Source organism: Ranitomeya imitator, chromosome 1, assembly GCF_032444005.1.
Source record: "Ranitomeya imitator isolate aRanImi1 chromosome 1, aRanImi1.pri, whole genome shotgun sequence".
In the NCBI taxonomy this organism is placed as follows: domain Eukaryota; kingdom Metazoa; phylum Chordata; class Amphibia; order Anura; family Dendrobatidae; genus Ranitomeya; species Ranitomeya imitator.
In genome coordinates this window covers 810,413,144-810,701,501 of record NC_091282.1, presented here as the reverse complement: position 1 = coordinate 810,701,501, position 288,358 = coordinate 810,413,144, and the positions used below count along the sequence as shown (strand labels likewise).

The window sequence follows — 288,358 nt, the reverse complement described above, 5'->3', positions numbered from 1 at the left end:
GACGCTGTGTTTCCTCCTTTTTGATGCTCTGCCAGGCCTTGACTGCGGTGGTTTTCAGTTGCTGTTTGTTTGTGGGCCTTTCTGTCTGAAGTTTAGTCTTTAACAGGTGAAATGCCGCTCAATTGGGTTGCGATCAGGTGACTGACTTGGCCATTCAGGAATATTCCACTTCTTTGCTTTAATAAACTCCTGGGTTGCTTTGGCTTTAGGTTTTGGGTCATTGTCCATCTGTAGTATGAAATGACGACCAAACAGTTTGGCTGCATTTGGCTGGATCTGAGCACACAGTATGGCTCTGAATACCTCAGAATTCATTCGGCTGCTTCTGTCCTGTCCTGTGTCACATCATCAATAAACACTAGTGACCCACTGCCACTGGCAGCCATGCATGCCAAAGCCATCACACTGCCTCTGCCGTGTTTTACAGATGATGTGGTATGCTTTGGATCATGAGCTGTACCACGCCTTCACCATACTTTTCTCTTTCCATCATTCTGGTAGAGGTTGGTCTTGGTTTCATCTGTCCAAAGAATGTTCTCTCAGAACTATGCTGGCTTTTTTAGATGTTTTTTTAGCAAAGTCCAGTCTAGCCTTTTTATTCTTGATGCTTATGAGTGGCTTGCACCATGCAGAGAACCCCCAGTATTTACAGGTCCTTCTCAAAAAATTAGCATATAGTGTTAAATTTCATTATTTACCATAATATAATGATTACAATTAAACTTTCATATATTATAGATTCATTATCCACCAACTGAAATTTGTCAGGTCTTTTATTGTTTTAATACTGATGATTTTGGCATACAACTCCTGATAACCCAAAAAACCTGTCTCAATAAATTAGCATATTTCACCCATCCAATCAAATAAAAGTGTTTTTTAATAACAAACAAAAAAACCAACAAATAATAATGTTCAGTTATGCACTCAATACTTGGTTGGGAATCCTTTGGCAGAAATGACTGCTTCAATGCGGCGTGGCATGGAGGCAATCAGCCTGTGACACTGCTGAGATGTTATGGAGGCACAGGATGCTTCTATAGCGGCCTTAAGCTCATCCAGAGTGTTGGGTCTTGCGTCTCTCAACTTTCTCTTCACATTATCCCACAGATTCTCTATGGGGTTCAGGTCAGGAGAGTTGGCAGGCCAATTGCGCACAGTAATACCATGGTTAGTAAACCATTTACCAGTGGTTTTGGCACTGTGAGCAGGTGCCAGGTCGTGCTGAAAAATGAAATCTTCATCTCCATAAAGCATTTCAGCCGATGGAAGCATGAAGTGCTCCAAAATCTCCTGATAGCTAGCTGCATTGACCCTGCCCTTGATGAAACACAGTGGACCAACACCAGCAGCTGACATGGCACCCCACACCATCACTGACTGTGGGTGCTTGACACTGGACTTCAGGCATTTTGGCATTTCCTTCTCCCCAGTCTTCCTCCAGACTCTGGCACCTTGATTTCCGAATGACATGCAAAATTTGCTTTCATCAGAAAAAAGTACTTGGAACCACTTAGCAACAGTCCAGTGCTGCTTCTCTGTAGCTCAAAAGTGGCTTTACCTGGGGAATGCGGCACCTGTAGCCCATTTCCTGCACACGCCTGTGCACGGTGGCTCTGGATGTTTCCACACCAGACTCAGTCCACTGCTTCCTCAGGTTCCCCAAGGTCTGGAATCGGTCCTTCTCCACAATCTTCCTCAGGGTCCGGTCTCCTCTTCTCGTTGTACAGCGTTTTCTGCCACATTGTTTCCTTCCAACAGACTTACCATTGAGGTGCCTTGATACTGCACTCTGGGAACAGCCTATTTGTTGAGAAATTTCTTTCTGGGTCTTACCCTCTTGCTTGAGGGTGTCAATGATGGCCTTCTTGACATCTGTCAGGTCGCTAGTCTTACCCATGATGGGGGTTTTGAGTAATGAACCAGGCAGGGAGTTTATAAAAGCCTCAGGTATCTTTTGCATGTGTTTAGAGTTAATTAGTTGATTCAGAAGATTAGGGTAATAGGTCGTTTAGAGAACCTTTTCTTGATATGCTAATTTATTGAGACAGGTTTTTTGGGTTATCAGGAGTTGTATGCCAAAATCATCAGTATTAAAACAATAAAAGACCTGACAAATTTCAGTTGGTGGATAATGAATCTATAATATATGAAAGTTTAATTGTAATCATTACATTATGGTAAATAATGAAATTTAACACTATATGCTAATTTTTTGAGAAGGACCTGTACTTTCATGCAGTCTTCTCTTTATGGTAGATTTGGATGTTGATACGCCGACCTTCTGGAGAGTGTTGGTCACTTGGTTGGCTGTTGTGAAGGGGTTTCTCTTCACCATGGAGATTATTCTGCAATCAACCACCACTGTTGTCTTCCTTGGGCGCCCAGGTCTTTTTGCATTGATGAGTTCACCAGTGCTTTCTTTCTTTTTCAGGATGTACCAAACTGTAGATTTTGCCACTCCTAATATTGCAGCAATTTCTAGGATGGGTTTTTTCTGTTTTCCCAGCTTAAGGATGGCTTGTTTCACCTGCATGCTCCTTTGACCACATGTTTACTTCACAGAAAAACCTTCCAAATGCAAGCACCACACCTCAAATCAACTCCAGGCCTTTTATCTGCTTAATTGAGAATGACATAACGAAGGGATTGCCCACACCTGTCCATGAAACAGCCTTGGAGTCAATTGTCCAATTACTTTTGGTCCCTTTAAAAACAGGGTGGCACATATTAAGGAGCTGAAACTCCTAAACCCTTCATCCAATTTTAATGTGGATACCCTCAAATGAAAGCTGAAAGTCTGAACTTCAACTGCATCTGAATTGTTTTGTTTAGAATTCATTGTGGTAATGTCTATAACCAAAATTAGAAAAATCTTCTCTCTGTCCAAATATATATAGACCTAATTGTATATATATTTACTAGATGGTGGCCCGATTCTAACGCATCGGGTATTCTAGAATATGCATGTCCACGTAGTATATTGCCCAGCCACGTAGTATATTGCCCAGCCACGTAGTATATTGCCCAGCCACGTAGTATATTGCCCAGCGACATAGTATATTGCCCAGGCACGTAGAATATTGCTCAGCCACGTAGTATATTGCCCAGCGACGTAGTATATTGCCCAGCCACGTAGCATATTGCCCAGCCACGTAGTATATTGTCCAGCCACGTAGTATATTGCCCAGCCACGTATATTGCCCAGCCACGTAGTGTATTGCCCAGCCACGTAGTATACAGCACAGAGCCACATAGTATATTGCCCAGCCACGTAGTATATTGCCCAGCCACGTAGTATATTGCCCAGTCAAGTATTGCCCAGCCACATAGTATATAGCACAGCCCACGTAGTACGGTATATTGCCCAGTTACGTAGTATATTGGCCAGCACAGAGCCACATAGTATAGAGACTTAAAAAAAAAATAAACATATACTCACCTATAGCCCGTTGAAGTCCTGCTATACTTACCATCCATCGCCTTTGCTGCTCCTCGCCACGTTCCTGGGATCGCTCCATTGCAAGCGGCAGCTTGCCGTCCCAGGGCTGGTGTGAGCAGGACCTATGATGACATCGCGGTCACATGACCGTGACGTCACGGCAGGTCCTTGCTGCAATGGAGCGGTCCCGGGAGCGTGGCGAGGAGCGAGAAAGGCGGCGGAAGGTGAGTATAGCAGGTTTTTTGTTTTTTTTTTAATTATTTTTAACATGACCTATTTTTACTATTGATGCTGCATAAGCAGCATCAATAGTAAATAGTTGGGGACACACAGGGTTAATAGCAGCGGTAACGGAGCGCGTTACACCGCGGGCCGTTACCGCTGCCATTAACCCTGTGTGAGTGGAGGGGATTACGAAGCGGGCGCCGGGAAGTGAGTGCAGGGGAGTAGGGGAGGGACTTATTGGACTGTGGCCGTCACTGATTGGTCGCGGCAGCCATGACAGGCAGCTGCCAAGACCAATCAGCGAACGAATAACTGTGACAGAAGGACAGACAGACAGATGGAAGTGACCCTCCTTAGACAATTATGTGTGTATATATATATATATATATATATATATATATATATATATATATATATATATATATATACTGTATGTCAGTGAGATATATATATAATATATACTAGCTATTCAACCCGTTCTACGCCCGGGTGGCGAGCATTTATATTGGTATATGGTCTCCATCCTGTCATGTGCTGCTCCATCCTGCGTCCCCATCCTGTCATGTGCTGCTCCATCCTGCGTCCCCATCCTGTCATGTGCTGCTCCATCCTGCGTCCCCATCCTGTCATGAGCTGCTCCATCCTGCGTCCCCATCCTGTGCCCCCATTCTGACATGTGCTGCTCCCATCCTGCGCCTCCATTCTGACATGTGCTGAACCCATCCTGCGCCTCCATTCTGACATGTGCTGCACCCATCCTGCACCCCCGTTCTGTCATGTGCTGCCCTATTCTGTCATGTGCTGCTCCCATCCTGCGCCCCCGTTCTGTCATGTGCTGCTCCCATCTTGCGCCCCCGTTCTGTAATTTGCTGCTCCCATCCATATGCCCCATACGCTGCTCCATAAAGGTTTATGGCCCCCATAAGATGCTCCATAGTATATGCCCCATACACTGCTCCATAAAGGTTTATGGCCCCCATAAGATGCTCCATAGTATATGCCCCGTACACTGCTCCGTAAAGGTTTATGGCCCCCATAAGATGCTCCATAGTATATGTGCCGTACACTGCTCCATAAAGGTTTATGGCCCCCTGTTATGACACGGTGCTTTAGGAGCAACATGGAACGAGCTCTGAAGGAAGTGGTAGCTGTACTGACTGCAGTCCCTAAGCTCAACACAACACTAGAAGTAGCTGTGGGATGCTCCTAACTCTCCCTAGGCACCTCGTCACCGCCTAAGAGCTAACTAGCCCTAAAGATAGAAGCAGGAAAACTATGTTGCCTCAGAGAAAATCCCCAAAGGATAGATTAGCCCCCCACAAATAATGACTGTGAGTGGAGAGGAAAAAGACATACACAGAATGAAACCAGGATGAGCACAGGAGGCCAGTCTAGCTTGATAGATAGGACAGGATGGAATACTGTGCGGTCAGTATAAAACACTACAAAAATCCACGCAGAGTTTACTAAAAATCTCCACACCTGACTAAAGGTGTGGAGGGTAAATCTGCTTCCCAGAGCTTCCAGCAAGACAGAATTAATTCATACTGATAACGCTGGATAAAAATAGAAAGCACAGAACGGATAAGTCCACAATCTGTGAACAGAAAAGAGCAAGCAAAAACTTAGCTTTGCTGAACTGGTCAGGATAACAGGGAAATCCAAAAGAGATGTGAATCCAACCAGGAACAATTTACAAGTGGCACTAGCTGAAGGACAGAGCCAGGCATAAATAGCCGAGCAGAAAAGACGATCAGTGAAAGCAGCTGCTGACAGCTAACTCCAAGGAGCAGCCATACCACTTGAAACCACAAGAGGGAGCCCAAGAGCAGAACTCACAAAAGTGCCACTTACAACCACCGGAGGGAGCCCAAGAGCGGAATTCACAACAGTACCCCCCCTTGAGGAGGGGTCACCGAACCCTCACCAGAGCCCCCAGGCCGATCAGGACGAGCCAAGTGAAAAGCACGAACCAAATTGGTGGCATGGACATCGGAGGCAACAACCCAAGAATTATCCTCCTGACCATAACGCTTCCACTTGACAAGATACTGAAGCCTCCGCCTCGAAAAACGAGAATCCAAAATCTTCTCAACCTCATATTCCAACTCTCCCTCAACCAACACTGGGGCAGGAGGGTCAACCGAGGGAGCAACGGACACCACATATCTCCGCAACAAAGATCTATGGAAAACATTATTAATGGCAAAAGAGGCTGGAAGGGCCAAACGAAAAGACACCGGATTAATAATTTCAGAAATTTTATAAGGACCAATAAACCGAGGCTTAAACTTAGGGGACGAAATCTTCATAGGAACATGACGAGAAGATAACAAAACCAAATCCCCCACACGAAGCCGGGGACCAACACACCGACGGCGGTTAGCAAAACGTTGACCCCTTTCCTGAGACAACGTCAAATTGTCCACCACATGAGTCCAAATCTGCTGCAGCCTGTCCACGACAGAATCAACACCAGGACAATCAGAAGGCTCAACCTGCCCAGAAGAAAAGCGAGGATGAAAACCAAAATTACAAAAGAAAGGTGAAACCAAAGTAGCCGAACTAGCCCGATTATTAAGGGCAAACTCCGCCAACGGCAAGAAAGACACCCAATCATCCTGATCAGCAGACACAAAGCATCTCAAATAGGTCTCCAAGGTCTGATTAGTTCGCTCAGTTTGGCCATTAGTCTGAGGATGAAACGCCGAAGAAAAAGACAAATCAATGCCCATCCTAGCACAAAAGGCCCGCCAAAATCTAGAGACAAACTGAGAACCTCTGTCAGACACAATATTCTCCGGAATGCCATGCAAACGAACCACATGCTGAAAAAACAATGGAACCAGATCTGAGGAGGAAGGCAACTTCGGCAAAGATACCAGATGGACCATTTTAGAGAACCGGTCACAAACAACCCAGAAATCAGACATCTTCTGGGAAACAGGAAGATCCGAAATAAAATCCATGGAAATATGCGTCCAGGGCCTCTCAGGGACCGGCAAAGGCAAAAGCAACCCACTAGCGCGGGAACAGCAAGGCTTGGCTCGGACGCAAGTCCCACAGGACTGCACAAAAGCACGGACATCGCGCGACAAGGAAGGCCACCAAAAGAACCTAGCAACCAAATCTCTGGTACCAAAAATCCCAGGATGACCAGCCAACACTGAACAATGAACCTCAGAAATCACCTTACTCGTCCATCTATCAGGAACAAACAGCTTCCCCACAGGACAGAGGTCAGGCCTATCAGCCTGAAATTCCTGAAGCACCCGCCGCAAATCAGGGGAGATGGCAGAAAGAATCACCCCTTCCTGAAGAATGCCATCCGGCTCAAGGACTCCAGGAGAATCAGGCGAAAAACTCCTAGAGAGGGCATCAGCCTTAACATTCTTAGATCCCGGAAGATACGAGACCACAAAATCAAAACGGGAGAAAAACAGGGACTATCGAGCCTGTCTAGGATTCAGCAGCTTGGCCGACTCGAGGTAAACCAGATTCTTATGATCAGTCAAGACCACAACGCGGTGCTTAGCTCCCCCAAGCCAATGTCGCCACTCCTCAAACGCCCACTTCATAGCCAACAACTCCCGATTGCCGACATCATAATTGCGTTCCGCAGGCGAAAATTTTCTGGGAAAAAAAGGCACACGGTTTCATCAAAGAACCATCAGACTCCCTCTGAGACAAAACGGCCCCTGCCCCAATCTCAGAAGCGTCGACCTCAACCTGAAAAGGAAGAGAAACATCCGGCTGACGCAACACAGGGGCAGAAGTAAATCGGCGTTTAAGCTCCTGAAAGGCCTCAACAGCCGCAGAGGACCAATTCGTCACATCAGCACCTTTCTTCGTCAAATCAGTAAGGGGCTTAACCACACTGGAAAAGTTGGCAATGAAACGGCGAAAGAAATTAGCAAAGCCCAAAAATTTTTGAAGGCCCTTCACAGATGTGGATTGAATCCAGTCATGAATAGCTTGGACCTTAACAGGATCCATTTCTATAGACGAGGGAGAAAAAATAAAACCCAAAAAAGAGACCTTCTGAACTCCGAATAGGCACTTAGACCCCTTCACAAACAAAGCATTATCACAAAGGATCTGGAACACCATCCTGACCTGCCTCACATGAGACTCCCAATCATCGGAAAAAATCAAAATATCATCCAAATATACGACCATGAATTTATCAAGATAATTGCGGAAAATATCATGCATGAAAGACTGGAACACAGATGGAGCATTAGAGAACCCAAATGGCATCACAAGGTATTCAAAATGGCCTTCGGGCGTATTAAATGCAGTTTTCCATTCGTCACCGTGTTTAATACGAACAAGATTATATGCCCCTCGGAGGTCAATCTTAGTAAACCAACTAGCCCCCTTAATCTGAGCAAACAAATCAGTAAGCAGGGGCAAGGGGTATTGGAATTTAACCGTGATCTTATTAAGAAGACGATAATCAATACAGGGTCTCAAGGAGCCATCCTTCTTAGCAACAAAAAAGAAACCCGCTCCCAATGGTGATGAATAGGGTTGAGCGAAACGGGTCGTTCATTTTCAAAAGTCGCCAACTTTTGGCAAAGTCGGGTTTCATGAAACCCGATCCGACCCCTGTGCGGGGTCGGCCATGCGGTACGCGACTTTCGCGCCAAAGTCGCGTTTCAATGACGCGAAAAGCGCCATTTCTCAGCCTATGAAGGTAAACGCAGAGTGTGGGCAGCGTGATGACATAGGTCCTGGTCCCCACCATCTTAGAGAAGGGCATTGCAGTGATTGGCTTGCTGCCTGCGGCGTCACAGGGGCTATAAAGGGGCGTTCCCGCCGACCGCCATGTTACTGCTGCTGATCTGAGCTTAGGGAGAGGTTGCTGCCGCTTCGTCAGAAGCAGGGATAGCGTTAGGCAGGGTCCATTAACCACAAAACCGCTTGTGCTGTAGCGATTTCCACTGCCCAACACCACCTTCGGTGTGCAGGGACAGTGGAAGCTACATTTTTTTTTTTCCCCCTCAGCGCTGTAGCTCATTGGGCTGCCCTAGAAGGCTCCCTGATAGCTGCATTGCTGTGTGTACGCCGCTGTGCAAACCAACTGCTTTTTTCAAAGCACAAATCCTCTTGTTCCTTCCTTTCTGCACAGCTATCTTTTTGGTTTGTACACACTTTTTATTTAATTTGTGCATCAGTCCACTCCTTATTGCTGCCTGCCATACCTGGCTGAGATTACTGCAGGGAGATAGTAATTGAAGGACACTCCCTGTTTTTTTTTTTTTTTTTTTGTGGGAGATTAAGATTGACATTTCTGCTAGAGTGCCATCCCTGTCTGTGTCATCTCTCACTCAGTGGGCCATAGAAAGCCTATTTATTTTTTTGCTTGATTTTGGTTCTAAAATCTACCTGAAAAAATCACTACATCAATCAGTGGGAGAAAAATATTGGCCTCAGGGCTTGTGTGCCACTCCTGACTCCTGTGTGCATCATCACTCACTCAGTGGGCCATAGAAAGCCCTTTTTTTTTTTTTTTTTTTTTTTTTGCTTTATTTGGGTTCTAAATTCTACCTGAAAAAATCAATAAATCAATCAGTGGGAGATTAATATTGGCCTTTGGGCTTGTGTGCCAGTCCTAAGCGTGCCATCTCTCTCTCTCAGATAGTGGGCCATAGAAAGCCTATTTATTTATTTTTTTTTTATTGGGTTTATAAATTTTCCCTGGAAAAAAAAAAAAAAGTGGGAGATTAATATTGGCCTCTGGGCTTGTGTGCCAGTCCTGAGCGTGCCATCTCTCTCACAAATAGTGGGCCTAGAAAGCCTATTTATTTTTTTTTTTTTGGTTTTATAAATTCTCCCTTAAAAAAAAAAAGGGAGATTAATATTGGCCTTTGGGCTTGTGTGCCAGTCCTAAGCGTGCCATCTCTCTCTCTCTCTCTCAGATAGTGGGCCATAGAAAGCCTATTTATTATTTTTTTTTATTGGGTTTATAAATTTTCCCTGGAACAAAAAAAAAAAAGTGGGAGATAAATATTGGCCTCTGGACTTGTGTGCCACTCCTGACTCCTGTGTGCGTCATCTCTCACTCAGTGGGCCATAGAAAGCCTTTTTTTGTTTTGTTTTCTAAATTCTCCCTGAAAAAATCATTTTATTTTATTTGGTTTCTAAATTCTTCCTGAAAAAATCATTTTATTCTATTATTTTTTTTTCCTAAAGTCTCCCTTAAAAAAAAAAAAAAATCAAATCAGTGGGAGATTAATATTTACATTTGTGCTTCAGTGACAGTCCTGCGTGTGTGGCATCTCTCTCATTTGTTGCCACCAACAACAGAGTGTGTAACATTGTGCCTGATTTTCGTTGTGGTCTCACTCACCTGTAAAGGGGTAGCTAAATCATACTGAAGTTATAGCTCACCGTGTAATTTGTGTGACAGCAACAAATACCGTTAGTTTGTTTACGTTTTTAAAACAATGAGGAAGTCTGGTGGAAGAGGTCGTGGCCGGGGGCGTTCATTGTCAGCTGGTAATGAGGGTAGTGGTAGTGGTGGAGCATCAGCTGGTCGTGGGAAAAAAAATATTGCACCTAAGTCTGGAGCTGTGGAGCCAGGTTCGTCGTCTGGCTACACAAGGCCTCGAACGCTCCCTTTTCTGGGAGTAGGAAAACCGCTTTTAAAGCCGGAGCAGCAAGAGCAAGTTTTGGCTTATCTTGCTGACTCAGCCTCTAGCTCTTTTGCCTCCTCTCGTGAAACTGGTAAATGTCAAAGCAGCGCGTCGTTAGTGGATGTTCACGGTCAGGGACAAGTCGCTTCCTTGTCCTCTTCAGCAAAAACAACAACAGAGAAGAATGCAGCAGGCGACACAACGGGTTACTCCATGGAGCTCTTTACACATACCGTCCCTGGCTTAGAAAGTGAAGCAGTTAACAGTCCATGCCCATTACAAGTTGAATCTGACATGGAGTGCACTGATGCACAGCCAGACTACTATGCTGGTCCTTTGACTCAGACCACAACATTGCCCTCGCAGGGTGCTGATCAAGAATCAGACCCTGATGAGACTATGTTGCCCCATCACGAACGCTATACCACCGACCGACACGGTGACACAGATGAAGTTGCACACGAGCTACAAGAAGAGGTAATAGATGACCCAGTTCTTGACCCCGATTGGCAGCCATTATGGGAACAGGGTGCAGGCGGCAGCAGTTCTGAAGCGGAGGAGGAGGGGCCGCAGCAGGCATCAACATCGCAACAGGTTCCATCGGCCGGGCCCGTATCTTGCCCAAAACGCGTGGCAAAGCCAAAACCTGTTGGAGGACAGCGTGGCCATCCGGTTAAAGCTCAGTCTGCAATGCCTGAAAAGGTATCCGATGCTAGAAAGAGTGCAGTCTGGCATTTTTTTAAACAACATCCAATTGATCAGCGCAAAGTCATCTGTCAAAAATGTTCAACTACCTTAAGCAGAGGACAGAATCTGAAAAGTCTCAATACAAGTTGCATGCATAGACATTTAACCACCATGCATTTGCAAGCCTGGACTAACTACCAAACGTCCCTTAAGGTTGTAGCACCCTCGGCCAATGAAGCTAGTCAGCAACGCAACATCCCTTCCGGCAGTGTAGGGCCACCATTTTCCGCACCACCTGCAGTATCTGTGCAGGTTTCTTTGCCAGGCCAAAGCAGTCAGGGTCAGGGAATCACCAGTTTCGTAGTAGGAAACACTGCATCTAGGGCACCGGTGGCAACAATACCATCTCCCACCGTCTCTCAGTCTGCCATGTCCACCGGCACCCCCGCTAGTTCCACGATCTCCAGCTCTCCAGTCCAGCTCACCCTACATGAGACTATGGTTAGAAAAAGGAAGTACTTAGCCTCGCATCCACGTACACAGGGTTTGAACGCCCACATAGCTAGACTAATCTCGTTAGAGATGATGCCCTACCGGTTAGTTGAAAGCGAAGCTTTCAAAGCCCTGATGGACTACGCTGTACCACGCTACGAGCTACCCAGTCGACACTTTTTTTCCAGAAAAGCCATCCCAGCCCTCCACCAGCATGTTAAAGAGCGCATCGTCCATGCACTCAGGCAATCTGTGAGCACAAAGGTGCACCTGACAACAGATGCATGGACCAGTAGGCATGGCCAGGGACGTTACGTGTCCATCACGGCACACTGGGTAAATGTGGTGGATGCAGGGTCCACAGGGGACAGCAAGTTTGGGACAGTTCTGCCTAGCCCACGGTCTAGGAAACAATTGGCTGTAGCCGTTCGCACCCCCTCCTCCTCCTCTTCGTCCTCCTGCAGAAGCGAGAGCTCGTCCACAGACCGCAGTCGCACAACCACTCCATCCGCAGCTGCCACTGTTGCACACCAGGTCTCCCATTATGTGGCAGCTACTGGCAAACGTCAGCAGGCTGTATTGGCTATGAAGTGTTTGGGCGACAACAGACACACCGCGGAAGTTCTGTCCGAGTTCTTGCGGAATGAAACGCAGTCGTGGCTGGGCACTGTAGATCTTGAGGCAGGCAAGGTAGTGAGTGATAACGGAAGGAATTTCATGGCTGCCATCTCCCTTTCCCAACTGAAACACATTCCTTGCCTGGCTCACACCTTAAACCTGGTGGTGCAGTGCTTCCTGAAAAGTTATCCGGGGTTATCCGACCTGCTCCTCAAAGTGCGTGGACTTTGCTCACATATCCGCCGTTCGCCCGTACACTCCAGCCGTATGCAGACCTATCAGCGTTCTTTGAACCTTCCCCAGCATCGCCTAATCATAGACGTTGCAACAAGGTGGAACTCAACACTGCACATGCTTCAGAGACTGTGTGAACAGAGGCGGGCTGTTATGTTTTTGTGGGAGGATACACATACACGGGCAGGCAGTAGGATGGCAGACATGGAGTTGTCAGGTGTGCAGTGGTTGAAGATTCAAGACATGTGTCAAGTCCTTCAGTGTTTTGAGGAATGCACACGGCTGGTTAGTGCAGACAACGCCATAATAAGCATGAGCATCCCCCTAATGCGTCTGCTGATGCAAAGTTTGACGCACATAAAGGATCAGGCGTCTGCAGCTGAGGAAGAGGAAAGCCTTGATGACAGTCAGCCATTGTCTGGCCAGGGCAGTGTACAGGACGAGGTAGCGGGCGAAGAGGAGGAGGAGGACGAGGAGGATGATGGGGATGATTATATTTTTAATGAGGAAGCTTTTCCGGGGCCACTGGAAATTGGTGGCGCGGCAAGGCCGGGTTCTGGTTTTTTGAGGGACACAAGTGACGTGGATTTGCCTGAAACTGCCCCTCAACCAAGCACAACCGCAGATTTGAGAACTGGAACTTTGGCCCACATGGCGGATTATGCCTTACGTATCCTCAAAAGGGACACACGCATAACTAAAATGATGAATGATGACGATTACTGGTTGGCCTGCCTCCTTGATCCTCGCTATAAAGGCAAATTGCAAAATATAATGCCACATGAGAACTTGGAACTAATATTAGCAACCAAACAATCAACTCTTGTTGACCGTTTGCTTCTGGCATTCCCTGCACACAGCGCCCGTGATCGTTCTCACACGAGCTGCAGGGGCCAGCAGACCAGAGGAGTTAGAGGGGCAGAAATCAGAAGTGGCGTTGGCCAGAGGGGTTTTCTGACCAGGTTGTGGAGTGATTTTGCTATGACCGCAGACAGGACAGGTACTGCAGCATCAATTCAAAGTGACAGGAGACAACATTTGTCCAGTATGGTTACAAACTATTTTTCATCCCTTATCGATGTTCTCCCTCAACCGTCATTCCCATTTGATTACTGGGCATCAAAATTAGACACCTGGCCAGAATTGGCAGAATATGCATTGCAGGAGCTTGCTTGCCCGGCAGCTAGTGTCCTATCAGAAAGAGTATTCAGTGCTGCAGGTTCAATACTAACAGAAAAAAGGACTCGTCTGGCTACCCAAAATGTAGATGATCTAACCTTCATTAAAATGAACCACAACTGGATTTCGAAATCTTTTGCCCCACCTTGCCCGGCTGACACCTAGCTTTCCTATGAAAAGGTCTTGCCTGTGGACTATTCTGAATGCCTTTTCCAATCTCGTAATTTTCTGCACCTGATTGTCCAGCATACGACATGTTTACACCTCACTAAATGGCCAAACTCCCCACACGGGGCCGTGGTATCGACACTTGGCGACAGCACCCGTGAGAGTTCAGTTTGTCTGAAGAGGTGGGTGAGCCCGCTTTTGGTCGACGGCACTGCCACTGGGTCCCTCCTAGTACAATAAAGTGTCTCTGGCGGTGGTGGTGCGCACCCAACGTCAGACACACCGTTGTAATATGAGGGGCCCTGGGCCTGTACCGCCGGCCACAAGACAGTTTCCCCCCACCCCAGCTCAAACAGTGCTCTACCACTTGCAAAATTATCTCACAGCTCCACCAATGTTTAGTCTATGCGCTGACATCCTTCAATGCCTGCCACTGACAATACCATTGTATTGACATTTTTGTTATGTTAGGCCTTCGATGCCTGTCTGTGGTCACTCCTTCCACTAGGCCTCCACTGACCACACCACTGCTGCCCGTGTACCCCTGTAACCAATTTAAAATTGCCTACAGCCATGTGTTATTATTTTAGGCCTTCGATGCCTGTCTGCGGTCACTCCTTCCACTAGGCCTCCACTGACCACACCACTGCTGCCCGTGTACCCCTGGAACCAATTTAAAATTGCCTACAGCCATGTGTTATTATTTTAGGCCTTCGATGCCTGTCTGCGGTCACTCCTTCCACTAGGCCTCCACTGACCACACCACTGCTGCCCGTGTACCCCTGGAACCAATTTAAAATTGCCTACAGCCATGTGTTATTATTTTAGGCCTTCGATGCCTGTCTGCGGTCACTCCTTCCACTAGGCCTTCACTGACCACACCACTGCTGCCCGTGTACCCCTGGAACCAATTTAAAATTGCCTACAGCCATGTGTTATTATTTTAGGCCTTCGATGCCTGTCTGCGGTCACTCCTTCCACTAGGCCTCCACTGACCACACCGCTGCTGCCCGTGTACCCCTGGAACCAACATCAGAAAATATAAAAATAAGTATTTTGCTTATAAAAAAGAAAATACTGGAGAGATATCAAATGCAGACATTTTAACATTAAAAACAAACACATACAACAAAAATCTGGTACAGTACTAAAAATGGCCACCAGCTACAATAACTTTCTCCTGCAAGTAGTTAACTGAAAGGTTTTTTCAATTTTAAACACAGATATGGCATCCACCGAGTGTTGTCCTGTCGCGTCTTCTTTATATTATTGCCAAGAAGATGCAAAACAATGAAAATAATAAAATCATTATTTACCAAAAAAATAGAGTAAGTCAAAACCACATTGCAAATAAACATTCATTACAAATAAAGAAGCAGGGCGCGTCCGAGGGTGAGTATATACCTAATAAGAATATAATCACCCTCGGACGCGCCCTGCTTCTTTCCGACAGCCTTCCTTCCTAAGAATCAGCCCTTCCGTGGTGTAGAGAGAGGGTTTGTTACACTCCAAGGTGTTCCCCAGGTTGCCTTTCCTGAGCTTCGATCTTCCGGCTCTCGTTTAGTAGTTGTTGGAAACTACGCTGCATTGGGCCTACAAATTGGGTATGAGGTGTAGAGAGATGGTGTGTTACACTCCAAGGTGTTCCCCAGGTTTCCTCTCCATTGCTTCGATCTTCCGGCTCTCGTTTAGTAGTTGTTGAAAACTACGCTGCATTAGGCCTACAAATTGGGTATGGGGTGTAGAGAGATGGTGTGTTACACTCCAAGGTGTTCTCCAGGTTGCCTTTCCTGAGCTTCGATCTTCCGGCTCTTGTTTAGTAGTTGTTGGAAACTACGCTGCATTAGGCCTACAAATTGGGTATGGGGTGTAGAGAGATGGTGTGTTCCACTGTAGAGAGATGGTGTGTTCCACTCCAAGGTGTTCCCCAGGTTTCCTCGCCAATGCTTCGATCATCATGCTCTCGTTTAGTAGTTGTTGGAAACTACGCTGCATTAGGCCTACAAATTGGGTATGGGGTGTAGAGAGATGGTGTGTTCCACTCCAAGGTGTTCCCCAGGTTTCCTCGCCAATGCTTCGATCATCATGCTCTCGTTTAGTAGTTGTTGGAAACTACGCTGCATTAGACCTACAAATTGGGTATGGGGTGTAGAGAGATGGTGTGTTCCACTCCAAGGTGTTCTCCAGGTTGCCTTTCCTGAACTTCTATCTTCAGGCTCTCATTAAATTGTGGTTAAACGGAACAACTGCATTTGGCGTACTAGTTGGTTTGGGGCCTACTATCAGTGTCTGCCGCTCCTTGCTGTTCTCCTGGTTTCCTGTCCTGAAATTCCGTTTTCAGGCTCTCGTTAAGTAGTTGTTAATGTTAGACTGCATTTGGCCTACTAGTTGGGTTGGGGCCTACTATCGGTGTCTGCCACTCCTTGCTGTTCTCCTCCACTGAACAAAGCTGTGCCGCCTGTTTACTACTGTTGCCAATTTTGAACTGCATTTCGACTACTTACTGATTTGGGCCTACTCTCTGTGTCAGCCTCTCATTCCAGTTGTCCTCCACTGCAATGCCCCCTGATTAGTCCTGTGTTACCAATTTTGAACTGCATTTAGCCCACTTTATTCTTTGGGCCTATATCTGTGTTTCCTCCTCATCCTGCCCATTGCCCAGCCAGTGATAGATGAGTCTGCTGGTACATTGACCCATAACGCAACATTTCCCGTGCACGCTACACTGCAAGATTGTGACCCTGCTGAAAGTCAGGTCCCCCTTCCCGCATACCATACCACCTTACACGGGGACAAACAGGAAGGTGCAGATGAAAGTGCAGGTTCCTTCATCAGGTGGGGGGAGGAATACTAGTTGGCGACGTCACTGGCACAGGGCCTCTCATGGTACGCAAAAGTGTTGCTGCCGGTGGGAGGCGCCCCCGCCGTGCAAACACACCGCTGTACTTTGAGGGGCCCTGTGCCAGTGCCAATGCCAACGAGTGGCCCCCCCTGCTTGCTCAGGTTCACAGCACTTGCAAAGTTGAAATACTTACCTCTCCCTGCTCCACTGCCGTGACGTGGTCCAGATTTCCTGGGCCCACTAATTACTTGAACCAGCCCTACCCACCACAACTTTAGCCAAATGACCCCCAATTTCAAATGCCTTCCAATTATTATAAGGTAAATTACGCTTGACAAGCTTCATTAAGAAGAATGGATGGTTTTGACATTAAAATGGGCACTCTAGGTGTTTTCCTGGCCCCCACTCACTGCCGACTATGCTGCCCCATTGACTTGCATTGGGTTTCGTGTTTCGGTCGATCCCGACTTTACGTCATAATCGGCCGATTTCACTCGACCCGACTTTTGAGATAGTCGGGTTTCGCGAAACCCGGCTCGACTCTAAAAAGGTCAAGGTCACTCAACTCTAGTGATGAAGAGGGCCGAATATGCCCCTTCTCCAAAGACTCCTTAACATAACTCCGCATGGCGGCATGCTCTTGCACAGACAGATTGAAAAGTCGGCCCTTAGGGAACTTGCAACCAGGAATCAAGTTAATAGCACAATCACAGTCCCTGTGCGGTGGAAGGGAACTGGACTAGGGCTCATCAAATACATCCTGGAAATCCGACAAAAACTCAGGAACCTCAGAAGAGGGGGAAGAGGAAATTGACATCAAAGGAACGTCACTATGTACCCCTTGACAACCCCAAACTAGTCACAGTCATAGTTTTCCAATCCAGCACCGGATTTTGTTCCTGTAACCATGGAAAACCCAGTACAACAACATCATGCAGGTTATGCAACACCAGAAAACTGCAATCTTCCTGATGTGCTGGGGCCATGTACATAGTCATCTGCGTCCAGTACTGAGGCTTATCCTTGGCCAACGGTGTAGCATCAATACCCCTCAAAGGCAGGGGCGGATTATCAGAGGGTCAATATGGGCGGTAGCCCAGGGCCCAGTGGTCTGGGGGGGCCCTGGGCTACCGCACAGATTGACCCTCTGATAATCATCTGTGAATGCCGGCGGCCACCGCCGCCGGCATTTATGTGCCCCCGCCGTACCCGGTGGGCAGAGAGAGGGGGCCCGCATCGGGCCCCTTCTCATCTGCTCACCGGGCCCCCGCCGCCAGCCAATTAGAGGCTGGCGGCTGATGTCGGCCACAGGCGCACACGTCGCCGGCGTCTGACGTCCTTGTCAGTCGCCGGCGAGTGTGCTCTGTTGGAGGGAGCTCACCGCTGGAGCGCGGACAGGTGAGGAGACTTTGTTTTTTGTTTTGTTTTTTTGTTTTTATAACGGTGGACACACTGAGGGCAATGCTGGAGGACACTGGGGCAGATTGCTGGAGGACACTGGGGCAGATTGCTGGAGGACGCTGGGGCAGATTGCTGGAGGACGCTGCGGCAATGCTAGAGGACACTGTGGCGGATTCCTGGAGGACACTGGGGCAGATTGCTGGAGGACACTGGGGCAGATTGCTAGAGGACACTGGGGCAGAGTGCTGGAGGACACTGGGGCAGATTGCTGGAGGACACTGGGGCAGATTGCTGGAGGACGCTGGGGCAATGCTAGAGGACACTGGGGCAGATTGCTGGAGGACACTGGGGCAGATTGCTGGAGGACACTGGGGCAGATTGCTGGAGGACACTGGGGCAGATTGCTGGAGGACACTGGGGCAGATTGCTGGAGGACACTGGGGCAGATTGCTGGAGGACACTGGGGCAATGCTGGAGGACACTGGGGCAGATTGCTGGAGGACACTGGGGCAATACTGGAGGACACTGGGGCAGATTGCTGGAGGACACTGGGGCAGATTGCTGGAGGACACTGGGGCAGATTGCTGGAGGACACTGGGGCAATGCTGGAGGGCACTGGGGCAGATTGCTGGAGGACACTGGGGCAGATTGCTGGAGGACACTGGGGCAGATTGCTGGAGGACACTGGGGCAGATTGCTGGAGGACACTGGGGCAGATTGCTGGAGGACACTGAGGCAGATTGCTGGAGGACACTGGGGCAATGCTGGAGGACACTGGGGCAGATTGCTGGAGACACTGGGGCAGATTGCTGGAGACACTGGGGCAGATTGCTGGACACACTGGTGGTAATATTCTGGACACACTGTCTGGGGGCAATGCTGGACGCACTGGGGCAGATTGCTGGACGCACTGGGGCAGATTGCTGGACACACTGTCTGGGGGCAATATGCTGGACACACTGGGGCAATATGCTGGACATACTGGGGCAGATTGCTGGACACACTGGGGGTAATATGCTGGACACACTGGGGCAGATTGCTGGACACACTATCTGGGGGCAATGCTGGACACACTGGGGGCAATATGCTGGAGACACTGGGGCAGATTGCTGGAGACACTGGGGCAGATTGCTGGAGACACTGGGGCAGATTGCTGGACACACTGGGGCAGATTGCTGGACACACTGGTGGTAATATTCTGGACACACTGTCCAGGGGCAATGCTGGACGCACTGGGGCAGATTGCTGGACGCACTGGGGCAGATTGCTGGACACACTGTCTGGGGGCAATATGCTGGACACACTGGGGCAATATGCTGGACATACTGGGGCAGATTGCTGGACACACTGGGGGTAATATGCTGGACACACTGGGGCAGATTGCTGGACACACTGGGGCAGATTGCTGGACACACTGTCTGGGGGCAATGCTGGACACACTGGGGGCAATATGCTGGAGACACTGGGGCAGATTGCTGGGCACTGGGGCAATATGCTGGACATACTGAGGCAGATTGCTGGACACACTGGGGGCAGGACTGGAGGCATGGGCAGAATGTAGACACGGGGCATGATTGGAGACACGGGGAAGAATGAAAGATATATGGGGTAGGATTGGATCATGGGGCAGGATGGATACGATGGAGACATATGGGGCAGGATGTGGAGATCATATGGGGTAGAATAGATACTCATGAGGGCAGGATGCGAGAACATATGGCTGGAGCCAGGAATGAGACACACGGGGCCAGGATGTGGAATATTATTACCATAGGGGCTAATTAAGGGATATTATTACTGCAGTGATGTATTTATTTTATTTTTTGAGTATACTGTTTTAAATGGGGGTCGGTCCTGTTACTGTGCAGAGTGACACTATATCGCCTTTTTTTCTTCATGTGGTGTAATGTAGAAGTTGTGAAAAATTAAGTAATGTGTTCTGCAAGCGGAGCTCGAGATAACTGTGTTATTTCCTGCAGAAACGAGTCCTGGCTGGAAGAAATGATGGCGGTCTGTGCTGGATGAAAGATGAAGGACTTCACCTAGAGACGTCACTGGTGAGTCAGTGTTACCTATACACTGACACTATACACTGTATACTATATAGAGGTCCTGTGTATAATACCACCAGTGATCTCTGTATTACCTCTACACAGACACTGCATACTAAGTACAGATCTCCTGTGAATACTGGCACTTATGGTGATAGTATTGTGTTGTTGTTTTTTACTGATCAGTATTGTAGTATTCAGTCACTATGTGGTGGTAATATGTGGTCTGGAAATGGTGTTGTGGTATTTGTCCCTTGTATGTGATATTTGGTCACCAAGTGGTGGTAATATGTGGTCTTGACATGGTGCGGTGGTATTTGTTCCTTGTATGTGATATTATTCGATCACTGTGGTTGTAATTTGTGGTCTGGTCATGGTGCGGTGGTATTAGGTTACAGTAGAGTAGGGCCCGGCCATTTTTCTGGAATAATCTGGTTCGGGTATATCATGACCCCCGTCACATGACCCCCGTCACATGACCCCCGTCACATGACCCCCGTCACATGACCGGGGGGGGCCCACAGTGTCTGAACAGCCCGGGGCCCTGGCTACCCTTAATCCACCCCTGCTCAAAGGAATAGGGCTCTGCAAAGGCTGCAAGAAAAAACCACAGCGCCTGGCGAATTCTAAGTCCATTAAGTTCAGGGCAGCGCCTGAATCCACAAATGCCATGACAGAAAAGGACGACTATGAGCAAATCAGGGTCACAGATAAGAGAAATTTAGGCTGTATAGTACTAATGGTAACAGACCTAGCGACTCTCTTAGTACGCTTAGGGCAATCAGAGATAACATGAGTAGAATCACCACAGTAAAAACAGCCTATTCTGACGTCTGAATTCCTGCCGTTCTGTTCTAGTCAAAATCCTATCACATTGCATAGATTCAGGACTCTGCTCCGAGGACACTGCCATATGGTGCACAGCTTTGCGCTCGCGCAGACGCCGATCAATCTGAATGGCTAGAGACATAGATTCGCTCAAACCGGCAGGCGTAGGCAAGCTCACCATAACATCTTTAAAGGCTTCAGAAAGTCCTTTTCTGAAAACAGCAGCCAGAGCCTCCTCATTCCATTTAGTGAGCACAGACCATTTTCTAAATTTATGGCAGTATAATTCTGCCGCTTCCTGACCTTGACACAAGGCCAACAGGGTTTTTTCTGCATGATCCACAGAATTAGGTTCGTCATACAATAATCCGAGCGCTTGAAAAAATGCGTCTACATTCAATAATGCCGGATCCCCTGTTTCAAGAGAAAAGGCCCAGTCTTGAGGGTCACCACGCAGCAAGGATATGATGATTTTTACTTGCTGAATGGGATCACCTGAAGAACGGGGTTTCAAAGAAAAAAACAATTTGCAGTTATTTTTAAAGTTCAAAAACTTGGATCTGTCCCCAAAAAAACAAATCAGGAGTAGGAATTCTAGGCTCTAAAGCCGGAGTATGGACAACATAGTCCTGGATACTCTGTACTCTTGCAGCAAGTTGATCCACACGAGAAAACCCTGAACATCCATGCCAGAGCATATATCCTGAACCACCCAGATATCAAGAGGAAAAAAAAGACAAACCAGAGCACAGAATAAAAAATGGTTCAGAACTTTCTTTTCCTTCTTTTGAGATGCATTTAATTCATTTTTGGGCCACTTGTACTGTTATGACACGGTGGTTTAGGAGCAACATGGAACGAGCTCTGAAGGAAGTGGTAACTGTACTGACCGCAGTCCCTAAGCTCAACACAACACTAGAAGTAGTCGTGGGATGCTCCTAACTCTCCCTAGGCACCTCGTCACCGCCTAAGAGCTAACTACCCCTAAAGATAGAAGCAGGAAAACTATCTTGCCTCAGAGAAAATCCCCAAAGGATAGATTAGCCCCCCACAAATAATGACTGTGAGTGGAGAGGGAAAAGACATACACAGAATGAAACCAGGATGAGCACAGGAGGCCAGTCTAGCTTGATAGATAGGACAGGATGGAATGCTGTGCGGTCAGTATAAAACACTACAAAAATCCACGCAGAGTTTACCAAAAATCTCCACACCTGACTAAAGGTGTGGAGGGTAAATCTGCTTCCCAGAGCTTCCAGCAAGACAGAATTAATTCATACTGATAACGCTGGATAAACAGAGAAAGCACAGAACGGATAAGTCCACAATCTGTGAACAGAAAAGAGCAAGCAAAAACTTAGCTTTGCTGAACTGGTCAGGATAACAGGGAAATCCAAAAGAGATGTGAATCCAACCAGGAACCATTTACAAGTGGCACTAGCTGAAGGACAGAGCCAGGCATAAATAGCCGAGCAGAAAAGACGATCAGTGAAAGCAGCTGCTGACAGCTAACTCCAAGGAGCAGCCATACCACTTGAAACCACAAGAGGGAGCCCAAGAGCAGAACTCACAAAAGTGCCACTTACAACCACCGGAGGGAGCCCAAGAGCGGAATTCACAACAGCCCCCATAAGATGCTCCATAGTATATGCCCCGTACACTGCTCCATAAAGGTTTATGGCCCCCATAAGATGCTCCATAGTATATGCCCTGTACACTGCTATATAAAGGTTTATGGCCCCATAAGATGCTCCATAGTATATGCCCCGTACACTGCTCCATAAAGGTTTATGGCCCCCATAAGATGCTCCATAGTATTATATGCCCCCGTACACTGCTCCATTATGGTTGATGGCCCCATAAGATGCTCCATGGTATTATATGCCCCCTTACACTGCTCCATTATGGTTGATGGCCCCATAAGATGCTCCATGGTATTATATGCCCCCGTACACTGCTCCATTATGGTTGATGGCCCCATAAGATGCTCCATGGTATTATATGCCCCCGTACACTGCTCCATTATGGTTGATGGCTCCCATAAGATGCTCCATGGTATTATATGCCCCTGTACACTGCTCCATTATGGTTGATGGCCCCATAAGATGCTCCATGGTATTATATGCTCCCGTACACTGCTCCATTATGGTTGATGGCCCCATAAGATGCTCCATGGTATTATATGCCCCCGTACACAGCTCCATTATGGTTGATGGCTCCCATAAGATGCTCCATGGTATTATATGCCCCTGTACACTGCTCCATTATGGTTGATGGCCCCATAAGATGCTCCATGGTATTATATGCCCCCGTACACTGCTCCATTATGGTTGATGGCCCCCATAAGATGCTCCATGGTACTATATGCCCCTGTACACTGCTCCATTATGGTTGATGGTCCCCATAAGATGCTCCATGGTATTATATGCCCCTGTACACTGCTCCATTATGGTTTATGGCCCCCATAAGATGCTCCATAGTATATGCCCCGTACACTGCTCCATAAAGGTTTATGGCCCCATAAGATGCTCCATAGTATATGCCCCGTACACTGCTCCATAAAGGTTTATGGCCCCCATAAGATACTCCATAGTATATGGAGCGCCCCCAGACACAGGGCCACAAGTCACTCGGTACCGGTCCTTTCTGCTCGGTTCTGGGGTTGTCACGGTGGCTGGACCCGGCCGTGACCCTGCTAAGGGGCGTCCAATGGAAGTGGTAGTACAGTCTGTCAGAAGTTCGTGACGCCACCTGTGGTGTTCGGTCAGGGTGACCGACGCTGCTGTGGGGTCTGCTAGGGTGATGGAATAGCAGCCGGATGGTATACCTTCCCACAGGTGAAGTAAATCCCCAGGGCTTCCCAGTAAGGTGGATGGTGATGGTGTGAGGTGCAGGCAATAACGAGGACACAGGGTTGCAGTCTCTTTACCTTTTTACTGAAGGCTTCAGTACACTCAGTCCAGAGCACGTTCAACCAGTCCGATGGGCACATCCAGAGTTTCCCTCGCAGATGGAAATCGTTGCCTACCAATAGCGCCTGTGTGTTGTAGTCCTACCCTGCTGAGCATTCGGAATAGTCCTCACAACTGCTGTTCTCGTTTGTTCGTTCTCTACAGCTTTCTCTCTCTCTCTCTCTCGTTCTTTGGTTCCAGATGTTGCTAGTTTCTAACGTCCCCCAGGTATAGTATGGCTAGGACGCCACCCGTTTGACGGGAAGGCTTGGAGGTCTTCCTTGACCCTAGAGACGCCCCTCTCCCAATGTTGCCCCCTATGTCTTCGTAGGTGTAGAAGGTAGACAGCCAACCTATAATCAACTGTCCAGCGGAATTTGAAGTAAGGCCTGAAGTCAGTTACTCCTACGGTGATCCGGCCACCGACTACGCGCCTCAGTAAGATGTTGCCTTCCTCTCTCGGCACGACTCTTACTGGCTCTCCTTTGTGCTGATCTTGTTTACACTGTTCCACAATATTCTTCCCCTCTTGTCTCTTTCTTAGGACACCGCCGCAAGGTGTGCAGGCGCGGTTCCGTTCCGTTCTGTTCTGTCGCTAGGCACCTGCCAGGTTCCCACGCCTGACAAGGACCCCTGTTATGACCTGGTGGTCAGGACAATAATGGACCTGGTGGTTAAGAGCACACGGAATGACCTGATAGTTACTGATAATAAAGGACGAGCTCTGGGACGTGGGAACTCTGCTGACCGCAATCCCTAATCCTATCAAACACACTAGAAATAGCCGTGGATTGCGCCTAACGCTCCCTATGCAACTCGGCACAGCCTAAGGAACTAGCTAGCCCTGAAGATAGAAAAATAAAGCCTACCTTGCCTCAGAGAAATTCCCCAAAGGAAAAGGCAGCCCCCCACATATAATGACTGTGAGTAAAGATGAAAATACAAACACAGAGATGAAATAGATTTAGCAAAGTGAGGCCCGACTTACTGAACAGACTGAGGATAGGAAAGGTAGCTTTGCGGTCAGCACAAAAACCTACAAAAAGACCACGCAGAGGGCGCAAAAAGACCCTCCGCAGCGACTCACGGTGCGGAGGCGCTCCCTCTGCGTCCCAGAGCTTCCAGCAAGCAAGACAACAATAAAAATAGCAAGCTGGACAGAAAAATAGCAAACCAAAGAAAATACAAGCAGGAACTTAGCTTCTGCTGGGAAGACAGGTCACAAGAACGATCCAGGAGTGAACAAGACCAATACTGGAACATTGACAGGTGGCATGGAGCAAAGATCTAAGTGGAGTTAAATAGAGCAGCCAGCTAACGAATTAACCTCATCACCTGTGGAAGGAAACTCAGAAACACCCACCAGAGGAAGTCCATGGATAGAACCAGCCGAAGTACCATTCACAGGAGGGAGCCCGACAAAAGAATTCACAACAGTACCCCCCCCCCTTGAGGAGGGGTCACCGAACCCTCACCAGAGCCCCCAGGCCGACCAGGATGAGCCAAATGAAAGGCACAAACCAGATCGGCAGCATGAACATCAGAGGCAAAAACCCAGGAATTATCTTCCTGACCATAACCTTTCACTTGACCAGGTGCTGGAGTTTCCGTCTTGAAATACGAGAATCCAAAATCTTCTCCACCACATACTACAACTCCCCCTCAACCAACACCGGGGCAGGAGGATCAACGGATGGAACCACAGGCGCCAAGTATCTCCGCAATAACGACCTATGGAACACATTATGGATGGCAAAAGAAGCAGGAAGGGCCAAACGAAATGACACAGGATTGATAACCTCAGAAATCTTATACGGACCAATGAAACGAGGCTTAAACTTAGGAGAGGAAACCTTCATAGGAACATAACGAGACGACAACCAAACCAAATCCCCAACACGAAGTCGGGGACCCACACAGCGCCGGCGGTTAGTGAAACGTTTAGCCTTCTCCTGGGACAATGTCAAATTGTCCACCACATGAGTCCAAATCTGCTGCAACCTATCCACCACAGTATCTACACCAGGACAGTCCAAAGACTCAACCTGCCCTGAAGAGAAACGAGGATGGAAACCAGAATTGCAGAAAAACGGCGAAACCAAAGTAGCCGAGCTGGCCCGATTTATTAAGGGCGAACTCAGCCAACGGCAAAAAGGACACCCAATCATCCTGATCAGCAGAAACAAAGCATCTCAGATATGTTTCCAAAGTTTGATTAGTTCATTCCGTTTGGCCATTTGTCTGAGGATGGAAAGCCGAGGAAAAAGACAAATCAATGCCCATCCTAGCACAAAAGGATCGCCAAAACCTCGAAACAAACTGGGAACCTCTGTCAGAAACGATGTTCTCCGGGATACCATGTAAACGAACAACATGCTGGAAAAATAATGGCACCAAATCAGAGGAGGAAGGCAATTTAGACAAAGGTACCAAATGGACCATCTTAGAAAAGCGATCACAAACCACCCAAATGACCGACATCTTTTGAGAGACGGGGAGATCCGAAATAAAATCCATAGAAATATGCGTCCAGGGCCTCTTCGGGACCGGCAAGGGCAAAAGCAACCCACTGGCACGAGAACAGCAGGGCTTAGCCTGAGCACAAGTCCCACAGGACTGCACAAAAGAACGCACATCCCGTGACAAAGACGGCCACCAAAAGGATCTAGCCACCAAATCTCTGGTACCAAAGATTCCAGGATGCCCAGCCAACACTGAACAATGAATCTCAGAGATAACTCTACTAGTCCATCTATCAGGGACAAACAGTTTCTCCGCTGGGCAACGGTCAGGTCTATCAGCCTGAAATTTTTGCAGCACCCGTCGCAAATCAGGGGAGATGGCAGACAAAATTACCCCCTCTTTGAGAATACCCGCCGGCTCAGGAACACCCGGAGAGTCAGGCACAAAACTCCTTGACAAGGCATCAGCCTTCACATTCTTAGAGCCCGGAAGGTACGAAACCACAAAATCAAAACGGGAGAAAAATAACAACCATCAAGCCTGTCTCTGATTCAACCGTTTGGCAGACTCAAGATAAGTCAAATTCTTGTGATCTGTCAAGACCACCACGCGATGCTTGGCTCCTTCAAGCCAATGATGCCACTCCTCGAATGCCCACTTCATGGCCAACAACTCTCGATTACTAACATCATAATTACGCTCAGCAGGCGAAAACTTTCCAGAAAAGAAAGCACATGGCTTCATCACCGAGCCATCAGAACTTCTTTGCGACAAAACAGCCCCTGCTCCAATCTCAGAAGCATCAACCTCAACCTGAAACGGGAGCGAAACATCTGGCTGGCACAAAACCAGGGATTCAAGCTTCAGGAGGCTAATTTGCATATTCCAGGTGCCTTCTGGGAGAAGCGAAGTCTCCCTAAGCTAGAAGATCGTTGGGTACAGCCGGGACCAGCTGCTTCGAAAGCATCACCAAACCAGGGATTCAAGCTTCAGGAGGCTAATTTGCATATTCCAGGTGCCTTCTGGGAGAAGCGAAGTCTCCCTAAGCTAGAAGATCGTTGGGTACAGCCGGGACCAGCTGCTTCGAAAGCATCACCAAACCAGGGATTCAAGCTTCAGGAGGCTAATTTGCATATTCCAGGTGCCTTCTGGGAGAAGCGAAGTCTCCCTAAGCTAGAAGATCGTTGGGTACAGCCGGGACCAGCTGCTTCGAAAGCATCACCAAACCAGGGATTCAAGCTTCAGGAGGCTAATTTGCATATTCCAGGTGCCTTCTGGGAGAAGCGAAGTCTCCCTAAGCTAGAAGATCGTTGGGTACAGCCGGGACCAGCTGCTTCGAAAGCATCACCAAACCAGGGATTCAAGCTTCAGGAGGCTAATTTGCATATTCCAGGTGCCTTCTGGGAGAAGCGAAGTCTCCCTAAGCTAGAAGATCGTTGGGTACAGCCGGGACCAGCTGCTTCGAAAGCATCACCAAACCAGGGATTCAAGCTTCAGGAGGCTAATTTGCATATTCCAGGTGCCTTCTGGGAGAAGCGAAGTCTCCCTAAGCTAGAAGATCGTTGGGTACAGCCGGGACCAGCTGCTTCGAAAGCATCACCAAACCAGGGATTCAAGCTTCAGGAGGCTGATTTGCATATTCCAGGTGCCTTCTGGGAGAAGCGAAGTCTCCCTAAGCTAGAAGATCGTTGGGTACAGCCGGGACCAGCTGCTTCGAAAGCATCACGAAACCAGGGATTCAAGCTTCAGGAGGCTAATTTGCATATTCCAGGTGCCTTCTGGGAGAAGCGAAGTCTCCCTAAGCTAGAAGATCGTTGGGTACAGCCGGGACCAGCTGCTTCGAAAGCATCACCAAACCAGGGATTCAAGCTTCAGGAGGCTAATTTGCATATTCCAGGTGCCTTCTGGGAGAAGCGAAGTCTCCCTAAGCTAGAAGATCGTTGGGTACAGCCGGGACCAGCTGCTTCGAAAGCATCACCAAACCAGGGATTCAAGCTTCAATTTTTGCCTGTAGGACATTATTGCAAGAGAGCTTGGCTGAGTAGATTACACAAGAAGGAAAACACACAGCAAGTCAGCAGGATCTAGGAGCAACATGGCAGATGTGACAACCTACATGGTGAGCTGCAGCATGTGCTACATGTTCACAGATCGACCAGAAGAAGAATCCAATTTCACCTGTCAGAAGTGTAGACTAGTGGCCCTTTTAGAAGAAAAGGTGCGGGGTCTGGAAGAAAGAATAGCAACTTTGAAACTCATCAAAGAGAATGAAGACTTTCTAGACAGAACAGAAGCATCTCTACTGGTCACAGAAGGTGAAAAAAGTGTCAGAGAACCTCCAAAAGCAGATGAGTGGAAGCATGTGACCAAAAGAAGCAAGAAGACCATGGAGAAATCACCAACCACACAACTGAAGAACCGATATCAAATCTTTGTAGAGGATGAAGATGGCACACCTAAGAATGAAGCAATACCAGCAAGCAAAAAAGAAAAGGGCACACAGCAACAAGTGACAGCAAAAAGTACAGCTAAGAAGCAACGAAGAGTGGTGGTGGTGGGAGACTCACTACTGAGAGGCACAGAAGCAACCATCTGCAGACCGGACATAACTGCAAGAGAAGTATGCTGCCTTCCAGGTGCGATGATCAAGGATGTGACCGATAGGATACCAAAGCTCTTCAGCTCCAAGGACGTCCACCCATTTCTTCTGATACATGTTGGCACCAATGACACGGCAAGGAAGGACCTACCGACAATCTGCAAGGACTTTGAAGAGTTGGGGAAGAAAGTAAAGGAACTGGATGCACAGGTAGTTTTTTCTTCCATCCTTCCAGTAGACGGGCATGGCACCAGGAGATGGAACAGGATCCTTGATGCAAACAACTGGCTAAGACGATGGTGCAGACAACAAGGATTTGGATTCCTGGACCACGGTGTGAATTACTGGTATGATGGACTCCTCGCCAGAGACGGACTACACCTCAACAAACCTGGGAAACACACATTCGCCAGAAGACTCGCTACACTCATCAGGAGGGCGTTAAACTAGAAGAAGAGGGGACGGGAAGAAAAACATTAGACTCGAACAAAGACGACCCAGGAAAACATATTCAGAAGGGAGGTAAGAACATTTCTAAAACAATCCACAGTGAGGAGATTGGAACAAAACAAAATCCTCTAAACTGCATGCTCGCAAACGCCAGAAGCCTGACAAACAAGATGGAAGAACTAGAAGCAGAAATATCTACAGGTAACTTTGACATAGTGGGAATAACCGAGACATGGTTAGATGAAAGCTATGACTGGGCAGTTAACGTACAGGGTTACAGTCTGTTTAGAAAGGATCGTAAAAATCGTAGAGGAGGAGGGGTTTGTCTCTATGTAAAGTCTTGTCTAAAGTCCACTTTAAGGGAGGATATTAGCGAAGGGAATGAGGATGTCGAGTCCATATGGGTTGAAATTCATGGAGGGAAAAATGGTAACAAAATTCTCATTGGGGTCTGTTACAAACCCCCAAATATAACAGAAAGCATGGAAAGTCTACTTCTAAAGCAGATAGATGAAGCTGCAACCCATAATGAGGTCCTGGTTATGGGGGACTTTAACTACCCGGATATTAACTGGGAAACAGAAACCTGTGAAACCCATAAAGGCAACAGGTTTCTGCTAATAACCAAGAAAAATTATCTTTCACAATTGGTGCAGAATCCAACCAGAGGAGCAGCACTTTTAGACCTAATACTATCTAATAGACCTGACAGAATAACAAATCTGCAGGTGGTTGGGCATTTAGGAAATAGCGACCACAATATTGTGCAGTTTCACCTGTCTTTCACTAGGGGGACTTGTCAGGGAGTCACAAAAACATTGAACTTTAGGAAGGCAAAGTTTGACCAGCTTAGAGATGCCCTTAATCTGGTAGACTGGGACAATATCCTCAGAAATGAGAATACAGATAATAAATGGGAAATGTTTAAGAACATCCTAAATAGGCAGTGTAAGCGGTTTATACCTTGTGGGAATAAAAGGACTAGAAATAGGAAAAACCCAATGTGGCTAAACAAAGAAGTAAGACAGGCAATTAACAGTAAAAAGAAAGCATTTGCACTACTAAAGCAGGATGGCACAATTGAAGCTCTAAAAAACTATAGGGAGAAAAATACTTTATCTAAAAAACTAATTAAAGCTGCCAAAAAGGAAACAGAGAAGCACATTGCTAAGGAGAGTAAAACTAATCCCAAACTGTTCTTCAACTATATCAATAGTAAAAGAATAAAAACTGAAAATGTAGGCCCCTTAAAAAATAGTGAGGAAAGAATGGTTGTAGATGACGAGGAAAAAGCTAACATATTAAACACCTTCTTCTCCACGGTATTCACGGTGGAAAATGAAATGCTAGGTGAAATCCCAAGAAACAATGAAAACCCTATATTAAGGGTCACCAATCTAACCCAAGAAGAGGTGCGAAACCGGCTAAATAAGATTAAAATAGATAAATCTCCGGGTCCGGATGGCATACACCCACGAGTACTAAGAGAACTAAGTAATGTAATAGATAAACCATTATTTCTTATTTTTAGTGACTCTATAGCGACAGGGTCTGTTCCGCAGGACTGGCGCATAGCAAATGTGGTGCCAATATTCAAAAAGGGCTCTAAAAGTGAACCTGGAAATTATAGGCCAGTAAGTCTAACCTCTATTGTTGGTAAAATATTTGAAGGGTTTCTGAGGGATGTTATTCTGGATTATCTCAATGAGAATAACTGTTTAACTCCATATCAGCATGGGTTTATGAGAAATCGCTCCTGTCAAACCAATCTAATCAGTTTTTATGAAGAGGTAAGCTATAGGCTGGACCACGGTGAGTCATTGGACGTGGTATATCTCGATTTTTCCAAAGCGTTTGATACCGTGCCGCACAAGAGGTTGGTACACAAAATGAGAATGCTTGGTCTGGGGGAAAATGTGTGTAAATGGGTTAGTAACTGGCTTAGTGATAGAAAGCAGAGGGTGGTTATAAATGGTATAGTCTCTAACTGGGTCGCTGTGACCAGTGGGGTACCGCAGGGGTCAGTATTGGGACCTGTTCTCTTCAACATATTCATTAATGATCTGGTAGAAGGTTTACACAGTAAAATATCGATATTTGCAGATGATACAAAACTATGTAAAGCAGTTAATACAAGAGAAGATAGTATTCTGCTACAGATGGATCTGGATAAGTTGGAAACTTGGGCTGAAAGGTGGCAGATGAGGTTTAACAATGATAAATGTAAGGTTATACACATGGGAAGAGGGAATCAATATCACCATTACACACTGAACGGGAAACCACTGGGTAAATCTGACAGGGAGAAGGACTTGGGGATCCTAGTTAATGATAAACTTACCTGGAGCAGCCAGTGCCAGGCAGCAGCTGCCAAGGCAAACAGGATCATGGGGTGCATTAAAAGAGGTCTGGATACACATGATGAGAGCATTATACTGCCTCTGTACAAATCCCTAGTTAGACCGCACATGGAGTACTGTGTCCAGTTTTGGGCACCGGTGCTCAGGAAGGATATAATGGAACTAGAGAGAGTACAAAGGAGGGCAACAAAATTAATAAAGGGGATGGGAGAACTACAATACCCAGATAGATTAGCGAAATTAGGATTATTTAGTCTAGAAAAAAGACGACTGAGGGGCGATCTAATAACCATGTATAAGTATATAAGGGGACAATACAAATATCTCGCTGAGGATCTGTTTATACCAAGGAAGGTGACGGGCACAAGGGGGCATTCTTTGCGTCTGGAGGAGAGAAGGTTTTTCCACCAACACAGAAGAGGATTCTTTACTGTTAGGGCAGTGAGAATCTAGAATTGCTTGCCTGAGGAGGTGGTGATGGCGAACTCAGTCGAGGGGTTCAAGAGAGGCCTGGATGTCTTCCTGGAGCAGAACAATATTGTATCATACAATTATTAGGTTCTGTAGAAGGACGTAGATCTGGGTATTTATTATGATGGAATATAGGCTGAACTGGATGGACAAATGTCTTTTTTCGGCCTTACTAACTATGTTACTATGTTACTATGTTACAACACAGGGGCAGAAGAAAAACGACGCTTCAACTCCTGAAAAGCCTCTACAGCTGCAGAAGACCAATTGACCACATCAGCACCCTTCTTGGTCAAATCAGTCAACGGTTTAGCAACACTAGAAAAATTAGCGATGAAGCGCCGATAAAAATTAGCAAAGCCCAGAAACTTTTGCAGGCTCTTCACAGATGTCGGCTGAGTCCAATCGTAAATGGCCTGGACTTTAACAGGGTCCATCTCGATAGTATAAGGGGAAAAAATGAACCCCAAAAATGAAACCTTCTGAACTCCAAAGAGACACTTTGACCCCTTCACAAACAAGGAATTCGCACGAAGGACCTGGAACACCATTCTGACCTGCTTCACATGAGACTCCCAATCATCCGATAAGACCAAAATATCATCCAAATACACAATCAGGAATTTATCCAGGTACTCTCGGAAGATGTCATGTATAAAGGACTGAAATACTGATGGAGCATTGGAAAGCCCGAATGGCATAACCAGGTACTCAAAATGGCCCTCAGGCGTATTAAATGCTGTTTTCCATTCATCGCCCCGTTTAATACGCACAAGATTATACGCCCCTCGAAGATCTATCTTGGTGAACCAACTAGCCCCCTTAATATGAGCAAACAAATCAGACAGCAACAGCAAAGGATACTGAAATTTGACTGTAATTTTATTAAGAAGGCGGTAATCAATACAAGGTCTCAAAGAACCATCCTGCTTGGCCACAAAAAAGAACCCTGCTCCTAACGGTGATGACGACGGGCGAAAATGGCCTTTCTCCAAGGATTCCTTTATATAACTCCGCATAGCGGCGTGTTCTGGCACAGATAAATTGAACAATCAGCCCTTAGGAAACTTACTACCAGGAAACAAATTAATTGCACAATCGCAATCCCTATGAGGAGGTAGGGCACTGGTTTTGGGCTCATCAAATACATCCCGATAATCCGACAAAAACTGTGGAACTTCAGAAGGAGTGGAAGACGAAATAGACAAAAATGGAACATCACCATGTACCCCCTGGCAACCCCAGCTGGACACAGACATAGATTTCCAGTCCAATACTGGATTATGAACCTGTAGTCATGGCAACCCCAAACGACCACATCATGCAGATTTTGCAACACCAGAAAGCGGATATCCTCCTGATGTGCAGGAGCCATGCACATGGTCAATTGGGTCCAGTACTGAGGCTTATTCTTGGCCAAAGGCGTAGCATCAATTCCTCTCAATGGAATAGGATACTGCAAGGGCTCCAAGAAAAAACCACAGCGCATAGCATACTCCAAGTCCATCAAATTCAGGGCAGCGCCAGAATCCACAAATGCCATAACAGAATAGGATGACAAAGAGCAAATCAGAGTAACGGACAATAGAAATTTAGACTGTACCGTACCAATGGTGGCAGACCTAGCGAACCGCTTAGTGCGCTTAGGACAATCGGAGATAACATGAGTGGAATCACCACAGTAAAAACATAGCCCATTCCGACGTCTGTGTTCTTGTCGTTCAGCTCTGGTCAAAGTCCTATCACATTGCATAGGCTCAGGCCCATGCTCAGATAGTACCGCCAAATGGTGCACAGCTTTACGCTCACGCAAGCGTCGATCGATCTGAATGGCCAAAGACATAGACTCATTCAGACCAGCAGGCATGGGAAATCCCACCATGACATCCTTAAGGGCTTCAGAGAGACCCTTTCTGAAGATTGCTGCCAGGGCACATTCATTCCACTGAAGAAGCACAGACCACTTTCTAAACTTCTGACAATATATCTCCGCTTCATCCTGACCCTGACACAGAGCCAGCAAGATTTTCTCTGCCTGATCCACTGAATTAGGTTCGTCATAAAACAATCCAAGCGCCAGGAAAAACGCATCAACATCACGCAATGCCGGATCTCCTGGCGCAAGGGAAAATGCCCAGTCTTGAGGGTCACCACGTAACAAAGAAATAATGATCTTTACTTGTTGGACAGGGTCACCTGAGGAGCGAGGTTTCAAGGCAAGAAACAATTTACAATTATTTTTGAAATTCAAGAACTTGGATCTATCACCAAAAAACAAATCAGGAATTGGAATCCTAGGCTCTGACATCGGATTCTGAACCACAAAATCTTGAATGTTTTGTACCCTTGTAGTGAGATTATCCATCCAAGAGGACAGACCTTGAATGTCCATGTTTACACCTGTGTCCTGAACCACCCAGAGGTAAAGGGGAAAAGAGAGACAAAACACACTGCAAAGAAAAAAAAATGGTCTCAGAACTTCTCTTATCCCTCTATTGAGATGCATTAGTACTTTGGGCCACCTGTACTGTTATGACCTGGTGGTCAGGACAATAATGGACCTGGTGGTTAAGAGCACACGGAATGACCTGATAGTTACTGATAATAAAGGACGAGCTCTGGGACGTGGGAACTCTGCTGACCGCAATCCCTAATCCTATCAAACACACTAGAAATAGCCGTGGATTGGGCCTAACGCTCCCTATGCAACTCGGCACAGCCTAAGGAACTAGCTAGCCCTGAAGATAGAAAAATAAAGCCTACCTTGCCTCAGAGAAATTCCCCAAAGGAAAAGGCAGCCCCCCACATATAATGACTGTGAGTAAAGATGAAAATACAAACACAGAGATGAAATAGATTTAGCAAAGTGAGGCCCGACTTACTGAACAGACTGAGGATAGGAAAGGTAGCTTTGCGGTCAGCACAAAAACCTACAAAAAGACCACGCAGAGGGCGCAAAAAGACCCTCCGCACCGACTCACGGTGCGGAGGCGCTCCCTCTGCGTCCCAGAGCTTCCAGCAAGCAAGACAACAATAAAAATAGCAAGCTGGACAGAAAAATAGCAAACCAAAGAAAATACAAGCAGGAACTTAGCTTCTGCTGGGAAGACAGGTCACAAGAACGATCCAGGAGTGAACAAGACCAATACTGGAACATTGACAGGTGGCATGGAGCAAAGATCTAAGTGGAGTTAAATAGAGCAGCCAGCTAACGAATTAACCTTGTCACCTGTGGAAGGAAACTCAGAAACACCCACCAGAGGAAGTCCATGGACAGAACCAGCCGAAGTACCATTCATGACCACAGGAGGGAGCCCGACAACAGAATTCACAACAGACCCCCCTGTGTCTTCTCCCTGCAACACCCCCTGACACGGGATGTTGCCTGGTTCCAACCCAGTCAGCTTCTGACTAACTTCCTCCCCAGCCCCTAGTTTTACCAGTGTGAGGAGTGGCCCAATAAATAAAGCCTTTTTCTCCCCCTAGTGGCCAGAGTGTGAAGTGTAATGTGTTCTGGTGATACCTGGTCAGGAGAACTCCTTAGTGCCATCGGACGTACCGCTACTCGCCTTGGGGCCATACTGCAACGACCAGGTCTCTGGGACGCTGCACTACCCCCCGGTTAAATCCAGTACTCCTGGACTGGTAAGAAGAACAACAATATAATGCAGTGAAAGACATACAAAATTTTTGAATGCTAAGAACAAGTAAATAGAAAAAGGTGCTTCCCTTTATGGGAGGTAAGGACACTTGAACGTTACAAACAAAAAATAACAGTTAAATATTTTTAATAACATTATGACTATAAATAACTCTCAATACCCAGCCGGGTATACTACTAAGTGCAAATTTTTGGAACAAATAGTTATTCCTTTAAGGGCGTATAAGCTGAACCCACTAAAGGCCTACTATCAAGTACTACAACAACTCAACTTTCCTTTCCGTTCTCACTTCACCAATGCAGGACCGACCTAGCTCCTTGGCTGAGCCTACTGCCATTGTGCCGATCATCTTCTCTCAGGAGGACTCTATCTATAACCCCTACGGGTTCACTTCAAACTTTCCTGTCCTCGATCTTTATTAACATTATTAAACTATCTAAATTCTTCAACATTATTAACGTTTCAACCTTTATCAAAGTTATCATTAAACATTCCCTTCAAGAGGGACCCAAGTCTCTAGTGCAGATTCTCTTTCAGCAAGCAAGTTCACAGCAAACAAGTCCTTCTGCACCATGTCTTCGCAAAGTCTTCTTTGGCTTATAAAACCAGTAGGGAGCACCTTTAAGAAGGTGCAAACTATTTACAAAGCAGTTCTGAATCATTCACCGTCCATGATCCGGCAGTCTTTAAAACAATGATGAACTTGTGCAAAAGTAGAAAAAGAAATAGAAAACATTAGGGATCCCGGGTAAACAAAGGGACCCCTTTAAGAAATAACCCTGGTCGGGTTTAAAATAGCAGCAACAGCAGGAAACAGTTAACTATTTACATCTTTGGGTTTTCGAGGTTTGTTACTGTAAGTCAGGGGGTAGCACCGGTCGGAGTAGCCCAGGTGGATACTGGCGGCTACCAGGTGCCACATAAGGGGCTCCCTCACTCCAGATGGGGGCCTTTTGGCTTTGCATATCTCTTTTCTCATCCGTTACGGTATCAATGTCACTAATCGGTTTTTCAGGTATAATCTGGGTTCGAATGTCACTTTTGGTAGTAGGTTCACTAGTGGCAATAATGCCCACTGTGGTAGTAGTATCAGGATTTGTCAGTTCAGAGTTAGTCTTAGTCATGGCAGCAGGTGGCGATGCTACGGAGCTTATCAATAGGTCTTCTGTCACTGGGGCAGGGGCAGCGTTCTTACCTGCCACCACGGTGTCCTCGGGGTCGGCCTGCTCCGTCTCCGCTGGGATCTGGAACGCTGACTGCGGGGCCTTGCGCTGTGGCGTTGCCATCTCTGTTTGCAGTAGCTCGCTTTCCGGCAGGACCTTGCTTTCTGGCTTCGGAGCGCTGGAACTTCTTTCTCGCTCCGGACCACACGAGGCTGCCGACAGACGTCTGGTGAAGCCCCCGGTGACGATCTCCTTCCATCCGGCCTCAGTGCTCAGCTGCGTCCGCCGGAGTCGATCGCTGAGCTCGTCCACTCCAGCCTGCAGGAAGTCGGGGCTCACAGGCGACGCTTGGCTGCAGTATCTCTCTGGGTAGCTGGGGGAGTCCTCTGCTCCGACGCCACGCTCCGATCCCGATCCTGGTCGGCTAGCCATAGCGTCTCCCACATGGTTCAGTTCTTCTCCCTCCTTGTCCTTTTCCTGCTCTCTCCTTCGTGGGCGGTTTCGTTTTCTTTGTCTCCGCCCTCCACTGAGGATCAGGAGGCGGATCTCGGCTGCTGACGGACACGTCCTCAAAGTACAGAAATATTTAGACTGGGCGGCCATTACTGTTCGCGCTCTCTAGCTCACTTACGCCCACTTCCACGCCCTTCTTATTCTCTTGCGCTCCTCGTGGCGCTGCAATGGCGGCGGTTTTGGCGGGAATCTTGCGGCAATAGCAGTACACAGTCCTTGCAATAAATCACAGTCCAACACGTTTCAATCACAGTTCCAAGGCACACATGACCCAACTCTTCAGGCTTAAGTACGATCCTGTTCGTGACGCCAAGTTGGATCGCCCCCAGACACAGGGCCACAAGTCACTCGGTAGCGGTCCTTTCTGCTCGGTTCTGGGGTTGTCACGGTGGCTGGACCCGGCCGTGACCCTGCTAAGGGGCGTCCAATGGAAGTGGTAGTACAGTCTGTCAGAAGTTCGTGACGCCACCTGTGGTGTTCGGTCAGGGTGACCGACGCTGCTGTGGGGTCCGCTAGGGTGATGGAATAGCAGCCGGATGGTATACCTTCCCACAGGTGAAGTAAATCCCCAGGGCTTCCCAGTAAGGTGGATGGTGATGGTGTGAGGTGCAGGCAATAACGAGGACACAGGGTTGCAGTCTCTTTACCTTTTTACTGAAGGCTTTAGTACACTCAGTCCAGAGCACGTTCAACCGGGCTATCAGAGACCGGCCGGTCCGATGGGTACATCCAGAGTTTCCCTCGCAGATGGAAATCGTTGCCTACCAATAGCGCCTGTGTGTTGTAGTCCTACCCTGCTGAGCATTCGGAATAGTCCTCACAACTGCTGTTCTCGTTCGTTCGTTCTCTACAGCTTTCTCTCTCGCTCTCGTTCTTTGGTTCCAGATGTTGCTAGTTTCTAACGTCCCCCAGGTATAGTATGGCTAGGACGCCACCCGTTTGACGGGAAGGCTTGGAGGTCTTCCGGGACCCTAGAGACGTCCCTCTCCCAATGTTGCCCCCTATGTCTTTGTAGGTGTAGAAGGTAGACAGCCAACCTATAATCAACTGTCCAGCGAAATTTGAAGTAAGGCCTGAAGTCAGTTACTCCTACGGTGATCCGGCCACCGACTACGCGCCCCAGTAAGATGTTGCCTTCCTCTCTCGGCACGACTCTTACTGGCTCTCCTTTGTGCTGATCTCGTTTACACTGTTCCACAATATTCTTCCCCTCTTGTCTCTTTCTTAGGACACCGCCGCAAGGTGTGCAGGCGCGGTTCCGTTACGTTCTGTCGCTAGGCACCTGCCAGGTTCCCACGCCTGACAGGGACCCCCCTGTCTTCTCCCTGCAACACCCCCTGACACGGGATGTTGCCTGGTTCCAACCCAGTCAGCTTCTGACTAACTTCCTCCCCAGCCCCTAGTTTTACCAGTGTGAGGAGTGGCCCAATAAATAAAGCCTTTTTCTCCCCCTAGTGGCCAGAGTGTGAAGTGTAATGTGTTCTGGGGATACCTGGTCAGGAGAACTCCTTAGTGCCATCGGACGTACCGCTACTCGCCTTGGGGCCATACTGCAACGACCAGGTCTCTGGGGCGCTGCACTTATGCCCCATACACTGCTCCATAAAGGTTTATGGCCCCAATAAGATGCTCCATAGTATATGCCCCCGTACACTGCTCCATAAAGGTTTATGGCCCCCATAAGATGCTCCATAGTATATGCCCCCGTACACTGCTCCATAAAGGTTTATGGCCCCCATAAGATGCTCCATAGGATTATATGCCCCGTATGCTGCTGCAATATATATAAAAAAAAATACCATACTCACCTATCGTCGCTGGGCGCCGAGTGCTGGGGGGCCTGAGCAGGCTAAGACACCGGATCGCTGTGGGGGTCATGTGCCGGAATCGCCGCTGGCTCAGGCCCCCGACACTTGCTATATTCACCTGGCCCTGATCCAGCACTGCGTCCGCTCCATGTTCCGGCTCCTCTGGCTGTGACTGTTCAGTCAGAGGGCGGCGCGCTTTAAGCGCGTCATCGCGCCCTCTGAACTGTGAACGTCACAGGCAGAGGACCCGGGAGATGGAGCCGCACGCAGCGCTGGAACTGGGGACAGGTAACTATAGCTTATACTCACCCTCCTTGCGCATCCCTGCCTCTCTGGTGGAGATCGCGGTGTGCGTTCAGTGTTTACGCATACCGCGATCTCCTGGGAGCGTCACTCTGTGGGGTCCAGACTGCGCCGGCGCTTGCTCTTGCGCAGTCTATAAAGGCTTCGGACAGAGTGACTCTGCCAGCGTTATATTATAGATATATTAATATTTCATCCAGCACGAGATAGCTTAAAAGCCGGTAATTCAATTGCCGGCTTTTGCTATCTCCTTCCTAAACCCGACATGATATGAGACATGCTTTACATACAGTAAACCATGTCATATCCCCATTTATTTTGCATAATCCATTTTGTATGGGCAAAATTTGGGCTGTCTAGCTATTAAATTAAAGGGTTAAATGGTGGGAAAAATTGGCGTGGGCTCCCACGCAATTTTCTCCGCCAGAGTAGTAAAGCCAGTGACTGAGGGCAGATATTAATAGCCTGGAGAGGGTCCATGGTTATTGCCCCCCCCCCCCCAGCTAAAAACATCTGCCCCCAGCCACTCCAGAAAAGGCACATCTGGAAGATGCGCCTGTACTGGCACTTGGTCACTCTCTTCCCATTCCCGTTTAGCGGTGGGATATTGGGTAATGAAGGGTTAATATCACCTTGCTATTGTAAGGTCACATTAAGCCAGATTAATAATGGAGAGGCATCAATTATGACACCTATCCATTATTAATCCAATTGCATGAAATGGTTATAAAAACACGCACACAATACTGCAAAGTATTTTAATGAAATAAACACACAGGTTGTAATATTTTATTCCACTCTCAATCCACCTGAAGACCCTCGACCTGTAACAAATTAAAAATAATAAACCAACAATATCTCATACCTTCCGTCGATATGTCCCACGATGTAAATCCATCTGAAGGGGTTAAATTATTTTACAGGCAGGAGCTCTGCTATAATGCAGCTGTGCTCCTGCCTGTAAAACCCTGGGGAATTAATGGAATGTAGGTCTATGACCTGTAGTTACCTTCATTCGCGGTGATGCGCCCTCTGCTGGATGTCCTCATATGACCTCGAGGCTGAGAAAATATTCAGAAAAGGGAACAAATACTTCCATACCATGACCAGAACACATATTACCACCACAATGACCGAATAATAGCACATACAAGGGATAAATACCGCCACACCATGGCCAGACAACATATTACCACCATATAGTGACTGAATACTGCACTGCCATTATACACAGGAGATCTGTCATAACAGGAAAGAGAAATCCAGCTCTGGAAGTAAAATCAAAAATTCTTTAATTCAAAATTTTAAAAAGAAAAAAGGAAAAACGGCTGCTGGACATGAGCCCGGTGATTACCGGAGGAGAAATGCCGTAAGTAACTGAACACGATTGACTAAGGCTTCTTTCACACTAGCGTCGGAATCTCCCCGTCGCAATGCGTCGAGGAGAGATTCCGACGCTAGCGTTTAACGCTTTGCACAATGGGTGCAGCGGATGCATTTTTCCGGCGCATCCGCTGCCCCATTGTAAGGTGCGGGGAGGTGGGGGCGGAGTTCCGGCCGCGCATGCGCGGTCGGAAAAAGCGGTCCGTCGGGAGAAAAAAACGTTACATGTAGGGGTTTTTTTTCCCGACGGTCCGCCAAAGCACGACGCATCCGTCGCAAGACGGATGCGAAGTGTGCAAATCCGTCGCAAATGCGTCGCCAATAGAAGTCTATGGGGAAAAAACGCATCCTGCAAGCACTTTTGCAGGATGCGTTTTTTCTGCAAAACGACGCATTGTGATGGATTTACAAAAAACGCTAGTGTGAAAGTACCCTTAGGACTAAGAACACTACCTGTGTTCGAAACGTGTTCAGTTACTTACAGCATTTTTCCTCCGGTTTCCGGTAGCGCTATTATTGTCGGGTGCTCATTGATCAGGTTGAGCAAATTGGAATGTTCGGGTGCTCGATCCAAGCAACGAGCCCAATGTAAGTCTATGGGAAACTCGAGCATTATTCCTGCGGCCCCCTGGCAGTTGGCAGAGGGACTAGAAATTGCAGAAATCGATGGGAACAATGCTCAAATGACATGGAAACAGCATGAGGAAAACCCCTGGAAGCATTTCTGACTCCCAGGTCACTGCTATGAACAATGTTGTCAGAGTCTTACGCCACTTTTACAGACTCACAATAAAAGATACAAAAACGAAGCCAAAATGGATTTTCCTGGGCAATATGTAAAGGAACATCCTTTCCAGGGTAATGACTTGTATATAAGGCAAAATAAATAACTAAAAGCAAAAATGCTCCTCCACACCTTAGGCTATGTTCACACGTAGCATTTTTGATGCACTTTTTAGGCTATGTGCACACGTTCAGGATTTCTTGCAGAAAATTCCTGAGAAAAGCCTGACATTTTCTGTAAGAAATCTGCATGTGTTTTTTGCCGCGTTTTTGGTGCGTTTTTGATGTGTCTTTTTCTGGACATTTCCCAATGCATTTTATAGTGGGAAATCTGCAAAAAAGCCGCAAAATTAATGAACATGCTGCGTTTTTTACTGCGATGCATTTTTTTCGTGAAAAAAAACGCATCATGTGCACAAAACATGCAGAATTCATTCAAAATGATGGGATGCATATTGGATGCTGTTTTTTTGAGGTTTTATAGCGTTTTTATCGTGAAAAAAACGCGAAAAATCAGCAGCGTGTGCACACAGCCTAATTTAGCATTGCTTTCAACCAAGACAAATGCATTCACTGGGAAATGTCATTTTAACATTTTACAACCTTATCTGGCTATGTGGTGTGTGACACATCATCAGACACATCCTGTTTCATTTATAAAGGAGGGACTCTGAAAGGCACAAAGCTTATTTTTATAGGGCCATCAGGTGGCCTTTACTATTCTTAAAGGGCCAGTAGTCGGCCCTCACTATTCTTAGAGAGCCATCAGCTGGCTATGCTTTGTTGTTCCCATTATTAACCCCTTTCTGACATCAGACGTACTATCCCGTCGAGGTGGGGTGGGCCACTATGACCACCGACGGGATAGTATGTCATATGCAATCGGCCGCGCTCCCGGGGGGAGCGCGGCCGATCGCGGCCGGGTGTCAGCTGCCTATCGCAGCTGACATCTGGCACTATGTGCCAGGAGCGGTCACGGACCGCTCCTGGCACATTAACCCCTGGCACACCGCGATCAAACATGATCGCGATGTGCCGCCGGTACAGCGAAGCATCGCGCAGGGAGGGGGCTCCCTGCGGGCTTCACCGAGCCCCCCGCAGCAACGCGATGTGATCGCGTTGCTGCGAGGGTCTCCGTACCTCCCTCCCTGCTCCAGGCCCGGATCCAAGATGGCTGCGGCATCCGGGTCCTGCAGGGAGGGAGGTGGCTTCACAGAGCCTGCTCAGAGCAGGCACTGTGAAGCCTGCAGTGCTGTAAGTCAGATCGGTGATCTGACAGAGTGCTGTGCAAACTGTCAGATCACCGATCTGTGATGTCCCCCCTGGGGCAAAGTAAAAAAAGTTAAAAAAAAATGTTTCCAAATGTGTAAAAAAAAAAAAATATTCCTAAATAATGAAAAAAAAAAATTATTCCCATAAATACATTTCTTTATCTAAATAAAAAAAACAAAAGAATAAAAGTACACATATTTAGTATCGACACGTCCGTAATGGCCCGACCTATAAAACTGGCCCACTATTTAACCCCTTCAGTAAACACCGTAAGAAAAAAAAAACAAACGAGGCAAAAAACAACGCTTTGTTATCATGCCGCCGAACAAAAAGTGGAATAACACGCAATCAAAAAGACAGATATAAATAACCATGGTACCGCTGAAAGCGTCATCTTGTCCCGCAAAAAACGAGCTGTGATACAGCATCATCAGCAAAAAAATACAAAAGTTATAGTCCTCAGAATAAAGCGATGCAAAAATAATTATTTTTTCTATAAAATAGTTTTTATCGTATAAAAGCGCCAAAACATAAAAAAATGATATAAATGAGGTATCGCTGTAATCGTACTGACCTGAAGAATAAAACTGCTTTATCAATTTTACCAAACGCGGAACGGTATAAACGCCTCCCTCAAAAGAAATTCATGAATAGCTGGTTTTTGGTCATTCTGCCTCACAAAAATCGGAATAAAAAGCGATCAAAAAATGTCACATGCCCGAAAATGTTACCAATAAAAACGTCAACTCGTCCCCCAAAAAACAAGACCTCACATAACTCTGTGGACCAAAATGTGGAAAAATTATAGCTCTCAAAATGTGGTAATGCAAAAAATATTTTTTGCAATAAAAAGCGTCTTTCAGTGTGTGACGGCTGCCAATCATAGAAATCCGCTAAAAACCCCGCTATAAAAGTAAATCAAACCCCCCTTCATCACCCCCTTAGTTAGGGAAAAATAAAAAAAAATGTATTTATTTCCATTTTCTTATTAGGGCTAGGGCTAGGGTTAGGGTTAGGGCTAGGGTTAGAGCTAGGGTTAGGGTTAGGGCTAGGGTTAGGGCTAGGGTTAGGGTTAGGGCTAAGGTTAGGGTTAGGTCTAGGGTTAGGGCTACAGTTAGGGTTGGAGCTAAAGTTAGGGTTAGGGTTGGGGCTAAAGTTACGGTTAGGGTTTAGATTACATTTACAGTTGGTAATAGGGTTGGGATTAGGGTTAGGGGTGTGGTTAGGGTTACTGTTGGGATTAGGGTTAGGGGTGTGTTTGGATTAGGGTTTCAGTTATAATTGGGGGGTTTCCACTGTTTAGGCACATCAGGGGCTCTCCAAACGCGACATGGCGTCCGATCTCAATTCCAGCCAATTCTGCGTTGAAAAAGTAAAACAGTTCTTCTTCCCTTCCGAGCTCTCCCGTGCGCCCAAACAGGGGTTTACCCCAACATATGCAGTATCGGCGTACTCAGGACAAATAGGACAACAACTTTTGGGGTCGAATTTCTCCTCTTACCCCCGGGAAAATACAAAACTGGGGGCTAAAAAATAATTTTTGGGGAAAGTTTTTTTTTTCTTTTTTTTTCACGGCTCTGCGTTACAAACTGTAGTGAAACACTTGAGGGTTCAAAGCTCTCACAACATCATGTATCATCGCACTCAGGACAAATTGGGCAACAAATTTTGGGGTCCAATTTCTCCTGTTACCCTTGGGAAAATGCATAACTGGGGGCTAAAAAATAATTTTTGTGGGAAAAAAATTTTGTTTTATTTTTACGGCTCTGCATTATAAACTTCTGTGAAGCCCTTGGTGGGTCAAAGCGCCCACCACACATCTAGATAAGTTCCTTAGGGGATCTACTTTCCAAAATGGTGTCACTTGTGGGGGGTTTCTACTGTTTAGGAACATTAGGGGCTCTGCAAACGCAATGTGACACCTGCAGACCATTCCATCTAAGTCTGCATTCCAAATGGCGCTCCTTCCCTTCCGAGCCCTCCCATGAGCCCAAACAGTGGTTCCCCCCACATATGGTGTATCATCGCACTCAGGACAAATTGGGCAACAAATTTTGGGGTCCAATTTCTCCTGTTACCCTCGGGAAAATGCAAAACTGGGGCCCAAAAAAACTTTTTGTGGGAAAACATTTTTGTTTTATTTTTACGGCTCTGCATTATAAACTTCTGTGAAGCCCTTGGTGGGTCAAAGTGCTCAAAACACATCTAGATAAGTTCCTTAGGGGGTCTACTTTCCAAAATGCTGTCACTTGTGGGGGGTTTCAATTTTTAGGCACATCAGTGGCTCTCCAAACGCAACATGGCGTCCCATCTCAATTCCAGTCAATTTTGCATTGAAAAGTCAAACGGCGCTCCTTCCCTTCCGAGCTCTCCCACGCGCCCAAACAGTAGTTTACCCCCACATATGGGGTATCAACGTACTCAGGACAAATTGTACAACAAATTTTGGGGTCCAATTTCTACTCTTACCCTTGGGAAAATAAAAAATTGGGGGCGAAAAGATAATTTTTGTGAAAAAATATGATTTTTTATTTTTACGGTTCTGCATTATAAACTTCTGTGAAGCACTTGGTGGGTCAAAGTGCTCACCACACCTCTAGATAAGTTCCTTAGGGGGTCTACTTTCCAAAATGGTGTCACTTGTGGGGGGTTTCAATGTTTAGGCACATCAGGGGCTCTCCAAACGCAACATGGTGTCCCATCTCGATTCCAGTCAATTTTGCATTGAAAAGTCAAATGGCGCTCCTTCGCTTCCGAGCTCTGTCATGTGCCCAAACAGTGGTTTACCCCCACATATGGGGTATCGGTGTACTTAGGACAAATTGTACAACAAATTTTGGGGTCCATTTTCTCCTGTTACCCTTGGTAAAATAAAACAAATTGGAGCTGAAGTAATTTTTTTGTGAAAAAAAAGTTAAATGTTAATTTTTATTTAAACATTCCAAAAATTCCTGTGAAGCACCAGAAGGGTTAATAAACTTCTTGAATATGGTTTTGAGCACCTTGAGGGGTGCAGTTTCTAGAATGGTGTCACACTTGGGTATTTTCTATCATATAGACCCCTCAAAATGACTTCAAATGAGATGTCCCTAAAAAAAAATGGTGTTATAAAAACGAGAAATTGCTGGTCAACTTTTAACCCTTATAACTCCCTAACATGTAAAGTAGACATGTGGGAAATGTTACTTATTAAGTATTTTGTGTGACACATCTCTGTGATTTAATTGCATAAAAATTCAAAGTTGGAAAATTGCGAAATTTTCATAATTTTCGCCAAATTTCGTTTTGTTTTCACAAATAAACGCAGGTACTATCAAAGAATTTTTACCAGTATCGTGAAGAACAATATGTCACGAGAAAACAATGTCAGAATCACTGGGATCCGTTGAAGCGTTCCAGAGTTATAACCTCATAAAGGGATAGTGGTCAGAATTGTAAAGGAGAGGAGAGCCTCATGAAAAAAATGTTCCAATTATTACGAAGTGGGTCTCCCATAGTGTTTGCCTATGCAGTGAAGCAATGGCTGCCAAAAATGTGGAGGAATTCCAATGCCTCTTGGAAGAGACAGAGGTCAGAGGGCCTCCTGAAAACAATGTTCCCATTATTAGGAAGTGGGTCTCCCATAGTGTTTGCCTATGCAGTGAATGCAAGGGCTGCCCAAAATTTGGAGGCCCTCCAATGCCCCTTTGAAGAGACGTAGAGGAGGGCCTCATGAAAACAATGTTCCAATTATTACGAAGTGGGTCTCCCATAGTGTTTGCCTATATAGTGAATGCAAGGGCTGCCAAAAATTTGGAGGCACTCCAATGCCCTTTGGAAGAGATGTGGAGGAGGGCCTCATGAAAAAATGTTCCCATTAGAAAGCAGCAGATCTCCTATACTTGTAATGCCCATGCACTAAGTGTATGGGCTGACAAATACTTACTCCTGGGGGGTCAACATGAACATACTGTATAACATATTTTTTTTTACGGGCATCATAAACACACTTTAAAAAATTATATGGGTGTTGCATCATGGGCCACGGTCACCCTGGTGATATGGTGGTGGAAGATGAGGATGAGGAGAAGGAGGAGGACAATAGCAAATAGCCAAAATCAGGAAGTGTATGCCAATGTGTGGGTGTGAAGAGGTGCAAGGGAATAGACCTTCCAAAAAAAGACATTCGATTTGAGTTTATGCTACGCTGCTATCATTCGGTGGTGTTGAGAAGTCTGGCTCAATCCAGCCCTTGTTCATTTTTATAAGAGTCAGCCTGTCAGCATTTTCAGTTGACAGGCAGATGCACTTATCAGTTATAATTCCACCAGTGGCACTAAAAACCCGCTCTAACAAAACGCTAGCGACAGGGCAGGCCAGGACCTCGAAGGCGTAGACAGCCAGTTCATGCCAGGAGTCCAGCTTGGATACCCAATAATTGTAAGGCACAGAGGAATCACAGATGACGTTAGTACGGTCAGCAAGGTGCTCCCGCAGCATCTTCCCAAACATTGCACTCCTTGTGAAAGTACCCCGCCCCTCAGGGCTTGTACGATGGGATGGTTTGAGAAAAGTCTCCCAGAACATTGCCAGTGTTCCCCTGCCTCTACTGGATTGGAGTTGTGTCTCTCTTGCCTGTACTCCTTGGATGTCCAACAAACTGTGACCTCTGCCGCCAGTGTTTTCAGATGGGAATTTTTTTAATAATTCCACAACAAGGGCCTTCTGGTACTGCCCTATTTTAGTAGACCTGTCTGCCTCGAGAATAAGAGATAGAAAGTTCTCCTTGCAGCGTGGGTCTAGAAGAGTCACCAACCAGTAATGACTGTCACCCAAATTGTGAGGAAGCGAGGGTCACGGGAAAGGCAGCATAACATAAACTCAGCCATGCATGCCAGACTGTTAACAGGCAAGACTTCCGTGTCCTCTCCAAGAGGATGGCTGACCATGCTCTCCTCCTTCTCCTCCCTGTCCTCAGGCCATCCACGCTGAACAGACGGTATGACAGTTATGCATGTAGTACCATCTATAGCACATGAAACTAGCTTCTGTTCTTCCACCTCCTCCACCTCCTCTTCCTCATTGTCACCCAATCCACGTTGGATTGAGATGAGGCTGGGCTGCGTGTAATCACCCTGTATGTTTCCTTGCTCTATCTCATCGTGCTCCGCTTGCAATGCATCCTCTTTGATTGTGAGTTTTAGAAGACAGAAAAGTGGGATGTGACGCTAATTACGGCGTCATCGCCGCTCACCATCTTGGTGGAGTCCTCAAAGTTTTAGAGGATGGTACATATGTCTGACATCCATGTCCACTCCTGAGGTCTTATGTGTGGAGTCTGAACTGAATACCGACGGCCTTGTTGATGCTGGTAGTCAACAACTGCCCTCTTCTGCTTACAAATACATATAAACACACCAAAAACAGGCAGAGATGCTTACCTGTCTAAATGGGCTTCAATACAAATGCACAAGCAGGGTGCAGCGGACCCAAATAAAGTAGCAAATACACAGGTGCAATACCTAATGAAACAGCCAGCCTTCAATAAGGGTTTGGCCGTGTGGTACACCAATGCACTAAGACAAAATACTCTGTATGTGGCGTGTTCACACAAGGAATGCAAAGCATCTGACTCCAGCCTATTAATAACGCCCTATGGCGGGCTGCCAAGTGCTAAAATGCATCCTGTGTGAACAGAGGCCACAGTGTACAGAACAATTTGGGCCCAACTGCACCCTGCAAAAAATATACGTGCAAAACAAAACATATAAATATATGTAAGGTATTAGTTGATATTCTGGCCATAATATGCAAGCCGGCAACCCGCACCAAGGGTCCTTACGTATTGCCAGTCCTACTCTAACATAAAAAACACCAAAAAAGGAAAAATTTGAGAAACCACACCAAAAACAGGCAGAGATGCTTACCTGTCTAAATGGGCCTCAATACAAATGCACAAGCAGGGTGCAGCGGACCCAAATAAAATAGCAAATGCACAGGTGCAATACCTAATGAAACAGCCAGTCTTCAATAAGGGTTTGGCCGTGTGGTACACCAATGCACTAAGATAAAATACTCTGTATGTGGTGTGTTCACACAAGGAATGCAAAGCATCTGGCTCCAGCCTATTAATAACGCCCTATGGCGGGCTGCCCAGTGCTAAAATGCATCCTGTGTGAACAGAGGCCACAGTGTACAGAAAAATTTGGGCCCAACTGCACCCTGCAAATAATACACATGCAAAACAAAACATATAAATATATGTAAGGTATACATATGTAGTGTAGAGTTCCAATGTGTGGGGACATCACACACCAGTCAGTGAGCCGAAAGCTGCAAACCCTGCTGAAGCACTTTCTAAAATGGACACACAGGTGGCGTGCTTTGATAAGCAGATCCGGCAGCTCTGGGTAGGTTTTGAGAAACTGCTCTACCACGAGGTTAAGCACATGTGCCAAGGAACGTGTGTGAGCTCACCTCGCCTCAGAGCTGCCACCAGGTTCTGGCCATTGTTACACACTACCATGTCTGGCTGTAGGTTCAGCGGTGTCAGCCACAGATCTGCCTGCTCTTACAGAGCTGTCCTCAACTCTTCAGCATTGTGCAGTTTGTCTCCTAAGCATATTCGCTTCAGCACAGCTTGTTGCCACTAGGCTGAGGCAGTGCTGCAGTGCTTCCAGCTTGTGACTGATGTGGTCATTTCGGAGATGGAGGCTGAAGAGGAGGAGGAGGTGCAGCAGCTGTAGACTGTGGGGGCCACCCTTATTGATGTAGGGCCCGCAATCCTCGGCATCGGGAGGAAGTGCTCCATCCCAAGGTCTGATTGGGTCCCGGCTTCCACTATGTTAACCCAGTGTGCCATCAGCGAGATGTACTGTCCCTGTCCACAAGCACTTGTCCACGTGTCCGTGGTTAGATGGACTTTCCCAGTAATTGCATTGTTGAGGGCACGGCTAATATTGTGTGACACGTGCTTGTATAATGCAGGAATGGCACATCGGGAGAAATAGTGGCGGCTGGGGACCAAGTACTGAGGGATGGCCACCACCATCAGGTTGCGGAAAGCTTCTGTCTCCACAAGCCTAAAAGGCAACATTTTGAGCGCAAGCAGTCGAGAATTGTGTGAATTTAGTAGTGTGGCCTGTGGGGCGTGGGCAGGGTTTTGCGCTTGCGTTCCAAGGACTGGGGTATGGACAACTGAACGCTGCGTTGTGACAAGGACGTGGACGTGCTTCCTGATGGTGTTAGTTGAGTGGGTGCAATGACAGGTGCAGGGTCGGAGGCATCCTCACATGCACCATGGACAGGGGATTGGCATGCACGCAAAACAGCGGAAGAAGCAGTGGTGTCACCCGCAGACACTGTTCCTGCCATGTGCCTGGTCATGCTGGTGGGTGGTCAGGCTGGTAGCTTTGCTACCCCTGCTGATGCTGGCCTGGCAGGTGGTGTAAATGGCCTTTTTGGGGTTATTGGCAGAGTCTTTAAAAAACAACCAGACTCGGGAAGACCTAATAGTTGTACTGGCAACTTCTGGGAACAGTTGCCCGCCTTCTGTCTGTGGCCACCACACTGCTTCTTCTTGCCTGTTGGGATGCTACACCTCCCTCCCCGTGTGCTGCTGTCCTCGTTCTGCATGTCCTCCTGCCAGCTACTATATCATCCACTACCTCGTCCTCCACTTCCGCACCCTGGTCCTCCTCCTGACTTTCTGGCAATTGTCTCATCATCGTCCACCTCTTGTGACACTTTCCCACCGTCGCCTTCGTGTGACCGTGGCTGCTCAAATATTTGGGCATCGCTACATGCGATCTCCTCTTGCCCCACTTCCAGTGGACTGGGCAAGAGGCTTGAATCTGTAAATGGAAAAGTGAACAGCTCTTTACAGTGTCTAAGGCTAGGTTCACATTGCGTTCAGTGTCTCCGTTTAACGGACTACGTTACACCGTGGCATAACACGGTGTAACGTAGTCCGTCAACGGCGCCATTGAATGCAATGTCGGACGCATCGCTAGCGCACGCCCACAATGGGCGTGCGCTAGCGATGCGTCCGACATTGAGTGTCGGACCCGAGACGTGGGCTGCAGCGTTTCCGGGTCCGTCACTGCTAGCGCAGATGGAGCTAGCAGATGCTCCATCTTCGCTAGCGCTGTGCAAAGTCAGCACTTGCGTCAGCGCAGTCCGTTTAACATATGCGTTGAATGGACTGCACTAACGCAATGTTAACCTAGCCTTAGTGTGGGATCAGTTGTCTCCAGGCACTCGTCATGGTGGGAGGAAGGAGGATCAGGGAGAGGAATATGCGGTCTAGACTCACGGCTACTCACACTTGACCGAGTGGAAGGCAAGGTAACATAGTACATAGTTAGTAAGGCCGAAAAAGGACATTTGTCCATCCAGTTCAGCCTATATTCCATCATAATAAATCCCCAGATCTACATCCTTCTACAGAACCTAATAATTGTATGATGCAATATTGTTCTGCTCCAGGAAGACATCCAGGCCTCTCTTGAACCCCTCGACTGAGTTCGCCATCACCACCTCCTCAGGCAAGCAATTCCAGATTCTCACTGCCCTAACAGTAAAGAATCCTCTTCTATGTTGGTGGAAAAACCTTCTCTCCTCCAGACGCAAAGAATGCCCCCTTGTGCCCGTCACCTTCCTTGGTATAAACAGATCCTCAGCGAGATATTTGTATTGTCCCCTTATATACTTATACATGGTTATTAGATCACCCCTCAGTCGTCTTTTTTCTAGACTAAATAATCCTAATTTCGCTAATCTATCTGGGTATTGTAGTTCCCCATCCCCTTTATTAATTTTGTTGCCCTCCTTTGTACTCTCTCTAGTTCCATTATATCCTTCCTGAGCACCGGTGCCCAAAACTGGACACAGTACTCCATGTGCGGTCTAACTAGGGTGGTGGTGGTAGTGGCAGCAAAGTGACTAGAAGCATTATCCGGTATCCAACCAACAACCTTTAGACTCTGCTCTGGGTTCAATAGTGGTGTGCTGCTTTTGTCCCCAATAATTGGGACAGGAAGGTCAGGTGAGAAGATGTGGGTGTTTGCTGTGGCACAATTTCAGCTCGGCCTCTGCATGCACCATCACCATCACGTCCACTTCCCCGTCCCTTGCCACGTGCCTTGCCCATTTTCAATGGAGTAAAATATTTTCAACGTTTACTGCAAATGGCTGAATTTGGAGCAAACTTGTATGTGATCCGTGTGAGGGAAAACTCCAGTGTAAAATATCTGGCCTGTAGGTAACTATTATTTTTTTCAGCAAACTGGTGTCAATAACTTGCCTAAGACACTGCATTGAGGACTGAAATGGCACAATTTTGACCGTACTGATAGGCCATCCATGTGACGACCAAACCCCTGTTTAAAATAGCTGTCCTGTAGGTAACTATTTTTTTTTAAGCAAGCTGGTGCCTTATCTAAGACACTACAACAAAATTTAACAGTAGGCCACAAATAGGCCAACAGAATTTTCAACGCATTGAGCTGTGATCAGTGTGATGGCCAAACCCCTGTTTAAAATAGCTGGCCTGTAGGTAACTATTTTTTCTTCAGGTGTCTTATCTAAGACACTACAACAAAATTTAAATTGAGGCCTGAAATGGCACAATTTTGACCGCACTGATAGGCGATCCATGTGGCGGACAAACCCCAGTGTAAAATATCTGGCCTGTAGGTAAATATTTTAATTTCCAGAAAACTGGTGTCAATAACTTGAATAAGGCTATGTGCACACGTTGCGGATTAGGCTTAGGAATTTCTGGTGCGGATTCTGCCTCTCCTGGCAGAAAACGCACCTGCGGATTTGTTGCGTTTTTTGTACGGTTCTGCAGCGTTTTTTGTGCGTTTTTGCTGCGGTTTTCTTGCAGATTTGCTGCATTTTTTACCCCTGCGGTTTTCTATAATGGAATTGGTACAAAAACGCTGCAGATACACAAACAAGAAGTGACACCTGAGCTCCCGCTGAGCAAAGCCGGAAATACTCGACGAGCTCCGAGCATCACTAGCACTGCGATGCTCAGGAGAGTACCGAGTAGTGGCGAGCAGGCTCACTCATCACTAATGTTTTTCTCAATATCTGACATGAAATCAGAATAAACCTTTCCCGTTTTAGGTCAATTAGGATTACCATAATTATTATTTGCCAAATGCCAGAATAATGACAGAGAGAATGTTTTTAGGCATTTTTATTAGTTACTGCAAAGTCAAGTATTTTGGTACCATTACCCTTAAACTGAATAAGTCATTCAGTTTAAGGGTAATGGTACCAAAATACGTTTGGGATATCCAAACGTTTGGGATATTCTTCCACAAGTGTGAGAGAGGGCCAGGGCCGTAGACATGGCCGATGATACCGGGGCGTCTGTGCCTTGGCCTCTCATCACATGAAAATAATGTCCACTATTTTGAATATCTCTGGCTCCACTTTCTGCGCCGTCAGGATCCCCTCTGCTCTGCTGTAGGCTCCCTCTAGACGGTGTTGCACAGATTGAGACACAGTCCTTTTCAACTTTCATATAAACAACTTTAAGTAATAATAATGCCTTAAAACATTTTCTCTTATTATTCTGGCATTTGGCAAATATTAATAATTATGGTAATCCTAATAGACCTAAAACGGGAAAGGTTTATTTTTATTTCATGATAGATACTGAGAAAAACATGTATATGTGTCTTTTTATATAGTGTATGTAAAATTCTGGTTTCAACTGTACATCCAGGCACTTACCTCTGATGTCTCATCTGATTAGAGCCGCTTTCTCCTGTTTCTTCTCCATCAGGTCAGACCTTCATGTCGACATCTCCCAGCCACAACTCCTCTTGTCACGATGATCTTCGCAGCTCTGAAAAAAAAGAATACAGATATGTACCCAACCATTAAGATTCTATTAGCAACACACCATTAAAAATATAAAATGATAAGCAGCACTGTGTTCCCCATTAACTATAATCTCTGACTCCCAATAAATAAAAATTATTCAGTCTGTGACAAAGAATATATGCAAGGTCTACAGTACAGGAAAAGTGAATGAGATCCCTGAAGTCTCATGCACACGCTGGATATTTTTCCTTGCAGATTTGCAGCAGATTAAAATCTGCATAATGTCAATATTTGCAGTGTATTTGACCCATACTAATGAGTGGAGGAAAATACGTAACAAAAGCATGTAAAAAATGTTGCAAAAAATAAATGTATTTTACGCAGCATTCTTCCTGCTAACACATTAAGATATGCAGCAGAATTTTCTCCTGCAAATCCTGAACTTGTCCTGTGTCCTCATCATTAACTATAAGTAGTTGATAGCATCATAATGAATTTGGAGGTGGGAGAAGACGCTATCAGGTACTGAGCATCCTCCACCACGTCCCAATTCATTACAAGACCTTGACAGCGTCTTATGCCACCTTTCAGTTCATAATAAAGAGTCCTATGCACCTTACCCCCTCCTCTCACACTCTCCAATAAATTTTAAGTCTCCAATAAGCATCACAATGAATTGTGAGATGGGGTGGATGCCATCAGGGGCTTAGCATCCTCCTCCACCACCCAATTCATTTTACATCCATATCTAATGTCTTCCTCCCCCTGTTCATAAGTCCATTATAAGTCCTCTTCCTCCCATCCCAATCCTCCACATCACTCATTGTCCTCCTTCTCCCCGCATCCCACCACCCCCATTATCGCAATCTCCACCACCTCCATCATTGCCTTCTCCCCCACCTCAATTATTTCCCTCTCCACCACTCCTATCATTGCCTTCTCCCCACCTCAATCATTGCCTTCTCCCCCATCCACTCCTATCACTGCCCTCTACATCACCTCAATCATTGCTCTCTCCACCACCCCAATCATTGCCCTCCCCATCACCTCCAACATTGCCCTCTCCTCCACCCCCATAATAACCTTCTCCACCACCCCCATCATTGCCCTCTCCATCACCCCAATCAATGCCCTCTCCACCACCCCAATCATTGTTCTTCTCCTCCACCCTATCATTGTCCTCTCCACCACCTCCATCATTGCCCTCTCCCCCACCACCCCCATCATTGCCCTTTCCACCACCACCCCATCATTTCACTCCTCCATCACCTCCATCATTGCCCTCTCCACCACCCCATCATTACCCTCCCCAACCCCCCCATCATTGCCCTCTCCACCCCCCCAATCACTGCCCTCACCACCACCTGAATCTTTGCCCCTCCATCATTATTCTCACCCTCCACCCCATCATTGTCCTCTCCACCACCTCTATCATTGCCTTCTCCCCCACCCCAATCATTGCCCTCCCCATCACCTTCATCATTGCTTTCTCTACCACCTCAATCATTGTTCTCCCCCACCATCTCCATCATTGTTCTCTGCCAACACCCTCATCATTGCCCTTTCCACACCTCTATCATTGCTTTCTCCCTCACCACCCCCATCATTGCCCTCTCCATCACCTCCATCATTGCTTTCTCCACAATCACCCACATCATTGCTCTTTCCACCACCTCCTTCATTGCCTTCTCCCACACCACCCCATTATTGCCCTTTCCACCACTTCCATCATTGCCTTCTCCCCCAGCCCAATCATTGCCCTCCTCATCACCTCAGGTTGGAGGAGTGTTTAAACTAGGAATAGGGGGGAGGGTATTCATTTTAAAGGCGGGGAAAATAGTGCAGATAGAGACCTGGGCACAAATAAGGAAGTTGGGGGTGGCGGTGGCATGGGGGGTGGGGTTAGAACAGTTAATAATTTAAGAAAGAATAGAGGTACAGAGAGGAACATCAAGTGCATGTATACTAATGCTAGAAGCCTCGCCAACAAAATGGACGAATTAGAATTAATGTTGTTGGAGCATAATTATGACATGGTGGGGATATCTGAAACATGGCTGGATGAGAGCCATGACTGGGCTGTTAACTTGCAGGGCTATAGCCTTTTCAGAAATGACCGTACAGATAAGCGAGGGGGAGGGGTGTGTCTGTATGTAAAATCGTCCTTAAAACCCATCCGGCGTGATAATATAGGTGAATTTATTGAAAATGTAGAGTCCCTGTGGGTAGAGATAAGGGGAGGGGGAAAAAATAATAAAGTACTGATAGGGGTTTGTTATAAATCTCCAAAAATAATGGAAGCAATGGAGAATATCCTCGTAAAGCAAATAGATGAAGCTGCGACTCAAGGAGAAGTCATTATTATGGGGGACTTAAACTACCCTGAAATAGATTGGGGAACAGAAACCTGCAGTTCCAGCAGAGGTAATTGGTTTTTGACAACTATGAGAGACAATTACCTTTTACAACTGGTTCAGGACCCAACAAGAAGGGGGGCACTGCTAGACCTAATATTAACCATCAGGCCAGACCGCATATCAAATATAAGGGTTGGGGGTCACTTGGGGAATAGTGATCACAAAATAATAAGTTTTCATGTATCCTTTAATAAGATGTGTAGTAGAGGGGTTACACGGACACTAAACTTCAGGAGGGCAAATTTCCAACGGATGAGAGATGATCGTGGTGCAATTAACTGGGACGATATCCTGAGACATAAAAATACACAGAGAAAATGGGAGACATTTATTAGCATCCTGGATAGGACCTGTGCACAGTATATACCCTATGGGAATAAACATACTAGAAATAGGAGGAAACCAATATGACTAAATAGAGCTGTAAGGGGCGCAATAAGTGACAAAAAGAAAGCATTTAGAGAATTAAAGGAAGTAGGTAGTGATGAGGCATTAAATAAATACAGAAAATTAAATAAAGTCTGTAAAAAGAAAATCAAGGCAGCAAAGATTGAGACAGAGAGACTCATTGCCAAAGAGAGTAAAAATAATCCCAAAATATTCTTTAACTACGTAAATAGTAAGAAACTAAAAAATGATAGTGTTGGCCCCCTTAAAAATAGTCTGGGCGAAATGGTGGATGAGGATAAGGAAAAAGCCAATATGCTAAATGACTTTTTTTCATCAGCATTTACAAAAGAAAATCTCATGGCAGACAATATGATCAGTGATAACAAAAAATCCACATTAAGTGTCACCTGCTTATATATGGAGCATCTATGGGGCAATAATGAACGGTATGGAGCATCTATTTTTATTTTTGAAATTCACGGGTAGCTGTTGCATTTCCTACCCTAGGCTTATACTCGAGTCAATAAGTTTTCCCAGTTTTTTGTGGCAAAATTAGGGGGGACGGCTTATACTCGGGTCGGCTTATACTCGAGCATATACGGTAGTCTGATTGCCGTATGTGGAGTCGGGAAGGAATTTTTTTCCCCAATGTGGAGCTTACTCTTTGCCACATGGTTTTTTTTTGCCTTCCTCTGGATCAACATGTTAGGGCATGTTAGGTTAGGCTATGGGTTGAACTAGATAGACTTAAAGTCTTCCTTCAACCTTAATAACTATGTAACTATTTAACCTCCTTTATTGCCCTCTCCACCACCTTCTTCATTATCCTCCCCACCACCTCCATCACTGTTTTTCTTCACCACCCCATCATTGATCTTTCAACCACCTCCATTATTGCCTTCTCCCCACCATCTCATCATTGCCCTGTCCACCACCCCAATCATTGCCCCCTCCATCATTGTTCTCCCCCTCCAGCCCATCATTGTCCTCTCCACTGCCTCCCAAGGATCCCAAGGGTTAGGGTTAGGGGTAGGGTTTGGGTTAGGGGTAGGATCCCTTTATCAATTTTATGGTGTAGGGTGGCTTATCAGTGTTTTTTCTTGTTTTTTTTTATAAAAACGCATGAGTTTTTAACGCAACCAAACGCATGTGCTTAAAAACGCATGCGTTTACATAGACAGCAACACTTTTTTTGCCGCAAAAAAATGCATGCTTTTTTTGCGGCAAAAAACGCTGCTAAAATTTACTACATGTTGCATTTCTGCAACACAACGCATGCATACAAAAGACACATGCGGCGGCAAAACGCATGCAAAAAAACGCATGCGTTTTTAATGTTAAGTATAGGGAAAAAATGCATGCATTTTTTTGCGCTAAAACGCAGCGGCAAAAAACGCAAATGTGAAACCAGCCTTACTGCGACAGAGACAGAAGACCGCAGCGTATTATTTCTCCTACTCCTGCCCTGATTAGATGCACTTCATCTTCATATTAAACAGTATAAATTTCTTTTAGCAGTGCAGGGGTTAATCTGCTCAGTTGAGAGCTCCTGAAAGCTTTGCTGCCTTAAGGCTCTGCTGTGCACTATTAGCCACTCCCATCTCCTATATAATCTGGGCCCTAGCTAGCACTCATTGTCAGAGTTAACTTATGCAGCATGGCTGGTGGTTGTTGCTGGTAATTGTTGGACAAGGTATTTGGTGGATTTATCTGTGACTGTTGCTGGCTTTTGAGTGCGTGATAATTCCCTTTCTTCACCTGCTTTGGTTTAACCCCATCCTCCACTCCCCGGTGTTTATCTCTGTTGTTGTATGATTAGTATTTTCCTTTATCCCTGTTCGTATTACCTTGTTAGTCTGGTTGGTGTATTATGGTACACTACAACTCCTCTCTTCCCTAGGTGGGGAAGAGTACAGACTGAGGGTGGATTCAGGAGCATATCAAGGTACGTTGCCCCTGCATCTTCACCATCAGAAGTAATCTGGGGAGCAGGGCAAGCTAGGGCAAACCTAGCATTAGGGACAGAGAATCAGCCCCTGGTCCCGGGACACCTGACAGATTTGTGACAGACAGTACTCGTACTTATGTCAGTGTACGGGGCTGTTCACATGTCTGCGATTTTTTGCAGACCAAAGGGACATAGAATCATAGAATGGTAGCGTTGGCAGGGAATTCCAGGGTCATTGTTTCAAATCCCCTGCTCAATTCAGGATTCATGAAACAATCTCAGAGAGATGTCTGCCCAGTCTCTGTTTGAAGACTTCAGTTAAAACAGAAATCACCACCTCTCGTGGCAGTCTATTCCACTCATTGACCACCCTCACTGTCAAAAATGTTTTTCTAATATCTAACCTGTATCTTCTCCCTTTCATTTTCATTCCAATACTTCTCATGTTTCCATGTGCAAATGAGAAAAAGGATGATTCCTCTACATTGTGACATCTGTTATGAAAGGTAATTCAGTACCACAATGGACATAGAGGTCAGCGCACATACAGTGACCTGGCAATAACCCAAAAAACAAGAACGAGCTCTGAGACGTGGGAACTCTGTTGACCGCAATCCCTAATCCTCTCCAACACACTAAAGGCAGCCGTGGATTGCGCCTAACGCTCCCTATGCAACTCGGCACGGCCTGAGAAACTAGCTGGCCTGAAGATAGAAAATAAGCCTACCTTGCCTCAGAGAAATACCCCAAAGGAAAAGGCAGCCCCCACATATAATGACTGTGAGTTAAGATGAAAAGACAAACGTAGAGATGAAATAGATTTAGCAAAGTGAGGCCAAACTTTCTGAACAGAGCGAGGATAGGAAAGGTAACTTTGCGGTCAACACAAAATCCTACAAAAACCACGCAAAGGGGGCAAAAAGACCCTCCGTACCGAACTAACGGCACGGAGGTACACCCTCTGCGTCCCAGAGCTTCCAGCAAGCAGTAAAAAACAAATTGACAAGCTGGACAGAAAAAAACAGCAAACAAATAGCAAAGAGGAACTTAGCTATGCAGAGCAGCAGGCCACAGGAACGATCCAGGAGGAAACAGGTCCAATACTAGAACATTGACTGGAAGCCAGGATCAAAGCACTAGGTGGAGTTAAATAGAGCAGCACCTAACGACTTCACCACATCACCTGAGGAAGGAAACTCAGAAGCCGCAGTACCACTTTCCTCCACCAACGGAAGCTCACAGAGAGAACCAGCCGAAGTACCACTTGTGACCACAGGAGGGAGCTCTGCCACAGAATTCACAACAGTACCCCCCCCCTTGAGGAGGGGTCACCGAACCCTCACCAGAGCTCCCAGGACGACCAGGATGAGCCATATGAAAGGCACGAACGAGATCGGGAGCATGGACATCAGAGGCAAAGACCCAGGAATTATCTTCCTGAGCATAACCCTTCCACTTAACCAGATACTGGAGTTTCCGCCTTGAAACACGAGAATCCAAAATCTTCTCCACAATATACTCCAACTCCCCCTCCACCAAAACCGGGGCAGGAGGATCAACAGATGGAACCATAGGTGCCACGTATCTCCGCAACAATGACCTATGGAATACGTTATGTATGGAAAAAGAATCTGGAAGGGTCAGATGAAAAGACACAGGATTAAGAACCTCAGAAATCCTATACGGACGAATAAAACGAGGTTTAAACTTAGGAGAGGAAACCTTCATAGGAATATGACGAGAAGATAACCAAACCAAGTCCCCAACCCGAAGTCGGGGACCCACACAGCGTCTGCGATTAGCGAAACGTTGAGCCTTCTCCTGGGACAAAGTCAAATTGTCCACCACATGAGTCCAAATCTGCTGCAACCTGTCCACCACAGTATCCACACCAGGACAGTCCGAAGACTCAACCTGCCCTGAAGAGAAACTAGGATGGAACCCAGAGTTGCAGAAAAACGGTGAAACCAAGGTAGCCAAGCTGGCCCGATTATTAAGGGCGAACTCAGCCAAAGGCAAAAAGGACACCCAGTCATCCTGATCAGCAGAAACAAAGCATCTCAGATATGTTTCCAAGGTCTGATTGGTTCGTTCGGTCTGGCCACTAGTCTGAGGATGGAAAGCCGAGGAAAAAGACAAGTCAATGCCCATCCTACCACAAAAGGCTCGCCAAAACCTCGAAACAAACTGGGAACCTCTGTCAGAAACGATATTCTCTGGAATGCCATGTAAACGAACCACATGCTGGAAAAACAATGGCACCAAATCAGAGGAGGAAGGCAATTTAGACAAGGGTACCAAATGGACCATGTTAGAGAAGCGATCACAGACCACCCAAATGACTGACATCTTTTGAGAGACTGGAAGATCTGAAATAAAATCCATAGAGATATGTGTCCAAGGCCTCTTCGGGACCGGCAAGGGCAAAAGCAACCCACTGGCACGAGAACAGCAGGGCTTAGCCCGAGCACAAATCCCACAGGACTGCACAAAAGTACGCACATCCCGCGACAGAGATGGCCACCAAAAGGATCTAGCCACTAACTCTCTGGTACCAAAGATTCCAGGATGACCAGCCAACACCGAACAATGAACCTCAGAGATAACTTTATTCGTCCACCTATCAGGGACAAACAGTTTCTCCGCTGGGCAACGATCAGGTTTATTAGCCTGAAATTTTTGCAGCACCCGCCGCAAATCAGGGGAGATGGCAGACACAATTACTCCCTCTTTGAGGATACCCGCCGGCTCAGATACACCCGGAGAGTCGGGCACAAAACTCCTAGACAGAGCATCCGCCTTCACATTTTTAGAGCCCGGAAGGTATGAAATCACAAAGTCAAAACGGGCAAAAAACAACGACCAACGAGCTTGTCTAGGATTCAACCGCTTGGCGGACTCGAGATAAGTCAAGTTCTTATGATCAGTCAAGACCACCACGCGATGCTTAGCTCCTTCAAGCCAATGACGCCACTCCTCGAATGCCCACTTCATGGCCAGCAACTCTCGATTGCCCACATCATAATTTCGCTCAGCAGGCGAAAACTTCCTGGAAAAGAAGGCGCATGGTTTCATCACCGAGCAATCAAAACTTCTCTGCGACAAAACAGCCCCTGCTCCAATCTCAGAAGCATCAACCTCGACCTGGAACGGAAGCGAAACATCTGGTTGACACAACACAGGGGCAGAAGAAAAACGACGCTTCAACTCTTGAAAAGCTTCCACCGCAGCAGAAGACCAATTGACCAAATCAGCACCTTTCTTGGTCAAATCGGTCAATGGTTTAGCAATACTAGAAAAATTGCAGATGAAGCGACGATAAAAATTAGCAAAGCCCAGGAACTTTTGCAGACTTTTCAGAGATGTCGGCTGAGTCCAATTATGGATGGCTTGGACCTTAACAGGGTCCATCTCGATAGTAGAAGGGGAAAAGATGAACCCCAAAAATGAAACCTTCTGAACACCAAAGAGACACTTTGATCCCTTCACAAACAAAGAATTAGCACGCAGGACCTGAAACACCGTTCTGACCTGCTTCACATGAGACTCCCAATCATCCGAGAAGATCAAAATGTCATCTAAGTACACAATCAGGAATTTATCCAGGTATTCTCGGAAGATGTCAGGCATAAAGGACTGAAACACTGATGGAGCATTGGCAAGTCCGAATGGCATTACTAGATACTCAAAATGGCCCTCGGGCGTATTAAATGCAGTTTTCCACTCATCGCCTCGCTTAATACGCACAAGATTATACGCACCACGAAGATCTATCTTGGTGAACCAACTAGCCCCCTTAATCCGAGCAAACAAATCAGATAACAATGGCAAGGGGTACTGAAATTTAACCGTGATCTTATTTAGAAGGCGGTAATCTATACAAGGTCTCAGTGAACCATCCTTCTTGGCTACAAAAAAGAACCCTGCTCCTAATGGCGACGATGACGGGCGAATATGCCCCTTCTCCAAAGACTCCTTCAGATAACTCCGCATAGCGGCGTGCTCAGGCACAGATAAATTAAACAGTCGACCTTTAGGGAATTTACTACCAGGAATCAAATCGATAGCACAATCACAATCCCTATGCGGAGGTAGGGTATCGGACTTGGGCTCATCAAATAAATCCCGGTAATCAGACAAGAACTCAGGAACCTCAGAAGGGGTGGATGACGAAATAGTCAGAAATGGGACATCACCATGTACCCCCTGACAACCCCAGCTGGACACAGACATGGATTTCCAATATAATACTGGATTATGGACTTGTAGCCATGGCAACCCCAACACGACCACATCATGCAGATTATGCAACACCAGAAAGCGAATAACCTCCTGATGTGCAGGAGCCATGCACATGGTCAGCTGGGTCCAGTACTGAGGCTTATTCTTGGCCAAAGGCGTAGCATCAATTCCTCTCAATGGAATAGGACACTGCAAGGGCTCCAAGAAAAACCCACAACGCCTAGCATACTCCAAGTCCATCAAATTCAGAGCAGCGCCTGAGTCCACAAATGCCATGACAGAATACGATGACAAAGAGCAGATCAAGGTAACAGACAGAAGAAATTTTGACTGTACCGTACCAATGGTGGCAGACCTAGCGAACCGCTTAAGGTACCTTCACACATAACGATATTGTTAACGATATCGTTGCTATTTGTGACGTAGCAACGATATCGTTAATGAAATCGTTCTGTGTGACAGCGACCAACGATCAGGCCCCTGCTGGGAGATCGTTGGTCGCTGAACAAAGTCCAGAACTTTATTTCGTCGCTGGACTCCCTGGAGACATCGCTGGATCGGCGTGTGTGACACCGATCCAGCGATGTCTTCACTGGTAACCAGGGTAAACATCGGGTAACTAAGCGCAGGGCCGCGCTTAGTAACCCGATGTTTACCCTGGTTACCATGCTAAAAGTAAAAAAAAACAAACAGTACATACTTACCTACCGCTGTCTGTCCTCCAGCGCTGTGCTCTGCACTCCTCCTGTACTGTCTGTGAGCCGGAAAGCAGAGCGGTGACGTCACCGCTCTGCTTTCCGGCTCACAGACAGTACAGGAGGAGAGCAGAGAAGCAGAGCGCAGCGCTGGAGGACAGACAGCGGTAGGTAAGTATCTAGTGTTTGTTTTTTTAACTTTTAGCATGGTATCCAGGGTAAACATCGGGTTACTAAGCGCGGCCCTGCGCTTAGTTACCCGATGTTTACCCTGGTTACCAGCATCGTTGGTCGCTGGAGAGCTGTCTGTGTGACAGCTCTCCAGCGACCAAACAGCGACGCTGCAGCGATCCGGATCGTTGTCGGTATCGCTGCAGCGTCGCTTAATGTGAAGGGGCCTTTAGTGCGCTTAGGACAATCAGAGATAGCATGAGTGGAATCACCACAGTAGAAACACAGCCCATTCAGACGTCTGTGTTCTTGGCGTTCAACTCTGGTCAAAGTCCTATCGCACTGCATAGGCTCAGGTTTAAGCTCAGGTAATACCGCCAAATGGTGCACAGATTTACGCTCGCGCAAGCGTCGACCGATCTGAATGGCCAAAGACATAGACTCATTCAGACCAGCAGGCATAGGAAATCCCACCATGACATCCTTAAGGGCTTCAGAGAGACCTTTTCTGAAAATAGCTGCGAGCGCACCTTCATTCCACTGAGTGAGTACGGACCACTTTATAAATTTCTGACAATATACCTCTATTTCATCCTGACCCAGGGCCAGCAAATTCTTCTCTGCCTGATCCACAGAATTAGGCTCATCGTACAGCAATCCGAGCGCCAGGAAAAATGCATTGATATTACTTAATGCAGGATCTCCTGACGCAAGAGAAAATGCCCAGTCCTGAGGGTCGCCACGCAAAAAAGAAATAACGATCCTAACTTGTTGAACTGAGTCACCAGAGGAGCGAGGCTTCAAAGCCAGAAATAGTTTACAATTATTTTTGAAACTCAGAAATTTAGTTCTATCTCCAAAAAACAAATCAGGAATAGGAATTCTCGGTTCTAACATAGAATTCTGAACCACAAAGTCTTGAATACTTTGTACTCTTGCCGTGAGCTGATCCACACATGAAGACAGACCTTTAATGTCCATCACTACACCTGTGTCCTGAACCACCCAAATGTCTAGGGGGAAAAAAAGGCAAAACACAGTGCAAAGAAAAAAAAATGGTCTCAGAACTTCTTTTTTCCCTCTATTGGGAATCCTTAGTACCTTTAGGCTTCCAGTACTGTTATGAAGGGTAATTCAGTACCACAATGGACATAGAGGTCAGCGCACATACAGTGACCTGGCAATAACCGAAAAAACAAGAACGAGCTCTGAGACGTGGGAACTCTGTTGACCGCAATCCCTAATCCTCTCCAACACACTAAAGGCAGCCGTGGATTGCGCCTAACGCTCCCTATGCAACTCGGCACGGCCTGAGAAACTAGCTGGCCTGAAGATAGAAAATAAGCCTACCTTGCCTCAGAGAAATACCCCAAAGGAAAAGGCAGCCCCCACATATAATGACTGTGAGTTAAGATGAAAAGACAAACGTAGAGATGAAATAGATTTAGCAAAGTGAGGCCCAACTTTCTGAACAGAGCGAGGATAGGAAAGGTAACTTTGCGGTCAACACAAAATCCTACAAAAACCACGCAAAGGGGGCAAAAAGACCCTCCGTACCGAACTAACGGCACGGAGGTACACCCTCTGCGTCCCAGAGCTTCCAGCAAGCGGTAAAAAACAAATTGACAAGCTGGACAGAAAAAAACAGCAAACAAATAGCAAAGAGGAACTTAGCTATGCAGAGCAGCAGGCCACAGGAACGATCCAGGAGGAAACGGGTCCAATACTAGAACATTGACTGGAAGCCAGGATCAAAGCACTAGGTGGAGTTAAATAGAGCAGCACCTAACGACTTCACCACATCACCTGAGGAAGGAAACTCAGGAGCCGCAGTACCACTTTCCTCCACCAACGGAAGCTCACAGAGAGAACCAGCCGAAGTACCACTTGTGACCACAGGAGGGAGCTCTGCCACAGAATTCACAACAGACATCCCTTCAGATATTTGTAGACAGCTATTAAGTTTCCTCGTAGCCTTCTTTTTTGCAAGCTAAACATTCCCAGATCCTTTAATCGTTCTTCCTAGGACATACTTTGCAGTCCGCTCACCATACTGGTAGCTCTTCTCTGAACTTGCTCCAGTTTTTCAATATCTTATTTAAAATGTGGTTCCCAGAACTGAACACAGTATTCCAGATGAGGCCTGACAAAAAAGGAGTAGAGGGGGATAATTACTTCACGTGATCTAGACTCTATGCTTCTCTAAATACATCTCATAACTATATTTGCCTTTTTGGCTGCTGCATCACACTGTTGACTGTGCAGTCTGTCTTTCATTAGTATACCCAAGTCTTTTTCACACGTGCTGTTGCTTATTTCTATTTCTCTCATTCTGTAGATGTAATTTTAGTTTTTCTTGCCCAGATGTAGAATCTTGCACTTCTCCCTGTTAAATACCATTCTATTAATTGCTGCCAATTGTTCAAGCTTATCCAGATCCTTCTGAATCCTTTCTCTGTGTTCTCAAGTGTTAGCTATCACTCATAGCTTTGCATCGTCTTCAAATGTGACCAGTTTACCTTCTGTTCCCATATCTAGATCATTTATAAAAATGTGGAACACCACCGGGGCCAGGACAGAGCCTTGTGGTACCCCACTGGAAACATTCTTCCAATTGGATGTGCAACCATTTATTACCACTCTTTGAGTACGATCACTGAGCCAGTTATGAATTCACCTAACCGTAGCTTTGTCAATCCTATACTTGGACATTGTTTCAATAAGGGCAGTATAAGTTATTTTATCAAATGCTGAAGTTGAGATATACTACTATATATATATCTATTGCATTTCCCATCATAGAAGGAAATTAGATTAGTCTAGCATGACTTGTTTGCTACAAACCCAGGCTGGCACTGGTTAATTACTGTATTCTTATCCAAGTACTTACTTTCTGTAATTTGTTCAAAGATCTTTCCTGGTATAGAAGTAAGGCTCATTGGCCTGTAATTTCATGGCTCCATCTTATTTCCTTTTTTGAAGATAGGGACAACAGTTGCTTTTTTCCAATCTTCTGGGACTTCTCCTGTTCTCGAGGAATTTTCAAAGATTCTGGCTAGTGGTTCTGCAATTTCCCCTGCTAACTCTTTCAGTATCCTAGGTTGTAATACATCTGGAGCAGGAGATTTAAATTAATTTAAATTAGCTAAGTGTTCCCTCACCATCTCTCTGTTTATAGATAGTATGGATTATTTTATTCCTTACATGGCACTGTGAAGATCAGTTGATGTTACAATTACAAATAGGAATTTAAAAGTTCAGCCAATGTCATGTCTGACATTGATCTGAGTTTCGGATCAAACTCGGCTATGAAAATCTATAGGTTTCTGAAAAAATCAGAGTGCATTCAGATGCCATCCGTGTGATGGTGTTCTCCGTTTTTTATTGACCGAGGGCTCATTCAGACATCCTATTTATGTGTACAAGTGCTATGTTGTTATCACGGATAGCACTCGCACCTGTGATAGTCTATGGCAGGGCTGCCACTAGGAATTTTGGGGCCCCATACTGGCAAAATTTTCGGGGCCCACTTGAGACTCCACCCAGGCTCTACCCCAGCCTTGCCTCCATCCAGAGGCGTAGCTAGGGTTTTGGTTCAGGGGGAGCGAAGCTTCTGAGTGGGCCCCTAACCAGGTAACCTTGATTACAACTCGATGACGCACCCTAATAGCGGAGAGAACCTCAGCAGATGACAGAGATGTTACTGAAAATAATCTATATATAAAGACCAAAATTGATATTACTGCCATATGGTCAGTGGTAATACCTGTCCTTCAGAACATATGAGATCACAGCACAGTTACAGATAATGACTTACCGCTGACATTCTTTATGATAGAATCGTTCACTTTTCCCTTCTTTTCCATCTGGCCCAGACCGACATGACAACTTCTTCCAGCCACGACTCGGCTGCAGAGAATACAACAAAGACATACTGTATTTCACTTCTCATATTCCAGCCCCATCACCATCTATTCCCAACCTGCACAAACTCCTCATCTTGCTGATATCCCAATACTGAGATGCTGCCTTATGTGTCCCTATTACTGCACCTGATACCCCAATTCTGAGCCGCTGCTGCCGTATGTGTCCCTATTACTGCACCTGCTGTGCGGTTCTCTGTGCCTTCTAAATTCTAAAATAACCTTCTGTAATATAGTAATGCCAGGTGAAAGTGCCCTAGAAAACAGTGCCCATATTTTGCCCCCTAGAAAGTAATATTGCCCTGTGTGCCCCATTGATAGTCACAGTAATCTGAGTTCCCCCATAACAATAAGTGCCCACTTTACATTTAATAACGTCCCGAGTCTCCCCCTGTACAGCTCCCCTATACACAATATGATACTCTCTTATACACAGTATAATACCCCCTCACTGTATAGTACCACCCACACAGTATACTGACTCCTTAGTAGCCTGCAAAATGTTTGATGGCTCCAACACTGTATGAAGGCCCCTTCACTGTAATCCCCACACTGTACGATGACCCCCTCACTGTAATCTCCACACTGTATGATGCCCCCTAGATAGCCTCCATATAGTATAATGCACCAGATCGTCCTCAATATAATATAATGCACCAGATAGTCCTCAATATAGTATATTGCACTCCCCATAGACCTACTCTATAGTGTATAATGCACAACCACAGGCAGACTCTATAGCACAAGGCAGCACCCATAGGCAGACCCTGTAGTATAAGGCAGCACTACATAGGCAGACCCTGTACTATAAGGCAGCACTCCATAGGCAGACCCTGTACTATAAGGCAGCACCCCTATAGGCAGACCCTGTACTATAAGGCAGCACCCCTATAGGCAGACCCTGTACTTTAAGGCAGCATTCCTACAGGCATACCCTGTACTATAAGGCAGTACCCCTATAGGCAGATCCTGTAGTATAACACAGTATCCCCATAAGCAGACCCTGTAGTATAAGACAGCACCCCCATAGGCAGATCCTGTAGTATAAGGCAGCACTCCATAGGCAAACCTTGTAGTATAAGGCAGCACCCCATAGGCAGACCCTGTACTATAAGGCACCACTCCATAGGCAGACCCTGTACTATAAGGCAGCACCCCTATAGGCAGACCCTGTACTATAAGGCAGCACCTTATAGGCAGACCCTGTACTATAATGTAGCACCCCTATAGGCAGATCCTGTAGTATAAGACAGTACCCCCATAGGCAGATCCTGTAGTATAAGGCAGAACCCCTATAGGCAGACCCTGTAGTATTAGGCAGCACCCCATAAAAAAATAAATAAATACTCACCTCTCTTCTTCCTGGTTCCTGCGCTGCTTTGAGCGCCCTCTCGTCTCCTGACAGTGACATCATCACGCCTGCTGTCAGCGTCGGCGACGTCAGATGCTGACAGGGGAATGATGGGGAAGGAGCACAGCGCTCCTTCCCTCATCATTGCGGTCAGCTGTATCAGCTAAATGCCGGTACAGCTGACCTTGCAATGACAGGCGGGGGACCCACTGCTGGCATCGGGCCCCCCTGCCTGCCCAGGGGCCCCATAGCGGTCGACGGCAGAGCAGGGAGATCGATTCTCCCTGCTCTGCTGCAGAAGGTAACTGCGCACGCCGATACAGTTACAGTGGCGTAGCTCCGGGTGGGCCCCCTCTGAGAAGCAGGCCCAGGGCACCTGCATCTTCTGCCCCCCTGGTAGCTATGCTACTGCCTCCACCCCTCGAATTGTCCACAGTCCCAACCCTCTCTCTTGGAAAAACTCAACTTCTCACCAATCACACATTAACAGTTCCCATCACCAGATCACACATATAGCCAACAGCTTTTGTTTTGGCCAAAAATAAATTTTAAGCCGCCACCACGACAAGGTAGACTCTTCTGGCCAAGCCCTACTCTACTCTATCCTATTAATTATTTGTTAAAATATCCAATACAATTTAGGTATATTTTTATTTATTTTTCAATTTTTAAAATGAACAATAATATCATATACAAGGGACAAATACCATCACACCATGACCAGACACCATATTACCACCACACCGTGACCTATATTACCACATACAAGGAACAAATACCGCCAAACCATGGCCGGACAACATATTACCACCACGTAGTGACTGATTACTACAATACTGATCATTAATTAAAAAAAACACAATACAAACCACAATAAGTGCCATTATACACAGGAGATCTGTACTTAGTATGCAGAGTCTGTGTACAGGTAATACAGTGATTACCGGTGACATTAAATGCAGGAGCTCTGTATATAGTGTCAGTGTACAGGTAATACAGTAATCACCAGTGACATTATACACAGGAGCTCTGCATATAGTGTGTTGCACTCTGTTTACTGTACCTCCAGGGGATCTCCGTCAGGACTCTCGCTCTGTACTGGCTTCACGCTGTCTGGATGCAGCCCCCACCCCTCCTTCCTCTCCTGCTTCCTGGCGTGCGGCCAGCAGGTTCCTGGGCAGGGTTCTTAGGTCGCACGCGCACTCGCTCCCGGCCTCTTAAAGAGACAGTGTGCATTTTCCAAATGTTGCCTCTAACCAATGGCGTGTCTTTGTCTATTATTTCTAGCCCTTCCACCATAGGGAGGGCGCCGGAGCAACAAGTATCTACTGTTGCTAACTTCCGGTTCCTGTTATCCTGCGCTTCTATTTCTGAAGTATCTGCAAGGAACTCCGCTTATTCTGTCTCCATAGATCTTCTGCCACCAGTAATCCGGCTATTCTGTACTGCATTCGCAGTATCTGCACTGGACCCATCTAGTCCTGCCAGTCTGCCAGCCTCACTTCCGGACCACGCCGGGACCCCCGGCGCCAGCTTGTACACCCGGTACCCTCCAGTCAACTCTGAAATACCCGCTAACCTTGCTGGTCCGTCTGTTCCGCTGGGACAGCCGCCACGAGTACGGGGTCTAACTGAAGGAAGCACCCGTGTCCTTCAGGCATTCCATTCTGTTCGAGGGGACTTACTACGGGTGTCTGGGGCTCACACAGTAACGCCCCCTTCGGAGCCCCCCTGGACTGTGGTCTAGTGGTTCCACATCAAACCTTAATAAATACGAATGTGAACTTCTACATCTGTGCCTCTGTTTCCATTCGTTACAGATTGCTCCGGCCATGGAACCCACTGGATCCTAGAAATCACCAGTCATGGAGTTACATCATCTCCCAGCTGAAGGAGCAACAGGATAAGATCATGCCTTTCCTGGACAATGTATCTGCTCGCCTTGATAGTCTGGCTTCTTCGATTGCACCTGCTCCTGCCACCTGTGTCCAGGTATCGAACGGCACAGCAAGTAAGGATTTTCGCTTAGCGGCTCCCACACGCTTCCGAGGCTACCCCGTTTTGTGTCGAGGGTTCATAAATCAGTGCACACTGCACTTCGAACTATTGGGGCATAGGTTTGCTTCCGATTTGGCCAAAGTTGGCTTCATCATGTCCCATCTTGATGGAGAGGCGCTCGCCTGGATGAATCCGCTGTGGGAGATGGTGGATCCTTTGGTTACTAATCTCCAGTCTTTTCTAGAGGCATTTCGTAAGACCTTTGACGAACCTGGTCATACTACGTCGACAGCTTCTGCTCTGCTTCGACTACAACAGGAGGCTCTTACGGTGGCTCAATATGCGGTGCAGTTCCGTACTCTTTCATCTGAACTTTCCTGGAACAATGAGGCTTTGGTGGCTACCTTCTGGCAGGGACTCTCTGGACGAGTTAAGGATGAGTTGGCGGGACGAGACTTGCCTACGGTTCTGGATGATTTGATTTCCCTGGCAGTTCGGGTTGATCTTCGGTTTCAGGAACACTCCAACGAGATCAGACGTGAAAAAGAATCCAATCACCAGGTTGCTTGTGCTCCTAAATCTGCGAACTCTCCAACTTTGTCTTCCGCTCCTGTGGCTATGGAAGTGGATCGTGTAAATCTGGTCAACCGTCGCCAGGAGGCGCGTCGCCTGGAGTGGAGCTGTTCCTACTGTGGCAGTGCCAAGGATTATATCCGCTCCTGTCCTAAGAGACCGGGAAACTCCAGTGCCTAGGGTCTGTAGGAGAGGCTACCCTAGGTAAGGATCATCTCTCTCCAGCTTTGCAAATAACAGTCTCCGTGGCCATCAGCAAAACAAGATTTTCGGAGCTCTGTCACCTGGATTCTGGTGCCACGGGGAACCTTATTCGGCAGGCGGTTGTGGATCATTATCAGATTCCAGTCCAGCGTTTATCGGAACCGTTGCAAGTGACATCTGTGGATTGCAGACTCCTGTCGGAGTCCATATGGTTCCAGACGGTGCCTTTGGAACTCCGGGTGGGTCTAACCCATTCTGAAAGAATCTGTTTTTATGTGTTGCCAGATTTGTCTCACCCCTTGCTTCTAGGTCTACTCTGGTTCCAGATGCATGAACCTGTTCTAAATTGGAGGACGGGAGAGATCCTGCGCTGGGGAGATTCTTGCTTTGATCGATGTATCATTCCGGTTCGTCCTGTTCTTCCTCCAGTACAATCTAAAACCCTGCCGGGTTTGCCGTCTCCTTACTGATCCTTCGCTGATGTCTTTGGAAAAAAAGAGGCAGAGAGATTACCTCCACACAGGTCGTATGATTGCCCCATTGATCTGCTTCCCGGAGCGTCTCCTCCACGTGGACAGATTTATCCTCTTTCTCAAGCAGAGACTCAGTCCATGTCTGAATACATTCAGGAGAACCTGGACAGAGGATTCATCCGGAAGTCTTCCTTGCCTGCTGGAGCTGGATTCTTCTACGTGAAGAAAAAGGATGGATCTCTATGACCCTGTATCGATTACAGGGGTCTGAACCTGATTACGGTAAAGAACAGGTATCCGTTGCCATTAATTTCAGAATTGTTTGATCGTCTTAGGGGGTCTAAAATTTTCACCAAACTGGATCTCAGGGGAGCTTACAATCTGGTACACATTCGTAAGGGAGACGCATGGAAGACCGCCTTTAACACCCGGGATGGACACTACGAATACCTGGTAATGCCTTTTGGGCCAAGTAATGCACCAGCAGTGTTTCAGGAGTTTGTAAATGACATTTTCAGAGATCTGCTTTATTCTTGTGTTGTTGTTTACCTGGACGACATTCTGATCTTCTCTGCTGATTTAGCTTCCCACCGGAGACATGTACATATGGTCTTACAGAGATTCAGGGAGAACAGAATTTATGCTAAAATTGAAAAATGTCTCTTTGAACAATCCTCTTTGCCTTTCCTGGGTTATATCGTCTCGTCTACGGGTTTAAAGATGGATCCTGAGAAGGTATCTGCCATTCTAAAGTGGCCTCGTCCATGCGGTTTGAAGGCAATACAATGGTTCCTGGGGTTCGCCAACTACTACCGCTTGCTCATTCCAAATTTTTCCACTCGAGTAGCACCCATTTCGGCTTTGACCCGGAAAGGCGCGAATGCCAAGGGATGGACACCTGAGGCTGAGGAGGCTTTTACTTCCTTAAAGCAGGCCTTCTCCTCCGCACCCATACTACATCAACTGGACTCCAAGAAACAATTTTTGCTTGAGGTAGACGCTTCCTCCATAGGTGCTGGCGCAGTTCTCACCCAGAAGTCGTCGTCCGGCCGGATGGTCACTTGTGGCTTTTTCTCGAAAGTCTTTTCTGTTTCGGAGAGGAATTACTCTGTAGGAGATCGTGAATTTTTAGCTATCAAGTTAGCTCTGCAGGAGTGGCGTCATCTTTTGAGGAGGGTGCTGCTCATCAGGTTATCATTTTCACAGATCATAAGAATCTTGCTTATCTTCAATCTGCTCAGAGACTGAATCCTCGTCAGGCCCGGTGGGCCTTGTTTTTTGCTCGATTTAATTTTGTTCTTCATTTCCGACCAGCTGATAAGAACATTAAAGCCGATGCGCTTTCCAGAGCGTTTTTGCCTCCCGATTTTGTGGAAGAACCGCATCACATCATTGAACCGTCCAGATTAGTGTCGGTGGCCGCAGTTAATCTTGCTCGACTTCCTCCAGGTAAAACCTTAGTATCTACCTCAGATTGTAAACAAGTTTTTCGGTGGGGTCATTCTTCTAAATTGGCTGGTCATGCCGGACAAAGGAAGACTCTGCAACTCATCTCCCGTTACTACTGGTGGCCTACCATGGGCAAAGATGTTCAGGAGTATGTTGCTGCCTGTCCTTTGTGTGCTCGCAACAAGTCTGATAAGCATTTGCCCTCCGGGCAGTTATTACCTCTGTTTGTTCCTTCAGTACCCTGGCAGCACATCGCAATGGACTCTATTACTGATCTTCCTGTCTCCTCTGGATGTTCAGTCATCGCGGTTGTGGTGGATCGTTTTTCGAAGATGGAGCATTTTGTTCCGTTACCTGGTCTCCCGTCTGCTTCAGAGCTCGCTGATCATTTCATTCAACATATCTTCCGTCTTCACGGGTTTCCTCTCCATATCGTATCTGACAGGGGTGTCCAGTTCACCTCCAAATTCTGGAGAGCACTTGTTAAGTTTGTACAAGTGGAGCTGGACTTCTCTTCCGCATATCACCCTCAATCCAATGGGCAAGTAGAGAGGGCCAATCAAATTCTGACAGGATTCTTGCGTCACTTCGTCAACGTACATCATGATGACTGGATCACGTTGCTGCCTTGGGCAGAATTCTCGTACAACAATCAAGTAAGTGAGTCTTCTGATAAATCTCCCTTTCAGATTGTGTTTGGGCTCCAACCTAGGATTCCGCTTCCCATCTCTGGGTCTTCTGGCATTCCTGCAGCTGATACCTTTACGGAGGAATTCTCAAAAGTATGGAGCGACACCAAGGTTGCTTTAGAGAGAGCTTCTCTACGTATGAAGAAGCATGCGGACAAAAGACGTCTGGAGGCTCCTTCCTTCCGGCCAGGGGATAAGGTATGGCTCTTCTCCAAATATATTCGTCTGAAGATGCCCTCTTACAAACTGGGTCCCCGCTTTATCGGTCCTTTTGAAGTCCTGAAACGGATTAAAGCAGTCTCGTACAAATTGAAACTACCGGCTTCCTTATGTGTGCTTAATTCTTTTCATGTTTCCCTCCTCAAACCCGTACTTTTGAGTTCATTTTTTAAAGATCATGGTTCCACTCCGGATCCCGTCAGTAAGGAGGATGTTTTTGAGGTAGAGAATATCTTGGCCACTAAAAGGATAAGGGGTAAGAGCTATTTTTTGGTGGATTGGAGGGGCTTTGGTCCTGAGGAGAGGTCATGGGAGCCTAGAGAGAATATCCGTGCACCTCCTCTTCTGAAAAAATTCTACGTAGGCTTGAAAAAGAGGGGGCGTAAAGAGGTGGATACTGTTACACCCGGTCTGTTTACTGTACCTCCAGCTGGTCTCCGTCAGGACTCTCGCTCTGTACTGGCTTCATGCTGTCTGGATGCAGCCACCACCCCTCCTTCCTCTCCTGCTTCCTGGCGTGCGGCCAGCAGGTTCCCGGGCAGGGTTCTTAGGTCGCACGCGCGCTCGCTCCCGGCCTCTTAACGAAACAGTGTGCATTTTCCAAATGTTGCCTCTAACCAATGGCGTGTGTTTGTCTATTATTTGTAGCCCTTCCACCATAGGGAGGGCGCCGGAGCAACAAGTATCTACTGTTGCTAACTTCCGTTTCCTGTTATCCTGCGCTTCTGTTTCTGAAGTATCTGCAAGGAACTCCGCTTATTCTGTCTGTCTCCATAGATCTTCTGCTACCAGTAACCCGGCTATTCTGCATCCGCAGTATCTACGCTGGACCCGTCTAGTCCTGCCAGTCCGCCAGCCTCACTTCCGGACCACACCAGGACACCCGGCGCCGGCTTCTACACCCGGTACCCTCCAGTCAACTCTGCAATACCCGCTAACCTTGCTGGTCCGTCTGTTCCGCTGGGACAGCCACCACGAGTACGGGGTCTAACTGAAGGTAGCACCCATGTCCTCCAGGCATTCCTTTCTGTCCCTGTTCAAGGGGACTTACTACGGGTGTCTGGGGCTCACGCAGTAACGCCCCCTTCGGAGCCCCCTGGACTGTGGTCTAGTGGTTCCACATCAAACCTTAATAAATACGAATGTGAACTTCTACATCTGTGCCTCCGTTTCCATTCGTTACATAGTGTCTGTGTACAGGTAAAACAGTGATCACCAGTGACATTATACACAGGAGCTCTGTATACCGTATCAGTGTACAGGTAATACAGTAATCACCAGTGACATTATACACACAAGCGCTGCATACATTGTACAGGTTATACAGTGATCAATGATATTATACACAGGAGCTCTGTATATAATGTCAGTGTACATGTAATAAAGTGGTCGCTGGTGATATACACAGGAGCTCTGTATATAGTGTCAGTGTTAAGGTAATACAGTGATCACTGGTGACATTGTACAAAGGACCGCTGTATTTAGTATACAATGTATAGTGTTAAGGCCCCTTCACATTAAGCGACGCTGCAGCGATACCGACAACGATCCGGATCGCTGCAGCGTCGCTGTTTGGTCGCTGGAGAGCTGTCACACAGACAGCTCTCCAGCGACCAACGATCCCGAAGTCCCCGGGTAACCAGGGTAAACATCGAGTTACTAAGCGCAGGGCCGTGCTTAGTAACCCGATGTTTACCCTGGTTACCAGCGTAAAAGTAAAAAAAAAAAAACACTACATACTTACCTACCGCTGTCTGCCCCCGGCGCTCTGCTTCTCTGGTCTGGCTGTGAGCACAGCGGCCGGAAAGCAGAGCGGTGACGTCACCGCTCTGCTTTCCGGCTGACCGACGCTCACAGCCAGTACAGGAGGAGTGCAGAGCACAGCGCCGAGGACACAGCGGTAGGTAAGTATGTAGTGTTTTTTTTTTTTTTACTTTTACGCTGGTAACCAGGGTAAACATCGGGTTACTAAGCGCGGCCCTGCGCTTAGTTACCCGATGTTTACCCTGGTTACCAGTGAAGACATCGCTGGATCGGTGTCACACGCCGATCCAGCGATGTCCATGGGAGATCCAGCGACGAAATAAAGTTCTGGACTTTGTTCAGCGACCAACGATCTCCCAGCAGGGGCCTGATCGTTGGTCGCTGTCACAAATAACGATTTCCTTAACGATATCGTTGCTACGTCACAAAAAGCAACGATATCGTTAACGATATCGTTATGTGTGAAGGTACCTTTAGTGTATAGGTAACACACTGACTCACTAGTGATGTCTCTAGGTGAAGTCCTTCATCTTCGCTTTTCATCTTCATCCAGCACAGACCGCCATAAATTCTTCCAGCCAGGGCTCGTCTCTGCAGGAAATAACACAGTTATCTAGAGAACCGCTTGCAGAACACATTAATTTTTTTCACAACTTCTAAACTACACCAGATGAAGGGAAAAAAACGTGACATAGTGTCGTTCTGCACAGTAACAGGACCGCCTCCCCCATTTAAAACAGTATCCTAAAAAAATAAAATAAATACATCACTGCAGTAATAATATCCCTTAATCAGCCCCTATGGTAATAATATCCCCCATCCTGGCCCCCATGTGTCTCATTCCTGGCTCCAGCCATGAGTTCCCCCATCCTGCACTCACTCATTTGATCTCCCCATTCTGCCCCATCTGTCCCATGATCATGCCCCATCTATCCCATGATCCTGCCCCATCTGTCCCATGATCCTACCCATCGGTCCCATGATCCTGCCCCATCTGTCTCCATCATAGCTGTTACGGAACCACTCAGCACCCAGAATATGTTGTGCAGTTATATGTATGTATAATAGGTTCCATGTGAGATGCATGTCCCTAATGCATCAGCCCACAGGCTGCGCCCCTGGGTAGAGGGGACACGATCTTCCCCTTTTGTCCTCCCTCCACCTTTGTAATTCCCACAGTAAATATCGGCAGGCTCCGGCCACCTGTGGCTATTGTAATGTATGTCTGGCCTGCCGCTTTTCTATTGGCCTGCCCTCTGTATCTGTGTGATATATTCTGTGTCCTGTGAGTAAAGTGTTGTTAGACTGGAAATACGTGGAGAAGCAGTGATCTTTTATATGCGCCCATGTAACCAAGCGATTCCAGCCAGCGTCCTTCATTCAGACTCCAGCCAAAGCAGAGTGGACCTCCTGAAACACGGGGTGATACTGAAAGAGGTACCCCAGCTTGGTAGACCCCGTTACACTGATGGCAGCAGTGGGATATGATACCCCTTCTACAGGAGGAAAGAAATGAATGGAAAACAACTACCAGAAGTTAAAGAGGACTACATTAAAAGATCTGGTGGAAGCCCGAGGGTTGATCGCCAGCAGCAAAACAACAGCGGATTTGATAGCAGCCATTATGGAACACGACAGTGCAGCGCCCCCCAATGTGAACGTGGAGGAGACTGAATTCCATTCCAGAGGGAGGTAAAGGACAGACTGGCGTTCTATGGCCCAAACCCTGCAGTAGAGATCATACGAGAGGTGATGGCTGATGTGCGTACTGATCTGAAGGAAAAGATGGCTGAGCGGACCAGGATAGAGCTAGCCAAGATGGAGATGGCAGAGCGGACCAAAGTGGAGCTGGCCAAGATGGAGATGGCAGAGTGGAGAGAGGAGAGTCAGCGAGCAGGGGGAGCTCTGGCCTTCGACCAGGTACCTTCAACAGCAAGCCACAAAAAGATCCAGTATAATGCCTTCTGACAGTTGGGGGAGGCAGAGGAAGACATTGATGGCTTTTTGCAGGACTTTGAGCGGCAGTGTGCCCTTCATCAAGTGAAACCGGAGGAACGGGTTCAGATTCTGGCCAGCAAGCTGACAGGCCGGGCAGCGGTCGCCTATCGCACGGTACCTGATGAGGACTGTATGGACTATGAGCGGATCAAAGAAGTGATCTTGGCCCTGTATGCGCTGATACCAGAGGCATACCGCCAAAAGTTCAGCGGACTTATAAAATGCGTAACCGATACCCACGCTGAATGGACCTGTAAATTACGGCGGTCACTGCTACAGTGTGTACAAGGGAGCCAAGCAACCACTAAGGAGGACATCCTCCAGCTCTTCTTGTTAGAACGATTCTTTAATGGACTAACCCCCGAGACACAGGAATGGCTTTGGGACAGGCGGCCAACGACTCTTGAGGAAGCCGCTCGTCTGGCCGATGAACATCATGATGCCAGGAGGCCTCAGTTGTCCGGATCAAAGATGGTCACTAGGGGTCCGCCCATGGACCTGGAGGGCCCCAAACCACCAAAGATTGTAGGGGGACCAGCTAGAAACCCGGCCTACCACAGCCCCCCTGGGGCGCGATGCCACACCTGCGGTCAGCTGGGCCACCTGCAAAGACAATGTCCCAACTGGACTCAGCATACCCAGTGGCCAAAGGCGGGAACAGCTACCTTCAGCCGGGCTGCTGTACACTGCTACCAAGGCGAAGCTGACCCGGCATTGGGGGCTACGACTAACCAAGGGGTGGAAGAGATGGAGGATTTGCCTGCAGACTTCTTGCTGGGAAATGACTTGGGGCCCATGTTGTCTGCCTTCTCGGTTGCCCCTCTGGCTGAGACATATCCTGTGACCACCCGGAGACAAGCTCGAGCTGCGGAGGCGGAATCACAATCAGAGGAAGCCCAGGTAAGACATCCCAGCCCTACACGTATTCCCATAGTCAGACACATTTCTTGGGCCACCCCAGATGAATTTAAGAGGGAGTTACTTGAGGATCCTTCATTGGAGCGATATCGCAGGAAGGCACAGGAGGGGAGAGGGGTACTGGAAGGGGAACAGTTTGTATGGAAGCAGGGACTACTCTACCAGATCACAGAGCAGCACCACACAGGGACGAGCCCCACTATAAAACGACAACTGGTAGTTCCCAAGAAGTATAGGCAGGAGTTACTGTGACTCTCTCATGACATACCCTTGGCCGGGCACTTCGGCGTCAGTCGCATCAGGCATCCTCTGACACAAAACTTCTTTTGGCCAGGGGTAACCTATGATGTTCGTCAGTACTGCCAGACCTGTGACAGTTGTCAACACATTGGCAAGAGGGGAGATCGATGCAAGGCCAATTTACGCCCCCTCCCCATTGTGGAGGAACCATTTAGCCGAGTAGCGGTCGATCTGATAGGGCCGTTAGCCAAACCCAGTCCGTCAGGGAAAAGGTATATATTGACAGTGGTAGATTATGCCACACGGTATCCAGAGGCGGTTGCGTTACCTAACATACTGGCAGAGACGGTGGCGCCCACCCTGCTCCAGGTTTTCTCACAGGTTGGATTTCCCCAGGAGATTATCTCGGACCAGGGTACCCAGTTTACAGCAGAGGTGACCAACGAATTGTGGAAGCTGTGCGGCGTAAAGTCCATTAGAAGCGCCCCGTACCACCCGCAAACCAATGGGTTGTGTGAACGCTTTAATGGGACGTTAAAACAACTCATTGGGACTTTTACCATGACCTACAGGGACTGGGAGAAATTCTTGCCACACCTCCTGTTTGCCTATCGGGAGGTGCCCCAAGAATCCACGGGGTTCTCCCTGTTCGAGCTGGTATACGGGAGACGGGTAAGGGGACCCCTAGACTTAGTGCTAGAACACTGGGAAGGGGAGGGCCTTATAGAAGGTGTACCTATTGTACCCTATGTGCTGGAATTCCGGGAACGCCTACAGGAGCTGACCCAGGCTGTATGTGAGAACATGCAGGTGACCCAGCGGCGCCAGTGTGTATGGTACGATCGGAGGGCCAGAGAGCGCACCTTGGAAATAGGACAGAAGGTCCTGGTGTTAGAGCCCACTAGGCAGAACAAGTTCCAAGCTGCATGGCAGGGGCCCTACCAGGTAGTGGTGATGACCCCAGGGCTATCCGCATGTTCCACGTGAATATGCTGAAGCCCTACCGGGAGCGCCCTGAAGAGGTAGTGGCCATCTGTGCACCTGAAGCAGAGGATTTAGCCAGACTTCCCTTGCCGGATGTCTTAGGGGAAAGAACTCAGTCTAAAACATGGGACCAGGTACACTTGGGTGAAGACCTAGGCCCCCGGGAGAGACAGCAGGCGGAGGAGTTGTTGAGGCAGCGACAGAGGATGTTTTCGGGGAGACCAGGGTACACTCGCCTGGCACAACACAAGGTTGAGACCCAGGATCAGACTCCCTGCGACAAAACTCCTTCCGCGTCCCTGAGTCTGTACGAGAGGGGATGCAACAAGAGATACAAGAGATGTTGCGTTTAGGGGTCATTGAAGAGTCAGATAGTCCCTGGGCATCCCCCGTAGTGTTACTGCCTAAGAAGGATGGGACTACACGGTTATGTGTAGACTATCGTAAGCTCAATGAGAAAACAGTGACGGATGCATATCCCATGCCGCGTGTGGATGAGTTGTTAGACCGACTGGCGGGGGCAAAGTATTTGTCCACCATCGATCTATGCAGAGGCTACTGGCAGATTCCCCTTAGTCCTGACGCTATTGCCAAGTCGGCATTTGTCACCCCGTTTGGCTTATTCCAGTTTCGAGTTATGCCATTTGGGATGAAGAATGCCCCGGCGACCTTCCAGAGGCTGGCTGACCGGCTTCTGGATGGTCTCCAGGACTATGCTTGTGCCTACCTGGATGACACCGCCATCTACAGTGTGACATGGGAAGAGCATCTAAATCACCTAGAGACAGTATTGGACAGGATCCACAAGGCCGGAATCACCCTGAACCCAAACAAGTGTCACGTGGGCAAAGCAGAGGTTCAGTATTTAGGGCATTGGGTGGGAAGTGGGAAACAGCGACCAGAACCAGCCAAGATAGAGGCCATAACTAAATGGCCCACCCCACACACTAAAACCCAGGTCATGGCGTTTTTAGGGACAGGGGGGAATTACAGGAAATTCGTTCCCAATTACAGCAGCGTAGCCAAGCCCCTCACTGATCTGACCCGTAAGAACCAACCCCGCCAGGTAACCTGGACCCCAGAGTTATGAGGAAGCCTTCCGCCAACTAAAGGACGCCCTCACCAATACCCCTGTATTGGCCACACCCGATCCAACTAAACGTTTCCTTGTTCACACAGATGCTTCTATGTTTGGATTGGGGGCAGTACTGAGCCAAGTTGGGCCGGACGGCCAAGAACACCCAGTAGTTTACCTGAGTCGGAAACTACTGCCCCATGAAGTAAGCTATACGGCCATCGAGAAGGAGTGCCTGGCGTTAGTATGGGCACTCAAAAAGTTGCAACCATATTTCTATGGATGACAGTTTTCCCTCCTAACGGACCATAATCCCCTAGTCTGGCTTAATCGGGTCTCCGGAGACAACGCCAGATTGCTGCGGTGGAGTTTAGCCCTACAACCTCTGGACTTCACCATCCACTACATACCCGGCAAACAAAACTGTAACGCCGATGGACTAAGTCGACAAATGGAACTTGTACCAACCCCATAAACTTCGGTCATCCCCAAACCGATCCGTTAAGGATCAGACTGTCTATGCCGATCGCGTCGCTGAAAAGGGGAGCCGTGTTACGGAACCATTCAGCACCCAGAATATGTTGTGCAGTTATATGTATATATAATAGGTTTCATGTGAGATGCATGTCCCTAATGCATCAGCCCACAGGCTGCGCCCCTGGGCAAGGGGACACGATATTCCCCTTTTGTCCTCCCCCCACCTTTGTAATTCCCACAGTAAATATCGGCAGGCTCCGGCCACCTGCGGCTATTGTAATGTATGTCTGGCCTGCCACTTTTCTCTTGGCCTGCCCTCTGTATCTGTGTGATATATTCTGTGTCCTGTGAGTAAAGTGTTGTCAGACTGGAAATACGTGGAGAAGCAGTGATCTTTTATATGCGCCCATGTAACCAAGCGATTCCAGCCAGCGTCCTTCATTCAGACTCCAGCCAAAGCAGAGTGGACCTCCTGAAACACCGGGTGATACTGAAAGAGGTACCCCAGCTTGGTAGACCCCGTTACAATAGCCATCCTGCCCCATGAGCCTGCACCATGTGTATCCATCCTGCCCCATTTCTCCATCCTGCCCCATGATCCTGCCCCATCTGTCTCCATCCTGCCCCATCTGTCTCCATCCTGCACCATAATCCTACACCATGTCTCCATCCTGCTCCATGTCTTCTTTCTGCCCTGTGTCTCCATCTTGCCCATGTATCCCCATTTCGCCCCCTGTCTCCATTCTGCCCACGTGTCTCCATTCTGCCCCAGTGGCTCCTTTCTGCCCTTGTGTCGCTATTCTGGTCCTGTGTCTCCATTCTGCCCCGTGTCTCCATCCTGCCTCCTGTGTCTCCATTCTGCCCCGTGTCTCCATTCTGCCCCATATCTCCATTAAGCCCCGTGTCTCCATTCTGCCCCGGGCAGGATGGAGACACATGGTCCATGTGTCTCCATCCTGCTGTCAAAACATATTGCGGCTTGCCGCTTTCAATACAAATAAAAAACATTCTCCTTACCTGGCCGCATTCCTGTGGCGATGTTCCCTGCAGGCATTTCAAGTGTGGATTCGCCGGCGAATGACAATGACATCATACGCCGACGACGTGCACGCTGACATCAGCTGCCAGCCTCCGATTGGCCTGCGGCTTTTAACTATTGCCGTTCAGTTTAACTGAACCTGCGTCTCAGACGAAGGTTTAGTTACTGCACTGGCAGAAGCCTGGCCCTGGGGCCCGATGAGCAGAAGAGACGGGCCCAATGCGAGCCTCCTCTGCTCATCGGGCCCCATTTGCCAGTCAGGGCAGTAATGCACTGATCGCAGCCCTAGTCTATGGGGCCATGCATATGTCTGATTTTTTTCCTCAGACCCAGGGCCGAACTGGCCATCGGGCAGTTCTGGCAAATGCCAGAAGGGCCAGTGCCAGTAGTGGGCTGCTGCGCGCTGACTCACCCTTCCCCCCCAGCGCCACCTCATTCATCTATACTGGCGTCTATGATGCCGGTACAGTTGAATGCAATGATGGAGGAGAGAGCCTCACCTGACGCTCCCTCTCCCATCATTCCCCCTCTGCCTCTGACACTGAGGGTGCGTGCGCACTCACTGTGTCCCAGGCAGTGCAGCGGCAGCCGCCGATACAGGAGCAGGGACCACCGCAGGCACAAGGGGAGGTGAGGAGTGTGTTTTTTTTACTGGACTGTGGGGCCATTCTGGGGGGGAGGAGAGTTGTGGGCTCTGCTGTATACTATGTGGGCTGTGCTGTATACTACTGTGTGGGCTCTGCTATATACTACTATGTGGGCTCTGCTGTATACTACTGTGTGGGCTCTGCTATATACTACTATGTGGGCTCTGCTGTATACTACTATGTGGGCTCTGCTGTATAGTATGTGGGCTGTGCTGTATACTACTGTGTGGGCTCTGCTATATACTACTATGTGGGCTCTGCTGTATACTACTGTGTGGGCTGTGCTATATACTACTATGTGGGCTCTGCTGTATACTACTATGTGGGCTCTGCTATATACCACTGTGTGGGCTGTGCTGTATACTACTGTGTGGGCTCTGCTATATACTACTGTGTGGGCTATGCTATATACTACTGTGTGGGCTCTGCTGTATACTACTGTGTGGGCTGTGCTATATACTACTATGTGGGCTGTGCTATATACTACTGCGTGGGCTGTGCTATATACTACGGTGTGGGCTCTGCTGTATACTATGTGGGCTGTGCTGTATACTACTGTGTGAGCAGTGTTGTATACTACTGTGTAGGCTCTGCTATATACTACTGTGTGGGCTCTGCTTTATACTATGCGGACTGTGCTCTATACTACTATGTGGGCTCTGCTTTATACTATGTGGGCTGTGCTCTATACTACTATGTGGGCTCTGCTGTATACTATGTGGGCTGTGCTGTATACTACTGTGTGGGCTCTGCCATATACTACTATGTGGGCTCTGCTGTATACTACTGTGTGGGCTCTGCTATATACTACTATGTGGGCTCTGCTGTATACTACTATGTGGGCTCAGCTGTATAGTATGTGGGCTGTGCTGTATACTACTGTGTGGGCTCTGCTATATACTACTATGTGGGCTCTGCTGTATACTACTGTGTGGGCTGTGCTATATACTACTATGTGGGCTCTGCTGTATACTACTATGTGGGCTCTGCTATATACCACTGTGTGGGCTGTGCTGTATACTACTGTGTGGGCTCTGCTATATACTACTGTGTGGGCTATGCTATATACTACTGTGTGGGCTCTGCTGTATACTACTGTGTGGGCTGTGCTATATACTACTATGTGGGCTGTGCTATATACTACTGCGTGGGCTGTGCTATATACTACGGTGTGGGCTCTGCTGTATACTACTATGTGGGCTGTGCTGTATACTACTGTGTGAGCAGTGTTGTATACTACTGTGTAGGCTCTGCTATATACTACTGTGTGGGCTCTGCTTTATACTATGCGGACTGTGCTATATACTACTGTGTGGGCTCTGCTGTATACTACTGTGTGGTCCGTGCTATATACTACTATGTGGGCTCTGCTGTATATTACTGTGTGGGCAGTGCTGTATACTGCTAAGTGGGCTGTGCTGCATACTACGTGGGCTGTGCTGTATACTGCTACGTGGGCTGTGCTGTATACTGCTACGTGGGCTGTGTTATCTGCTATGCGGGTTGTGCTATATACTATGGGGGTATATTATATTCTTTGGGGGAGGCCGTGTTATATACTATGTGGCTGTGTTATATACTATTGTGGGTGTATTATATTCTATGGGGGCTACATTATATATTATGGGGAGGTGGGCTGTATTATATTCTATGGGGTGGCTGCATTATACTCTGGGGTGGCTGCATTATACTCTGGGGTGGCTGCATTATATTCTGTAAGGTGGTGGCTGCATTATACTATATGTGGGCTGCATTATACTGTATTGAGGACTATGGGGAATACGTTATACTATATGAAGAACTATGGGGTGCATTATACTATGGAAAGTGAATTGTACTACATGGATGACTATGGCGGTGCATTATACTACATGGAGCACTATGAGGAGTGTATTATGCTATATGGAGCACTATGAGGAGTGTATTATACTATATGGAGGACTGAGCAGTGTATTTTAATATATGGAGGACTATACGAAGTGTATTATACTAAACAAGTAAAATGCTGCATATTCAGATTGTTTTTGCTGGAACAAAAATCATTGTTCTTAGCAGCACATCGCCGCTGTAAACTGTAGATGTGCTGCTGATAACATGATACTGTATGGTGATCTGTTAGTGATCTATTAGTGATCGCTCTGTCCCATCCTTATTCCACAGCTGGTGGAAAGAGTCCGGGAAACAAGCGTTGAACAACTTCAGTATTGTCGAACACACTCATTTAGCGGCCTGAGATCAGTGCTTGTAAATACAACCGAAATGCTTTTGTGTGATGTGCGATATGTTAGCATTTGGGCCCCATTTTAAACTTTGCCTAGGGCCCCACTTTGCCGAAAACCGGCCCTGCCTACAAGTGTACAAAGATATTATACAGTCACCATGTGACAAGTGGGCCTGTGTAACTTCAAATGCCAGGGCTGAATTTTAGTCCCAGTCCGGCCCTGCTCAGACCTAGTGGTCCATGGAAAATGTTGAAGACATGTCCAATATTCTGAGGGTCGGATCAAAAACAGCAATGCAAGTCAATGGTCCATGAAACAATCGGACCGCATTCGGATGACATCTGATCCCAGAATTTAGAAGTTGGAGAAACTTTTTTTTCTCATCTGTGAAAAAACTGCTGAAAATCTGATGAAAATCACTGATGACACTTGATCCGTTTTTCTCAGAGGTAAAAAAAACAAAAACCTGAGGTGTGAATGAGGCTTTACTAGTGTAGGAATGGGGTCTTCATCCCAGTATTCGTCCTCTCATGCGTGGTGCTCTGGACCTCTGACCTGCTGGACTCATAGTCACTGGGCATTATACAATTAGGATGGACAGTATTCATCTTCCTTGGATGAAGGAACGCCAGATGTGCACAGTGCTCTGTTCCCAATGTCAGGAGGGTGTACCTATAGCTGACAATGGTCCATTCTTTAGCCCAGTGCATTGCTCCTGATCTAGGTGCTGAAATTGGCACTGCCCTAGTCCAAGCTGCGGCCACCCGGAAAACCCCGGCACTGTTACTTAAGAAACGGCCTTCCTGAGCTTGCAGGGCGATGGAAAGGGTTAAATCTCGGAGTGACAGCGGTGGATGAGGGAGTGATGTGCAGATGCTGGGACGGATGGAGACTGAGCGGTGTGTTCGGGAAGCCGCCAGCAGGTGGCGCTCGCCCCTACGTTCGGCTGCTGGAATCCTCGCTGTTCAGCTTCTCACTCACACCCCAGTTTCCAGCTGAGAGCTCTGCCTGTGTGACTGATCCAGCCTACCGAGGGGCTGGAGATGGCCAGACTGACGGAGAGAGAGGCGAGGAGGCAGCAGCATCCCCCGCAGCAGCAGCAGCAGCCCCGAGCCTGCCCCATGAGCGGCCCCGAGCCCCCTGCTCAGCAGTCAGACAGCATGAAGGACCTGGACGCCATCAAATTGTTTGTGGGGCAAATCCCTCGCAACCTGGAGGAGAAGGACCTGAAGCCTCTCTTCGAGCAGTTCGGCAAGATCTATGAGCTGACAGTGCTGAAGGACCGGTACACGGGCATGCACAAAGGTGAGGACTGCACGGTGCCCACTTCACACACCTGCTGCCCTAAGGTATCCAGGGGCGTCATACCTGGTGAGGGGCAGCCATACCCGGTGGTATATCCAGGGGCAGTCATACATGGTGGTACATCCAGGGGCAGTCATACCCGGTGGTACATCCAGGGGTAGTCATACATGGTGGTACATCCAGGGGCAGTCATACCCGGTGGTACATCCAGGGGCAGTACATACCCGGTGGTACATCCAGGGGCAGTCATACCCGGTGGTACATCCAGGGGCAGTCATACCCGGTGGTACATCCAGGGGCAGTCATACCCGGTGGTACATCCAGGGGCAGTCATACCCGGTGGTACATCCAGGGGCAGTCATACCCGGTGGTACATCCAGGGGCAGTACATACCCGGTGGTACATCCAGGGGCAGTCATACATGGTGAGGGGCAGCCATACCCGGTGGTACATCCAGGGGCAGTCATACCCGGTGGTACATCCAGGGGCAGTCATACCCGGTGGTACATCCAGGGGCAGTCATACCCGGTGGTATATCCAGGGGCAGTCATACCCGGTGGTACATCCAGGGGCAGTACATACCCGGTGGTACATCCAGGGGCAGTACATACCCGGTGGTACATCCAGGGGCAGTCATACCCGGTGGTACATCCAGGGGCAGTACATACTCGGTGGTACATCCAGGGGCAGTACATACCCGGTGGTATATCCAGGGGCAGTCATACCCCGTGGTATATCCAGGGGCAGTCATACCCGGTGGTACATCCAGGGGCAGTCATACCCGGTGGTACATCCAGGGGCAGTCATACCCGGTGGTACATCCAGGGGCAGTACATACCCGGTGGTACATCCAGGGGCAGTCATACATGGTGAGGGGCAGCCATACCCGGTGGTACATCCAGGGGCAGTCATACCCGGTGGTACATCCAGGGGCAGTCATACCCGGTGGTACATCCAGGGGCAGTCATACCCGGTGGTATATCCAGGGGCAGTACATACCCGGTGGTACATCCAGGGGCAGTACATACCCGGTGGTACATCCAGGGGCAGTCATACCCGGTGGTACATCCAGGGGCAGTACATACTCGGTGGTACATCCAGGGGCAGTACATACCCGGTGGTATATCCAGGGGCAGTCATACCCCGTGGTATATCCAGGGGCAGTCATACCCGGTGGTACATCCAGGGGCAGTCGTACCCCATGGTATATCCAGGGGCAGTCATACCCCGTGGTATATCCAGGGGCAGTCATACCCGGTGGTACATCCAGGGGCAGTCATGTGGTATATCCAGGGGCAGTCATACCCGGTGGTACATCCAGGGGCAGTCATGTGGTATATCCAGGGGCAGTCATATCCGGTGGTATATCCAGGGGCAGTCATACCCGGTGGTATATCCAGGGGCAGTACATACCCGTTGGTACATCCAGGGGCAGTCATACCCGGTGGTACATCCAGGGGCAGTCATACCCGGTGGTACATCCAGGGGCAGTCATACCCGGTGGTACATCCAGGGGCAGTACATACCCGGTGGTACATCCAGGGGCAGTCATACATGGTGAGGGGCAGCCATACCCGGTGGTACATCCAGGGGCAGTCATACCCGGTGGTACATCCAGGGGCAGTCATACCCGGTGGTACATCCAGGGGCAGTCATACCCGGTGGTATATCCAGGGGCAGTCATACCCGGTGGTACATCCAGGGGCAGTACATACCCGGTGGTACATCCAGGGGCAGTACATACCCGGTGGTACATCCAGGGGCAGTCATACCCGGTGGTACATCCAGGGGCAGTCATACCCGGTGGTACATCCAGGGGCAGTACATACTCGGTGGTACATCCAGGGGCAGTACATACCCGGTGGTACATCCAGGGGCAGTCATACCCCGTGGTATATCCAGGGGCAGTCATACCCGGTGGTACATCCAGGGGCAGTCGTACCCCATGGTATATCCAGGGGCAGTCATACCCCGTGGTATATCCAGGGGCAGTCATACCCGGTGGTACATCCAGGGGCAGTCATGTGGTATATCCAGGGGCAGTCATACCCGGTGGTACATCCAGGGGCAGTCATGTGGTATATCCAGGGGCAGTCATATCCGGTGGTATATCCAGGGGCAGTCATACCCGGTGGTATATCCAGGGGCAGTACATACCCGTTGGTACATCCAGGGGCAGTCATACCCGGTGGTACATCCAGGGGCAGTCATACCCGGTGGTACATCCAGGGGCAGTCATACCCGGTGGTACATCCAGGGGCAGTCATACCCGGTGGTACATCCAGGGGCAGTCGTACCCGGTGGTATATCCAGGGGCAGTCGTACCCCATGGTATATCCAGGGGCAGTCATACCCCGTGGTATATCCAGGGGCAGTCATACCCGGTGGTATATCCAGGGGCAGTCGTACCCCATGGTATATCCAGGGCAGTCATACCCCGTGGTATATCCAGGGGCAGTCATACCTGGTAGTATATCCAGGGGCAGTCATACCCGGTGGTACATCCATGGGCAGTCATACCCGGTGGTACATCCAGGGGCAGTCATACCCGGTGGTACATCCAGGGTCAGTACATACCCGGTGGTACATCCAGGGGCAGTCATACCCGGTGGTACATCCAGGGGCAGTCATACCCGGTGGTACATCCAGGGGCAGTACATACCCGGTGGTATATCCAGGAGCAGTCATACCCGGTGGTACATCCAGGGACAGTACATACCCGGTGGTACATCCAGGAACAGTACATACCCGTGGTACATCCAGGGACAGTAGATACCCAGTGATACATTCAGGGGCAGTCATACCTGCTGGTACATCCAGGGGCAGTCATACCCAATGGTACATCCAGTGGCAGTCATACCTGGTGGTACCTACATCCAGGGACAGTCATACCCGGTGGTACATCCAGGGGCGTACATACCTGGTGGTACATACAGGGGCAGTACATATCTGGTGGTACATCTAGGGGTAGTCATACCCGGTGGCACATCCAGGGGCAGTCATACCCGGTGGAATATCCAGGGGCAGTCATACCTGGTGGTATATCCAGGGGCAGTCATACCTGGTGGTACATCCAGGGACAATCATACCTGCTAGTACATCCAGGGGCAGTCATACCCGGTGGCACATCCAGGTACAGTACATACCTGCTGGTACATCCAGGGGCAGTCATACCCAATGGTACATCCAGTGGCAGTCATACCTGGTGGTACCTACATCCAGGGACAGTCATACCCGGTGGTACATCCAGGGGCGTACATACCTGGTGGTACATCCAGGAGCAATCATACCTAGTGGTACATCCAGGTGTAGTAATACCTGGTGGTACATCTAGGGGCAGTCATATCTGGTGGTACATCCAGGGGCAGTCATACCTGGTGGTACATCCAGGGGCAATAATACATGGTGGTACATCCAGGGGCAGTACATATCTGGTGATACATCCAGGGGCAGTACATAACTGGTGGTACATCCAGGGGCAGTCATACCTGGTGGTACATCCAGGGGCAGTACATACCCGGAGGTACATCCAGGGGCAGTACATACCTGGTGGTACATTCAGGAGCAGTCATACCTGCTGATACATCCAGGGGCAGTCATACCTGGTGGTACATCCAGGTGCAGTACATATCTGGTGGTACATCCAGGTGCAGTACATATCTGGTGGTATATCCATGGGCCGTACATACCCGGTGGTACATCTAAGGGCAGTCATACCTGGTGGTACATACAGGGGCAGTACATATCTGGTGGTACATCTAGGGGTAGTCATACCCGGTGGCACATCCAGGGGCAGTCATACCCGGTGGAATATCCAGGGGCAGTCATACCTGGTGGTATATCCAGGGGCAGTCATACCTGGCGGTACATCCAGGGACAATCATACCTGCTAGTACATCCAGGGGCAGTCATACCCGGTGGTACATCCAGGTACAGTACATACCTGCTGGTACATCCAGGGGCAGTCATACCCAATGGTACATCCAGTGGCAGTCATACCTGGTGGTACCTACATCCAGGGACAGTCATACCCGGTGGTACATCCAGGGGCGTACATACCTGGTGGTACATCCAGGAGCAATCATACCTAGTGGTACATCCAGGTGTAGTAATACCTGGTGGTACATCTAGGGGCAGTCATATCTGGTGGTACATCCAGGGGCAGTCATACCTGGTGGTACATCCAGGGGCAATAATACATGGTGGTACATCCAGGGGCAGTACATATCTGGTGATACATCCAGGGGCAGTACATAACTGGTGGTACATCCAGGGGCAGTCATACCCGGTGGTACATCCAGGGGCAGTACATACCCGGAGGTACATCCAGGGGCAGTACATACCTGGTGGTACATCCAGGTGCAGTACATATCTGGTGGTACATCCATGGGCCGTACATACCCGGTGGTACATCTAAGGGCAGTCATACCTGGTGGTACATACAGGGGCAGTACATATCTGGTGGTACATCTAGGGGTAGTCATACCCGGTGGTACATCCAGGGGCAGTCATACCCGGTGGAATATCCAGGGGCAGTCATACCTGGTGGTATATCCAGGGGCAGTCATACCTGGTGGTACATCCAGGGACAATCATACCTGCTAGTACATCCAGGGGCAGTCATACCCGGTGGCACATCCAGGTACAGTACATACCCGGTGGTACATCCAGGGACAGTACATACCCGGTGATACATCCAGGGGCAGTCATATCTGGTGGCACATCCAGGGGCAGTCATACCTGGTGGTACATCAAGGGGCAGTCATACACGATGGTACATTCAGGGGCATTCATACACCGTGGTACATTCAGGGGCAGTCATACCCGGTGGTACATTCAGGGGCAGTCATACCTGGTGGTACATCCACAGGGACAGTCATACCTGCTGGTACATACAGGGGCAGTCATACCCAGTGGTACATCCAGTGACAGTCATACCCGGTGGTACATCCAGGGTCGTACATATCTGGTGGTACATCCAGCGGCAGTCATACCTGGTGGTACATCCAGGAGCAGTCATACCTGCTGGTACATCCAGGGGCAGTCATACCTGGTCGAACATCCAGGTGCAGTACATATCTGGTGGTACATCCAGGGGCGTACATATCTGGTGGTATATCCATGGGCCGTAAATACCCGGAGGTACATCTAAGGGCAGTCATACCTGGTGGTACATCCAGGGGCAGTCATTCCCGGTGGCACATCCAGGGGCAGTCATACCTGGTGGTATATCCAGGGGCAGTCATACCTGGTGGTGCATTCATGGGCAGTCATACCCGATGGCACGTCGAGGGGCAGTCATACCCGGTGGCAAATCCAGGCGCAGTACATATCTGATGTTACATCCAGGGGCAGTACATATCTGGTGGTACATCCAGGGGCAGTCATACCCGGTGGTACATCCAGGGGCAGTCATACCCGGTGGCACATCCAGGGGAAGTCATACCCGGTGGTACATCCAGGGGCAGTGCATACCCGGTGGTACATCCAGGGGCAGCAAATACCTGGTGGTACATCCAGGGGCAGTCATACCCGGTGGTACATCCAGGGGCAGTCATACCCGGTGGCACATCCAGGGGAAGTCATACCCGGTGGTACATCCAGGGGCAGTGCATACCCGGTGGTACATCCAGGGGCAGTAAATACCTGGTGGTACATCCAGGGGCAGTCAGACCCGGTGGTACATCCAGGGGCAGTACACCTGGTGGTACATCCAGGGGCATTCATACCTGGTGGTACATCCAGGGGCAATACACCTGGTGGTAGATCCAGGAGCAGTACATATCTGATGGTACATCCAGGGGCAGTACACCTGGTGGTAGATCCAGGAGCAGTACATATCTGATGGCACATCCAGGGGCAGTCACACCCTCTGGAACCTTTAGGGGCAGTCATACCCGGTGGTACATCCAAGGGCAGTCATACCCTGTGGCACATCCAGGGGCAGTCATACCTGGTGGTACATCCAGGGACAATCACACCGTCTTGTACTTTTAGGGGCAGTCATACCTAGAAGCATATCCTAGTAAAATATCTGGCAGCATTTATACTTTGTGGTTTATCCAGCGGCATCAATACCTGCTAAATCATGTAGGGGCATTCATACCTTACGAGGCACCTTATCATAGATCCAGGGGCTTTCATCCCCAGCAGTATACCCTGACCATTCACGCCGTACATATGAGTAACATATTCTTCTCGGGATCACATATTCTGTATGACACTCCCTGCCCCATGGGTGAATCTTTAGTTGCTGCCTACCATACTTTTTATTATCATTATGCACCCACTCTTGTACAAAGCTGGTAAACTTGTAAAATTGCACCTTCGCCTTTTCATTCATTTACCAATCCGAATGGAGAATAGGTGAGTACCATTCCGGAAGCTGCCATCTTTGCATTCTCTCATCCATACGTCCCTCCGTGTTTAGCGATTCTGATTCTGTACAGAAGGACTGCCCCTTCCGCCCACATAATTATCTGTTGATTTTTCTGTCATTGCCATATATTGTATAGATGTAGATGTTTATAATGTGTATGATCTGTATGTATACCCCGCTCTTCACATATCAGTCTAATCCCACATTTACCTATACACTCTGTCCCAATTTACCTAAACTTGGGAGAGGAGACTGAATTTCCTCGAATAGTTCATCCCATTCCCTTATTTCCTCTATGTATGTCGTTGCCTTCTTCCCCCTGATCATACAGTATGTGCTGGCCCACCTCTCCATGTACGTTTCCTCCGTCTACACACATTGAAGCAACAATTTCTGCTAATCTATACACACATGCCAATATGAACAGCAGCTTTCTTGATTTCTTTATGAGCATATTCCACAAATTGGTGGAAATCCTGAATATACTCTTGTATTTGTTAACCATTTGTTCAGAACGCCTGTATCTTCCTATGGTTGAGTTATTGCTAGTAACACTTTTATTGTAAGGCTATTATGTATTTAGAGTCCTATTATGTTTGGTTTTATGGCTTTGCTGTTACTTGATGATATTATTACATATGAAATACATATCCTTGTCGTAAGGGAGGGGCTTTTATTTTCACATAATGAATTTATTGCAATTTATTCCATTTTCCATGCCTAGTAACCCCACAGAAGCTGCCCCTGAGTAAAGCTTTTTTAAGTTGAACTAAACAGTTCCTCTGTACTGACTGTACTTTTAAGTTGATGTCCTGGAAGCAGGAAAACGGGTAAGCGTAAGGACCTGAGACGAGGGCCAAATTGTGAGGGCTAAACAAATGGTCAGAGCATCTCCTAAAGGCTGTTTTTGTACCGGGTGCTCCTGTTATGCAGTGGCTAGTACTTGCCATAAGTGGCATAATGAAGGGCAACTGTTGAAGCATTAACAGGGTCATGGGTGCCCAAGGAACCCATAAGAGCTACTGCTCACACATTGCTGATAGTTAGGGCAGGCTATGAAGGAAGTGGTTGTGATTGTACTTTTGCCCTCATGGATTGGTTTTATTAGAATATCGTATGGATCTTTGAATTGTTTTAAGAGTACCCTTTTTGCTACACTTAAGGATTGGAACTCTTCCCATGGACCCGTCTGTTGGCAGTGCCACATATCCTCTATTTTTTATGAAAAGTATCCGACACACGGTGTATGACAGCATTGAAAGACAGATGTCTATACACAGCTCATTGCAACGGTGGATGGGGTGCATTGCCACACACCAGTCGGTGCCAACACTGACCACTGAACATCGGCTGTAATGGTATTGTGAGCATGAAATCTGGACCATGCAGTGAATAAAGATATTGTCTTTAGTATTGTGAACAGCCAAGTATATTTTTACCTGGTTTAGACATCATCAAGCTGGATTATGGGAGGGATGCCATCTGGTGGAGACACTAATGCTTTGGGAACCCTTTGTCTTGCCATTCATGTGGAACGTACTTTGGCACATACAGCACCCACTTCCTAACCATTGTTGCCGACCAAGTATGTCCATTCATGACAAAGGTATTCCCATATGGTAAGGGTTAGAAGTAAGGCTTAAAAAATTGTTCAGGAATGTTTTAAGCAACGTTAGAAAGAGTTTAAGTTGTTGACTAGGCCTTCAAATTTCCCAGATCTCACTCCGATCAAGCATCTGTAGAAGGTGCTGGAAAGCATGTCTGATCCATGGAGGCCCAACCTGCCAACTAATTGAAAACTAATATTTTAGGATCTGCTGTTAAGGTCTTGGTGCCATATACCTCCTTCAGAGGTACAGTCCATGCCTCGATGAGTCCCAGCTGTTTTGTTGGTAGAGGAGGACCTAACGTTATGGCTCATCAGTGTATTGTCTTCCTTTTTAGACGCTCTCCCCTGACACACTTGCTTGACTACTAACCCATCACTTACAGTATTTTTACTCCATCCATCAGTGTTGATAGAACAAAGCCTTAAAGATTTATTTCCCTTTATTTTACTAATCAATAGCTTGTTCTTTCCCTACCTCCTCACTGCTGTCGTCAGGTATACGTTACTCTTTTCCTAATAAGACTGCTGGGTTCACACAGGTTGATTTAGGGCAGTTTTCTTACTGCAGGAGTCAGATGCTTATTTTGCTGTGAGTTTCTTCAGTAATTAAAGAATATATTGCATTTTTCTCATCACATTCTCTAGGAGTGGCAAATGCACCATCCTAGCCTTCTCCCTTTATTGTGTTATTGTACTCACTAAATTATCATTTTTCCATGACTCATTTTTCATGCCCCTTTTATTTACCCTTATATTCATCGCAGTTGTGACTTCACCCCGCATCCCTCCATGAGCGTTCTAATACTTCCTCCTATCATAAAGCTCTTCCCAAAAGTATAAAAATGACTGATGAAGGAAGAAAACCCAGCAAAAATGTTTGGATTGCATTGTCCTACATGTGATTTCCCTGGGCAAGAGGGAAGTAATGCTATAACAGTATACATTGCCTCGAATAGAGATGGCAATTATCAGTAATTATCATTAACAGCTATTACCTCTAATTCTTACATCAATGGGCAGCGTTATTGCCTCCAAGTTGTCTTCTTACTTCACCTCATCCACCATGGCCACTTAGTGTTTCTATGCTACTGTATATAATCTATTTCTAATCTCTGGGTCATGCAAATAGTGTGTTACTGGACTTTCACTGGCCAATTTAACAAAAGGCGGAGGGTTATCGGACTCCATAACGAACCAGCCAAGAGATGTATTGCATATTTGTAAGTGCATGTGACATCACAGTAGGTCCCACGCCTGACTGTTATGTATTTGCCCATGGAAAGCTATATGGACAAGATGTAAAGCCCAAAAAGGGGGACCATGTCCCCCATATGTACAGAGTACAAGGAACCAAAGCAAAGCCGAAGACACGGGACGCCACACCTGTTGGTATAAGTGTAGGTACACATTCACACTGAGTCCATTAACAGACAAAACCAAGTGCTCTGCACCCTGTGTTATTTGCATGTATTATTACTATTGATTTACTGACTTATTGCAGGGTATTTGTTCCTTGCTTTTATCATTGTTTTTTTTTTGTCTTTTTTTTTTAAGTCAGCAATTGTGGACAGAGTTTAGGGTGATTCATCATTTGCAATTTTTCAAAATGTTGCAAATGTTGTCGCTAATGTTCTCCAGTCCACATTGTAGTAATTTTATGAATGATTGTTATTTTGGTCTATTATTTGCAATATTTTTGCAGAACATGCAACTGTTCTGACAAAAAAGTCACAAAAAAAGTCAAAGAAAAAAGTAAAGAGTATTTTTTTTTACAAAATTTTGATGGGTTTATCGCACAAGAATGTCAGCAGATGCCACTATATGAAGTGACATTAAATAATTGCAATTTATGAATCTGTCCCTTATGTATATAAGGGACAGATTCATAAATTGCAATTATTTAATGTCACTTCATATAGTGGCATCTGCTGACATTCTTGTGCAATAAATCCATCAAGATTTTGTAAAAAAAATACTTTATTTTTTTTTTCATCACATTTTGTTACTGCAAGTTATGCTGGTCATTAGGGCAACAATAAAAGGACTGAGAATTGAGGCAAATTTAATTTTATATATAAGACACACTACCCAGCTTTGCCTTATCGTAATTATACTAAAGGCCCCTTCATATTAAGCGACGCTGCAGCGATCCAGACAACGATCCGGATTGCTGCAGCGTCGCTATTTGGTCGCTGGAGAGCTGTCACACAGACAGCTCTCCAGCGACCAACGATGCCGGTAACCAGGGTAAACATCGGGTAACTAAGCGCAGGGCCGCACTTAGTAACCCGATGTTTACCCTGGTTACCATCCTAAAAGTAAAAAAAACAAACAGTACATACTTACCTACAGCCGTCTGTCCTCCAGCGCTGTGCTCTGCTCTCCTCCTGTACTGTCTGTGTGAGCACAGCGGCCGGAGAGCAGAGCGGTGACGTCACCGCTCTGCTTTCCGGCTGACCGACGCTCACAGCCAGTACAGGAGGAGAGCAGAGCACAGCGCCGGGGACAGACAGCGGTAGGTAAGTATGTACTGTTTGTTTTTTTTACTTTTAGGATGGTAACCAGGGTAAACATCGGGTTACTAAGCGCGGCCCTGCGCTTAGTTACCCGATGTTTACCCTGGTTACCAGTGAAGACATTGCTGGATCGGTGTCACACACGCCGATCAAGCGATGTCCACGGGAGATCCAGCGACGAAATAAAGTTCTGGACTTTGTTCAGCGACCAACGATGGCACAGCAGGGGCCTGATCGTTGGTCGCTGTCACACATAGCGATTTCCTTAACGATATCGTTGCAACGTCACCAAAAGCAACGATATCGTTAACGATATCATTATGTGTGAAGGTACCTTAAGGTACCGTCACACTTAGCGACGCTGCAGCGATACCGACAACGATCCGGATCGCTGCAGCGTCGCTGTTTGGTCGCTGGAGAGCTGTCACACAGACCGCTCTCCAGCGACCAACGATCCCGAGGTCCCCGGTAACCAGGGTAAACATCGGGTAACTAAGCGCAGGGCCGCGCTTAGTAACCCGATGTTTACCCTGGTTACCAGCGTAAAAAAACAAACACTACATACTTACATTCAGCTGTCTGTCCCTTGCCGTCTGGTTCCTGCACTGACTGCTGGCCGTAAAGTGAAAGTGAAAGCACAGCACAGCGGTGAGTCACACAGCGGTGACTCACCGCTGTGGCTGTGCTCTGCTTTCACTTTACGGCCAGCAGTCAGTGCAGGAACCAGACGGCAAGGGACAGACAGCTGAATGTAAGTATGTACTGTTTGTTTTTTTACGCTGGTAACCAGTGTAAACAGCGGGTTACTAAGCGCGGCCCTGCGCTTAGTTACCCGATGTTTACCCTGGTTACCAGTGAAGACATCGCTGAATCGGTGTCACACACGCCGATTCAGCGATGTCTACGGGGAGTCCAGCGACGAAATAAAGTTCTGGACTTTCTTCCCCGACCAGCGATCTCCCAGCAGGGGCCTGATCGCTGCTGCCTGTCACACTGGACGATATCGCTAGCGAGGACGCTGCAACGTCACGGATCGCTAGCGATATCGTCTAGTGTGACAGTACCTTTAAGGCCGGAGACACACTATTGTTTAAAAATTTGGTCTGATTGTGATCCAGAAAAGTCGAGGGAGTGTCATGCAAATGGCAATTTCATACGAGTACAGTGATTTTTCTCTCCTAGCATCCAAAAGATACTGGAATGCAATCCATATTCAATGCAGTTTTATCACTAGCTTAATTCTATATGTCATTTCAAGATAGTTTTCAAAGGAAATATTCTTCAATACATATATACCGTAGATTAGATACAGGTGATTCTCATAAAATTAGAATATCATCAAAAAGATAATTTATTTTCGTTCTTCAATACAAAAATTAAATCTCATATATTATATAGAGCCATCACAGAGTGATCTATTTCAAGTGTTTATTTCTGTTAATACTGATGATTACGACTTACAGCCAATGAATACTTTATTACACCAGCTTGAAAAATGATTTTAAAATCCGAAATGATGACCTACTGAAATGTATGTTCAGTAAATGCACTCAATACTTGGTCGGGCTCCTTTTGCATCAATTACTGCATCAATGTGTCGTTTCGTGGAGGCGATCAGCCTGTGGCACAGCTGAGGTGTTATGGAAGCCCAGGTTGCTTTGATAACAGCCTTCAGCTTGTCTGCTTTGTTGTACAGTGGACCAACAGCAGCAGATAACATGGCTCCACAAACCATCACTGATTGTGGAAACTTCACACTAGAGCAGCTTGGATTGTGTGCCTCTCCACTCTTCTTCCAGACTCTGGGACTTTGATTTCCAAATTAAATGCAAAATTTACTTTCATCTGAAAACAGCACCTTGGACCACTGAGCAACAGTTCAGTTCTTTTTCTCCTTGGCCCAGGTAAGACGCTCCTGGTGTTGTCTATTGGTCATGAGTGGCTTGACACAAGGAATGCGACACTTGAAGCCTTGAAGCCCATGTCCTGGATACGTCTGTGTGTGGTGGCCCTTGAGGCAATGACTCCAGCAGCAGTCCACTCCGTCTGAATCTCCCCCCAATGTTTTAATGGCCTTTTCTTAACAATCCTTTCAAGGCTGTGGTTATCTCAGTTGATTGTGCACCTTTTTCTACTACACTTTTTCCTTCCACTCAACTTTCCAATAATATGCTTGGGTACAGCACTCTGTGAACAGCCAGCTTCTTTAGCAATGACCTTTGGTGGCTTACCCTCCTTGTGTAGTGTGTCAATGACTGCCTTCTGGACATCTGTCAAGTCAGCAGTCTTCCCCATGATTGTGGAGTCTACTGAAACAGACTAAGGGACCTTTTTTAATGCTTAGGAAGCCTTTCTAGGTGTTTTTTGTTAATTAATCGAATTTACTGAGATAATGACTTTTGGGTTTTCATTGACTGTAAGCCATAATCATCAACATTAACAGAAATAAACAGTTGAAATAGATCACTCTGTTTGTAATTACTCTATATCATATATGAGTTTCACTTTTTGTATTGAAGTACTGAAATACATTAACTTTTTGATGATATTCTAATTTTGTCAGAAGCACCTGTAGATAGATACTGTAGTTATAAATAGATAGATATAAAGATGTCAGTGAGATGTATAATAAGTACAGTGCTTGTGTAGCTTACTGATAAATGATTGATAAATATGATTGATAAATAAATACATATTTGAAAATAAAGGCGTGGTATCCCCAAAGTTTTATCAACCAGCAGAGTGAAAACGGACATCTGGGTGCTGATATTTATAGCCTGGGAAGGGGTAATACTCTTGGAGCTTCCAAGGCTATTAATATCAGCTCACAGATGTATACTTAGCCTTTACTGGTTAATAAAATGGGAACCCCCCCAAAAAATGTCATAGGGTGCCCCTTGAATTAATAAACAGCAAAGGCTAGGCAAACAGCTGCGGGCTGATATTACTAGCCAAGGAAGGGGCCATGGATATTGGCCTCCTCCCAGACTAAAAACATCAGCTCTCAGCCACCCCAGAAAAGGCGCATCCATAATATTCACCAATTCTGGTGCTTATATATAAAATGAGATTGTGTTAGGCGCCGGGATTCTCCCTCTACAGAGGATGGATTCCAAGCCTTGTCTCCCTCTGCGGTCTCCCATTCTTTTCCAACCGCAGTGGAGCCTGCTCAGCAGAGACATCAGTCTCTGTGTCTTGCTCAGACTCATGCTGTTCGTCTAGTTACAGCTGGCTCTCCAGTTACAGCTATAGTAACTAGCAATAGGCGGCAGCGAGCAGACATTCCTGGATCTAAGTCCAGAAATCTCTTCACTGAGCATGCTTGTGAGGCGACCTCTCATTAGTGGTCAGTAGTCAGCTGCTAAGGTCCTGTGCCAGCTCCGGATTGGCCCTCGAGCAAGGTCCTGTCTGATTGGCACAATCTAGAAAAGGTTCTTTGGCGCGCCCGTCGGTGCGCTAAGATCATTTATGTTCATGCGTGTGTGGAACTCTATGGTAGTGTGGACTTGTTTGAGTGTGCTCAGGGCAGGCGTATAGTCTTTAGAATTCCAGCTTCTCCGGAGAGGAGTTTGTGCATGTGCTCAGGGCGGGCGTATAGCCCATAGAATTCTGGCACCTCCGAAGAGGAGTTCGTATGAGTGCATCCGTTGTGATTGTGTCCACTACATGTTCCCTTGCCCCTGAGAGGGTAGCACTCACCTGTGAAGCAACAGGGTAATTCACCTAGGGCCATTTTCCACTGCGTGGCAACTAGCTGCACCATATCGATACTGCCCCTCTGTGAAGCTAACAGAGCTGGGTAATTGCTTTCTGTGACACACAGGGTGACGTTTAACCCCATGTGCTTTCAAGATCGCTTGCCGCACACTTCCGCCATTGTTCATTAGCTGCGGTTTCACATCTTCGCATGGTGGACCCTGGGTTGCGATCGCACTTCATCTTCATTTATATTTGGTGCGATCCGCCTACCCTAACAGATTGTCAGCTCACCTCCTGCTCTGGTTAATGTGTCCTCCAGACTGCCCGGATCCACTGGGTGAAGGTTGGTATGTATCAAATAGTTAACATCCAGCGCCTCTTTGGACGAATGATCCCAGGAAATCCAAGGTTTCTTAAAACATCTATTTATTTCTTCATATTAAAAACAGGTAACAAAAAAGGTCAGGCAGTTTGGATACACTCATGTTTTAAAAAAAAAGGCATGAGGTTGCCAACTCCATGACTAAGACCTGCCTGGGTTGAAACATGTTGGTTTCCATGCCTGTTTTTTAAATCATGAGTGTATCCAAACTGCCTGACCTTTATTGTTACCTGTTTTTAATATGAAGAAATAAATAGATGTTTTAAGAAACCTTGGATTTCCTGGGATCATTCGTCCAAAGAGGCGCTGGATGTTAACTATTTAATTCTGGTGCTTAGCCTCACTCTTCCTATTTGCCCTGGTGCATTAGGCATAATCATATTGTAAATAAAAAACACTCTGAATAAAGTCCTTTATTTGAAATAACATTGACGCCTTTTTTTAAAATTAATAAAAAATAAAAAAACAAAATTATACTCACCTTGGCACCTAATCCACTGAAGCCCATGTCACCTGTGAAAGAATTAAAATAATAAAAATCATATCCCTCACCTGTCCCTGATGTGAAGATAATCCTCCGATGCCCATGACCCCTCTAATAAAGTAAAAAAAAAACATATTCTTTACCTCTACAACAAAAAGATAATAATCCATTTTGTCAATTGATGAGTCTAGAAAGTAATTACGCCCCTTGTGTGCACTTTTGACAGTCACAATACCCTGTGTGTCCCTCTAAAAATAATTCATTTTAAGTACCCACTTAAGTGCACAGCATGATTTACCCACAGCTCCCCTATGCGCAGTGTGATGGGCCCACAGCCAACATAGTAATACCCACTACTGTGCCCCTTACAAAGAAATATGCCTCCTTTGTGCCCTCTACATGATAAATATACCCTTAGAAAATATTAATGCGCTGTGCATGGCCCCAAGAAAACAGTGCCAACATTTTTCCCACTAGAAAGTAATTATGCCCCCTGTGTGCAAGTTTGACAGTCACATTACCCTGTGTGTCCCTCTAAAAATAATGCTTTTTAAGTGCCTACTTAACATTCCATAATGTCCCCCCATTTACAGTAATGATAGCCTTTGAATCCCCTTCACAGTTATGATGGGCCCACAGCTCCCCTATGTACAGTAGAATGGGCCCACAACTGCCTTATGTACAGTATGATTTGCCCACAGCTCCACCATGCACAGTATGATGGGCCCACAACTTCCCTATGCACTGTACGATGGACCCACAGCTCCGCTGTTACAGTATGATGGGCTTACAGCTCCTTTATGCACAGTACCATGGGCCTACAGCTTCCCTGTGCACAGTATTATGGAACCACAGCTTCCCTATGCACAGTATGATGGGCCCACAGATACCTCTGCACAATATGATGGGCCTACAGATCCTTTATGCACAGTATGATGGGCCCACAGCTTCCCTATGCACAGTATGATGGGTCCACAGCTCCCCTATGCACAGTACAATGGTCCCACAGATTTCTTATGCACAGTATGATGGGCCCTCAGTTCCCCTATTCACAGTATCAGGAGCCCACAGCTCCCCTATGCACAGTGCACAGTACGATGGGCCCACAGCTCCTGTATGTACAGTACTATAATGCAGGTGCCTGAATGCAACGTACACAAGGCAGAAACAGCCAGGGGTTGATATATTAGTATTTTTATGCAACAATAACTTCTAAACAATTAGGGTTAGTAAATATGCAATTTAACAGTATAGAGGATCATAACAGGTTATGAACAAGCTAGAAAGTCTCTCAGTGCTTAACGTTAGTGGTAAGCCCAGTCTTGGGAGTCACCATGTGAATTCTCACTTGAAGCTCTGGCTCTAGTGGGGATGAAAGGGTTTTCCAATAGCCAACAAGTCTCTTCCTAATGTAGTCTATTAAAGCCTGTTGAGCCTCCCACTCATCAACTGGCCCCCTCCCAACCTGGGATCCTAGTCTTAGCCGACCCCGGTACCGTAACTGATAGCTGGAAGTGACGGCCCTGCTCACTTGCACTGTTCCTCCTCTTTCACAAGCAAGTCTCTCCTGTCGCAGTTGCCACACGGCTCTTCTTGGCTTGACCATCAGCGAAAGTATCTCAGGCTCGGAGCAGAGAGGACCGAGCCTCAACTCTTGACAGGCGTAGTTAGACCTTGGAGGTTTGACCCGTGTAGGGTGCAGTTTACGGTTCTGACCAGCGTAATCCGTACTCGGGGATATCTTCCGGGGTATCCGGACCTTGGCAAGTGGTGACCGACACTCGGATAGCACAGACTCTCCACTGAGACCTGTCACGTTGGTCCAGCAGAGTCTCTGGAGCACATCTGCCCCGCTCTCTTCCCTGGCGTCAAATTTCTTTGTGGTTTGACATGCTGAGCTTTTATATCAGGGAAGTTCTTACAGAGGATCACCTGATCCAGTCCAGTACACAACACAAGGTCCTTCCCTTTGCAAATCTTCCAGCACACTTTGGTTCCGCTTAATTTTGGCTGGCCAGCATTTGGCAGTATCCTCTCATTAATAGCACATCTTGCAAATCCTGCACCAATTTTCCAGAGGTTTCATGTTTTCTTGTTGCATTAAAATGGGCCCATAGCTTCCCTATGTGCAGTATTTTGGGCCCTCAGCTCCCTTATGCACAGTATGATGGGCCCCCAGCTCCCCTATGCACACTATGATGGGCCCACAGCTTCGCTATGCACAGTATGATGGTCCCACAGCCCCCTATGACAGTATGATGGGCCTACAGCTCCCCTATGCATAGTACGATGGGCCCACTGCTCCCCTATGCACAGTATGATGGGCCCACAGCTTCACTATGCACAGTATGATGGGCTCACAGCCACCTCTGTACAGTATGATGGGCCTACAGGTCCTTTATGCACCATATGATGGGCCCACAGCCAGGGGTGAACCTAGCCTCTCTGCTGCCTGAGGCGAACAGAAAAACGGCGCCCCCCCCCCCCCCCCCCCACAGAGTTCCTGCCCTAGGAGGGAGGGAGGAGGGGAGGCGGGCACTTGACCCCGGAGTTTTATAAAAAAAAAAAACCTAGCAGCGCAAATCCAGTTACCGTTTATACTCGAGTATAAGCCGACCCGAGTACTATATGCCGACCCCCCTAATTTTGCCACAAAAAACTGGGAAAATTTAATGACTTGAGTATAAGCCTAGGGTGAAAAATGCAGCAGCTACCGGTAAATTTCAAAAGTAAAAATAGATACCAATAAAAGTAAAATTAATTGAGACATCAGTAGGTTAAGTGTTTTTGAATATCCATATTGAATCAGGAGCCTCATATAATGCTCCATAAAGTTTGATGGGCCCCATTAGATGCTCCATATTAAAATATGCCCCATATAATCCTGCATAAAGGGTAATAAGGGCCCCATAAGATGCTTCATAGATATATTTGCCCTATATAGTGCTGCACAAGCGTTATGGCCCCATAAGATGCTCCGTATAGCCACTTGCCCCTTATAGTGCTGCACAAGCATTATGGCCCCATAAGATGCTCGGCACAGCCACTTACCCCATATAGTGATGCACAAACGTTATGGCCCCATAAGATGCTCCGTACAGTCACTGCCCCATATAGTGCTGCACAAACGTTATGGCCCCATAAGATGCTCCGTACAGCCACTTGCCCCATATAGTGCTGCACAAGTGTTATGGCCCCATAAGATGCTCCGCACAGCCACTTACCCCATATAGTGCTGCACAAGTGTTATGGCCCCATAAGATGCTCCGTATAGCCACTTGCCCCTTATAGTGCTGCACAAGTGTTATGGCCCCATAAGATGCTCCGCACAGCCACTTACCCCATATAGTGCTGCACAAATGTTATGGCCCCATAAGATGCTCCGTGCAGCCACTTGCCCCATATAATGCTGCACAAGTGTTATGGCCCCATAAGATGCTCCGCACAGCCACTTGCGCCTTATAGTGCTGCACAAGTGTTATGGCCCCATAAGATGCTCCGCACAGCCACTTACCCCATATAGTGCTGCACAAATGTTATGGCCCCATAAGATGCTCCGTGCAGCCACTTGCCCCATATAATGCTGCACAAATGTTATGGCCCCATAAGATGCTCCGTATAGCCACTTGCCCCTTATAGTGCTGCACAAGTGTTATGGCCCCATAAGATGCTCCGCACAGCCACTTGCCCCTTATAGTGCTGCACAAGTGTTATGGCCCCATAAGATGCTCCGTACAGCCACTTGCCCCTTATAGTGCTGCACAAGTGTTATGGCCCCATAAGATGCTACGTACAGCCACTTGCCCCATATAGTGCTGCACAAGAGTTATGGCCCCATAAGATGCTCCGTACAGCCACTTGCCCCTTATAGTGCTGCACAAACGTTATGGCCCCATAAGATGCTCCGTATAGTCACTTGCCCCATATAGTGCTGCACAAGAGTTATGGCCCCATAAGATGCTCCGTACAGTCACTTGCCCCATATAGTGCTGCACAAGTGTTATGGCCCCATAAGATGCTCCGCACAGCCACTTGCCCCATATAATGCTGCACAAACGTTATGGCCCCATAAGATGCTCCGTATAGTCACTTGCCCCTTATAGTGCTGCATAAGTGTTATGGCCCCACAAGATGCTCCTTACAGCCACTTGCCCCATATGCTTTTGCTGCAATAAAAAAAAAAAAATCACATACTCACCTCTCTTCACTCAGGACCCCGGCACTTTCAATATTTACCTGCTCCTCGTGTGGCTCTGTCTTCGGCACTGACATTCAGCAGAGGGCGCGCACTGACAACGTCACCGCGCCCTCTGACCTGAGCGTCACTGCCAGAGGACGCTGAAGACGGAGCAGCACTGGAACTAGGAGAGGTAAACATCGCGCAGCGCTGCGCTCCCCCTCCCCGTATACTCACCTACTGCTGGTGCTGCGTCCCTGCTTCTTCCACCGCTGCATCTTCTTCCTGTATTGAGCGGTCACAGTTACCGCTCATTACAGAAATGAATATGCGGCTCCACCTCCCATAGGTGGAGCCGCATATTCATTTCAGTAATGAGCGGTACCATGTGACCGCTCAGTGCAGGAAGAATCTGCAGCGCTAGAAGAAGCAGGGACGTCCAGGGACCGCGCCGGGAGTAGGTAAGTATAATATTACAGAATCTGCCGCCCCCTCTCTTCTGCCGCCTGAGCCAAAGAGCTCAAATCGCCTCATGGTAGCAGCGTCACTGCCCACAGCTCCCTTATGCACAGAACAATGGGCCTACAGCTTCCCTATGCACAGTATGATGGGCCTACAGCTCCCCTATGCACAGTATGATGAGCCCACAGCTCCCCTATGCACAGTGCACAGTACAATGGGCCCACAGCTCCCCTGTGCACAGTATGATAGGCCCATAGCTTCCCAATGCGCAGTATGATGGGCCCACAGCTCCCCTATGCACAGTATAATGAGCCCACAGCTCCCCTATGCACAGTGCACAGTACGATGGGCCCACAGCTCCCCCGTGCACAGTATGATAGGCCCACAGCTTCCATATGTAAGTATGGTGGGAAGCGGTAGTGCATAGAGACCATGGCGGTCACACCAGGGAACCTCCTAGTGAGTGGTCAGAGGGCAACCTCTCCCTCTGGCTTCTCTGATAGCTGTTAGTGCCAACAGTAATACTGTAACTGTTCTATGGTGTTTAGAGAAGCAATGCTACATTTCTGGTATTGATCATTTTTGCTGCCTGTGAAAGTCTTCTACCCTGCAGAACCTCTTGTTTATTCCTTTCACCTTTCTTTAGCTCTCATTATCTTGCTTTATTCTCATATCTCTCTATAGTTACATGATTTCTCCTCTTTCATCTTCTCACAGAAAAGCTCCTAGTCGCTATTTCCTGCTGCCCATGATAACTGCCTTTCAAATAAATGGCCTCCATTTTCTTCTTCACATTCAGTGGTTTTTGCCAAAGCTGGTAGTAGACCTGATCATTTTAGAAACAATTCATTTTGCTAAAAAAGAGAAACTTTAACCTTTTTTAAAATAATTTTTTACAAGGTATAATCTCTTAGATTGTTTGATTTTTATTTGCTAAATTATTTGGATGGTCCAGTTAAAATTAGTCCATAGAATTCTGGAAACATATTGGATCTAAAGAGAAAATTGAATTATCGACATAGGGCTCATTCACACGTCAGTTTTTCTTCTACCTGATCTATCTCTGTTTTTTTATGAATACAACTCTTACCTATTGTACACAGTGTATTCTTGTGGACTGAGTAATATGCACAAAATTATGGAGACTTAAACTCATTAATGGGTCCATGAAAAAAATTGGGCAGAACTATAAAACTGCAATGCCATCCATGTGTGAGTTTTTTACAGACATGAGAAGCCTGGGAAACCCCCATCCATTTTTATTTTTATTTTTTTTTTGTTTATTCGATAAAAACTGATGAAAGACTTATCGTAAAAACTTAGACACACTGACCAAGTCTGATTAAGCTCTGATAAAAAAAACACTGATGAAACTCAGACCATTTTTTGCTTATATGAAAAATCACTGACTTGTGAATGAGCCATAATACGGTACCTAGTTTATCAAATAAAACTCTGTATAAGCTGTAAACTCACTTCATTTGCAGCACATCATAGCAACTACTGGTTGTGGTCTCAAAGACGCTGTTTTTCCAGAACTGCAACTTTATAAAAAGTGTACCGGTAATTTTTTTTATCACAAATAGCGAATGGTAATAAGCCGGACTGTGTGTGTTAGTAACCACCAAGGTGCAAAAAAATACTGTTATTGGGGATTGTTCTTGCTGGGTTATTCTACGTAGATTTTTTTAGGCCTGCATAATAAAAAAAGGCAACATCTAAAATTACAAAGGTGACTACTAGAGAAAATCTTTAGACTAAGGCTGGAGTCACACTACCGTACAATACGGCTGAGCACTATGCGATAAAACATGGCATTGTGCTCACATGAATGTTATTCAATGAGCCAATCCAGATCAGCGTTTTTTTTTCCTCAGGCGAATTCGGCATGCTGCAATTGTACACGTATCTTGTCTGAGACTTGCCAATGCAAGCCTACGGGTGCGAGAGAAACTCGAACACCACACGGACCATCCAAATACGCACACATTTTTCTGAAGCCAGGAAATTGCATCAGCCAAGAACAGGAAGCTTGGCATGCAGATTGTCCTTGCAACCTATAAAAAAGGCAGGAACATGTCTCCATGGATCAACAGTCACTGCATAAGGCTCCCCGAAACATTGAGACAAGACCCAATGTAAAAGACCCCACTCAGTTGTATTGAAGGTTAGCCTGTCACACGTGTTTCACACAAACCAGGACAAACAAGACACCAGCAGGGACTCTATTTGAAAGATATGTGGAGTAAACTTCTTGTGGAGCCAATGTACGGCCTCCTTGATTAGGTTTTCATTCATTTCAGACCATTGAACCAGTTAATTTAATGGGACGGTACATTGGGAAAATCAGTTAGAAATGTAAACCCATACGGATGTCATACGGATAAATGGCTGAGAAAATATCGCTTCATCACATTGTAAACACATTACACGTAGATTATGGAGAACACTCGTGCGACTCTTGGCAGTGAGAATCGGACCAATTTTTTTTTTATATACGTTTAGTGTGACTCCAGCCTGAGGCTGAAGTCAATCGTATAAAAAAAAATCGCTCCAATGCTGATCTAGAAAAGTAGGACGAGTGTCATGTGAGTATAGTGCGATTTTTCTCACATAGCATCTGTAGGACATCCGTATGCAATCCGTGTGCAATGCATTTTTAACATAATCTTTTCATACTGTAATTCTCTATATAATTTAAAGCTAGTTTACAAAACTAATAAAGCAGTCTTAGACAGATAGAATGAATAGCTAGATGTCCTGTAGATATGTCACAAGTCCCCCCCATATAATAAACTTTCACCCTTTAGTTCTTTTCATTTGGCTCTAAAGGGTGTTTCGCCTTATTTAACCTATTAAATAAATAATTTAAAAAAATGACGTGGGGTCTCCCCGATTATTGATAACCAGCAAAGTTAAAGCAGACAGCTGTAGGCTGATATTATCAGGCTGGGAAGGTTAGATGCGCCAATTCTGGCTATTCCCGATTGCCCTGGTACAGTGGTAATTGGGGTAATAGTAGTTTGAGTTGATGACAGCTGAGATTTGTAAAAAATCACAGCTCCCATCAAGCCCTAGGGTTAGTAATGGAGATGTGTCTATCAGACACCCCCATTACTACCCCTGTAATCAAAAGTAAAAACACACGCACAGAAAAAAAACAAAAGTGAATAAATACTCCCCCACACTAACCCTCTTTCACCCATTTATTGGAAAAAAAAAAATCTCATGCAGGTTCACCGTAATCCACCGAATCCGATGTTGTCCAGAAATAGATACTTGAAAAACATAAGAAAGAGATAAATAAAAGCAAGAAGCAGTCCCTCTTTCACCAATTTCTGGCTCCAGTGACTGTGAATAGCAGTAAAGTGACCGGTATTCACAGGTACCAGGCACTGACGACAACACTCATCAGAGCCGCTGGTATCGCTGACTGCAGTTTTTTTTCTCGATGCTTGTGTTTTTATTTTTGATTATTGGGTTAGTAATGGGGGTGTCTGATAGACTTCTCACGATTACTAACCCCAGGATTTGATGGCCGCTGTGATTTTTGACAAATCACAGCTGTCATCAACCCCAACTACCATTACCCTGATTGTCAACGCACCAGGGCAATCGGGAAGAGCCAGGCAAAACACAAGAATTGATGCATCTAATTTGATGTGCCAATCCTGGGGTGACTGGTCTTGTATATTTAGCCTGGGAAGAGCCCACTAACCAAAGGACCTTCCCAGCCTGATAATTTATGCCCACAGATGTCTGATTTACCTTGGCTGGTTATCGAAAATAGACCGGACCCCAAGTAATTTTTTAAATGTATTTATTTAATAAGTTAAATAATGCAAAACACCCTTTGGTGCCACATGAAAGGTTTTTAAAGGGTGCAAGTTTATTATATGTAGGAGGCTGGTGACATTATATATATATCTACAAGATATCTATAGATTCTATATATCTATTCTGAGGGTTCTGGCAGTGAATTTACTGTACTTGGCTGATGAAATTTTGGGTTTCCTTTGAGATGTGTGAGTAAAAATAGGGTGGTATATGCATGGTCCGTGTATTGTCTGATTTTTGTTGTGCACCCACAGATTTGCATTGGCGAGTCTTGTCCGGTATACGTGGCCATAAGTAGCATGCTGCAGTTTTTTTCCTCAGTTCAATTAGATCAGAGGAAAAAGTCACAGATGATCTCTGAATCCTTTACTAACATTGGTCAGATGTTGTGAATTCTGTGGCTGAGTTCACTTCTGTGGTCACAAGTGGTATTGCAGTCTCTGGGCTTCCTCCCTCAGGTGTTTTGGTGAGCTCGTTGGCTGCCTTGCTATTTAGCTCCACCTGAGTCTGTCTTCCTTGCTCCTTGTCAATGTTCCAGTGTTGGATCTGAGCTACTGCATCTTTCCTTGGGCCTGCTGCTCTGCTAGATAAGTGCTTCTAGTTTGTTTTCTGTTTTTTTCTGTCCAGCTTGTTATTATCTTTTGCTGGAAGCTCTGAGAAGCAAAGGGGTGCACCGCCGTGCTGTTAGTTCGGCACGGTGGGTCTTTTTGCCCCTTTGCGTGGTTTTCGTTTTAGGGTTTTTTGTAGACTGCATAGTTCTCTTTGCTATCCTCGCTCTGTCTAGAATATCGGGCCTCACTTTGCTGAATCTATTTCATTCCTACGTTTGTCTTTTCATCTTGCTAACAGTCATTATATGTGGGGGCTGCCTATTCCTTTGGGGTATTTCTCTGAGGTAAGTCAGGCTTGTATTTCTATCTTCAGGCTAGTCAGCTCCTCAGGCAGTGCCGAGTTGCATAGGTAGTTGATAGGCGCAATCCACTGCTGCTTCCAGTTGTGTGAGGATAGATCAGGTACTGCAGTCTACAGAGATTCCACGTCTCAGAGCTCGTCCTATTGTTTTGGGTTATTGCCAGATCTCTGTATGTGCGCTGATTACTGCACGCTGTGTTGCCTGATTGCCAGCCATAACAGTACAAGGAGCCTTTCAATGATTTCCAATAGAGGGAAAAAAGAAATCCTGACATCATTTTTTTTTCTTAGCTCTGTCTTCAGTCTTTTTTTTCCCCTAGACATTAGAGTGCTTCAGGACACAGCTGTGGACATGGATATTCAGGCTCTGTGCTCCTCAATGGATAATCTCGTTGTAAATGTACAAAAGATTCAAGATACTATTGATCAGAAATCGATGCTAGAACCAAGAATTCCGATTCCTGATTTGTTTTTTGGTGACAGAACTAAGTTCCTGAGCTTCAGAAATAATTGTAAGCTATTTTTGGCCTTGAAACCTCATTCTTCTGGTAATCCTATTCAACAGGTTTTGATTATTATTTCTTTTTTGCGCGGCGACCCACAGGACTGGGCGTTTTCTCTTGCACCAGGAGATTCTGCATTGAGTAATGTTGATGCATTTTTCCAGGCGCTGGGATTGCTTTACGATGAGCCTAATTCAGTGGATCAAGCTGAGAAAAATCTGCTGGCTTTATGCCAGGGTCAGGATGATGTAGAAGTATATTGTCAGAAATTTAGAAAATGGTCAGTACTCACTCTGTGGAATGAATCTGCACTAGCGGCTTTGTTCAGAAAGGGTCTCTCTGAAGCTCTTAAGGATGTAATGGTGGGATTTCCTATGCCTGCTGGTTTGAATGAGTCTATGTCCTTGGCCATTCAGATCGGTCGTCGCTTGCGCGAGCGTAAATCTGTGCACCATCTGGCGGTATTGTCTGAGAGTAAGCCTGAGCCTATGCAGTGCGACAGGACTATGACTAAAGTAGAACGGCACGAACACAGACGTCTGAACAGACTGTGTTTCTATTGTGGTGATTCTACTCATGCTATTTCTAATTGTCCTAAACGCACTAGGCGGTTCGATAGCTCTGCCGTTATTGGTACTGTACAGTCCAAATTCCTTTTGTCCATTACCTTAATGTGCTCTTTGTCATCATATTCTGTCATGGCGTTTGTGGATTCAGGCGCTGCCCTGAATCTGATGGATTTGGATTATGCTAAACGTTGTGGATTTTTCTTGGAGCCTTTGCGGTGTCCTATTCCGTTGAGAGGAATTGATGCTACACCTCTGGCCAAGAATAAGCCTCAGTACTGGGCCCAGCTGACCATGTGCATGGCTCCTGCACATCAGGAAGTTATTCGCTTTTTGGTACTGCATAATTTGCATGATGTGGTCGTGTTGGGGTTGCCATGGCTACAAACCCATAATCCAGTATTGGATTGGAACTCTATGTCGGTAACCAGCTGGGGTTGTCAGGGAGTACATGGTGATGTTCCATTTTTGTCTATTTCGTCATCCATTCCTTCTGACATCCCAGAGTTCTTGTCGGACTTTCAGGATGTATTTGAAGAGTCCAAGTCTGATGCCCTTCCTCCGCATAGGAATTGTGATTGTGCTATCGATTTGATTCCTGGTAGTAAATTCCCTAAGGGTCGTTTATTTAATTTGTCCGTACCTGAACACACCGCTATGCGCAGTTATGTGAAGGAGTCCCTGGAGAAGGGACATATTCGCCCATCGTCGTCACCATTGGGAGCAGGGTTCTTTTTTGTAGCCAAGAAGGATGGTTCGCTAAGACCGTGTATTGATTACCGCCTTCTTAATAAGATCACTGTTAAGTTTCAGTATCCCTTGCCATTGATTTCTGACTTGTTTGCTCGGATTAAGGGGGCTAGTTGGTTTACTAAGATTGATCTTCGTGGTGCGTATAATCTGGTGAGAATCAGGCAGGGAGATGAATGGAAAACGGCATTTAATACGCCCGAGGGTCATTTTGAGTATCTGGTGATGCCGTTCGGACTTGCCAATGCTCCATCTGTTTTTCAGTCTTTTATGCATGACATTTTCCGTGAGTATCTGGATAAATTCTTGATTGTTTACTTGGATGACATTTTGATCTTCTCAGATGATTGGGAGTCTCATGTGAAGCAAGTCAGAATGGTTTTCCAGGTACTGCGTGCTAATTCCTTGTTCGTGAAGGGATCAAAGTGTCTCTTCGGTGTGCAGAAAGTTTCATTTTTGGGGTTCATCTTTTCCCCTTCTACTATCGAGATGGATCCGGTTAAGGTTCAGGCCATCCAGGATTGGACTCAGCCGACATCTCTAAAAAGTTTGCAGAAATTCCTGGGCTTTGCTAATTTTTATCGTCGCTTCATCTGTAATTTTTCTAGCATTGCCAGACCATTGACCGATTTGACCAAGAAGGGAGCTGATTTGGTTAATTGGTCTTCTGCTGCCGTGGAAGCTTTTCAGGAGTTGAAGCGTCGTTTTTGCTGTGCCCCTGTGTTGTGTCAACCTGATGTTTCTCTTCCGTTCCAGGTCGAGGTTGATGCTTCTGAGATTGGTGCAGGGGCGGTTTTGTCACAGAGAGGTTCTGGTTGCTCAGTGTTCAAACCATGTGCTTTCTTTTCCAGGAAATTTTCTGCTGCTGAGCGTAATTATGATGTGGGCAACCGAGAGTTGCTGGCCATGAAGTGGGCATTCGAGGAGTGGCGTCATTGGCTTGAGGGTGCTAAGCATCGCGTGGTGGTTTTGACTGATCATAAGAACCTTACTTATCTTGAGTCTGCCAAGCGCTTGAATCCTAGACAGGCCCGTTGGTCGTTATTTTTTGCTCGTTTTGATTTTGTGATTTCATACCTTCCGGGCTCTAAAAATGTGAAGGCGGATGCTCTGTCTAGGAGTTTTGTGCCCGACTCTCCGGGGTTATCTGAGCCGGCGAGTATCCTCAAGGAAGGAGTCATTGTGTCTGCCATCTCCCCTGATTTGCGGAGAGTGTTGCAGAAATTTCAGGCTAATAAACCTGATCGTTGTCCGGCCGAGAAACTGTTCGTCCCTGATAGGTGGACTAGTAAAGTTATCTCTGAACTTCATTGTTCGGTGCTGGCTGGTCATCCAGGAATCTTTGGTACCAGGGAGTTGGTTGCTAGATCCTTCTGGTGGCCATCTCTGTCACGGGATGTGCGTGCTTTTGTGCAGTCCTGTGGAATTTGTGCTAGGGCTAAGCCCTGCTGTTCACGTGCCAGTGGGTTGCTTTTGCCCTTGCCGGTCCCGAAGAGGCCTTGGACACATATTTCGATGGATTTCATTTCTGACCTTCCCGTTTCTCAAAAGATGTCTGTCATTTGGGTGGTCTGTGATCGCTTTTCTAAAATGGTCCATCTGGTGCCCTTGGTTAAATTGCCTTCCTCCTCTGATTTGGTGCCTTTGTTCTTCCAGCATGTGGTTCGTTTACATGGCATTCCTGAGAATATTGTTTCTGACAGAGGTTCCCAGTTTGTCTCGAGGTTCTGGCGAGCCTTTTGTGGTAGGATGGGCATTGACCTATCTTTTTCCTCGGCCTTCCATCCTCAGACTAATGGCCAGACCGAACGAACCAATCAGACCTTGGAAACATATCTGAGATGTTTTGTTTCCGCTGACCAGGATGATTGGGTGTCATTTTTGCCGTTGGCTGAGTTCGCCCTTAATAATCGGGCCAGCTCGGCTACCTTGGTCTCTCCATTTTTCTGCAATTCTGGGTTCCATCCTCGTTTCTCTTCAGGACAGGTTGAGTCTTCGGACTGTCCTGGTGTGGATTATGTGGTGGACAGGTTGCAGCTGATCTGGACTCAGGTAGTGGACAATTTGACCTTGTCCCAGGAGAAGGCTCAGCTTTTCGCTAATCGCAGACGCCGTGTGGGACCCCGACTTCGTGTTGGGGATCTGGTTTGGTTATCTTCTCGTCATATACCTATGAAGGTTTCCTCTCCTAAATTTAAACCTCGTTTTATTGGTCCGTATAGGATTTCTGAGATTCTCAATCCGGTGTCTTTTCGTCTGACCCTCCCAGACTCCTTTTCCATACATAATGTATTCCATAGGTCGTTGTTGAGGAGATACGTGGCACCTATGGTTCCATCTGTGGAGCCTCCTGCCCCTGTTTTGGTGGAGGGGGAATTGGAGTATATTGTGGAGAAGATTTTGGATTCTCGTGTCTCTAGACGGAAACTCCAGTATCTGGTCAAATGGAAGGGTTATGCTCAGGAAGATAATTCCTGGGTTTTTGCCTCTGATGTCCATGCCCCAGATCTTGTTCGTGCCTTTCATGTGGCTCATCCTGGTCGGCCTGGGGGTTCTGGTGAGGGTTCGGTGACCCCTCCTCAAGGGGGGGGTACTGTTGTGAATTCTGTGGCTGAGTTCACTTCTGTGGTCACAAGTGGTATTGCAGTCTCTGGGCTTCCTCCCTCAGGTGTTTTGGTGAGCTCGTTGGCTGCCTTGCTATTTAGCTCCACCTGAGTCTGTCTTCCTTGCTCCTTGTCAATGTTCCAGTGTTGGATCTGAGCTACTGCATCTTTCCTTGGGCCTGCTGCTCTGCTAGATAAGTGCTTCTAGTTTGTTTTCTGTTTTTTTCTGTCCAGCTTGTTATTATCTTTTGCTGGAAGCTCTGAGAAGCAAAGGGGTGCACCGCCGTGCTGTTAGTTCGGCACGGTGGGTCTTTTTGCCCCTTTGCGTGGTTTTCGTTTTAGGGTTTTTTGTAGACTGCATAGTTCTCTTTGCTATCCTCGCTCTGTCTAGAATATCGGGCCTCACTTTGCTGAATCTATTTCATTCCTACGTTTGTCTTTTCATCTTGCTAACAGTCATTATATGTGGGGGCTGCCTATTCCTTTGGGGTATTTCTCTGAGGTAAGTCAGGCTTGTATTTCTATCTTCAGGCTAGTCAGCTCCTCAGGCAGTGCCGAGTTGCATAGGTAGTTGATAGGCGCAATCCACTGCTGCTTCCAGTTGTGTGAGGATAGATCAGGTACTGCAGTCTACAGAGATTCCACGTCTCAGAGCTCGTCCTATTGTTTTGGGTTATTGCCAGATCTCTGTATGTGCGCTGATTACTGCACGCTGTGTTGCCTGATTGCCAGCCATAACAGTCAGAGTGCACTGTGATCTTTTCTCACATTGCACTCGTCCAATTTATATTCTTGTGTGAGCTAGCCCTAACTGGTATTTTCAAGTATGGCGAAAGTCATATATTGATAGCCTGTCTAAGAAAAGACCTTCAATATTGAATCATGGGGGGTTTGACTGCTGGTTTCATCGTTGGGTACATAGGGGCACGTTACTGTGCCTGGCGCTGCTGCAGGTTACATTAAAAGTAATAGTGGCTTGGCAGCTAAAGCTCACAGACAACAAAAAAAAACGCCCTTTCATTAAAGCCTTTATTGGTTGCCATTAAAAAATATACCCAAAAAGAAAATCAAATCTATACAAATGTGATATCATACCAAAATGCTAAAGCGATGGTGGGGAACCTCAGGCCCCAGGGCCATTTACGGCCCTAGATGACCTTTTATCAGACCCCCGAGCAGATTCTCGGGGACCGCATTCTTGGGCAAGGAGCTGTATTTTGATTGCCCCAAGCTCATTAATTTCTTCTTGCTCTGTTAGCACACACATGCAGTGTTCACTACTGAACACTGAAGGGCATGCAATTAAAGATTACATCCTGACACCAGTGCCAGAGTCAGGATGTACTTTGTGGGCGGAGATTGTACGTCCCCCGAAGGATGGTATAAATATCCAAATGGCCCTTCGCAGAAAAAAGATTCCCCACCCCTGTGCTAAAGGATGAGAAGCTGTATTACCTGAAATAAATTAATAGGTACCAATGAGAATATTTCAGCCCTGGAGTGGTGTTAGTAATGTAAGTTTCCTTCCTCTAGTACAGTGTTCCCCAACTCCGGTCCTCAAGAACCACCAACGGGTCATGTTTTCAGGATTCCCTCAGTATGACCCAGATGGTGAAATTATTGCCTGTGCAGGTGACGCAAGTTTCACCTGGGCCATACTAAGGATATCCTGAAAACATGACCTGTTGTGGCTCTTGAGGATCGGAATTGGGGAGCATTGCCTAGTAGCTGCCGTCTTCTGCTGTTCCCAGTGCGGCTCTGGTCCTGATCTGTCATCTTCTGACCACAACTTCTGACTGTCCAGAAGTCAGAGGTAATGGTCACAAGCTCTCAGTGTAGGTCTATTAGAACCTTGTTCTGGCTCTCATAGACTTATATTGGATAGTGACTTCTGGATCGCCCAGTAAGCACTGTAGGAATCAAGCAGGTCACAACCTGCAGAAGACAACCAACCGAATCACCTGCCATAACAGATGAATATGACAGCTGGTAAGTATAAAGCTAATGGCAGGGAACTTGTATTAGTGACACCACTACAGTGGTAAAAAGACACGCTAAAGTGGTGCTTAAACCTCTTTAACAATACGCCATTTAATGGCAGCAGGGGCCTTATTCCTCAGTGCCGCTTTTTAACGACTCTAAGAAAATAAGGATATAGCGCCCCCCAGCATGGTTTTTTCTGTCCCCATTGTTGTGATCACCGTTATTCATGGAATAAGGCGATCAAAATAAAGTCAGATTTTCCATTTATTTCTCTCTCTTCTGATATGATCTAGTATACAAGAGGAGAGAGAAATGGGGACCCTCTAGCCCCCCATTTCTTCTGGCATCCTCAATACCTTCGGCTTTGTCCCATGGCCCTACATGTCATCTTCCCGGAAGAAAATGGCAGGCGCGTGAGCAGGGCGCTCGCTGAGATCTTCCGGCCGGCACCCGGCAACCATAGGAGATTTTTCCTATTGGTTCATTTTGATCACTGTGATAGACCCTATAACAGTGATCAAAATAAAAAAAAAGTAAATCGAACCCCCCTTTATCACCCCCTTAGTTAGGTAAATATAATAAAATTAAAAAAAAAATTATATTTTTCTGTTAGGGTTAGAGCTAGGGTTCCGGTAGGGTTAGGGTTGGGGTTGGAGCTAGGGTTAGGGTTGGGGCTAGGGTTGGGGTTGGAGCTAGGGTTAGGGTTGGGGCTAGGGTTGGGGTTAGAGCTAGGGTTAGGGTTGAACTAGGGTTAGGGTTGGGTAAAGGGTTAGAGCTAGGGTTAAGGTAGGGTTGGGGGCTAGGTTTAGGGTGGTGTTGGGGTTAGGGTTATGGTTGTGGTTAGGGTTGGGATTAGGGTTAAGGGTGTGTTGGGGTTAGGGTTGGAGTTAAGGCTGTGTTAGGGTTGGAGTTAGAATTGGGAGGGTTCCGCTGTTCAGGTACAGTACATCAGGGTTCTCCAAACAGGACATGGTGCCTGCCATTGATTCCAGCCAATTTTACGTTCAAAAAGTCAAACAGTGCTCCCTCCCTTCTGAGCCCTGCCATGCGTCCAAACAGTGGCTTTCCCCCACATGCAGGGTATCATGAGAAATTGCACAACAAATTTTATGGTCCACTTTCTCCTGTTACCCTTGTGAAAATAAAAAAGTTTGGGTCTAAAATAAACTTTTTGTGAAAAAAGTAAAATGTTAATTTTTTTCGGCCCTCATTGCTTTAGTTCTCGTAAAGCACCTGAAGGGTTAATAAATTTCTTGAGTGTTGTTTTGAGCACTTTGAGGGGTGCAGTTTTTAGAATGGTGTCACTTTTGGGTATTTTCTGGCAAATTGACCCCACAAACTCACTTCAAATGTGAGGTGGTCCCTAAACCCTAAAAAAATGGTTTTGTAAATTCTGTTTGACATATTAGAAATCGCTGGTCAACTTTTAAGCCTTGTAGCTTCCTAACAAAAAAAAATATATATTTCCAAAAGCTGTGCTGATGTAAAGTAGACATGTGGGAAATGTTATTTATTAACTATTTTGTGTGATATGACTCTCTAATTTAAGGGCACAAAAATAAAAAGTTTGAAAATTGCAAAACTTTCAAATTTTTGGCCAAATTTCCGTTTTGTTTTGTTTTTTTCACAATTAAACGCAAGTCATATCAAAGAAATTTTACCACTAACATGAAGTACGATATGTCACAAAAAACATTCTCAGAATCAGCAGGATCCATTGAAGCTTTCCAGAGCTATAGCGCCATACAGTGACAGTGGTCAGAATTGTAAAAATTGGCTTGGTCATTAAGTACAAAATTGGCTTGGTCACTAAGGGGTCAAGACTGGTGTTGTGCTTGAGTATGATGTGCAAAATGAAATAAGAGGTGAGTGTCACTTAAAGGGGTATTCTCAAATTGCTTTAGTTAGACCCTGAAAATAAGCAAGTTTGCAGCATGCTTGCTTTTCCTTTATGCTGTTATTCTCCTGCTTATGTAGTGTACAGCTTGCGGGTTGCAATGATGAGAGCTGCCTTCAGCACCCAGCGCCTGGGAACAGCTGTACTGCTTTCCTCAGGCACCGGTACATGTCACATGGGCACACGGACAGCAAATGGATACACACTGATGTCACATGCGTACATACAGACGGCACACACCATGAATCTCATCACTACTACTGTTTCCAGTACATGAATCACCAGGAAGGAAGGCCTTAATCAGGAGGAGGTAGCGCTGAGCAGGGAATAGAGCTGGAGTGACAGAGGCTTCAGAGATACAGCCTCATTTGCATATCAGTTAAATGCTGATTTCTCTGTAGCAGCATAATGGACCGACCATGCACTGTAAGGGTATGTGTCCACGTTCAGGATGGGCGGCGGTATCGTCGGAGCGGCTTTGCCGCTCTGCGGTAAGCCCCGCCCCCTTCCGGGACGCGATGATGCCGGATGTGTTCATAGCACACATCCGGCATCATCGCACCCATCGCATAGGGCCCTGTGCTATATCTTGTGGCGACGCAGCGTCGCCGCAAGATATACGGACATGCTGCGATCTGAAAAGACGCGCAGCATGTCCGGAGTCGCAGGGCCGCCGCGTGCGTGTTACCACGCATAGTGGACACGGGATTTCATTCAATCCCCTCCACTATGCTGTAACATCTGGACGCTGCGTGTCTGACGCTGCGGCTCTATGCAGCGTCAGACACGCAGCGTTTCCTGCACGTGGAAACATACCCTAACTGTATTGCTTGAATTGTCTTTGAAAGGGCCTAAGGTGCATGTACCATAAATAGTTTTGGGGGGTTAAATTCTGCTGACAAATGAAAGGGTAGTTGCACTTGTCTTTAAAAAATATTCTGCAGCATTCCTTATGCTGATTAATGCTCGTGGGGGATGGGATCTGACATTTATAGGGAATTCTTAATGCTGAAGTTATTGCTTTTGAAGGATCAATAATTTCATTGAATTAGATCTTATAGCTTCTGGCATTGTTGTATAGCCATCTGCGGGAAGAGTCCGAAGGTTTGTAAATAATGGCCCTGCCAATGATTAGTCGTTACAAATGGCAGTCACATATAAAGTAAGCACTCCCCTGGAATAGCAGATCTAAAAGGTCACAAATTGAGCACAGAAATGGATGTGGATTTTAAGTGAATCCTCAGTTAAATTAGTCTTTTTTGGGGGAAATCAGTAAATGTAACCATATGCATCCACAATAATAAAAAAACTGAATAAGTCGATATGTTGCATATTTAAAATTCACATTGCAGGGCAATTTCCGAACAGATTTTTTTTTACACATAATGTAGATGAGATTTTGTAAAATCTCATCCACTTTGCTGGTACAGTAGCAGGCTGCAGAATTCCCACCTGGAAAATCCACCAGATGTGAACATACCCTTAAAGGTCTGCTATAAAAAGCAGGGCTGTGGAGTCAGAGTCAGTGTCATGGACATTGAGGAGTCGGAGGTTTGGCCCTGATGAAAAGGACCTCCAAGGAATTTGGTAAGCACATCACTAAAGTGTTCTTTTCCAAAAAGTAGTGTATATACAGAATGGCGTTTTAGACTTTCTACTCCTGTATATCCTCCGAAGTTTTCAATGTAAGTGTTAGAAATCACTGTCTCCATACAGTAAGAAGCTGTGCAATATCTAATTAGCTGATAGTGTAGTGTATGGCTGAGAAGTCCCATTTTATGAATGGATCAATAGATCAAGGTGAGACTTGCCTGCAGATATCCAGCGGACGTGCGCACATACATGCTAGAAATCAATAAAAGCAAAGGAGAAATATTAACTGGAAATATCCTTCTATTCCTTCCCGTGTTACCATCAGACACATGTTAATGTCTCATTGGACCTGAGACCTTAGCAGTGAATCCCCTAAAATCAGCCTTTGTCTAATGTTTGTGTCAACTACAGGTTTCTGTAACAGCTGTAATAGCAGGCACTTACCGTAGTTTGGCCCAAATACTAGACCTTTGGGGATATTTACTGTAAATGTTGTGAAATGTTTCCCTGTGGATTACAGTCTATATACATTGTGCCAGATGTGCTCCAATTCCGCACATCTGAGATGAGATGTGCGCTGTTAGTTCCCACTGCTATGATGACCACATAATATAGCCAGTCATCCAGTTATATGGAATACCCTCATTTGACCTATTGTCTTTCTATTTGTAGGTTTAAGAGACTTACACCCCTCCCCCGAAAGCTCATTTTTATACTCATGCTAGCGGCAGTGAATATGCTGTATTCCATGCCCCCATATAAATGATTGAGTGATTATGTGATTTTTGCTTGTGCTAAGTCCACCAGGGCATTACATGCTCTTTATTAGAGGAGGGGGAAGAGCCCCTCTTTGACAATTGATTAAAAAAGCATGCTGCAAAATTATAGCCTCGGCGTTCATAACTGAGAAAAGATAACACAGATGAATGAACATGAAAAGACAGACTATCCACATTGTATCTGTATGTTCAAAGAGACTTCCATTGGTGACACGGCAGATGTGTAGCTGGTGGTCTAGTTGTGCCCAGACCCGTGCCAGCATATCCGCTGATATGGAATTCGCTGTTTCAATGATGCATTGTCTCAGGTCAATTCAGCAATTTTGCATTAGCCTCCATGATCACCACATTTAACACCCTGCACCTTCTTTCTGTGGGGCTATATTGAGGACCCAGAGTATCTGCTCCTCAGCCACAGGATCTGAGCCTCCAGTCCTGATGTTCAAAGAATTCCTCCCAACATATACTGTACCTCCAACATACAATGCAGTTTGAATGCATCCTTAGGTTGGCCAAACACTTTAGACAAACTGCGGGCTATCCTGTTAATTATGTTAGGATTGCTTGACGTTCTAATCTGTATGGAGGCCTACCAACCATCTCACACAGGTAGAAACCTGCTCTAAGCTATAGTAGGGTTGTGGTGTTCTTTCCTTTGCCTGTTTAAGATTGGCAGCATCCCAGGGAAAAAAAAGTACACTCGCCCAGTGAAAACTCTGTTAACACCCACTTGGGCTTAACGAAAATTAACTCATTAGGGGGCAAATACATTGACTGCTAATATCTCTACATCAGAAAGGTGGAATTAAAAAAATAATTATTATTCCGCTCTGCAGCTGTTATAACATCGTTTGTCTAGTTCAAGGTGAAAAATTTGGTGAAAGGTCCTCTTTAAAGATCTAACTGTATTTGACCTCCTAATGGTCAAAGGAGAGGGGTTATCGATCATGGTTAAATATATGCTTTGTAGTAATTTGTTGAGGACCAATGTGAAGTTATTCACTAAGTAAGCAATGCTTCCCCCCTTGATATTAAATCAAATTTCTATATTGCTTTAAGCAATTGGGAAGTTACACATGGGGTTAAACCTTTCCTTTAGATACTAATCAGCTGCCAGTTCCTCTGTGCCACATGTGTATGCTCTGCCTTGATTAAAACAAGGTTATTAAAGTGTAGAATAATTGAAATGGTGACAATCCAGCAATAAGAGCCATGAGAGTATCTTAGTCATACGCTCGGAAAGTGATTGTGATCCAGGCAAACTACTGACTTTTTATTCTAAACTATACAGGGTTTCTATGAGCCGCTTACACCTTTATGAGTCAGCTTTGCCATCTCCGGGAAGGTAGTATGGATGCTAAAGGGCAGGGCCGGCTCCAGGTTTATATGGGCCCTGGGCAAAAGAGTCCCGGTGGGCCCCTTTAACACATACCACAATTCATAATGCGCCAATACGGCAGAGAAATATAGGTATAGTACAATGCCAAAGATTTCACTTACTTCTTACATTACATGAGTGATATGTATTGTAAATTCTACATTAGCTCAGAAACCGGACAGTATAGTCCTCTGTACAGAATAATGAGCCCCATATATTGCTCCAAACAGAATAATGAGCCCTATATATTGCCCCTTACAGTATAATGGCCCCATGTAGTGCTTTATACGGTATAATTGGCACCACATAGTCCTCTATACAGAATAATGAGCTCCATATATTGCTCCAAACAGAATAATGAGCCCAATATTATGCTCCATACAGAATAATGAGCCTCATATAATGCTCCATACAGTATAATGGGCACCACAGAGTGCTCCATACAGAATGAGCCGCATATATTGCTCCATACGGAATGGACCCCATATAATGCTCCATACAGTATAGTGAGCCACATATAATTCTCCATACAGTATATGATGGGCCCCATCTATTGCTCCATATATAATGGGCCTCATATAATGCTCCATACAGTATATGATTGGCCCCATACAGTATACTGAGTCCCATATATTGCTCCATACAGAATGGGCTCCATATGATGATCCATACAGAATGGGCCCCATATGATGCTCCATACAGAATGGGCCCATATAATACTCCTTACAGAATGGGTCCCATATAATGCTCCAAAAATAATGGGCCCCATAAGATGCTCCATGTGTAATGGAACCGGGAGAGGTAAGTATCGCAAATGTCGGGGCCCGGAGCAGGCGGGGGCGGCACTATAGCGCGCCAGTGTCCCCGACGGCGAGTGGGCCTCCTGCCTGCTCAGGGCCCTGGCACTTGCCCGATGGCGCCGGGTGCTGATGCCGACCCTGCTAAAGGTTAATGACTGTGCAGTAGGGGGAAATGAGATTTATTCTGTCTGGAAGTCTGAATGTTGTACCCCAGAAAGCGTTGTGGTCCTGCATACAGACAAAGGCGCACTTGGGGTTATTTTATACAACCGCTGACTTCACGTATGAATCTGTTAGGTGGAAATGTCCCTTAAATACCACATTTTGGCTACATTACCACAATGAGTATTTGTTGAGTTTTTCATGTCGCCGATTTTCTGCACCTATTATGTAAATAAAGTTACCGTACTTGCATTTTTTAAATACGTTTTTCTTGCGTCTTTGACGCTGTGGTTTTTGTTTCTTTTTGGTATGTCATGTTTTAAATAAAGCTGCCTTGTTTTGGATACGTCCTGCTATTTAACTTTGACAAAACTTTGATAGTCCTTTTGGGTTTGCATGCATTTTTAATATGTTTCCTAAGCGTAAATTTATAAAACCTCATGTTCGTTTTTTTATCCGTGGATTTTCCGCATCTAATGCAATTTTGTGAGGAAGATTAGCACATAAAACTCTGCGTACAAGAGAAATAGACATATTGCAGATTTGAAAAACACATCACAGCTGCTAAAAAGCACTGTGGATATTTCTATAAATCCCATCCACCTTGCTGGAACTGAATGGCTTTATTTTATTTTTTTCACAGTGAAAATATGAAGTGTCAAAAACTCATTGTGGGAACTTAACCTCAATGAGGTATCTTTATTAATTATCACTATTGATGAGCGAGTATACTCGTTGCTCGGGTTTTCCCGAGCACGCTCGGGTGGTCTCCGAGTATTTGTTAGTGCTCGGAGATTTAGTTTTTGTTGACGCAGCTGCATGATTGACGGCTGCTAGCCAGCCTGAGTACATGTGGGGGTTGCCTGGTTGCTAGGGAATCCCCACATGTATTCAAGCTGTCTATCAGTGGTAAATCATGCAGCTGAGGCAATAAAAACTAAATCTCCGCGCACTTACAAATACTCGGAGATCACCCGAGCGTGCTCGGGAAAACCTGAGCAACGAGTACACTCGCTCATCACTAATTATCACCAATCCACTGGATAGATTATATTTATTAAATCAGTGTGGGGCCCACTGCTAGGTTGCCAGAACATGAACCTTCTGACACCCCCCTCCACCCATCTATCTCCCATTTTTCCTTGGCATCACTGTGGCCAGGGAGACTTGATTGGAGTGTCAGATTGCAAATGCGTCCTGGCACACCATTGTCACACCGATGCCTGGACCTGCTCCAAGGACACATGCTTCTATCTCCAAACACTTTTACTCTGCTGGCAGCACAGGTGATGAAGGAGATGTGGTTAACAAAGGCACTGTTCAGCTTGTAATTCTTGTTTGGATTAGACTTGTGGTGCTACCCAGCCAGGAAGAATGAGTGTGTGTGCGATCCAGTTGGTCAACAGGAGTAATCTTTCTCCACCCTCTGGCCTATGGAGCAGAACCACACCCTACTTAAACTCCCAGCATTATGCTAGGAGTTCCCAAGTATTACTTGGTTTCCTCCTAGTTCTCTGGTGCTACTCCTTGTTCTCTGATCCTGACTTAAACACAATTGTTCTGTTATCACTCCTGATGTCAAACTTCACTTTCACTGACCACCTGGTATCTGATGCTGGCTATTTACCTGATCTGGCTCTTTCCCTCTTGATACTGACCTAGCTTTGCTTAACCATCCTTGCCTCAGGCTCTCTTCTTTGGCCAACAGCTCCTCTGTTGACTAAAGGTACCTTCACCCTAAACGACGCTGCAGCGATCCAGACAACGATGCCGATCGCTGCAGCGTCGCTGTTTGGTCGCTGGAGAGCTGTCACACAGACCGCTCTCCAGCGACCAACGATGCCGGTAACCAGGGTAAACATCGGGTTACTAAGCGCAGGGCCGCGCTTAGTAACCCGATGTTTACCCTGGTTACCATCCTAAAAGTAAAAAAAACAAACGCTTCATACTTACCTTCGGCTGTCTCTCCACCGCTCCCCTTGAGTGACATGTCCCTCCCTGCGTACATGTATAAGGAATGACCTACCGTAAGTCATCCGTAGCAGATGGGGAGAAGGGACCGGGCTTTTCAACTATTCTGTCATGCGGCTCGATCCCCAGCAGCATTTAAAGTACGTCTTTCTCTGAAACACCACAGCGTTTCAGAGTCAGAAATACTGGTGTACTGTGTATCAGCCAGAGTCTGACACATTGCCCGTGGCTCGTGCAGCGTGTATCAGCTGTCAGGTTCACTTTTAAGCTTCACAAAAATAGTACATTTAATTTCAATTTGAAACCAAATGGAGTCAAATGCATACAACTTAGACAGGGAGTGATAATACAGAGTGGGCCATTTATATGGATAGACCTGGGTGGGCCATTTATAAAATTGCATTCAAAAATGGCCCACTTCAAAATGGCCACCATGGTCACCACCCATCTTGAAAAGTTTTCTCCCTCCCATATACTAATGTGCCACAAACAGGAAGTTGATATTACCAACCATTCCCATTTTATTTAGGTGTATCCATATACATGGCCCACCCAGGTCTATCCATATAAATGGCCCACCCTGTATATTACCTTAATTAATATGTCAGCCAATATTTCACATGTAATTGTCTTTTTTACATTATTGTAGCAGCCCTCCTATAAAAATGAATTTGTATTGAATATATATTCATATTGTCACAATTGGGAGCCTTATTTCATGACGTAATCCCCCATGTGACTGATTTTGGTTGTACCTTTTTGCCAATAATTGTTATCCTATACATTAACGACATCCTGGAATGCATCATTTTGCTTAGATCTAAGCTAATTCTTCTGACCTCAGTGATGATAATAAATGACCCCCTTCGAGTCTACAATCTCTATATTTACATTACAACTTGTATGGCTGATTGGTTTTTATAGAAACTGTAATATCTCTGACTAGGCTGCCATGGTGACAATTTATTCTTATTAGTATGAAAGAGAGCTGAAATAATTATGGTCTTGTCACTAAATCTGCAATAGTCAAAGAGTCAAAACTTCTTCTTCCATCCTGCAACAAGAAATCTAATATATAATTGCCTAGAATACTACTTCCTGCAATTTGTGCCAACTTCCGTGGCTTTGTCCGGAGCTAATGTCCGGAGCTAATGTCCGGAGCTAATGTCCGGAGATAAGTGACGTCAACAGTGTCCAGTGTCTGATTGGTTGCCGCCTGCTGCGAGCGACCAATCAGAAACGTGCCGTACTGTGACACACTCCGCCCGCCATTTTGGTGTGATTTTTGAATTTTTACCTCACAGCAAGTTTCTACTGCGTGGAGGCGGGCCCAGTGACGTTGCTCTTCAAGCTCCTGCCGAATTTCGTCAAAAAAATGATAATACCATTTACCAAAACTATATATATTTAGTTGTGAAGTGGTTCAGTGACATTTTCACACCAATTTTGAACTTTTGTTTGGTGTTTTCTCCATATACTGCCTATTATTTTTGTTCTTTCTATTATTTATTTATTGTATTATTCTTACATTTGAATAAATAAAGTATATATGGATTCTAGACTCCCGATTCTTTAGAATCGGGCTGCCATCTAGTATTGTATAATGTGAACTGTGCTATGTGTTATTGGTGATAATGTTGTGTGCTGCCTGATAGTAGGGAGAGTTAAGGTACCGTCACACTGAACAATATCGCTAGCGATCCGTGACGTTGCAGCGTCCTGGCTAGCGATATCGTTGAGTTTGACAGGCAGCAGCAATCAGGATCCTGCTGTGCCATCGTTGGTCGGAGCAGAAAGTCCAGAACTTTATTTCGTCGCTGGACTCCCGCAGACATTGCTGAATCGGCGTGTGTGACGCCGATTCAGCGATGTCTTCACTGGTAACCAGGATAAACATCGGGTTACTAAGCGCAGGGCCGCGCTTAGTAACCCGATGTTCACCCTGGTTACCAACGTGAGCGTAAAAAAAAACAAAACACTACATACTTACATTCCGGTGTCTGTCCCCCGGCGCTGTGCTTCTCTGCACTGTGTAAGCGCCGGCCGGAAAGCAGAGCACAGCGGTGACGTCACCGCTGTGCTTTCCGGCTGGCGCTCACAGTCAGTGCAGGAAAGCACAGCGCCGGGGGACAGACACCGGAATGTAAGTATGTAGTGTTTTTTTTTTTTACGTTTACACTGGTAAGCAGGGTAAACATCGGGTTAATAAGCACGGCCCTGCGCTTAGTAACCCGATCTTTACCCTGGTTACCAGGGGACTTCGCATAGTTGGTCGCTGGAGAGCTGTCTGTGTGACAGCTCTCCAGAGACCACACAGCGACGCTGCAGCGATCCGGATCGTTGTCTAGATCGCTGCAGCGTCGCTAAATGTGACGGTACCTTTAGAGTTAATGATTGGGACTAGCCCGGAGCAGGGGGGGGTCAAGATGAAGGGACAGATACAGTTCCTGGCAGGATGTGAGATAGGACCCAGTGTGCATGAAAAGTAGACCTAAGGACTAGACAGTAAGCAGTGCCACATGACGTGAGACTATGACGGTGGTTAGCGTGAACCAGAGTAAAAACAAAAGGAAAATCGATAGGAGGGCAGTGTGATCAAACGGAGAGCGGTCCTGGGACAGGACGTCTAGCAGTACGGCACAGAGTTTATAAATCCGAGACGTAACGTGGCAAGACGAGACAGAGTACGTGAGACAGAGAGAGAGTGCCCCGGGCTAGAGTTCCAAGGCGTCCATGACAGAGAAGTTAAGTACCAGCCATACTGGCAACATAGTTCTCTTGAGGGGAAAGAAGATGCAGAACAGTGGGTTGAAGATATGAATTTTACAACTGGACTGTAGTATTTACCCGGGTTGTGATGAAGTATGGTGAAACAGTGAAGATAGAGAACACTTGAGTAAATAGAAAGGAATAGAGACTGAGTGAAGATGCTCCATATGGTGATGGAAACTTTCCTAAGTTGTGTGCCCACCATCTACTGTATATAATTCCTACAAAGTTAGCGTTAAGTAAAGGGTTTATTTTTGAGTGTTGGTCTCCCTCATTGAAATCCTCAAAGTCTGGTCCTGGCAAACCAAAGTCGTCGGTAACATGCGGCCTGCAAGGGTGTAGCACCCCCATAACACAAGTCCATATACCCAGCCAGGAGCAAGTAACCTGCCGGGCCATAAGAGGCGAGTACCTCACCCATAGCTGCCGCCCCGCGCCACGTTACATCCATAAGATGTCTGCTGATGGAAGGGCATGTGACAAGTCCTTCAGGCTCCAAAAATTTTAAACCGCCACACATAAGAAAACTGCTTTTCTATTGGAGGACCCTGAAAGACTCGTCTGGTCACATTCTCCTCCATCAGCAGCCATTTTGTTGACAGAATTACGTGTCAGTTTGTGAGGAAAGCTGCTCTAACAAGGAAAAATGTCTAACCCTTTAAAGGTGTACAAAGCATTTTTTAATTGTTTGTCCCATAAACAACAATTGTTATGTGCAACGCGGTGGCTCAGTGGTTAGCACTGTTGCTTTGCAGCAATGAGGTCCTGGGTTCAAATCCCAAGGAGTTTGTATGTTCTCCCCGTGTTTGCGTGGGTTTCCTCTGGGTTCTCAGCTTTCCTCCCACATTTCAAAGACATACTGATAGGGAATGTAGATTGTGAGCCCCATCGGGTACAGTGGCGGTAATGTCTGTAAAGTGCTGTGGAATAACATAAATACAAAAAATAATTCCCTATTTATGGATAGATAATAAATATATGATCACTAGGGTTTTGACTACGGAAAGAACCATAGGCTAAGAAGTCCCTGCTGTGTATGTCACAATGGTGAGCATGTGTGACCGCTATTACTATGACCAGTAGTTCCATGTGCTCAAGGCTGCTCCATTCACACCAGGCACAATCACAACATTGGGGTTAACAGCAATAAAAACCTCCAGCAAGCTTTCACTTGATCACCTATCCTATGGATTGGGCATCCATTGTCAAAATGATTGTACCTGGCTACATTACAGTATGTCACATAGATTCCAAGTAGGAATCCTAGCATTCTTATGCTTCTGTTTTAGATGTTAGCAGTTTAGTTTTTTCAATAAAATAACCCTGCAAACCTTTTCTTTATTGATCATATATTGATGCTCCTATAGTTTTATAATTTGTATTGTTTTAGGTTGGGCAAAAGTTTAAGGCAAAGACAAATATGATCTCTTCACCTATATGTAATATGAAACTAGTAGATTTCAAACACCCCCATAATACAGAACTGTATACACACCATGTGCTTCAATGTGGTACCTTAATTTGGGACTGTATTGTCCCGAAAAGCAATGTTTCTACATCCCTAAAATACAGTTGAAACCAGAAGTTTACATACACTATATAAAAAGACAGATACTGTGTGCAGGTTTTTCTCAATATCGGACATGAAATCAGAATCAGTTTTGGGCACCGGTGCTCAGGAAGGATATAATGGAACTAGAGAGAGTACAAAGGAGGGCAACAAAATTAATAAAGGGGATGGGAGAACTACAATACCCAGATAGATTAGCGAAATTAGGATTATTTAGTCTAGAAAAAAGACGACTGAGGGGCGATCTAATAACCATGTATAAGTATATAAGGGGACAATACAAATATCTCGCTGAGGATCTGTTTATACCAAGGAAGGTGACGGGCACAAGGGGGCATTCTTTGCGTCTGGAGGAGAGAAGGTTTTTCCACCAACATAGAAGAGGATTCTTTACTGTTAGGGCAGTGAGAATCTGGAATTGCTTGCCTGAGGAGGTGGTGATGGCGAACTCAGTCGAGGGGTTCAAGAGAGGCCTGGATGTCTTCCTGGAGCAGAACAATATTGTATCATACAATTATTAGGTTCTGTAGAAGGACGTAGATCTGGGGATTTATTATGATGGAATATAGGCTGAACTGGATGGACAAATGTCTTTTTTCGGCCTTACTAACTATGTTACTATGTTACTATGTAGAATAAACCTTTCCCGTTTTAGGTCAGTTAGGATTACCATAATTATTAATATTTGCCAAATGACAGAATAGTGAGAGACAGAGAGAATTTAGGTTTAAGGCATTTTTATTACTGAATACCAACAATTCCTTGAGAAAGAGGGACGGTTCCCTCGAAACACGCTGAGATTGGCCCCTTGCTAGTGTCCATCAGTTGGACAGGTGACGTCACCACTTTAGCCACGCCCCCGCTCACCACGCGACTGCACGGCGGCGCCATCGGCCAAGGCTGCTTGCCGGCACATCCAGCTGCGTGCACGCAGGGAACTCAGCAGTACGGGAAGACGCTCCCATGCATTTGTGGTTTGCAAAACGCCGTTTCTCCCCTCAATAGTGCGAACGGCCCTCAATAGTGCGAACGGCACGGTTGCCACAATGGCTCACTTTCCATACGGTGGATACACCAGTTACATTTCCAAGGTAATACAATTGAGTATTTACCAATTTTATTTTTCAGTCACAGGTATTTCATCCTCTTTTAGCGCGGCATCCTATATTGGAATTGTTGGTATTCATTAAGTGTCAGTAGGTGTGCACACACCACCTTCGGAGGTGCCTGCAGCTTGGTTGGTACAGGTGCTCAGCTTAGCACCGGTGTGGTTCTTCTTGGCAATCTCATTTTTATTACTGCAAAGTCAAAAGTTTACATACATTTCATTAGTATTTGGTACCATTGCCCTTATACTGAATGACGTGGGTCAAACGTTTGGGATCTCCTTACACAAGCTTCTGACAATAGCTGGTCGGAATTTGGACCAATTCCTCCTGACAAAACTGTTTTAACAGATCCAGGTTTGTAGGTCTCCTTGCTCGCACCTGCCTTTTCAGCTTTGACAATACATTTTCAATAGGATTGAGATCAGGACTTGTTATCCTTAAGCCAGTTTGCTTCCATTTTGGTAGTATGTTTCGAGTCATTGACTATTTGGAAGACCCATTTCCGCCGAAGCTTTAACTTCCTGGCTGATATCATGAGATGTTGCTTCAGTATTGCCACATAGTCATCTTTTTTCTTGATACCATCTATTTGGTAAAGTGCACCAGTCCCTCCTGCAGCAAAACAGCCCCACAACAGCTGCCACCCCCGCGTTTCACAGTTGGGATGGTGTTATTAGGCTTCCAGGCTTCTCCCTTTTTCCTCCAAACGTAATGATGGTCTCTATGCCCAAAAGGTTCAATTTTAGTTTCATTAGACCACAGGACATGACTCCAAAATTTAAGGTCTTTGTTCTTGTGTGCATTTGCAAACATTAATGTGGCTTTTTTATGTTTCTTTTGGAGCAGTGGCTTTTTCATGGCAGAGTGGCCTTTCAGCCCATGTTGATACAGTACTTGGCTCGCTGTGGATATTGACACAATCTTACCAGCTTCTGCTATCATCTTCACAAGGACTTTTACTTTTGTCTTTCGGTTGATATGCGCATGATGGATCAAAGAACTTTCATTTCTGGGACACTGAACCCATCTCCTTCCTGAGCGGTATGATGGCTGGACATTCTCATCTTGTTTGCACTTACTTAGAATTGTTTGTACATATGAATATGGCACCTTCAGATATCTTGAAATTGTACCCAAGGATGAGCCAGACTTGTGCAAGACCACAGTTCTCTTCCTGATATCTTGACTGATTTCTTTAGACTTTCTCATGATTCTACACAAAGAAGCAGTGTGTTTCAGGTGTGCATTAAAATACGTCCACAGGTCTCTAATTAACTCAGATGGTGCCAAGAAAACAGAATCTTCCAAATGCATGACATCATCATATGGGCAGTCCAGAATTGTTTAAAGGCATAGTAATGCCTTAACACATCCTCTCTCTCATTATTCTGGCATTCGGCAATTATTAATAATTATGGTAAACCTAATTGACCTAAAGCGGGAAAGGTTTATTCTGATTTCATGTCAGATACTGACACAAACATGCATGTGTGTCTTTTTATATAGTGTATAGTACTACTGTATATAGTATAGTATATGTAAACTTCTGGCTTCAAATGTGTATGCTCTGGCTCCACTCCACTGACAATGGTATGCAGGGGACCCCTCAGTATGGGTGCAGTGCCCGGCAGTATAGCTTGCATCTATGATCTAGTTATGGATATGCCCCAAGTATGAGACAGAACAACCACTTCAAGGAGATCAGAAGTGATAATATTTGCGTTTATATAAAAACCCCAGCTTTATTATTATCAAAGATAAATGTTATCCATAGTTGCCCTGCAATGTATTTGGAATTGGAATCTGACTGGAACGGACTGCTACTCTTTCTTACTGCACGCAATGCTTGTGAAGCCGCTGTGCTACTTTTTCTGTGTGACTCCTGATTTTTCAGGCCGGTGGTTGGTATAAGCCCCTGCTATATTTACCATTAGGGTGTGTGTTTTTACTATATCTTATGTAATAATAGCAGTACTTTCAATATTATTTACTTATTTTAATAATGTAATATTTATGAAAAGCTGTTTTCCATATTTTTATCCCTTACAGCCTTTTTCCTTAGATGCTAACACAAAGAGTAAGAAGCCTAAGACGCCTTAGTCTAACCAATTATACTTATTGAATTTTTCAAGGGTTTACAGTTTGTTCTGACTGATATCTATGTGACCTACATAGGATAGTTCTGTACAGCTACCTTCAGATAAATTCAGTTTTTTCCCCCCCGTTTTCTTCTGTCTCTGCAGCTTTGGATGTGGGATTGTATCAGGAAGCTTTCTCTGTCAGGTCTCCTTCTAGATGCCTTAGATTAGATACAAGGCAGCAAAGAGATTTATCCACGGTCATCAGAAGCAAGTCAGGTTCTTCTAGAGTAATTCTGCTATAGTGCCATTTAATTACTAACGTTAGATAATTGATCGAAACCCTCAAGATTGGCATTTCCCATAGTAATCCAAATGAGTCATCAGTAAGTCACCAAATGAAGGGAATCCAGTCTGTAATTACGTTTGCCAACATGGGAACGGAAACAATCATATGTCATGTATTTGTACATGTAATAGTAGGCACCAGGAGCATAATAATTACTAGTTACAAGCCGGTATGTGAGCTTTTGTATATGTAGGCTTTACAATATCCACATTGAATAGAAATGCAATTCTAGTGCCTATTGTTTTACTATTGGAAGTTCCTAGAGTCCATTGCTTTTAACTCTTCATACTAGAGATCAATAGAGAAGTTGTAATTTATTGAAAGCTGTGGGATATCCACCCTTGTGATGAAATGCAGGGCTTCGGAGTGGAGCCCATTTTGGTGGAGTCAGAGTCGGTGTCATGGAAATTGAGGAGTCGGAGTCAGAGTCGGAGGTTTGGCTTACCGACTCCACAGCCCTGGTGTCAGGTTCATTCCGCTTTTCCCAATTCATAAGGAACCCCAATTTTCTAATAGGGTGAATGAAAAAATATATCACACAACTTCACTTTATCCCTGAACCTAAGCATCCATTCCTTTATTTAGTTACGGTAGTTTGTATAATATATCCTTTTTATAGGCCATTTTAACACATCCGCTTTTTGTTACACGTGATGTGTTATTTTTGTGTATAGATCACACACCCATTACAATGACTGTGCCTTTTCATTTGTTTTGGTTTTTTTTTTCAAATGACCAATTGTCAACAAAAAGAAAAAAAAAAAAGAATGGAGACGTCCTTGGGTGAGCTGACTTATTTTGGACTTTTCTCTTACGTCCTACTTTGATCCATGTTGCTGAACAATTTTTGCCAATGCAAGTCAATGACCCGATGAAAATAAAAAATAAAAACTTTTAGTTTGTCCATTGCTTTACAGGAAAAAAATGACTGAGGTTTTCTGCCAGAAATCCGCATGCGTTTTTTTTTTCGCGTTTTTTAGGCTGGTTTCACATTTGCGTTTAAAAACGCAGCGTTTTAAACGCAAACGCAAGTGGTGCAAAAAACACATGTAAACGCGTTAAAACGCAGCGTTTTTTAGACGCATGCGTTTTTGCATGTTTTAATACAAACGCGGCGTTTTGACGCATTTACATGCGTTTTTTCCTGCGTTTGCGTTTTTAAAATGCATGATGAGAAGTGTGTGACAGCTGCCAATCATCAAAATCAAAAAGAAAGCCCACTATAAACAGAAATAGCTAGGGTTAGGATCCCTAGTAACCCTAGGGATACTAACCCTAACCCTAAGGGATCCTAACCCTAAGGGATCCTAACCCTATCCCTAACCCTAAGGGATCCTAACCCTAACCCTAAGGGATCCTAACCCTATCCCTAACCCTAACCCTAAGGGATCCTAACCCTAACCCTAAGGGATCCTAACCCTAAGGGATCCTAACCCTAAGGGATCCTAACCCTAAGGGATCCTAACCCTAACCCTAAGGGATCCTAACCCTATCCCTAACCCTAAGGGATCCTAACCCTATCCCTAACCCTAAGGGATCCTAACCCTATCCCTAACCCTAAGGGATCCTAACCCTATCCCTAACCCTAAGGGATCCTAACCCTAAGGGATCATAACCCTATCCCTAACCCTAAGGGATCCTAACCCTATCCCTAACCCTAAGGGATCCTAACCCTAACCCTAAGGGATCCTAACCCTAACCCTAAGGGATCCTAACCCTAACCCTAAGGGATCCTAACCCTAACCCTAAGGGATCCTAACCCTAACCCTAAGGGATCCTAACCCTAAGGGATCCTAACCCTATCCCTAACCCTAAGAGATCCTAACCCTAAGGGATCCTAACCCTAAGTGATCCTTAGGGTTAGGGTTAGGATCCCTTAGGGTTAGGGTTTGGGGTTGGCTTATCAGTGTGTATTCTTGTGTTTTTCTATTAAAACACATGCAAACGCATGTGCTTAAAAACGCATGCGTTTACATAGACAGCAATAGGTTTTTTTGCTGCAAAAAAGCGCCGCTAGAAATTACTACATGTTGCATTTCTGCAACAAAACGCAAGCATAGAAACGACGCATGCGTTGTCAAACGCGGCAAAACACGCTAAAACGCAGCGGCAAAAAACGCAAATGTGAAACCAGCCTTATGCGTTTTTGACACGTTTTTTGCACGTTTTTTTGCGTTTTTTCCCAGACACGCCAAATGCCATAATATAATGGGAAATCCGCAAAACATCCGCAAAAATAATGAACATGATGCTTCTTTTTCCGGAATGCGTTTTTTTTTGCAGAAAAAAACTCATCATGTGCACAAAAAATGCGGAATGCATTCTAAATGATAGGATGGCGTTTTTATCACGAAAAACGCGCAAAAAATGCAAAAATTCCTGAACGTGTGCACATACCCTCACTTTCCATAGTCACACCCAATAACCAACATACATTACTGATTCAGCCAATATTTTCCGTAAATGTATCAATTGCATGCACCATATATTCTAGTCCCTCCAAGATGCCACCAAACTGCCACATGATTCCCCTGTGGATCCAAGTTTTCTTTAAAGGGAATCTGTCTCTAGTTTTTGCTACCTAATCTGAGAGCAGCATGATGTAGACAGAGATCCTGATTCCAGTGATCAGTCACTTACCGGCTGCTTGGTGTAGATTTGATAAAATCACTGTTTTATCAGCAGGAGATTACCTGCTGCCAACTAGTCCTTCATATTCTCTCCTCTGTATAACCCCGCTTCATCACCGATTGGCAGATTTCTGCCCATGCACAGTGTACACAGAAATCTGCCAATCAGTGATGTGGGTGGGGTTACACAGAGCTCAGCATTCAGAGAACTACTAGATCTGCAGCAGAGAAAAAAATGATTCTCAGTAAGTCACACATCACTGGAATAAGGGTCTCTGCCGCCACTACACCATGCTGCTCACAGATGAGGTAGTAAAATCTCAGTGACAAAATCCCTTTAAGTTATGGCAATGTAGTTTTTTTTGTATTTGGTTCATGACAATTCTATAACGAAAAGTCATAGTCGTGAAATATGAGAATAAATCCGAACATTTACCCTTTTCAGGATCCTCGTGTGTTTGCTCTGGATGACCTGTCCTGTCATGTACAATATTGACAACCAATTGATTTGAATGGACACTGTGCAAAGTTTAACTTTCCCTCTGGTGACACCACAGGGAAATGAAACCCTTGCTGAAGAGTTTCTGCACAGATCAGATTATTCCTGGGGGTCACAGCAGGAGGGCAGTTCATCTGCTTATTGGGAAGAGACCCTAACAGCTTGTGACTTCTCTAAAGTGGGCCATACACTTGAGATCACCTTCTGCCTATGGAACAATCCAGCGACAGTCATCTCTCCCGACCCCTCAATACACATGGACACTCTGCTCGGCCATATTTTTTCATGCGGGAAAATAGAGAATCCCGCTGCTTATCTCCTCTGAAAACAAGAGGGTCAGCTGTTGGAAATTGGACATGCTGAAGCCTTCTCTTCCATGGTGCTGTCTCTTGGAAGGCCCTCAATACACATCAGATGGTTGACTGGCCCCACAGAAATTGCCAGTTTCCAACAATTTTAATCTGTTGTGTATGTGGAGTCTTAATTGGGCAACACTTTTAGGCATATACACTTAGGTTTAACTGATTACTACTAGTAAAAAAAAAGATGAGCCTTTTTATGTACAGTTATGGACGAAAGAGTTGACACCCTTGAAATTGTCCCAGAAAATGAAGTATTTCTCTTAGAAAATGATTGCCATTACACGTCTTGTTATACACATGTTTATTTCCTTTGTTTGTATTGGAACAACCCAAAAAAAAAAAGAGAAAAAAGTCGAAGTGGACATAATTTCACACAAAACCTCAAAAAAAAGGGCTGGACAAAATTGTTAGCACCCCCAACTTAACCCCTTCATGACCCAGCCTATTTTAACCTTAATGACCTGGCCGTTTTTTGCAATTCTGACCAGTGTCTCTTTATGAGGTAATAACTCGGGAACGCTTCAACGGATCGTAACGGTTCTGAGACTCTTTTTTCGTGCCATATTGGGCTTCATGTTAGTGGTAAATTTAGGTCAATAATTTTTGCGTTTATTTGTGAAAAAAATGGAAATTTGGCTAAAATTTTGAAAATTTTGCAATTTTCAAATTTTGAATTTTTATTCTGTTAAACGAGAGAGTTATGTGACACAAAATAGTTAATAAATAGCATTTCCCACATGTCTACTTTACATCAGCACAATTTTGGAAACAAATTTTTTTTTTGCTAGGAAGTTATAAGGGTTAAAATTTGACCAGCGATTTCTCATTTTTACAACGAAATTTACAAAACCATTTTTTTTAGGGACCACCTCACATTTGCAGTCAGTTTGAGGGGTCTGTATGGCTGAAAATACCCAAAAGTGACACCATTCTAAAAACTGCACCCCTCAAGGTACTCAAAACCACATTCAAGAAGTTTATTAACCCTTCAAGTACTTCACAGCAGCAGGAGCAACATGGAAGGAAAAAATGAACATTTAACTTTTTAGTCACAAAAATGATCTTTTAGCAACAATTTTTTTATTTTCCCAAGGGTAAAAGGAGAAACTGGCCTTGACAGTTATTGTACAATTTGTCCTGAGTACGCCAATACCTCATATGTGGGGGGGGACCACTGTCTGGGCGCACAACAGGGCTCTGAAGGGCAGGAGCGCCATTTGACTTTTTCAATGAAACATTGGCTCCAATATTTAGCGGACACCATGTCGCGTTTGGAGAGCCCCTGTGTGCCTAAACATTGGAGCTTCCCCACAAGTGACCCCATTTTGGAAACTAGACCCCCCCCAAGGAGCTTATCTAAATGCATAGTGAGCACTTTGAACCCCCAGGTGCTTCACAAATTGATGCGTAAAAATGAAAAAGTACTTTTTTTTCACAAAAAAATTATTTTAGCCTCAATTTTTTCATTTTCACATGGGCAACAGGATAAAATGGATCCTAAAATGTGTTGGGCAAATTCTCCTGAGTACACCGATACCTCATATGTGGTCACAAACCACTGTTTGTGCACACGGCAAAGCTTGGAAGGGAAGGAGCACCATTATGACTTTTGAATGAAAAATTAGCTCCAATCGTTAGCGGACACCATGTCGCGTTTGGAGAGCCCCTGTGTGCCTAAACATTAGTGCTCCCCCACATGTAACCCCATTTTGGAAACTAGACCTCCCATGGAACTAATCTAGATGTGCGGTGACCACTTTAAACCCCCAAGTGCTTCACAGAAGTTTACAACGCAGAGCAGTGAAAATAAAAAATCATTTTTCTTTCCTCAAAAATGATGTTTTAGCAAGCAATTTTTTATTTTCACAAGGGTAACAGGAGAAATTGGACCCCAATATTTGTTGCCCAGTTTGTCGTGAGTACGCTGATACCCCATATGTGGGGGTAAACCACTGTTTGGGCGCACGTCGGGGCTCGGAAGGGAGGGAGCACCATTTGACTTTTTGAATGCAAGATTGGCTGGAATCAATGGTGGCGCCATGTTGCTTTTGGAGACCCCTGATGTGCCTAAACAGTGGAAACCCCTCAATTCTAACTTCAACACTAACCCCAACACACCCCTAACCCTTATCCCTGCTGTAGCCATAACCCTAATCACAACCCTAACCCCAACACACCCCTAACCACAACCCTAACCCCAACACACCCATAACCCTAATCCCAACCCTAACCCTAATCCTAACCCTAATACCAACCCTAACCACAACTTTAACCCCAACAGACCCCTAACCCTATCCATAACCCTAACCACAAGCCTAATCTTAACCCTATTTCCAACCCTATCCCTAATTCCAACCCTAACTCTAATTCCAACCCTAACCCTAAGGTTATGTGCCCACGTTGCGGATTCATGTGAGATTTTTCCGCACGATTTTTGAAAAAATTTACAGCAGATTTCCAGTGTTTTTTTGTGCGGATTTCACCTGCGGATTCCTATTGAGGAACAGGTGTAAAGCGCTGCGGAATCCGCACAAAATTGACATGCTGCGGAAAATACAACGCAGCGTTTCCGCGCGGTATTTTCCGCACCATGGGTACAGCGGATTTGGTTTTCCATAGGTTTACATGGTACTGTAAACCTGATGGAAAACTGCTACGAATTTGCAGCGGCCAATCCGCTGCGGATCCGCGGCCAATCCGTTGCGGATCCACAGCCAAATCTGCACCGTGTGCACATACCCTAACCCTAGCCCTAACCCTAACCCTAGTTCTAACCCTAACCCTAGTGGAAAAAACAAATATATATTTTCTTTTTTTTATTATTGTCCCTACCTATGGGGGTGATAAAGGGGGTGGTCATTTACTATTTTTTTATTTTGATCACTGTGATAGGTTATATCACAGAGATCAAAATATACCTGGAACGAGATTGCCGGACGGCAGATTCGGCGGGCGCACTGCGCATGCGCCCACCATTTTGGAAGATGGCGGCGCCCATGGAGCAGACGTACAGACACCGGGAGGCTCGGTAAGTATGAGGGGGGGAGATCGGAGCATGTAGGGGGATCGGAGGAGTGGGCAGGAGGACGGGGGAGCAGACAGAACGACGGAGGGGAGCGGAGCACAGGACGGAGGACTGGGGAGCAGATCGGTGGGGTGGGGGGGGGGGGGGCACATCAGGGTTTCCAGCCATGGCCGATGATATTGCAGCATCGGCCATGGCTGGATTGTAATATTTCACCAGTTTTTATAAGTGAAATATTACAAATCGCTCTGATTGGCAGTTTCACTTTAAACAGCCAATCAGAGCGATCGTAGCCACGGGGGAGGGGGGTGAAGCCACCCCCTCTGGGCTGAAGTACCACTCCCCCTGTCCCTGCAGATCGGGTGAAATTGGAGTTAACCCTTTCACCCAATCTGCAGGGATGCGATATTTCCATGACGCCACATAGGCGTCACAGGTCGGATTGGCACCGACTTTCATGACGCCTACGTGGCCTCAAAGGTCGGGAAGGGGTTAATATTTGGTTGAACACTGTTTGGTAAAAATAACTGCAATCAATCACTTCCTATAAGCTTCTTATACCTCTCAACTGGAATTTTGGACCACTCTTAGTTTGCAAACTGCTCCGGGTCTCTCATATTTGATGGACGGCAAACAGTTCTGTTCTCCATGCTTAGTGTGACACACACAGACACACAATGCAAAGACACTGAGTCAACCTCTCACCCTTTTTATCTGGTTTCTGGTGTAATTTTCATATTGCCCATACGTGTTACTTGCCACAGGTAAGTCTGAACGAGAATCATATGCTTGAAACAATGTTGTTTACCCACATTTTTGTAACGGTGCCAACAATTTTGTTTGGCCCATTTTTGGGGTTTAGTGAGAAATCATGTCCAGTTTGCCAAGGGAATACACTTGTGTATAACAAAACATGTAATTGCATTCATTTTCTGGGAGAAATACTTCATTTTCTGGAAGGGGCCATGACTGTATATCTATACGTTTTTTCGGATTAGGATAAGTATGTATTTACCATGAAAACCTCTTTGGGCACTTGCCTATAGTTACACGATAATGGCTTGTTGACTGTTCATTTTATGTATGTGTTTATATCGTCATGAACAATGTGCGTGTTATTTACACAGCATTTATTTTTGAAGATAAATGTGTGGAGGAAGGAGAAGAACGTGTAAACTCCGGTTACAAACACCTACATGCCAGCCTGTTGGCAATCTCTAGCTGAGATCCGAAAGAGGATTAGCCTGGAGATCAGTGCCGCTGCGTTTTTGACTACTGGTGCTGCTCAAAGATATTTAGCACGGTGTATCAGATGTAGAGTAACTCATTAAAGGAATTATCTGCTTGTTACAGTCACTTTTTCCGACAAGGGTTTCCCCCAAAAAGATGTTGAATTCCCCATAGAACAACCACAGAGGAAATGAAGCATTACGCAGTTCCCAATGAGATCATTTAGCTGCTGTGCCGGATCCCGGAGAGATGCTTTTTTGGCTATACCAACTAATGCAAAGATGACTTGAATGAGGAATTCTGGAATAAACATTTGTCTTTCCATCTTGCAGAATAAGCAGGGGGCCAAGAGAATAACTTTTCACCATAAGGCTTGGTTTATACAAAGATTTTTTAAGTACCGTAGCTCCAAAACCTTCAGCAAGAAACGCGTGAAAACCCTTCCTATTCATTGCTATGGGGAATCCACTTTGCTTTTGATATGAGGAGGTTTTTTTTTTTTAGTAATTTCCTTTTTCTCCCTTCCCTGAAAAGGTGTTGAAAAACATCTATTTAAAAATAAATGAGCAGTTTACTTGTTTGGGGCAGATCCTGAAGGAAATCTCTCCCAACTAGGCATTGTTCAGTCGGGAAGCTGCAAAGAAAATCCAAAACTCTTCGAAACCTCCTCAAAAACTCAAACAGGAGCGTTTCCTAGGGTAGTATCAACTTGAAAAGCTTGACCTGAAAAGCTTGTGTGAACATACCTTAATAGCACACGGTCAGGAAGATTAGGCTGATGTGATAATTGGTCATGAAATTATTTTTCACCTGCTAAAAGATTAGCTAGAATATTCCATAGTTTTGGCCTCCTGAGCTAGTTTGTTGGAAGTATATGGTGTCTTTGGCCAAAAAAAACCCATATTATCATTAAGTGGTTTGTTTATTAAAGTACTCTTTATTGTTACCAGGGCTGTGGAGTAGGTAAGCCAAACCTCCGGACTCCTCAATTTCCATAACACTGACTCCAACTCCACCAAAATTGGCTCCCTCCGACTCTGACTCCACAGCTCTGATTGTCACGATGCCATCCGCATGCTGTACGTGTTTCTCACAGACCCGTAGACACCGTGATACCTGAGAAACAGATGTCTCCATGAGTTGTCTATGGACACATGGTCTGTGAAAAAAAAACATGGACATGTGAATAGCACTATAGATTATAATGGGCACGTGTTTTCAACATGAAAAAAATGGATAGAACATGGACATGTGAACGAGGCCGTACTACAGTTCTCTCCGTTATTATTGTATACGTCTTTTTATATTTTGCTCCCTACATTGTTGAGCAATTTTCTCTCAGGATCTTCCCCAGAGTATTAATCCTGTCACAGCAGCAGCGGGCCATGTATTGACGACATCCGTTGTCATGCCGTGTCTTTGCATTTTATTATCCTTTTTTAGATTTAAAGAGTTTAACCCTTCGCCCTACATAATCCTTTCCATTTTGAACAAGTGGATTTATTATACAATAAGAATTCAACTTTCAGCTCTGCTAAAACCAGAGTGAAATGTTACTGCGGATAATGTGTGTGCGTATGTCGATGTCACCCGAGAAAGTAAAATGGAGAGGTATATAAAAATCACTGGAGCATTGTAAATGAGAGAACTGTTACTTTAGGATATAGTTTGTCAGAGGGAAGTAATCTGTTGATTTTTGTTATTTTAGTATTTGGCAATATCTCTAAAGAGGCCATGCCATGTCTATGCACATCTAACAAACCCAACAAAATCAGCAGATGACAAATGTGTATAGAGGCCACCCAACAGATGTCTGGGAAGAGGGGGATGAAGATGGTGGTGAATGGGGGTGGCTTCCACCCCTCATTGAGAATTTAAAGAGGTTATCCACAAATTTTACATTGATGGCCTATCCTTACTATAGTTCATCAATGTCTGATCGGCGAGAATAAAGAAAATATGTCTGTTTTTTCACTTTTTATTCCCTGATTACCTGATTACCTGTGTAACTGGGTCTAGTATATAAACCCCAGTTACAATGCTGTGTCCTGGCTGCATGGCAGAGGTGACCGCTTCTCCTAAGGCTCAGGAGCTCCTCTTCTCTCCATAGACCCCACAATCATATGACCAATAGGTCAGGAGGAGGAAGCACCGTTAGGGTATCCTATTTGTTATGTACAGTATAGCAGTTGTTCATTGCTGTGTCTGCAGTGATTGGAAAGGCAGAGATGGTATCCGTTCCTGTTTTCTTTATGGGCAGCTTGGCTGTGTTTGATAGCAAGCTCCCTTCTGCCACAGCTGCACTTTTTCAAAACATAACTGTAGAACAGGTCATGGACGTTAAGGGTATGTGCACACGTTGCAGATTTCCCTGCGTATTTTTCTGCACTAAATCTGCAGGTCTTGGCAGAAAACACAGGTGCGTTTTTGATGCGGTTTTTGGGCGGTTTTTGATGCGTTTTTTTATGCCGTTTTTTATGCCGTTTTGTATGCGTTTTTGAAGGCTAAATAAAGATGTATTATTGAACAAAACTCACACTCCATTGCACAAATACGGTAGATAGACAGATAGATAGATAGACAGACAGATAAATGGATAGATAGATAGAAGGAATTAGATAGATAGATAGATAGATAGATAGATAGATAGAGATATACGGATAGTTAGGCTACTTTCGCACATCAGGTTTTTGCCGTCAGGCACAATCCGGCGAGTTTTTTTTCGCCGGATCCGTTTTTTTCTGTTGTATAAGGCTTCTTTCACACTTGCGTCGCAATGTGTCGTTTTGGGGAAAAAAACGGATCCTGCAAATGTGCCCACAGGATGCGTTTTTTGCCCATAGACTTGTATTGCCGACGGATCGCGACGTATGGCCATACTTCGCATCCGTCGTGCACTGGATACGTCGTGTTTTGGCAGACCGTCGGCACAAAAAACATTCAAGGGAACGTTTTTTCGTACGTCGCGTCCGCCATTTCCTACCGCGCACGCGCGTCCGGAACTCCACCCCCTCCTCCAACTTCAGAATGGGCAGCGGATGCGTTGAAAAACTGCATCCGCTGCCCACGTCGTGCCAAATTTTCGCAACATGCGTCGGTACGTCGCGCCGACGCTTAGCGACAGACCCACACCGACGCAAGTGTGAAAGAAGCCTTTGCGACCGGATTACGCCAGATGGACACATGTTTCATCCGTTTTTTGCAGGATCCGTAAAAAAAAAAACTCTTTCCGCCGGACGGAGATAACATACAGAGGAAAGTTTTTTTCTGTCCGGTTAAAAAACGCGCAGCAACGGGTCTGGCAAAAAATGTATGAAACAGATGTTAAATGATGAATCCGGCCTCCGAATCCGGTTTTTCATGAATTTTTTCCATTGAAATCATGCACATTTTCCATTCTCTCTCTCTCTCTAAAAAACGGATCAGTTGCATCAGTTTTTCAGTATTTGCAACGGATCCGTTTTCCACAAATTCATCGGATCCTGCCTGACGGAAACAAACTGATGTGTGAAAGTAGCCTAGCTATCCATGTATCTATCTACATCTATCCATCAGGCAGGATCCGGCGAATTTTTGAAAAAACTGATCCGTTGCAAATAGTGAAAAACTGATGCAACTGACCCGTTTTTTTAGAGAGAGAGAATGAAAGATGTGCATGATTTCAATGGAAAAAATGCATGAAAAACCGTATTCGGAGGCCGGATTCTTCATTTCACATCTCAGTTTCATACATTTTTCGCCGGATTCGTCGCTGCGCGCTTTTTCGCCAGACGGAAAAAACATTCTTCTGTACGTTTTCTCCATCTGCCGGAAATAGCTTTTCTGGTCGGATCCAGCAAAAACGGATGAAATGTGTGGCCATCAGGTGCAATCCGGCGCTAATACAACTCTATGAGAAAAAAAGGGATCCGACAGAAAAAAACGGATCCATTTTTTTCAAAACTCGCCGGATTGTGCCTGACGGCAAATCCTGATGTGTGAAAGCAGCCAGATATATGGATAGATACATCTATGTATCTATAAATATATATATCTATAAATATATCTATAGATCGATATATCCATAGATATATAATAGAAAGGCCGATGTTTCTTAATGAGCATTTAATATATATATTAAAAAAAAAAAAAAAAACGGAAAAAAATGGCATGGGCTTCCGCGCAATTTTCTGCGCCAGAGGGGAAAAGCCGACGGCCGGGGGCCAATATTTGTTGCCTGGGAAGGGGGTAATACCCATGGCCCCTCCCAGGCTATGAATATCATACCCCCCCCCCCCCCCCGCTACAAATCTGTGAGATGCGCCAATTCTAGCACTTAGCCCCTCTCTTCCCACTCCCGAGTAGCGGTGGGATATGGGGTAATAAGGGGTTAATGTCACCTTGCTATTGTAAGGTGACATTAAGCCGGATTAATAATGAACAGGCGTCAATAAGACGCCTATCCATTATTAATCCTATAGTAGTGAAAGAGTTAAAAAAATTAAAAAAAACAGCCAGAAAAAAAGTATTTTATTATTCTTAATTTAACCATACTTACCATACTTATATATATATTGTAGCATGGCTAAAGGGTTTGTGGTCGATGGGAGGTATGTGCCACATAAGTGCCTGATTGCTGTAATGTAGCCCGGAGTATTCCTTTCTTGCACATAATCTTGTATATGTGTTTCAGGACCTGTGGTGATGTCAGACCACATGGCTAATCATGTGATGAGTTACTGGGTGTGGTTAGCTCTATTTAAGACTGGCTAGTCCTTTACACAAGAGATATGTGTGGAGGTGAAACCCTCCTGAGTGTGTTACGGCTTCAGGACTGAGCCGGATGAACTGGACACTTGCTTTTCTTTGCCTGAACCAAAGGCCCATTTTGCTTTCTGTTATTTGCCACATGGTTTATGAAGCAATAAACCCAGTGAACTTTAAAGGAACACGTCTCCTGAGTGTCAGCCGTCGCAGCTGAGTGAGTGAAATCCTTACAATTGGTGGAGACGTGCGAGCAGCGTTCCCAGCGGAGACGGGAGTTTATTTTTGAATGTCCTGGGTCAAGGCTGTTGCAAGCCAGCAAGCATTGCCGGAGAAAATGGAGGACTTGCTGAAACACTTGGTCCAGCAGGAGCAAAGGCAGCAAGAGACCAACAGGCTGTTGATGCAGCAGATACAACAGAGCCAGCAGGAGCAACGGCAGAGTCAGAAGGAGCAACGGCAGAGCCAGCAGGAGCATCAGCAGCAGATGCAGCTTCTGGCAACCGCCATCCAGGGCAAGGCGAGCGCCCCAACCCCAGGTTTGGCTGATGACACCCACGTCCGGAAGACGGTAAGACGCGCATTGCAGAAAATGACTCCCGGGGATGATGTTGAGGCCTTCCTGACGGTGTTTGAGAGGGTCGCTGAGAGGGAAAAACTTCCGCCAGAGCAGTGGGCAGAGGTACTTGCGCCATACCTGACGGGAGAACCCCAGAAGGCGTACTATGATTTGACCTTGCAGGATGCCAAAGAGTATCACAAATTGAATGCCGAGATTCTCGCACGTTTGGGGGTGACACTGACTGTCAGGGCACAGCGAGTTCACTCCTGGGGCTATCACCGGGACAAACCACCTCGTTCCCAAATGTTTGATCTGTTGCACCTGGTCCAGAAATGGCTGCAGCCAGAAGCCTCTGCGCCTGCACAGATGGTAGAACGGGTGATGATGGATCGGTTTGTCCATTCCCTCCCGAGGCCTATACAGTCTTGGGTTGCCCAGGGTGATCCCCAGAATGCCGACGAGCTGATCGGACTGGTTGAGAGATACCAAGGGTTGGAAGGCTCCTTCGGGAGGCAGCCCATGCCGTACTGGGGGTCCCAGAAGGCAGCTGAGTCCCAAAAAGGGGTGGTGCGTCCAAGGTCACAAAGGGCGGGGGAGGTGGTGCCCAAGGTCCCCACGGGTGATATTATTTGTTGGAGGTGCCACAAGCCAGGACATATAGCTGCCCGTTGTTCCCAAACCACTGAGCAGATGGACTGCAGCATGGGACGCCGTTGTTCATACTATGCGTATCCAGCCTGTAGTGTGAACTCTCCATCCAACGAGGGACCTCAAGCGTGTCCCGTAAAGGTGAACGGTCGAGCAGTAACGGCACTGTTAGACTCGGGGAGCCTAGTGACCCTGGTGAGGGCCACTTTTCCTCTCCACCTGCTCCCAGGAAAGAAGGTCGGAGTGCGGTGCATACATGGTGATGCAAAGGACTACCCTATGGCCAGGGTGGACATTGAAACGGCATGTGGCACTGAGTCCCACATAGTCGGCGTGGTTCAGGACTTGTTGCATCCTATAATTATTGGCCGGGATTTCTGTTTGTTTTGGGATTTGTGGGGAAATGGTTCTGAGCTCCCTGGCAGGGAACCAGTGAAGCCTGGAAGGGTATCGCCACACCCAGAGGCAGACAGTTTTCCTTTTTGTGTTCTGGTTGGGGATGAGGAGGAAGTATCCCCTACATCTGACATTCTGGAGTTAGAAGTTACCGGTGAAAATTTTGGGACTGCCCAACATAGGGACCCCACTCTGAGGGAAGCCTTTAATAATGTCACAGTTATTGACGGGGTGGTACAGGAGCCGGGGGCAGACACAAGATTTCCCCATTTTCTGTTGAGGGGGGAGTTGTTGTACCGTGTCACGAAAATACGGGAGGAGTTGGTAGAGCAGTTGATAGTGCCGGGTCCGTATAGACGGAAAGTGTTGGACATGGCCCATTCACACATCTTGGGTGGACACCTGGGGGTGGAAAAAACGCAGGAACGGGTTGTGCAGAGGTTCTATTGGCCTGGGTGTCACCGGGAAATAGTGAACTATTGCAGGTCCTGCCCTACATGTCAGCTAACTGCTCCTACTCCTCATTTCCGGAACCCCCTTGTGCCACTGCCCATTATTGAGGTACCGTTCGAGAGAATTGCCATGGACTTGGTCGGTCCCTTAGTTAAATCAGCTCGGGGCCATCAGTATATATTAGTCATCCTGGACTATGCCACACGCTATCCTGAGGCCATTCCCTTGAGAAATTCTTCCTCAAAAAGCATAGCCTGCGAGTTGGTCCATGTTTTTTCCCGGACAGGTCTGCCAAAGGAGATCCTGACTGACCAGGGTACACCTTTCATGAGCAAGGTGATGAGGGAGTTATGCAAAGCCCTGAAGATCTCCCAGTTGAGGACCTCGGTGTACCATCCCCAGTCAGATGGCCTTGTTGAGAGGTTTAACAAGACCCTAAAGAGCATGCTGAGAAAAGCTATAGAGAAAGACGGTAGAGACTGGGATTGTCTCTTACCCTATCTGATGTTTTCCATTCGTGAAGTTCCACAGGCCTCCACAGGGTTCTCACCGTTTGAGCTTCTATATGGCCGACATCCACGAGGACTCCTGGATATAGCCAAGGAAACCTGGGAGGCCGAAGTCACACCCCACAGAAGCGTCATTGAGCATGTGGCCCTGATGCAGCAGAGGATTGCAAAGGTGATGCCTATCGTGAAAGAACACCTTCTCCAAGCACAAGAAGCTCAAGCCAGGGTCTACAACCGGTCTGCAAGAGTGAGGCAGTTCAATCCGGGAGACCGAGTTCTTGTGCTAGTTCCAACGGTGGAAAGCAAGTTCTTGGCCAAATGGCAAGGGCCATATGAGGTTGTCGAGAAACTTGGTGAGGTAAATTATAAAATTCACCAACCAGGAAGACGGAAACCATTCCAAGTTTACCATGTCAACCTCATCAAGCCATGGCAAGATAGAGAGCCGACAGCAACTCCATCATTGTTAAGCAACCCAGAAGGTGAGGTTGGAGCGGTTACTATAGCAGAGACGCTATCAAAGACCCAGAAACAGCAGTGCCGGGAGTTACTCCAGAAAAACAGGGACCTGTTTTCAGAATTGCCAGGATACACGAAGGTCATAGAGCACGAGGTCCTAACAGAGCCACATGTGCGGGTGAATGTGAAACCTTATCGTATTCCTGAGGCTCGTCGAGAAGTTATCTCCAAGGAAGTGGAGCGTATGTTGAGGCTTGGGGTCATTGAGGAATCCAAGAGCGGTTGGTCGAGCCCAATTGTCCTGGTCCCAAAACCTGATGGAGAGTGGAGGTTTTGCAACGACTATCGGAAGTTGAATGAAGTCTCCAAGTTCGACGCTTATCCCATGCCCTGTATTGATGAGCTCATCGAAAGGCTTGGGCACGCCAGATATATATCCACCTTGGATTTGACAAAGGGGTATTGGCAGATCCCCATGGCACAGGAAGCCAAGGAGAAGACGGCCTTTTCGACACCTGATGGATGCTTCCAATATGCCCGGATGCCGTTTGGCCTACAGGGAGCTCCGGCGACCTTCCAGAGGGCTATGGATAGAGTCCTTGCACCCCATAAGGCCTACGCTGCTGCGTACCTAGTTGATATCATCATCTTTAGCCCGGACTGGGAGAGTCATCTGGAGAAAGTCCAAGCGGTGTTGGATGCTATAAGAGAGGCCGGATTTACTATAAACCCGAAGAAGTGCGCCTTGGGTAAAGAAGAAGCTAAGTACCTTGGATACATAGTGGGTCATGGAGAAATAAAACCCCAAATCAATAAAGTGGAGGCAATCCAAACATGGCCAAAACCAGTTTCCAAGAAACAAGTTAAAGCCTTCCTGGGAATCGTGGGATATTACAGGAGGTTCATCCCAAACTTCGCCACGATGGCTGCGCCTCTGACTGACCTGCTAAAAGGGACAAAATCAGTAATGGTTAAGTGGTCCGAAGAAACAGAGTCAGCCTTCCAAGAAATGAAAAACGCTTTGTGTAAGCAACCCGTTCTGATGGCCCCAAACTTCAAGAAAGAGTTTATTCTTCAGACAGATGCCTCAGATGTTGGGGTGGGAGCAGTCCTTTCCCAAGAACTACATGGGGAGGAGCATCCTGTTCTCTATCTGAGTAGGAAGCTGTCCTCATCTGAAAAGAACTACTCAGTCGTTGAGAAGGAGTGCTTGGCCATAAAATGGGCAGTGGACACATTGCGGTACTATCTGCTGGGACGTAAATTTAGACTGGTATCTGACCATGCCCCGCTTAGGTGGATGAGAGAAACGAAAGGAAGAAATGCTAGAGTCACCCGTTGGTTCTTAGCCCTGCAGGACTTCAGTTTCCATGTGGAACATAGGGCCGGAAAGCTGCACGGTAATGCGGATGCCCTATCGAGAATCCCTTGTTTAGTGGGGGAAAGTGCCAAGCCCCACGGCTTTAGGCAGAGGGGGGAGGTATGTAGCATGGCTAAAGGGTTTGTGGTCGATGGGAGGTATGTGCCACATAAGTGCCTGATTGCTGTAATGTAGCCCGGAGTATTCCTTTCTTGCACATAATCTTGTATATGTGTTTCAGGACCTGTGGTGATGTCAGACCACATGGCTAATCATGTGATGAGTTACTGGGTGTGGTTAGCTCTATTTAAGACTGGCTAGTCCTTTACACAAGAGATATGTGTGGAGGTGAAACCCTCCTGAGTGTGTTACGGCTTCAGGACTGAGCCGGATGAACTGGACACTTGCTTTTCTTTGCCTGAACCAAAGGCCCATTTTGCTTTCTGTTATTTGCCACATGGTTTATGAAGCAATAAACCCAGTGAACTTTAAAGGAACACGTCTCCTGAGTGTCAGCCGTCGCAGCTGAGTGAGTGAAATCCTTACAATATATATATATATATATATATATATATATATATTTAATAATAAACCGTATACTCCCTGTCCGACGCAGTCCAATTAATAACGAGTGTCCCACGATGATCTCCCCTATAGGATAGTGACATCGGGTGATGTCACCGCTCTATAGGACCTTCAGTGACACACTGACAGGAGACAATGACTCCTGCAGTGCATCACTGAGAGGTTACTGTAGTTCACTGGTCTCACTTTATGGCATTTGCTGCTTGGGAACTTTCTCACTCAGCAGTGCCAAAAGTGAGACTAGGGACTTCTTTTTACAGTGGCGGAGGAATACAGTGCGGAAGGATATCTTCCGTCATTGTATTCCTGGAGCCCCTAGAGAGCGGTCACATCAGCTGATGCTGCTGCTTTCCATGGGAGATCGTCCGTGGGACACTCGGTTTTATTGGATTTCTGCGGATCAAGGAATATATTGGTTGTTTATTATTTTAATATTTTGTACAGGTGACACTGGCTTCAAAGTAAAAAATGATGGTGAGTATGTACTATGTTATATGTACTGTATGTTATATGTATTATTGTATGTAATGTATGAATGTACTGTATGTATGAATGTAGTATGTATGTAGTATTTTGTATGTAGTATGTTGTATGTATGTAGTATGTATGTTGTATGTATGTAGTATGAATGTAGTATATATGTAGTCGGTAAGTAGTATTTTGTATGTTGTAGTATGTTGTATGTAGTATGCATGTAGTATGTTGCATGTAGTATGTATATATGTATGTATATAGTATGTATGTATGCATGTAGTATGTTGTATGTATGTAGTATGTATGTTTGTGTTTTGTTTGTTTTTTTACATTCAACACATTAGCCGGATGATGGGACTACTACTGTCCCATCATTGGCTAATGTGTCAATCACTGTCATTGTAGCAGGCATAGCCCGATGGGACTTGTAGTTCCATTGGACGATGCCTGCACACAGACACAAAGACCCCCGAGAGGCCCGCACAGACCCCCCAAGAGGCCCGCACAGACCCCTCGAGAGGCCCGCACAGACCCCCGGCAGGCCCGCACAGACACCCGGCAGGTCCGCACAGACATCGGGCAGCCCACACAGACATCGGGCAGCCCACACTGACACCCGGCAGGCTCACACTGACACCCGGCAGGCCCGCACAGACCCCCGGCAGGCCCGCACAGACCCCCGGCAGGCCCGCACAGACACCCGGCAGGCCCACACAGACCCCTGGCAGCCTGCACAGACCCCACATGCACACAGTTTCCCAGCAGGCCCACACAGACCCCCGGCAGGGCCGCACAGACCCCCGGCAGCCCGCACAGACCCCCGGCAGGCCCGCACAGACCCCGCCCGCACACACACACATAGTCTCCGCCCACACACCGCCCACACTCTTCCCCCCTCCCGATCTGCAGTGTTTCACCACAGCTAAACCGCAGATCTTTTTTATATCTGCGGTTTTGCTGCGGAATTGCCCGACTTAATGTAAGTCAATGGGTGCAGAAACGCTGCAGATCCGCACAAAGAATTGACATGTGCGGAAAAAACAACGCTGCGTTTCCGCACGTTTTTTTCCGCAGCATGTGCACAGCGGATTTGGTTTTCCATAGGTTTACATGGTACTGTAGACCGCAGCGTCAAAAACGCCGCGGATCCGCGGTAAAAACCGCGACGTGTGCATATGGCCTAAGTCTTTATGTGTTCCACAAGTAGTTGCAAATCATTTCACCCGACAAACGAGCACTTTGTTCTTTCATTGGGTGATCGGTAGCCTGTTTACACTGACCAACAAGCGTCCTTTTTATTATTATTATTTTATTTCTATAGCACCATTGATTCCATGGTGCTGTACATGAGAAGGGGTTACATACAAAGTACGGATATCACTTACAGTAAAAAAAACTAACAATGACAGACTGGTACAGAGGGGCGAGGACCCTGCCCTTGCGCTTACATTCTACAGGATTATGGGGAAGGAGACAGTAGGTCGGGGGTTACAGTAGCTCCGATGGTGTTGAGGTGGCCGTGTGGTCTTTACAGGCTTCAAAGCTTCTTTGAAGAGATGGGTTTTCAGGTTTCTTTTGAAGGATCCAAATGTGGTGGATAAACGGATGTGTTGGGGCACAGAATTCCAGAGGATGGGGGATACTTGGGAGAAGTCTTGGAGGCGATTGGATGAGGAGCGAATAAGCGTGGAGGAGAGAGGGAGGTATTGGGAGGACCAGAGATTACATGAGGGAAGATATTGAGAGATTAGTGTGGAAACATATGGAGGAGAAAAGTTATGGATGGCTTTGTAGGTCAGTGTTAGTAGTTTAAACTCGATACTCTGGGAAATTGGGAGGCAGTGAAGGGATTTGCAAAGAGGTGAAGCAGGAGTGTAGTGAAGAGAGAGAGATTAATTAGTTGGGCAGCAGAGTTAAGGACGGATTGGAGGCGTCTGAGATTGTTAGAAGGTAGGCCACAGAGGAGTATGTTGCAGTAGTTGAGGCAGGAGATGATTAGGGCATGCATGAGCATTTTGGTAGAGTGAGGGTTGAGGAAAGGACGGATTCTGGAAATATTTTTGAGCTTGCATCATTTATGCGTGATAATCGGCCAGAATAAATGCACCTTAACTGATTGTTTACATTGTACGACTTTTGGCTGAAAACTAACGCTGTTCAGTTACATATTTGCTGAATGGTGGTCCTTAAATAGCCATTTTAGATGGCTTCCAAGATGCACAGAATGATCAGTAATTGTCATGTGTGCATTCTCGGCAGCATAGGTCTTGTTTACACAGGACGATGTGCCGCTGAGAGCGATAGTTTTTAAGCAAGCTTATTATTTCTGTCTCCTGACGAACAAGCGTTTTGCTGGACCCCTGGGTGATTGGCAGGCAGTTTACATTCAGGAAATGAATGATCCCAGCAAAGCTCGTTTCTGATAATTGTGCCATGTACATGCAGTTTGTAGGCTTCCTGTACATGGCAGAACCACAACCCTGTAGACTCTCTGTATTCCGATGTATGATGTGTCCATATGGAGCTATATCGTGAAGAAGCAACGTCCTGTAAACTAGGCCTGACTGAACATGGGACATGTTCGTTCCTGTTGAATTAATGCATAATCTGATAGAAGTATTGTTTGTAAATCTCAATATCAAAGTAGAGAGCTATGGAGTGGTAGCAGGGCCATACTGACTGCACTCTCTCCTTTTTTCCTTTGATCATAACAGTCTATAGTAGATGGAAGAGAAGGCAGGGAGCCTATGTTAATTTATTCAGCCTGAACAAGCCATGGATCCATTTGCCTCCTCTATCATATTTGTAACATATGTCTATCATTCATTATGGCTACATTTTTGGTTTGTAGCTGGTCACACCATTTCTGCCCTCGGTACTGTGAACCCACATCATCCTGATAATACAGTTCTTCCTTTTTATCTCTCTTTCTGCATTATAAACATGGACACACAGTCTGTCCTTACTATCTACTCCATACTTTATCTGCTTTTTCCTTGTATATTTGTGTCTTTGTACATTCACATTTCTCTCGCAGCCTGTGTTCCCTTTCTACCCAATCTGTCCCTTTTCCAACCCCCCTCTCTCAGGTCCCCAGCTGGCTTATGGCTGTAAGGGAAATCCCTATTGTGCTCATACCTCTAAAGCCATGCCTAGCAGATAGAAAGCTCATAGCCTTCTGGCTACAAAGCGCCTCCTGCTTGGAATGGGTTAATGAGATGTTCAGAGGGAGGGGGAGGGTGTTTTCCTTTTTTTTTTTTGCTGCCAATTTTTTCATTTTAATTGTTTTGTTTTTTTGTTACCTGGAGGAGATGGTATTTCAGGCGTTTCCATGGAAACATATCCTTCCCATGTAATGAAGATGCTTGCGATAAAGACAGAAAAATCCCTTTTCCCACCCCTGCCCCCATCCTCCAAATACACAGCCTTTAAGGGTGGTCTCGCAGAGTAACCTTACATTTTAAGGAGGTGTCAAAAAGCCGCATGTAAAAAATCGTAGCCATTTTTGCTTTTTTTACCAGCACGTCCAACCAAAAGAATCTCAGCTGTGGAAAAGAGTCTCTTATTGATATTTAATCTTTTCTTACTCCTAAGGGCAGAACAAGGCAAAACATTTATTGAACGATCTGCTTTCTCACAGAATGGGAACTATTCATACTAGTTTTTGGACGCAATGAATATTAAAATAAGGAAATGCAACTATAGTTTTTTTTGTCAAGAGCTTGTATGTGTGTATATGTATGTGTATATATAATATATATTAAACATACACATTATATATGTATATATATATATATTATACGCACACAGTACTGTGAAAATTTTTAGCCAGGTATGGATGGAATACTGCTGCAAACATAGAATACTTTCAAATGTGGAAGTGTTAATAGTTTATTTTTATCAATTAACAAAATGCAAAGTGAAAAACGAATCTAAATCAAGTCAATATTTGGTGTGACTACTCCTTTCCTTCAAAACAGCATCAAAGCCTCGATTCTTCTAGGTACACTGGCACACAATTTTTGAAGGAACTTGGCAGGGAGGTTGTTCCAAACATTTTGGAGAACTAACCACAGATCTGTCTATGTAGGCTTGTGCAAATCACTCTCTCTCCATGTAATTGCCGTCAGGCTCTGCAATCAGTGCTCTGTGGGGTCCATATCATCACTTCCAGGACTCCTATTTTTTCTTTATGTTAAAAGATACTTTTTAGGCAGCTCTGGAGAGGCACAGAAGGGCACACAAAGTAGGGCAATATCGTATGGAAAGAGATGGATATAAGAAATGGTAGCACTCACCTAAAGGTGTTGTGTGCAGTGTGGCAGGTCGGCTTACACAGCTGCTCCCGGAGGAACACTTGGTATTAAAGTCTCTGGGTGGTGTATTGCTTCATAAACCACAAAGCAAAGTAATAATAACACAAAATAGCCTTTCTGGCACAAATGAAGATAAAAAGTCCATACAAAAAGTCCTCCCCTGGGTGGCTCCAGCCCTCTGGGGCACAACACACTTCAGCTCCCATGGGAGTTTGAGACTGGAAACCAAACATACAGCTGACAAAAAAACACAGGAGCTGGACATTTAACTCTGCCAACCACACCTTTGAGGTGGAGATATGGTGAGTAGGCTGATTAACCCCTTCAGCACATAGCATGCTGGAGAGAAACTTAGGCTACTTTCACACTGGCGTTTTTTTAAATACGTCGCAATGCGTCGTTTAGGAGAAAAAACGCATCCTGCAAAGTTGTTTGCAGGATGCGTTTTTGCCCCATAGAGTTACATTACTGACGCATTGCGACGTATTGACACACGTCGCAACCGTCTTGCGACGGTTGCGCCGTGTTGTGGCGGACCGCCGGGAGCAAACAACGTTAAATGTAACGTTTTTTGCAGCAGACGGACCGCTTTTTCCCCGCACCTTACAATGGGGCAGCGGATGCGCCGGAGAAATGCATCCACTGCCTCCGTTGTGCGGCACAACAAACGCTAGCGTCGGAATCTCGGCCCGACGCAATGCAACGGGCCGAATCCAACGCTAGTGTGAAAGTAGCCTTATGCGTTTCAGATCACGGAAGAAAGCAATCTTTGTGATACATATCCCCCCACACATGCAGTGCAAGTGGCCCTGTCACAGTAGGGACAACACTTATAAAGGTGTGGAAAGCCTCTGCTGCTACCCCGTGGCTGGAGGAAAAAGTTCTTTCAGAGGTAAATGGCAAAACTAGATGCTGGCATGTTTAGGTGGGCTGCGTTGTGGGAAAGCTAGTTCTTAATGACATTGGCTGTATGTTGGGGGTCGTCCTGCTGCTAAATAAGTTTGAACCCAGTGAGATGCCGCCTCCCCGATGCTACTGCATGATGGAAAAGTATATGACTGTATTTCTCAGCTTTGAAGACACCATGAATCCGGACCAAATTACCAACACCATTTGTTGACATGCAGACCCAAACTTACAAGGGAATCTCTACTATTCTTCACTGTTGCCTGCAGACAATCATGGCACAGCTCTACACCCTTTGGTAAACAAACTGCCTTCTATTACAAACAAATATTTTAGAATTTAACTCATCAGTACGGAGGACCTGGTGCCACTTTTCGACACCCCAGTTCCTAGGTTTCTGTGCATAGTTGAGCCGCCTGTTTCCATGCTAGGGTATGTTTCAACGGTCAGGAACCGGCAGAGCTTTGGACGCAGCACATGTCCGCTGCTGGCTTTTGAACATGAATCGTGCTGTATCACCGCGCCCAATACATTGGACAGGAATTTTATCTTGCGGAGACGGAGCTTCTCAGCAAAATAAATTGACATGCTGCAGTCTCAAAAGAAATGTCGCATGTCCGTCTCCGCAGGGAAGCTGGAGGCATCCCTGCACGCAGAGTGGAGATGGGATTTCTTCAAATCCCATCCACTATGCTGTGACATCTGGCCAGCTGCAGGGTGAACGCAGTATCAAACCCGAAGCGTTTACTGACCATGGAAACACACCCTAAAAGATATTTTTGGCTGCATTTCTTCCCAGAAGACCACTTCTAGACAGTCTACCTCAAACAGTAGATGGATGTTGCTAGGTCCCATTATTTGCTGCCAGTTCTGAGCACTGCTGGCCATTTTCTGATTTCGAAGGTAAGTAGGCATGAAGTGTCTTTCATCTACTGCACTAAGTCTCCTTGGCTGACCATTGCATTACCGCCTTTTTCATTGCCAATTTCTTGGTGCTTCTTCAAATCATCTTGAACAGCACAAACTGAAACTCTAGCCTGTTTAGAATTTTTTGCCTGGGAGAGACCTTGCTGTTGCAGTATTACTACCTTGTGTCTTGTTATGCTCAGTCTTGCCATGGTGTATAATATGTGAGATTAAACTATTCCTCCCCCATTTTAAATTCTTGTACACTGCTGTTTCTCTTTCAGTTCATAACTGTGTTTCAATCTATATATGAAAATTAAGATTATTATTTGGTTTGGTATAATTGGTTACTCGATCAACAGATTATATAGTATACCTAGAATTTATGCTGCTTCAATGGCACAACAAATATTGATTTGATTTAGTTCCTCTTTTGTTCACATTGCTTTTAGTTAATTGATTAAAATTAGCTAATAAGTATGTTTTGAAATTTTTCTTACTCTGTAGCCTTGAGATATATACAGGGGTATATATATATATATATATATATATATATATATATATATATATATATATATATATATATATATATATATATACATACACTAGATGGTGGCCCGATTCTAATGCATCGGGTATTCTAGAATATGCATGTCCACGTAGTATATTGCACAGCCCACGTGGTATATTGCCCAGCCACGTAGTATATTGCATGGTCACGTAGTATATTGCCCAACCACGTAGTATATTGCCCAACCACGCAGTATATTGCCCAGTGACGTAGTATATTGCACAGTCACGTAGTATATTACCCAACCTCGTAGTATATTGCCCAGCCACGTAGTATATTGCCCAGTGACGTAATATATTGCCCAGCGACGTAGTATATTGCCCAACCACGTAGTATATTGCCCAGCCACGTAGTATGTTACCCAGCGACGTAGTATATTGCCCAACCACGTAGTATATTGCCCAGCCACGTAGTATATTGCACAGTCACGTAGTATATTGCCCAGTCACATAGTATATTGCCCAGTCACGTAGTATATTGCCCAACCACGTAGTATATTGCCCAGCCACGTAGTATATTGCCCAGTCACGTAGTATATTGCCCAGCAACGTAGTATATTGCTCAGCCATGTAGTATATTGCCCAGTTACGTAGTATACAGCACAGAGCCACGTAGTATATTGCACAGCGACGTAGTATATTGCGCAGCCACGTAGTATATTGCCCAGTGACGTAGTATATTGCCCAGTGACGTAGTATACAGCACAGAGCCACGTAGTATATTGCCCAGTTACATAGTATATTGCCCAGTGACGTAGTATACAGCACAGAGCCAATTAGTATATTGCACAGCGAAGTAGTATACAGCACAGAGCCACGTAGTATATTGGCCAGTCACGTAGTATATTGCCCAGCTACGTAGTATATTGCCCAGCCACGTAGTATATTGCCCAGTCACGTAGTATATTGCCCAGCAACGTAGTATATTGCTCAGCCATGTAGTATATTGCACAGTCACGTAGTATATTGCACAGTCACGTAGTATATTGCCCAGCCACGTAGTATATTGCCCAGCCACGTACTATATTGCCCAACCACGTAGTATATTGCCCAACCACGTAGTATATTGCCCAGCCACGTAGTATATTGCCCAGTTACGTAGTATATTGCACAGCGACGTAGTATATTGACCAGGTACGTAGTATATTGCCCAGTTATGTAGTATATTGCCCAGTGACATAGTATACAGCACAGAGCCACGTAGTATATTGCCCAGTCACGTAGTATATTGCCAACCACGTAGTATATTGCCCAGCGACGTAGTATATTGCCCAACCATGTAGTATATTGCCCAGCCACCTAGTATATTGCACAGTCACGTAGTATATTGCCCAGTAACTTAGTATATTGCCCAACCACGTAGTATATTGCCCAGCCACGTAGTACATTTCCCAGTCACGTAGTATATTGCCCAGTCACTTAGTATATTGCCCAGTCACTTAGTATATTGCCCAACCACGTAGTATATTGCCCAGCCACGTAGTATATTGCCCAGTCACGTAGTATATTGCCCAGCCACGTAGTATATTGCTCAGTCACGTAGTATATTGCACAGTCACGTAGTATATTGCCCAGACACGCAGTATATTGCCCAACCACGTAGTATATTGCCCAACCACGTAGTATATTGCCCAGCCACCTAGTATATTGCACAGTCACGTAGTATATTGCCCAGTCACTTAGTATATTGCCCAACCACGTAGTATATTGCCCAGCCACGTAGTACATTGCCCAGTCACGTAGTATATTGCCCAGTCACTTAGTATATTGCCCAACCACGTAGTATATTGCCCAGCCACGTAGTATATTGCCCAGTCACGTAGTATATTGCCCAGCCACGTAGTATATTGCTCAGTCACGTAGTATATTGCACAGTCACGTAGTATATTGCCCAGACACGCAGTATATTGCCCAACCACGTAGTATATTGCCCAGCCACATAGTATATTGCCTAGTGACGTAGTATATTGCCTAGTGACGTAGTATATTGCGCAGCCACGTAGTATATTGCCCAGTGACGTAGTATACAGCACAGAGCCATGTAGTATATTGCACAGCGTCGTAGTATACAGCACAGAGCCACGTAGTATATTGACCAGTTACGTAGTATATTGCCCAGTGACGTAGTATACAGCACAGAGCCAATTAGTATATTGCACAGCGAAGTAGTATACAGCACAGAGCCACGTAGTATATTGGCCAGTCACGTAGTATATTGCCCAGCCACGTAGTATATTGCCCAGCCACGTAGTATATTGCCCAACCACGTAGTATATTGCCCAGCCACGTAGTATATTGCCCAGTCACGTAGTATATTGCCCAGCAACGTAGTATATTGCTCAGCCATGTAGTATATTGCACAGTCACGTAGTATATTGCACAGTCACGTAGTATATTGCCCAGCCACGTAGTATATTGCCCAGCCACGTAGTATATTGCCCAGCCACGTAGTATATTGCCCAACCACGTAGTATATTGCCCAGCCACGTAGTATATTGCCCAGTTACGTAGTATACAGCACAGAGCCACGTAGTATATTGCACAGCGACGTAGTATATTGACCAGGTACGTAGTATATTGCCCAGTTATGTAGTATATTGCCCAGTGACGTAGTATACAGCACAGAGCCATGTAGTATATTGCACAGCGAAGTAGTATACAGCACAGAGCCACGTAGTATATTGCCCAGTCACGTAGTATATTGCCCAGCCACGTAGTATATTGCCCAGCCACGTAGTATATTGCCCAACCACGTAGTATATTGCCCAGCCACGTAGTATATTGCCCAGTTACGTAGTATACAGCACAGAGCCACGTAGTATATTGCACAGCGACGTAGTATATTGACCAGGTACGTAGTATATTGCCCAGTTATGTAGTATATTGCCCAGTGACGTAGTATACAGCACAGAGCCATGTAGTATATTGCACAGCGAAGTAGTATACAGCACAGAGCCACGTAGTATATTGCCCAGTCACGTAGTATATTGCCAACCACGTAGTATATTGCCCAGCGACGTAGTATATTGCCCAACCACGTAGTATATTGCCCAGCCACGTAGTATATTCCCCAGTCACTTAGTATATTGCCCAACCACGTAGTATATTGCCCAGCCACGTAGTACATTGCCCAGTCACGTAGTATATTGCCCAGTCACTTAGTATATTGCCCAACCACGTAGTATATTGCCCAGCCACGTAGTATATTGCCCAGTCACGTAGTATATTGCACAGTCACGTAGTATATTGCCCAGACACACAGTATATTGCCCAACCACGTAGTATATTGCCCAGCCACATAGTATATTGCCTAGTGACGTAGTATATTGCCTAGTGACGTAGTATATTGCGCAGCCACGTAGTATATTGCCCAGTGACGTAGTATATTGCCCAGTGACGTAGTATACAGCACAGAGCCACGTAGTATATTGCCCAGTTACATAGTATATTGCCCAGTGACGTAGTATACAGCACAGAGCCACGTAGTATATTGCACAGTGTCGTAGTATATTGACCAGTTACGTAGTATATTGCCCAGTTACGTAGTATATTGCCCAGTGACGTAGTATACAGCACAGAGCCAATTAGTATATTGCACAGCGAAGTAGTATACAGCACAGAGCCACGTAGTATATTGCACAGTCACGTAGTATATTGCCCAGACACACAGTATATTGCCCAACCACGTAGTATATTGCCCAGCCACATAGTATATTGCCTAGTGACGTAGTATATTGCCTAGTGACGTAGTATATTGCGCAGCCACGTAGTATATTGCCCAGTGACGTAGTATATTGCCCAGTGACGTAGTATACAGCACAGAGCCACGTAGTATATTGCCCAGTTACATAGTATATTGCCCAGTGACGTAGTATACAGCACAGAGCCACGTAGTATATTGCACAGTGTCGTAGTATACAGCACAGAGCCACGTAGTATATTGACCAGTTACGTAGTATATTGCCCAGTTACGTAGTATATTGCCCAGTTACGTAGTATATTGCCCAGTGACGTAGTATACAGCACAGAGCCAATTAGTATATTGCACAGCGAAGTAGTATACAGCACAGAGCCACGTAGTATATTGGCCAGTCACGTAGTATATTGCCCAGCTACGTAGTATATTGCCCAGCTACGTAGTATATTGCCCAGCCAGGTTTGTCACAGGTTAAAAAATAAAAAATAAACATTTACTCACCTTTCCGAGGGCCCCTTGTAGTCCACGACAGCTTCCGGTTCCAGGGTTAGTATGAGCGCAGGACCTGTGATGACGTCGCGGTCACATGACCGCGACGTCATGGCAGGTCCCTCTCGCGCAGGCGCGCAGGGCCTGTGATGACGTCGCGGTCACATGACCGTGACGTCATGGCAGGTCCTTCTCCCATACCATCTTTGCCACCGGAACCTGCAACGGAAGATGGCGGCCGGAGCGAGCGGCAACAGAGGGTGAGTATAGCAGGTTTGTTTTTTTTTATTATTATTTTTAACATTACATGCCGCATAGGCATCGTCAATAGTAAAAAGTTGGGGACACACAGGGTTAATAGCGGCGGTAATGGAGTGCGTTACCCGCGGCATAACGCGGTCCGTTACCACCAGCATTAACCCTGTGTTAGCGGTGATCGGAGGGGAGTATGCGGGTGACAGGCACTGACTGCGGGGAGTAAGGAGCGGCCATTTTCTTCTGGACTATGCCTGTCGCTGATTGGTCGCAAAAGCCATGACAGGCAGCTGGCGAGACCAATCAGCGAATGAATAACCGTGACAGACAGAAGGACAGACGGAAGTGACCCTTAGGCAATTATATAGTGGATATATATATATATATATATATCTATATATAGATATATATATTTATTATATTGGTTTGGTAGAAAATCATGGCCTATATGCTTTCTTTGTACCGATTGGATTGTCCACTGCTCAGACAACGCTTACTTAGTTGCTATATTACCCCATTATCCCAAATAAAATAGAAACAGCCTATACTTACCTCCGGGCGCCATTACAGAGACGTAGGCGCTGAGTCTCCTGGGAGTCCGCTTCACAAGCACCTCCTTGAGACGTACCTGACAATCAGAGGAGGTAAGAGAGCATCAGCACCTCTTACTTCTTCTGGGTGTCAGTGTTTTCCAAAGGAAGTGAGAGTAAAGCGGCTGTTGATTGGCTACAGGGATCACATAGCATAACAACATCACAGGAGCTCCAGGACAGCAGGTGTCATCATCATCGCTGGAATGGCACTGGCACCAAAGGTGAGAATAGGTTGCTTTTATTTTATACAGGGTGTGGGAATTCTCCTCACTTGGGTGCTTGGTGAGGTGACACAGGAACAGTTTCCACAGTTTCCATTTAATGTTCTTGCTAGTTTATTGGTGCGTCATAAATCATGCCACAAACAAAGGAAAACAAATGGTCTTCATTGGAGGCAAAATAAAGTAAACAGAACACTTTAATTAGAGACAGTCCAGGACACAGGCTAGATAGTGTCCAGTATGTGGCTCAGTCTGGAGATAACACAAGAGACCTTCATACCTCCACACACAACCAAGTGTCAAACAAACAGACTCTATTTTACCCTGTGAACCTCACCGAGGGGTGGAATATGAGGGCAGGAGACAGGCTCGTCTCTCGTGTTGCCCGTAAAATCTGGTCCAGATGCAAAAAACAAGCCTCTTAGTACTATGTGCACTAGAGCAATACTCAAGGTTTACATTACAGAGTACAATCACCTCTTCCTACGCAGGTGGGGTGCTCCTCACCGTGTATCTCCAGAGAAAGGACTGCTCCTAAACCGACTTCTGAGGCATCTGTCTGGAGTATGAATTTCTTCTTAAAGTTGGGGGCAACCAGAACTGGAACGGCTGATTACACAGAGCTACGTTCAGTTCAATGCTGTCTCCGCCTCTGCAGACCATTTGGCCGTAGCTGATTGCATCCACTTAAGGAGGTCAGTCGGGTGCACCATCAGCAAAGTTTGCTCTCACTTGTTTCTTTGAAAGTAGTCTTGGCCACTTTTGGAGAGAGTAAAAATAATCCCAAAATATTCTTTAACTACGTAAATAGTAAGAAACTAAAAAATAATAGTGTTGGCCCCCTTAAAAATAGTCTGGGTGAATTGGTGGATGAGGATGATAAAAAAGCCAATATGCTAAATGACTTTTTTTCATCAGTATTTATACAAGAAAATCACATGGCAGACAATATGATCAGTGATAACAAAAATCCCCCATTAAATGTCACCTGCTTAACCCAGCAGGAAGTGCGGCGGTGTCTAAAAATCACTAAAATTGACAAATCTCCGGGCCCGGATGGGATACACCCCCGAGTACTGCAGGAATTAAGTACAGTCATTGACAGACCATTATTTTTAACCTTTAAAGACTTCATAATAACAGGGTCTGTACCACAGGACTTTCGTATAGCAAATGTGGTGCCAATATTCAAAAAGGGGACATAAACTGAACTCGGAAATTGTAGGCCAGTAAGCTTAACCTCTACTGTGGGTAAAATCCTGGAGGGCATTCTAAGGGACGCTATACTGGAGTATCTGAAGAGGAATAACCTCATGACCCAGTATCAGCACGGGTTTACTAGGGACCGTTCATGTCAGACTAATTTGATCAGTTTCTATGAAGAGGTAAGTTCCGGATTGGACCAAGGGAACCCAGTGGATGTAGTGTATATGGACTTTTCAAAAGCTTTCGATATGGTGCCACACAAAAGGTTGATACATAAAATGAGAATAATGGGGATAGAGGAAAATATGTGTAAGTGGGTTGAGAGCTGGCTCAGGGATAGGAAACAAAGGGTGGTTATTAATGGAGCACATTTGGACTGGGTCGCGGTTAGCAGTGGGGTACCACAGGGGTCAGTATTGGGCCCTCTTTGTTTTAACATATTTATTAATGACCTTGTAGGGGACATACAGAGCAGAATTTCAATATTTGCAGATGACACTAAACTCTGCAGGGTAATCAATACAGAGGAGGACAATTTTATATTACAGGATGATTTATGTAAACTAGAAGCTTGGGCTGACAAATGGCAAATGAGCTTTAATGGGGATAAATGTAAGGTCATGCACTTGGGTAGAAGTAATAAGATGTATAACTGTGTGCTTAATTCTAAAACTCTGGGCAAAACAGTCAGTGAAAAAGACCTGGGAGTATGGGTGGATGACAAACTCATATTCAGTGGCCAGTGTCAGGCAGCTGCTCCAAAGTCAAAAAAATAATGGGATGCATTAAAAGAGGCATAGATGCTCATGAGGAGAACATAATTTTACCTCTATACAAGTCACTAGTTCGACCACAGTTAGAATACTGCGTATAGTTCTGATCTCCAGTGTATAAAAAAGACATAGCTGAACTGGAGCAGGTGCAGAGAAGAGCGACCAAGGTTATTAGAGGACTAGGGGGGTCTACAATACCAAGAAAGGTTATTACACTTGGGGCTATTTAGTTTGGAAAAACGAAGACTAAGGGGTGATCTTATTTTAATATATAAATATATGAGGGGACAGTACAAAAACCTTTCTGATGATCTTTTTAATCATAGACCTGAGACGGGGACAGGGGGGCATCCTCTACGTCTGGAAGAAAGAAGGTTTAGGAAAATAATAACAGATGCGGATTCTTTTCTGTAAGAGCAGTGAGATTATGGAACTCTCTGCCGTATGATGTTGTAATGAGTGATTCATTATTACTTAAATTTAAGAAGGGACTGGATGCCTTTCTTGAAAAGTATAATGTTACAGGTTATATGTATATATATTAGATTCCTTAATAGGGCGTTGATCCAGGGAACTAGTCTGATTGCCGTGTGTGGAGTCGGGAAGGAATTTTTTTCCCCAATGTGGAGCTTACTCTTTGCCACCTGGTTTTTTTTTGCCTTCCTCTGGATCAACATGTTAGGGCATGTTAGGTTAGGCTATGGGTTAAACTAGATGGACTTATAGTCTTCCTTCAACCTTAATAACTATGTAATAATTACCCACTCAACATAAAATAGGGTAAACCTGGTGTCATCATGCAGCTCCTGCGCTATACCATTTATGACGTTACATTATTGAATGCCTCTTTTAGAGTTAGTTCCCTATTTTGGGGGGACCCAAAATTTTAGAAGGTCACCCCTAACTCAGGAATGTCAGTCTCACACGATACTACCTCTTCATCCCCCACAAGGACACAGAAGGGAAACCCATCAGACTCTGGGTGTGGTGACACATCTTTAGGGGCAATCCGTCTCTTATCCGAGCAACCGAACCCTGTCCCTCTTCTCCACAAGTCCCAAAAGAAACAAAAGTCCCGGCCTATGATAATGGGGTGCAATAAGTCCTGGAACACGCTGACCTTTTGGGACTCAGCACCTTGGGCCATTTCAGTATTCACTCCGGCCAATGGATAGTTTTTAGCACCCCTGTGAATGCAGCGATGACAACTTTTTTCCCATTGATCAGCTAGAGAGAAAGTGGAACCCTCCCGAGGGTCACCAAACTCCCTGAGTCTAGCAGTCCAGTCACTTGAAAATCATTCACCTTTACAAAGCTTGTGGCCCCTTGCTGGGTAGACAGCTCACAGTGCAGGCCCGATATTTATAGTATGAACACTGGCAACTGGTGTCCAGTTTTGGGCACCGGTGCTCAGGAAGGATATAATGGAACTAGAGAGAGTACAAAGGAGGGCAACAAAATTAATAAAGGGGATGGGAGAACTACAATACCCAGATAGATTAGCGAAATTAGGATTATTTAGTCTAGAAAAAAGACGACTGAGGGGCGATCTAATAACCATGTATGAGTATATAAGGGGACAATACAAATATCTCGCTGAGGATCTGTTTATACCAAGGAAGGTGACGGGCACAAGGGGGCATTCTTTGCGTCTGGAGGAGAGAAGGTTTTTCCACCAACATAGAAGAGGATTCTTTACTGTTAGGGCAGTGAGAATCTGGAATTGCTTGCCTGAGGAGGTGGTGATGGCGAACTCAGTCGAGGGGTTCAAGAGAGCAGAACAATATTGTATCATACAATTATTAGGTTCTGTAGAAGGACGTAGATCTGGGGATTTATTATGATGGAATATAGGCTGAACTGGATGGACAAATGTCTTTTTTCGGCCTTACTAACTATGTTACTATGTTACTATGTAACCCAGGCTGCAATCCATTTGTTTGGAGGTCAGGGGACAGCTATATGGTCTTGGCCGTGACATTTCCAGCATATAATATTGCCAGCTTAGACCTTCAGCATAACCTTCTCTACCCCTTTTGACCTTGGACTCCCCACCCCTTTTTGGGCCTCTGCCCTCTTGGGGCCCCAAGTATAGGGAGGGTTGCATCCAAAAGAAACCCTCAACCCCCTGATACCTTTCAACCAATCCAACCAGGTCATTGGCGCTTCAGGGATTCACCTTGGGCAATCCAAGTCTGTATTTAGCTTGGAAGGGAGTGCCCAAACTGGTCATTACCGCTCGCTCTACCATCTGCCCAGGCATAGAGGACTATGGCTGCAACCATTTTTGTACCAGGTGCAGTAGTTCAAACATTTGGAAGCGAGAGGGTTTGTCTTGGTGATGCGCCCATTGGTGGACCTGTTGTTTCCTGACAGTCATTGTCACCCTAAAGCGCGCCAAAATTTCAGCTTTATATGTTCCATGGCATTTTGTAAGACTATGTCATAGAAGGCCTTCTGGAGCTTAAGCGTTAAGTATGATGCAGCACTTCTGCCCATTGCTCTGGCGGGAGTTTCTCCGTCTCGGTAACCCATTCAAAAATGGTCAAAAAGGCCTCTATATCCTCACCCTCAGTTATTTTCTGCAGGGCTTTCCCTCCCACCTTCCGAATGGAAAAATCATCTGCTGACCTTGGAGTCGGATCTGTTGCCATGCCATGAACGACCTCTGCGAGTAAATCAAACTGCTGCTGCTGTTGATTATGCTAATACTGCTGTTGCTGGATCAGTTTTATAAGCAGCTTATTCTTCTCCTGTTGTGTCAGCTGGTGTTGTTGTTGTTGCTACTGTTGCATCTGGGCTTGCAGCAGGTGTTTAAATAGGTCCTCCATGCTGTCTGATGTTGTTTGCTGGTTTATGGCCACCTTCACCGAGGACTTGGTAACAGTCACACGTGTTCCCTGGTAACGCTGCCCGCACTTGTAACAAAAATTGTCGTAATGCTACTCACTTGGGTGTGTGGTGAGGTGACACAGGAAACGTTTCCATTTAAATGTCCATGTTGGTTTATTGGTGCTTCATAAACCATGCCACAAGCAAAGGAAAACAAAGGGCTTTCAGCGCAGACAAAACAAAGTAAACAGTTCGTAACAAACTCTCTTTAGAAACAGTCCAGGAGACATAAGCTGGATAGTATCCGGTATACCACTTAGGCTCTGTGCACACGATGCGGATTTTGCTGCGGTTTACATTCCACAGCATGTAAATTCTTTCTGCGGAATCTGCAGTGGTTTTACACCTGCTCCATAATAGAAAACCGCAGTGGAATCCGCACAAAAACCGCGGTAAATCCACGATAAATCCGCAGGGAAAACGCAGTGTTTTTGCCCTGCGGGTTTATCAAATCCGCTGCGGAAAAATCCGCAGTGGACCAGTCTACGTGTGCACATAGCATTAGTCTGGAGATAACACATAGGAGGCCTTCTTACCAGCACACACAGACCATGTGTCAAACAAAAAGACTCCATATTACCCTGTAAAACCTAGCCGAGATGCACAAAACAAGCTTCTTAGTACTATGTGCACTAGAGCTTTAATCCATGTTTATATCACAAAGGACAACCACCTCTGTGATACATACCTTCCATCAACTATATGTTCGATAGCCACCTTAAAGGGGGAATATGGCTATTGACAATGGGTTGTGGACACACTCTTTAGAATAATATATTTTGCAGAGTGAACCACTACTTGTTTGTATGTTAACATGTACATATTAGACTGTAAATGAAATAATATATGTCTCTCTCTCATTCCATTCCTCAGGCTGTGCCTTCCTCACATACTGTGCCAGAGACTCAGCCATAAAAGCACAAACGGCCCTGCACGAGCAGAAGACTCTTCCTGGGGTGAGTAAAAATTGCATAGACTGATCATGGTTTGAGGTTTAGGGTCAATGTCAGTGACAGAATTCAGAGAAGACAGAATGGGTTTAAATTACATTCAACTGTATGGTGGCCTCCTGAATCATTTACATAATGATTGTGTGTTGCTGTAGGAATCTATAGAATGATGGGCTATCAATCAAAGGTTTCATGTGAACAGAACATTTTATAAACATTAAGGTGCTCAGCAGAGCATGTCATAAGAAGAAAGTGATATATGCTGGGATCTGCACTGAGTCTTCTAGTTCCAGGGGAAAATATTATGAACACATTGCGCAAGGATTTTTGGAATAATGAACGTTTCCCACTGGGATTGGTGGATAATATTATAATGAATAGATATAAAATGTTATTCTATATTAAGTTTGATAACATCATTGATGTGGATTCCGTAACTGTTTATGAGGTCTATAGGGACACAAAAATCTCATAAATCAAGCCTTGAATGTGTTCCATTTAATTTAGATGCTGAAAAAAAGCTATGGTTCTTCTTTTCCATTAGGCATATCATAACCTTTATGTGGTTGTGTAGCTAATACAATTAATAATAAGCAAAAAAAAAAACAACAACAAGCAATTGGCAGTATGCCAGTATATGTGTCTTTTCTACACATGATAGATTAAATTACATTGCAAATGAATTAGCCACATATACGGAAGTAATATGCCAGGGTTGAAATATGCAAAATGATATTGACTTGAGTACAGTATTTTTCTATGCGGTATCGAACAACTACAAGAAAATACATACTTAAAGTGCATTTTTGTGTCTAGAAATGTGACAGTATATATTATATTTCTAGTATATAATATATACTACAGTAGATCAGAGGATGCTAAGGACATTAGTAGGACCCCATCTGAATAGTGGAAGCCCATCAGATTCATTTTTTATTAGAATAATTAAGAAAGGAGACATTTGATTGTTCGCTATGCCTTTATAGTAGTACCGTACTTAGCTTGCTGGGCACAGGGAAAAGAAGTGGAAGTGTTGTCAGGGAGCACAGATACTTGTTGCCTGTAGGTTTAGACTCTGATAACTTGGCCAAATAAATAAGACGTAAAAGGCATGTAACTTGAATCATAATTATTGGGCTTTTGCGCTGATTGAATTCTCTCTTAATGCTTTATGACAACTAAAGTACAGTTTCTCTACTAAATCTACAATATATGTCATGAGTTCCAGGAACAAAGATTATCATTTTAAATGGTAACTACACTGTCGAATAATTTTTCAGAATAAGCTGTTTTGGGTATGTGCATGACAAATACACCACTGTGATTTGTATTCTACAGTTTCACAAATGTTAATTTAGATTGTGAGCCCCATCGGGGACAGTGATGAGAATGTGTGAAAAAATGTAAAGCGCTGCGGAATATGTTAGCGCTATATAAAAATAAAGATTATTATTATTATTATGTTTGCCTCTGTAGGCTTTTCCTCTCATTTGCAATTGACTGTAAGCTCTTGAGAGGAGTCTAGCTGCTTTAATGTCTCCCATACACAACACAGAGGGGGATTCCTGCTCTTCAATCCTTAGTTAACACACAGAGAGAAGCAGCAGCATAGAGGACATTATACAGCAGTATTGAGCATTGTATAAGTGAATCCAGCTCCTGGATGAGGTAAGAAACTTGTTAGAGAGATCCGCAGCAGTATTGAGCATTGAGTATGTGAATCCAGCTCCTCAATGAGGTAAGATACTTGTTGGAGAGAGCCGCACAATCTTTCTGTGTCCCTCTGCCCATTCTCTAACTCTGCTCCTCACCATTACCCCCGCCCCAATTCTGTATATAATATAAGAAGAGGTGCGACATGACACTGGCAGTCAATCTGCTCTTGAGCAAGATGGAGTTGAGCTGTTTTTCAGAGTGGATAGTGAGTTCAGGAGATGGGGTAGAGAAAAAAGTGGTTCAAAGTGGGGAAGGAAGGAGAATTATCAGATAAGATATATTATAATATTTCGTATATTCGCTTGTACTTTTGCTTTGATCGAAGTATATTGAAAATCCCATTTATTCTGGGATCTCAAATAAATATTAGGAAAAGACAAGAATAAAAGCAATTAAAAAACAATGAAACAAACAACAAATAAATGGCATCACTCAACAGGAGTGTTCACCTTCCATCATGTAACCATGTCTTCATACATGCGAGAAGCTGCCAGTGAACCCTAAAGATCCTAGATGGGATGTGGAATGAAAGTTTATACAACAATATATATACTTTATCATTTATTACAATAGCAAGTTTAACTGCTAACCCCCAGTATTATGTATCCTTTAGCCAAATTATCAGAGTTAGGCTCCCTTTAGATGGCCATTAGAAACCTTGGATCTGCAGTGCTATCAGCATATGGTGAACAGGTGCAGGAGCCACATACTATATACAGTGGGGCAAAAAAGTATTTAGTCAGTCAGCAATAGTGCAAGTTCCACCACTTAAAAAGATGAGAGGCGTCTGTAATTTACATCATAGGTAGACCTCAACTATGGGAGACAAACTGAGAAAAAAAAATCCAGAAAATCACATCGTCTGTTTTTTTAACATTTTATTTGCATATTATGGTGGAAAATAAGTATTTGGTCAGAAACAAAATTTCATCTCAATACTTTGTAATATATCCTTTGTTGGCAATGACAGAGGTCAAACGTTTTCTGTAAGTCTTCACAAGGTTGCCACACACTGTTGTTGGTATGTTGGCCCATTCCTCCATGCAGATCTCCTCTAGAGCAGTGATGTTTTTGGCTTTTCGCTTGGCAACACGGACTTTCAACTCCCTCCAAAGGTTTTCTATAGGGTTGAGATCTGGAGACTGGCTAGGCCACTCCAGGACCTTGAAATGCTTCTTACGAAGCCACTCCTTCGTTGCCCTGGCGGTGTGCTTTGGATCATTGTCATGTTGAAAGACCCAGCCACGTTTCATCTTCAATGCCCTTGCTGATGGAAGGAGGTTTGCACTCAAAATCTCACGATACATGGCCCCATTCATTCTTTCATGTACCCGGATCAGTCGTCCTGGCCCCTTTGCAGAGAAACAGCCCCAAAGCATGATGTTTCCACCACCATGCTTTACAGTAGGTATGGTGTTTGATGGATGCAACTCAGTATTCTTTTTCCTCCAAACACGACAAGTTGTGTTTCTACCAAACAGTTCCAGTTTGGTTTCATCAGACCATAGGACATTCTCCCAAAACTCCTCTGGATCATCCAAATGCTCTCTAGCAAACTTCAGACGGGCCCGGACATGTACTGGCTTAAGCAGTGGGACACGTCTGGCACTGCAGGATCTGAGTCCATGGTGGCGTAGTGTGTTACTTATGGTAGGCCTTGTTACATTGGTCCCAGCTCTCTGCAGTTCATTCACTAGGTCCCCCCGCGTGGTTCTGGGATTTTTGCTCACCGTTCTTGTGATCATTCTGACCCCACGGGGTGGGATTTTGCGTGGAGCCCCAGATCGAGGGAGATTATCAGTGGTCTTGTATGTCTTCCATTTTCTAATTATTGCTCCCACTGTTGATTTCTTCACTCCAAGCTGGTTGGCTATTGCAGATTCAGTCTTCCCAGCCTGGTGCAGGGCTACAATTTTGTTTCTGGTGTCCTTTGACAGCTCTTTGGTCTTCACCATAGTGGAGTTTGGAGTCAGACTGTTTGAGGGTGTGCACAGGTGTCTTTTTATACTGATAACAAGTTTAAACAGGTGCCATTACTACAGGTAATGAGTGGAGGAAAGAGGAGACTCTTAAAGAAGAAGTTACAGGTCTGTGAGAGCCAGAAATCTTGATTGTTTGTTTCTGGCCAAATACTTATTTTCCACCATAATATGCAAGTAAAATGTTAAAAAAACAGACAATGTGATTTTCTGGATTTTTTTTTCTCTGTTTGTCTCCCATAGTTGAGGTCTACCTATGATGTAAATTACAGATGCCTCTCATCTTTTTAAGTGGTGGAACTTGCACTATTGCTGACTGACTAAATACTTTTTTGCCCCACTGTATATGCACTAGTCTGTTCCCTATATATGGCCAGCCCTGCACATGCTAATTATTTTTCACACGGACCCGACGTTCCTCTGGACGTTTTCTCCGTCTGCCGGAAACGACTATTTGGACGGATCCGGAAAAAAACGGATGAAACGTCTGGCATTCAGGCGCAATACGGCGCTAATACAACTCTATGAGAAAAAAACCGGATCCGGTGTAAAAAAAAAAAACCGGATCCGTTTTTTTCAAAACTTGCCGGATTGTGCCTGAAACAAAAAACCTGATGTGTGAACTTAGCCTTAAAGGGAACCTGCCTTGTGAAAAAAACGATATTAACCTGCAGATATGAGATTAATTTGCAGGTCAATAGTATTCAGAAGTTGTGTTGCACTGAGAGCCCCACTACTGGGAGGAAATGAACTTTATTCCTCCTTGCAGCCTTGTGCTTTCAGTCATAGAGGCGCGGCTTCAGTCACCGCTCAGTGTATAGTGAGCAGCAGCTGAAACCATGCCCCAGCACTGACTGACAGCTGGCTCTCCACTACACAGGCTGTCAGTAAGTGCCGGGGGTATGGTTACAGCCGCCGATCACGATGACTGAAGCTGTGCCGCTATGACTGAAAGCTTGAAAAAAGTTCATTTCCTCAGGGCCGCGGAGCTCTCAGTGCAATGGCCATGCAGTTTCTGAACGCTGTTATCCTGCAGATAAACCCCATGTCTGTCTGCAGGTTAATATCGTTTTTTCACATGACATGTTCCCTTTAAATGAAGAAATGAAAAGATTTGAAAAGCATCAAGCTTTAAGGTGCATTTAGACTGAAAATTATTCCTGGAAGCACCCATTTCACTATATTTATGCAGTGTAAACAGGCTATCGATCACCTGATAAACCAGCCAAATGCTCGTTCGTCGGGTGAAAAGATTTTTAAACAGGATTGAAAATCATTATTGGCAACTCATCATCCTGTGTAAACATGACTTGTGCTGGCAAGAAGAATGGCAGCCTAGGTGCTCTGAGCCATCTATTGCAGGTCATTCACTGCACATTGGGAGTGCAGTCTGCCTTTATAAACAAACAGTTAAAGAAGCACTCCCATAAAATGTGTTATTCTCTTATTCCCTTCACGACGACTCCAATTTCCTTTTTTGTTTTTTCCTCCTTTTCTTCCAAGAGCCATAAATTTTCTGTTATATAGTTACGTGGGTTGGAAAAAGGCCTAGGTCCATCAAGTTCAACCTTTCTCCCCCAACTGTACATGTTAGCACTAAATTATCTATAACTCGCAATGTTATGTGTAGTGAGGAAATCATCCAGCCCTTTCTTCCACAGTCTGACTGCTCTAACTGTAAAGAACCCTTTCCTATTTAGCTGCCGCTATCGCCTTTCTTCCACCTGTAATGAGTGCCCCCTGGTCCTAGTATGATCTTTGGAAAGAATAAGTCATGTACCAGTCCTTTCTACTGACCACTGATATATTTATACATATAAATGAGATGCCCTCTGAGGTGTTTTTTTTTCTAAGCTAAACAAGCTCAACTTTTCCAACCTCTCACCATATGAGAGGCCATCCATGCCTTGCAATAATCTAGTTGCCCGTCTTTGAATTGGCTCTAATTTCTGAATGTACTTTTTAAAATGTGGAGCCGAAAACTGGATCTTATATTTTAGATGTGGCCTCACAAGCAGGGCCATGGATTCGGTAAGCCAAACCTCCAACTCCAACTTCTCAATTTTCCTGACTTCAACTCCGACTCAGACACCACAGTCCTGCCTCACTACTGAGCATAAAGTGCAGCACAGATTCATCTCACCTAAAAGCCGAGATACTTTGATCAGGAACAGAACAGACATTTATAGGACATTTCATAAATTTCACAAATTATTATGAGAACATGTACAGCACATGCTGCATTGTGTGACTGCACCCAATATAATGTATATTTTAGGAGTCGAGTTGGTCCATTTTATACCAACTCCAAATCTGACTCCACCAAAAGGGACACCGACTCCAACTCCAAAGCACTGCTCACAAGTGATTTATAAAGAGGTAACAATATGTTGGGATTGCAGGATTTTCTCTCCCTTTTTATACACCCTAAAATCTTGTTTGCTTTTGCATCTGCTGCTTGACATTGAGTACTGCTGCTTAGCTTACTGGTAACCAGAATACCAAGTCCTTCTCCTGATCTGTAGTCCTGAGTATGGTCCCATTTAATGTATATGCAGCAATAAGATTACTCCGTCCTGGATGCATTAAGGTACCGTCACATTTAGCGACGCTGCAGCGATCTAGACAAAGATGCCGATCGCTGCAGCGTCGCTGTGTGGTCGCTGGAGAGCTGTCACACAGACAGCTCTCCAGCGACCAATTATGCGAGGTCCCCGGGTAACCAGGGTAAACATCGGGTTACTAAGCGCAGGGCCGCGCTTAGTAACCCGATGTTTACCCTGGTTACCAGTGTAAATGTAAAAAAAACCAAACACTACATACTTACATTCCGGTGTCTGTCCCCCGGCGCTGTGCTTCCTGCACTGACTGTGAGCGCCGGCTGCCCGTAAAGCAGAGCGGTAACGTCACTGCTGTGCTTTACGGCCGGCCGGCGCTCACAGTCAGTGTGGGAAGCCGACGGCGAGGGGACAGACACCGGAATGTAAGTATGTAGTGTTTTGTTTTTTTTACATTTACAATGGTAACCAGGGTAAACATCGGGTTACTAAGCGCGGCCCTGCACTTAGTAACCCGATGTTTACCCTGGTTACCAGTGAAGACATCGCTGAATCAGCGTCACACACGCCGATTCAGCAATGTCTGCGGGAGATCCAGCGACGAAATAAAGTTCTGGACTTTCCCCAGCGACCAACGATCTCCCAGCAGGGGCCTGATCGTTGGTCGCTGTCACGCATAACGATTTCGTTAACGATATCGTTGCTACGTCACAAAAAGCAACGATATCGTTATGTGTGACGGTAACTTTACTCTACATTTATCTACATTAAATCTCATTTACCAACTGTTTGCCCATTCAGTCATCTTATCTAGATCGTTTTGCCATATTTTAAGGTCAAGGTCAGATTGTAGTATCCTACATATTTTGGTGTCGTCAGCAAAGATACCATCCACAATGTCATTAATAAAGAGGTTAAGAGGCACTCCCCATAGTATTATGCGCCCCATAGTCATTTATGTAGTACTAGATGGTGGCCCGATTCTAACGCATCGGGTATTCTAGAATATGCATGTCCACGTAGTATATTGCCCAGTCACGTAGTATATTGCCCAGCCACGTAGTATATTGCCCAGCCTCGTAGTATATTGCCCAGCCACGTAGTATATTGCCCAGCCACGTAGTATATTGCCCAGCCACGTAGTATATTGCCCAGCCACGTAGTATATTGCCCAGCCACGTAGTATATTGCCCAGCCACGTAGTATATTACCCAGCCACGTAGTATATTGCACAGCAACGGAGTATACAGCACAGAGCCACGTAGTATACAGACTTAAAATAAAAAATAAACATATACTCACCCTCCGAAAGCCCCTTGAAATCCTGGCCCTGTGTGCGGTGCACGCGGCAGCTTCCGGTCCCAGGGTTGGTATGGGTGCAGGACCTGTGATGACGTCACGGTCACATGACCGTGACATCATGGCAGGTCCTTCTCGCATACCATCCTTGCCACCGGAACCTGCCGCTTTCATAGAGCGGTCAGCGGAGCGTCACGAGGAGCGGGAAAGGCGGCGTAAGGTGAGTATATAATGATTTTTTAAAATTTTTTTTATTATTTTTAACATTAGATCTTTTTACTATTGATGCTGCATAGTAAAAATTTGGTCACACAGGGTTAATAGCAGCGTTAATGGAGTGCGTTACACCGCGGCATAACGCGGTCCGTTAGCGCTGCCATTAACCCTGTGTGAGCGCTGACTGGAGGGGATAATGGAGCGGGCACTGACTGCGGGGAGGAAGGAGCGGACATTTTGGCGCCGGACTGTGGCCGTCGCTGATTGGTCAAAGCTGTTTTGCTGCGACCAATCAGCGAGTTGGATTTCCGTGACAGACAGAGGCCGCGACCAATGAATATCCGGGACAGACAGACGGAAGAACCCCTTAGACAATTATATAGTAGAAAATGCACTCCCCATATACTGTAGCATAATGCAGTCTCCATATAGTAAAAATAGTATAATACACTCCCCACAGTTGTTAATAAAGTATGCCTGCTGCAGCATGGCGCGCGATAGAAGTGATTTCATCATGCCCGATGCATGAGACGCAGAGGAGGAATGATGGGAGAGGGAGCAGCACCTGATGCGCTCTCCTCCATAATTGCTTCCAACAGTTAAATGCAAGATGCGGGGGGAAGGGCTGAGCTATGGATGACATTGGCCCCACGGGCCCCATAGTGGCTGCATGGTGTGCCGCTATTAGCGGCACGCTACTGGCTGAGAAACCCTGTGGGGTGGGGGCACTAGGCAAATGCCTAGTTTGCTTGATCCTAACATCGGCCCTGCTCCTCAAAGAAACCTAACAATTTAGTTAGACATGACTTAGTCCTCATGATTCCATGTTGGTTGTCAGTTGTTATAGTATTCTCTGCAGTAGATCTCTGCAGGTCACCTCTTATAATGCCCTCAAAAACTTCACACACTATTGATGTCAGACTTAGTGGACGGTAATTGCCTGGATCCATCGTCTTACATTGCCTAAATATTGGTACCACGTTAGCCATCCTCCAATCCTGTGGTATCATCCCTGTTACAAGAGAGTCTAAAAATATGAGATCCATCGGTCTAATTACTGAACTCAGTTCCCTCAGTATCTGAGTATATGTGAATGCCATCTGGGTCGGGGGAATGTGTGAATGTTTAATTTGCTCAGACGCAGGAGTACTTCTTCTGTTATACTAGTTATATCAGGTGGTGAACTTTGAATTTTGCCTTGTTGAATGATCCCTGAAACACTCAGTTCATTGGTGAACATAGATGAAAAGTGCCTGTTTAAAGGGAACCTGTCACCCCCAAAATCGATGGTGAGGTAAGCTCACCGTCATCAGGGGCTTATCTACAGCATTCTGTAATGCTGTAGATAAGCCACCGATGTTACCTGAAATAGGAGAAAAATACGTTAGATTATACTCACCCAGGGGCGGTCCCGCTGCGATGGGTGTCTCAGGTCCGGAACAGCGCCTCCCATCTTCATTCCATGACGTCCTCTTCTGGTCTTCACGCCGCGGCTCCGGCACAGGCGTACTGTGCCCTGTTGATGGCAGAGCAAAGTACTGCAGTGCGCAGGCGCCGGAAAGGTCAGAGAGGCCCGGCGCCTGCGCACTGCAGTACTTTGCTCTGCCCTCAACAGGGCAGACAAAGTACACCTGCGCCGGAGCCGCAGCGTGAAGACCAGAAGAGGACGTCATGGAATGAAGATAGGAGGCGCCGTAGCAGACCTGAGAAACCCATTTGACCGGACCGCAGCGGGACCGCCCCTGGGTGAGTATAATCTAATCTCTTTTTCTCCTCTTTCAGGTTACATCGGTGGCTTATCTACAGCATTACAGAATGCTGTAGATAAGCCCCTGATGACGGTGAGCTTACCTCACCATCGATTTTGGGGGTGACAGGTTCCCTTTAATATCTCAGCTTTTCTTTGTCCTCTATAATTATCTTGTTATTATCATTTTTTAAGGGGCTGATATCATCCATTTGCTTCTTTTTGGCATTGATGTATTTATACATTTTTGGGGGATTTATTTTAATGTCACTGACAATCTGTGTTTCAGTAGATAACTTTGCTAACTTTATTTCTTTTTTTACATTTCTTATATATATTTTCTTTATACTCCTGAAATACTATTTCTGTATTTTCGGCCTTCGGGATTTTGAATGCCCTTTGTTTTTCTTCTTGTTAAACTTTGTTCTGTCTTATTTATCCATAATGATTTATTTTTATTCCTGTACATTTTATTTCCAGAGGGTATAAGTTTTCTACAGGATTCTAGTAGTAAATCCTTAAACATATCCCATTTACCGTATATACTCGAGTATAAGCCGAGATTTTCAGCCCACTTTTTTGGGCTGAAAGTCCCCCCCTCGGCTTATACTCGAGTCATACCCAGGGGTCGGCACGGGAGGGGGAGCAGGGGCTGTCTAATTATACTCACCTACTCCTGGCGTGGTCACTGCATGTCCCTGCTTCCCGGCGCCCAAGCTTCTTCCTGTACTGAGCGGTCACATGGTACCACTCATTACAGTAATGAATATGCGGCTCCACCTCCCATAGAAGTGGAGCCGCATATTCATTACTGTAATGAGCGGTAACGGTGACCGCTCAATACAGGAAGAAGCTGCAGGGACTGCACAGCGCCAGGAGCAGGTGAGTATAATGGGGAGCGCAGCGCTGCACGATATTCACCTGCATCCCGGTTCCGGCGCCGCTCCGTCTTCAACATCTTCTGCGGGGACTCTCAGGTCAGAGGGCGCGGTGACGTGATTAGTGCGCTCCCTCTGCCTGAACATCAGTGCTGAAGATGGAGCGACGCCGGAACGAGGAGCAGGTGAAAATAGCAAGTGCCGGGGGCCTGAGCGACAGAGAGGTGAGTATGTGATTTTTTTTTTTTATCGCAGCAACAGCAAATGGGGCAAGTATGGAGCATCTAAGGGGCCATAACGTTTGTGCAGCACTATATGGGGCAAGTGTCTGTATGGGGCCATAACGTTTGTGCAGCACTATATGGGGCAAGTGTCTGTATGGGGCCATAATTAACGTTTGTGGAGCACTATATATGGCAAGTGTCAGTATGGGGCCATGATCAACGTTTGTGCAGCACTATATGGGGCAAGTGTCTGTATGGAGTATCTTATGAGGCCATAATCAACGTTTGTGCAGCACTGTATGGGACAAATATCTTTATGGAGCATCTTATGGGGCCATAATCAACATTTTTGCAGCATTATATTGGGCAAATGTCTCTATGGAGCATTTTTATGGGGCCCATCATAAACTTTATGGAGCATTAAATGGGGCTCCTGATTCAATATGGATATTCAAAAACACTTAAACTACTGATGTCTCAATTAATTTTACTTTTATTGGTACCTATTTTTACTTTTGAAATTTACCAGTAGCTGCTGCATTTCCCACCCTAGGCTTATACTCGAGTCATTTAGTTTTCCCAGTTTTTTTTGGCAAAATTAGGGGTCTCGGCTTATACTCGGGTCGGCTTATACTCGAGTATATACGGTATGTTCCCCAGTTACCATGACATGGTCCCAGTCTACACCATTAAGCACTTCCCTTAATTTGTTGAAATCAGATTTGCTAAAGAACCAGGTTTTTGCATTTCCCCTTTTGAAATGTTTTAGTGAAAATTACATTGACACTTCCTATATTATGGTCACTGCTTCCCAAATTCTCCCTGACCTGTAGATCTGAAATTTTTTCTGGTCTATTTGACAGAATCGGATCGATCAGATTTTCTCCCCTGGTTCGTTCATCTACCAGCTGACAGAGGTAATTGTCCTGGACTGTGGATGAGAATTTGCAGCTTTTAGCACAACCAGAAGGTTCTTTGTCCCATTGATGAATGTCTGGATAGTTAAAAACCCCCCATAATAAGGGCCCTATTATTATTTGCTGCCTTTTTAGTTTGTTGCAGCATTTCATCCTCTTTCTTTTCAGCTATATTAGGAGGCTTGTAGCAAACTCAAATCAGCAGCTTTCCATTATTGCCATCCCCATGTACATTTACCCATACTGACTCTACATTGTCCCAGCTCCCCTCAATGTCATTATTGAACACAGGTCTTAAGTTGGATTTTACAAAAAATAAACACCCCTCCACTTTTTTTTATCTTTCCTGTTTTTTTTAATGTAGTGTAACCCTCTACAGTTGTCACCCAGTCATGGCATTCGTCAAGCCAGGTTTCAGTAATGCCCACCGCATCGTAATCTGTGTCCGAAATAAAAATCTGCAAGACTTCTTGCATTTGCTAGCAGACATTTAGCACATTTATTACTCCTCTGCACCTCCCTGTTTCCCTGCATATCGCAGCCCCCCCAAGTGCTCATTCACCCTTAGGGTACCGTCACACTATAACATTTCGATCGCTACGACGGTACGATTCGTGACGTTCCAGCGATATCGTTACGATATCGCTGTGTCTGACACGCAGCAGCGATCAGGGATCCTGCTGAGAATCGTACGTCGTAGCAGATCGTTTAGAACTTTCTTTCATCGCTGGATCTCCCGCTGTCATCGCTAGATCGGTGTGTGTGACACCGATCTAGCGATCTAGCGATGCGATCCAGCGATGCGTTCGCTTGTAACCAGGGTAAACATCGGGTAACTAAGCGCAGGACCGCGCTTAGTTACCCGATGTTTACCCTGGTTACAAGCGTTAAACTAAAAAAAAACAAACAGCACATACTTACATTCTGGTGTCCGTCAGGTCCCTTGCCGTCTGCTTCCCGCACTGTGACTGCCGGCCGTAAAGTGAAAGCAGAGCACAGCGGCTGTGCTTTCACTTTCACTTTACGGCCGGCAGTCACTGAGTGCGGGAAGCAGACTGCAAGGGACTTGACGGACACCAGAATGTAAGTATGTGCTGTTTGTTTTTTTTTAGTTTAACGCTTGTAACCAGGGTAAACATCGGGTAACTAAGCGCGGTCCTGCGCTTAGTTACCCGATGTTTACCCTGGTTACCCAGGGACCTCGGCATCGTTGGTCGCTGGAGAGCTGTCTGTGTGACAGCTCCCCAGCGACCACACTACGATTTACCTACGATCACGGCCAGGTCATATCGCTGGTCGTGATCGTAGGTAAATCGTATAGTGTGACGGTACCCTTACTGTCTCTCTCTATCTACATTATCTATCTCTTTATTTGCACAACTACCCGTCCTCCCCCTAGATCCTAGTATAAAAGCTCTTACATCCGTCTGACCATTTTTTCTTCAAGCAAAGCCGCATCATTCCCATTGAGGTACAGCCTGTCCCTACCGTAGAGCTTGTAGCTAACAGACAAGTTGGCTCCTTTCTCCATGAACCCAAACCCTTTCTTCCTGTACCAATTTCTAAGCCAATTATTTATCTCCCTAAGTTCCCACTGTCTTTCTAGTGACGCTCGTGGCACTGGCAGTATTTCTGAAAAGACCACCTTGGAGGTCCTGGCCTTCAGCTTCTCACCTAGTTCCATGTACCGTAATCATTTTTAAGGAACGTCCACCCCCCTCTAACTTAGTCATTGGTACCAATATGTACCATGACATGACTGCTGGGTTTTCACCAGCCCCACCCAGCAATCTGACCAGTATCAACTGAACAGAACACATTGTATGGTAGTATATTAACCCCTTACCGGCATCGGACGTACTATACCGTCCGATGCCGGCTCCCCTGCTTTGATGCAGGGCTCCGCGGTGAGCCCGCACCAAAGCCGGGACATGTCAGCTGTTTTGAACAGCTGACATGTGCCCGTAATAGGCGCGGGCAGAATCGCGATCTGCCCGCACCTATTAACTAGTTAAATGCCGCTGTCAAACGCAGACAGCGGCATTTAACTACCGCTTCCGGCCGGGCGGCCGGAAATGACGTCATCGCCGACCCCCGTCACATGTCCGGGGGTCGGCGATGCGTCTCCATTGTAACCATAGAGGTCCTTGAGACCTCTATGGTTACTGATTGCCCGTCGCTGTGAGCGCCACCCTGTGGTCGGCGCTCACAGCACACGTGCAATTCTGCTACATAGCAGCGATCAGCAGATCGCTGCTATGTAGCAGAGCCGATCGTGCTGTCCCTGCTTCTAGCCTCCCATGGAGGCTATTGAAGCATGGCAAAAGTTAAAAAAAAAAGTTTAAAAAAATGTGAAAAAAATAAAAAAAACATAAAAGTTTAAATCACCCCCCTTTCGCCCCAATCAAAATAAATCAATAAAAAAAATATCAAATCTACGCATATTTGGTATCGCCGCGCTCAGAATTGCCCGATCTATCAAATAAAAAAAAGTATTAACCTGATCGCTAAACAGCGTAGCGGGAAAAAAACTCGAAACGCCAGAATTACGTTTTTTTGGTCGCCGCGACATTGCATTAAAATGCAATAACGGGCGATCAAAAGAACGTATCTGCACCGAAATGCTATCATTAAAAACGTCATCTCGGCACGCAAAAAATAAGCCCTCAACCGACCCCAGATCACGAAAAATGGAGACGCTACGAGTATCGGAAAATGGCGCAATTTTTTTTTTTTTTTTTTTTTTTTTTAGCAAAGTTTGGAATTTTTTTTCACCACTTAGATAAAAAATAACCTAGTCATGTTTGGTGTCTATGAACTCGTAATGACCTGGAGAATCATAATGGCAGGTCATTTTTAGCATTTAGTGAACCTAGCAAAAAAGCCAAACAAAAAACCAATGTGGGATTGCACTTTTTTTGCAATTTCACCGCACTTGGAATTTTTTTCCCGTTTTCTAGTACACGACATGCTAAAACCAATGATGTCGTTCAAAAGTACAACTCGTCCCGCAAAAAATAAGCCCTCACATGGCCAAATTGACGGAAAAATAAAAAAGTTATGGCTCTGGGAAGGAGGGGAACGAAAAACGAACACGGAAAAACGAAAAATCCCCTGGTCATGAAGGGGTTAAGCCCTTAACGACCAGGAGTATTTCAGTTTTAGCGTTTTCGTTTTTGCTCCTCTTCTTCCCAGAGCCATAACTTTTTTATTTTTTGGTCAATATGGCCATGTGAGTGCTTGTTTTTTGCGGGACAACAACACCATTAGTTTTAACATATCATGTGCTGGAAAACAGGAAAAAAATTCCAAGTGTGGTGAAATTGCAAAAAAAGTGCAATTCCACAGTTTTGTGAGTTTTTTTTTACCATGTTCACTAAATGCTAAAACTGACCTGCCCTTATGTCTAGGTTTTCTTTATCTAAGTGGTGAAAAAAAATTCCAAAGTTTGTTTAAAAAAAAAAAAAAAAAAGCCCCATTTTCCGATGCCGTAGGGTCTTCATTTTTTGTGATCTGGGGTTGGGAGAGGGCTTATTTCTTGCATACTGAGCTGACGTTTTTAATGATACCATTTTGGTGCAGATACGTTCTTTTGATCACCCATTATTGCATTTTAATGCAGTGTTGCAGCGACCAAAAAAACGTAATTCTGGCATTTTGACTTTTTTCTTGTTACGCCGTTTAGGGATCAGGTTAATTCTTTTTTTATATTGATAGATGGCCAATTCTGAACACGGTGATACCAAATATGTGTATATTTGATTTTTATTATTGTTTTATTTTGAATGGCGTGAAAGGGGAGTGATTTGAACCTTGATATTTTTTTCATTATTTTTTAAAAATATTTGTAAAAAAACATTTTTTATTTACTTTTTGCATGCTTCAAGAGTCTCCATGGGAGACTAGGAGCTGCAGTACTTCGATTGCCTCTGCTGAACAATATATCAATAGAAAGAAATACAGGGGCCAAAGGCCCAGTCAGCTCACCAACAGACCACAGGAGCACGTGAACCCGTCCTGACCCAGACGTAGCAGCAGCTTGAAGACGTATGAAATGTGAAGATTGTTCCAACTCCTTTTCGATTAAAAGTCCTTTATTGATCCATATCCTTAAAAATCATCCCTGCACAAAAAGAAATGTGAACAGCGACAGAAACCTGCTAATAGCAACGCGTTTTGATCTAAAAGATCTTCATCATGGCTGAGGGCGTAAGCCCTCTGCATGCACTCACTTCCGACTTGCACCGTATGGCACATGAAGTGAAAGGGTTAATATAGATATTATATAGCATTGTGTACTTTCAACTTTCAGTTGCTCATTTTGCCTTTCAACCCAGTCAATTTTTCTATTTTCAAGTAGGTCTATGATAGCATGTGATTAAAACTGACTAGCTGAATCTTTCTAAGCTCTGTGTAGAAACAGGAGGTCAATTTTCCCTGCATGACTCATGAGTCACTGCAAAAGTCCCTGCCAGGGTCACTGCAAAAGTCCCAGGCAGAGAGGGAGGGGTGAGGCAGCTGAGTCGGTCGTTGAATAGAGGGATGATAAATGCAAGTTAAAAAGACTTCCTGTTTCTATATAGAGCAGAGAAAAGAGAAGAATTAGCTGGGTAGAAAAGCAACGAGAGCAATTGTAAGTACACAGTGCTATATAATATGATGATTGCAGAATATTAAGAGAATAAAAACTTTGATGGGAGGAGTGCTTCTTTAATTTACCAATTAAAAGTTGCTGCTAAAGGAACTTGTCACATAAAAAAGCACAATTAACCTGCAGCTATGGGGTCAATCTGCAGGTTAACAGCATTCTTAACCTGCCTGACGCCCACACTTAGACCCCCGCTTCCAGGAGGAAATGAACTTTTTCATTCAGTGACAGGGGCGGTGCTAGTGTGATTTCAGTCACCATTCTGTGTATACAGAGCAGCAGCTGCAACTGTTCCCCCGCAATAACTAACATCTGACTTAGCAGTTATTGTTGGGGTACACAGAGTGGTGACTTAACTCACACTGGCGCCGCCCCTGTCAATGAATGAAAAAAGTTAATTTCTTTCTAGCAGCGGTGGTCTACAGTAAGTGTGGGCGCCAGGCAGGTTCAGAATGCTGTTAACCTGCAGATTGACCCCATAGCTGGAGGTTGTGTTTTTTCATGTTACATGTTCCCTTTAAGTGCCGTACATGAACTAGTGTAAAAGGACCTTTAGAAATGCAACCAACTTTAAAGAGGTTTTCGAGAACTGTTATATCTCCTGCCTAACTTATGGCTATGCCATCAATATGATATTGGTGAGTATTTGAGTTCCAGCACCATAACTAATCCACCGGCAAAAGGAGTTTCACCACACAGCGAGCCCTGCATTCTCTTTATTGGTTACCAGACCCCATATCTGTGTATCTTGTGGTGGCTCTGACTAATTACTGTGGTCCCTTTTTTCAGCTCTTCAATGTGGGTTTTAGAAACTAGAACTGAATTGTTGGCCATCAAGGTCAAAGTCTCATAAAATCCCTTATATCCAAGCAAAATAAGGTAAATTCTGACTTGAGTCTTTACAGGACTTCAGTGTTGATGACCTGTCCTTGGACCACAGTATGTAGCCAGTTGTGCAAGTGTATCTGTGCAGATCAAGTTGTCTATCAACGTGTCGGGGCGTGCTTAAGGCCCCTCTCACAGTACAGTGAGCGGTGACTGTAACCGCTCCGTGCACGCTGCCATGACTGAAAGCCGTGGCTCCCAGGAGAAAATACTTTTTTTTCTCCCATTAGCAACACTTTAAAGCAGTTATCCAGGAGTATTTTTTTTTATTATGGGCCTGAAAACGTATATTCAGGACAGCAAGGTAGTTGCTAACTACCTGCCGGTTGTACCTGCGACAATTTCTGCCGTCTCGGAGCAGTCACGAACTGTGGCTTCCACCAATGTCACATCGACAGAGCAGCTGATTCTCTTCCTCTGCTGACTACGATATCATGCTCATTGACAGCCTGATTCTCGCTGCCTAACTGTGGGAAGCAAGCTGTCAATCAGCATGTTTCCGGCAGTCTAGCCCTGTCAACAGAGCATCCCGGAAGAGGAACCGCAGCTCTGTTGCCATTACGCAGCAGAATCGCCTGCAGGAGCTGTACAGGATCGCTCTGAGCCATCGCCGGGTAGAAATTGCAGCTACCTGTCTGTCAGTTTTTAGCAATAGTAAAACAATAAAATAGTCACGGAAAACTCTTTTAAGTAAGGGTACCTTGCACCATTGTAGATCTGTTTTCCTGCAATTAACTCACTATTTTCAGGTAATTCGCATTTTCTGTGGAAACATGTTCCGTTTAATTCTAGATTATTATGAAGAGTAATCAACTGAATTACAAAAAACTGAAAAGTTATTCTTTGCCATGAAAATCAGCTTAATTACAAAACCCTCATTTCCATTGAATTTCAGCCCTACCACAAACTGACATGCTTACATAATTTTTGTGATGTCCTTGTTTAACCTTTTTCCTGAGCTAACGAGAAGAAGGCTTCTGTTATCGCTCTGTCATGCTGACTTAAATTATAAGAGCAGATTGCTTGCTTTAAAAGGGGGTTGGGGCTAGAAATCATTGTCTTTTTCTGAGAAGCATGGTTACTCCAAGGAAACATGTGCCATCATCATTTCTTTCCATCAAAAGGGCTTTACATGCAAGGACATTGCCCATTAATCAACAATTTATCGGATCATCAAGAACTTCAATTGCTGTGAAGAAGACTACAGGGTGCCCAAGAAAGCCCAGCAAGTGCCAGGACTGTATCTTAAAGGATAGACACACAAAGAGTCGAAGGCTTTTTGGAGGCTTGCCTGATTTCAGCAAAGAAGCTACTTCTCTCAAAGAAATACATAAAGGGCACAATTAGAGTATATACCCGAGTATTAGCCGACCCGAGTATAAGCTGAGACCCCTAATTTTGCCACAAAAAACTGGGAAAACTTAATGACTCGAGTATAAGCCTAGGGTGGAAAATGCAGCAGCTACCGGTAAATGTCAAAAATAAAAATAGATACCAATAAAAGTAAAATTAATTGAGACATCAGTAGGTTAAGTGTTTTTGAATATCCATATTGAATCAGGAGCCCCATATAATGCTCCATAAAGTTTATGATGGGCCCCATAAGATGCTCCATACAAAATACGCCCCTTATCATGCTCCATACAGTTCATGATGGGCCCCATAAGATGCTCCATACAGTTTATGATGGGCCCCATAAGATGCTCCATAGACATATTTGCCCCGTATAATGCTCCACAAATGCTGATTATGGCCCCATAAGATGCTCCATAGAAATATTTGTCCCATATAATGCTGTACATTGCCCCATAAGATGCTACATAGAGATATTTGCCGCATATAATGCTGCACCATAAGATGCTCCATACCGATAACTGCCCCATATAATGCTGCACATTGCCCCATAAGATGCTCCATAGAAATAATTGCCCCATATAACGCTGCACATTGCCCCATAAGATGCTCCATAGAGATATTTGCCCCATATAATGCTGCACATTGCCCCATAAGATGCGCCATAGAAATATTTGCCCCATATAATGCTGCAAATTGCCCCATAAGATGCTCCATAGAGATATTTGCCCCATGTAATGCTGCACATTGCCCCATAAGATGCTCCATAGAAATATTTGCCCCATATAACGCTGCACATGGCCCCATAAGATGCTCCATACAGACATTTGCCCCATATGCTGTTGCTGCAATTAAAAAAAAAAAATCACATACTCACCTTTCGTCGCTCAGGCCCCCGGCGCTTGCTATATTGACCTACCGTCGGCGCCGCTGTGTCTTCCGTGTCCTCTGCACTGACTGTTCAGGCAGAGGGCGGCACACACACTAATTGCGTCATCGCACCCTCTGACCTAAGCGTCACTGCAGAGGATGCGGAAGACGGAGCGGTGCCGATGGTGGAACGGGGGACAGGTGAATATCGTGCACTGCCCCGTCATACTCACCTGCTCCTGGCGCAGTCCCTACACAACACGTCCCTGGTTCTCCAGCCGCTGACAGCTTCTTCCTGTATAGAGTGGTCACATGGTACCGCTCATTACAGTAATGAATATGCGGCTCCACCCCTATGGGAGTGGAGTCGGGTCCATATTCATTATTGTAATGAGCAGTACCATGTGACCACTCAATACAGGAAGAAGCTGCCGGTGCCCGGAGGACCAAGGACGTGCAGGGACCGCACCAGGAGCAGGTGAGTATGATTAGACAGCTGCCGCTCCCCCTTCCCTGCCGACCCCTGGGAATGACTCGAGTATAAGCCGAGAGGGGCAATTTCAGCCTAAAAAAATGGGCTGAAATTCTTGGCTTATACTCGAGTATATACGGTACATCTTGCAGGAAGGACATGGATTGCCCTGCAGGGGACTGGGGTAAAGTTTTTTCTCTCTGATGAAATCCCCTTTAGACAATCATCAGTCCCAGATAAAAAAAAGGTGAGCCCTACCATGAGCCCTGTGTCTTCCCAACAGTAAAGCATCCTGAGACTATTCATGTGTGGGTTTGCTTTTCATTCAAGTGGGTGGGCCTTCTCATAATTTTGCCTATGTACACTGCCTTGAATAAATGACATCTAATGGTACACAGAACAGACAGCTTCCACAACTACCTTCTCCCAAATGACCCATGTGCAATTTGGTGATCAACAATGCTTTTTCCAGCATGATGAAGCACCATGTCACAAGGCAGAAGTGATAACTAAGTGTCTTGGTGAACAAAAAAACATTGACATTTTGGGTCCATGGCCAGAAACTCCCCAGATCTCGATCTCGGTGAGAACATATGATGAGGTAAGAATTGGTAGTCATCAGTCAGGATTTGGTCCCGACATTGATATCCACCATGCCAGAGTGACCTGCAAAAGTCTTGAAAAATTAGAGCCAACACTGTAAATGTTGAGTCTTTAGATAAACTTGATGTACTTTTTAATAACAGTGTCAAAACTTATGACATTTTTATAATTGTGCTTGAGTAACCATAGTAAAATCTGGCTACAAGATTTAAAGACCCTGAAGTATTAAACTTCGTGAAAACCAAAATTTGTGTAAGTCCCAAAAATTTTGGCCATCACTATACATTCACCTGATGGTGGTGCTAGTGAAAAAACTGGAACTGTGCTTTCAACAAATCAATAGAACAGGTACCACGTAACCTTCTGAACTCAGCATCCACTCTGACTTTTAGCATAGTCAGGTTACATCTCTTATTAAACTACATGGAGTAGAAATTAAGGATGAGGAGCAAAGTGAGAATACAAATAGAGGTATAAACAAGCAGATATTGCTGCAGTAAATGAGAGATTTAGATGATGCCAGAGCTGGATTAACAGCTACACAGATCAGTACTGCTGTCTAATCATCTCCATCTTGCTACTACTAATTCTGAACATGCGCAAACAGAGAAAGTAGGAATCATGTGCTTCTGTGTATTGGAGATTTCGTAGCAACTTGTCTCCATCCAGTAGTTCAGAGAGAACTCAAAATGAAAGACGGAAGCTAAAAAGGGAAAACTGGTAAAAAAAAATATGGTAAACAATTATTGAACGGCCAGGAAGGGTTTTTCCTCATATTCATACACATGACAGCTCATTCTGGAAAGTTACTTGAAACAACAAGTTCAATTTTAACCACATGAATTAGAGACAACTGTTAGCCATTACACTGTTCATCTTAAAGGGAACTTTTCCCTCAATTCATGCTGCCCAAACCACATGAAGCAAGAATCAGAGCAGGGCTCCATGATTGTCGATATGTTCTTCTGTGAAGCGCTTCATTGGAACAAAGAAAATATAGTTTGCAAATCTGAGACAACAGTGGACCATAAGGGTGAGATGAGATGAGTCTGGTGCAGTCCCGAGACAGATTCTCCCCACCATGCTCCAGGTGATCAACAGGTCTCACATGAGCAGCTCAGATAACGCCTCATCTGAGCACGCTCGCTCAACACTATTGGCTACATGTCACTGAAATTCCTTTCAACTTCATGCAAATTGGCACCTACAATTTGTCTGAGGTCCCTGTCCAGAGTGCTGAACTCAAAGCTGAATTTGGTTTGTTTTTTTTTTTTCACTCCAATTTTTTGTGCCAAGAAACTCCCTATAGCCAAGTATGTAAGATTATTTGTAGTAATGAGAAAAAGTGAGTACGCCTTCTTTGATTTCTATGGTTTTACCTATCAAGACATAATAAAAAAAAAAATAATAATAATAATAAAAAAAATTATAGACCATTATAATGTCTTAAATCAAACTAAATATCTCACATTAACAACAATGCACGACAAATTACATTGTTATTATTTATTTAACAAAAGCTACACTAAAATGTAGGGGCAGTGTGTGAAAAAATAAGTACCCTCCATGAAACATTAGCTTGTAAAACCACATTTACCAGCAATAACTGGAAATAATCACTTTCTGTATGACAGTATGTGTGCAATTTGTTATGTGCTGATCATTTGAGATCATAGTTACCTAAATTTAACACCTTCTCAGGATCAGATTTTTTTTGTTTTTAAGTTGTGGTATGTAAAAGCAGAGAAAGAGGGTGTACTTTATAGTAGTTTTCTTCAAGACTGTACATTATGTCCTCTGCTTTCAACAGCTGTCTGAATGGTTAATTCATGTGTCCCATACAAAGTTGTATGCATTGCCCAAATCAAAATCTCTGTTTTCTGAAATTCGTTTTGATGGCTAATCATCACTCTAATTAGCATTTTCATGCACTAATGTATTAATTATTTTTTCATTTAGTTTAATTTTAGGTAGCTGCTGTAAGGGTCATGTGAAGAGGCCATGCTGTGCTGTAATTTAAGTCTCCTTACACATAGTGCACTCTTGCTCCTCCATCCCCAGTACCTGTAGTTTGCACCAGTGAAAAAGTGCACAATAGCGCTTAACAGGATCAACATCTTATAGGTTGACGTTTAAGTAACTTCTAAGGTTTCCTTTTATTTGTTTTTAAATTCAAAATGTTTATGTACTGCATTTAATCATAATTTGTAATAATACAACATAACATATATAAAAGGGAAAACAAAAACAGGTGGAAAAAAGTACGGGGTGTCACAAGGACCAATACAATAATTATAGTGGCTCATAAAATCTATAATCGATATAAATATACCTTTAATGGACACTAAAATTATGTACACAAAAATACTCCTGTATCAGTACCCACAAAATAGATGATTATAATTCCCATATCATTAGTAAGGCAACATGGCTCAGAATATATATTACCATAAAAAGCCTAATGTGCAAAGATTGTCATTTAATATAAATCAATAATAACATAGTAATATACAAAATTAATTACATATAATGAAGATAAGATTTATAAAAATCAAAGTGTTATAGTGCAAAAAAGGTGCACAAGAGGTTATATAGCAGCACAATATGGCTATTTATGTCCAATACATTTGGAGCCCATAAGAAAGAAAGGGAACAGAATACATAGTGTAGTGGGATACTTAACCGTGTGAATAGTCCTGTGGCAGCCCGCACCTGCCCGACGCTCGTTTCGCCTGAGCTTTGACCAGGGAATGAACTGGTGACTGGTAGAATGGTATTTAACTGACAAGGGACCAATGGGTGGTGTCTTGCATAATAAATGGGTAGTGAACAGCTGGGAATAGACGCGTATATTCTACCATGCGTGGTAGCGCTGGAGTTAGACTCCTCCCATATGACACGTCTCCTAAGAGCGCATCACGTGGGGGAGAAAAAAAACAGCGTGCGTTCCAACCTGGAGCGCATAAAGCGCCGAAAGTGCCCGTGGAAGTGCAGCGAGTAAGTATGACACAACAGGAGCCAGAGTGTATACCCGGCGCCGTCATCAAATCATATATAAAATGACATATCAAATAAAAAAACGAATTAACAAAGCCGAAATCTGTATAAAAATACATAGTGTAAGATAAATAGTGTAATTATAGTGCATAATGAATAGTGCAATAAATATATAAACAACACCGATATATACAGGCAGTGAAATACAGTACATATGTAATAACAGACAAATTTTAATATGACTATGGCGAAAGATCTAAAAAAGAAAGAAAACAAAAGAGAAAAAAACAGTTGTTAGATATGTAGAATAGACGTGATCAGATAAATCCAGAATAAAAAAACATACTATTATGTTCACACTAGCGTTGCGCCGCCCTGCGTCGGCGACGCAACGCGCGACGCACGGAAAAACGCGCGCAAAAACGCGCGCGTTTTGCGACGCGTGCGTCGTTTTTTGACGAAATCGGACGCAAGAAAAATGCAACTTGTAGCGTTTTCTTGCGTCCGACGCTAGCGTCTAAAACGACGCACGTGTCGGAAAACGCGTGCAAAAAGACGCACGCGTCCCCTATGTTAAACATAGGGGCGCGTCGCCGCTGCGTCGCCGACGCAACAGCGACGCAACGCTAATGTGAACGTAGCCTCAATGTGCCGCAATCATAACGCACATATATATGTATATCAAACCAAATTGATCCAAGATAAAAATAAAGTCTGAGTTGTGTACATTATGTTGTAGGTTTAATACATTATTGGTGAATGTACGCTATATATTTATTTTTGTATATATGTGTATTTATAATTTGTAATAATTTGAAGGTATACATTTCCCACCGTTTGCCATATCTAGGATCTTTCAGTGAATGGAGCACTCAGATATTTAAGCGCTTCTAAGACTTTGTGCAGATCTACAATTTGTATACTATCCAGTTGTTCGGTCAAAAGTGTTAAATTCTCCCATAACTATCATTTTAGTGTAGACATGTTCGCATCGCATTTTTTTGTTTAAAAGGGAACATAAAAACACGCTATTGACCTGCAGATATGAGGTTAATCTGCATGTTAATGGTGTTCTGAACATACCTGGCTCCCACACTTTGAGCCCCGCTGTCGGAAGGAAACAAACTTTATTCCTCCCAGTAGTGTTCGGGTTTCAGTCACGGGGGGGGGGGGCAGTGCGGGTTCGGTCACCGGTCTGTGCATAGAGAGCGGCGGCTGAGTCCGCGCCCCCGGCACTCACGGACAGCCGACTCTAATGCTGAGCTGCTGTTAGTCAGTGCCCGGGGTGTGGTTACAGCCACTGCTCTCTATGCACAGACTGGTGACCGAATTCGCACTGGTGCCGTCCCCATGGCTGAAACCCGAACACTACTGGGAGGAATAAAGTTAATTTCTTTCTGACAGCGGGGCTCAAAGTGCAGGCACCAGGCATGTTCAGAACACTATTAACCTGCAGATTAACCCCATATTTGCAGGTTAATAGCGTTTTTTTTTTTCACATGATAGGTTCCCTCTAATGCAAAACCAAAAATTTTAGATGGCATATGGTTGGCTGTGCTATTCTATACTATTAGGTTTTCAATCACTTTTATTGTTTTTTTTTTTAAGCCATATATACATGGGTAAGGAGAGGGGAAAGGAAAAATTAGGAATGGAGGTTAAGGAAATGTTTATTATGAGAGGAACAAGGTAAAAAAAGAGGAAAGTGAAAAGAACAAAGGGAGAACTCAGATTTATAGAATCAGATATAAACATAAGATTATCATCTGTTATATAAGTATAATATTCTATACTATTAGACATCTATTTTATGTGTAATATATTTTATAGCTTTTCTTGCCATCTTCGGCAAACAGTGGTATCGGTCAACTATAGGCTGTAATATTATTGGTTTAATGGCTGTTGCATAAAACGCTAAGGATGTATTTGTTAACTGGAGTACATTATAGGCCTCTGTCACAGCCTCCATTTTACATACACGGCGGTAGCTTGTTCCAGTATAGAAATTAAACAGACACAAAAAACTGTGCTTTGACTAAGCCTTAAAGCCTATATTCACTAATTTGACCAATACTCTCAGCATTGTGGAACGAAGCCCAGGTGAAGCCGATCAGATGTCATTGACGTTTAAGGAGTCTGACGAGGGTTAGTGAGAATGTCAGCGATGGTGAGAGAGACAGACAGGCTACTAACTAGTATACTATGTGTCGTGCATGCACGTTCTGTCTGTGCACCCTATACAAGAACACATTACTATAGCGGTACATGCTTATAGAGGTACTGCATGTAGTTTTATACAATACTCATGCAATCTTTTCAGTTTTTCCTAATTCTTCTGTAATGGCAGAGTGATAATTTGTTCCTAAAGGGCAGCTGAGGTAATTTCACAAATATAGAGCACACAGAGTGAAGGGACAGTGACGTGCTAGGGACTAGGGAGCACCCTGTATTAGGTGGATGGAAGAACGTCCCTCCCAACCGTGTGTTATATGGTTGCTCATTTATTAAATACATTTATGAAAGGGTATCTGTCTGCACGTGTAGCTGTTTCAAAGACAAATCCAGCCATACCTTTACATGTCCAGTCTGCTATTCCGCTACTGAGAAATCAGCCTTTGTATGCAGCTGAGACTGAAGTGCTTTTGATGTGTGGAAGCACTTCTCAATCTTCTGCACCCCTAGCTCTATTACCTGCCGGGCGCGGCCTTCTCCTGCTTGTCTGACAACTCCTTTGCTTGTAGTTATACAATGAAAGAGCTGTCAGACAAGCAGAGTGCTGGGCAAGGAATACGGGCGAGCAGGGGCTTGGGAAGTGCTTCCATGTACTGAAAGCACTTCAGCCTCATTTGTATATCCATTAAAACACTGATTTCTCAGTAATAATGGAGATAAATGTGTATATAAGTAGTATTGAGGGGTGAAATCTCACTGACCGATTGGGCACCATATAATTCTACATTTGAATTTGATAACCTGATAACCGTCCATAAGAATTGTATTAAAGTTTGAGAACAACCTCAGTCTCGCCATACCATTTTCCAGAAATGTACTGAAGAACATCTTGTTGCCCTTACTAAACGATAGTAGCCCATCTGCCTAGCTGTATAGCCGCGACCGTTCCGTGCCTAATTATACATTGGTTCTAGTTTAACTGTATATTTACAGGCTATCCAACCAATTGCTAAGAGCACTGAGGCATTTCTCCGTAATGCAATATTCATACAGATAAATGTCTGGATCTGTTCAACCACATAGACTGCAAGTCACAACTCTTTTAACCCATTGCCACCAAATGAGCCAAGTGGCATTTAGTGCAGTGTTTCTATGGAAACTAAGGGGTGAGCAAAGCTTGCTGAACCATGTGACCTGCTCTGGGGCAACCCGAGGCCATCAAATTAGAGCGGAAGCATCAAACGGAAGCATAATGAAGCACATCTCAGCAGTCATCCTACATCCTACGCCATCATCCTCCTTTAGAACGAGGATTTTCTCTTCAAACAACATGACAGAGGGAGAAAGAGATCAGTGTACAGAAAGGGAAGTGAATGGGAATTGGATTGAATCTAGTTTGTGTTTCAAGAAGAGCGTAGGAGAGCCCTGAGGCAGATCTTCTTTCTTTCCATGTCAGTAAGGTGCTTATGTCTTATCACTATTTGCAGAACGGTAATTCACAACCTTTCTCGGCACAAGATAAAGCCAAATGGAAAGCATTATAAAAATGGACCTCAAATTAAAGGGATAACATACCCAATTCTCGAACATCACAGAACTTCTTTTTACCATTGAAGGAGCATTTGGTATGACCATTGTTCAATTGGCAGATTTCTCATGACCACAAAAAGGTTAATCCGGGGGTGTAGAAACATTCCAAAATGGATGGTTTCACTTATGAGAATGTCTGGAATGCGACTACCATTCGGATGAAGCCGATTTACCCATCTGAAAGTAAATGGCAGGTTGTCCTTACTTTACTCCACCCGTAACTCCCCTTATAGCACCCATGTTGCCAGCCAAGGTTCCCACATGTCTAGAACAACTGGCCTACTTCAGATGCTTCTTATATATATGTATTTAGAAAGTAGTGTGATCAAGAGAAGTAGTGAGTCACTGTGTCCCGGGAGCTTACCAAGGCTTTAAAAAGGCATTCTTGGACCTTAGGCAAGTATCTCATTAGGATGCCCCCTTAGCACATCCTCTTTTGTGTTTCGTATACTGCTACTATTAAAAAAATGTGAGGCTGAAAAAGTAGGGCTTATTCATATAGCGACTTGCAAGTTATTCAGAGGTATACATTAAGGGTATTTCTCATGTACTGAATACCTCCAATTGATGCCTCCATTCGGATGCCACTATAGCCATACAATCACATACTGTATATTAGGCATAGGCTTCAATGTTAAAATAAAATATACACAACAGGGTAAACGTTTCTTATTGAGTGCCCTGGTTTGAAATGATAATGCTGTCTGCACTATTCCATACAGCCGAAAATGGTGTACTGTCATATCCTTGCCCGAAAACACACTCTTTGACCTTTGTCGGGAGAATTTGTCCCTATAGCCACGTTTACAATGGGGCCTTTGTTGGCACGTATGACTAAACGATACTGCAAAATGGATTTCTACAGCACCCCCCACGCTACAATTGATATTCTTTATGCTCTATATTTTCTTTATTTTTTAAATGGAGGTCGTGCTGAGATTCAGAACGGAAAGAGAGATTAAAAAGATTATCTGTTTTGGAAATCTTTTTGTGAGCAGGATCCTTCCACTAATTCAGTTCCCTAACGCATCGTGTCCATTGACATGAATGGTCTGTTTAGTTATTAGTTTATGAACATGCTGGCTGTAGCTATAGGTGACCGTTCTGAAGAGCTATCTTGCTTATGTATCTTGTTGCCTGACCAGACAGTGACAATGCCTGTCTGTAATACTCTTCCTCTTTGTCATCAGCTAGGTTTTCACGTTGCATATTTTCTGTTAAATTCACACAAAAACAGTCCAATAAAGTACAGTACAATGTAAGTTTTTGAAAGTTCCAGCACATACAGCATACAGTGGATTCCCGACCTGCTGAGGACTTTCCGATCTGCAGTCTGCCCTATCTATTATGACTTGTTGACATGAATTTTGGTTTAGATTCTGAAGTTGGTTCAATATTTCATAGAAGTGCCTCACACTTATTACATTCAGAAATTGTTTTTCTCAGATCTATTTTTAATAAACCGATTTTAGCACTTACTGTCAGGAAAATAAAACTGGGTTACGTAGGTCCATTATAATCGTCCATTCCTAGGGACACTCGTATAACTGGCTGGGTGGTGAAACCACTGTGCCAAAGCCCAAGGAAGACCTGGACGGGCGTGACTAGGAGCCTCACCCAATCTGACCGCGGACACGCAGCAGCTAACGACACTGAGGTCCGTGGAGAGACAAAGGAAGTGATCCACGTGTTACTCCAGGACTGACCCTGGGTAGATGGCAGCTGACCCCTAAGAACGGGTAGTTGGGATGGCCCAAGGAAATGTCCAACAGATGCAGGCAGAGTAGATGACAGGAACCTCAGGTGCAGCCAGGACAGTCTGACGGAGAGATGAGCACTGGGGGTGCAGCTGGCTTGGCTGCCGTTGAGGTAAACACTGGCGGGTGCAGCTGGCTCGGCTGCCGTTGAGGTGACCAATGGCGGGTGCAGCTAGCTCGGCTGCTGTTGAGGACCGCACTGGTGGGTGCAGCAGACTCGACTGCCGTTGAAGAAAGCACTGGCGGGTGCAGCAGGCTAGGATACAAGTACTGAGACCTGAGAACTGACAAGCGTGTTAGGAACAAACTCACAACATTGCACAGGCACCTCCATGTTGGGTGAGGCACTTTAAATAGTAAGTGACCTCCAGCTATTGGCTGGGGACACTTTAGAGGAACATGCACGGCCCCTTTAAGAAAGAAGTGTGTGTGCACGTGCCCTAAGCACAGTGCCTGGAGACCTGCTAGGAGTGCACGCACCCCGGGCAGCAGCAGACCTGGAAGGAGCAGGACGGGAGCCTCGGCGGTGAGTATTCTCGTGTCTGTGTAGGCAGAGAGGGACTGCAGGCAGAGATTCAACTTGTTTCTCAATAATCAGGCAGTGTGAACAGGCTGACAACCACTAGACGAACGAGAAAAACGTTTGCTAGTCAGGTGAAATTGTTTTTATGCTTACTTGAAAATCCTCATTCTCAGCAGTAGATCGTCCTGTGTAAACAGAACATGTGCTGTCGAGAATAATGGCAGCCTATGTGCCTCAACAAAAGTGTAGCTAATGGGCAGTTTTTTTACGCTGAAAATCAGATGGTGTAAAGCCGCCCTAAGGGCTCATATGAGCATATTATACAAACGGACCAATGGTATGTGTGGACAAAATTGCTGCATTCATTACTTTGGTCAGATTTACGGAAAATATTAGTGCATGTTAATAGCGGGCCGCTCCTGCACTCATCCAATATGCATGATATGAGCACACGGAACCAGTCATGTCTGCAATTTGCAGACATGACCGGCACCTGTTTTAGTGCTTGAACCCAGCCTAAGTATGTGCTGTTTATAGGCAAATACTTCTAGGTGCTCACTGTATCTTCACCTACAGTCTAAAAACAATTACCACACAATGGTTTATAGATTAACTGCATTTACAGTGCTTAACTGTCACGACACAGCTGTCGGGTGACAATCTTGAAGGAGTTCCCAGAGATGCTTAGCACTTGTTGACCCTTTTGCCTTCACTCTGCGGTCCAGCTCACCCCAAACCATCTCAATTGGGTTCAGGTCTGGTGCCTGAGAAGACCAGGTCATCTGGCGTAGCACCCCATCACTCTCCTTCTTTTTCAAATAGCCCTTATACAGCCTGGAGGTGTGTTTGGGGTCATTGTCCTGTGGAAAAATAATGATGGTCCAACTAAACGCAAACCGGATAGAATAGCATGCTGCTGCAAGATGCTGTGGTAGCCATGCTGGTTCAGAATGCCTTCAATTTTGAATAAATCCCCAACAGTGTCACCAGCAAAGCACCCCCACACCATCACCCCTCTTCCTCCATGCTTGACAGTGGGAACCAGGCATGTAGAGTCCATCCGTTCACCTTTTCTGCATCGCACAAAGACACAGTGGTTGGAACCAAAGATCTCAAATTTGGACTCATCAGACGAAAGCACAGATTTCCACTGGTCTAATGTCCATTCCTTGTGTTCTTTAGCCCAAACAAGTCTCTTCTGCTTGTTGCGTGTCCTTATCAGTGTTTTCCTAGCAGCTATTTTACCATGAAGGCCTGCTGCACAAAGTCTCCTCTCAACAGTTGTTGTAGAGATGTGTCTGCTGCTAGAACTCTGTATGGCATTGACCTGGTCTCAAATCTGAGCTGCTGTTAACCTGCGATTTCTGAGGCTGGTGACTCGGATAAACTTATCCTCAGAAGCAGAGGTGACTCTTGGTCTTCCTTTCCTGTGGCGGTCCTCTTGTGAGCCAGTTTCTTTGTAGCGCTTGATGGTTTTTGCCACTGTACTTGGGGACACTTTCAAAGTTTTCCCAATTTTTTGGACTGACTGACCTTCATTTCTTAAAGTAATGATGGCCTCTCGTTTTTCTTTACTTAGCTGCTTTTTTCTTGCCATAATACAAATTCTAACAGTCTATTCAGTAGGACTATCAGCTGTGTATCCACCAAACTTCTGCACAAAGCAACTGATGGTCCCAACCCCATTTATAAGGCAAAAATCCCACTTATTATACCTAACAGGGCACACCTGTGAAGTGAAAACCATTCCCAGTGACTACCTCATGAAGCTCATCAAGAGAATGCCAAGAGTGTGCAAAGCAGTCATCAAAGCAAAAGGTGGCAACTTTGAAGTACCTAGAATATGAGACATATTTTCAGTTGTTTTACACTTTTTTGTTACGTATATAATTCCACATGTGTCAATTCATAGTTTTGATGCCTTCAGTGTGAATGTACAATTTTTATAGTCATGAATATACAGAAAATTTTTTAAATGAGAAGGTGTGTCCAAACTTTTGGTCTGTACTGTATATATATGTGTGTGTGTATATATATATATATATATATATATATATATATATATATATATATATATATATATATATATAAATAAAAATTGGGTGCTATACCAATGGTCCATATTAGTTCTGATTTTTTTTTTTGCGCATCCATAGACTTGAATTGGCAAGTCTCAGCTAATGTCCGGAATAAACTAGCTCATGCTGCGATTATCTTTATTTTTACGTGCAGATTCAGTCCATGAAAAAAAATGTGGTGAAATTCAGAAGGATTATTATGGCCAGTTTTCAGGTGTCAAAAAGTCATAAATGATGTTGCATGTTATTTTTATACAAACGTGAATTATTTTCTTCCACTTTCGTCACTTTTGAAGGTGGACTTCGTGAGCTGTTCATATAAGTCAAAATTCATGAATCTGGCTTACAACTTATTAAAAAGTCACAATTCTTGCACTATTAGGGGTGTGGAGGAAAAAGTGGGAAATCTCTTCTAAACAATGTGCTACAGCTCAACTCCTGTTCCCGTCAATAGGTGCTGAGTCGCAGTACCTGAGAACAGTCACTAGTGGGGGGAATGGTTATGCTCTGGCTCTGTAGACGGCTTACATTAGTTCTCTCCCTGAGCTGCAAACAGCTGAACTATGGGGGTTCCAGGTAACTGCCCCACTGATCTGACATTGATGACCTACGGTGCATTTAACCTACACTAAGGGTAATTAAAGGGACTCTGTCACCTGAATTTGGCGGGACTGGTTTTGGGTCATATGGGCGGAGTTTTCGGGTGTTTGATTCACCCTTTCCTTACCCGCTGGCTGCATGCTGGCTGCAATATTGGATTGAAGTTCATTCTCTGTCCTCCATAGTACACGCCTGCGCAAAGCAATCTTGCCTTGTGCAGGCATGTACTACGGAGGACAGAGAATGAACTTCAATCCAATATTGCAGCCAGCATGCAGACAGTGGGTAAGGAAAGGGTGAATCAAACACCCGAAAACTCCGCCCATATGACCCAAAACCAGTCCCGCCAAATTCAGGTGACAGGTTCCCTTTAAACACCCGCCAATCAGCTATTTGCACATTGGTTGGCAGTTACTTAGTAACCTGTTTAAACAGGAAGACTCACCTCCCATCAGTAATAAATCCTTTAGTGCGCATGGACTGTCATTGTTCTCTGCAGCAATTCCTGTTTGCACAAGATGATATGCTGCCGAGGACAATTATATTTAAGCAAGCTTAACCATCCTTTCACCCGAGGAATGATCGTTTTGCTCATTCTTATATATCAGGTGATTGGCAGCCTGTTTACACTGGCTCATTCACAATAATCGGCCAGTGTAGATGCAAAGTAATAATAGACCACCAATATCTAAATAGTGGTCAACCCATTGTCTGTCATTCGGCTTGTTACAGCACAAAAAAACAGGCTTGCTTTAGCACAAATGACTGTGGTCAAACGTGTAGAAGCAGTGCAAGTGTTTCCAGTCAACATTATTTATTTATTTTTAGTTTTTTTTTTTCATATCTGGCCTTGGCTTGAAAAATTTAATGTAAGATTCTGAGCCGTGAACGTGGCCTTTAAAGCGTTAATCCCATCTTGTAAGATGCGTATTGTATTTAGATGAATGTTAAAACTTTGAAATGTATTTTATTTAAATGTGCCCCACCTCCTTCATGAAAAAAAAAAAAACAAATTAAAAAAATGCTAGGCTATCTTGTTGCCAGATTAAGGACATTTTCCTGTACATCCTATTAATTAAAATTCCCCAACTCCTCATATCTAATTCTGCTGGATGCATTTTATTCATGGCTTGCACTTAGTAAACTCCATAATATACTTGACCATGCCTATTATTACCAGGAGGAGCATCTACCATGTGAATCCAAGGCTGGCAATATTCTGCTCATTTTTGACAAATGCTGGAGCAGTTGGGAGAGGTGGACGTTTTACCATTCTCTGCTCTCAGTTGTTTACACCTTTTATCTCCTCTGTTGTTTTGTCCTCTTTCGATTGTTTTCCCTTCTGCACACAATCTGTTATATTATTACATGTCTTTGTGTATGCTAGAGAATACCATTATAAACATAGGATTTCTATGGAAAACATGCTGTAGGCTATTACATCTGTTCTACTATTCTATTCCATCTTCACTGTATGGAAATTATACATCAAGCTGTCACTGATCATCAAATGCAGAGAAAAACCATAATTGTCAGTAAGGAGATTCTGCCAGAAAGTGATATTGCACTGCAAGCTCCCCTCAATTTAGAGATGGCGCAGGGGGAGAGGTATACGTGGTGTCATGGCAAATAGTTTACCATTATAGCTCCATTTTTGGATAATCAGGTCCCACCTTTTCAAATGAAGTCTGACAGCACAAAATGCCTGTTCAAACCAAGCACGGCATCTTGGAGGGTACATAGCCATATGAAAATGGTACCTTTAAGGCCCTGCTTCATGAAAGTAGTTTCACCAGTTTTCTGATGTAAAACACCTTCAAACTTCGAGAAGGTTTTGTACAACTTTACTCTAGTGGTGGCTTTATTAAGGCTGGCATAATAAATGGGGCCCTGAGTGTTCAGCTCCATTGCTGCAGTTGCCAGAAATCATTCTTTATTCACATATGCTAATCAGGAGCTTGCTGCACTCTTGGCATGGCTGAGCACTACACCTTCCTACTTGTCTTCTATTGATCCCCGCCCTCAGCCTGCTTCCGTAAAGACATTAAAGATGCTCTACCATCAAAAATGTTATCGTCTTAATATATTGCAATCATCCTACTATATAGCACTATGTATGTACAATTGCTCATTTCTCCCTTCTACCCAGTAATACTTCTCTTTTCCATTAGGTCTATGACATCACTGGGTTAAAAACTGACTAGCTGCAACCTTTTGGCTATGTTCACATGTTGCGGATTTTGTTGCAGATTCGCAGCATTTTTTCCGTGCGGATTTGCACCAAATCCGCAAAGAGTGCTCAGGCAATGTTACTCAATGGGAATCCAGAATTATTGTACACTAGATGGTAGCCCGATTCTAACGCATCCGGTATTCTAGAATATGCATGTCCACGTAGTATATTGCACAGCCCACGTAGTATATTGCCCAGCCATGTAGTATATTGCCCAGCCACGTAGTATATTGCACAGTCACGTAGTATATTGCCCAGCCACGTAGTATATTGCCCAGTCACGTAGTATATTGCCCAGCCACGTAGTATATTGCCAGGCCACGTAGTATATTGCCCAGCCACGTAGTATATTGCACAGTCACGTAGTATATTGCCCAGCCACGTAGTATATTGCCCAGTCACGTAGTATATTGCCCAGCCACGTAGTATATTGCACAGTCACGTAGTATATTGCCCAGCCACGTAGTATATTGCCCAGTCACGTAGTATAATGCCCAGCCACGTAGTATATTGCCCAGTCACGTAGTATATTGCCCAGTCACGTAGTATATTGCCCAGTCACGTAGTATATTGCCCAGCCACGTAGTATATTGCCAAACCACATAGTATATTGCCCAACCACGTAGTATATTGCCCAGCCACGTTTTATATTGCTTAGTGACGTAGTATATTGCCCAGCAACGTAGTATATTGCCCAGCAACGTAGTATATTGCCCAACCATGTAGTATATTGCCCAGCCACGTAGTATATTGCACAGTCATGTAGTATATTGCCCAGTCACATAGTATATTGCCCAGCCACGTAGTATATTGCCCAACCACGTAGTATATTGCCCAGTGACGTAGCATATTGCCCAGCCACGTAGTATATTGCCCAGTTACGTTGTATATTGCCTGGTGACGTAGTATATTGCGCAGCCACGTAGTATATTGCCCAGTTACATAGTATATTGCCTAGTGACCTATTATATTGTGCTGCCACGTAGTATATTGCCCAGTGACGTAGTATATTGCCCAGTGACGTAGTGTACAGTACAGAGCCATGTAGTATATTGGCCAGTTACGTAGTATATTGCCCAGTGACGTAGTATACAGCACAGAGCCACGTAGTATATTGCACAGCGAAGTAGTATACAGCACAGAGCCACGTAGTATATTGGCCAGTCACGTAGTATATTGCCCAGCTAGGTTTGTCACAGGTTAAAAAATAAACATATACTCACCTTTCCGAGGGCCCCTTGTAGTCCACGGCAGCTTCCGGTCCTAGGGTTGGTATGAGCGCAGGACCTGTGATGACGTCGCGGTCACATGACCGTGAAGTCATGGCAGGTCTTTCTAGCGCAGGCGCGCAGGGCCTGTGATGGGGTCGCGGTCACATGACCGTGTCATCATGGCAGGTCCTTCTCCCATATCATCTTTGCCACCGGAACCTGCAACGGAAGATGGCGGCCGGCGTGAGCGACTACGGAGGGTGAGTATAGCAGGTTTTTTTTTTTTATTATTATTTTTAACATTACATTTTTTACTATTGATGCCGCATAGGCAGCGTCAATAGTAAAAAGTTGGGGACACACAGGGTTAATAGTGGCGGTAACGCGGTCCGTTACCGCCGGCATTAACCCTGTGTTAGCGGTGACCGGAGGGGAGTATGCGGGCGACAGGCACTGACTGCGGGGAGTAAGGAGCCGCCATTTCCTTCCGGACTGTGCCCGTGGCTGATTGGTCGCAGCAGCCATGACAGGCAGCTGGCGAGACCAATCAGCGAATGAATAACCGTGACAGACAGACAGAAGGACAGACGGAAGTGACCCATAGACAATTATATAGTAGATATGCTGCGGAAAATTCCGCAGTGAAGCTCAGTGTTTTATTTTCCACTGCATGTCAATTCTTTTTGCAGATCTGCAGCGTTTTTGCACCCGTTGACTTACATTGAGTCAGTCAAATCCGCAGCTAAACTGCAGGTGTAAAAAGGTCTGCGGATTATCTGCAGGAAGAGTGTGTGAGCGGAGAATGTGTGCGGGTCTGTCTGCGGGTGTCTGTGTTTGTCTCTAAGTGTGTGCAGGTGTCTGCTTGTTTCTCTGTGTTTGTACAGGGCTGTGTGGGTGTCTGTGTGTGTCTCTATGTGTGTGCGGCTGTGTGCAGGTCTGTGGGTCTGTCTGCAGGTGTCTGTAGCCAGGCATCGTCTGATGGGACTACTGCTCCCATCCAGCTATGTTTGCTGTCACATATAACAGTGACAGCATGAGCCGATGATGGGGCAGTAGTCCCATCATCCGGCGACTGTGTTCAAATGTAAAAAAAAAAAAACCACACATTTACATAATCACATACAACATTCATACTCACCAAACACCTAATTCCCCGACACCCTCGATCTCCTGCAATAAAAATAAAATAATAAACCACCATGTATTTAGCTTTCCGCCATAGTCCATTTAATACCGAGCGACAGTCAACAAGCAGAAGAGACTTGTTTGGGCTAAAGAACACAAGGAATGGACATTAGACCAGTGGAAATCTGTGCTTTGGTTTGATGAGTCCAAATTTGAGATCTTTGGTTCCAACCACCGTGTCTTTGTGCGATGCAAAAAGGTGAACGAATGGACTCTACATGCCTGGTTCCCACCGTGAAGCATGGAGGAGGAGGTGTGATGGTGTGGGGGTGCTTTGCTGGTGATACTGTTGGGGATTTATTCAAAATTGAAGGCATACTGAACTAGCATGGCTACCAGAGCATCTTGGATCGGCATGCTATTCCATCCGGTTTGCGTTTAGTTGGACCATCATTTATTTTTCAACAGGACAATGACCCCAAACACACCTTCAGGCTGTGTAAGGGCTATTTGACCAAGAAGGAGAGTGATGGGGTGCTATGCCAGATGACCTGGCCTCCACAGTCACCAGACCTGAACCTAATCAAGATGGTTTGGGGTGAGCTGGACCGCAGAGAAGGCAAAAGGGCTAACAAGTGCTAAGCATCTCTGGGAACTCCTTCAAGATTGTTGGAAGACCATTTCCGGTGACTACTTCTTGAAGCTCATCAAGAGAATGCCAAGAGTGTGCAAAGCAGTCATCAAAGCAAAAGGTGGCTACTTTGAAGAACCTAGAATATAAGTCATATTTTCAGTTGCTTCACACTTTTTGTTAATAAATATATATATATATATATATATATATATATATATATATATATATATATATATATATATATAATTCCACGTGTTAATTCATAGTTTTTGTGCCTTCAGTGTGAATTTACAATTTTCATAGTCATGAAAATACAGAAAAATCTTTAAATGAGAAGGTGTGTATATATACAGTATATATATATATATATGTATGTATATATATATATGTTTTGTGCGTGTAAACATTATATTTGAACATGGTATGTAATGATATTATGGTCTTCAATGGAGAATGTAAAAGAAGAGGTTGGACTAGGAAATGACATCACAATTCTTTTTTGTTAAATAATCTTTCTTTATTTAGCTTACAAAAATGCAGACAAATCCGCATAGAAATCTGCAATGTGTGCACATACTCTTTTAAGTTTTAAGCAGAAACAGTAGGTCAATTTTCCCTGTATGAGTCATCAGTCACTGCAAAAGTCTATGGCAGGGGGGAGGAGGGAGCAGCTGGGTCATGATTTGCAGAGGGGAGTTATTTCTGCAGGGACAAGAGACTTCCTGGCCCTACATAGAGCAGAGAAAAGAGAAGAATTTGCTGGGTAGAAGGGCAAAATCAGCAACAGTGCTATAGAATATCATGATAGCAATATATTAAGAGGGAGTGCTTGTTTAAGGAAGAAGGCCTGGACTTGCAAAACAGTAAAAGAGTATTAACGAGTAGGGTAAATAATGTATACCTTACAGTAGTGCCTATAGCGCCAACCTCTAAGTTAACGACAGCACACCCAGAAGTATTACATGAAGATTCTGTTACTGATCTGCTTTGGAAAGGGTGAAATCCACAGTAAAAACTTGTACAAAGTGATGACATTTTAGATTTGAAATCCACAGTGCAGGTCAATGTTCCCGCACAAATGATCTGTATCATGTAGTATTGAGTTTTGACATCTTATTCAGTTTGCTGCTGCGGATGTTATGTCCACAAATAGCGAAAGACCTGCCAGTCATTTGGAGTCGGGTAGACTGGTTTGGGGCTAGTCATCCAAGATGATTTATGTTATTTATTATGCTTTGCTTATATAGCACCGTTAATTCTGCAGCGCTTTACAGACATCATCATCACTGTCCCCATTGGGGCTCACAATCTACATTCACTATCAATATGTCTTTGGAGTGTGGGAGGAAAACTGAGTACATGGAGGAAATCCATGCAGATACGGGGAGAACATACAAACTGCAAAGCAACAGTGCTAACCACTGAGCCACCTGGCTAACATGTGGTTGAATTGGAAGACTGCTTCCTGTTAGAATGGAATTTTTTTTTTCTGTTTGTGGCTGTGACTTTAACTATTTATGATTTAATTAACACACTTGTGCCGCATAGGATACATTCAGTGAAACTGTGATTCCTTTCACAGAGCTTTGCGAACCAAAAATTTGGTAATAAAATTAGTCACAGTCTCAAAATATCATCATTAAAGTAATGATATAACGTCAGCCCATTAAGGCCCATAGTGGCAGCATCAGGTCGGCCTCACAGCAGTGTAAGATTCACATTAGCACATACAGTGGGTTTAAAAAGACTGTGAAAATGTCAGGATTTTGTCATGTTAATAAAAAAATCATACCAAGAATAAAAGTTTCAGAACTTTTTCCACCTTAATGTCACCCATAATCTGTACAAATCCATTAAGAAACAAATTGAAATCCTTTTGAGGGGAAAAATAAAAATAACAAAAGTAAAATAATGTAGTTGCCTAAGCCTGAACACATTCTTTTAATTGGGGATGTGGCTGTGTTGAGAATTAGCCCATCTCACTTAAACTCATGTTAAATAGTGGTCAGTACACAACTGCCATCATTTACAGTAATTCAGATTATCCCCATACAAAGTCTAGCTGTTCTTGTAGGATTTTCTCAGTTGCATTTCATAGAAAACCATGGTCCATAAATAGCTTACAAAACAGCAAAGGGATCTCATTGTTGAACGTTATTAGTCAGGAGAAGGGTACAAAATAATTTCCAAGACATTAGGTATATCATGGAACACCGTGAAGACCACCATCAAGAAGTGGCTTAACCCCTTTCCGACATGTGACGTAATAGTATGCCCATGTCAGACTCCCCCTCAACGCTGGAGCCCGCACCTTTCTGGGCACATGACAGCTGATCTATACAGCTGACATGTGCCCGCAACAGCCGCATGTGGAAGCACAATCCACCCACAGCTGTTAATCTCTGACAACAGCATTTAGCTTGCCCTTACAGAACGCGTGTTGCTAATCCCGCCCATCAGTGACCCTGTCACATGATCATGGGTCACCGATGGGTCAGCATGACAACCGGAGGTCTGCAGCAGACCTCTATGGTTGTTATTGTCGGATTGCTGTGAGCGCCGTCCTGTGGTCGGCATTCATAGCAGGAGAGCATTTCTGCTGCACACAGGTGATCTGATCATCGCCTGTGTATAGCATAGGCGATCAAAGTAGTGCAGCTTCTAGTCTCCCATGGAGACTATTGATAATCAATCAGGAAACTGTAGGAGAAATCAGTGCAAAAATTGGGTTTTATCCGAGAAACAAGAAAAGCTTTATTCTCAGATTAAACTCACCTGTTTAATCTGTTGAGAAGGCATGTAATGTAAAACGTCAGCTGCAGCAGATCCACGGATCAGCAAGTGGCCATCAAAGGTAAAAGAGATTAGTGGACAGTTTCCGCGCTGCTGAAAGGATTGAGACGTATAGCCCAGTAATCATTAAATAAGGTGGTGGTGGTTTATTCTACGCGTTTCGAAGCACAAAGTTACTTCTTCTTCAGGAAAGACCACAAATATATAGAAAGATATACGTCCCAAACCTTTCAGCAGCGCGGAAACTGTCCACTAATCTCTTTTACCTTTGATGGAGACTATTGAAGCATGCAAAAAGAAGAAAAAATGTTTCTAAAAATATTTAAAAAATAAAAAAATATAAAAGTCCAAATCACCCCCCTTGCGCCTCATTCAAAATAAAACAATAATAATACAAATATACACATATTTGGTATCACTGCATTCAGAATCGCCCGATCTGTCAATGGAAAAAAGAATTAAACCAATCACTAAATGGTGTAGTGAGAAAATATTAAAAATGCCAGAATTACGTTTTTTTTGGTCCCAGCTACATTGCAATACCAGGTGATCAAAAGATCGTATGTACACCAAAATGATATCAATAAAAATATCAGCTCGGCACGCAAAAGATAAGGCTACTTTCACACTGGCGTTTTTTTTTAATACGTCGCAATGCGTCTTTTAGGGGAAAAAACGCATCCTGCAAAGTTGTTTGCAGGATGCGTTTTTGCCCCATAGAGTTACATTACCGACGCATTGCGACGTATTGACACGTCGCAACCGTTAAATGTAACGTTTTTTGCAGCCGTTTTTTGCAGCTTTTTCCGACCGCGCATGCGCGGCCGGAACTCCTGCCCCACCTCCCCGCACCTCACAATGGGGCAGCGGATGCGATGAAAATCTGCATCCGCTGCACCCGTTGTGCGGCGCAAACATCGCTAGCGTCGGTAACCTCGGCCCGACGCACTGCAACGGGCCGAGCCCGACGCTAGTGTGAAAGTAGCCTAAGCCCTCACCCAGCCCCTGATCACCATAAATGGAGACACTACAGGTCTCGGAAAATGACAACTTTTTTTTTTTTAACAAATTTTAGAATTTTTTTTTCACCACTGAAATAAAAAATGAACCTAGACATGTTTGCTGTCTGTGAACTTGTAATGACCTTTAGAGTTTTAATTGGCAGGTCAGGTTTAGCATCTAGTGAACGTGGTTAAAAAAAAACCAAAAAACTGTGCAATTGCAGTTTTTTTATGTAATTTCACAGCACTTGGATTTTTTTTTCCATTTTTCCAGTACATGATATGTTAAAAATAATGGTTTCATTCAAAAGTACAACTTGTCCCGCAAAAAACAAGCGCTCACATGGGCATATTAACGGAAAAATAAACAAGTTATGGCTCTGGGAATGAGGGGAGCAAAAAACGGAAATTCAAATTCTGAAATACCCCTTATCTTTAAGGGCTTAAATTTGGCACAAGAGTGACTCACAAATTTATAACAAGACAAGAAGAAAATTAGTCGAGGAGGCTGTCAAGAGGCTTTACAGTAATATTTAAAGAGAATCTTTTAGTAGAATCAACCCTGCTAAAACAATGATGCGTTCTCAGGAATAAGAAATTGGATCCCAGATATCAATATATAATTTTATTAAACTCTCTATGACCTACATGTCCATGTAGATGGCTTAGAAGGGTTAAACCTTCTAATAGATGCCCTTTTAGTGCATGTGACAGCAATCTTCCATATTCTATGTCTAGCCTATTGAATAGAGTGGCAAGTCGGAAGTCTTTTCTTTCAAAGGAAAACCATTCAAGCCTAATTACGGCATGTTTTGCCAAAACCTACATAAAATCTCCTAAAAGCACGTTGGTAAAAGTTTTAAGATTTGATGAGACCAAGATTTAACTTTTTGGCTGCAGTTCCAAAATGTATGTTTAGCGCAAAGCCAACACTGCACATTACCAAAAGAACACCATACTCAGTGAGGCATGGAGGAGGCAGCATTATTAATTAGGGCCTTTTTTCAGTCAGCAGCTAGAACTGAGGCTTAAATCAAGGTGTAGGGAATTATGAACAGCTTCAAATATCAGACAATTTTGCAATAAGCCTTTCAGGCCTGTGCTGAAAAGCTGAAGATGTATAGGTATTTCACATTTCAGCATGATATCAACCCTAAACATACCTCCATATCAACAAAAGGATGGCTTTGCCAGAAGATCAAAGACTTTGGAATTGCCAGCCAGAGACCACACCTGAATTCAATTGAAAATCTGAAGAGGATTGTACATAGGACATGTCTTCACAATCTGACAGATTTGGGAGGTACTGCAAGGAAGAGTGGGCAAAGATTGCTAAATCTGCTAATTGACTCCTTCCAAAAAAGACTGAATACTATCAAAAACTAATACTTTGTTGAAGTAACATCTATAATATAACGCTGGGAGCGTCACTCTGTCCGAAGCCTCTATAGACTGCGCAGGCGCAAGCGCCGGCGCAGTCTGGGCCTCACAGAGTGACGCTCCCAGGAGATCGCAGTGTGCGTTCACACTGAACGCACACCGCGATCTCCAACAGAGAAGCAGGGACCGCCAGGAGGGTGAGTATCGGCCATATTCACCTCTCCTGCGTTCCATCGCTGAGCGCCGCCATCTTCCCGGTCTTCGGCCTGTGACCTTCAGTTCAGAGGGCGCGATGACGCGCTTAATGCGCGCCGGCGCCGCCCTCTGACTGAACAGTCACAGCCAGGAGACCGGGAAGATGGCGGCGCCCAGCGCTGGAACGCAGGACAGGTGAATATAGTAAGTGCTGGGGGGCCTGAGCTGGCGGCGATACCGGCACCTGACCCCCACAGCGTGCCGGTGTCCCCGCCTGCTCAGGCCCCCCAGCACTCGGCGCCGAGCGGGTCAGAGGCAGTATGGGGACGCAGGATGGAGCAGCACATAAGGATGGGGACGCAGGATGGAGCAGCACATAAGGATGGGGACGCAGGATGGAGCAGCACATAAGGATGGGGACGCAGGATGGAGCAGCACATAACAGGATGGGGACGCAGGATGGAGCAGCACATAAGGATGGGGACGCAGGATGGAGCAGCACATAACAGGATGGGGACGCAGGATGGAGCAGCACATAAGGATGGGGACGCAGGATGGAGCAGCACATAACAGGATGGGGACGCAGGATGGAGCAGCACATAACAGGATGGGGACGCAGGATGGAGCAGCACATGACAGGATGGGGACGCAGGATGGAGCAGCACATGACAGGATGGGGACGCAGGATGGAGCAGCACATGACAGGATGGGGACGCAGGATGGAGCAGCGCATGACAGGATGGGGACGCAGGATGGGTGCAGCGCATGACAGGATGGGGACGCAGGATGGGAGCAGCGCATGACAGGATGGGGACGCAGGATGGGAGCAGCGCATGACAGGATGGGGACGCAGGATGGGAGCAGCGCATGACAGGATGGGGACGCAGGATGGGAGCAGCGCATGACAGGATGGGGACGCAGGATGGGAGCAGCGCATGACAGGATGGGGACGCAGGATGGAGCAGCACATGACAGGATGGGGACGCAGGATGGATCAGCACATGACAGGATGGGGACGCAGGATGGAGCAGCACATGACAGAATGGGGATGCAGGATGGGAGCAGCGCATCACAGGATGGGAGCAGCGCATCACAGGATGGGGACGCAGGATGGGAGCAGCGCATGACAGGATGGGGACGCAGGATGGAGCAGCGCATGACAGGATGGGGACGCAGGATGGGAGCAGCGCATGACAGAATGGAGGCGCAGGATGGAGCAGCACATGACAGGATGGGGACGCAGGATGGGAGCAGCGCATGACAGGATGGGGACGCAGGATGGGAGCAGCGCATGACAGGATGGGGACGCAGGATGGGAGCAGCGCATGACAGGATGGGGACGCAGGATGGGAGCAGCGCATGACAGGATGGGGACGCAGGATGGAGCAGCACATAACAGGATGGGGACGCAGGATGGAGCAGCACATAACAGGATGGGGACGCAGGATGGAGCAGCACATGACAGGATGGGGACGCAGGATGGAGCAGCACATGACAGGATGGGGACGCAGGATGGAGCAGCACATGACAGGATGGGGACGCAGGATGGAGCAGCGCATGACAGGATGGGGACGCAGGATGGGTGCAGCGCATGACAGGATGGGGACGCAGGATGGGAGCAGCGCATGACAGGATGGGGACGCAGGATGGGAGCAGCGCATGACAGGATGGGGACGCAGGATGGGAGCAGCGCATGACAGGATGGGGACGCAGGATGGGAGCAGCGCATGACAGGATGGGGACGCAGGATGGGAGCAGCGCATGACAGGATGGGGACGCAGGATGGAGCAGCACATGACAGGATGGGGACGCAGGATGGATCAGCACATGACAGGATGGGGACGCAGGATGGAGCAGCACATGACAGAATGGGGATGCAGGATGGGAGCAGCGCATCACAGGATGGGAGCAGCGCATCACAGGATGGGGACGCAGGATGGGAGCAGCGCATGACAGGATGGGGACGCAGGATGGAGCAGCGCATGACAGGATGGGGACGCAGGATGGGAGCAGCGCATGACAGAATGGAGGCGCAGGATGGAGCAGCACATGACAGGATGGGGACGCAGGATGGGAGCAGCGCATGACAGGATGGGGACGCAGGATGGGAGCAGCACATGACAGAATGGAGGCGCAGGATGGAGCAGCACATGACAGGATGGGGACGCAGGATGGAGCAGCACATGACAGGATGGGGACGCAGGATGGGAACAGCGCATCACAGGATGGGAGCAGCGCATGACAGGATGGGGACGCAGGATGGGAGCAGCGCATGACAGGATGGGGACGCAGGATGGAGCAGCACATGACAGGATGGGGACGCAGGATGGAGCAGCGCATGACAGGATGGGGACGCAGGATGGAGCAACACATGACAGGATGGGGACGCAGGATGGAGCAGCGCATGACAGGATGGGGACGCAGGATGGAGCAGCACATGACAGGATGGGGACGCAGGATGGAGCAGCGCATGACAGGATGGGGACGCAGGATGGAGCAGCACATACCAGGATGGAGACCATATACCAATATAAATGCTCGCCACCCGGGCGTAGAACGGGTTCAATAGCTAGTTTTCATTTAAGGGTTTTAAGGTTGTGCAACCACACTATTTTAGTTTTGTATCTTTATTTTTCAATGGGTTTGTACAGATTATGGGTGATATTAAAAATGTAAAAAGTTCTGAAATGATTCTTGGTATGATTTGGTGCATGACTCAAACCTGGCATCTGAAATGATTCTTGGTATGATTTGGTGCATGACTCAAACCTGGCATCTGAAATGATTCTTGGTATGATTTGGAGCATGACTCAAACCTGGCATTTTAACAGGGTTGTGTAGACCTTTTTATATCCATTGAATGCTACTAGCTGCACAGTATACTATATCAGCCAGCATCATAATAATGTATAATTTAAGCTTTACAATAGTGTTCATAGTGCCAATCTCAAGGCAAAGGGCATAACAATAAAGGTACCGTCACATTTAGCGACGCTGCAGCGATATAGACAACGATCCGATCGCTGCAGCGTCACTGTTTAGGTCGCTAGGAGAGTCAAACACCAGCAACAGCAGAACGATGCAGGAGCGATCCAGTGACGTACTTATCGTTCTCGCTGGTTGTTCGCTCCATGAAAAAACATTCCAGGCATTGTTGCTTTTGCTGTCAAACATGACGAATCACGCCGACCTGACGACCAAATAAAGTTCCGGACTTCTAGCTACGACCAGCGATGTCACAGCAGGATCCTGATTGCTGCTGCGTGTCAAACACAACGAGATCGCTATCCAGGATGCTGCAACGTCACGGATCGTTGTCGTTCTCGTTGGTAAGTTGCTCAGTGTGAAGGTACCTTAAGGCTAGCTTCATATGTACTGTATGTCATTATTCCTGTCTTTTCTGTTGTGTTAGGAGCAGAAAAACTATAATAATGACAGCGCTGTATCTGTCACACGATAGACACTAATGGCGGCCATTGGCCCGCATTGATTATAATGAGGACCTTCAGGGTTATCACAACGGTGCCTCATTTTATCTGGGAAAAATAGCTCTGCATGCAGATATACATATACAATTTTTTTTTTTTTTACAAAATCTGCAACAGAGGCTCCTCCCAGAGTCTTCATCGCAGACGTGAGTGACGCCTTACTAGTTATATGCTCCCACACTCCTCACTTTTCAACTGTCAGCTCAGCAATAAGAGAGCAGCAGAGGCATAACTCACTGGGTCCAAATGTGAGGTCTGAAATATTCCTCCCTCCCATACCATGTGCCACATATAATAACAGTTCTTACTTATGTTAACATGTGATCAGATGTAAGCAGGCTAACAGCAACTGTTGCATCTAACTTCCTCTTCTTATATGGTGATCTTGGTGCAGGAGAAAAATGTCTCTCTAACAGGGGTGTACAGGATAGGGCATCGTGTAGGAATAGACAACATATCTACCAAGGGAAATACATAGAAATCATGAGGCCCCATAGTTCTAATTGGGCCCCCCACCTCCTCCCCCAAAAAAGTAATTTTCAGCGGTGTGACAGAAGTGCATATCTCACAACTTTGCAGCCCTTACAAAGTTATTTTTCTCCTATTGAAACCCCTAGATTCCCCTTTCAATGCCCCATAAAGTATGATGCCCTCCACACAATTGAATGGCCCTCTATATAGTATAATGTCCCTCACACAATATAATGGCCCCAACACAACCCTCCACACAGTATGATGGCCCCAACACAACCACCTACACAGTATAATGGTCTCCACATAGCCCTTAAAATATTATAATGGTGCAAACAGTATAATGGCTCCATATATCTCTCCATATACTATAATGGGCCCCACATAGCCCTCCATATACTATAATGGGCCCCATGTAGCCCTCCAAATACTGTAATGGGTCCCACATAGCCTTCCATATACTATAATTGTCCCCACACAGGCCTCCATATAGTATAATGGGCCCCACATAGCCCTCAATATAGTATAATGGGTCCCCACACAGCCCTCAATATAGTATAATGGGTCCCCACAATGTACTCATTTACAGTATTAGAAATAAAAATACTTGCCTCTATTCATTCCTTCGCTGCTCCAGTCTCCAATAGCGTGTGGTCTGATGCTCTGCTGCTGTGCTGAGACAATTAGAGCTCAGACACAGAAGGAAAAAAATAGAGGAGCAGCCTGTTCCATCATTGCTTTTAATTGTATCAGCATCCTGGATGCCAATACAGTTGAAAGTGCGATGCTGGGCCCCATAATGGCATTGAGGTCTGACGATATTGGCAGTATGCCCCTGCATCTACCTAAAAGGTAACCTCTCTCTCCACCATGCAGTTAGTGAAGGACCTTGCTTGATGCAGCCATTCACATAAAAATACTTTGCATCACTGTAACTAAAATTTAGAAGGCCAAAAGTATGTGGAAACTTATCTATATATAATTGTCTAAGGGGTACTTCCGTCTGTCTGTAACGGAAATCCCGCGTCGCTGATTGGTCGCGGCTGCCAGGCCGTGACCAATCAGCGACGGGCACAGTCCAGCCGAGAATTAGTCCCTCCCTACTTCCGTCCAGTCAGTGCCCGGTGCCCGCTCCATACTCCCCTCCAGTCAGTGCTGACACAGGGTTAATGGCAGCGTTAACGGACCGCGTTATGCCATGGTGTAACACACTCCGTTAACGCTGCTATTAACCCTGTGTGACCAACTTTTTACTATTGATGCTGCCTACGCAGCATCAATAGTAAAAGGATCTAATGTTAAAAATAATAAAAAACAAAAAACCTGCTATTCTCACTTCCGTTGCCCGCCGATGCGCGCGCGGCTGCCGCCAGCTTCCGTTCCCAGAGATGCATCGCTGGGAACGGAAGCTGGCGGCAGCAGCACGCGCATCGGGACAGCTTCGCTGAACGCCGGCGGGTGAGTATATAACTATTTTTTATTTTAATTCTTTTTTTTTAAACAGGGATATGGTGCCCACAATGCTATATACTACGTGGGCTGTGTTATATACTGTTTGGCTGCTATATACTACGTGGCCAGTGTTATATACTACGTGGGCTGTGTTATATACTGCGTGGGCTGTGTTATATACTGCGTGGGCTGTGCTATATATTACATGGGCTGTGTCATATACTGCGTGGCTGCTATATACTATGTGGGCAGTGTTATATACTACGTGGGCAGTGTTATATACTACGTGGGCTGTGTTATATACTGCGTGGGCTGTGTTATATACTGCGTGGGCTGTATTATATACTGCGTGGCCTGTATTATATACTGCGTGGCCTGTGTTATATACTGCGTGGGCTGTGTTATATACTGCGTGGGCTTTGTTATATACTACGTGGGCTGTGTTATACTGCGTGGGCTGTGTTATATACTACGTGGGCTGTGTTATATATTACCTTGTCTGTGTTATATACTGCGTTCTGCTATATACTACATGGCTCCTATATACTACGTGGCCTGTGGTATATTCTATGTGGCTGCTATATACATACATACATACTGTACATATTCTAGAATACCCGATGCATTAGAATTGGGCCACCATCTAGTAGGACATAATACCCCCAAACCACGTGTGTGATTATAGAGCTGCGTCCCCTACTGTTGCTATGTATTGGCTTGCAATGGTGAGATCAGGTGTTTGATGATGTTGAGATGTGGAAAGAGAAGAGGGCCTTCCTCCAAACTATACCCGCAAAGTTGTAAGCATACAGATGTCCAAAGTGCCTTTGTATGCCATAGTATTTACATTAACCTTCACTGAAAATTAGAGACCTGGCACAAACACTGAAAAAGCAACATACATTATTATTTTATTCCCTGATATAGCACCATTAATGTCCACAGGTCTTTACAGACATTATTATCACTGTCCCCGTTGAGGCTGACAATATAAATTCCTTATCAGTATGTCTTCAGAGTGTGCGGAAACTTAGGTACCTGGGAGAAACCCACAAAAACTCCTTGCAGCTACCATGCTGCCCATTAAAGTCTATATATCTGATTAGTAATTTTTGCTTTATTTAAGTCCTTTTTCTGTTTTAGTCTTGTGGTATATCATTGCCGTATTTTTTTGCAACAAGATCTTCAAAATGGCACACGCAATTCATGAGTTTTTTCAAAATAAAAGATGGCCTTTTAACCTTTTTTGCAATATTGTAGCTCAAAAAGTAGCACATTTTGCAAATGACTGCATAATGTCACTGTAACGGGGGCCAGGGTGGTAGCCGTACCGAGGGATTGCTGCTGCGTCCTCATCACACCCTGACGCTCCGCTACAGAAATATCATGTCCATTTTGTGGTATGCTGTGTGTGTCAAGTAGTTCACCCACCTATGAGTCAGAATCCTCCAATCCGTCGCAGACACACACAAATGTTATCAAAGTCCTGATTCATTTTCAATTAAACTTTACTCATTTCGTGCATCTTCATAACAGACTTAATCCAACAATCTTCAAAAGACATAAGAACTTCTCCTGCACTTTCCCTGGTCTTTTCCCTCAGCTTATCTTCTAGCACCGTGGCTTCCAGACCCACAGTCCCCTGGGAATTCCAGCTTTCTGATACTGCCTCTGCAATTCCTGTTCGGACCGTAAGTCACGGGAGGTAACCCACAGACAAGCCACCGACCCTTCCAGACTGCCTCGCTTTTCACATGCTTTAAGATCTAACATCTCCAGACCTGCTTCCCTCGGTGCTTCTTCTGTCTCTTTCTACTGTAACTCACCACACAACTACTACCGCTCCTTCTAGAACAATTCCTCTCACTCTCTTCTAGCTCCTCCCACTACCTGAAAATTACCTCAGGAAGGCACTCTCCCTGCCACTACACTGGCTCCGCCCCCTTTCTCAACTGTCACTACTCTGACTGAAACCAGTTCTCAACACACTCTAATCTCCTACTCTACAGTGCCCCCTTAACACTAACCCACAACTACACTGCCATAACCCTTACCAATGCTGGCCTACCACTGCCCTACATACAGCATGATGGCCCCAATATCTCCCCTACATACAGCGTGATGGCCCCAACATCTCCCCTACATACAGATTGATAGCCCCAACAGGTCCCCTACTACAGCATGTTGGCCCAAATCTCCCCTACATACAGAATAATGGCCCCAAGATCTTCCCTATATACAACATTATATACCCAACAGCTCCCCTACACACAGCATGAGATCCCCAACAGGTACCCTACAAACAGCATGATGGCCCCAACATCTCCCCTACGTACAGCATGATGGCCCCAACATCTCCACTACATACAGCATGATAGCCCCATCAGGTCTCCTACATACAGCATGATGGTCCCAACATCTCCCCTACATACAGCATGATGGCCCCAACATCTCCCCTATATACAGCATTATAGACCCAACATCTCCCCTACATGCAGCATGATGGCCCCAACAGTTTCCCTGCATACAGCATGATAGACCCAACAGCTCCCCTACATACAGTATTATGACCCCAACAGTTTTCCTGCATACAGCATTATAGACCCAATAGCTTCCATACATACAGCATGATGGCCAGAACAGTTTCCCTACATATACAGTAGCATGATGGCCCCAACAGCTCCCCTATCTACATACAGTATTATGACCCCCCATAGTGCTTGCTTCATTCTATGCAGCTCGTCTCCTGTCTGGCCCTGTTGCTTGTATTTCCTCTCTGGAAGGTACAGGCTGCACCAGGTGCACCACATGACATCATTCAGTAGACGCCCCTGCTATTGTGTGACCAGCTTGGATGACACCCAGTACATTTAAAGATATAGTGTCAGTGTGGCCGATAACTGCCCCTCTGTTGACTTACCAGCCTTCTATATGTTGTGTAGTATTGCTGCAATGTAACAATTGCATTTCTACACAGTGCCTAAGAAACCATAATCCACAGTCTGAATAATGGAATAGTAAAGATTGGCCTAAAATAATGATGCCATTGCTAAAGGGTAGACATGAAGTTGAAGCTGAAAGCAAGGGCTGGGAGGCAATTTTCTCTACTTCCATGTCATCTAATACTCAGCAAACAAGTACCACTGTCACTAGTGGCCAATACAGCTATATATTGTTCACATAATTCTAAATTAACACCAGAACACAATCCCTCATGCATAATTCATCCATAATCTGCTGTGCAGTGCCAAAAATACACTGCTGTACATCAGCCAAGTAATATCTCCTCCCCAATATTTTGTAGAAAGGTTGCACAGTATGTTCTTTGCAAGCATCTCCACTTTTTTTACACTACAGTTTCAAGAAAACAATAAGGTGTATTAATAACTGTGGTACTGCCTACAGTGCCTGATAACTGACATCATTACTTTAATATATGCAAAAATGGTACTGAAGCTGTACTTTCCCTTCACTAAGAGCTGAATTCCCCAAGTATGAGCACTACACAGTGTTCGGATCTGTAGTGTCCCGGCGTCACACACCTCCGGCGGCTGTGGTTCGGCTGAGAGATGGCGGTACCAGGTGCCTCATAGTAAGTGATCAATATCCTAATCCCAGACACAAATCCATGTATTGTACACATATGCAGAATAAACACTGTCTGTCTGAGCAGATAATACATGCTCTGGGTTTTGCATACATGTACATGTTGCTGTATAAAAGGCTGGTATATTGGGACACCCTACTGACCTCTGCAGCTATACAGACACTAACAATGACTGGCTATACAACTTGATCATTCAAACAGTGTTACAAAATTGCTGCAAAGAAGGATCCATGTAAATGCAGAGTTCCCATAGTATTATAGAAGTTACTAAAATCTAGTGTAATGTTCCAAAAAATGTACAGTATGTGACTTTAAGATGTAGCGGAGCTGGCAGCTACCTCATTATGTTTGCTCTATGTTAATATTTCCCTTTACAGATCTTGTACATGAGAAGTGGTATATATATGCACAAAGTGATGGACTTATTATGTTCTGCTATTAGGAGGTTGCTAAGGGTTAATGAAGCAGCCCTGCTTTCCATGTATGGCCACAAGGTCTCATTGTTAGACCACCTGACCAGGTTCTGGGTTTAGTAGTGAAGGAAAAGGAGACATTTTGTGTACCCGAGAGTCCTCCTAGAGAAGCTGAAGGAGCAGCTAAGGGAGCAGCCTCTACTCCCGTATATGAGAAATCACAGCTTCAGACAGCGGTGTGATATAAGAAGAAGGTGAAGCTCAGTAATCACTGCGCCATTTATATATCTGCATTATTATACTGGAACGTAAGTGTGACTGCTTTATGGGAATTGAATGGATGTATGTACCTGTGTATTTGTGCAACAAATAAACGTTAGCAATGGTCCTTCTGGCCTCCCTGTTTTCTGGACTATTTGGAGTGCACCACATTACATCATATTACCAAGAAGCAGAATGCTGAAGTTCAGGGCTGAAGTTGTTTTTTTTCCTGTTTTTTTTTTACAGGTATATCCACAAAAATCAATGCAGCTAGGTGCCCTGATGTAAATATACTTAAAAGAAGCTACAAAAATTATAAAACTGGCTCAAAAATGGTCATCAAAGTGGGCAGGCAGTAGATTTTAACGATTTGAATAAGTAACTGGTGTTTTGAAGGGGTTAAATGACTTTGGGCCACTGATATCACAGCATCACTATATAGATAGTGGTGTCCCGCATCAAATTCCGGTTACTACAGCCTAGCTGAAATGGGTTCTGACCATCAGAACTGGCATCAAAGTGGGCAAATAACATTTTATCCCAGATGTGACTAAGTAACTGGTACTATTAAGAGATTAAATGACTTTGGGCCACTGATATCACACCACTGTTACATAGATAGTGAGGTCACACATCAAATTCAGGTCCTGGCCCAAATAAGTTCTGGTCATCAAAACTAGCATCAAAGTGAACAAATAGCCAATTCTCTCAGATTTGAATAAGTAGCAGGTGTTTTTAAGGGGTTAAATGACTTTGAGCCATTAATCTCACACCTCAAAGGCTGCCGTCACACTAGCAGTATTTGGTCAGTATTTTACATCAGTATTTGTAAGCCAAAACCAGGAGTGGGTGATAAATACAGAAGTGGAGAATATGTTTCTATTATACTTTTCCTCTATTTGTTCCACTCCTGATTTTGGCTTACAAATACTGATGTAAAATATTGCTAGTGTGACGGCAGCCTAATACTCAGATAGTAATGCCCCGCATCAAATTCAGGTCACTCCAGCCGGTCCCACATGGGTTCTGGTCAACAAAAATTGTTTCAAGGTAGGCAAATAGCCAATTTTCCCAGGTTTGAATAAGTAACTTGTGTTTTTAAGGGGTAAATGACTATGTGGCACTGATGGAACACCACCATTACATAGATAGTGAGGCCACACATCAAATTCAGGTCACTCCAGCCTGGTCCAAATGGGTTCTGGTCATAAAAACTGTCATCAAAATGGGTAAACAGCCAATTTTCTCAGATTTGAATAAGTAAATTGTGGTTTTAAGGGATTAAATGACCTTAGGCCACTGATCTCACACCACCAACACGAAATAGAAAGACCCACAAGAATCCTCACGAGTCTGCAGTCACATAGAGTAACTCCAGACAATCCCTTTAACCCGTAAAACAAACCAGTAACTTATTCAAATCAGTGCAAAGTTGTAATTTGCTCACTTTGATACCAGCTTTTTTGATCAGTAACCAGTGACCATTCCTTTAGCCTTGAAAAAAAAAACACCTAATTTTGATGTGGGTCCTCCTGTTTTGTGTTGGTGCTTTAAGACCAGTGGCCAAAGGTCATTTAACCCCTTACAATCACCAGTTACTTATTCAAATCGTCAAAGCCCACTTTGATGCCAGTTCTGATGCTCAGAATCCGTTTCGGCCAGGCTGCAGTGGACTGCGTTACATGTGGGACATCACTATCTGTGTGTCTACATTGTGAGATCAGTGGCCCAAAGTCATTTAACCCTTTCAATAACGCCCTCCGGTGCCCACTTTGATGCCCATTTTTGTGCTAGTTTTCTAATGTTTGTAGCTGCTTTTCAATGTATTCACGTCAGGACATCTCACTGCATTGTATTTTATCATCATGATTTTTATTTTTTGCTGATAAACCTGGAAAAAAAAGAAAAAAAAAGGCCGAATAAGAAGCCAAATTCGGCATCCTCTAGGAAACTGAGGGTATTTAAGTGGAGCCTGGAGGCACAAACTTTCTTTTCTTTTCGTCGCTGCCATGGCGGAGTTGTAACTTCCCCACACCACAAGGTGCATGATAAACATGACAAGCCAAAGTTAGTAGTAGATCCATAATCAATCAGAGAAAAAGTCCCAAAAAAGATTAGCAACCTTTTTGGGACTTTTTCCTCTGATTAATTTTGTAATTTTTTGTTATATGATTTTAAGTAAATACAAATAAAAGTTTTAGATTTCATGGAGGAGCTTTTGCCGTTGACTTGAGATCCTTCGCCTGGATAGGTGAGCTGGTTATTTCTCTTCTGTTTCACATGATAAAGATGACCTGCTTTCGACATTGTTTAGATCACAGTCCTTATTTGACAAAACAATCTTTTTACTTCATTTTTTATTACATGCAGTGTATTCCAAAAAGGAACAGGCACAGCATATTTCTTGTCAAAGCAGACCACATTCATTGGTGAAGGGGAGCAAAGAATGTCAGCCAGCAAGATAACAGGAGCAGAGAGCCCTCCAATGACTCCAGAGTCCAGACTATGCTGAGGCTGGCCGTACACTAGTTATTTTTGTCATCCATAATGACTGATTTCAACAACTATTATCTGTATTTATGTGGCACGAACCATATGACACAACTTTAACTCCTTCACCTCCTTGCGATTTTCCATTTTTACGCTTTCGTTTTTCGCTCCCCTTGTTCCCAGAGCCATAAGTTTTTATTTTTCCGTCAATTTGGCCATGTGAGGGCTTATTTTTTGTTAGACGAGTTGTAATTTTGAACGACACCATTGATTTTACCATATAATGTACTGGGAAACTGGAACAAAATTCTAAGTGGGGTAAAATTACAAAAAAGTGCAATTTCACAATTATTTATTTATTTTTTTAACTTTGTTCACTAACTTCTAAAACTGACCTGCCATTATGATTCTCCAGGTCAGTATGAGAATGAAGATACCAGACCTGTCTAGGTTCTTTTTTATTTAAGTGGTGAAAAAAATCTAAACAATTTGTAAGAAAAAAAATTTCTTATGTCGCCGTTTTCCAAGGCCTAGAGTGTCTCCATTTTTAAGATTTGAAGCTGGGTGAGTGCTTATTTTTTGCGACCCATGCTGATGTTTTTATTAATACCATTTTGGGGTAGATACAATGTTTTTATCGCCTGTTATTGATTTTTTTTTTTGCAATGTTATGGAGGCCAAAAAAACTTAATTCTGGCGGTGCAGTTTTTGTTATTGTTACGCCATTTACAGATCTGGTTAATTTACTTTATATTTTGATAGATCGGACATTTCTGAATGCAGCAATGCCAAATATGTGTATTTTTAATTGTTTTATTTTCAATGGGGCAAAGGGGGTGGGGTTTTTTTTGTTTTTTTTTAATCTTTCATTGGCTTCAATAGTCCTTTTATGAATCTTGAAGCTGCGACCATGTGGTTGCCTGTGCTACACATAGCAGGGCTTCAGCCCTGCTATGTGTAGGAAAAGTCATGATATCCTATGAAAGCTGGCTACAAGTCTTCTGCAGACCCCAGGCAGTCATGATAACCCACTCCGCAATCAAGTGACAGGGTCGCCAATGCGCAGAACTTGTGATGCGTTTCCATGTCATGTGTGGGGAATGATACAGGTTCAGTGCCGGAGCCCACATCAAATGCAGGGAGATGACCTTGGACGTATAGTACCTATACATTCAACATTGTGAAGGGGTTAAAAATCTGATCTGAAGAGTTGTCAGATACAGTTATATGAAAAAGTTTGGGCACCCCTATTAATCTTAAGCTTAATGTTTTATAAAAATTGTTTTTTTTTTGCAACAGCTATTTCAGTTTCATATATCTGATAACTGTTGGACACAGTAATGTTTCTGCCTTTAAATGAGGTTTATTGTACTAACAGAAAATGTGCAATCTGCATTCAAACAAAATTTGACAGGTGCATAAGTATGGGCACCTCACCAGAAAAGTGACATTAATATTTAGTAGATCCTCCTTTTGCAAAAATAACAGCCTCTAGTCGCTTCCTGTAGCTTTTAATGAGTTCCTGGATCCTGGATGAAGGTATTTTTGACCATTCCTCTTTACAAAACAATTCCAGTTCAGTTAAGTTTGATGGTCGCCAAGCATGGACAGTCCTTTTCAAATGATCCCACAGATGTTCAATGATATTCAGGTCTGGGGACTGGGATGGCCATTCCATAACAGTGTAATTGTTCCTCTGCATGAATGCCTGAGTAGATTTGGTGCTGCCCAAACAGTGGCTATACGATCTCAGCCATATATGTTTGACTCTCTGACACCCTGAGGTGTTTCAGAGAACAACATTCCTTTAAATGTAAAAATCCAGTGAAAGGTTCCCTTAAAGCTATCATAATATGCTAAGGAGCAGTTGTCAGAAATCTACCAGTAAATCCTCATATACTGGATGCCTATTTAGGCTGCAAAATAAAAGAAAGACAATAAAGGGAGTAGGGGTAGCTCATACTTTTCATTACTTTATTTAGTTTTAAGGTTTTGTGTATATATTCCATGATAGTCAAATAGGAAAGTACCAGAAACGTAATAACCAGAGTATTTTGCAGCTTGAAAGGAGCTGCCTATATTTGAATAGAAAATCACATTTGCTCATGCTAGTATGTGACAATGTGAACTTGCCCTTAGCATTATGGGTGATAATTGTCATGCCCCTCTAAGTGGCCATGGTGCTATCACCGATACGAGTAAGCAGCCGGAGCCTATGTGAAAAGGCACTCTCATAGGAGTAGGAATTGGCAGATTTTTTTTTTTCAATAGATTCACATTAAAACCAGTCTGCATTCAACAATTGTTTAATCAATGAGTGTTTATAGACTGAAAGAATTAGTGGATGAAAAAGCTGCATCTGGGGGGTTACACAGAGCTATATATATATATCTGCTGTAGAAATCTACAACCTACAGCTTCCCAGCTGTTGCAGAAATTCAAATTCCATGATTTCCCATCAGCCAGGGGCTACTGGGTACTTTATTGGAAAAATATGCTGTCCATTGCACTGCTATCCTAAGAATTAGGCCAGGGTTCCACGAGCGATGATTCTTTCTTCCAAGAGAATCAGGCCAATTATGGTAACGACACTCAGCTCAAACTCTGTCAGGGTGTGCTCAGTGTGTGGTCAGCTTGTGCTCAGGGTGTGCTCAGAGTGTGCTCACAGTGTGCTAAGGGTGTGCTCAGGGTGTGCCCAGCGTGTGCTTAGGGTGTGCTCAGAGTGTTCTCGGGATGTGCCCAGAGTCTACTCAGGGTGTGCCCAGCGTGTGCCCTGTGCTCAGCGTGTGTGCTCAGGGTGTGTGCACAGGGTGTGTGCTCAGCGTGTTCTCAGGGTGTGCTCATACCAATAGACTTGAAATGGTGCCTGTGATGCGATTTGCGGAGCCGCTAGTGGCTTTTCTCATGACGAAACGGACAGCACTCGGCTAAGTTATGCGCTCATGTCAGTGAAGCCTTAGAATACCCTTCTTTAAAAATAAGGTGGTGTTTTATTTAACTGTAATGTGAATTACACCATTCATTTACGCCACCAAACTTGTGGCGTTCAATGACTTCCCATCCGCTACTTGATCGCTGATTGGTGGTTGGTTAATAGCCTGACAGTGATCACATTTTCTTTGCGCACAGAACGATCTGTAATAGGTCATGTCCCCATAAGACCCATTAATAAATAAACTGACAACACACAATTATTGGTGGAATAAAATATGGCCGTGAGGTTTTATTTTGGGTAACATACAACTTGAATAAATACCAAATAAATAAATTTCATAAGTTAAAAGTCCATAACCAAACTCATTTAGTAGCCAAATCCACCCAAGGAAGGGTGATTTTTACCCCACAAATAAAACCGAACGACAGTTAAAGTGCTAACATAACGGGAGGGCGGGTGGGCTCTTCTTTCTTCAAGCGCCAGCTGAGTGACAGGCGCTGACAGGAACCTGTCTTATCAATCAGAAAAAATACCGCCAAAACGGCCTAAGCCAATCACAATCCAGGAAAAATGAGCGCACAAAAACCAGAAAAAACTGGTTTAAGCCACTTTACCATAAATAGACACAAAACTTGACCTTCTAATTACCCTTGTTTACAAGTGTATGAGGTAAACTAGGTCAATGTGGACATGAGACCCCCGCCATATTGCTTATTTTTGAGCGGGGGGGGCAAACATTCTGAGCACATAGACTGCCATTGTTCTTGGCAGCATATGTCCTGTTTACACAGGATGATGTGCTGGTGAGAGCAGTCATTTTTCAGGCCAGCTTTATTGGCAGACTGTTTACACTGTCTATTTTTCAGGACACGAGCGTTTGCAGAATGCTGTTTCACGATAATGGTGCAGTGTAAATCCAGCTTTAAGTACCCGATTAACAACAAAGAGCTGCTGCATTTGCAGATTTCATGTTGGTGTTGTAGTAAGAACAGTTTGTATTCTCTAGTAATCAATCTCAGTTTAGCCATTTTAACCTTTGCAATCTACTGCATTTGTCTAGTATTCCAGCGTATCACATATCTGATATGACAATTAGCAGACGGAAGGCGCAGTTGTCTGAATTATGCCATTACTATTGGAAATTGTTTGGATGTCAGTCTTGTGTGGGTCTTAAAATGAGTGTATACCTTAGTAAAAGGAGACCTGTCACTGCTTAAACAGACGTATCAGGAGTTAATATTTGAATGCCTGTGAAACAACAATTTTGGAGTTTGTTGGATGTGAATTTTGCGTACCCCTGTTATTCCTCATAGAAATGTTCATCTGGGTGTTACTAGTCCCATTGTACAAGAGTTGTGTCAGACTGTAAGCACAACGCCACACCACCAACTGGGAACACTTACCCATTTATTCATGAATTTCTAGTAGGAATAACAGAGGAACTGAACAATGCAGAGAAATGCTTGAGAATTGATATATTATGGAAAATTAGAGTTCAAACAGATTTGCAGGATCTACGTCCACTCTGGTGGTCCATTACTGCTGAACCAGAGCCCTGTGAACTTCCTACCTCCCGGCATCCACAGCTCTTCTTCTGTAGGCCCAGCTCCATGACATCATTGCGGTGTGATGTACGCATAACATTGCATCGGATGTATCAGTCGGAAGACGCAGACTACCGACTGGACTCTGGACCAGGGATATGCTATTTTTTTTCTTTCTGCACATCTCTATGGGGGATGCAATTTTAAGTTACTAAAACAAGAATGCAAGGAAATCTGACAGGACCTGTGAATATAGCACTCTCCAAGTTGTCTTGTGTCAAGACTTCCCAACTTTTGAAGAGGTACACTTCCAGGACATTCACTGCGCATCATGCAAATGTTTACTTCTGCCATACCAATACCCCCTTCATCAGACATCAAAATTAGTACAAATTAATACAAGTACAGAGCCTCTCCAGACAAAATCTTCCAACTTTAGACCACAAACCTGACAGCCAAACTTAGACAGACCAGATTCCCCAAGTAAATAGACCCCCCAAACCATAAGTGCACATATTTGCTTGGTCCCATTGTTGCAGGTGTCTTCATTGCTGTGCATTCACGGTTACTGTCTTGACATCTAGTAACAATTAGAAGTGGATCCCGATACAATAATGGATATACACACTACTCAATATTGAAATTGCAACACCAAGAAGGAAAAGTGTGGAAATATGGAAATCACTGGATCACTAAACATGTTAATGATATGCAAATGATAAGCAGGTAAAGGAAACAAAATTGTCAAAACCTCTCAATTTATTCAGTATCCCGAGTAGAAATACATGAACTTATATGCCTTCACATGTTATCAGTGAGGTTATTAATGGTTGTCTCAGGAGTGTTCTGCCTCATTGAATGACTTGGGCACACAAATCATCAAGATCCTTTGCCATTGCAGACCAAGGACGTCCCATATATGCTCGATGGAAGAAAAGTCCGGAGATGCTGCAGGACATAGTAGCACATTTAGGCAATACTAGCTGTACACAGTAGCACAAGTAACAAAAAAGGCTCAAGGATTAGGTCAGACAAATAAATGGCTGTAACTCTGGTTAAACAATTGATCCATTCTGTACTGCAAGTGAAATTGGACATCACGTAGTAATCCTAAGGCACATTTTCTACGCAAAACCATCAAAAGGCATTTGCGCAACATTGGGCTACAAGCTACACATCCAGCTACAGGTTTTTCCATTGACCTCACGTCACCGCTCTCAAAGGCGATCATGGCACAGAGCAGAACTGGAATGGAGGCTGGAATGGGGGGCTATCGTCTTCAGCGATGAGTCCTGCTTTTGTCACAATGATATCCGGAGAGTGGTGAGACCATATGGGCAACACCATGATGAGGCCTTCATGACGATACATCACGCTGTTCCTACTCCTGGGTTTATGGTGTGGGGTGCTAAACTAGTAGCTTGGCATTATATTTGATTTGTCATGGAACCAGTGGTCCAGACATTTCTCCAAGTATGTCAGGAGCCATTTTTCAGCATTACAGCGCAAGGCCATGCGTTGCTCCTACTACTGTAATTGCTGATATTTTTACACAAGCCTATAAGCAATTAATTGTCAGATCTCTTTTAAACTACTAGTGGATTTACAGGTAATCTTTTCACTACCCTTAACCATCAGCAAAAATGTAATTAGGCCCTAGGCTCCATTTTCAACAAAATTGCCTGTGTGGACATTTCTTAAATGTGACTACATTATAGTTCACATTTAGAGTTGGTCCTGCATATTCATACTATGTGTGTCTGTGCAGACTGTGCTTCTGTAACTTATAACTGTCAGATTTATCTACAAGCAGCCATTAACAAGTTATTCTCAACCTTTAGAGAAATATCATAACTCTGTGTCCTACACCCCCCTTAAAATGCTCTCTGCATATTCATGCTCCTAGACTATGGTCATACAGGAAAAAATGCAGTTTAAACACCTGAAAAGATTAGCACTGTGTCCACTTCATTCTCAGGATCACGGGGGATTCAAACTTTTGGATCATAAAGTAGTAGCATATCCTAGAGATTGGATGCTGCCCTCATACACACTTGCAGCCTATTTGCTAAGAGTACCGTATGTCTTCCTTGATGATGAAGCAACGTCTAATAGACTCGTAAGACGTGCTGCCTCTAATCAAAAACCGGTAGTTGCCTCACCAGTGAGGCCAAGCCTCTAAAGGCTCATTTACACGATGCAATAAACGGGATCAAGCATTTATTACAACGCTCGTTCGCTGATTAGTGCCTTGTGACCTAACAGAACGGTGATCACTCATCGAATGAACAAAATGCTCATTCAGTGAGTGGTTGGATCGTTCATGCCAGTCATAAAATCATCGTTATTGGCAGCACATTATTCTGTATGTAGAGGAGATATGCTGCCGATGACATTGCTAATCTGTGCACAGACAGTGATCATGTTAACCCCTTAGTGACCATCAATATGCTTTAAAACTGACCTAACATGTAAGTGAACAGCATCCCCCGACAGGTAAAAATGCAGCAGCTGTCAGCTGTACACTGTAGAGGACACCCTTCTGCATCAGTTGCAATCGTTGTTGGCGCTGACCATGACTTTTTTACCCCTTAGATGCTGCTGTCATTAGTGACTACAGCATCTAGATGGTTAACAGAGTGTGGGTTCTCCCTCTGCAACCCCATCGAAACCCTGAATCCACGATTGTGTGGTCATAATGGTTGACATGACAATTCACGGCCAAATAATGGCCTTAGAGTCTGCAGCTATAGGGACCTGTCCAGAGATTAGCAACATTTAGGTGGTAAAAATAAAATTTTTCTTTCCTATTGTGCCACTTTGCATTAATTTCCGAAAAGCACCTGCAGGGTTAATAAACTACCTGACAGCAGTTTTGAATATGTTGAGGGGTGCAGTTTTTCAAATGGTATCACTTTTGAGAGTTATCCAACATATAGGCCCCCCAAAGTCACTTCAAAACTGAATAGGTCTCTTAAAAAATATGTTTTGTAAATTTCCTTGAAAACATGAAAAATTACTGCTACAATTTTAAAACTTCTAATATCCTAACACAAGAACATTTTACAGATGGTGCTGATGTAAAGCAGACATGAGGGAAATTATATTTATTATCTTTTTAGCAGGGTATGACTGTCACGATCCCACCAGGGGATCAGTCAGCTGACGGCACGACACACGACGGGATGGAAATGGGGAGAGGAAAGCCCTACCAATAGGAAATGAGGGATGATCACCACCTGAGCTCAAACCTAAGCCTGTCCCTGCACTCCCCTAACACCCTAGTTGGGTCCATCCCCCACTGCCATCAGGAACCTTGTCCCTCACTGTCACCTAGCACTGCCCTGGCTAGTGCACTGGCCCCCAAGGCTGCTAGCCTCACCACTTCAGATGGTACAACACAGGGGACAGTGACAAACCCAAGATAGACAAGAAAACACCAAACTTAGCTTAATAGCCTTCTCTGCTGTAAAGCACCGCATAGCAGAAGAAAGACACCCAGACCACGAACTCCAAGGAACCAGCTGATTCGCCACTGCAGCCAGCAAGCTCCTTACTCCAGGCTTGGTCAACATAGATTGCTCTATCATCGACAGTCAGCTGATGCATCAGGTGACTATTTAAAGGATGGTGGGAGTGGCCACCACCCACATCAGCTGACCTACCAACTCTGCAATTACAGCACACTGCCAGCAGGGAAAACTGACATTAACCCCTGAAAGCTATATTTAAATCATAGTGGAAGCAGAGCTGCTACACATCCAAAAATGGGTTGTGACAATGACTATCTGGATTAAAGGGATTAAAAGTTTTAAAATTGTTAATTTTTCTAAATTTGTCAAATTTCTGATATGTTTTGCACTTATTTTATAAAAATATTGACCTAAATTTACTATATACATATACATCATGAACCCCACACAGCTTCCCCATATGCAGTATGAACCCCAGCGCCTCTCCATATACAGCATGAGCCCCACACATCCTCCCAATATGCAGCATGAGCCCTACACAGTCTCCCCATATACAGCATGAGCCCTACACAGTCTCCCCATATACAGCATGAGCTCTACACAGCCTTCCAATATAAAGCATGAGCCCCACACAGCCTCTCCATATACAGCATGAGCCCCACACAGCCTCCCCATATACAGCATGAGCCCCACACAGCCTCCCCATATACAGCATGAGCCCCACACAGCCTCCCCATATACTGCATGAGCCCCACACAGCCTCCCTATATACACTGCATGAGCCCCACACAGCCTCTCCATATACAGCATGAGCCCCACACAGCCTCCCCATATACAGCATGAGCCCCACACAGCCTCCCCATATACAGCATGAGCCCCACACAGCCTCGCCATATACTGGATGGGCCGCACAGTCTACCTATATACTGTATATGTTGCATGAGCCCCACAAAGCCTCCCTATATACACTGCATAAGCCTTACACAGCCTCCCTATATTCACTGCAAGAGCCCCACACAGCCTCCCTATATACTGCAAGAACCTCCCACAGCCTCCCTATATACTGCAAGAGCCCCACACAGCCTTCATATATATTGCTAGAGCCCCACACAGCCTACCTATATACTGTATATATTGCATGAGCTCCACACAACCTACCTATATACTGCATGAGCCACACACAGCCTCCCTATGTCCAACATGAGACCCCCATAGTCTCCCCATGTCCAACATAAGAGCCTCACAGCCACTCTATGTCCAGGATGAAACTCCCATAGCCTGTCCATGTCCAGCATGAGGTCCCCATAGCCTCCCCATGTCCAGGATGAGGCCCCAATAGACCCCATGTCCAGCATGAGACCCCATAGCCACCCCATGTCCAGCCAAGCATCCATACATATGAAAAAACAGAACACCACAAACCTCGGTCCCGTTCCCCCGGTGCTCTGTTCCTGTCTCCATGTCTCTGTGTCTCTGGTGCACTGACTCTTCATACAACACAGCTGGCCCGATGAAATGACATCATACGCTGATTGGTTTCACACGCTGATTGGTGGAGGAAGTTGCCAGAGGCCCCTCCTCCACCAATTAAGTCAGTGAGCAGACGGGCGTGGGAGGGCACTGTTTTCCAGCCCCTCAGCTGTGTCGGTCCGCGGGCCAGACTGGGACAGCCAGAGGACCAGATGTGGCCCGAGGACCACGATTGGTGGTCGTTTAACAGCAGTGCTCAGCTTGTCTAACTGGGCCCTGAGTTTCACAGTAGTCAATTTACAGACTAGGTATAAGTTTATTAGTACTGCAGTGCAGTGGTGTTCACACAGTGCGACAGATAGGCATGGACACCAGAAAGTTCAACATAAAATGTCTTTATTCCAGAAAAACTCACAAAAACAGGTAAGAGACAAGTTCGCAGCAGGGTCCCCAAAACAGTCCGTGTCCAAACCAACTGCATCACCGTATCTCTTGGGTGCGTCAGCAGCTTTGTTGTCCCGGACTCTGTAGTAACCTCATGCAGACTTGGGTTGCATAGAGCCTCCTGCTCAGCAGCTTGCAAGCAAAACACTGACACACCCAAGACAAAACTGAGAGTTTAAATAGCGCCACTCCCAAAACCCGGAGTGGAGGGAGGGATTCGCCCCAGTACCATACCTGCAAATCCCTCAAAAATAATTGCCCATGCCGGAATTTCCTAAAAATCTGACTTGGTCAACTACTTTGACTAAATCCATACTCACTTTTACTCAGCCTTGTAATCACAGACATTTTGCTGTAATCCCAATGCGCTGGAGCGGGTTTAGTATGTCTTCATACGCATCCTGGGGGACATATACCAGCCCTCATATATGATTCCCCTCACAGCCTCACAGTACATAAACCACTCTGCTCCTTTTTTTTCACTGACAGGAATATATTCAGTTCACTGCTGTCTTTGCCTTATCTTTAGATTAGGTAAAATACAATGGAGTTAATCATGTTTGATGTAGTCTGGTGCTTGCTGTATAGATATCATACCTTCTAAAGATTAGTAGTGACACGAGTTGTCATGTTTTTTGTGTGTACCGCTATACTCCAACCAGCCATAATAATAAATATAATCACTTGTCCAGGGCCACTACTAGGGGCAGGCAGACTAGGCAGCTGCCTAGAGCCCCAATTCTCCCAGGGGCCCCCGCTCTCCCAGGGGTCTCCATCCAGCGGTGTGCATTAATAGTGCCACACCACGCTTCTGCTAAGGGGCCCGACCTCGGGGCGCCTCCCCCGCGTTCAACTTATTGGCATCATAGACGCCGATACAGTTGAAAACAATGATGGAGGAGAGAGCAGCATCAGATGACACTCCCCCTCCAATCATTCCCCCACTGCTTCTTATTCAGTGGGCGCGTGATGAATTCACTTCATCAGGCGCCACGCAGTGCCAGCAGTGGAGTTTATGAGACGACGCACTGCAGAAGCCAGAGCAGCAGGGAAACTGAGAGAGGTAAGGCCTCTTTCACACTTCCGTTTTTTACAATCAGTCACAATCCGTTAAAATGTTGAAAAGACGGATCCTGTGCAGATTGTAAAAAACTGATGCCCTGGATCCGTTTTTTTGACGGATTCGTTGAGGCAGTTGTTGTCAGAATTTAAGGCTATGTGCACATGTTGTGTATGCGCCTTCACTGTGTTTTTTCGCTGCAAAAACACATACACAACACAACCCATGTTAAAAGTAATTTAAAACATTCAAAATCGTGATATTCTTACCTTCCGGTGTCCCCCGCAGCCTTCCCGATGCTCGCGATGCTCCCGGCAGCTCCCGTTCCCAGTGATGCCTTGCGAGACAATGACCTGTGATGACGTAGCGGTCTCGCAAGGCATCACTGGGAACTGGAGCTGCCGGGAGCATCGCGAGCATCAGGAAGGCTGCAGGGAACGCCGGAAGGTAAGAATATCACGATTTTTTATTTTTTTAATTATTTTTAACATTGTATCTTTTTAGGCAGCATCAATAGTAAAAAGAGAGAGAGAGTGAGAGAGAATTTCCCTGACTGGAAATTCTTCCAGGCATGCTCAGTTTCAAAAGACGGCATCCGTCGCTGGATTCCTGCTTTTGACGGTCAGCGACGGATCCTGTGTCCATAGGTTTCCATTATAGCCAACGATGGACAGCGCAGGATCTGTCGCTCGGGGATTTTCCGACTTACACAAAAAACTTTTGTATGAGCGTTTTCTCCACCCGACGGACAGCAATTTTACGAGTGATCCAGTGCAGGACGGATGAAACGGAAGGCCATCCGTCGAAATCCATCTCTAATACAAGTCTATGACAAAAAAACAGATCCAGCATTAATATTTGCTGGTTACATTTTTTTCACAGAACGACGGATTTTGATGGAAACAAAAAGATGTAAGTGTGAAAGAGGCCTAAGTATTGCATGTGTGTGCTACATTATACTGTGTGAGTGGGCTGCATTATAGCGTATGTGGGGGGGGGGCAGGGGGCTGCATTATACTTTGTGTGTGTTTGGGGGGACTACATTATACTATGTGTGTGTGTGTGTGTGTAAGGGGAGCTGCATTATACGCTGTGTGTGTGGGGTGCTGCATTATATCGTGTGTGGGCTGCCTTATAGTGTGTGTGGTGGGCTGCATTATATTGTGTGTGTGGGGTGCTGCATTATACCATGTGTGGGCTGCATTAAAGTGGGTGTATATCTGTGGGGGGCTGCATTATACTTTGTGTGTGGGGTGATGCATTATACCGTGTGTGTATAGGGGGCGCTGCATTATACTGTGTGTGTGGGGGCTGCATTATACTGTGTATGTAGGGGGCTGCATTCTACTGTGTGTGTGTGGGGTGTATTATACTTTGTGTGCGTGAGGGGCTGCATTATACTGTGTTTGTGTGTTGGGCGAGATGCATTATACTCTGTGTATGGGATGGGTGGCATTATACTGTGTGTGTGTATAGGGGGCACTGCATTATACTGTGTGTGTGGGGGTTGCATTATACTGTGTATGTAGGGGGCTGCATTCTACTGTGTGTGTGGGTGGGTGTATTATACTTTGTGTGCGTGAGGGGCTGCATTATACTGTGTTTGTGTGTAGGGCGAGATGCATTATACTCTGTGTATGGGATGGGTGGCATTATACAGTGTGTGGTGGGGAGGCTGCGTTATACTGTGTGTGTAGGGGCGCTGCATTATACTGTGTGTGTGTGGGGTGCATTATACTCTATTGGGGGCCGCATTGTACTCTATGGGGTGGCTGCATTGTACTCTAAGGGGGGCTGCATTATACTTTGTGTGTAGGGGGATGCATTATACTGTGTATGTAGGGGGCTGCATTATACTGTGTGTGTGGGGGTGTTGAGTTATACTCTACGTGGGGGCGCTGCATTATATTCTGAGGGGGTGCTGAATCGTTTTATATGAGGGGGCTGCATTGTACTCTGAGGGAGCGCTGCATTGTACTCTATTAGCGGGGATGAATTATACTCTAAGGGGGCTGCATTATGCTCCGAGGGGGGCTGCAATATACTCTATTGAGGACTATGAGTTGCATTATACTATATGGGGCTGCATTGTACTCTATCAAGGACCATGGGGAGTGCATTATACTATATATACTATATGGGACCTGCATTATACTGCATTGAGGACTATGGGGAATGCATTATTCTATGTTGAAGGACTATGAGGAGTGTATTAAAGTATATGGAGCGATATGGAGCACATTACACTAAACAGAGGACTATGGGGCACATTATACAATATCTCCATATAGTATATGCATTATGGGGTGCGCATTATACAATATGGAGGACTATGGGGTGCATTATATTATTTCGAGGACTATAGCATGCATTATACTAAACAAGCAAAATGCTGACTATTCATCAAGTGATTGGATTGTTTATGCCGGAACAAAAATCCTTGTTCTTCGCAGCACATCGCCCGATGTAACCTGCAGATATACTGCTGATAACATGATACTGTACAGTATTGGGACAGATTGATCTACTAATGATTGTTCTGTCCCCATCATTCTTCCTCAGCCAGTGTAAAGAGGCCGGGAAACAAGTGTTGAACGACTTCAATATTGTCGATAACACCTAAACAACCTTCATTACAAAGGGTGCAACTTTTTAAACCCTGAAAGTGTTAGATCATGAAACCAATATAGATAATATCACAAAATAAATAATGTAGAGCACACCTATGATCTCATATAATATAAATCATGGAGATTAGAAAAATAAGAAGCAGATATAATTAATTATAGCAAAGTTAAATCAAGGTAAAAATGACAGACAGCACTGCCCCCATGACCCAAATGACTTCCCCTAACACATGGCATACACTGACATAAAACTTATTTTATGTTCGAGTTCTGCTTACAAGTGCTACAGCATCATGCCATTAGTTCGGCCATAGACGTGAAACCTTATAATTGGTCTGCAGTGCATATGGGAAGTTTAGTCCAATGTCTGCCAACTGGCTTTAATCTGCTGGATGACGGGGCACACATTAGGCTCACATATTTCAGGATGTAATTGGATATGTTAATTCCCAGATAATGGACCAGTTTGGATGATAACACGATATTGGGCTGCACTGCTGTAATAAAGAATCCTTAGGACCAATATGAGTTAAACAGTTTTTATTTCCACAACGCGTTTCAACGCTGAACTAGAGTCTTTTTCAAGTGAAAAAAAAAATTCCTTGGTCCTAAGGATTCTTTATTACAGCAGCGCAGCCCAATATGGTGTTATTGTCCAAACTGGCAGCTATCCTGGAGGTGATCATCCCCAGCCACGAGGCAGCAGCAGCTGATATCTTCAGGTGCTCAGAGGGGTTGTGCCTGCACTCAGCCTGCTCAGGGGAGCTCCTTCCGTTTACTTTCCTTTGTAGCTGAAAGGGTATCACTCGATGGTCTTATGCGCGTTTGTTCTCATACAGTTTTTATACCAATTCCCAGATAATGGCATTATTTAAGGTTCAGGAACCCTAGTGCAAAATCTACAACAAGGCCCCAACTATCAAAATTACTATTTGTGCTCTCATGTGCTGCAAAGGGACCAGTGGCCCTCTCCTCAATTATTCAGGTCGGCACTGGCTCTCCTGGAGATCGTGTGAGATTATTATGTCATGTGATCCCTGCTGCCCATCGGCAGCCACTTCACTGACCCCTCAGAATGAATGGATCGGCAGTGCGCATTATTGACCATTGCTCTATTCACTCAGAGCTCTTCAGGGCTCGATTTTCTAGATCGCTGGGGGTCCTCGCGGTTGGACCCCCAGCATTCGGAAAGTTATCCCTTATCCCACAGATTGGGGATAACATACAAACTTGAGAATAACCTTTTAAATCATGTAAATTCTGTACCCAGCTACAAAACAACTGTATTCCATTTTAGTGCACTAAAAGCGCGTCCATTAATTTATCCGAGCCTACTAATGTGTGTGGTGTGGTGCCAAATATTGCACAAAGTACTGGTTATATGCTCGCAAGGAGACCAGCGCTTATGACCCCCCGCACACCTCTTCGGGTTTCCCTCAGTTCATCCCTTTTCACAGAATGTCAGTGTCTGTGCAATTTACACAAGATATTGAAAGCAGAGGTACAAGTGGCGTGTGCCTCTAAGCGCTGGTTGCTACGGCGACAGTAAATGTCAGGTTCCGTGCAGTGAATAGTCGTTTCCATGGTAACCCCATCCTTTTCAGAGAGGTGCTGTTATAGCTGGAGTGACAGGTCTGGGGGAGGGGAGAGGTACAGGGTAGCACGATGTGTGCGTGCAGTATGTATATGTGTCTGAGTATATATGTGCACTCTAGTTATCCATTACTGTGCATGAGGAGACTGCTCGGTATTGTGTGTGACGGTGTGTTCCTGCACATTTCGTGCTTCTGTGTTTTCTCCATATATTGTACAGCTAATCTTCTCTTTCAAATAGATTCTGAAACTGCTTAAAATGGCCATTGTGCAGTTGTATGCTGCCATGCATGCTACGGATCGCCGCTCCTTTGTGTTGTGTCATGTATTGGGCCCACGCACCTCAGTATATGAGGCATTGTAAATGTATAGTCATGAATTTCTTGTTACCTGTTTACTCTAATCATTGCAGGCGGAGGATCTGCCGATCACATAATGTGGGTGGGGGCATCTCCGACAGAAAAGTCACTGCCAAATGAGTTTGTCAGCTGCTCTGTCTTAGAACACGCAGGAGCGCTAAGCCCAACGTTCCTGTGTATCCAGGAGTGAAGTGATCATCTGGCTGACCGCTATCTAATTATTGTGGCCATCTCAAGGGCTCATTTAGACTTCACTTCTTCACATATGAGTTCTATCAGTGAGATAGAACTCGTACCCATTATGGTCTATATGGGTGTTCACATGTCCGTGTTTCTTTGCAGACCAAGCAAAAAAACACAACAACATGTCCGCTTTTGATCTGAGAGACGGATCACAATTGCCCAAACGCTACAGGTCCGTGACCAGCAGTGCACGCAATTCAAGTGCTGTCTGTGATTAACAGTGTAATGGATTGGAGAAGGGTTGTCTTCTACTAGAAAAACTGACCCACAGACAAAACAGTGATGAGACTCTGGTCCAAAGCAATGATGAACAACAGTCCATGTTTGTATGTACGAGAAAAGTCACGGATGTCTGACTGAGGCCTTGGATGCCTTGTATGAATTCACATTCTGAAAACTAATAAAAGAGTCCACCCAGGGCATTAGGGGCACATCTGTGTTTGCTTCTAGGGTACCAAGCAGTCATTTGGGCTGATAGACGACTGTTTGCCGTAAGAAGTCATTAGAAGAAAAAGACAGCGAAGGATAAAAAGAGCAAAGGGTGAAAAAGAGCTAAAACACTAGCAAAGTTTCTGTATACAATCACAAGAGCAGAGTGACATGGGAGCACGCCCAAAATGTGAACGTACAGAGCCAGTGACACAGAAATCCTGAGACAGATGCGAAGCCTGGGGCAGAAGCAGAGACCCACACAAACCGAAAAACAGAGATAGACGGTGACAAGCGAGCAGAAGAGAGCGCTCGGATTCTGAGCAGAAAGAATGGCAAAACCCGAAAATTTCATTCCAACAGGGCTCCTGACAGTTCTTTGGAATTGTGCACGTTGTCACAGATTTCTGCCCGATGTTGCTTAACACTGGAATTAGCAAAGGCATAAAATAGAAATGTTGTTATGTAGAGCTGCATTTAATCCTGCCATCCCATGGCGATAGCAAGCCTATACAAGGCCAGTTCAGAATTTCCTCCATATGCATACATTTTCAGATTTTCACGTTTTCACACTTAAAAACTCTCTAAAAGGTGTCAAATTTTGCACAGACAAGTGTTAGAAATATGACAGTAAGCTGGAAGTGCTGTATCGTGTGACACATTTTATGCATTTAAAAATGTGATGTCCATGAGACGTCTTTTCTACATGGACCCCAATTGGGGTACCTACACAGGGCCGGACTGGCCATCTGGTAATTCTGGCAAATGCCAGAAGGGCCTGTCTGGTCATGGGCTGCCTTGTCTGCTAGGTTGTTACCAGAATCGGCGTTCTCAAGACACCCCCGTACTGTTAAGAGTTGTGAAGGAGCACAAAGTCGCTGACGCCGTCCCTTACCCAGCAGGCCACAGGTATCATTAGAAATATTGGTCTTGTAGTAAATCTTCCTTTCCTCCATCCAGCTTAATATTAGTGATAGATCCCATCTTGTGCATGGGGACGGGGACAACACGGGCCTGTGATTTCAAATGCCAGGTCAGCCCCAGTCCGTACCTGCCTACTAATGTAGCTGAAAGTTACCGCCCTGCATTACACTCCTAGGTAGTTGGAGGATATGCATCCTTCTTGCTGTGGAAGGTAACATAGCTGATGGGCACTTACGGTATCTCAAGGTGTCATGGGGTGAAATCTATTGACCTTCATTGGTCACAATTTACCAAATTATTTAGCAGCCTACATTTACCTCCAAGTCATACCGACCCTCAATACCAAAGCCTTAGAAAATGTAGGGGCCTACTACACGGCCAAACTTTAATACTGGTTCTGATTTTGTATGAACCTGACATTAAAAAAACAGAAAAACTCTTGGCGTACTTCAACTGATGTCGTACTATAGAGATGTTCTCCTTACTATTGAGGTCTAACCTGTCTTTTGCTATCACTTACTGCTCTATATTGTTTCCATATTCAGGCTGTATAATGAATGCAATATGGTATTGCAGCTTAGCCAAAGGGCAGAGACAGACTGTCGTATAACTCGTGCGAGGATCGCACTGCACGCACTGGCCGGCACCTCTCCTGACCTGAGCAAGACAGTATGATGGATTACTGTGCAGCTGTCAAGCTCAGGTCAGGAGAGCCACAGCCACTACGAGCTTTACCATGCGATTATCGCACGAGAAATACGGCAGTCTGTCTCTGCTCTAAGGCGGTATTACAGATTTAACATGCTTCAGCATTTTGGATGGCTGGGTGAGACCTCATTCTCGTGAATGGGCGGTGCTGCCTTACTTTATATGGCACATGGATGAGAGTTGCATTATTTTGGCTTCAACACTTCTGTGTTTTTCTAAAGTCATTTAATCCCTTTAATAGACAAAAAGAAATTGGTATGGAAAGCCTTTTTAAAGCATGTGAGAAAATCACTGGTTGAACATTGATGGTCACCCTGAGCAAACACTGATGACACTCGGACCATGCAAGAAGTGACTAATGTCCGAATGAGGCCTAGGACAAATATTGTGTCATGAAAATCCTTAACGAGCACAGTGGTTCAGTCCAAAATAACATGAAACTTTTTAGTAACTATGCATGTGAGGTGATTTAATGGCCCTAACTAACCCTTTTTTCATTTATTTATTTATTTTTTTATCTTGGAAAGCTGTTTTCCCTGTGGAAATGTATTTGTTTTCTTATGTTTTATTCGCCATATTCAACAGTCATATTGTTTTGTATAGTTCTTGACATTTGCAAACTTAAAATTAAAAAAATATTCTAAAATAAAGTATAAGAATGGTCACTATTTAATTTGACAGCTCGATACGAATATGTATAGTCATTAATTACCCCAGCCATATGTGTCAATGGTTTATGTTGGTTTCGGGACATATTGTACGTGTGTGTGTGCATATGTGTAATATATATATATACAGTTAGGTCCATATATATTTGGACAGAGACAACATTTTTCTAATTTTGGTTATGGACATTACCACAATGAATTTTAAACAAAACAATTCAGATGCAGATGAAGTTCAGACTTTCAGCTTTCATTTGAGGGCATCCACATTAAAATTGGATGAAGGGTTTAGGAGTTTCAGCTCCTTAACATGTGCAACCCTGTTTTTAAAGGGACCAAAAATAATTGGACAGATTCAATAATTTTAAATAAAATGTTAATTTTTAGTACTTGGTTGAAAACCCTTTGTTGGCAATGACTGCCTGAAGTCCTGAACTCATGGACATTACCAGACGTTGTGTTTCCTCCTTTTTGATGCTTTGCCAGGCCTTCACTGCGGTGGTTTTCAGTTGCTGTTTGTTTGTGGGCCTTTCTGTCTTAAGTTTAGACTTTAACAAGTGAAATGCATGCTCAATTGGGTTGAGGTCAGGTGACTGACTTGGCCATTCAAGAATATTCCACTTCTTTGCTTTAATAAACTCCTGGGTTGCTTTGGCTTTATGTTTTGGGTCATTGTCCATCTGTAGTATAAAATGACGACCAATCAGTTTTGCTGCATTTGGCTGGATCTGAGCACACACTATGTCTCTGAATACCTCAGAATTCACTCGGCTGTTTCAGTCCTGTGTCACATCATCAATAAACACTAGTGACCCAGTGCCACTGGCAGCCATGCATGCCCAAGCCATCACACTGCCTCTGCCGTGTTTTACAGATGATGTGGTATGCTTTGGATCATGAGCTGTACCACACCTTTGCCATACTTTTCTCTTTCCATCATTCTGGTAGAGGTTGATCTTGGTTTCAACTGTCCAAAGAATGTTCTTCCAGAACTGTGCTGGCTTTTTTAGATGTTTTTTAGAAAAGTCCAGTCTAGCCTTTTTCTTCTTGATGCTTATGAGTTGCTTGCACCGTGCAGTGAACCCTCTGTATTTACTTTCATGCAGTCTTCTCTTTATGGTAGATTTGGATATTGATACGCCGACCTCCTGGAGAGTGTTGGTCACTTGGTTGGCTGTCGTGAAGGGGTTTCTCTTCAACATGGAGATTATTCTGCGATCATCCATCACTGTCTTTTTCCATTGATGAGTTCACCAGTGCTTTCTTTCTTTCTCAGGATGTACCAAACTGTAGATTTTGCCACTCCTAATATTGTAGCAATTTCTCGGATGGATTTTTTCTGTTTTCGCAGTTTCAGGATGCCTTGTTTCACCTGCATGGAGAGCTCCTTTGACCGCATGTTTACTTCACAGCAAAACCTTCCAAATTCAAGCACCACACCTCAAATCAACTCCAGACCTTTTATCTGCTTAATTGAGAATGACATAACGAAGGGATTGCCCACACCTGTCCATGAAATAGCCTTGGAGTCAATTGTCCAATTACTTTTGGTCCCTTTAAAAACAGGGTGGCACATGTTAAGAAGCTGAAACTCCTAAACCCTTCATCCAATTGTAATGTGGATAGCCTCAAATGAAAGCTGAAAGTCTGAACTTCAACTGCATCTGAATTGTTTTGTTTAAAATTCATTGTGGTAATGTCTATAACCAAAATTAGAAAAATGTTGTCTCTGTCCAAATATATATGGATCTAACTATATATATATATATATATATATATATATATATATATATGTATATATATATATATATATATTATTTATTTTTTATTTATTTTTTATTTGGGGGGGCCTTACATATGCACCCTAAGGTCATTAGATTTCTGTGTGGACATTCTCTATAAATGTTGCAGTTTTCAACCGAAGCTCTGGCATCCATGGAAAGCAGAACAGCCCCCTGTTGTGACATGGATCACAACTTTGCTATGTCAGGGGGTCTTCCAGTGATCGCGTGATGTGAAGTTATGGGTAGCATTACTGATGCTTTCCATATTCACACCATGGCACTCATTGAGTGCTATGTAGCTTGGTAATGAACATACAGAAGTGGTTCTAAACTGATGCTCTCTTCTTCTCGGGGTTCCTGGCCATCCGTGACCACTGGGGACCTGACCTGCTCTGGCTACATTGCAGAACCAAGAGCTTTCATCACTCAGCTTACATGTATATTGGCAAGTCATTAAAGCCCAGGACCAAGTCACATGTATGTTTCGCTCTTGCTTCTTCTGGTTCTTATAAGTAATTGAAGGGCTACAAAGTGGAAAACGTCAAATGTGGAACATGGCCAGGTAATTTATCAAAGGGTTATTCTCATCCTAGAATGGACAGACAGCTGGAACTCAGCCCTATTCAAGTGTATGGCACTGTACCGAAGTTCCATTCCCTGGGGATTGTTATTGTGCAGGAAATAACTGATAAGAAGCAGCAGATTATCTAGCAATATTGCTCGTTCATTCTTTTTCCAATGGTTTTTGAGTGGGCCTGCTTAAAAAAGGGGCAGGGGGGCACCATCAAAACGATCAAAAGAATGGTCCTATAAATTTGTATGGGAACACGACTTGCTGTTCTGCTCAGGCCTTCAGCATATTTCTTACACTTTCACATTCTTGTATATTCTTCCAGTGTTTTCCCCTTGGAGGATGTCAATGGGAGGGCTAATAAAAAACCCAGTGATCATTCTGAAGGTTTTTCAGCATTTTTGCTTACTTAAAAAAAAAAATTAAAATAAAACGCTATTTATTTAACACATTTATATAGCGCCATTATTTTTCACAGCACTTTACAGACTTTATCATCACTGTCCCTAATGGGGCTCATAATCTATATTCCCGATTCTGGTTGAAACCCATGCAAAACTGGAAAAACATTCAGAGTTCTGGCGGATGTTGTTCTTTTTGGGATATAAACCCTGTTCATTTCTCTCTTCCGCGCCTGTCCTTCTACTCAGCAATGATACCAGGGTACACGGCACAAGACCACCGGGCCTAATGAATGGCTGAGTTTTGTAAGTAGGCCGGGGTCACACTTACGTGTGTAATGCGAGAAACTCGCATGAGTTTCTCACCTCAATACCCGGCACTGCCACCGGCACTCGGGACCGGAGCATTCAGCTGCATAGAATTACATGCCGCCACTGCACGGTCCGGTCCCGAGTGCCAGCGGCAGAGTCGGGTATTGATGCGAGAGACTCGTGCGAGTTTCTTGTATTACACACGCAAGTGTGACCCCGGCCGTAGATGTGATGTCTCCGCTACATCCTTTCAAAACAGACTTGTGGGAGTTAGTGGACGGGTATTGCTGGAGTAGCAGGGGCATCACTGGGTAACTACTGCTTAATTTGTTAAAAAGCATAAACTGTCTTAACCCAATCTGTCTGTGCAAACCATGGAGGGTATGCAGATGTCATCAGTATTCAGCGCTTGATTAAAATTGCAATAGAGAGAAGAAGCTTTGCAATTTTATGTCCTTTTCCATACGGAAAAATCACTGATGAAACTCTGATGGTAAAAGCGGAATCATTCACCAAACACTGATGAAACTCTGATCCAAAACACTGATTTTTTTTTTTTGCATACGTGAAAAAGCACAGACTAACTGAGGCCTAAGCCACATGCCTAGAAATTGGACTTCATTTTTCCACTTTTATTATGCGGTTTAGACTTGTTCTTTGAACGTGGGTGTAGGAGGCATGGCCCATTAGGGAATGGCTAAAGAAATGCGTGTGTCCTGAATCACGATCCTATGCTCAAGCATTTGTTGTAACTAACGCATTGCTTGGACTTAGGCTGTCCATGTTAGGATCGGACGGCACACTGAGCGATGGACTTCAGTACAGAATCGGATGGCACACTGAGCGACGGACTTCGGTATAGAGGGGGACCACACACTGAGCGACGGACTTCAGTATAGAGTCGGACGGCACACTGAGCGATGGACTTCAGTATAGAATGGGACGGCACACTGAGCGACGGACTTCAGTATAGAATGGGACGGCACACTGAGCGACGGACTTCGCTATAGAGGGGGACCGCACACTGAGCGACGGACTTCAGTATAGAGTCGGACGGCACGCTGAGCGATGGACTTCAGTATAGAATCGGACGGCACACTGAGCGACGGACTTTGGTATAGAGGGGGACCGCACACTGAGCGACGGACTTCAGTATAGAGTCGGACGGCACACTGAGCGATGGACTTCGGTATAGAATCGGATGGCACACTGAGCGATGGACTTCAGTAGGGCGGCTCTGATGACAGCATGCACTATTCTCTTTAAGGCTATGTGCACACGTTGCGGATTAGGCTTAGGAATTTCTGGTGCGGATTCTGACTCTCCTGGCAGAAAACGCACCTGTGGATTTGTCGCGTTTTTGTGTGGTTCCACAGCGTTTTTGTGCGTTCTTGCTGGGGTTTTCTTGCGGATTTGCTGCGGTTTTTACCCCTGCGGTTTTCTATAATGGAATGGGTACAAAAACGCTGCAGATTCACAAAAAATAATTGACATGCTACTTCGTTTAAACCGCAGCATTTCCGCAGCGGATTTTCCGCAAAGTGTGCACAGTATTTTTTTTTTCTCATTGATTTACATTGTACTGTAAATCAATTGCGGATCTGCAGCATTTCTGCACCGCAAAAAACGCTGCGGATCTGCAGAGAATCCGCAACGTGTGCACATAGCCTTAATCAGATAAACATTTGTTTCAGCATGTAAAGCATGGCATGTAAACCAGCCTAAGGTTATGTGCATACAGCATCTAAGACTCCGGTGGATCCGCTGAGGATTTCCAAGGCAAAGTGGTTTCAGGAGAAAGCTGGTGGTCTTTTTCCTGAAGCAGCTGTTTGTCTTTTTTTTTTATATCACCTTAAACTACCAGCTGGCACGGAGGCCACCCCGAAGGATGAACATGCACTTCTTTTAGGGATATTGGAGCAACTAGGATAGAATGTGCTCGAATATTTGCAATGTACCGTATATACAAATTATTACCTGCAAGCATGGTAGCATCTATACATTAATTGTGACATTGTTTAGGGGGAACCAACTCTTTTCAACTCTCTAACTTGTATTAAGTGTTCATTCCCTAGGACCAGTGCTCTTATCCTATACATCTCTAAGGGTGCAGAATGTCGGGGGTTTATGGTAACAAAGCTTTTGCAGTTAGTAATCCTTTGACTTTTGCATTGATCAGTATACTTTTTTATTCCGTGACTAATATCTGTTTTTGATTCTTTCTTGTGTATATTTTAATGATAATGAGAGAGCACGTGGGAACTGATCCTGCAGGTGACCCAGGCGTTTAAGGTCTCATTTGGCCATTCACTATGGGCGAGGTGTCTTCCGAGTTTTGCTGTGGAGTTAATTGAATAGTTTTTTCTTCTTATTTTATTTTTTATGGCAATTGTGGTTTCGAGTAAACTAGTTTTTGGTCTTTCCTCTTTGTATAATGGTCTTTTCCCTTTCCGTGGGTGTGTAGCTTCATTCAGTCTGCAAGTCTTTTTTCCCTTTTTTTATTCAGATGTTTGTTTTTTAATGCCCTCCGCTCCGATAACGCCATTCTAAGTGTCATTTTAGGTTGCAGGTACACTAATCATTTGTCAATAACTTTTTCCTTCCTATATTTATATATTTGTATAGTTCAGGCTCCTAGTTTTATCCCATATCTGCTTTTCAAGGTAAAATAGAATAAAAAAAAACCTTTTTGCGTGGGTAATGCTTTGGGTAAGAAACATTTATCCCAAGTGTTCTCTGGTTCTAGATGGCACGACCAATTCAGGTGAAGCCAGCAGACAGCGAGAGTCGGGGAGGTATGTATCCTGGAAGATTACCCCTTATCAGGGTCCAGCAGTGTTTTCTGCTCATTGTTGGAGGATCCATCACCATTCCGAGCTGTCTGTTCATTAATGGCATTGATTATGTTACATCCCAGATCCCAGTGTGTTCATTCCCAATGTACAGCTACATGCTATCATTATACAACACAGCATGGGGTCATTACACAGCATCATACTGGGAAGCACCGCCATCACCACTGTATACATATTCATCATCATTATGTGTTGACAGCCTGAAGCATGATATTTGGCTCTCAATCAACACATTTGTCATAAAATATAGGTGCTTCAATTACTTTTGCTACAGATCCATGTATAATTGGTGAAATGTTGTTTGTTTGTATTTTGAAGACGAGGTTTGTAACCGTAGTCCTTGTGCAGGTTATTAAAGGTAATCTGTTGCCAGATTTTCCTACTTCATCTAAGGGCCACATGATGTACGTTCAGAGACCCAGATTTCAGTGATGTAGCACTTACGGACTGCTTGTTGTATCATAATCACTGCTTTAACTATTGCAAATCTACTAGTTCTCTGAATGCTGATTTCTGTATAACCCCGCCCACACCACTGATTGGTAGCTTTCTGCCTATGCAGAGTGTACACACAAAGCTGGAAGCTGGGTCATACAGAACTCGTGAATTTACTAGTCCTCTAGATTAGTGACAATCTAATGCTGTTAAAACAGTGATTTTAGCAAACAACCTGCAAGTGATACATTGCTGGAATCAGGGTCTCGGATCAGGTGGCAAAGACCTGGTGAGACCTTATCATTAATACTGGGTTTCCATGTTTGACTTGCAATACAGCTTAATATGATGATTACCAAGCGGTATACAAGTGGTTAGGATGTAAGTGATATCTTCATACCTCTGATCACAGTTTGACCTCCCTATGCTAACGAATGGTTTCCATGCTGCAAGCGCCACAATTGGACTAACAGTAATTCCAATAATAAAATCCTAATTGAATTGATAATTGAACTAGTTGGGTCTCCATAAAAATGTGCGTGTAATATACCTTCCCTAGCAGTGCAAGGCAACGTTCAGAAAGCGGAGAACAATGGCCGTCTCCATTGTTGGGAGCAGTGTATTCATATCACTATATGTATCATCATGTAGATAGTGCCTTCATTGCTGGTCATACAAAGATTTTATGACAAAAACCAAGCAGAGCATGCTTCTCCTGCGTTACGTGCATGGCTGACATGCAATCAGAAATGTTCATGTCAAAATTGATTTTTATTGGGTTTTTTTTGGCGAGAGATAAGGAAAAATCATTCCATGTAAGGAAAAGCTGAATTTCGCCATCAACCTTTTAGCTCAGCGTTGGCATGTCTGAGCCTCCCTCTGACAACCTTCATTAATGTACAGGCACCATATGTGATCCGACATCCGTGTTATGCCTGACCTACATATGGAGAATCCGGCCCATATGCTGCCGTCGCCATCTTTACAATATTGACAACAAGTTGGTAGGCACTTTTGACTTTACCTATTGGAAACCAATCACCAACTAGAATTTTTTTGCTTATTTCAACGGTAACTAAGTGATAATGATGCGTGGCTGTCTCTTCTGCCTTAAATACAAAAGTGTGCAAGAAGGAGCCCACCCTTACCGTGGTCTTCTAGATGATCCTTCTTGTGGTTCACAGCCCATAAGGGATGGAACCATTATCCCTTTGACGGTAGGAGGAGATGCCATTGTTTTTGTGACACCATGTCCTTTAGTACCCCTTTATTATATGGCATGCTTGGCAGTCGAGAACCCAGGTGCCCCAAGATTCCTATACAGATTTTAGTAAAGTTGGCTGAATGTCCTGATCTAGGCATGACCAGCGGACCATCTAATGTGTATGGAAGTCTCCTGACTCAGTGGAGAGAAGGATTGTGCTCTTTGAGATGTAACCCCTAATCCTTTTGTTATCCCTGGGGATAATCTGTCTCCCGATGTGTCTAACAGGAGCTTATTCTGCTCTCCCTATACAGAACACAAGCATTCTTGACTGATCTGATTGTGCATGTGTATCGGGAGATTGGAAGAGATATCTGATGGTTGAATGAGCATTCGGCCAACCACTATCTGATGTGTAGGCAGTTGCAGAAAATACAATTATTTGTAGCATAGGCTATCCTTTTTTTAGGGCCCCTGCAGTCATATTCTATGTTAGCCCCTGATATATTAAAATGAATAGACTAATTTGTTCTCGAAAAAATCACCTTGCCTATGGTCTGGTTTGATCCAATTCAGACAGACTGGATCTAGTAGTAGTCTTGCCGTTAAACAATATATAATGGCAGCCTTATGGCCCAAAATGTAGTCTATTCCAGAAGATTAAGAACGATCGTAGTCTTATGGTAGAACACTAGTGTCACCATTGATGGCACATTACTTGTCCCTTTCTGCTTCAACGTTAGAACATCTTTCCGTGTATGATCATGCAATGAAGGCGATTAGTGACTGGCTGTGGTGATTTAGTACTGTTAGTGAAGGGCTTCTGTGGCATGTTGTGTTCTCATAGATGATTGTCTGCACCTTCATTTCCATTGCTCACTACATCCATTGTGAACTGCCCAATTCTACACTGTGATGCACGGATCTTTGTTTTACATTACATATGATCGTTCTGTGGCATCTTGTCGTTTTATTTTTGTATATCCTAATTGATGTTTATTTGGATACATTTTAGAGTATTAAACATATATATTTTTAATCATTATACAGCCTAGCGTTCCCAGCTTAGCCCAGCCTCCCTGACCTGGTTTTGCCAGCTCTGTCTGCAGCAGCTGAGCGCTCCCTAAACCTTTGCAAAATGCATCACCACCGCCCTGGCACACCGCGTGCTGGCACTGCCCATTGTCATAGCAACCAGATGCAGCTTCCAGCTTCAAACACAAATTTTCATGGTTGCTGGACAGCATGTGAAATTGCCAATCAGAGGGTGAAGAGAGAGGGAAGGGTAGGGGGACTCTTGTGGGAGAGAGGGGGTCTGGGTGGAGGGAAGAGAGAGCAACCGAGCATGCAAGATGGGAGGGAGTGGGAGGAGGATGCCCTGTGCAGCATGTGTGTGTATGGGAGGCGGGAAGGGGGGCCGCATCAGCTGTGTCTACTATGTCAGAGCAATACTGGGGAATGTTTAGTGGGTCACTGACATTTGTGTGCCATTCTGCATGACTTACCCATAAATACATATTACACCATTCAGAATACAGAGGCAAAGCCTTATATTGTCATTGTGGTTGCATGCGACCATACGTGCACATCTGAACATGTGTGAAATATGGACATGCAAGTGTATTTAGAGGGTAAAAAATATTGGTCAAGCAGCACGTCTCATTTCTGCTCCCCTAAACGTCACTGTATACTGCATGTATCATCCCTATCTATCTATATAATGTATCTATAGATAGATAGATAGATATATATATATATATATATATATATATATATATATATATATATATATATATCTATCTTGTAGCCTTCTTTCTAATGCAGGGTACTGGGAATTTAGTATTGAAAATGAATGTTATATGAAGGATGAAAAGGTTGGAAAAGGATTCTTTATTAGCCTCATGAATGTCAGTTATTTGTCCATAGTAAAAGAAAAAAGGAGGGCTGCACAGATCACGCAAGGATTAGAGCAGTGCCCAAGGGTCCGACAACCCTTAAGGCAATCAGAGCATTCTTTAAAATTTAGGTCTGAAATAATCCAAGTTATGGCTCCTGTTTGTTTGGTAAAGGTCCCATTACCTTTTAAAGAGGATCTTTCACCAGTTTGACCACATCAAACTGGACACATCATTGAATAGTGGCTGCAGAGCAGCTAAATATTGTGTTTTTATCTTTTAATTTCTCTTCTCAATTGCAGATGTATTTGCTTGTAAAGTGTAGGTAATTTATTATAAATCCAACAAAGCGTTACTACAAATTGTAATTTTTCCCTTGCATAACGTTGACCAGTCAGAAACAAGAGGCATCATGCAGGGGGAAAAGAACATGCCCCCAGGTGTAGTCAGAAGAACATGCTATCTAATGAAAGACAGCCTTCCTCTCAGCCATGATTCCTGCATTTACTATGTAGAGTAGATAGTAGAGCAGAGCTGAGTGCCCTTACAAACACCATTGCAGTCAGTGTTGAGGGAAGGAGTACAGCAGAGCTGATTGTCAGTACATTACAAACCCCTCCAGCTTTCATCTCAGGAAACTCAGTGTGGGGGAGAGAAAGTACAGTTGAGCCGAGTGTCATTATAAACACCCGTTGCAGCTGCAGCTCTCCTCTCAGCCCTGTCATCTGAGCATTAATCCCTTCCTGTCATGGGGATTGCTGGGAGAGCAAAGCTGGAGGTGTTTGTAATGAAACTCAGCTGTGCTGTACTCTACACAGTAACTGCAGAAATCAGAGCTTTCTATCTTTATATGCCTCACAGGAATATGCATGTTCTTCTGACTTTATACAGACATGTTTCTTTTTTCGCTCCATGCAGGGGAAAAAGAAACATGTCCCCATAGAAGATTCTGTGGTAGTGCCCCATTGGGCTTATCATAAATTATACCCTAAACTTTACAAGCTAATATGTCCGTATCAGAGATGAGGAATTAAAAAATAAAGACTATATTTTATTTAGCTCTGCAGCGACTAATCCACGATACGGTCAGTTTAACATGCTCAAACTGGTAAAAGGTCCCTGGTCCCAGATTACTGTCAGCCCACCCATGAAAAATACAATGTCATTAGGAGAGGACTCTGATGTCTCCTATTATATACCATCATCTTCATAGCCATAAGCATAGTGGCAGTAAGCCAACAGCTATTAAATACTGCTTGTGGGTATATGCACACGTCAGGATTTCTTGCAGAAATTTTCCTGACAAAAGCCGGACATGAGTTTTTTTCACATTTTTTTTCTCGCGTTTTTGACGAGTTTTTGGTGCGTTTTTTCCCAAATGTATAGAATAGCCCGAAAAACGCATAAAATCCACAAAATTAATGAACATGCTGCTTTTTTTACCGCTATGCGTTTTTTTTTTTTCATAAGTTGTGTGTAAGTTGTGGACTGTGATGGTTTCTGAAACCATTTAATATATGACCTTTCCATGATATCATTTTGCAATGCTGTAATATTTGCTGTAGTGTATTTTTAAGGTGTTTGAATAATTACATATTACTGCTTCAACTTCTAGGACTTGTAAGTTTTTATTTTTTTTGACCAAATAACCTATGTGACTAGGTGGCACTAACCTGACACTTGGGACCACAGGTGATCGCAAACTGTTTGTGGGGATGCTCAGCAAACAGCAGTCAGAGGAGGAAGTGACCAGCATGTTCCAAGCCTTTGGCTCAATCGAGGAGTGTTCTGTTCTCCGAGGACCCGATGGCAGCAGTAAAGGTACGGCCACCAAGAAAAAAGTGCTCCTTCTTGTGTTGTCCATAGAGATATACTGAAAGTGCAGTTTCCCCTATTTATGAACATAGCCTGCTTTAGAACTGATGTTGATTTAGCAAAGTACTTGGTGAATCATATATTTGTCTCCAGTCCTCCATTCTCCTACTCGTTTAGTATTGTCCTCAGTTCCTTTTATTAATGTCTTTATTAATACGTTTTCTATGCAAACTATATACTCGTATGTTTGCAGGCTGTGCTTTTGTCAAGTTCTCATCTCATGCTGAGGCTCAGGCAGCGATACATGCTCTCCACGGAAGCCAAACAATGCCAGTAAGTATGCTGTCCTCCAGGCATGGCTCGGGTACCCATACATGTCTGTGCAGGTCATCTTTGCTATGTTATTCTTTTTTCTAAGAATTATGGACAGCACTGCCCATTCGGCCAGAACAGGTTAGACAGAGGGCGGCTTTGCTCATCCTGTTTCATTCATTCAAAGCATAAGGCTGCAATAGTCAGGTGCTTGTCTCTGCGAAAAGAGGGAGCGCAGAAAAAAGACAGCAGAATTGTAGAGGCAGAAGAAGTGGAAAACCCCTTTAAGGTTACTAATAGATTTTCCTCAAGGGGAATCTGTCACCAGGTTTTGCCACCTAATCTGAGAACAGCGTAATGTAGAAACCCTGATTCCAGTGATCAGTCACTTACTGGGCTGCTTAGTGTGGCTCTGATATAATCACAGTTTTATCAGTAGGAGATTATCACTAGAGGACTAGTAAACCTGCTGCCAGGTAGTCAAGCAGCCTATTAGTGTGTCATGTTCTACTGCCCGGTCTATGTAAGTTAAAGAGTTATACATACCCAGAAGCCAGGGTAATCGGCAATATCCTCCGTTAATGGGACAGAGCAATAAGAATGGCTGTACTTTCCTTTTCCGACCAGCAAGGCAGGTTAGCGTCGCGCCATCGCAGTAGTACAGTACTGTATATCATCTCCGGCTCCTTTGCTTCTGGGATGCGCAGACCATCAATAACATTCTCCCTGGAGTCTTTGAGGTGTCTGGACACATAGTAATTGTAACCACTGACTTAAGGCATGTTACATTTTATGGTTCTGGCACAGACTTCAGTGTCTGCGCACAATGCTTATTGATGTCTCTCTGGAGATGTTGGCTCCAGCAAGTCCAGTCCAACACTGCGCTTAAAAAGGAAAAACAGTGGTGGGTCTCATGACTTCATAATATAATATATATATAACTTATTTGAGTATTATTTATTTTTTGTATTCTTATTTTTCTATTTTTTTTTTTATTATTATTATTATTATTATTATTATTATTTTAAGACACTTTGCTGATATGAGTTGGTGATCCGCTAGCCAAATATACCGTAAACTATAGTAATCTACATCTACATGCCTATACCTTATGATTTATGGGGAACTTCGCGATGCAGCTCCTTAAAACTGTGAATTAGGTGCCTTAAAGGGGTTCTCTTGGAATTCAAAAGATAAAAAAATAACTATAGGAAAGGTCATCAGAAATAATTTCCTAAATATATTTAATTATCAAATCACAATTGCTTTGCCCAGGAAGTTTTTCACTATAGAATTAACAATAGTTATAGTTGTTATAATAGTTGTCATACAGGAGATGGCAATATTTAGTTTTGTTACACTGACGTGTTAGTTGGTCAACATTAGTTCAGTATTTAAAGGGAATTTGCTACCCCATCTAAGACTCTGATTCCAGTAATGTATCACTTATTGGGCTGCTTTCTGCGGTTTTGATGAAAAGAAATCACTGTTTTATTTGCTGCAGATCTACTAGTTCTCATAATATTGAGCTCACTACAACCCCGCCCCCACCACCGATTGGCAGCTTTCTGCTTGTTCACAGTGTGCACAGAAAGCTGCCAATCAGTGGTGGGGGCGGGGTTCCACAGAGCTCATGATTATGGAGGACTACATGGCAGCAGGTTTGCAAGTCTTCTAGTGATAATCTGCTGATAAAACAGTGAATTTATCAAAACTACAGCAAGCAGTCCTGTAAGTGACACATTGCTGGCATGAGGGTCTCTGTCTCTACATTATTCTGCATTAAGACTAGATGGCAAAAACCTGGTGACGAATTCCCTTTAACTGTACCTGGCATGGTAACATTAACAGATGATTGGAGTAAAAGCTAAAAATCCTATTATATATTTATCCTTTAGAATACACTGAGTAGCCAGTTATTGCAATCTGCTAGCTACCGCAATTGGCCCTGATTATGCAAGCTGATGGCAGGATAACTGGATCTAGTTTAGACATCTCTACCTGTCTAACTACCGTAATGTAAAATATGCTTTCTGAGATTTGGCTTTTTGAAAATGATAAAACCTGTTTACTTGAATGTGTTAGTTCTTAATGATAGTCATTGTTCCAATCTTTACGTTCTCAGGGAGCATCATCCAGCCTTGTGGTCAAATTTGCAGACACAGACAAAGAGCGAACTCTACGTCGAATGCAACAGATGGTTGGACAGTTGGGCATCTTCACTCCATCACTGGCACTTCCCATAAGCCCTTACAGCGCCTACGCACAAGCGGTAAATCTTTTAGTTCTCCGCTTTTAGGAGCTGTCAGAAAAACCTTATTAAAAGTTTGTGCGTACAATATATTTATGTTTATATGTACATGTAAATGTATATACATTACAGTATGTGTATATATGTATGTAATATATATATATATATATATATATATATATGTATAATATATATATATACACACATGTGGGCAAAATAAGTATTTGATACTTTGCCGATCTGCAAGTTTTCTCACCTACAAAGAATGGAGAGGCCTGCGATTTATTATCACAGGTACACTTCACCTGTGAGAGGCAGAATCTTGGATTTTTCCCCCACCATACATCACGGTTGGGATGGTGTTCTTGAAATTGTACTCATCCTTCTTCTTCTTCAAACATGGCGGCTGGAGTTGATACCAAAAAATTCTATTTTAGTCTCATCTGACCACATTACTTTCTCCCATGCCTCCTCTGGATCATCCATATTGTCACTGGCGAACTTCAAATGGGCCAGGACATGTGCTTGCATGAGCAGGTGGACCTTGCGTGCCCTGCAGGATTTTAATCCATGAAGGCATAGTGTTACTAATGGTAATGTTTGAGACTGTGGTTCCAGCTCTCTTCAGGTCATTGACCAGGTCCTTCCGTGTAGTTCTGGGCTGATTCCTGACTTTTCTCAGAATCATCCTTACCCCACAAGGTGAAATCTTGCATGGAGCCCCAGATTGAGGAAGATTGACAATCATCCTGTGTTTCTTCCATTTTCTAATTATTGTGCCAACAGTTGTTGCCTTCTCACTAAGCTGCTTGCCTATTGTCTTGTAGCCCATCCCAGACTTGTGCAGGTGTGCAATTTTGTCCCTGGTGTCCTTAGACATCTCTTTGGTCTTGGCCATGGTGAAGAGGTTGGAGTGTGATTGATTGAGTGTGTGGACAGGTGTATTTTATACAGGTAACAAGTTCAAACAGGTGCAGTTAATACAGGTAATGAGTGCAGAGTAGGAGGGCTTCTAAAAGAAAAACTAACAGGTCTGTGAGAGCCAGAATTCTTGATGATTGGTAAGTGATCAAATACTTATTTCATGCAATAAAATGCTATTTAATTATGTAAAAATATACAATGTGATTTTCTGTTCCCTGTTTAGGTTCTGTCTCTCACAGCTGAAGTGTACCCACGATAAAAATTACAGACCTCTCTATTCTCTGTAGGTGGAAAAACTTGCAAAATCAGCAGTGTATCAAATACTGTATTTTCTGGCGTATAAGACTACTTTTTAACCCCTGAAAATCTTCTCAAAAGTCGGGTATCGTCTTATATGCCAGGTGTCGTCTTATAGGGCAGGTGCGGAGTAATCTGCGGTCGCCGCATATTGTGGGGGGAGCGATCCCAATGATGAGGTGAGGGGGCGCCTCACCGGGAAGGTGTAAGTGAATCAGAGGCAGAGAAGGAGATAATAGGATATAAGGGCGAGCCAGATGAGTGAAAGAGGAGTGTTTTTCTAGGCACAGCTTTCTCTCTCTCTTTTTTGCATACCCCTGGCATCCCAGACGCTGACAGTTTGCTTCACTTACACCTTCTTAGTGAGGCGCTCCCTCACCTAGTCATCGGGACCACTTTCCCCCCCCCACTATATACTTCGACCGCAGATTGCTCGGCACCCACCCTATAAGACGACACCCGGAATATAAGACAACCCCCGACTTTTGAGAAGATTTTATATTTTAACTGGAAAAGTTGGGGGTCGTCTTATACGCCCAGTCGTCTTATACGCCGGAAAATACATACTTTTTCTCCCCACTGTTTATATAGTTTAAATTGCTGGCTTAGGTTCAGGAGTCACCTGTAGTTAAATACAAGTATCAGCACGAGAGCCAAATGTCATTGGCTAATACATAATCAGATCTAAGAGCTGTGGGATATTTTCTGCCTTGTCATCCTATACAAATAGTAGGGTTTTATGGTGCTGCTCCAGACAGGAGATTAATTGGTTGGAGACGTTACCTTTCTGTGATTTGCAGTCATCTTTAAGCTAATGCAAATGACAGGCATTTGTCTAAATTGTCGCATTGAATGTTCACGAAATGTAAGGGCTTGTTCAGACCCAATAGGGGATCATCCACAACCTTGACAACCCCTTTTTTAAATGAAGCAGTCCCTCTTGTAAAAAAAACAAAAAACAGTAGACTTGCCTCTTGCGCCAGCGTCGTTCTGGTGTTGTTGGCACTGGGACTTCTGGGGCACTCGTATACATTCTTATGCCACGTGAGCCCTGCTCCTTCGCTCTCCATTCCCTCGGACGGACGCCAGACAAGTGGAAGACGTAAGAGTGCAGCAGATCACTAGCGCCTACTGACTGTCTGCAGGGCTCACATGACATAATGACATGGTAGATCTGGTGCCAACGGCAGTGCGGGAGGTGACTATATGCTGGTTTTATCTTACAAGACGGACTACTTCATTTAAAAAGGAGTTGTCCAAGCAATGGACCACCACTGTAAACTAAATAGGTGTTTAAAAAAAATAATTGGGTGCAATACAAGCACAAGCAATGATCCGTTGCAATTATTAAACTAGTAAACTGTATTTGGTCTTCTTGTAAAATGACATACGGATATAAAAAAAAAAAAACCTGACTTAGGCTACGTGCACACGGTCAGTATTTTACCTCAGTATTTTACCTCAGTATTTGTAGCCAAAACCAGGAGTGGAACAATTAGAGGAAAAGTATAATAGAAACATATGTACCACTTCTGTATTTATCACCCACTCCTGGCTTTGGCTGAGAAATACTGAGGTAAAATACTGACCAAATACTGAATGTGTGAATGTGACCGCACTGATACAAAAGGCATACAAATAAAAAAATGTCTGTTTTTTTCTGGATAATAAAAATGGACAATTTTATATATGATCTTCTTAACACGAACATAGAAGTGGATTTTGTGGCTAGGTAGAACTAAAGAGAAGGTATAGTATTGATGGTTTGTGTGAGCTGTAAGGAGAGAAGTGAATAGAGAACAAAGGACTTGAGATATACAGTATTAGGGTTCGCTCACACTAGCGTACAGCATCCGATGATTCTCTCATGACCCTCGCCTCAGACTCTGCTGCAAGCGTGAGCCAAGTGTCATTTTACTGTGACCCGATTCTCTCGCTTACGACAATAGGCGTGGAGAAGATGGAGAACTTAATTTTTCCATCTCCTCCATTGTGTGCGTCTTGGTATATTGGACTGCATCCGAGTGCAGTCTGATGTTTTGCACGCACCCATTGACTTGTATGGGTGTGCGCCGTCCGACATACTCTGCCAATCACTGCATTTAGCCATTTATTTTCTCATGCCGATTTGGCATCAGACAATAAACGTTAGTCAGCACGGCTCCGTAGTGTAACATTGGAGTCAGTGCTCCCCGATAAAACAGATACAGTATATGCTGGCTACTTACTGAGAATACTGTATATAGTAATGGCTCTCCACAATGTGTTTAAATAAGACTAAAAAGCTTAGTGAGTAGAAGTGCGTTATATTCTTACTGAAGACAGATGCAGACAGTTTCTTTATAGTAGGGCGCTGGTAAATATCGCACTCATAAGCGATGGGGTTTGTAATAACATGAAATAAAGTATGGATTAGTGATTAATGTGGCACAAGTGAAAAAATGAAGCAGAGAAATCTTGGGATGCACCGACGGCTAGCTATAACTGGAAGGAAAGGGGGCTTGGATGGGGAGGCAATGCAGCGGAGGGCTGGAGAGACACACATAATACGTCACAGCTCGAAAAGAGAAATCCATTCTCGTCACTGGCTCCCCAGGGCAGATAAAGAAGAACCAACAGAGAAGGAGTTAATAGCTCTGTGCGATTGTGAGGAACGACTGCCCCCTTGTGGTGAATAGTGGCATGAGCCAATGTGTGACAGCCAGCCAATGGAAGGTCTAGTTGTGTTATACTGTTTGGCCGGCACTGTGGGGTGCAGACACATCGTTACCACATTTCCCTTATTTTGCTGTAACGTTATCTTGTATTACACGGTCACATTCAGTTAGAAAGCTGCTAACGCTGAGCCTGGCTGTGCCGTGGGCCCAGCACTGTAGATGCATCTTTGGGTAATTTGCTAAATGAGTGCTTTGCAATGTTTTCCTACCAGCTGATGCAGCAGCAGACAACAGTCCTGTCCACATCACACGGTAGTTACCTGAGTCCTGGCGTGGCCTTTCCTCCATGTCATATTCAGCAGATTGGCGCTGTAAACCTGAACGGACTGCCAACCACGCCCATAACGCCAGCATCAGGTGAGCCTCGCGTCTGCCTATACAACAACTATTAGGGGGGATTTTGTCTGCACATGTCACTTCGTAACGACATATATTGCATCGTGGCGGTGGAAAAACCTGATGATGATGCTTAGCAAGTGTATGTCAAGTTCCTTTGAAAAAGAAAGGGTTTCAGTTGCTTGGCAACACTGGAAGCAGCATTTTAATATCAGGAGTTGTGTTGCTTAGTAACATGAGAAAGAGTTAAGTTGCCTAGAGACACTGGGAGGAGTACATCGCTAAGTGACACTGGCATGTGTTGCTTAGTAACTGTGAACAGCTGTTATTACTTAAAGCGGTGTTTTCTGAATTGTCTTTTCCTGGAAATGATCTGTATTTTCCCCGCAGGACTACATTCTCCACCTGTCATTGGCACTGCAGCCGTACCTGGGCTGGTTGCCCCATTAACCAATGGATTTCCCGGGCTTGTACCATTTCCCAGTAGCCATCCTGCTCTGGACACAATTTACACCAATAGCATTGTGCCATATCCAGGTGAGGGGGAAGGGCGGGTGGTTCCACCAGAAGGTTAGTGACTTGTGGATCTAGTACATGCTCTGATGATTTTTTCTTTGTTACCTCTATTTACTGTACAGCCCAAAGTCCTGCATTGACAGTGGAGAGCCTGCACCCTTCGTTTACCGGGGTACAGCAGTATTCAGGTAGTACTTTACTTGCTGACGTCACTCCACAAACAACACCATTGTTCTCTAGCCATTCTAGATCTAGGACATATCCTTACATGTTCCTTCAAGGAAAAAAGTACCTTCTCCAGCCATTATATCTGTCTCATGATGGACACAGAAGGCACCAGATGGACCCTGTTGACTATACTGGGGGGCGTTTTGGTTTGTTATGGTGGCCGTAGTTTTAAGCGTATCGGGCCATTGCTTTCAGGTAAAAATGATGGCACTTGAGATAGGACCTTCTGACGGGCCCTGATGTAAGTGTGAACCCAGCTCTGAAATACCATACAATGAGAGATGGTTCTCTATTAACTCAGAGATTGATCCTTATTTTAAGCCAGACCCATACTTAATATAAAATGCAGGAGAAAAGGTATAAATGAATCCACTTTGATAGTCGATAGCTGAGCTACGGTCATATAGCTGTATAAGTATGGGTCATACAGTTCGGCACTACCCCAATCAATACAAAACATTTAGTAGATTCTGTTGTATTTGTTAAACCTATGTAATAATAAAAACACTTCTGTCTTATTTTTGTCTTAAGGGAACAGGTCAGAAATGCCACCACTTTCTTCAATAACCCTCCACAACCATTTTCATGACTATTACCCCTTTAATAGATAAGACAATTGATTACTTGGTGACCCCAAAGCAATGCTCCAGCAGCGAAAGATCATATTTTGGGGGTTCTGTATACATTTGTCTGGAACGTTCATTTTGGTGTGAAGATCCAGCTCCTCCGCCTCATGCTGTATTCCCTGCTTAGCACGACCCTCCTTTGGTTGATAGGTATTGATCTCTGGCCAACGACCTGCCAATCAACCATAGGAGAGTGGATCTAGGAAGAGAACACAGTGTGAGACTGAGGAACTGGAGATGGGTCTTCATGCTACAATGTTCTTCTAGAAAAAACGTATGAAGAACTTGAAAATGCGATTTCATGCTGATGCAGGAGTGCTTTGGGGTCATAAAATGATTGACTAGCTTATCTATTAAAGGGATGCACAGTCTTATAAATGGTTTAAGGAGGTAGACATTTCTGACAGGTTCCCTTTAAAGTTCATTTTTACCCTTTGAACAACTTTTTACAAAGGCTTTGAAGATACAACTGCTCTGAACCACAATACAGCCAAGTGCATGTAGCCAGAATGAGGGATTGTTCTACAGTATATCTCCATGGAACTACTTTAGGTTCTGCCACTCTGCCAATAAATATAGTGTAGCATGCTATCTGTCTTGATATTTTGGCCATTCACATTTTTGTTTCTTTTTCCCCAACCAGCAATTTATCCTACAGCCGCTCTTACGCCTGTCACACACAACAATCCACAGCCTCCTCCTATACTCCAACAACGTGAAGGTAAGGATCTGATAGAAAATTCAAGATCAAGAGCTTTTCCAGAATTCAAAAAATCTGTGTATATGGGTGTGAAACTGAAAAATAATAAACCATGCCATCAGGGCCATACGTACAGCTCATACTGCCCTAAACATGAAGTTTGAGTGCACCCCATGAGGGCACATTTACACTTGCCGATCATTAAAATGAAACTTGTAAGGTAGCATTTAGGGCTGTCCCACACATCCAGATAATTCCGGTACCGAAAAAAATCGGTACCGGAATTATCCGTGTCCGTGTGCCCCTGCGTTTCTGTGGCACACATGCGGCACACGTGTGCCCACTGGGTACCACACGCACCGTGCAGGAGACAGCGCTAAAGTTTAGCGCTGTCCCCTGCATCGTGCTGAAGCCGCGATTCATATCTTCCCTGCAGCAGCGTTTGCTGTAGAGAAGATATGAATAATCGTGTTTAAAATAAAGATCTATGTGCCCCCCACCCTCCCACCCCCTGTGCGCCTTCCCGCTGTTCTGAAAATACTCACCCGGCTCCCTCGTTGGCTGTCGCTGCTTCCTATCCTGGCCGCACCTTCTACTGTATGCGGTCATGTGGGGCTGCTCATTTACAGTAATGAATATGCGGCTCCACCCCTATGGGAGGTGGAGCCGCATATTCATGACTGTAAATATCATTAAAACATACAAGTATGTCACTACTTTACACTGACTATAGACAAGGGCTTACATCATTGCGATCGTTTAGGCCCATCGCTCCCAGAGCCTAGAAATATATTCCTTTGCTTAACAGCATTTCGTGAGAATCACCCCCTTCTACAGGTGCATTTTCATTATATAATCCCAAAAACCACGTGTGGTCAGGGTCACCTTCATGATCCCTCATCATGTAGTCAGTGAGTCTCGGAGAACCATTGCCTGATATCAGTGATGGTACATGTTCACTCAAGTGTTCATGCAATGGACCAATGTTTCCTATGTAACACCTCCCACAGTCACGCAAGATTGCATATGCCCTCTATTAGACTTTTAACATTTTTTTGACTTTTCAGCGTCAGTTAACCTCTTTTTTTGTCCCATTTATGCCAGAAGAAAATAAGCTGCGTAATAATTCTGCACACCTTGTATCCTTGGGTCTCACCCTCCCTCATTACACAAATTCACATCACTTGATCTGCTTCGTCCAGCAAGCGTTCAAGTTTATACAGCTTGGAGTTGGAAAATCTGCATAAAATAAAGATTTGGTCAAAATACTCACTTGGCCAATAATTGTGCACAAAGTGTAGTTATGTATGCATTTTATTCACTGGTGATAAATATTTATCAAAAACGAATTAAACTTATACAAATATATGTACCCTTTTATTCACTGCTGGGGAAACATTTTTAAATATATACGTTACTTGGTCGCTTCATTGGGGGACATAGGAACTATGCTGCCACCTGCAGGCTGACACTAAGAATACATCTTTGGAAAAAGAATGAAGCTCACACCTCCACACCAGACTATACCTTCCCATCGCTGGTCTAGAATGATGGGCTAGTCCTGAAAGTAGTTACTGGTTCTCTCCCAATCTGCTCTCATTCATTGTTTAGGAGTGAGCACAGATTCTTCTAGTTTGTGAGGGCAGTGCTCCAAGTAGGAAAAACTCTTATTTGTCCTAACTCCCCACCACCTACAGCAGACTGACTGCTGCTCCACCATTCAGAGCAGTGGCATTCACTGAAGGCGTAGGACTCCTATCCCTACCCTCCTTCCCCTAATGCTCTGGGAAAGTCTAGTCTCCCCAACTATCCACGCACCCCCCAACCTCCTTGTGCAAGTATAGGCCTGCATGCAGTGTCCTTACCTTATTGGTCCTCCATTCCTGGTGTGATGCTCCTCCATTGTGTTGTCAAAGGGCCATTGGTGGCCATAGTGCTGACATGACCATGAATCTCTATTTATTTCCTCCTATGTTTTGTTGCTGGGATTGTAGAAAGAGCAAGTCCTGTGCCAATGTGATAACCCCATTCTTGTAGTGTGTCCAAGTTAGACTGAGTAAACAGATTCCATATACAAAACATAACCACCTAATATGACTTTTAGGCTATGTGCACACACCAGAATTTCTTGCAGAAATTTCCTGAACAAAACCGGACATTTTCTGTAAGAAATCCACATGCGTTTTTTTTTCGAGGTTTTTTTTTTTGCATTTTTCTCTCGTTTTTTCCGCGTTTTTTTCCGGAGCTTCCCAATGCATTAAATAGCGGCAAAAAGGCGAAAAATCTGCAAAATTAATGAACATGCTGCGTTTTTTACCGCGATGCGTTTTTTTTCCACAAAAAAAAAACGCATCATGTGCACAAAAATTGCAGAATGCATTAAAAATGATGGGATGCTTATGTATGCGTTTTTTAAGCGTTTTTTTTGCTGAAAACGGCCGAAAAAACGCGAAAACTCCTGAATGTGTGCACATAGCCTTAAAGCGGGCCATACATATAAGAATAATTTCTGCCCAAAGAGCCAATTTGACTATTTTGGATTATGTTATGTTCATTTGAAAATTGTTTGCAAACATGCAGGATGGGTGCTGAAAATGTGCTCCGTCCAGGCGGAATGCTTTTGGCCATAGTCATCCAAGCTACATGTATGTGCTATGATTGGTCACTTTCTCTTGCTTTTCTAATAGTGTTAGAAATTGTTAACATGTTCTTCCCACACTTTTCAATACACTTACCATAAAAAAGTACTGCAGGGGCTTCATGCACATGGTGGTCGGCTTGAGCACCATATTTATATGTGAATTTATGCCTGAAAACGTGTACAAATACATTGATAAATATTTCCTTGTGCTCTCCTGCACACAATAAATAGTTTATTCCTACTGAAAAACTCAATATGAGCTGTAAAAATCTCTAAGTAGTGGGTTCTCACTAGTGGCAGCTGCAGGAAAATCTTATAACTGTGTTGGGCCCTTTTCCACCCCGATACGTGGTCTACCGCTTTGGAAGTTATACCACATGTCCAACCCAAATGGTCTCTGTAGACCATAGATGAAGACGAGTTCTCTGCTATAGCACACATTTTCCAATCAGTTACTAAACTTTTTGAGAAAGTCTTCCTTTAATTCCCCTCATTGAAGGGCCTTCCCAAAATGATGAAAGATTATAAAATTAAAGTTTTTGCATTTTGCGGAAACCTATAAACCCCAGCTGCTCAGAAGGTGATTGCTGCTTCAGTGACATGTCAACATCTTCAAGAAGTCTGTATGTTCTCGTCGTGTTTGCCTGGGTTTCCTCCCACACTCCAAAGACATGCAGATAGGGAATTTAGATTGTGAGCCCCATAGGGGACAGTGATGATAATGAATATAAAGTGCTGTGGAATATGATGGAGTTTTATAAGCAAGCATAATAAATAGATATGTCAGACGATTACTTTTGGATGGATTTCCTTCATAAATGCCTTTGTGGAGTAGCCTAGTTTGGCATGTCTTGAGAGCTGAGACAAAGCAAAAGTACCCAGAAATCTGCAGAGTAATTTGCATCCTGATCTGATTATGTCTAAAATGCACTGAACTGTGATATTTATGACTAATGCGTGAGGAATATAGAAATCCATCAAGTGAAAGGTTTCTGGGATCAGAAGTCAAGATGATGATGACAGGTCCTCGCCTTTGCCACCAATATATTTACTACTTTCTCTTTGGGTTCACAAAGCATGAATATCCTCTACCCCATGATGAATGTAGCTGGTGATCCTCTCCTCCATCTTTACTAAACAGGCCGTAAAGTCTAGAATTGGTGGACAAACCTATGTATCTTGGATGCATAAAAGATGAGTTACACACATCCATGGTGGAAAGTGATAGGACTAAATCTACTGTATGAGAACTCTACAGAAGCTTCTTTCAATACCGATAAATGTTCCTCCATAGAAATCATTATCAGCTATTTCTGTGAGCGTGCTCGCTCTACCCCAGAATGTGCAGCTGCACAAGCTGGCCGCCTTTGTTAGTGGATCCCACTGATTTCAATACAGGGTTAGATTTTTAACCTGGCCAATTTCTCTGAGAAAAGAGGCACCACAGATGTCTGGCAAGTATTCATATCTCTGCCTCCTTAGTTACTAGCTTAGGACCAAGCCATATGGGCATTTATATATTTATGCCCATCTATACATTTGTATTAGCTTAACAGAAGCAATTAAAAAGGCGCAGTTGCCATCCATGAGCCATAAAGGCTTATGCATCGCTCACTGGACCACAGCTAAATCCCTGAACCCAATTAGAGAAGGGATTGAAATCCTTACTGTTGGCCATAGGGTTAGCCACAAAATGAGTCCCAGGAATAGGAATGAATATGTAAGTGATGGCCCGAACAATAGGGGTAGAGAATTATTAACATAATGGAAAGAAAGGGTGAAAGTACTATGCTTATCCATGAGCGCAAAAAGGGCAGTGCACAGGCTCAATAAAAAGTCGGTGGGCCTGTACTCTGCTTATACTCAGTGGTAGGACACTCAGACCGCCGTATAACATAGACGACATCACAATGCTCCGACTGGCTGGCGGCTCTCCTGAATTGAGTGTGACAGCATATATTTCTATGCAGCTGTCATAGTCGGGTAAGGAGAGCTGCCAGCCGGTCCGAGCATTGTGATGCGTTTGTCGTCTGTGTTATATGGCCGTCTGACTGCGCCTGAAAGCCTTTATTCCATTTGAATGATTGGAAGGGATCTCAGAACCCAAACCTTCCCTATTAAAACCTACTAAACTCTTGCCACAACAAATCAAAACGTGTTGCAAAAGGTATACCTTAACCCCTTTACCCCCCAGGGTGGTTGGCACGTTAATGACCAGGCCAATTTTTACAATTCTGACCACTGTCCCTTTATGAGGTAATAACTCTTTAACGCTTCAATAGATCGCAGTGATTCTGAGATACTTTTCTCAAGACATATTGTACTTCATGGTAAAATTTCTTTGATACGACTTGCGTTTATTTGTGAAAAAAACAGAAATTTGGCAAAAATTTTGCAATTTTCCAACTTTGAATATTCATGCCCTTAAATCACAGAGATATTTCACACAAAATACTTAATAAGTAACATTTCCCACATGTCTACTTTACATTAGCACAATTTTTGAACCATTTTTTTGTTGTTGTTAGGAAGTTATAAGGGTTAAAAGTTGAACAGCAATTTCTCATTTTTACAACACCACCATCACACTTGAAGTCACTTCGAGGGGTCTATATGATAGAAAATTCCCCAAAGTGACACCATTCTAAAAACTGCACCCCTCAAGGTGCTCAAACCACATTCAAGAAGTTTTTTAACCATTCAGGTGCTTCACAGGAATTTTTGGAATGTTTAAAAAAAATGGCTTTTATCCTAAGTCATATTGCACGACTCATTAAAGGGTTGATTGTGACTTGTAGGATCACTACTTCCAACAGGTGGCGCTATAGAGTTTAAGTCCTCTTTTTCTCTGAAGAGGCAATTTGCATATTAAAAAATGAACATTTAACTTTTTTTTCACAAATTTTTTATTTTACCAAGGATGAAAGGAGAAATTGGACCCCAAAAGTGTTTTGTACAATTTGTCCTGAGTATGCTGATACCCCACATGTGGGGGTAAACCACTTTTTGGGTGCATGACAGAGCTCGGAAGGGAAGGAGCGCCGTTTGACTTTTTCAATGCAAAATTGTCTGGAATTAAGATCGGACACCATGTCGCATTTGAAGAGCCCCTGATGTGCCTAAACAGTGGAAACCCCCCCACAAGTGACACCATTTTGGAAACTAGACCCCACAAGGAAGTTATCTACATGTGTGGTGAGAACGTTGAACCCCCAAGTGCTTCACAGAAGTTTATAAAGTACAGCCATAAAAATAAAAAATCATGTTTTTCCACAAAAAATGTATCTTTTTGCCCCCATTTTGTTATGTTCCCAAGGGTAACAGGAGAAATTGGACCCCAAAAGATATTGTGCAATTTGTCCTGAGTGCGCTGATACCCCATATGTGGGAGTAAATGACTGTTTGGGCGCATGACAGAGGTTGAAAGGGAAGGAGCGCCGTTTGACTTTTTTAACGCAAAATTGGACCCCAAAAGTTGTTGTGCAATTTCTCTTCTGTATGCTAATACCTCATATGCAGGGGAATACTACTTTTGATGCACAGTGCAAAGCTCAGAGGTGCCATATTGGAGTTCAGATGTTGCTGCAATGGTTTGAGAGTGCCATGTCACATTGGAAGAGCCCCTGAGGTGCCAGAACAACAGAAACCTCCTATATGTGAACTGATTTTACAAACTACACTCCCCAATGAATTCAACTATGTGCCTCACAGAATTTTTTACCACTGAACGGTGAAGAATGAATAAATTACAGTTTTACCACTAAAATGTTGTTTTAGCCCCAAGTTTTTAATTTTTCTAAGGGCTAATAGGAATTTTTTTTTTCAACAACAAACTGAGGTCCATATTATCCTGAGTGTGCTAATACCCTACATATAATCGGGAAATATTTTTCAGGCACAGTGCAAAGCTCAGAAGGCAAGGAGCCCCAGATTTTACTGTTATGGTTTGCAGGTGCCATGACCCGCTGGGAGAGCCCATGAGGTGCCAGAACAGCAGAACCACACATAAGTGACCCCATTTTGCGAACTACATCTCTTAATGAATTCATCTAGGGGTACAGTGATCATATTGACGCCATAGGTGTGTCACAGAATTTTATACCATTGGACAGTGAAGACAAAATAACTACATTTTTACCACCAAAATTTTGTTTTAACCAAAGATTTTACATTTTCACATAAAAAGTGGGTAAAAATGGCAACAAAATTTGTCCCACAATTTCTACAGAACATAGCAATACCCTATATGTGACTGTACAGTGCTACTTAGACATACGGAGAAACTCGGAGGAACGGAGGGCTATTTGCCTATTCAAGGGAATGGGTCTGTGCACATGTTAGTGTGTTTCCACAGACCATGTGTCCGTGGGCAAAACACGCTGACACGTCCGTTTTTTAATGTCAGCACGGGCCACAACATGTTCCGCACACATGCATATGCATAACACACATGGATGTCATCTATGACTTGCAGCGGAGTGTCACATTCTGTGAGCGCTCACGGTGCTAGCGGGGATCTCACTGAAGTCACCGCAGTTCAGCCCGGCTGAGGGTTGAGCTTCAGTGACCGGACGTTCCTCTATGACATCACCCCCGGTCACTGACACTGCGTTCCCAGCAGTTCATTCACCAATGGTTCTCAGCCTGGACAGTTGCATCTTTGCACCGTCCAGGTTGAAAACTAATTATCTCCCAGACATGGATTACGGCGTGAGATAGCACGCCCAAGAGGTATGGTATAGTGTTGTTTTTTTATTTTTGTTTTATTACAGGAGATCGAGGGCTTCGGTGGAATAGGCGTTTGGTGAGTATAACTGTTTGTTATTTCTAAGTAAAAAAGTAAAACTGTTTTGTTTTATTTGTAATAAAAGACTTTATTCTGGCTGTGTCTTTATTGACCATGTAACTACAGGATTAGTAATGGTTAGGTGTCTTATAGACGCTTCTCCATTACTAAGCCGTGGGCTTGATGTCACCTGACAATAAAAAGGAGACATAAACCCCACAAATATGAACCCCACTTGCCACCGCTACAGGGCAGGTGGGAAGAGCCGGGCAAAGCGCCAGAATTGGCTCATCTAGTAGATGTGCCTTTACTGGGCAGCTGTGGGCTGCTATTTTTAGGCTGGAGGGGGTCAATATCCATGTCCCCTTACCAGCCTGAGAATATCAGCGCACAGCTGTGAGCTTTAGCAAGAACTGGCTGTCAAAAATGGAGGGGGACCCTATGCAGTTTTGTAAAATTATTTATTTAAATAATTAAAAAACAGAGTGGGGACGCCTCTATTCTTGAAAACCAAACTTGCTGAAGATGACATCTGAGGGTTGCAGCCCCCAGCTTGAGTTTTGCCTGGCTGGTTATAGAAAATACAGGGGAACCCATGCCCTTTTTTTTCATTTACGGTATTTATCTATTTATAGCACAGGCGGCGGCTGAAGAATACCCCCATCAGCCGCTCCTGCTGTCAATGTTATTAGCAGCAGCAGGGGTAGGATAATGGGAGTAGTAGTCCCATCAGCCGCCGCCTGCTGTCTCTTTTATCACTTAAATTTAACTCTCATCATTCTACCCTGCTTATGCCGATCAGTGGCACAGCAGGGGAGAATGATAAGAGCCGTGTTCAGCACCCGGTGCCGGGGAACAGCGCTTACTGTAATTCTTCTTCCCTGGCGCCAGTCCATGTGGTACTGATACGGAACACGCAAGCCACACGTGTGCCGCAAGTATTACACACATGGACACTGACATCTACCGGAAATATCAGAACGTGTGAAAGAGACCTTATAGTGGGTTTTCATGTTTCGCTGCTGTCACACACTAAAAGACGCGTTTTATTGTAAAAAATAGTTTTTGCATCACCACATTTAGAGAGCTATAAATTTTCCATGTTTTGGCCCACAGAGTCATGTGAGGACTTTTTGCAGGACGAATTGATGTTTTTATTGGTACAATTTTCGGGCACATGAAATTTTTTGATCGTTTTCTGTTCCTATTTTTGAGAGGCAGAATGAACAGGGAGGGGGGGGGGTTATGCCTTTCCATGTGTGGTAAAATTGGTAAAGCAGTTTTATTCATTGGGTTAGTACAATTACAGCGATACCTCATTTATATCTTTTTTTATGTTTTGGCGCTCTTATACAATAAAAACTATTTTATAGAAATAATAATTATTTTTGCATCACTTTATTCTGAGAGCTGTAGCTTTTTTATTTTTCCGCTGATGGAGCTGTATGGCGGCTTATTTTTTGCGGGACAAGATGACATTTTCAGCGGTACCATGTTTATTTATATCCCTCTTTTTGATTGCGTGTTATTCCACTTTTTGTTCAGTGGATCAAATATTTATTTTCCTCATTGTATCTCCCATCCACTATGTTTGTGGCGGCCACTTTACAGTATATACGGTAAGTATACACACACACACACACACACACACACACCTTTATATATTGTTTATATTTAAAAATAAGGGGCTAATATTTTGTTAATTTAATTATTTAGCTATATTTAGGGTCAAATTCTTTTTGATTATTTAATGTTTGTTACTTTGGTCTTATAAGATGTAATTGTATTGTCTTGTTTCTGATTTTTATTGTTGCTGAACTTTAATTAAAAAAAATGTAATGTGAAAAACTGAGTGAGCACTGCTGTCTGTATATTGGGCCCATACTCCATCTCTGTATTATATATTGTATTTTTATCTTCACAGGGCCAGAGGGCTGTAACCTATTTATCTATCATTTGCCCCAGGAGTTTGGGGATAACGAGTTGACACAAATGTTCCTGCCATTTGGTAACATAATTTCGTCCAAAGTATTCATGGATCGAGCAACCAATCAGAGCAAGTGTTTTGGTGAGTTCTCATTGAGTACTTTCTCTTTTGCATATAAACCTATAAAGCAACATGTGGCTAAGGGACAGTAATAAATGTCCAAAGGATCTAGTTATATACCGTAATAATTAGAAATAAACTATAACCAGAAATCCACGCCAACAAATAGAGGTATCAAAAAAGAATAATATAATTTATTGGGGTATCAGATACATATCAAAAATAGTACATATATAACATATACAGACAATCAATGGAACTTTGGCTATATTTCCAAGTAAGTTTAATATTCAACATGTTGGTATTGAGGTGGTTCAAAAAGGTGTCTAATTGCGACGTGGAGCCATGCCATATGAAGAAAATGTCGTCGATATAGCGTAACCACGAGATAAAAGGAACCTTGACCAGGTGTGTCAAGGACCACATCCCTTTCCCACAGTCCCATGAACAAGTTAGCATATGAGGGCGCACAAGACGCCCCCATTGCAGTGCCCTGGACGTCTTGTGCGCCCTCATATGCTAACTTGTTCCTGGGACTGTGGGAAAGGGATGTGGTCCTTGACACACCTGGTCACAGTTCCTTTTATCTCGTGGTTACACTATATCGACGACATTTTCTTCATATGGCAGGGCTCCACGTCGCAATTAGACACCTTTTTGAACCACCTCAATACCAACATGTTGAATATTAAACTTACTTGGAAATATAGCCAAAGTTCCATTGATTGTCTGTATATGTTATTTATGTACTATTTTTGATATGTATCTGATACCCCAATAAATTATATAATTCTTTTTTGATACCTCTATTTGTTGGCGTGGATTTCTGGTTATAGTTTATTTCTAATTATTATATAACTAGATCCCTTGGACATGTATTACTGTCCCTTAGCCACATGTTGCTTTATAGGTTTACTAGATGGCAGCCCGATTCTAAAGAATCGGGAGTCTAGAATCCATATATACTTGAAATTCGGCAGGAGCTTGAAGAGCAACGTCACTGGGCCCGCCTCCACGCAGTAGAAACTTGCTGTGAGGTAAAAATTCAAAAATCACACCAAAATGGCGGGCGGAGTGTGTCACAGTACGGCACGTTTCTGATTGGTCGCTCGCAGCAGGCGGCAACCAATCAGACACTGGACACTGTTGACGTCACTTATCTCCGGACATTAGCCCCGGACATTAGCCCCGGACATTAGCTCCGGACATTAGCTCCGGACAGGAAGTTGGCACAAATTGCAGGAAGTAGTATTCTAGGCAATTATATATTAGATATGTTCAGGCCTATAGGTATGCCCTCTGCTGGCCGAGAGGATGTTTTCTGTATAGGTGTTGTACTTTCTCTTATGCAGTCTGGTTCTTCGCATCCAGCTCTGTTAATGCAAAAATCTATCTTTTCACTTCAGGATTTGTCAGTTTTGATAATCCATCCAGTGCTCAGACAGCTATCCAGGCCATGAATGGATTTCAGATAGGGATGAAACGGCTGAAAGTTCAACTAAAGAGGCCTAAAGACACTACTCAACCATACTGACCATCCCTAGACACAAAAGACCAATCTTGGTCAAACAGGTACGAGCTCATTAGTGAAACCTCAAGATATCATTATTACCGTATTTTATAAAATCTATGTGTGATATATTTCTTTTTTACGGCAGATTCGCAATGGACCTTTGACACCCTCAGTCCTTCCTTAAAGGATTATGGGAAAAGAAGACTTTTTACCACTAAACACTATGTCTCACCCCTGAGCCTCATGACCTTTGTCCCTCACCCACACCCAAGGACCAAAAGGTGGCTTTGGGGAGGAGCAGGAAGAACCAAGCTACCTAAACACAAGGTTGTGTCTTGTGAGTGTTCTATGTCTGTCTACTCAACGCCTAGGAGAGACCATCCATAAAGGAACAAACTTGTACCTGATGACCTCCCTCAAATGACCAAATATATGTGGGGTTACAGGACGATACTCGCGCCAGAAACCCTTGGGAAGACAAAGCCCCCTCCGTAAGAGTGGCTACAGATTTGCAGTGCAAAGGACTATCTGTTTACTTATTTATATGAACATATTTATTTAGTGGTGAGGCCCAGCGCAACCTACTTACATCCCTTCCACTGCCAGTGGGCCGATGTGAGATGGAGTTAGACATTGTTATATTTTGCTTTATAGATTTTTTTTTTCCACGGAGGACAGGGTGTTCTGGGTGGGCAGGAGTGGAGTTCAGCAGAGGTCAAAACTCATGTTTACAAAACGCCCCACTTACAGGGCTTACCCATTTTTCTGCTACTCATGCACCTGGCCCCCCAGAAAAGGGCTTGACTTTTGCATCTGCTCCAAAACCCTACTCTGTGTCTTTCAGGATTGAGAAAGAATGAATCTCTCAGTGTTGCTGCGTGAAGAGAATATGCAGGGTGAACCAGTATCTGCTAACCATGCCTCATGTTCACAACAGATTTTTGGACTCTCCTATCAATAAGGGGGTACATGGTTAACAACAGTGATTGGATAATTAATGTAATACGGAATCTTGCTACACATAGAAAAATATTCTGAAGTGCTTAATAATGCCAAGTGTGACACGGCTGCTTTCCTATTTAGAGAAAACATCCTTCACTTATATTAGCAAATGATTCAGTTGTTATAGGGCTGTGACATAGTACAGAGATGATATTGTGTATGGGAGTATTTTTCATAAAATAACACATTGAAAGGAGCATGTCAGCCCAAATGTACAGTATAAACTGTATAAAGTGCATAGCCTTGTATGAGATATAGCCCCACTCCTCCAAACAGTACATTTGGACTACATTCATACATCTGTGTCAATTTTTACATCCATGAGACATGGTTTCATTCGTGTGGCATCTATTTTGCCTTCATTTTTTCTTTTTCATCTGCTTTTAAAAACTGAAGCAAGTAGATTGTCTTAACTTTCACGTGTTCACTGATCCACTTTTTAGAGTCGATGAATAACAGATGAAATTAGTATAGAAATCTAAAGTACAAAGTATGTTCCATGTTTCATCCGAATTGTACTGATCACCTTAATAGCCAAGTCTGATCTGCAAAGCGGATAAAAATAGGGCATGCTCTGAGTCTTACGGACTGGACATAGATTTATTTTTAAAAGTCCAGTGTGAGTATAGATCAGTGAAATTCTATGGGTCCGTGTGTTGTGTAAGAAAAATAAGAGATGGCACATGGATGTGTCAGACTGATGTATAAATGTAGCTTTAGTATTCTAATTGCTGATTTTGTTCTGCAGAAATTAAACTGTAATCGAACATGTTTATTAGAGTGCTCAGTGGCCAAGTGGCTCCTTGCTCAGTGCAGATCAGTGCTATTTTTTGAATGCCCTGCCTCTCTCATTGGTGAGACACTGCTTCCTCCAGGCAAGCTTGTGCTGCCAAACACTAGTGGGGGAAGTGGAGGCATACAAAACCAGGGCGTGGAACGGTGCACTCTGCCTCTTGGCCACTGAGCGCCAAAATATCATATTTGATTACAGTTTAGTTTCTGCAGAGCAGAGATAGCAATTGGAACCCTTAAGTCACCCATACACAGACTAATATTGGCTGAACCCGTAGATATCGGCGGGTTCATCCAAATGTCTAATGTGTATGGGGGCCCCAAACAGCTGATTGTTGGGGGAGTTAAGGATCCAACATGTCCAAATTTGTAGTGATGTTTCTTTTTTACTCTCTAAGATAAGATATCTGGCAGCGGCTCTCATAGAGAACATTGGAGCTCTCCTGTAAATGGGGGAGATGGCTGTTAGGTGACAGCCATCTCATGCCTATGGCCATCTTGTAAGTAATACAGTTGTGTAAAAAAGTGTTTGTCCCCTTCCTGATTTCCTATTCTTTTGCATATTTGTCACACTTAAATGTTTCAGATCATTAATCAAATTTAAATATTAGACAAAGATAATACAAGTAAACCCAAAATGTACTTTTTAAATGAAGGTCTTTATTATTAAGGGATAAACAAATTCAAACCTAAAGGGCTCTGTGTGAAAAAGTGATCAAAAGATTCCTCAAAAGCTAGATATCATGTCGCGATCTAAACAAATTCTGGAACAAATGAGAAACAAAATAATTGAGATCTGTCAGTCTGGAAAAGGTTGTAAAGCCATTTCTAAAGCTTTGGGACTCCGGCGAACCACAGTGAGCACAATTATCCAAAATGGCGAAAACATGGAACAGTGGTGAACCTTCCCAGGAGTGGCTGGACGAGCAAAATTATATCAAGAGCGCATGCCTCACTTGCCTCAGTTAAGGTAAGTGTTCATGACTTCACTATAAGAAAGAGACTGGGAAAAAATCGCCTGCATGGCAGAGTTCCAAGACGAAAACCACTGCTGGGCAATAAGAACATAAAGGCTTGACTCAGTTTTGCCAGAAAACATCTTTATGATCCCTAGGACTTTTGGTAGAATACTCTGCGGACTGACAAGACAACAGTTGAACCTTTTGGAAGGTGTATGTAACTTTTTGGAAGGTGTAAGTAACACAGCATTTCAGAAAAGGAACATCATACCAACAGTAAAATATAGTGGTGGTATTTTGATGGTCTGGGGCTGTTTTGCTGCTTCAGAACCTGGATGACTTGCTGTGGTAAGTGGAACAATGAATTCTGATGTCTACCAAAAATTCCTGAAGGAGAATGTCCGTCCATTTGTTTGTGACCTCAAGTTGAAGCGCTCTTGGGTTATGCCGCAGGACAATGATCTAAAACACACCAGCAAGTCCACCTCTGAATGGCTTAAGAAAAACAAAATTAAGACTTTGGAGTGGCTTAGTCAAAGTCCTGGCCTTAATCCGATTGAGATGCGGTGGTATGACTTTAAAAAGGCGGTTCATGCTCGCAAACTCTTCAATGTAGCTGAATCACAATTCTGTAAAGATGAGTTTGCTAAAATTCCTCCAGAGCGTTGTTAAAGACTCATTGCCAGTTGTCGCAAACCCTTGACTGCAGTTGTTGCTGCTAAGGGTTGACGAACCAGTTATTAGGTTTAGGGGGCAATCACTTTTTTGAACAGGGCCCTGTAGGTTTGGATTTCTTTTTCCCTTTATAATAAATACCTTCATTTAAAAACTGCATTTTGTGGTTACTTGTGTTATCTTTGTCTAATATTTAAATTTGTTTGGTGATCTGAAACATTTAAGTGTGACAAACATGCAAAAGAATAGGAAATCAAGAAGGAGGCAAACACTTTTTCACACAACTGTATACCTGCTGTGAAAATCGCATCTTTAAGCCAATGTCCTTAGTTTGTACTGTAAATTTGGGCAGACAGATTTCCTTTTAAAGTCCATTTTCTAAATATGCAAAAGCACATTAGATATACTTTATTGCAATGACATAAATTCCTTTTGCAAATTTGTGTACTAAGATTATATTGGTGCAGATCTTTGCACTGGATTTCCTATTGAAGCACACCTTTTTAGCTGCATGCATACTAGGCATGTGATTTGTGGGCTAAACTAATCTTTAGCTTATCATCTCATCGGCCACTAGTGAAGCCATGAAGCCCCTTCTCCTAATAAATTGATAGTCTGATATTTCCAGTTCATTTGACCGAGTTAAATTCCGACATAAACCCACCGAAGACTGCCATTTAGGCCTGGTTTGTACATAGCAATTCTTGATATTGTCTGACCACAAATGATCAGTTATAGAGATAATCACAAATGATCAGTTATAGAGATAATCATTATGTGTTAGTGGGCAAGATGATTGAACCCATTGCTTCTGAAATTGATCTGCCCTCATGACAGGTTTTTAAAAGGAAAGTTCAACTTTTCAAAAATATTTTTCAAAAACTCCACTGAGCCATGTTAGAAGATTGTTGTTTGAAGCCAGAGCCCTGTAACCACCACTAATTGCTAGAACACAGGGCCTGTAGCACTCATCCGAGCCCCGTTTTTTTCTACATGAAGAAAAATAATACTATTGTATAAAATGGGAAACCCCACTAATCCCTGGGTCAGAAAATGAAGAGACCTGGCTCTAGGATTGTCCCATGATGCCCAGTGGCAAAGTCAGGGGGCACACATTGTCTAATCTTAGTAGAATGAGTGTAAAAGCCCTGGAAAGCGCATTATAAATAATTGCAGTGTAATTTGCTCTAAAAACTGAATATGTAAACCTAGCTGTTAGTTTGTCAGTTTGGAAGTGATGTTGATCCCCCCATCCCCTATAGTCCTAGAGGCGAGGTAACAGCCAGCTCCAAGAACAAGGGGTCGTTGCATCTGTGGTCACTTGTAAATACCATTTTTATACTTCAAACATTCCTTATCTCAGATGTGTAAAGACGAGGCCCTAGTTAAGCACAAAGAATGGAGGGGCTTCTCAGCTTTCTTACCTCTCTCCATCCTCCAGCATATAATTAGGACTAATTAACAGATATCATTATTTCTAAATGGATAGCAGCCTCCCAAAGTACAAAGTATAGGATTCTTCATGGATCTCCAGAACATCCGTCTGTAGGCTGAACGCAGCTTCCGCTTACCCACATTTGCTTGTGCAGGGTCTCTGAAAGGCACTATATGTATATAGCAACAAAGAGTATATTTGTGCTGCAGAGAAAACAGATTACTACTTGTAAACCTTACTACGTTGAGTTGGGCCACAATCATATTTTGACTTTAAGAAGCATTACAAGGCCCCCCTCACTGTGAAAAGTGAAACCTTTTAGGTGCCAGAAGTGTACAGTAATATTGCAACTCATCAATTAGAGTGACTTTTGACACAGAAAGGAATAATACTTTATGACAGAGTCCACCCTGAATGCTGTACGGTGGAGAACTATGGCTTCAGCCTGCCTTTACTTACAATGAGAAAGTATGTAGTGGACTTTTCACAAGAAAGGTAAAGCACAGTGTAACTTTGTTATCAATAGATGAACTGAATCATAATTGGTGGGAAAGGGTTAATGCAGCTGATTATTTAGCAGTGATATCTCTTATCATATATCCAAGGCTTGGTTACCTTATATAGTAAAGAAAGTTTTCAAGATGGCCACCAACGTGAGCAGGGAATCTTCAGGGCTGTCAAAGTTTATTAAATATATCCTGTTATTTTCAGTGCTAAGTTGACATCAGAAGAGAAAGCCACTCATGAAACTGTGCCTCACATGGACGAGAGCTTTCTCTGCATCCTCTTCTTGCCTCGTCCAGGCTGCACATCCCTTGGGTGTGTCTAAGATGTCTGTGGCCGAAATATCCAGGTGTTCAGAAAAGCTGCCGTTTACGAAAGAATTAAAAGTTAATTCTTAAGGCTCTGCTTCTGTTTGCGTTTTCATAAAAAGAGATTTGTGACTGATTCTTTAATGTTAACATCATGATCGATGTGTGTGCGCGAGTGTGTGTGGGTATGTGTGTGCAAGTGTGTACGGGCATGTGTGTGTGCGGGTGTGGGTGTGTGCGAGTGTGTACGGGCATGTGTGTGTGTGGGTGTGTACGGGCATGTGTGTGTGCGGACGTGTGTGCGAGTTGGTATGGGCATGTGTGTGTGCGCATGTGTGTGCGGGCATGTGTATGTGCGGGTGTGTGTGGGCATGTGTATGTGCGGGAGTGTGTGCGGGTGTCTGCATGGGTGGAGGAGTCTACGGCTGCATATTTCTGTATTCCAATCTGTGCATAGAAATGTGTTCAATATATGGTAAGTTGGATATTTACAATGTAGAGTCAGGATTAAACAGAATGGTCTGAAAAGATCAGTGTAACCCTGACAATCTTTTTCCAAAACAAATGATAGTAGGCGTTTGGGTAATACAATGACATTAGAGCACTGCTTCCCCACAATGTGCAATGAGAGAGGATAATATGCATCCAGAGACTGTGCTGTCATCCATTAGACTACATAGAAAGAAATCATTGGACCGCACATCCAAATGCCAAACATTGATCTACTGTGGCTAAGCAACATTTTCAAAAGTGAACACAAGATTTTTACTTAACGTCTTGATCAAAATGTATAAGCCCAATGCCACATCATGGCAAACCTCTGAGTGGGTCCCTAACATGTTAGCCATAGTACTGTGCATTGACCATCGACACTATGAAACCAGGGGGAGTGATACAGTACCCATGCTGCAAGACAAGCCCCTACGGCTCTGAGCCCCACCACCCCACAGATATGGCACTACAGCAACAATGGCTGCTACACGGCACCAACACCAATTTAATTGATCTTAAAACTTTATCTTCCATGCATTCTCAACAATATGTTAATTAAGAACCTGGTTTTCAGTTTTAGAAATTTTGCTTGGCTGCAGAGAAGCCTCAATCGGGCAGCATATGATGTTATTTATTAGTATCTACTCTATTTTTCTGTGAATCCCTATGTTTTGCACCAGCTGCTAGACGGATATTGCGCACTACATCAGTTTCGGCCAGAAATTCTTTTAAGGGGTATTTTCAAATTTGGAAGCTATCCCCTATTCTTGAGGTCTGATTGCATGAGTGGAGCAGTGGTTGATCATGCTCACTGCCACTCCAATCATTCTTAATTAGACCACCAGAGATGGAGGAGTGCTGTGCTCAGCTGGTATTCGGCACTCCCATAAGAATTAGTGGAGTGGCAGAGCGCATGATCGACCACTGCACAATTCAGATAGGGCTCTGAAGAGCCCCAGTTCTCAGGATCGGTGAGGGTCCCGGCTCTCGGACCTCCAGATATAAGCAAGTTATCCCCTACAGGGGATAGCTTCTAAACTTGAGAATATCATTTTGTTTTGTTCTGAATCACTGAGTAATTCAATGGTGGTATCAAGATACAATGTCCTTGGCAGAGATGGAACCGATTTTTCAAGCTTAAGAATTATAACTAATTAAGAGTTATTTGCATGTTATTTAATACAGTTTATAAAGAGTCACTCATCATATATGCAACAGTCGGAACATTGTGGCAACATACTGTAGACGGTTAGGATGTAACAGAATGATACACTGTAGCTATAGTCCAATACTCTATGGTATCTTGGGATATGCCATTGAAAGGAACCTGTCATTAGATTAATGCTTGAACCTCAGAGCAATCTTGCCTTGCGCAGGCGTGTACTATGAAGGACAAAGAATGAACTTCAATCCAATGATGCAGCCAGCGGGTAAGAAAAGGGTGAATCAAACACCCGAAAACCCCGCCCCTATGGCCGAAGATTGTTCCCTCCAAATTCAGGTGACAGAGTCCCTTTAACATCCTCTGTATGGCTTGCTGCATATGCATCTCTTAAATGGAGAAGAAATGATACCAGGCTGCTGTATAGAAAGAAGGCAAGCCGACAGTCGATGTCCTAGTAATTTTTTTATTGCTGAGATTTCTTGGGTCCAGGCATTCATGTTGATGTTTCATTAATACACACCACCTACCTAAACATCATTACAGGCTAAACACAACTCAGGTATATGGTATTGCCTCACAATGACCTCTTTAACAACTCTTTAATAATGTTTACCATCACATTCCAACCATTGTACAGAAATGGTTGGAGGAACATAAGAAGGTGTTCAAGATGGTTATTTAGTCTCAAAATTGCTTGGGCCTCAATCCGATGAAGCAGTTGTGGGATGTGCTGGAAGTTTGATCTATAAAAGTTCTACTTCACTACTTACAGTTATTATAGGGACTCTGTCAGTAAAAAATGACTGTTCAAACCAAGTACAGATGCTCGGAGCATCCTTCGTAGGTGCAGTTTTGGCTATGCCTACTTGTTTTCCATCTTTCTCCACCCCCCTCTGGTGCTACAAAAACTGGACTGTCACTCAAAGTAGGTAGGTAAGAGATAGAGTGAAAAAAAGTAGCTGGGAAGGTGCACTGAAATGTTTGGCCATGCCAAGGGTGCACTGAGCACCTGTACTTGGTTTCAACAGTCATTCTGTGCTGACATTTTGATAGATAGATAGATAGGAAACGGTCTGAGTTCTTGTGGGATCAGAGTAAATTCGTCAGCATGAGGAGTACCCCAAAAATATTTTATGGTTACGGTAATTATTATTGATTCATATTCTATTCTATGGTACCTTACCTTCACACACTCATTGAATTAGTTAACATTGAGAAAATAAAAAAGCGCTGCAGCCCCAACCTACCTTTAATAATATCTTTGGACAATGTAGGGAAGAGTGGTCTCACAATTATTGCTTGACAGAATGGGCTTACATAGGAAGAGGCAGAAGAAGACTGGCATGCAGCCGCTTGTCTGTACATATTAGTTTAATGAAACCGGATATGGCTGATGGAAAGTATCTTCATCTTGTGTAAGAAGATGAAGGCCAGAGAATCCTGAGATTTATCATGTGACTGCTGGCTGACTGAAAAATATAAATACAACAATTATTCAAAATCTCACTAAAAGGATTGTGCACTATTGGCGCAACTTTTTTGCATTCTTTGGCAATAAAAATCATTTTTAAAATTAGGTTTCATTAAAAATGTGCCACCATTTGGTTTTACAGGTCGTTTGTTTCCCTGCACATTCAACTTTGAAGTACATTTTGATCCTAAATTAGTTAAGAGGAGTTTAGAAAAAGACTGAGAAAAGAGTTACAAATTCCCAGTTAGACCATCATACTGGGTGGACTAATTGACAGATTCTCAGTTAAAGGTTATTGTCAAGTTGTGTCGTGAGCAACACTTACAGTCATGGCCAAAAGTATTGACACCCCTGCAATTCTGTCAGATAATACTCATTTTCTTCCTGAAAATGATTGCAAACACAAATTCTTTGTTATTATTATCTTCATTTAATTTGTCTTAAATGAAAAAACACAAAAAGAATTGTCCTAAAGCCTAATTGGATATAATTCCACACCATACATAAAAAAGGGGGTGGACAAAAGTATTGGCACTGTTCGAAAAGTCATGTGATGCTTCTCTAATTTGTGTAATTAACAGCACCTGTAACTTACCTGTGGCACCTAACAGGTGTTGGCAATAACTAAATCACACTTGCAGCCAGTTGACATGGATTAAAGCTGACTCAACCGCTGTCCTGTGTCCTTGTGTGTACCACATTGAGCATGGAGAAAAGAAAGAAGACCAAAGAACTGTCTGAGGACTTGAGAAACCAAATTGTGAGGAAGCATGAGCAATCTTAAGGCTACAAGTCCATCTCCAAAGACCTGAATGTTCCTGTGTCTACCGTGCGCAGTGTCATCAAGAAGTTTAAAGCCCATGGCACTGTGGCTAACCTCCCTAGATGTGGACTGAAAAGAAAAATTGACAAGAGATTTCAACGCTAGATTGTGCGGATGTTGGATAAAGAACCTCGACTAACATCCAAACAAGTTCAAGCTGCCTTGCAGTCCGAGGGTACAACAGTGTCAACCCGTACTATCCGTCAGTGTCTGAATGAAAAGGACTGTATGGTAGGAGACCCAGGAAGACCCCACTTCTTACCCCGAGACATAAAAAAGCCATGCTGGAGTTTGCCAAAACTTACCTGAAAAAGCTTAAAACGTTTTGGAAGAATGTTCTCTGGTCAGATGAGACAAAAGTAGAGCTTTTTGGGCAAAGGCATCAACATAGAGTTTACAGGAGAAAAAAAAGGCATTCAAAGAAAAGAACATGGTCCCTACAGTCAAACATGGTGGAGGTTCCCTGATGTTTTGGGGTTGCTTTGCTGCCTCTGGCACTGGACTGCTTGACCGTGTGCATGGCATTATGAAGTCTGAAGAATACCAACAAATTTGGCAGCATAATGTAGGGCCCAGTGTGAGAAAGCTGGGTCTCCCTCAGAGGTCATGGGTCTTCCAGAAGGATAATGACCCAAAACACACTGCAAAAAGCACTAGAAAATGGTTTGAGAGAAAGCACTGGAGACTTCTAAGGTGGCCAGCAATGAGTCCAGACCTGAATCCCATAGAACACCTGTGCAGAGATCTAAAAATGGCAGTTTGGAGAAGGCACCCTTCAAATATCAGGGACCTGGAGCAGTTTGCCAAAGAAGAATGGTCTAAAATTCCAGCAGAGCATTGTAAGAAACTCATTGATGGTTACCGGAAGCGGTTGGTCGCAGTTATTTTGGCTAAAGGTTGTGCAACCAAGTATTAGGCTGAGGGTGCCAATACTTTTGTCTGGCCCATTTTTGCAGTTTTGTGTGAAATGATCAATGTTTTGCTTCATTCTCTTTTGTGTTTTTTCATTTAAGGCAAATTAAATGAAGATAATAATACCAAATAATTTGTGTTTGCAATCATTTTCAGGAAGAAAATGAGTATTATCTGACAGAATTGCAGGGGTGTCAATACTTTTGGCCATGACTGTAGCTTTCTCCTTACATCCTGGTTGCAGGGCTGGGGAAGGGCACTTCTCATTGAGTAACAATTTTGGTCAGTAGTTTCTCCTTCTGTGACACGTTAATGGTCTGTCAATGTTCTGAAGTGTACACTGTTAGGGCTCATTCCCACTTGCGATGAAATTGGACAAATGTAATCTGCTAAAAAATCAGATTGCAGCCAGACCAATGTTATTTTATCATTGTGTGTTCATCTGCGGGGTTTTTTCAGCTCGGATCGGATCACGATCGGACTGGGAAAAAAAATCGCAGCATGCTGAGATTGTAATCGGAAATCAGATTGCATTCCGCAATAGAAGTCAGTGGGAGTGCTGTCTGATTTTTACACACCGATCTCATTTGAAAAGCCGGCAATTCATGTGCCGCGTACAGTAAGATCACACTGGCAGGTTAAAATTAGTGATGAGCGACTATACTCATTGCTCTGGTTTTCCCGAGCACGCTTGGGTGGTCTCTGAGTATTTGTGAGTGATCAGAGATTTAGTTTTTGTGGACACAGCTGCATGATTTGCGACTGCTAGACAGCTTGAATACATGTGGGGATTCTCTAGCAACTAGGCAACCCCCACATGTACTCAGGCTGGCTAGCAGCCGTAAATCATGCAGCTGCATCTACAAAATCTGAATCTCTGAGCACTCACAAATACTCGGGAGACCAGCCGAGCATGCTCGGAAAAACCAGAGCAACAAGTACACTCGCTCATCACTAGTTAGAATAGAATAGCTATAAACACATAGAATAGATGGATATATAGATGTTAGTGACACACACACCTGTCGTCTAATGATTAGTGGGAAAACTGGAGAGGTGTACAAGCCACAGTGTCTTGCACCCACTGTGATATTTGGTGGAGGATCGGTGATGATCTGGGGATGCTTCAGCAAGGCTGGAATTGGGCAGGTTGTTCTTTGCGAAGGACGTATGAATCAAGCCGCATACAAGGTTATCCTGGAAAAACAGTTGATTCCTTCTGCTCAGGCAAAGTTCCCCAACTCTGAGGACTGGTTTTTCCAGGACAATGTGCCATGCCACGCAGCTAGGTCAATCAAGGTTTGGATGAAGGAACACCACATCAAATCTCTGTCATGGCCAGCCCAATCTCCATACCTGAACCCCATTGAAAACCTCTGGAATGTAATCAAGAGGAAGATGGATAGTCACAAGCCATCAAAGAAGAACTGCTTAAATTTTTGCGCCAGGAGTGGCATAAGGTCACCCAAAAGCAGTGTGAAAGACTGGTGGAAAGCCAAGATGCATGAATGCTGTGATTAAAAATCATGGTTATTCCACAAAATATTGATTTCTGAACTCTTCCAGAGTTAAAACATTAGTATTGTTGTTTCTAAATGATTATGAACTTGTTTTTTTTTTTTTGCATTATTTGAGGTCTACAAGCAATGCATTTTTTGTTATTTTGACCATTTCTCATTTTCAGAAAATGAACACAAAATTTATTGCTTGGAACTTCGGAGACATGTTGTCAGTAGTTTATAGAATAAAAGAACAATTTACATTTTACTCAAAAATATACCTATAAAGAGAAAAATCAAACTGAAAATTTTGCAGTGGTCTCTTAATTTTTGCCAGAGCTGTATATGTATAGTGGGTACGGAAAGTATTCAGACCCCTTTAAATTTTTCACTCTTTGTTTCATTGGGGCCATTTGGTAAATTCAAAAAAGCTATTTTTTCACATTAATGTACACTCTGCACCCCATCTTGACTGAAAAAAAAAACCAAATGTAGAAAGTTTTGCAAATTTAGTAAAAAAGAAAAACTTAAATATCGCATGGTCATAAGTATTCAGACCCTTTACTCAGACACTCATATTTAAGTCACATGATGTCTATTTCTTTGTGATCCTCCTTGAGATGGTTCTACTCCTTCATTCGAGTACAACTGTGTTTAATTAAACTAATAGGACTTGATTTGGAAAGGCACACACCTGTCTATATAAGACCTCACAGTGTATGTCAGACCAAATGAGAATCATGGGGTCAATGGAACTGGCCAAGCAGCTCGGAGGCAGAATTGTGGCAAGGCACAGATCTGGCCAAGGTTACAACAGAATTTCTGCAGTACTCAGGGTTCCTAAGAGCTCATTGGCCTCCATAATCCTTAAATGGAAGAAGTTTGGGACCACCAGAAGTCTTCCTAGACCTGGCCATCCAGCCAAACTGAGCAATCATGGCAGAAGAGTCTTGGTGAGAAATGTAAAGAAGAACCCCAAAATCACTGTGGCTGAGCTCCAGAGATGCAGTGGGGAGATGGGAGAAAGTTCCACAAAGTCAACTATCACTGCAGCCCTCCAGCAGTTTGGCCTTTATGGCAGAGTGGCCCGACGGAAGTCTCTCCTCAGTGCAAGACATATGAAACCCAGCAAAGAGTTTGCTAAAAAAAAAAACAGATGAAGGACTCCCAGACTATGAGAAATAAGATTCTCTGGTCTGATGAGATGAAGATAGACCTTTCTGGTGATAAAAAAAAAAAACAGGCACTGCTCATCACCTGCCCAATACAATCCCAACAGTGAAACGTGGTGGCAGCATCATGCTATGGGGCGGTTTTCAGCTGCAGGGACAGGACGACTGGTTGTCATTGAAGGAAACATGAATGCGGCCAAGTACAGAGATATCCTTTTCAGAGTGTTCTGGATCTCAGACTTGGCCGAAGGTTCACCTTCCAACAAGACAATGCCCTCAAGCTAAAATAGCAAAGGAGTGGCTTCAGAACAACTCTGTGACCATTCTTGACTGGCCCAGCCAGAGCCCTGACCTAAACCCAATTGAGCATCTCTGGAGAGATGTCCACCAACATTCACCATCCAACCTGACAGAATTGGAGAGGAT

The 288,358-nt window shown here is 44.7% G+C and overlaps 1 protein-coding gene across 2 annotated transcripts; it reads left to right on the top strand.

Moving 5' to 3' along the window:
• Window positions 1-86,848: 86,848 nt before the first annotated feature.
• CELF5 (CUGBP Elav-like family member 5) lies at window positions 86,849-280,488 on the top strand. 2 transcript variants are annotated; one of them, XM_069739376.1, is made up of 13 exons: window positions 86,849-87,221; window positions 170,171-170,253; window positions 249,372-249,420; window positions 254,707-254,835; window positions 255,083-255,162; window positions 257,267-257,413; window positions 261,543-261,687; window positions 262,057-262,203; window positions 262,305-262,370; window positions 263,680-263,757; window positions 273,088-273,231; window positions 274,617-274,782; window positions 274,869-280,488. In XM_069739376.1, the coding sequence occupies exons 1-12, from the start codon at window positions 86,960-86,962 to the stop codon at window positions 274,742-274,744; spliced, it is 1,458 nt and encodes a 485-aa protein (XP_069595477.1). In that variant the 5' UTR covers window positions 86,849-86,959; the 3' UTR covers window positions 274,745-274,782; window positions 274,869-280,488. The 2 variants fall into 2 exon arrangements, with proteins under 2 accessions (XP_069595477.1, XP_069595469.1); XM_069739368.1 differs by having other exon boundaries at window positions 86,960-87,221; window positions 254,677-254,835.
• Window positions 280,489-288,358: the final 7,870 nt, after the last annotated feature.

Coding starts and splice junctions, on each gene's coding strand:
- CELF5 (XM_069739368.1), top strand. CDS start 86,960: ATGGCCAGACTGACGGAGAGAGAGGCGAGGAGGCAGCAGCATCCCCCG. Junction 249,421..254,676: donor AGACAGCGAGAGTCGGGGAG/GTATGTATCCTG, acceptor CTATGTGACTAG/GTGGCACTAACCTGACACTT. Junction 273,232..274,616: donor CAATCAGAGCAAGTGTTTTG/GTGAGTTCTCAT, acceptor TTTTCACTTCAG/GATTTGTCAGTTTTGATAAT.